The 243793-nt window shown below is 42.8% G+C and overlaps 1 protein-coding gene and 2 long non-coding RNA genes across 9 annotated transcripts in view; 2 read left to right on the top strand and 1 right to left on the bottom strand.

Annotated features, from left to right (window-relative positions):
- Positions 1–8595: 8595 nt before the first annotated feature.
- On the bottom strand, positions 8596–110475 carry C1QTNF7 (C1q and TNF related 7). 5 transcript variants are annotated; one of them, XM_036921091.2, is made up of 3 exons: positions 110335–110475; positions 16825–17070; positions 8596–11381 (listed from the first exon to the last, which is right to left on the bottom strand). In XM_036921091.2, exons 2-3 carry the CDS (start codon positions 17060–17062, stop codon positions 10750–10752), a joined length of 870 nt encoding a protein of 289 aa, XP_036776986.1. In that variant the 5' UTR covers positions 17063–17070; positions 110335–110475; the 3' UTR covers positions 8596–10749. The 5 variants fall into 5 exon arrangements, with proteins under 5 accessions (XP_036776986.1, XP_036776983.2, XP_036776985.1 ...); XM_036921088.2 differs by lacking the exon at positions 110335–110475 and adding an exon at positions 110009–110325; XM_036921090.2 differs by lacking the exon at positions 110335–110475 and adding an exon at positions 78412–80757.
- Positions 110476–175469: 64994 nt separating this feature from the next.
- The window catches only part of LOC130683767 (uncharacterized), an 88899-nt gene continuing 20575 nt past the window's right edge, over positions 175470–243793 (top strand). For 2 of the 3 annotated variants that reach the window (XR_008997693.1, XR_008997695.1), the window contains exons 1-2: positions 175470–175578; positions 185672–185781. This is a non-coding gene — a long non-coding RNA (uncharacterized LOC130683767). Of the gene's footprint in view, positions 175579–185671; positions 185782–187832; positions 188103–243793 lie in introns of those variants that run through there. The other variant, XR_008997694.1, reaches the window with a different exon arrangement.
- On the top strand, positions 220952–223024 carry LOC130683768 (uncharacterized). Its single transcript, XR_008997696.1, has 3 exons — positions 220952–220996; positions 221932–222151; positions 222910–223024. It is a non-coding gene; the product is annotated as an uncharacterized LOC130683768 (long non-coding RNA).

Raw genomic sequence — 243793 nt, 5'->3', positions numbered from 1 at the left:
GGAATACAAAGAATTCGAACTTTCATTAGAGATGGATAGGAAACCCAAGGCTTGTTTATTTCAGGGAAGACAAGTAGGCTTCATCTGATGGGCGGACCCTTGCTGATGGCTGGTGGCCGATGGCTGGTGGCTGAGGGCTGCCTGGAGGCCTTGCTGACAGCTCTGAGGCTGCCCTGGACATGGGGCGGGGGTTGGGGGGAAAGAATGCTGCAATGGGTTAGCAAAGTCAGCCTGCAGTACAGAGAAAGAGGGGCAGCCACCCATTTTCCACCGTGGATCTAATGTGGAAACAAACCTACAGGATTTACACGACTTGTCCAAAAGTCACACAAGGCTGGTTACTGGGACTGTTGGGGTTAAATCTTATGTTTTCTGACTTTCTACCTAACTTTTCTTATGTCTTTTGGATTTAGCCAAATTTGACCCTTTGACACTCGTTGGGGGAAGCTAACAACATCTTCTCATTAGAAAAGCTGCTCCTTTTTGTAGGAGAAATTATAAGCACAGCCCTTCTGAAAGTCTCTGGGATTCATATTATTGCCATTTCAGGTGAATTCTAGGGCCCAGAGTTGCCAGACTTAGCAAATAAAAATATAAGGCACCCACTTAAATATTTGGGATATCCTTATACTAAACAATTATGTTGTGTCTATCCGAAACTCTGATTGGATGTTGTGAATTTACTCTGAATTTTATGCCTAGGGAGGGTCACGTGGGTAAGGACTTCTCGCGCGTGCGCCTTGATATATTGATGTGTATGTATCCTGGGTTTCCTGACCATCCTTCCTACAAGCATCTATTTTTTCTTTCCCCAATAGTCTGACCAACTGAACACCTCAGGGAGCTGTGCTTGTAGTTCTGAATATAGTAAGACCTGGGTGTTTTCTGTAGAAAATCCTTGCAACTCCCTGTCATTGTTCCAGAGTGATTTCAGTAACAGAAGGGATGCACTGCTGTGCCACCAGTGTTATCCAAAACTGTGGTAGGGATAGACTACAGAGACCTTACTTTTTCCTGTTGTTTATTTTAGCCAAGGCAGCATCTGATAAGCAATCTTATAACGGATAGCACTTTTGTAATGTGAGAGCATCTATGCAACCCCGTAGAGTTTATGGTCTCTATTTCCGGTACTTTCAGATCATTTCTTAGAATTCTGACAAGATTGAGCAAGCCTTTACTTTAAATTTTGCCACCTGTGTAATGGCACTGGAGTGAAGCCATGGATTTGGTCGTCTTCATACTGCTGCTCATAAACACCTTTACCATCTGACGAATGCGTTGGTTCTAAATGACTTCATACTGTGGCTAGCCCATTGGGTTTATAGTTCCAGACTAATGAAAACTCAATAAAATGATGTCAACTCAAGACTCATTTCCTTCCCTGTTCAAGTTAGGGTGAGATAATTTTAAGTCTATATGAACTAAGATGGTCTTGTTTTATTCTTGCTTTAAAGAATCCTCTGGAATAGATATCCAGTTATGCTATCAGCAAACTTAAGGATGATGCTTCATACTTCAGCCTCTAGTTTTAAGGCTTTTCCCTCTCTCTTCTTAGCCTTTTGCTCTGCGATCCTTTGGGAGCATAATAATGTGCAACTATGCTAACTATCCAAGAGCTTATACAAAAAAGTTTTATGTAAAATAAAATATATTTATTATAAAAATGAAAATAAAGATCAAAAGGGTATAAATTTAAAATTCCTATTAAGAACTTATTTTTATTCAGACTTTTCAATGCACATGTGCAAACATACTTTAAAAGTGGGAAAATTACTGAAAAATATTTTTTGGTGCTCTACTTTGTTCTGTTAGTATTTCATGAACGTGCTATGGTGGCAGTGCATTACCATCCTCCTCACTTTTAAGGACACCGTATATATTCTACTGGATGAATGTAGCGCAGCTCATTTAACCAAGAGTCTATTATCAGACACTTAGGTTATTTCCCAATTTTCCATATCATGATCTTTGCAGCAAGGCTCTTTCCGTAATTAAATCTTTACACACATTATTAATTATCTTCTTGGAATAAATTCTCAGAAATAGGAGACTTTGTGACAAAAAAGATATTTTGGCTCTAGCAAGATGGAATTGGGATAAGGGCATAGTTTCTTGCTGCTTCTCGTGTGCCTTTGAGAACAGGGTACTCTGCAGCTAGGGGCTCCCTCAGAAGGGAATGAATGGTCACCTTAAGTGGTCACCAGCCATGTGGTTATGTCTGTAAAAAAAATATTTAAGTTGGAAAAGGGTGGCTGGCAAACAGGTGGATGGTGGGGACTGTGTAGACCCTGTGCCTATGACCAGATCGTAAGCAGTGTTTCTTTGCTGGGGACAATTTTGGTCCCCAGGGAACATTTGACAGTGCCTGGAGATAATTCTGATGGTCATGCCTGGAGGGGTTGCTATTGGCACCCACTGGGGGTGGGTCAGGGATGCCATTACACATTCAACTACGCACAGGACAGACCCACATAATAGTGAACTGGCCCCAAATATCAATATTGCTTAGACTGAGAAACCCTCATGTAAAACAAAAAGAAAAAGAATGTCAGTGTGTTCCTTGGAAACCCTGGTACAGCATTTAAACAATCTTTGTTGCAAATTTTATATGTTAAAACAATTTTTTTTCCTCCAAAGGACTCTTCAGTTACCCAACGTTTTGGCACGTCCAGTGCTTGATCTACAAGCCACCCTGAGGAACCCGTGAAGCCTGCGGGAAGTGTGGTCCTGCTTGCTCGTGGCTTCTGTTAAGATTAATCTGGACACGAGTGTGTGTGTGTGTGTTTACTATAGGAACCTGTCTTGTGAGGAAAACTGAGAGGATTTCAGGCTGCCTGATACTTCTAAGCATGATGATAAAAATAATGGTGTTAAAAGACAGCCCAAATTCTTGGCAGAACTAAGCCAGACCCATGCACTTGGTGCTGGTGCCTGGGGGCCCGCGTTTGTACCTTGTGCAAAGCGAAGGAGGTTGGTGCACTCTGGGCTTCTTAGAGTTTGCAGAGCCCCCTGGCCGAGCCTCACTGAATATTCTGATCACGCAAGAGCTGGTGATGATTGTGACGGGCTCAGCCCCCAGCTGAAACAGGAGGGAAAGGATGTTTACCAGCATCAAAGGAAGAGGACTGAGGCATGAAGCATTTACCCTATGGTGCAGTGATCTGTCTGTGAAACCGTATCTTATTGCAGGGGTCTTGAGAGGCAGAGGGCAGCAGGTGAGGGCTCATGACAGAGCATGGCTGTTGGAGGCTGGCAGAAAAGAGTTTGAACACCACGTTTGTTAAGGCTTGGCTTTGGGCAAACTCGGCAATGGCTCTGTGCCTCAGTTTCCTCATCTCTAATAGGATAAGAGGAGCATTTAGTTAATGATGATTTGGAAAACTACTTGGCTGGAATCTTGAACCCCTGAATGCTCTACCAGCTGCCTGTGGCTGTTGGAAGTTTAAGGGAGAGACCGACAGAGGGGACACTAGCAAAATCATTGCTGTAAGGCCTTAGCCCTCTGAGACCCGAGGGCTCCTTGTGCATAAATTATAGGCAGATGTGAGCAGCTCTGGCAGGTGTCCCTTCTGCCCTTCTCAAGAGGGGGCCCCTGTTTTATTGCACCAGGTGCGTGAAGCATTAGAGAGAATCTGGACAGGGAAGGAATCAAAGAGAGGAGCCTATGCTATTTAATTTCCTTCTGCTCCCACCCTGCCCTCGGCTCCCCATCCATTGTTTGTCCTTCTCTGCACTGCTCTTGGCCTAGAAAGCCCATCCCTGCAGACTGCCCCCACCAGACTCCCCTGCCCCCTGGAGTCGCTGGGTCTGATCAGCAGAAGGTGCAGAGGGGAGACTTAGGGCTAGGAGGAGGGTGTGGTCAGGCGATCCCTCCTGCTTCTTTGTAGTTCTGGCCCTGGCTGGGCTCTTCTCTGGGCGTGGCTCCTGGAGGACACCCCTTCTTCCAGGTCTCCAGCTCTCACCGCACTTAGCAGCCACTGTGGCCTCTCCACTGCCTTCAGGCCTTGGGGTGGGGATGGATTTCTGCTCTTGCTAGTCCTTGGATACCTCAACACCCTTGCTTGGTTCCCTTAGCCCCACCTGCACCTCTGCATATAGTTCTTTAACTCTCTATAGAGAAATCCTTTTGCATGCCCTCTGCTGTTCCTGCTTGGACCCCGAGGGGCACATTCCCAGGAGAACAGAACCCATGTGGGCCTTGGTATGTCTCCTCACTTTGACCTCACTTTGCTCCCCACCTGTCATGCTTAAGCAACGTCCCCAGGTCATCCCCAGGTCTTTTGCTGAGACTATTGAGAAAGAGAAAAAGAAATACATATATATTTTTTTCTGCTGGGTCCTGAGATGTTCCTCCTTCTGGTGGAGAGGGAGGAGGGAATCGTTCTAGCAACAGGTTTGTTTTGCATCGTTCACATGAAATAAATGTGGTTTTGATTTTATATGGAAACAGCCTGCAGAGGTCACCTACTGCTTTTGCCTGCCCATGAACCGAGCTCTCTTTTTCCAGAGGATAAACTAAGGTACCCCGCTGAAAGGACCCAGCGTGGGGCTGACTACTAAAAAGGCCCAGAGCAAATGGGAGCTTCTGATATCTTGATGATCTCTCAAGAAACAAGAAGGAAAACCAGAGGACAGCGATGTTGTTGATGACCTAGAATGGCTTTTCAACCCCCATTTCAGTGCTGTCATTATGTGGGCCAGGGAATGAATTGGATTTGCTGGCTTTTCTTTTTTTGATTATGCAAAGAGACTAAAATTCAAGGATGTTTTTCCCCTCTTTTTAAAATTATCTAGTAATTGCATAGATTGTTGCATTTTCTAGGGCACTGATGTCAAAAATCAGAAGGTTGGATGGGGAAGAAGATTTCAGTTGAGAATAATACATTCTTACGTTAAGTGTTGATTTGGAGCCTAGCATCATGATGGCCTGTAGCATGAGATCATCACAGATGCCAGGTTTAAATAGTACAAAATATTTAGTCAAGTCTGACACAATAATATCAACAACTAAATTATCTCAGAGAAGAGCCATTCTAGTAACATATCTTTTTTTTGCATCATTCAGGCAAAATAAATGTGGTTTTGATTTTATATGGCAATAGCCTGCAGAGGTTACTTGCTGCTCTTGACTGTCCATGAATCAAACTCTCTTTTTCTAGAGCAGGCACCTTGATTTTCCTTTAGGAAATGACCTCTTCCCTACACTCAGTTCACGTGATTTATATGACATTGATTCTGTTTCTAGCTCTGGGGTAGACATTAGATGTAGGAACACCATATCCCCTTGGCTAATTGATTGAGAGATAGGCTCATGACCCATGCAGAACCAATCAGATCCAAAGGCTGTCATCCCCAGGTCTTTTGCTGAGACTATTGAGAAAGAGAAAAAGAAATACATATATATATATTTTCTGCTGAGGCCACAAATGCAAGCATGGAGCTGTTGGTGGCTATCTTTGTACAAAGGCAAGAACCTGCCTAAAAGTGAAATTGGAATGGGGAGAGTGGTCTGTGAGATGGGAGAGAAAATCTTGGTGATAATGAGTGAGTTCCCAGATCAGGCTCTATAACTGTATGTTATTTCAGGGACTTCCCTTTGTGTTGAGCCTGTTTGAGTTGGATTCTAGCATTTATGATCTTAAAGAGTCCTGATTCATGCACGGGATGAGCAAATTATCCTGTTTTCTGTTGTGATCTCTCTCTCTATCTCTTGTAAAAATTGTGGCTGAGAACAACTTGTCACTGATTAATTCATCACACTTTTTATTGAGCACATATTAAGTCAGGCATTGTGTACAGACCTGAAATACAAAGATTAATAGGATAGGTAGATAAACATAGAAACATATGAGCAGTACAATGATGGTACCACTGTGGAATGAGTGTGAAATAGGATACGGATGCAGCGTGATGATGAAAACAGTGGACTCTGGTGCCAGATCGCCTGGGTCCATTGTGCCACTGTCTACTTAACACACTTCTTAACAGCTCTTTCTCTTAGTTTCTCATCTGTGAAGTGAAGGGAATAATTGCTATGAGAACCAAGTGAGCCTGTATGTATAAAGCATGCCAAAGAGTGCTCAGTAAATACTCACTATTGCTACCATGACTACCCTCATCCCAAATGGTAAAGAAGACATTTGAGGTTGCCTATGAGTCCACTTGGTCACAGCAGAAGAGGAAGATTAGAGAAAAGGAAGTAACTTTTGAACTGAGTCTCAAAGAGTGAGCTAGCCAGGCAGACAAGGACTGCAGTGGCATTATGAACAAATGAAACAGCATGTGCAAAGGTTCTGAGGTACATAAGAGCAAGGCATCCTAGAACCACCAATTTATTGCATTTGTGTGATTATAGGTTGCATGTGGTGTCTTTTGGAGATGTGTTTATAAAAGTAAGCAGAGGCTAGATCCCAAAGGGTCTAATATGTCTTGCTAAAGGGTGTTTGTATTATTAGTTAGGAAGACATCTTTTCCAAATGATAAAATACCCACCTTAAAAGGACTTAAGTAAAAATGGCATTTAATGTCTATCATAACCAGAAAGCCCAAAGGAAGAACCGGCCATAGGCATGTCTCCATCAGGGTTCAATGACTCCAAGACCTATTTTTCTCCCTTATCTCTGTCTCTCCACTACAATTGTGCATGGTTCCATTCTCAAGTGGTATTTATGCTTTGTGATGGTCAAATGGTTGACAGAGGCTCACAAGTTCAAGTCCAGTGGGAAAGAATGAGATTCTCTTTTATAGAAGTCCCAGCAAAGTCTTGTGGGCTCTGAACGAGTCCCCGGAACGAATGGTTTTGGTGGGTGGAATGTTATGCTCCGATTGTTCAGGTCTGAGGTTTATATACAGCAGGAGACAATTCCATTTAGAAGCTCAAAGACTTACCATATAAAGAAGGGTGGTCCTTCAGAAGAAAGTAGGGTATGAATACCCCAAAAAGGATATGAAATTCATGCCGGACAGCAAAGCCCAAAGAAGTTCAAGACAACTTTTATTCTATAGGGTTTGGAGAGCTATTGCTGGCTTTTAGGCTGTGGAGTGACATAAGCATGTTTGTATTCTAGAAAGATAGATGTAGTCTAGTGTGGAGAAAGGATTGGAGGTTGTGGCTGCAGGCAAAGGGTCAGTTAAAACTTTTTACTAGTTCAGGGAAGTGATGATGAGTATATTAATGAAACATTGTTATTGGGGATGGAAAGGTGCAATGACTCAGAATGTGCATGCAAAGGCAAGAACTGGAAGGATTTTATACTGAACGAAATTCAGTGTGGAATGGAAAGAAGGCTGGAATTTACTTTAGGTTCTGGCTTTGGTGCCAGGGTGGGTCAAGATGCCATTTACTGAAAGTGAAGCTACAGAAGGTGAGAGAGAGGAAGGTATAAAACAACAAATAGCCAATCTCTAAAATATATTTATGCTGTGGTACATATATACCATGGAATATTATTCAGCCATAAAAAAGAATGAAATCTTGCCATTTGTGACAACATGGATGGACCTTCAGGGTTTTATGTTAAGTGAAATAAGTCAGACAGAGAAAGACAAATATCATAGGATTTTACTTACATGTGGAATCTAAAAAAAAAAAATGAACAAACAAAACAGAAATAGACTGAAATATAGAGAAGAGCCTGGCAGTTGGCATTGGGGAAGGGATGGGAGGATGGGTGAAATAGACAAAAGGGAAAAATATCCATGATCTCTTTTGCAGGGTAGCAAAGAGAGAAGTAGTATATTCAGAGTTTGTGGAATCTTTTTTTTTTTACCACAAACATCATGTGCAATGATAAATGACTTGCAAATGCTCTTTTGCATGTACTGGTACAGGGAAGTATGTGTCCTGTACATGTGTGCTGCACGTGGATAACACAGGTGCATGTCGATTCACATCCACACAGTTTGGCCTTAGCCTCGTCTTTCCATTTTTGTTTGTTTTCCCGTTTATTCTCACTTGATTCTGACTAATGTGTTCTTTCTGTGTAATATCTATCTTTGTAAGTGGTTTTAAATCCATCTGAAATAAGATGCTATATAGTCAATAAATATCTCTTAGTACATATTCATTATAAGTCAGCCCTTACAAAGAATGATTGGAACAAGACTTGGAATTTTTTAAACCAAAATCGCTGTTTTTCTTTTTTCTTCACACAGTATCCCTAAATGTGGATAAGTTGTATCTGTCATTTTTTTTAGGAATAAAAGACACCTGTGTTTGCTTAAGAGTTCATCCTTTTAATGCCCAAATCGCCTTTCCTCTCCCACTTCAGTTCCCTGATTCCCATCACCATTGCCCCAGATATTTCAAAATAAAATTAATCTCTGGGCCTAGGACCAGCTAAAGAAACTTCAGTTTAAACAAGCCACTTAAAATAGGCTTTTTAATGAAAGAAACATTTCAAAGGAAAGTAAACAATGTCCTCAAAATGAATGCATTAATGGATCATGATCAGAAGAAAATTTGAATTACACATTAATCTTGTGGGTCATGACTGTCTGCAATAACTTCTCCAATTGCAATTTCTCTAGCAAATCCCATAGTCTTCAAAGGGCGCATAGTTTCATGTTCTCCAGATTAGCTTCTTCTGTTGGCTATCTCACACTGTACGGCCTGGTGTTCCAGGTTCAGCTGCTATCTAGGCGACTATCTCAGAGCACTTTTGCTCTTTCTTTTTTGTCTAACCTTTGCTGCCCCTGGTGCTCTAGATCCATGTCCTAATTCAGAAGGAGAGAAAGAGTGGACAAAGCAGGGCAGGTGGAAGAAGATGATGGGATCAAGATGGGTCTGACAGACGGGAGAAGCAAGGGTTGTTCATGCACCTTGCTGCCTGGTCACTGGGAATGTCACCTCTGATCATGACAGCACCTGGCTCTGGAATGCATGGGGGCTCTATCCCTCCTCATGAATGGAGCCCCCAGTCCTCAGGCTGACATGTGAGGCTCTTGCAAATGTGGCTCATGGGTTCCTCCTCTGGGTCTCTGTCTCTCTTCTATGCTTTGCCCCCATTATCACGCCTGTCTGAAGTGCCCCTGCCCCCACTTTGACTATGCCAAGTCCCGTCTATCACTTGCAGTCCAGGGCACAGAGGAGACTCACCTAGCTCTCCTCTCTCACCCCAAACTTGGGAGTAAATATTTCCACCTCAGCAGTTCTTCTACAGCATTTTGTCTCTATCTCCAGTTAAGCACTTAACATATTTTTTAGCATGTCCATTTCCATAATTCTTGATATTTTGAGTAGGGATATGCACGTCATTTCCTTTCATGCATCCTTCGAAGTTTGCTGGCAGGGGCTGAGTCACGTTCATCTTGGTGCTCCTCCACTGACACAGAACTCGGCGTGGCGACTCACGTATAGCAGGCATCACACAGTATTTGTTAAAAGACCGAGCAGACAGAATGCATGGAAGGAGCATTAGAAGCTACTAAATGGGAGGGTAGGGAAACACTCTTCCTATCAGCTAAGGGATTGGCAGGTGAGAGAGAATCATGGGTGAGAGTAACTGAGGAAATGCAGCTCAGTGCGGAACAAGATGCCAACAGGAAGAGAGAGTGAGGCTGCGGGAGGTGTGGGGCCTGGAAGGCACAGCTGTTTGCTCAGACATCTGGTCCCTCTCCCTCCTCCTCCTCCTGATCACTCCCATCCGCTCACTCATAAATCAGTGGATATGTGCTTCGTTTTATTTGAATTGAGTACCTAGGAAATCCACGAGAAATAGTTTTCCTGCAATGTTAAAGCAGCGCCCTTAGTTGTGAGAACACGAGAGGACGGCTATTCATCTTGGGAAACAATCACGTGAAAGGATTTAGAAGAATGACCTACTGGCCAGTTTCAGTCTCTAGGCTTCTCTCCCCTTCCTGACTGCAAGTACCAGTGGTGTTGTGAGGAAGGGATTGGAGTGAATGCAGCTGCTGAATTCCTTGTGTCCTTCCATCCCTCCCACCTACTTAAACACATGCATCTTAGCCTACTTAGTGTTCCTCCATTTGTTAGACCTTCTCTGGCCCCCGCCCCCAGGAAGGCCTCTGGAGGTCTCCTATGCCTCCAGAATTTAGTCAGCCTGTTGGCCATTAGTGCTCAAAAACTAAATTGTGACAGTATGTTCATCACACACTAGCCTGTATGAAAGTAGAGATTTTGTCTTGACTCACTTCTAAATCTGACCCAGCATCATACAGGCTGGTTAAAGAGTTGTTGAGTGAATATATACAAGCATGAAAGAATGAATAAAAAAACAAAGGAAATTATCACTTCACTTGCTTGAAATTAATATCTCCTATCTTTGGATTTTGACTAACTATAGCCTTTGGAGAATTGTCAAAGACTTTGTCTGGGATATTATGATTCTCTTAAATAACAGGCAAAATGTTATTTTATGAAAATTTAATGAGACAGTATCATTGCCAACTGGGTTTTATCACTCAGGGATTTTAAGAGAAAATTTGTTAACATTGTCTTTATGTTGTTTAAATATTTATGACCATCCCTTTTAAAACCATTTGTATTGGGGATTATTGTTTTATGTAATTCATTTTGGTGGTTCATCTTGTTTTAATAGATTTAATGACTTTAGAACCATTTGGTGGTTCATCTTGTTTTAATAGATTCTGCTACAATTGTGTAAATACTCTGGAATCTGAGCGGGAGTCTCTTTGGATCTCATTTCTGCTTGTCCCACTTTCTAGGGCCCCAGATTAAACCAAAGCATTTACCACAAAGATCTTAGAAAGTTAAGTCAGCAGTTCTGATCACAGCTCATCATCTTCTGATATGGAATCTAGATAATCTGTGTCAACATACAGGAGAAATCCGGAGAACAAGCTGTCTGCCCAACCTGGGTCTGAGAAGAGGCCATTCTGGTCAGTGAAGAAGATCTCCAGCCAGACCTCATCTTCTGGCTGCAGATAGATGACTGTGGACCCCGAAGCCACATCATGGTTCCCTGTGTTGGCGTCGAAGGTCTTTATCCGGTACTGCCCATTGTGTACCAGCCCAATTGCCAGATGCTTATTCGCCAATGTGATATCATAAGAAAAGTAATAGATCCCTGGGAAAGCACAGATGAACTTCCCTGTTGCAGGGTTGTAATGCTCTCCCTCATTGAAGAGGACCTTGTTAAATATGATTGGTAGCCTTTCTTCCGGGTAGCTGGTGGTGATGCCAACAGAAAAGGCAGATTTGAGCACGATGCTTCCACACCTACAAACTCCAGGCAGCCCTGGGTCCCCTTGCTCTCCTCTGTCTCCCTTTGGTCCAGGAGGCCCAACTGGACCTGCTTCTCCTTTTTCTCCCTCTGGTCCCATGGGTCCTTTCTTCCCAGTCTCTCCTTGGTCCCCTTTCTCTCCAGCAAGGCCCAGGGGTCCCGTCTTACCTCTTAAACCTTTAGAAAGAGTTTACAGTTTAATTAATAGTTCCTCCAAATACTCGCAAAGAGCATGTCCACATAGTGCCAGCATGCTCTACGTGTGTCTTTGCAGTCCACTTTCAACAGTATACCACTGAATACTAATCAATATTTTTAAAAAAATCACTGATGGACTAAAACAGAAATAGGAAATTTTCATCAGAATTTCAAGTAAACTTTCCTGAGTCTGTGGGAAATCATTTAAATCATATTTTGAAGATGGATCACCTGCCACTAAATAGGTCACATACAGATACTCATTACTACAGAAGGAATTCAATGAGCATGATGATACTGTTCCCCAGAGTGGGATCATGAGGGCAGACAGAACCATACAAGTCTTTGGAGGATATTTAACCTCATGCTCCATTCTACTTCTGTTAGTTTCAATAATAAAGGAATTAATCAAAATTAGATTAGCTCACTTATTCAACATTTACTAGGTACAAATGATAGCACTTTATTTACATGTGCTATTTTCTTTAGGTCTTGCAACCACTTTATGAACTAGGAATCATTATTACTTCCATTGTAGATGAGGAAACTCACCCATGGAGAGGACAGTTTGCTCAAAAGAACAGAATTAGGGAGTGATGGAGCTGTGCCCTGAATGCAGGTCTGCCTACCTCTGGAGGCTGAGTGTCTCCGGGGGCAGTGACTAGAGTGCAAATTGCAAAGTGCACCTGGCACATAGCAAGGGCTTGATATGCTACAATAACAAAACACTAGTGACTGTCACCACTGTGCAGTGACTCTTTCTTAAGAGGAGGAAACTGAGTTCCAAAGAGGTGACGAAACTTGTTTCAGTACCAAGGTGAGGACTGAATTAATTAGTCTAAGCCTAATGATGCTTCCCCTCCATCAAAACGGCTCTTACCTTTGGGGCTGGAATCAATCCTAAATTCTGTTTGGCTCTGCAGCCAAATGGTTGTATCATTTTAGGCAAGTCCCTTAATTTCTCTGGGTCTCCTTATATATAGAAAAGACATAATATCTGTGAAAGGATTTCAACAAATTCAAAATCACCACAGTGAAGTATTTTCTGTTTGTCCAAATCTTTATATCTACAGGTCAACCATAGGCTAAATGCAGAGAAATCATGATCATGGAGTTGAAAATGATAAACAATATCTGTTTGTTTTTTAAACCATATACGTAACAGCAGTGACTTAATAGCATAAAAAATGTCATTCAATTTTATGGCCAAATCCATCCCATAAGCAGTGCTTGTATACTGATACTGTCTTGAAAAGTATCCAAATTATTGGTAATTCATAATGTACTTTTGTAGTCAGGGAAAATATGTAATGGATATATTGTGTAGTTTCACTCTGAACTATGTGTTTGTTCTCAGAAACTTTTATTAAGCTAGGCCTTTTTATCTTAATAGTGCTTTGATATCATTTATTTCAATATTACACATACACCAATATGTGAGTTTGATCATTTTTTGGTTATTTGACAAAGTTAGCAAAGAAGTGATTTGGATAATATAAATATGAGGAGAATTAAGGCTTTACCTTTGAAACATCAAGTATTTTGTTTTAATACTTTGGGAAAGGGGCTGTTTAAGAATTCATGATCTACAGAAGATGCTAATAATGAATGCAACCTTTTTCGGTGGGGACTGGGATCAGTGTCATTACTGATCACAGGACTGTCTCTAGCACTAGATGGCTTTTGTTGTCAAGTTAAAATTCCACTGGCTGCAGCCGAAACACAGTTTGCTCCTTACTTCTTGAAATAAGGCCATAAAAGTCTGAACTTATGTTTGCTTCCTTTTGATAGGAATGGAGTAAGAATACTATTTTACTGTTAACTTTCGAATCAAGGACCACAACTCATAAATTGTTGTTTATCTTCAATAGGAGCTTAACTTTTGCTGTCTTTATCAGTGACCTTTAATGCATTACTAACAAAACTTGGCAGCAGTAACCATTTTGACCATTAAATTTCATTACGTACTCAAATCTTCCTGCCTCTGTAACTTTGGGTAGGTCACTTCTTCTCTGTGTTTCAAGTGCTCCATTTGTAATATGAAGAATTGAGTTTAAATCCACTCCAAACCCAGAGGGAAAATCAGAGAACAGTGACTCAGCAGACCAGGGGAAACAATCCTAGGTTAACCATGGATAGGTTAGGTAATCGAACAAGGATTTTCATCTCTCTGACTTTAATTTTATGGTCCTTGAAATGAAGGTGTTGGACTAGGTTTCTTGAGGTCTCATCATACTGAAAATTCTTTGAGACAAAACCATAAATCCTAAGATGCAGTTTTACAATGCTAGCCATAAAAAATCCTTACAATCTCAATGTTTGGATTTTTCTACAGTTATTGAATATTCTGAACCGCTGGGAGTTAGATAATCAGGGACTAGCCGTAATAATTTATAGTACTTCTTACTGTTTGCATAAAGCATTTTTTCCTTGTGTTAGGGGCCCATTAATGAAGAAGAGAAAGAAGAGATGTCATTATCCCTTTCCCCATTCAGTCAGGTGTATGTTTGGGTAGAGAACTGGGGAGGAGAAGGTGGGTTAGTCTACGCTTAGGTACTTGACCCTCGGGGAGAAAGGATTTCTTAGTTCTCTGAAATGGGCTTACAAAGATTTCTTCTTCAGTGCCATCTCTTTCTCCCATCCCTCCGTCCATCCCACCATGAATTTATGTGTGCGTGAATACATCCATCTAAACCATCTGGTATTGAATGCACACCCACTACAAGCCAGGCACCGAGTGTGGCCCACCCTCAAGTTAGCTGTTATGTGTTACTTTGTGATCTGCAAATATGGGTCATAGCCAACTTCATGGAAATCTCAAAGCCATATGATAAATTAAGGTGATCTGTTTCATGAGGTGGTTCTAGTGTTATTTGCAGATATTTATATGGATGTGCATTCTGGTAAAATGAAATGTTAAAAACATGCTACAGTAGTAATTGCTATAGACCAGTGAGGGAGACAGGTATTTTTTTACAGAAAATTTATGATTCACTATAAGCTCTGTGTTTGTAATTTAGGGTAGGGAAGTTGGACAAAAAAATATGCTTAATTCTGAAAGAGGAGACATTTGTGGTTCATGACAGGGAAAAGAAGGAACAGAGGCTCCCAGCTGTGTTGTACCCAGTTCCAGCCACATTAAACCTTATGCCCATAGTGCCAGGGCTGTTGCTATTGTTTGTAAACAAGATGTGTTTCTCTTCAGGGATCACAAAGGCATTCTAGCCTATCTTAGCTGCTGTTATATATCCCTATGTGGGTATATTGGATTTAATCTCAGATTGGGAAGGTCATTTAATTTTCATTTGTAACATTGTTATTGTTATTGCTGACTTTAATTATTGCTAATAGGGTTATGGTAGACATTAAGTACTAAATGTAAAATTCCTGACACACAGTAAGTTCTTCATAAATGGTTATGATGATAATCATGACATATTGTAATTATATGTTTCCATATTGGTCTTCTACTCCTAAATGTTTGCTTGTCAAGGCAAGAACAATGTCTTATTCATGTTTGTGTTCTCAGTGTCTGGAACGCGACTTGGGGTAATTTTACACTGCCCACCATGGGAGAGTTGTCAATGGTGGGAGAAATTTTTGAATGTTACAATTGGTGGGGGTGCCAATGACATCTAGTGCTGCTAAATGTCATGCAAGGCCCAGGAGCACCGTCTCAGAGCAAATACTTATTTGGCCCCAAACACCATTAGTGTGGAGGCTGAGAAACTCTAGTCTAGAATAATAATGAATAGCAATAGGTGCCCAAAAAGCTTGTTGAATGAAGAATGTATGTGTACATGGATGAATGAATAGACTGATGAATACAGGGGTTTATTGGCCTCATATAGGGTGAAATCATAGCAATTATGAACATTTGATTTAATTTGAAAACTTATCTTTAAATAATACTAGAAACATCTCAGGTCACTCATTTCTAGATTATGATGTGGCTTTGGATATTCACAAACTCTGCCATGACCCAGATTCGCAGTATATTTACAATGTAATATGTGACAGCAGCCACCATTTACTGAGTGCCCACCACATGGCATTGGTTCTGTTGACTGTTTTACATGTGTTACTGGGCTTGTGCTTCACTATCACCCCCAATTTACAAATGAGGAAACTGAGGCTCAAAGAGGCTATTTGCCCAAGGATACATAGTAACTGCAGGGGCCAAGGTCTGAGCCTGTCTTTCTGACCCTGAGGCATGCTTAGGCAGCCCTCCCATCGTTGCTTCCAGACACAGTGAACCAAAGGGACCAGGTAATATGTAACTATGATCCTGGTGTTCTTACAGGCTTTCAAGGATATTCATGATCATGACGCAGCAGTAAGATGTATTCATAGTTGTAACCATACAGAAGGCTTGTAAAGGTGAGATTCAAACTCCAAATTAATGGGTCTTTATCTGATGTTGAAACTTACGTAAAAGTTCTTTATCTAATGTTCATAGATTTGGTAGCTACAGATTTGCCAAGTATTTTCTGCATGACAAATTCAGAAATGGATTATTATCCAGTAATTTCAATATATATTATGCCTCTGCATAACACCAATAAGTCAGGTGCTATACTAGATAGACATGCTTCTTAGAAGTATTGACTCCGTTCTTCCTACCTTTTGTCCCAGCTTTTACACTCAGAAACTTATTTTCAAAGATTGATTCCAAATCACTTCCTTTTTTAGAGTTAACACAGCCTCCCTAGAATTTCAATCTGTTTTTCTCCGAATGATTGCAGAATTGGCAAGCTTCCCTGGCCAACTTATTTGTGGGGAAAAAAAGCCGAAGTTACAGAACAACCAGAGAACAATTGTGTTGCTGTAAAGAGCTATAAGAAATTGACTTTTTGAGTTGCTATGTGACAGGTGGGAAAGAGATGAGCTAGGAAAGGTAAGCCATACAGAGATATGGTTGCTTTCATCTGTGAAAAATAAAATCTAGAGGCCCTTTATATGTCTCTGCTCAGAGTATTGGTGTAGAGCAGGGCGGCACCTGCGCCTTGGGCTCCTACATTCTGCCTCTGCTCCTTCTGTCCATCTCCCTTGCTGCCGTCTGTCTGCCTGTCCATCCATGCCTTTGCACGTCCAGCCGTTGCCTGCCAGCTTTGACAGCCCAGTGCTCACAGGCTTAAAGGTTTGAATCCAGGTCTGCCGGTCACTAGCAGTGCACGTCCATCTTCTGTGATCCATTTACACACGCTATTGCTCTGTTCTCATCTATAAAATGTGATAACTGAAAGAGTTGTCATTACAATGAAATAAGAATGCAGGTAAAAAAGTTTAGAGCAATATCTACAGCACGGAGGTGAAGCAGGGAAGGCATTTAAGGAGCAATTCTCATTCGAAAAAGCCGCACAGGAAGGAAGTAGTTTTGAGGCAGGGGAGAAGTGGTGGGAGGGACACCGGCGTCCATTACCTGCCGTCCCCTTTTCTCCTTTCTCTCCCTTCCTGCCGTCCCTGCCGTCTCGTCCTGGAAGGCCGATCCGACCGTGGGGCCCAGGGGAGCCATTTGCTCCAGGGGGGCCTGGAGGTCCAGGTAAGCCGGGAATGCTGCAGATGTACCTTGGTGAGTAGCTCTCTCCTTTGAACTGATTACCCCGAGGTTGTCCACTTGCACAAATGGCAAAGCTTGTAACATAGAGCAAGATAAACATCTTTGGCTCTGGAAGAGAAACACACGGACATAAATGCACCCTTCCAGGTGAGAGTTTTGGCATAGCTGAACATGAGAATGGGCATCTGCAACAGTTTACTCTGGTGCTCACCTCTCCACGCATGTAGAAAAACCTGTTTACCTCAGAATTTCACTGGAAATGCTGAACGCATTACTGGTAGAGACTTCTCAGTGCCCCCACACAGGGGTTGATGGAGAGGAAGGAGGGATGAAAAAGGCTTCAAAATTAATCCATTTGTGGTATATTTTTTTCTGCAGGAGTCAAGACGGACTTTGAAAATGCCATTTCTTTTTGCCAAAGTTGCGTGTTTTTTTCTTAGGATATTAGAAATGCAAATGAATAAAATAAACATCAACATTCCTCTCACTGCCCAGAGATATTCTTTACATTTCCGTATATACATCCTTCCAGTCTTTTATTCTATGGAGAAAAGTGATATTATATCACCCCTGCAATTCTTTAATATTTTTCACTCAACAGTATATCCTGAGCATCTGTTCATGTCAAAAATTTTTCATACATTAAAAAAGTTGTTGCATTTGTCTCTACCACCCTTTATATACACGATTCCCCATTAGAGACATTTCTTTCCAGCTTTCTGCCAATATAAACACTATACTAGATATACATATATCTAAGCTTTGCATGCATCTATGATTGTTTTCTAAGAATTTACAGGCTTTTTAAAGCAGGAGAAAGGAAGTGGCATTTTCAGGAAAACCATGTTTTTCACTTGATAATCATCTAGAATGCCAATTAGTGTTAATTGGAGTACTGTGCATATCCTGAGGGGGTTCTCACACTTTAATTTAAAATCTACAGGATATAATGCCATTGTGTCCCATTAAGCCATTTGCACTAGGGGTCAATTAAAGAGCTGAGTGAAATTAAACCATGCATGGTGCCACGTGCTCTGAGTAAAGCAGGCGATACATCTCAACTATGATCTAATAGGGCTTGGTTTTTCCCTCCATGCAGCCAGGCAGCTGAGAATGATGGATTGTTTATTAGCATGACATTTGGCATATAAACTGAGGGGTGGACAGTGTAGGCTGGAGATACCTGATTTTCTAGGCTAAATGGTCCTTAGGAGGAGCAGCTTCTTGGATGGGGGGATATATATACATGGTTCTGCAGCAATGTAAATGAGCAGTTTTTGGATAGTTGTGCTTTAATAAGAAATCTGTACAATGCTTGATGTATATGCCTGGCATATTCTTGCCCAAAGGAAATAATAATAAAATGTGGGGAAAACAATCAGATAGTTTCTCTGTTTATTTGACAGCCATATCAGAAAATTAACCAGGTATACTGTACCACTTTTATGGTACCCATGGGGAAATTGCAACATCTTAGAATTAGACCCAGAAATTTGCCAGAGCATAGTAATGACAAACTGAGAAAACATAGTGAGCACTTGTGGTTCAAAAATAAGTCTGATTCCTAGAAATCTTATTAGTGACAAACTGAAGCAACTTATCCAAATATAATCTCTGTATCTTTGACCAAATCTTTGTGATCAGTGACCCCACCAAAAAAAAGAGAAAAAAAAAGGAAAAAGAAAGAATCAGGGAGAACATTTTGCCATGCTGTGCTTGACTTATAATACAACACAAACACAAAATTACTGATTCTAGTGCTCAGCTAGGCTTAAGGCGCCTACTGAAAAGCCCAGAGGAGCTGATGAAGCTACCAGCCCTTCTAAAGGGGCCTCAGATGACAGAAAATTAAAGAACATTCTATCCATACACTCTGCTACCGTCAAAACAAAATGTGATGATTAAACCGTTAGTTCTCCTTTGTAAAATACCGATTAGAGCAGGCTTTGAGAAGGGATTTGAAAAAAGAACCTGCTCGTAGAAGGTACTCATAAGGAGGCTTGTAAGCAGACATGGAATGCAATGCTATAGCTGAGGTCGGGAGTTACTTCAAAGAGGGATTTGAAATTTTCTGGAAAGTAGGCATTTCGGGCAGTGGTATCTCAGATGCTGTGATGAAGACGCTAAAAACAAAAACACACCAGTAGGTTATAAAGAAACTTGTGGTGAGATCTAGGTTATGATGGAGAGAGGAAGCAGAAATTGTAAAGGTGGCCTTGGAAGCAAGGATATGAATCTTTCCAATAGCCAGGCAAAAAGGTGTTCAAAAAAGGAATAAATTAAGATAATGGAAACATATATTCATTGAACAAATGGTTTGCCTTTCATCACCAAATGTACTAGAATATTAGCTGTATGGTAGCCTTAATGCTAGAAGCATATCCAGTTAGAATTTTTTGAAAGACACTCAAAATGATTATCCATTAACACTCATCAGTAGAATCAAGGAACAGTGTGTTGTGGTGCGTGATGCCTGATGATGGCCAGTGGTCAGTGGCTGGTCAGGTCCTGGGACTCAGTTCACCCAAATGACAAGGGAGTGTGGATCATACTGGAAAACTACCGTGGCATTGCCCTGTCATGGTTTGTCCTTTTTACTTAAAAGTCAGAAAGCCTCATGACATATGGTCTACAAGGTTCTACTTGATTTGGCACCCACCCTCCTTACTTCCTGACTTCATCTTCTACTACTCTCCCTCCAGTCACATCCTAAATTCCCTGGTGCTTCTCAGAGACACTAGGACTGTTCTGCCTTAGGGCCTTCACACTGTCTCTGCCCTCTGCTTAGAACTCTCTTCCCCAAGATGTCTACCTGTCTCACTCTCTTATTTCCTTTTTCAAGTCTTTGCCCACATGCCACCCTCTCATCAAAGCCGGCTCTTACCACCTTATTTAATGTTGCAATCCACCTTTTCCTACCTCCTGACACTCTCTCATTCCATTCTATTTTTTTCTAATATCCATTATACTCTATCTCACCAGATAATCCTTATCTTTTTATGCTTTTTTAAAAATATTGTCTATCTCCATCTGATAGAATATAAACTCGATGAAGGCAGGAATATTTGTCTTAGTCACTGAATCCTCCAACCACCAGGAACATCGGCACACAAAAAAAAAAACTCAGGCTGGGCTCTGGGGAGAAGATCTTTTTTGGGGAAGTGAGAGTTTTGTGAGAAAGAAAAAAAGGTAGAGACAGTGAAATAGGAGAATATTACAAAACAAAGAGGAAAGATAAGTTAAAGAAATACTCCTGGGGTCCCAGGGTCCCTTTGACAGTATTTGAGAAAGACAAATAAAAGACTTGAGTTATTTTAATTTTGCATATTCTAGAGTATTTAAAAATATTAAGCAAAATTTTGTATAGATAGAACATGCACATTCATAAAATTAAATAAAAAGGGTATGCAATGAAAGTAAGTCTCTTCTCCTTCCTTCCCGTTACCAGACACGCAGTCCCCCTTTCTCGAGGCAATTACTCTTGCTAGTTTCTTGTGAGGTCTCCTTCCCCGTGTTGGCATTACCAGATACAACTCTCTGAACCGTGCTTTTTCAGGTATATATCTATCAGTATATACAGACTTGCCTCATTTTTTGTTTTAGTAGCTGTAGAATATCCATCATATGGATGTGTTATATTTAACAAGATTCCTGTTGATGGATGTTTAGGATATTTTCATTCCTGTGCTATTATAAATAATAGTGAAATGAGTATCTCCATATACATATTCTCTGCACATGCTTTATGACATGAGCAGCAAATAGCTTTTCTCAGTTTGCTTTTTAACTTTGTTTATGCATTTTAATTTAATTAATTTATTTTTATCAAGGGACATACAACAAGATGCACAAATCTTAGTGTATGGCTTGATGAATTTTGATGTGTGTATATACTCATGTAACTCTCAGCCGGATCAAGGTATTGAACATCCTCACAGATTTTTTTCCCTTTACCTGTTTCACCCATCCTCCCACTTCCCTCCCCTGTGGCAACTGCCAGTCTGTTACCTGTGTTGTGTTCATGCATTTAAAGATATTTTTATTGAAAACATTTTTTTGAGGTTCAATTCATTGTATTTAAAAGGCCTTCTCCACTTTAAGGTAATAAAAAGAACTCTCCCACTTTTCTTTCAGTTCTTTTATTGTTTCATTTGTTCACATTTATAATTTGACCCATTAGAATTTTTTTGATGGGAAGTGTGAGGTAGGGATCCAACTTTATATTTTCAGCACCTTACGTTGAATGACCCATCTTTCACCCACTGCCCCAGTGATTTGCAATGAATTTGGTTATTTGGGCTGGGACTGAATGAGGTGAGTCATGGCTTTATAAACATTACAATATTTTCTCACAGCTTTATTGAGATTTTACACACCATGAAATTGACCACTTTAAAGTGCGCAACTCAATGTGCACCATAATCTAATTTCAAAACATTTCCAAAACAATAGAAAGAAACCTCATCCACATTAGCAGTCACTCTTCATGCAAAATATTTCGAAGGAATGCATTGAATTATGCAAACTTAAGTAGAATATGTGCTAAAATGTATTTTTTTCCCACCATTATGTTCTTCTGGAATTAGAAAATCACAGGTTTGGAAATATTGTTTGTCTTGAACAGATGTGTCCTGGGATGCTAATTGTATCTTTTTTTTTTTGGTAGGGGTTACAAAATGATAGGTTTTAGGTTTTTCAACACCTACTTACTTTGTTGTATTGTAGACTTCAGAGCCTTCATGTTAATGGCCTTTTGAATCTGTGAGCTGGAATTGGTACACAGTATTTTGTAAGTTTTTTTAGTGACAAAACCTTTGTCCTTGCTTAACTCACTATGGAAAACACCTGGAGAAATACTGAATAAATCAGTGCAAAAATTTAACTTCTAGTAAATGTGTCTACGATTGAGATCTCTTTGTAAATATCACATTTTTTCTTTACTCAAGGAATAAAATAAACCCATGCATCAGTCAACTAATATTTGACAAGGGAGTAAAATACTTAATGCAGAAAGAAAAGTTCCTTTAATAAATGGTGTTAGGAAAATGTGGACATTCACATGCATGTTCACCTTTTTGAATTACAATATTAGCTGTAAAAACCCCTAATTTATACCACTCAAAAATTAACTTGAAATGGAATTGAAATATTAAATGTAAGACCTCTGGAAGAAAACATAGGGGGTTCGTAAAAAAATAAAAAAAGATGAAACTACCATATGATCCAGCAAACCCCCTTCTGCGGACATATCCAAAGGAATGAAAACAAGATATCAAGAGATATCTGCACCACCCTGTCTAATGCATTATTTGCAACAGACAAAATGTAGAAACAGCCTGTGTCCATCAAAGAATAAGTAAAGTGTGTTGTATAAATATATGCAGTGAAACATTATTCAGCCATAAAAAAGGATATCTTGTCATTCAAGACAATATGGATGAACCTTGAAGGCATTAGACTAAACAAAATAAGTCAGACAGGAAAAGATAAATACTGTCTGATCTCACTTACATGTGGAATCTAAAAAAAAGCCAAACTCAAAGAAACAGAGAGTAGAATGGGATTTGTCAGGGGCTGGCGAGAGGGGGAAATGGGAGATAGTCAAATGATACAAAACTTAGTTATAAGATGAAAACGTTTTGAAAATCGAATGCATAGCATGGTATCTATCATTAACAATACTGTAGTATATCCTTCAAAGTTGCTAAGAGGGTAGATCTTAAATGTTCTCACTACATGCATAAAAATGATAATTATATGAGGTGATGGATATGTTAGCTGATCTTATTGTGCTAATCATTCACAGTACATGTATATATCCGACTGTCATGTTGTGTCCCTGAAACTGACACAGTGTTATTTGCCATTCATGTTTCAATAAAGCTGGAAAAAAAATAGAAAATGTGGCTGGTAGAAATGTAAAATGGTTCAGCTGCTGTGAAAAACAGTATGGTGATTCCTCAGAAAATTTAATAGTGAATTGTAATATGATCCAGCAATTCCACTTCTGAATATATACCCAAAGAAGTGAAGAAGGGACTCAAACAGACATGTGGACACCCATGTTCATACCAGCGTTATTCAATGGCCAAAAGGTGGGAGCCACTCAAGTGTCTATCAGCAGATGAATGAAGAAAATGTCTATCTGTACAATAGGAAGTTACTGAACTTTCAAAAGGAAGGAAATTTTGACCTACGCTACAACATGAAGGATTCTTGAACACCATATGCTAAGTGAAATAAGCCAATCACAAAAGCACAGAAATGGTATGATTCTACTTATATGATGTATGTAGAATAGTCAGAATTGTAGAGAAGGAAATAATGATGGTTGCTGGGGGGCTATGGGAAGTGCAAAACAGAGAATGAGTGTTTAATGGGCTCAGGGTTTCAGCTGGGGAAGATGAAAAGATTCTGCTGGTGCATGATCCGTGATGCACAACATTGTGAGTGTACGTAATGTCACAGAACTGTGTACTTCAAAGTGGCCAGTTTTGTTATGCATGGTTTATTACAATAAAAAATTGAAAAAAAGATGAGTTGGGATGCAGGGAACATATTAGTATTTTATTACTGTGCTAGGTGTTTTCAAGGCATCATGTACTTAATCCCCACACCACTTGAATGAAGTAGGTGCTGTTATCTTCATTTTACAAGTGAGAAGATCGAGACCCTGAGGGCTCAGGCCCACACAGCCATAAACATGGTGCTGGAAGGATTTGAGCCCAGCACTTTCTGTCACCAAACACTTCACTTTCCCCCTGCATCTTGTGAGGGAAACTAATATTAACTTCGTGACAAAGGGCTGGACTTGATTAGTAATTCAAGTTGATAATGTGTTTTGCCTGGAAATCATTAGGAGGAGGATAGGTAACCAGGGGTGGCCAAAATGAGACAAATCCTTGGCCTGCAGAGGAAGAGACTCCTCAATAGCAGGCTCTGTCCTTCTGGCTGCCCTGGGAGTGGCACTGTGAGCAAGACAGGATGGGGACCTTGGGTGCTCACATCCCAGTTCCTTCTGTTTTGTGGTTCCTCAGCTCTGCCTCAGGGGCTCCAGTTTTCCTGCCCAGAACTGCTTCTCCTGTTGACCATGAAATACCTCCCTTCTCCTGTCACCTGCTCACCCAGCGGGAGCACACAGCCCCACCGGGCTACGGCTTTCTGCTGTCCTCCCCACCCAAGTGTAAACTGTATACCAACATCTAGGGCAAAGACTAGACTGTAACAGAGACTCAACAAAGGCTGAATGAAGAAAAATATTTATCATTCCTATTTATTTCAATCAACAGTTTGTGACTTAGAAAGCTTTGGCTGCTTTATGTAAAGTGCTAGGATGCACAGCAGTAACACATGCTGGCATCTGCCAAATATTTGCAGTCTGCAGAGCAATGTTAAGTCCATATCATCTTCCCAGAGATTCTTGTGGTAGGTTGGACAGGGAGCCGATGTCCAGAGAAGTCAGGTAACTGATCTATGGTCACAAGGCTAGGACCAGACCAGAGATTTGAACCCAGGTCTTCAATTTCATGGATTCTTCTTACAGAGCCCTCTAAGCTCAAAAGCTACCATACTGAAATGGGCCAGTGCCTCAACATTTGCCAAAATTCTAAAAAAAAAAAGAGTAAACTCCATACCTTGTTCTGGGTTGGTGAGTTGCTCCAGGATTCTAAATCCACCAGAGACCGAGGATCTTTCATGAGAGCTTCAGCGAAAAACTTGCTTTGGTACCAGACCGAAAAACAGATCCAAGTTCTCAGAGGTTTCCAAATAGTTGTGCTAAAAATAATTTTCTTCTTTCGTCCCAATGAAGCCAGAGGCCCTGGAAGCCATTCATGGGGTGAGGCTCAGTCAGGGGCCGGTTAAAATTACAGTTTTGTTCGAGATAAACTGTGAGCGCCTGCTTTCTTTGACTGTTACATCCACGGGTGCCTCCATCTCTATGTGTCGTGGCCTCTTTTTCAGATTTGTTTACTTCACTTTTTCCCTCTTGGTTTGTTTTCCACTGAGTGGATGTTTCAGGAAAAAAATTACTCACTGGCTGGAAATTAGTTGTTAACTTAGAGAAAAGAGTCATTTCCTATTTGAGAACTTTCAGTGTAGATCTTCAGATTCTGGACAGTGGGCCCTGTCTCATGGAATAACCAGGAGAAGGTGTCCCTCTTCTAGGTAAAAGTGGCAGGAAAGTGGCCCCTCATCATTTTCAGCAGGAAAGTGCTATAAAATGAAAGACGGTTATGTGTACTGTGCTGGTGTTTTCTTTGTTCTCTGCTGAATGCATGAATGATTGGGTATTTTTAGAAGACTAATATGTCTTTGTTACTGTAGAGAACTGATCATAACATCTCAGAAGGCAGAATGGTTCTCTAAAGCCTATGACTGCTCATTTTCAATGCAATCAATGTCTTTGTTTCCTTCTGACACATACTTCTTATGTCTCCTTAGCAGCAGCAATATAAAATTCATGATGTCATTTACGGAGACTAAGCAACTAAAAAATCTTGTTTGTATCTGGCTTTTCCACACATTCTTCTCAAGTAGTTGAGGATGCTAATTGCAAGAACTATTTCCAAAGTTAACAAAGTGAACACCTACCACAAACTTGACCAGGAAGGTGGGTGGGCTTCCCACTCCAATGAGCTTTATTTTGCCTTAGCTATGTGCTCTCCCATCTGGAGGAACTGATCATTTGAATGTGTTGGCTGTCCAACATCTGAATGCTGTCATCGGGTAGTAAAAACCACGCCTTGGACACAGAAGGGAGTCACAGTATTTTGCTAAATTAGAGTAACGTCTTTTTTTCATTGAAAAAATTTGACATATAACACTGTGTAAGTTTAAGGTGTAGAGTACTTTGATATATTTATATATTGTAATATGATTGCCATTACAATGTGATATTTATCACACTATATAATTATAGTACAATATATTTGTACAATATAGTACAATATTATTTTCTATATTCATTATACTGTGCAATAGATCCTCATGGCTTCTTTACTACTTGTTCCAAGCTTGTTCTCTTAAATGCATTCAGTTATATTCTCCTACCCTCAGTCCCTGGTAGCCACCGTTTTATGGAGGAGGATCTTAATCAGATAGAGTCCCTGGGTTTATCTTCTCATTCTCAGAGTAAAATGGTTGTCCTTGATTATTTGTAAGGTTTATAACAATTCTTAATATACTCTAACAAACTGCTGATGCCTGATGAGATGGAGTAAAAGAAATGACATTAGCCACTTCTATATGTATAGGTAGAGAATCGAGTCACTTTGTAAAGGACATATTTTTTGTTACTGAGAGAAGTCACTCAAACGACTCTCTTAGTACTGGACATAAAAGGAGGCACTTGGTAGTGGCTTGAAAGTTTTCCTCTCAGGGACCATTGGCTGAAGAGGAATTGAAATTATTTGCTTAAAACACCCAGGTCATTATTTCCTTTCTGGAAAAGAAGAAAGCAAGGGTCCAACTCCTCTCCCAGATACAAATTTAGGGAAATTAGTCATGCAGTGTAGGGTTAGTCGGGTCCAAAGCCTGGAAAGGACAATGTAGACCACAGAATGGAATTGACAAGGAGGTAAGTGGGAGTCTGGGCCAAAAGGCCTAAAGGATTTTGGGGTGGCTGGTTTTGGTATAATTATGAATGAGGCTGCAAGCCTGTCTGCTTTCAGTCATTCAGTCATAGCAGACGTCCTTTGATGCAATGGCTGAGCACACAATGGTGAGTTCAAAGGGTCATTAGACTGGAGCTTAGTAAGGGGCTAACATGGGGTCAGCAAGAGCATCCCATGCAAATGGACATATATCTACTAGATGTGCATGACTAGTATTCAACAGTGTCACCATTTGGCTAAAATCAACAGGGAGAGTGGACAATCAAAGATTCTGCTTTTTACTTTCTCCCTGGTTTAGAAGCAGGGATGACACCTTTTGAATCAAGCAAGCCCCTAGATTTCTTAGATCATTCATGGAGAGGAGGAGTTAGATTTCAACTAGTCCATCTGCTAATAAAAGCAAATGAATCCTATCAATTGCAAGAAGAAAATGTTATGCTTATATTCGAACTTGAACTGGCAGAGCAGGTCATTGAGGCTAAAAAGTCTCATTAGATCACCCCTAATAGAGCATCACAGAACAGCCCTTTGTCTTTCGTATGAGAGCCCTGACTATCTGACTTGAAGGAATCTTCCCACACTCCACACTGGTCTTCTAAAAGGTTGAACTAGAATATCTATCCTTACAAGCTCAGTTTCAGGTATTCCAACCTTTGGATATGTTCATTTATGTATGTACAAGTGATGGTTTCTTCCTAACGAGCTTTTCTCATTCATACTTCCTTGGAATAGCACCGTCTCTGTCAAAGAGCTTAGAAATGGAGCTTTTTGACCTCTAGAGGAGATAGATGTAGTCTTATCTTTTCTTCCTTCTGTTGGCCAGGAGTTAATACAATTTACAGGTATTCATATTTGCTTCTTTTGTCCTTCACAACTTCCTCAGCTTCTCTTTACAGTTTGATGATAATATTTCTTGCATCACTAAGATAACACAGTATTTTTTTCCTGTTTTGAAATATTTGATTCTTTGATTTCCTTATTATTTATCATGTCAGCTAACTTATTATAATCTGTATCTTCCTGGACTTCTTCCTCTTCACAGAGAGAACAAACCTTTGAAATTTTCTCCCAGAGCATTTCTGATCTCAGATGTGGCTAGAACTTGTTAGTGCCTGTTTCACTCAGTTATTTTCACACTTACTTTAGAGACAGTGGCAAAAAGTGATGGGTAGAAAAACATGTTAAGGGAGTATTAATTGGCTTAGAGTAAGACATCAGATTCCATTTCTACCTGCCACTCAAGCCAAGGCCAAGGTCTTACTCTGTCTTTCCTCGGCAGGTAGTCTGTTTTCTGTCTAAGCTTGGGCTTTTGTTCCTCAGCAGCCTTGTCACTGTCCCACTGAACTCAGTTCTATCTAGACCAGTCCACTCAGTGTTCACGGAGCACCTGACAGTGTGCTGGTAAATGAGCTCTCACCCGAAGGTTCGGATTTGTAACTTTGTCAGTTTCCTCTGTGTATATAATCCCATTATGGCTAATTTCAAGCCTCCAATCTGACCTTCACTGAATGCAAAGTTGGGGAGATATGTATAGAAATGGCTTTGCCGGCTGGTCTAAGATGACTCAGCACAGCACTGGTAATATATATAAGCCATTTTGCCAGGGACTAGAATTATTAAAAAAAAAAAAGAAAGTTCTAGCTAATTTATAATGAGCACTTATGTGCCAAGACATTACATCATTACCTCTTTTAATCCTCACCGTTACCTCTTCTGGTGAGTAATTTTATCCCCCTCCATTTATAGATGAGGAATTTCAGCAGTCTGAGACCACAGTTGGCCCACCTAACCACTCTACCACACACCTCCCTAGGGTGTCACTAAGTTTACAACCCTAGGTTTCTGCATCCAAACAGCTTGCGGTCAGGTGGAAGGCACACCTGAGTCCTCCTCCCCATAGCTCTAGGTTTTGTTGGGAATCCAATCTTCTCTTTCTAGCCTCAGTGCCCAGCTCATATCATCTCCTCTGGCCTGCTAGTCCCTGCTAGCCACGTCCTTCCCATGCCCCTTTCTGTATCTGTTCATATTTGTCCTTATGCATCACTTTCTCCAGAAAATCTTCCTGATGCTCTGCACCAGGCACAGCCTTCCCTTCCACTGAGCCCTCCTAGCACATTATTTGGACTTTAGTCATACACCTTAGCTCGCTGATTCTCAGCTGAATCTGTGTGTCGGCACACCAGTGGGCTAGACCGGGTCTTAGCATTTATATGTTTCAAAAGCTCTATGGGTGATTCTGATGGGTAGCTAGGCTTTGGGAATCTGGCTTATCTGCTTTTGTTCAAAAGATGCTGATCTCTTAGTCCTAAACGAGGGAGTTCTAGGGATACAAATTTAGTCTTCTCCCTTGTTCACCCTGTTCTTTTATTCATTACCTCTTCACATATTTATTAAACTGCTGATGTATGTTAGGTGCTGAACCTTTGGTCTTGCCATTCAATAGAGAATAAACACAAAACCCCTTTAGAGGAATCACCTAGAGGAGGAAACAGATATTCATCAAATAATCACAGAAGTATGTTTAACAAGATGTTGATTAGGGTTTCTCATCATCTTGCAGTTTCAGTCGAGGCCCCAAAGCAGAGAATAATGGGCATTGATTGTTAGCATCTCCAGTTAGCACTTGCTAAAAAGCAGCTGGATCTAACACTGACCATCGTCCACTTTCAGTCCACTTAAGAGAAAACTGGAAGTTCAAAAAGGATTAATAGTTGAAGAAAGCCATCAAGGTAGAGAGCTATTCGCTGTTGGGGGAGTGCTAAGGATCTCTCCCCTCCTTTCCTATGAGGGATGGATGGAAGGAATGCCACTCACCCTTAGCCCAGCGGCAAGGACTCCAAGAGATCACTGGTTGTATTAGAAGTTCCTGCAAAAAAGAAACTGTTTCTCTTGTTCTCCACCTGATGTTTAATGAAACTGTGAAACTGAAAATATTGCAGCAATAGTCTCATGGGGTCAGAGAAATGTGACAAACAAATCATGGGTGCACTTGGCCCTCTCCTGGAGTTTGATTTCTTATGTGATCATAGAAACTAGAGAATTCTGAAGGCAGAGGCTGACTGAAGAAGAGAGAGCAGTGCATGGCTCATGATTGGACAAGCAAGGATTAGGAGTTTTGCAAGAGGCTGATGGTACCGAGGATGGCAGCCGGGGCTGGGCCGTCTGGATGGCTTCTCCTGAGCCAGGAAGGAGTCTTCCTAGGGTGAGGAAGAGAGTAGGAAGCCACTGAGGATATCGCTGAGAACAGCAGCCAGGGTCGGTGTGCCGGGCAGGGCAAGGCGTCAGCTTAGGAGGGAATCCCTCATACCAGGGAGCTGTACAGTGTGGGGGTCCCTCAGAAAGCCTCCGTGATCCTGGGAATGTGTCCAATCAGAGAGAGCCAATATTGGAAGACCTGGGGCACACCCGTGTGCGCCAAGAGAGAACCATGCAAGCAGCACCTATTAAGTGAAATACTTTGATCATTTTTTGGTATCCTCTGGTCTGACTCTAGATGTGCCCCAAATGGGAGGAGGGGTAGGAAATGGGGAAACATTAAAAAACAAAACAAAACAAAACATAGTATAGTGTGAGCTGAAGCCATGGAAATGGAACACGCTTTGTTTTGGATGTAAAATGGAAGTTTTTGTTTAGATTTGAGTTTTTAATATCTGAAAATGAGTCACGATTGAAAAATCAAATTATTCATGAAACTGAAAGTGACCAGAAAGCTAAGGAATTTGCCTCAAGTGATGGAAGAACAGGCAAGAAAGAGCCCACAGAATTTGTCTAGAAGAAGTGATAGGAGAAAAATGACGTTGTTTCTAATTTATATCATATTCAGGAGAGAGAGGATCATTAAAGAATTCAGTGAACACTGGGGTATCCCGAGAAAAGGCAAGGGTGTTATGGGAGTACTTAGCACGGCGACCTACTTGAGACCATGGGTCAGGGAAGCCTTGCCTAAAGATATGACCCCTGACCTGAGCTATGAAACAGGAGCGGGCGGTAACCAGGGAGAGGGGCGGAAAACGCTTCCGGGCTGAGAGTGCCGTGCGCAAACGCTCTGGGAGAAGACGATGCTGTTGAAACGCGGCCATTGAGAAGGAGCGAAGGGGCATCAAGCTGGAGGGACGAGGCGCCTGGACCCGGAAGGGCTCTGGGGCCGTGGAAGGTTTGGTCCCTGTCCTGGGAGTGGTAGGAGCCCCTGAAGGGCTGTGAGCAGGGTTTTATGGGCTAGGCTGTCAACCCAGGTAAGTTATAACAGTGAGATGATATTAAGTGCAGCTGATTTCTATTGCCACTTCCCTGGCTTTTCAAGGTAGTTCAGCAAGTGACACAGGACAGTTTGGTTTCGGAACTGAATCTGCTTTCACTCTAGGGAAAGAAGTGAGTTCTTGCAAAGAAAGTAATTTGTATATTTTTAAAAAGTCACTCACTCACTCAGAACCCTCCTCAAAGGAACAAATGTCACTGACCCCTACCATGCGCTAGGTGCTGCCCCAGGCCCCGGAAATAAGGAGCTGAAAGAGGAAGACAGGATCCCGACGCATATGGAGCTCACCTTCCAGTGGGAATTTCATGTCATAGGGAAAGAAGGAGCCTGGGAGGACATTAGCCTGACACCCAATTTTAGGAATGAAGAAATAGATTCTGTGAGAAGTGACTTGCCCAGAGGTCACATTTAGATACAACATCAGAATTAAAATCTGGATCCCTGTGTTATTTCCAAGATCTTCTTCTCTGCGTAGCATAGCCTCACTGAGACCTGATTCCTAATTTCCCATGAGAAGACACTGCAGTATTTTTTATATACATAAATACCCATTTTTGTGGAAAAGTGAGAATTAATAGTAAAGCATTATCCCAGAGCATGACACTTGATCCTCTTGCTTAATTCCAAAACATAACTTCTCATATTTTAAATCATAAGAAATTTTTTAAAAACTTACAGAAAATTTCAAATATCCACAGAGATCAAATGGATCTGAGTTCCCATGTACTCCCCACCCAGTTACCCAAGGGAAATTCCTCCATCCACTTATCCCTCTTTCCCCTAGCCCTGCATTCTCTATCTTTTGAAGCAAATTCCACACATCATATCATGTGTTTCATAACTGGTTCAGGAAAACCTGGACATTTTTATCATTTTAGGTAATAAACAACAGAGTGATTGACACTATGCTGTTCCATCAGCCCTTGAGACTTTTTAACCAAAAATGAGCACACTCTAGATAAGTCAAAAATGTCTTAAAAGCACTTTACTCTCAGACTGCTATATGGTGCACTAAAAGTTCCAAAATGTAATTTTATGTGGCTGTCAAGATTTTTCTGTGAGGTTTTCAGAGTTCATGGGAGAGCTCTCCAGTGACTTGTTACAGAAACCCCAAGATTAGAATTCATTAAAGGCTGTGTCCTGGGAAACAAGATGGTGGGGAAGTGCCCTTTAATTCCACCACACATCTCCGGTGAGCGGCGCTGGTGCCAGGCATTCCAGTGTTTGGCTTTTACTAACAAAACCTGTCATTTGGTCCTAAGACTGCTTAGGGAATGCCAGAGAACTGGAGTTGTTTAAAAAATATTAGGTAATCCTAGGATCTTGGAATGGGAAGGCTACCAGGGTGATCTGAATTGCCTTGAGAACTTGGGAGTTGACGCAATGCAGTGCCTTAGCTCCAGGGCGCATCTCCACAAGGCTGGGCATCCCTGCTTCCATTCCCAGTAGGGTACATACAGGAGAGACAGGGTAGATGAAAACTTGCACGGAGCAACAGCCAGGAACACAGATCACAAGAGCAAAACCACTGTTGTGTTTGTGTCACCACTTCCACGCCTCCCTCCGGATTGCACTGCCTTCAATTTGCACAATTTCCTGAGAAATATTTGGTATGTGAGAGATGATGTATCTTTGGGTGTGTGTGTTCTTTTTTAAAAATTGAGATATAATTGAGGTATAATTATCGTAATTTCAGGTGTATGCACAATGATTTGGTATATGGATACGTTGCAAAATGATCACCACAGTAAGTGTAGTTAACATCCATCAGGCACATAAGTGACAAATTGCTTTTTATTCTTGTGATGAGAACTTTAAAGATTTACTCTTAGCAATTTTCAAATATGCAGTACAGTAGTGTTAACAACAGTCACCATGCTGCACATTACATTTCCAGGATTTACTTGTTTTATGACTGGAAGTTTGTACCTTCTGACCACTTTCACTTATTTCACACCCCTGCCAACCCCCAGGCTCTGGCCACCACCTACATGATCTCTGCATCTGTGTGTTCGGTTTTTGTTTTGTTTTTTTAGATTCCACAGACAAGTGAGATCATAACAGTGTTTGTCTTTCTCTGTCTGACTTATTTCACTCAGCATAATGCTCTCAAGGTTCATCCATATTGTTCAAATGGCAGGATTTCCTCCTTCTTTGTGGCTGGATAATATTCCAGTATATATATATATATACATACCACATTTTCTTTACCCATTCTCCATCCATGGACACTTAAAGGTGTTTCAGAGACATCATATCTTTGAATGATGGAAAATAAAAAAATCACCATTTGTCAAGAATTTATTATGGCAAGGAGCTGTCCTAAGTACCTGCTATGCATTTCTTGCTTATTCTTTAAGATGAGCCCATGAGGTAGCTTCAGATAAGTGAGGGGACTGAGGTTAGGGCCAGACTGGCACCACTGGTAAGGGGCAGAGCTCCAAAGCTCTCCTCTTCACCGGTGATCACCTTGTCCATATGGGGAAAATAAAAGCACCATTTCAAATTTCGGCTTAGGATTCTGTCTTCACAACATTGAATAGCAATGAGAATGGGAAGCTTCAGTTCAAACGGCTGTGGGAAGTTTAGCATTGGGTGGACTGGGAATAACACCAGAGCACCTTCTCCCTGCTCCTTTGGTCTTTGGGAGGAGGGATTTTTCCTAAGCACAGCATTCCTTTATTTATTCTAGTCCAGGGAAAGTAGGATGGATGAACTTGAGAACTTCGCAGAGAACAACTGAATCTTTTCAGCTCAGCTGACTGGGGATGAAAATCCGACTAATTTCAGGGAATCTGGATTAAGAAGTCCCTTTGCCATCACACCTAAGCAATATTCTCTTTTTTAAAAAAGAAGTCTAAGTTACACAGAATAAAATGCATCCTTTCTATGTGTTTAGTTCAGTGAGTTTTGGCCAACATATCTAGCTGCGTAGCCATGACATAATAGAGACACAGAGCATTTCCATTTCCTCCAAAATGTTTCCTCCTACCCTTTAGTACTTGTAATTCTCCCCCACCCGAGCCACTGGCAACCACTGATCTTATTTCTGTCCTGATAATTTTGTCTTTTCCAGAATGTCACATAAATGGAATCATACAGTATGTGAGATTTTGAGTCTGTCCTCTTACACTTAGCAAAATGCTTTTAAGAGTCATTCGTGTTTCTTTGATTGCTGCAGTCTTCCATTGTATGTAAAAATACAGTTTGTTTATCCATAGTCCACCTGAAGGACATGAGATTTTTTTCCAGAGTTTGGCTCTTCTAAATTAAAGGTGCAATAAACACTCATGCACAGGTCTTTGGGTGAGCATTCCATTTGCCTTGGGTAAATACCTAGGAGAGGGATTTCTAGGTAATATGCTAAGTGTATATTAACTTCACAGAAAACTGCCAAACTGTTTCCAAAGAGGCTATAGCACTTTGCATTTTCAGCAACAATAGATGAAAATTCAAGCTGCTCCACATCCTCACCAGCACCTGTGTTATTAGTTTTTCCTTCATATTGTATCCATCCTAATTGATATGTGATGTTTTGCACTGTGGTTTTAATCAGCAATTTCCTAATGATGCTGAGCATCACTTCATGTGCTTATTTGTCATCCATTTATCTTTGGTGAAGAATCAGTTCAAATCTTTTGCTCATTTAGGTTGTTTATCTGCTTCTTATTGGTGGTTATAATTCTTAGTATATTCTAGGTATATATATATCAGATGTGTGTTTTACAAATATTTTATCCAGTCTATGACTTGACTTTTTTTTATTAACAGTTGTCTTTTGAAAAGTATTTAAAGTTGGTGAAGTCCAATTGATAAACTACTTTCTTTCATAGTTAGCATTTTTGTGTTTTAGCTAAGAAATCATTGCCAAAGCTAAAGTCACAAAGATTTTCTCCTGGAAAGTTTATAGTTTAGGTTTTATATTTAGGTGCATGACCCCTTTCAATATGGGATGAGGTAAGGGTTAAGGCTTATTATTATTATTTTTTTTGCATGCTTAGAGACTGCATCAACTGGACAATGGCCAGACCATATTTACAATAGACTTTGACCCAAAACTTGAAGCAACCTTCCCCAGGAATCTAACCCCCTTATCTACCATAACCAGCCCAGGAAGCAAGCTTGCTGGAATTTAGTCTTACAGGAAGTTTGACTTCTCTCTCTATTAAATCCAGAAAGTCAGCCTCTGCAGTAATCAGCTCCAAACAGTCAGGACTTGATTAATAACTGACAGCTTCCCTAATTTTTGTTCCTGCTTCTAATGTAAGACCAACCAGAGAAAGCCAAATATGTGCCTAACCTGTCCTCTAACATGTCCTGCTTCTTGCTAACCTGCTTACGTCTTCCCTGTGCCCACAGTCTCCAGCCAGGACACAGGTGATGCCTTCTGTTCTCACTGTAAAGCTTTCCCACTTTGCCTGCCTTTGAGTCTTTGCCAAAATGCAAGTGATGGTGACTGAACCCCTTGCTATGGAAGTACTGAGTAATTAGCCTTTTTTTCATTCTCATTTGGTTTGTCTTCATTTATTTGCATGATGTGGATGCCCGCAGTCCTTTATTTTATTTCTCAATTTGTATAAAGCTCTGGCAGAGAAGAGGGGTACTATTATTGGTGCCCTTGATAAATGTAGGGAAGCCAACCCTTACTTTTAAGGGGTTTGCCATCTATCAGGGGAATCACGGCTTCTGTATGGGAGTTACACCTGCTACAGGGTCAGGTACAAGAATGTACACCTTGCAATGTGCTCCTATGGGCAAGAACCCTGTCTCATTCATCTTTGTGTCATCCATATGTCGCCAAAGCCTAGAATCTAGAAATGCTTAACATGTGCTGGCTGATAATGACTGATTCTAATTAGAGGCCAAAATAAGAGCAGGAAAGGTAGTTTTCAATGCTGATTGGGTTTTGGGGGCTACCACCTCTAGGTATGAATCAATAGCCATGTTGATAACTCCTCTTTCCCACAGCAACCACCTGGGTTTAGGCCTCGATGTCTCTTACCTGGTCTCTTACCACAGTCTCTTGACTGTTCTCTCTATCCGTGCAGCTTTCTGCCTTCAAGTTGAGCCTCTAGTGTGCTACTAAAGGGCACCCAAATAACAGGCATTTGATAAATGAACATTTGCTAAATGAATGAATAATAACACTGTCCTATTTAAAACCATTCCAATAATCAAATCCACTCTGTAATTTTATGACCCAAAGAAACGTCAGTCTACAATGACAGAGAATACACAGTAAACAAACATGTATTGAGCAGCTACTATTTGCAAAGCACTTTACAAATGAGGTATAAATAAATATTAATTGAACTTAGACTTCATTAATGGGTAATTATCATGTTAAGGTATTGATTAAAGCTAGATGCTGATTTGAAAACATTTTGAGTGCTTGAATTTTGAACTGGATTGTAAAAGAATAAAAACACTCACAACAATGATGATATCATAATAATGTGGATAAAGAAGATCGCTAACTAGGATTTAATGTTTACCACATGCCAGGCAGCATCCCAGCACCTAACATTTATTTTAACTACTTAACAGTTGCATGAGGTGGGTATGCTATGTCCTAAACTCTACCACGACAGGGAACAAGGACTTGTTCATTACTAGAACAGTGCCAGATCACAGGAGGCTCTCAACAAATCACCGTTGAATGCATAACATTATTCCCATTGCACGTCTGTGTGATAACTACCGCTTCAGGAGGGGAAGGAACTTGTCCCAAGTCACACAGTCGGTAATTGTTGTAACAAAGATGTGAAGTGTTCGGTTTCAAGCAGAATGTTCTAAGGTCCCAAGTTAACCACAATAACTGTGCTCTGAAAATGTCCAGCTAGACTGTGGGTGGGGCACGAGGAGCCAAGAAATCCGGCTGGGAGTTTCACTCCGGCTGGAGCCCAGTGGGCTGGTTTGAACTTAGCCAAAGAGGGAGGAGGAGAGCTTTTGAGGTCAGCGGGTCAGCTCTGGAGTCAGAGTGGCACATTCAGGAGACAGCCCTGATCCTGGGGGCAGATCTCCCCGGACCCCCGCAGGCAGGGAAAGAGGGAAACTGGAAGGGAAGAGCGACCTGAAATCTCTCCTTGCCGGGAAGGAAGTCAGCAGTTCTTGGCAGCCAGCTAAAAATAACCTCCAGTTTGTTAAGAACAATAAAGAATTAGCTCAAAGGCATCCATTATGTAGAACTTGGCCACAGGGCATATACGAAGGAAAATCATAGAAAGTGCAAATGCGAGGAGGGATTATTTGCCAGTACATGGGGTGACATTGGTTGGAATGGTGAGACCACCTTGTTCTTGGATTCCGAGAGCACCTTGGAAGCCAAAAACATCTGTCTTCCTTCCAGCTGGCTGCACAGAGCCACTGTCTTCACTGGGCAGGTGTGCTCACTGAGATGCACATGTCTGGCCTCCAAGACATTAGCCTGTGGGCCGGGATAAGAGACCTATTTGAAGGGTTGCAGCTGGCAGCCTGGAAGAAGTTCTTCAAGGAGCTAACAGTCAACACCTTTTATTGGGGCTCTTAATTTGAAGAGAGCAAATAATAGCACCCATTTATTAAACACCTACTATATGTTCGACACAGTGAGTCCTGTCCATTTAGTAAAGTAGGGTTTATTATCTACTTTTTACAGATGTGGAAACTGAGGCTCCCAAGTGAGAGAATTTGCAGAGGTCATGCAGCTACTAAGCGATGGATGTGGCATTCAAACTGATTTGTCAGACCCCAAAATCCAAGTCTTTAGTTTAAAATGAGGACATGATAGTGCTTAGCTCCTATGATTACCGTAAAGGTTAATTGAAAAAATCTCCAAAAAATGAGTCACGTGTTGCATAGAACATTGCAGGTCTTCCACAACTATTAGGTGGGTTAATAATGCTGTCACTGTTGCAGCTGTAGATGCTTTTCTTTAATGAATTGTTGAACGCATCCTCTGTCCCCTGATCTCTGTGTCTGGTTTGTTTGCATCTGAAAACCATCCAGAGGCCTGTCCTTAGTTGCAGAGGCGATGTGGCCATTCAGTGATGCAAACCTCTCTTTCCTGAGGATTTTGAAAATATCTGTTTGATATTCTTTAGGCATAAAAATAGTGATGATGATGTTGATGATAATAATAGTGATAATAGCTTATATTTATTGAAAACCCCTAAACTCACTTCTTGCAGGCACCTTAGGTCTATTCAAACTGTCTGGTGGTCTACCCAGATAATGGAAGACCCTTGTTCTCTGCTTTGCTTCTTGCTAAAGTTACACTGGGGGACTGGTGGACATGAGCTAGGTTCAGAGTTGAGAGTTACAATGGACCCAACAAAGGAAAGATTTAGCAGCAGGTGGTACCTCTTGCACACACATTCATTCCTCTTCTAGCCAAAATAATGTTCTTGTTGACTCCATCCCAGCAGAGAGAGCTGGACATCCCACAGTGACTCACACTATGCCCGGGATGAAAGTTGAGAATAGTGGTTTGGGCAAAAAAAGAGATGAAAGCAGTGGAATGTCAGCACAGGATAAATTAGCAGAACTGTCCACATCTTCTCTCTTCCAAAAAGCACTATGCCATCAGAGCACTAGTTAGACCTCTAGAACCTCACATAACTATCATGTCTTTTTCTGTGGTGGGAATAATTATGATCTAGCCTCTCAGCAAGCATCATGATTATAATACAGTATTGTCCATGTTCACATGTCCATGTGCATTAGAGTTCTAGGACTAGTTTACTAGTTGGAAGTTTGTACCCTTAAACAACATCTTTCCTATTCCTCCACCTCCCAGCCCCTGGTAACCACCATTTTACTCTCTGCTTTTACGAGTTTGCCTTTTAAGATTCCACATATAAGTGAGATCACGCAGAAAAATATTTGTCTTTCTCTGTCTGACTTATCTCACTCAGCATAATGTCCTCAAGGTCCATCCATGTTGTCCAAGCGGCAGGATTTCCTTCTTTTCTACAGCTAAATAATACTCCATTATATGTACCCCATTTTTACCCACTCAGCCACTGACAGGCACTGCGTTGTTCCCATATCTTGGCTATTGTGAGTGATGCTGTTGTAAACATGGGTGTGCAGATACCTCTTCAATACTCTGTTTTCATTTCCTTTGGTTATATACCCAGAAGTGGAATTCCTGTATCATTTGCTTGCTTTTTCTTTGACCTAATATTACATCATAAGCATTTATCCTCTTTTATTTTTTGGAATCATTAATGGCCAAACAATATTCATCAAGTAGTTGTACCATAATTTATGTAATTCCCTCCTCACTGTGATTGGACAATTATGCTGTTTCCAGTTTTTCCTATTCTAAATGAGATTACATTGAAAATTTTTGTGCATATGTTTTAATCCATATTTAAGATTATTTCCTTAGGACAGATTCCCAGAAAAGGAATTACTGGGTCAAAAGATCTGGATGTTTTATGTCTCTCTTAGTACATGCTGCCAAACTGCTTTCCAAAAGGCTGTGTGAATTTATTCTTCTCCATCTCTGTATGAAAACAAAATCCAGGGGAATCAAAGTTCCTCAACAATCAGGCACCATTAGTCCCTGAAACACAGACAGAGCCACAGAATCTTTGATTTGGGAGTGACTTTACAGATCAGCAAAACTGACCTCCACTGCTGCCTGACCACCACAGTGATATCGACAATTGTACCACCTCTGGGATGGGTGTCACCAAGTTCCCTACATGACCTCAGCTAGGGGTTAAGCCCAGTTCATTCATAATTTCACAGAATTAGTATCGTGCTGGACTCATAGTAGGTGCTCAGACTACCTTGGAAGATTGGATACAGGTGATGAGACACACTCCCTGAGTTGAAGTTATCTTATTGTCTCCTTTGTATACAGCTCTGGTGGGATACAATAGGCAGCTTTGTGTTGGGACAGAACAGTCACCTGCTGGTATGGCTGGGGCTCAGGGGCAGCAGAGGCCCTCAGTCCCCAGGGCTCCTCTTCTATGGGGTCTTTGAAATGTGAGCTACCCTTAAAAGCTTTCCAGGCACTCTTGCTCAAAGAGCGTAGAGTGATATGACCAGGAAGGAGTCACGTGACCAGACAGGGAGACTCCATTTCTATCTCTTCTGTACCCCAGGCGTCAAGCCCTCCTGGCCCTGCCCCCAAGGCTTTGCTCTGTCACAGGCCTACTTTTGCCCTGTGGTCTGGCCTTCCTTTGCCCTTCAGGCTATCTAGAACCTACCACTTTTCCAGGTTCAGCCGAAAGCCAGCTCTGCTCACCCCAGACAGTTTATTCATTTCCCTGAGATTTATCCAGCATCCCAGCAGCTCCCAGCCATTGGCTATGCTGAGGTGCAGAGTTAGGTAAGCCCAGTGTAGTCCTATACACACTTCACTGTCTTGGAGCTCTATGCCTTTGCAAGGTCTTTCTCTCTGTTTCTTCACCTGGTTCAACTTCACACATATTAAAAAAGAAAACTTTCATTAATCTTCAACTATGTGCCCAGGCACTGGTCACCAACACTGATGAACAGATGTGATGCGTCTGCAGTGAGTTGGGACAGCAGTCAGGACCTCACCACTCACATAGTGACTCACAGAAGGTAGTTGCTACTATTACTTTCATTTCAATATGGAAAAACAGGGGCACAAGAGGCAAGTATTTTGCTTGCGCCTACACTGTCTTGACCTAGCCTCTTAGCAAGTATGAACTCTTAGCCACTTTATATTCTACCATCTCTTTTCAGTAAGTTCTGTGCACACTGAGGACAGCGATTGCTACAAAGAAAAGGATGAGGGGTCGGTGATAGAAGTTTAAAAAGGGAGACCTACTTTAGTTTGAAGGGAAGGCCACTCTAAGGAAGGGATGGTTAAAGGGATTCCTGAGGATGACTTAGCCCCGTGAAGACAGGAGAGGAGGCCTGCCGCCAGGAAGGGAAAACAGCGTGTGTGAAGGTCATGTGGCCGGAGAGGGCTTTGGGGATTCTAGCAAGTGAATAGACAGTGGGTTGGAGCTTATAGGACAAGGGGGCCTGTAACAGAGTCAGTATGAGAAATAGGCAATGTCAAATTGTCTCAGGGCTTCAAGAGTTTAGATTTTATCTTAAGATCCATGGGAACCACCAAGCAGGAGAAACCATTACTTCGTTAGTCTTAAAGTGATGTTCTGGCTGCTGTGCGGAGAATGGGATAGAAATGGCTACAGAGACGAGACGGGTGACCCGTTGGGGAGCTGATACAACCAAGTGGGTCGGAGATGATCATGCTTAGTCACTGTGGTGGCAGGAGGTCAAGAGAGAAATGGAGAGATTTTGAATGTATCTCTGTTTTAGTCCCCATGGATCAGACACAGTGCCGTGTGGGAAGCTCCTTCTGCTCGCATCGGCCCCAGCTAGTCTCAGAGCACCTCCCCTCTGCTTCCGTACTCCCCCACCCTGTGCCGCATGGGCGGCCGTCCGCACCTGATCTCGTCTGCTTGCTCTCTGACTCTGAGCTGCCCCTTGTTTGTTGTGTTGCTCACGGTAGCGACTGCTGCACGGGGGGCTTGGTGGCTGTTTTAAAAACGTGTTGGTTTGGTCACTTACTGTGTGCTGGTTACTGGTCCAAGTTTTATGTACTGCCTTATATCTTGTACACTATGCTCAGCAACGTCGTATGAGGTGATTACTATTTTATCCCCATTTTACAGATGAGGAAACAAAAGCCCAAAGGGCCAATTGCCTTAATCACACTCATGGGACTATGCAGTGCTAGAGCTGAGGCTCAAATCAAGGTCTGTTGGTGGCAAAAGCCAAGTGTGAATGTGCAACTACCATCCTGCCTGCAACTCCCACCAGAGCTGGGAATCAGGGAAGCAGGGTCCCTGCTTGGGACATCCCCGAGTTAGAAATCCCAGCACAATTCAGTAGCAGCAGCATGTAGGTGTGCTTGGAATTCAGCCAAACTTAAGCAGACAGTATAGACATAAATGGAGTATTGTTCAGTCACAAAAAGGAATGGAGTTAGTACTGACACATGTTGCAACATGGATGAACCTCGAAAATATTATTCTAAATGAAGGAAGCCGGGCATGAAATGAGTCCATCGGTATGAATTATCCAGAACAGGCAAATCCTTGGAGACAGAAAGCAGACCAGCAGTTGCTGAGGGTTGGAAATAGGAGGGGTCTGGGGAGTGACGGCCTAATGAGCACAGAGTTTCCTTCTGGGGGAAAGAAAATGTTCTGGAACTGGATAGAGGCGGTGGCTATACATCGTTAATGTACTAAATGCCACTGAATTGTTTAAGTTGGTGAAATTTTGTGTAAATTTCAGCTCATTAAAAAATATGCATAGGAATGAAATATACTAGCTTCAGGCTAGTGGTTAACTGAGGAGCAAGAAAAGGATCAAAATGGAGCTTTGACTGAACCTATAATTTTTATAACATTACCAAGTTAAAAAGCAGGCTACCAAAATAGTGTCTCTACTGTTGGAATGTTCATTTTGGCTTAAAAAATATACATGTATGTATCAAAAAGATGAGAAGCCCCAGTACCAAAATATTAATGTGGTTATATTGCCATGTGGAGGGGTTTTGGGTGATTTTTACTTTCTCCTTTCAAGTCTATTGTGTTTTCCAAGTTTTCTATGAAGGGCAATAAGCATGCTACTTTTAATTTCAAAAAGGTCAACAAACAATGGAATATTACTAAAAAGAATGAACTCTTGCTATGTGTGAGAACATGAGTGGACCTAGAGGGCATTATGTTCAGTGAAATAAATTAGAAAGGGTCAAATACCATACGATTTTACTTACATGTGGAATCTAAAAAAGTAAAACGAATAAACAAACAAACAAAATGGAAATAGACTTATAAACACAGAGAAAGAAACTGGTGGTTGCCACTGGGCAGCAGACGGGGTGTATTGTGCATCAAGTATGCTTCCTTAAAAAAGTCAATAAATGTCATATAAAAATAAAATAAACTCATTCTACCCACCCAATGGACAATGCCCTGAATAGATCAAAAGAAAGTCCTTTTTCTCAAAGAAGTACAGTATTGATAATATAAAAGGTTGTTTATGGATATATGGATATTTATCTCAGTGTCTCTCTCTTCCTCCTTTTTTATTTTTTTATTTTTTTACCCTTCAGTGTACAATTTTAGCTCCTTCTCTTCCTGGTGCCAGATTTAAACATTTGGTTCCGGTCCCAAATGCTCCTCTTTTACACTTCTTGGATTTTAGGAATCTGGGAATGGCCACTATTTGTTTTGTGAAAAGAGAGTTCAGGTGAGCAAGTGTGAAGCACGTGCTTTCAGCCTATCAATCGTAGCGGCCTGAGTGACGTAAGGGAGCGTGTGCTCTTGTTTTACAATGTTTGGTTTCATAAAAACATGTTTGGTTTCAAGGCATTGGCGCCTGTCCTCTGTTGACTGGGAACGAATCTGGAGTATGGAAAGCATCTTGAATTTTTTCCCAAACCTAGTTTGTTTTTTAATCATCATCTGGAACCTCTGTGATGGTTATGACTAATCCGTTTTGTAAGTTTATGAAAACATTTATTTTAATAGAAAAAGACCCACTAGAACAGCACTAGAACCAGAAAGCCCCACACCACGTTTTGCCAACAGACTCCCGCTGGAAGCTTGCGGGGATAGCTTGGATGGCTGTCGGTCACACTGGGAAGAAATGGGGGCGTCTCCTCTTGGGCTGTGGGTTCTGAAAGGCAAAGAAGGAAAAGCGAAGGATTTTCTAGTCGAGCTGGGAACTGAAGCCTGATTTATAATATCTGGGATGCAGGCAGAATTCTCTTCGGACCACACCAGGGTTGAGGTTAATAATGTGCCCAACGGCATAAAATTTGTTTATGGCCTCTGAGCCACGTGAGAACTTATCTTCAATCAATCGTCAGAACTATGAGATGGCAAAGCTTATGTTAGAATGTTTAGTGAAACTGTCCCAACACCGAAATGTGTGCATAGGGTTTTATAAGGAGGAAAATAAAAAGAAAGAAAAAACACTCTATATTTAAAAAATAAAAAGGACCAGAGAGAAATATAACAAAGTGTTGGGGTTTTTTTTGTCTTTTTTTTTAATGATCATAGAATTGTTTATTACTCTCTACCTTTCTCTATTTTCTGGAATTCTTAAGGATCATGCATTATTTTTATAATAAAAGACTCATTCATCCTTCCAACATGCAGATGCCAATCACTAAAGTTAGAGATTCAAAGACGATTACACTACTTCTCTGCCATCAAGAAGCTTAGAGCGCTCTCGGGGAGAGACAAAGAGATAGGAAGGGAACATTTGTCATGGGGGAGGATATTTGAGGTCAAAGTGTGCAGCAAAAAGCAGTGGCCATTATACCCATGTTCAGAGTCCAATTAAGTGCATGTGACTACAGTAACAACGTTCTGTATCTGTGAAAGAATATCGTCTCTTGGAGTCTAGGTGTCCTGTCTAGTTATGAGTGTTTCAGAGGATGGAACCTAAGGACAGAGATGATCCATTTCACGGGGGGCTGAGTGAGGCGCCCCCAAGCGCTGGGATTGGGGCTTTGCAACTCTCGAGCTGAGAAATGTAGTGAATCAGTCTCTCTGAATCCTTTCTCCGTCTACACAGGCAGTAACTTTACTGATGCATTTCTTGGATTCTGAAATCTGGACATGGGCTACCTTGCTTCCTTGGATCATGTGATTTAGATGGAAAAGCCTTCCTCTTTAATTTTCACCGTAACTGAAGCACATTCCTTGTAGCAGGAAGTAGTGAGAGCTCAACAAATTGAAAAAGAGAACACAGGGTCTGGATCTGTCTCAAGGGCTTTTCCCAAGGAGCGCATTAGCTGGGACTTAGGGTTGTTTATTTTGGCTGTTGGGAAGTATTTTTGGGGTGTTTATTACTTTTTAGCATCCCATCCATATTTTAAGTGGTTGTTTTGCCCAACTTCGGCTATTGGCAGGTCAAAGGAGTGTTATTTATTTATTTACTACACAAACATTCAGTGTGTTCTATGTGCCTGGCCTGTTCTCACAGCTGAGGTGCCAGCAGTCAGCAACAAAGAAGATCCCTGCCTCTGTGCGCAGATGCACAACAAACACAGAGACAACCGAGTAAATCAGGCAACTGGTGATAAAACCGTGTGAAGGGGATGGCGTTGGAGGGAGCGTGTGTGGAGGGCTGCCTCCTCTAATCCGGGCCCGCATGGCTGGTGCTGTTCATTTTGATCAGTTTTGGTGTCAGTTGCCCTGGGCAGGGCAGACAACACCTGGGCTTTGGAGTCAGACTCACCCGGGTCCTAGTCACAGGCCAGTGCCCTCCAGCCTTGCTTTCTGTGTGACCTCAGGAATACATAACTACTCGGAGCCTCAGTTTTCTTATCTCTGTTTTGGGGATGTTCCCTGTCAGAGTGGGGATGATGCAGTGAACTAAGGTAACTGAGTATGTGGCTCATATAAGGTGCTCAAAACAGAGGGGTTGATACCTGTTCTTTCTATCTCTGTCTCCTATTGCTGGTTTGGTTGGAATTGCTAGAATTCTCAGTCTAGCTGCTTTTCCCACTTGTGTCATCTCCTGAAAAGTAGCTGTGCAGGTACAATTGTGACTTCTCAAGTTGTCTTTTAGCTTTATTTACTTCCCAGGTGGCCACCCAAAGATGTCCACATCCTAACCCCCAGCACTGAGGAATATGTTACTTTATGTGGCAAAGCGGGTTTACTGATGTGACTAACAGTCTTGAGAGGGGGAGATTATCCTGGATTATCCAGGTGGGCCCTGGTGTAATCTCCAGGGCCCCTACAAGAGGGAGGCAGGAGGTTCAGTTACAGAGGAAAGGTGATGCACGGACAGACACAGAGGGTATCAGAGAGAGAGGATGCTACCTGGTGGGTTTGCAGATGGAGGAAGCAGCCATGGGACAAGAAATGGAGGCGGCCTCGAGGTAAGAGAAGAGGCAGGGCAACAGCTTCTCCCCCAGGGGCTCCAGGAGGGACACGGCCCTGTGAGTCCACCTAGTTCTCTGGCCTCCAGAACCAGAGGGTGATAACTGTGTTGTCTTACGATGCTTACTTTGTGGTAATTTGTTATAACAGCAATGGGAAACAACTACGGGTAAAACCAGGTGATCCTGCCTGGGCCCCAGGCAGCAATGAGAGTAGGGGTCTCTGGGGCTGGTTAACATAACTATTCTGAAAGTCAGTATGCTTGGATTTGCGGCCTACCACCTACTCACTGTGTGATCTTGAGAAAATGACAGCCTCTCTGTGCCTCAGTGTAAAAAGGATAAAAGTCAGCGTGCCTTTAGGATGCATATTAGGACATTGGCATGTGGAAAGGGCTCAATAAACATAACTTAATTATTAATATAAATCTGTTATTACTGAAATGAATTACAGTGTCCCTGTATAAGGGAAGAGGAATGAATTGTTGCTGTCAAGACACTGATAGAAAGAAATTCACTGGATAGTTGTCATAGGTATCAAAGGATTATCTTAATTAGTATACATGTACATTTCTAGAGGGTTTCCTTCAGTGGGGCCAGTGGCAACTTCTTTCCCTTTCTGTTCACACATGGAAAAAGGGGTGCAAACTGGATGACAGGCACTGACGCTTCTCAAAACTCTGTTTAATCTCTTCGTTGTAACTCAGAATTGATTTGAAGGTGTGACAGCCAACTCAAGTGTTGCCCTTTGGAATCTTTGCAGTTGTTTTGTCTCTGGTAGATCACAGGCTGCATTGTTTCTGTTCTGCAAAAAGTTATTCCCCTGATAATTCTGAAAACCAGGGAGAAGGCACATTCACATGAAATCATTGTGATTCTTTCTAAGTTTATCTAGTTAGGGTAGAACTGTTCTCTAATGTAATTTTATACTTGAAAACAGAAGACTTGCCATTTGTGTGAATTTAGCCTAAGGAAATACTTTTAAAATCAATAAACATACAAAAATGTTCACTTGCAGCATTATTAAAAATGGCAAAAAGTTGGAATAAATTGAAATGTTAGACAACAGGGGACTTAAATATATTGTGGTGTAGTCCCTTTGGAATATTATGCAGCTAGTTCAAGGTGTGGTTATGATTACTTTGCCATAATAGGTGAAATACTTGCCATATACTGTTAAGAGAAAAATCGAGAGGCAAAATTGTGTTCAGTGTGACTATAATGTTTATAATGATTGTAACTCACATATTAACAGCCTAGCAGAAAATAAGCCAAAATACTGACACCCACTGTGTTAAGGTGGTAAAATTATGAATTATTTTCCTCCTCTCTGTAGTAATATAGTTATTTACAAGTCTAGGGAAAAAAGTTTAAAAAAAAAACCCCTTAAGCAATAAGCCCATGAGTCAAAATAGTGTGGAAAAAGTCCAAGGAAATTATGAATGCAGACATTTACAATTTAAATGCAAACACACAAGGAGTATGAATATCCCAGATCAGTGCCGAGTGCAGGAAAATCCAGTGACAAATCTTGGCCATCAGCACTTAGCAGGGCATGTGGAGACCATTTTAGCACATTACCCTTTCTTGTTTTAAGCCAATTGATTTGGTTTTATGAAACAAAGAAAAGTTTTTCCTTCTAAAAGAATTCAGTTCCAATCATCCCAGTAACCTCCATTCCAGGGCGGGGGCTATGGAGAAAAAAGAATATCTAGTATTTATTGAGGCCTCGTTATATGCCGAGCTCTGTGCTGAGTGTTTTTTGCATATTGTCTTTACTTATCCTCCCGGGGGTCTGTTAGGTAGGTGTTATTATATGATTTTATGAAGGACATGCTTGGAAAGATGAACACTAGCTGGGGTAGAGGCAGGTTCAGACCCTGGGCTACGGGACTCGGCAGCCCACTATCAACCAGGACTCCAGATAACCGGGCGGCCCCGAGCCCTTCAAACTGATCTGTGTAATGTTCTATGTTTAAGAGACCCAACAGTTCTCACTAGATTTGTAGTTCCCTCCCATGGGAAATTTTAACAGTGTTTGAAAAATTCCTGCAATAAAAAGCATATATAGTGAAAACAAGTCCTCCTTCCACACCCATCCCTCATAGCCCAGCTGGTCTTTCTTGAGAAAAATCACAGTAAATGGAGAGCACTAAATAAATACAGGTATCAGTGACCCATTCTCAGTTTTAATGACTTAGAATCCCCTGTGTTTGCCCAGGAACCTGGACTTGTAACAAGATAATTTGGATGCAGCATCTGGGGCTGAGTACTACTGATACAATGATGCCCAACTGAATTTAAAAAATAGCAAATTCATGCTTTTTATGCCACCAGTATTTCAATTGTATATAGCCTTTCAGGAATATAGATGTTTGATAAAATAAGTTCACCTTTTCTTGGTTTTACAGACATTTCTTTCTCACAGTTCTGGAGGCTGGAAAGTCCAAGATCAAGGTGCCGGCAAATTCGGTTCCTAGTGGGAGCCCTCTTCCTGGCTTACAGATGGCTGCCTCCTGTGCATCCTCACAAGGTGTAGAGGGGCCTCTGGTCTCTCCCTTATGAGGACACTAATCCCATCATGAGGCCGTACCTCCAAACACCATCACACTGGGGACCAAGGCTTCAACATGGAACTTTGGGGGCAGGGGCACAAACATTGAGTCATAGTGCTGGGCTTCTAGTCCACTCTGCCAATGGCCAGCTGGGTTGGACAAGTTACTTCGACTGTTTACTTCGATTGTCAGGCTTATTTTTCTCAACTATAAAATAAGCTGATTGCATCAGCTCAAGAGGTAGCCAAAGAGATCTCTGGGGGAACCTACCAGTCTCTTCAGGGCTGAGATAGAAGGAGGTGTTGGTGACTGAGAAGGCAAGTTTCTACCTTAATAAGCCAGCACCCCACCTACCTTCATCTTTCCCCAAGAGCAGCTCCATTTTTATCTATCTATCATCTATCTATTATCTATCTATCTATCTTATCTATCTATCTATCTATCTATCTATCTATCTATCTATCTATCTATCTATCTATCTATCATCTATCTATCTATCTATCTATCTATCTATCTATCTATCTATCTCTATCATCTATCTACCTATCTACCTATCATCTGTCTAAATCTAATCTATCATCTATCTATTACCTATCTATACCTATCTACTGTTGATCTATTACTCACCTATTATCTTCTATTGTCTATTATCTATCTATATCTATTTAGTCTGTCATCTATTTACTATCTCTATCTATTGTCTATCATCTTTTTAGTATAAGTTAAACTCCAGACTGTTTAGATTTCACCGGCTTTTCCACTAATGATTTTTGCCTTTTCTGGGACCCAATCCAGGATATCACATTGCATTTAGTGTCTTATTTGATTTTGCCTCTGATTAAGATTTAATTCAAACCAAGGTTTAAGAATAACAACAAAAAATGTTAGATATCCATCGGACTGCGTGCTTGCCGGTTGTCTTTCACTTGCATGGCTGACGTTATGTATGAGGATTAACTGTGACGTAGGGGAAGGAAAAAAGGTCTTTGGAATCAGGCAGAGCTGGTCTACATTGTACTCTCTGGAGGAGATCAGACAATTCACAGAGCCTCCCTGAACTTTAGGATTCTCATCTGTGAAATGGGGGAATAATGCCTGATTTTCCTGTTCTGAAGATAAAGTGAGTTTGGCACAAGGTATAAATCTAAGAGGCATTTCGGCTATGGTGGCTGTTTTCCAGGTCCATATGGTGCTACCAGCCCTCACGTGAAGGGTGCTGTAGGCTGTACCATGGGTGCTGCCCTCAGGCACACTTGTACACATGCCCAGCTGAACCTTGTAAATGTTTGTATATGGCTGGAATAAAATTTAACAGCAGGCTGTTCTCCAAGGACAGACCCTCTGATTTCCAGTATTTTGATCATACTGTTGAGATGGGATTTAAAACATGCATCCTAACTCAATTGCTCCAAAGTGGAAAAAGATGACAAAATTAATACATATTAATCATAGAAAAATTAGACTATATGGATAAACAAAAGGAAGAAAATAGAAATCAGCTGTAATCAGACCACCCAGAAATAACCCTGCTATCATCTTGGGATCTGCATCTGGAAAGAGACATATTCTCTTTCTCTCTTCTTTTTAAAATTGCACTATTCTATGAGTTCGCTTTTTTTAAATCCTATTGTCATTTATTCTATATTTACTCATATTTCCAGACAATAAAATATAATTCTGCAATGTAATTTAAAATATAAATTATGTGGCTGTATTGGAATTGTCTTAATGAATTCCCTGTTGAGGGATGGCTTGGTTGTTAATTTTTGCTTTTGCCAAAAGCATTGCAATACACATCCCTGTAATGAAACCTCTGCATACCCTTCTCCAGTTTGGAAGTTGGAAGCTGGCAGCTGTCACTCTCTGCCCACGCCCTCCTTTCTTCTTACTTCCCTTTGCAGAATCCCCTGTGTCTGTGCCCCTTTGGGCAGTGAGCACACGTTCATCTCTGTCTCATCCTGTCTAACATGGAGGGCTGTGGGGAACCCTCTGTGTGTTTCTACTCTCACCCTGTTACCCTAAACTTGCATCCCCTTGTTTGTTCTGCTTGGATATTTGACATCTGTGTTCTTAACTCTGGACCATACCCTCACTTACTCAACAGAGAGGTATGAGAGGCCATGGTGGGCAAAGCATGGGTCCAGGCCCTGAGGAAACACAGGACAAATAAGACACAAAGTTGTCTTGCCCTCGGGGCCATGCTGTAGAATGGAAGGCAGACTTCACCCAAGGGAGCCAGTGTGGCGATAATGTCAAATGGCCGTCAGTGCTGGGGGACTAGGATGCAGCCACAAGGAAGGCGAACCTTGGGGAGGACGTCAGAGGAGGTGTCTGGAGGGCTGAGAAGTCCCTGCAGAGGAGTAGCCTCTGTAAGGATACTGCAGCAGGAACACCCAGGCTGTTCCTGGGACAGCAGGAAACAGCGAGGGCAACGGTGCTGGGGATGAGCCCCCAGGGGCTGGACACGGCTAGATCAGGCTGGGTCTCAGAGGCCATGGGGAGGAGTTTAGATTTTATCTTAAGTTCAGTGGGAAAATCTTGAAGGAGACAGGAAAGGAACATGGTCTGGTTTTCATTTTTAAAAGATCAGTCTGCTCAAATTTTATTCTAAACCAAACTATCCAGATGATAAATAGCAGGCAGTGATATCTCCCTATTGGCTAGGGGGTAGGGACAGGGTTTTCTGAATTTTGCTTTCCTGAGCTTTCCAGGTTTTTTTTGTATGTGTGTGGCAGACGCTGTTATTATCTATTGCTATGCATTCTCGCTCTGTCTTTGCTAACCAGAATTCCAATTTTGTCAGGTGGCAATATATGCCCATTTCCCAGCCTCCTTTGCAGGGAGCCTTGGGAGGCATGTGACATAATTCTAGCCAATCAGGGTTAAGAAAACATTGCACAGTGAATTCTGGAAAGGCTTTTGCTTTCCCCATGAAACAACACAATCACAAATGGCACATCCCTACCTCCTCCTCTGCCTGTGACTAACACAGGGGTGATGTCTCAAACACAGAGCCATCTGGCTGTCACTCCACGACAAGCATTTGTCATTGTCCCTGAGCAGAGCCTTAGGCTGGCCCAGACTTCTGCACAGTGTGGGCTAAGCATGGGGCTCTGGGACTGGCTGGCTATGGGATATTATCTGCAGAAAAGAAAAGTGCTTATTTGTTGAGATGATGGTAATTGTGGAAAGGTAAGCTGCTTATCATAAACATTTCAAAGAATTTCAGAAAAGAGCAAAGAAAAATGCAATACAATATAAAACTTCTCAGAAACCATTTCGCCAACATTGATGAACATCACCCTGGACTTTTCTCTAGGTACACATATTTAGCCAGTAGCTTTGGTAAATATAATTTTACAAAAATGAATTCATACTCTGCATGCTATTTGTATAAATATGACTAAACGTAAGTCTTCTTGAATTTACCAGGTAAAAAAGAAACCAGTATCAGACTGAATTGTTGAGCTTTGGACAAATATTTGTTCATAACAAGAGATACTTGTTCCTAAAAGATATGTTCAAGGTTAAAAGACAGTTACGTAAGAAATATTAAGTTTGGCATTATTATTATTATTTTTAAACTCTGTATATTTCAATTTTATATGATAGACATTGATTTTCCTTTACCTCTACAGCCTTCCAGTTTTTGTTAGTTACATTACTGTTTTTGGATTGCTCAGAATTATAATATTTATATTCTGTTCTGTCAATTTATTCCCACTGTTGCTTAGCTGAGGTTCTATGTTTAAATGGATTCAATGCCTGCTGTTCTTGTCGGGTGGCTTCTCCATTGCTGGGTCTTTAATTTTGGTTCATGCCTCCTTCTGCTGTATTTCATCATCAACTATTTTTCAAGAAGTGCTTCGTTGCTATAGTCCTTGAATTCTTGCATGTTTAAGAATATTTATCTGTTTCTTTAACAGTTGCAGCATAATTTGGCTGAGTAGAAAACTCTTGGGTCACTCTTTCCCCCTTAGAACGTGGCAGATGTTCTGTTGTTTTCTAGTGTTGAGTGTGAGGCAGCAATTGAGAGGAAGCTTGTGATCCATATCTCTGCACAACAGCAGGCAGGACATTTCCCCCTGAATTTCAGTATTTTCACGGTATATCTCCTGATGCTGCCAATCACAAGGATACAGGGAGTCCTTTAAATCCAGAGAGAACTAGCATTTTTTACTACAAGAAACTTTTTTTGAATTTTAAGTCTATGTTCCTTTTTTTCTCTTCCAAATACCAATTTGTGTGTGTCAGCCTCCCTTTTACTTCAGTTTGTATTGTCTTATCTATAGTCAATTTGATCTCATTGCTCCTTCCTGTTTCATTTCGTGTGATTTTTAAGCTTGGCCTATGTTTTCCACAGTATTTATTTATTTTCTGTTGCTTCTAAGTTGGCTTTCATCTCTGTAATTGCTTTATTCTTATCTTCCCTTTATTTCCCGGGCTCTGCCAGTTCACTTTTCAGCTGGTTTTCTTATTTCTTTCTTGATCACTTCTACTTCTTCTTTGAACGTTGTTTTCTGAAAAACGATGTTATCAATTCATTTAAAACTGAAGAGAACTAATCTCTTTGTTCTCTGGATAGACAGATGTGTATTTTTACAGTCTGCTTTAGGCATTTGTTTTTTTCTCCCTATCTCCCTGTCTTGCAGCACCCACGCTGCCTGCCGCCCCTCCGCCCACAGTAATATTTCTTGAACATGAATTGGTGCATCCAAGCTGTTTGAGCACCTAAAGTGTGATGGGCTGAGGGATGAGGTGAACTGGGCTCCAGTTTAGGTTGTGGTCTCTGCCCTCCTGCTCAGCCTGCCCTGGTGAAGGGTCTCCCTCAGGCTTTGGTCTCCAGGAGGCCAGGTGGCTCAGGCAACACTTAAAGTTGTAACTCCAGGGTTGACCCTCCTCAGCCCGGTTCACCCCTTTCACCCCGGCAGGCTCTCCCAGCCAGAGGCTGTTCCGAAGCCACAGGCGTGGTGCTCCTGGTCCCTCCTCATCTGCCTGTCCCCTCTAGCTATCAGCAGGGTGGAAACAGACTTTTACAGCCATCCCCTGACTTATCCTGAGTGTGGTATGCAACGCTGGTGCCCATCAGTATTTCCGGTTCTCTCCTCTTCTGAGACACCACCCTTCGTCACCCCTCAATGCTCCGCATGGCCAGGGGAATTACTTGGGCAGTGACATGTGACTGGAAGGAGCACGAACCACCTGCATGCCGTCTTCCCTTTCCATAGACAGCTCTGGAGCCTCAGGCCATGATGGTGGTACAGGAAGGGGGTGAAGCTGGCCGGGTCCCTGATGTTTGTTCTTTGGCCCCACTTTAAGCATGTGGCAATAACAATATTATGGCAACAGTAATATGTAGCAATAATAATAATGAACCACATGAAAATCTTTGCTGTTTTAAGTCACTGAGATTTTGGATTTATTACTCCTGTGTAACCTAGCCTCTTTGACACATACAGGGCAAAAAAAGCCAGAAATTTCTTTCTCAAACTTTGGGAAGTTTGGCCATGAAGGAGGTCGGCAGGGCTGGCTGGAAGATGTGCGTCAGAGTGGACCGTTCATCGCACAGCCAGGACACTGACCAGCTGTAATGGCTTCCTGGTTGGAAGGGGAGTTTTGTAGAATCTGCAGAGTTAAGGTTTCTTGTTGCAGGGGGTTTCAGATTTTTTGCATTCAACAGGAAACGAAACAAAGGGAGCTAACCCTTTTCTGTGTCTCTGCTTCCTTTCCTATATCTTCTTTTGCACCAGATTTAGTGCCTTTGATAGCATCATTTACTGCCTCTGAACAAACTTGGCTGATTCCTGGTAGGTTACACCGATCATCTATCTTTCAAAAAGCCAAGGGAGCTTCTGTCTTCAGGTCTTGCAATGTACAGTCCATAAATGCTTTTTCTTTTTCTTTATTTCAATCACGTTATTTCTCTCTTCTAAAATTAAAAAATGTGTATACAAGCCTAGATATTTCCTAAGAATAAAACTTGGGTCTTTGAATTCCTGTTGGGCATAGGGACAATTGAAGATGTCTTAGCTCTGATCCCATATCTCTAAAATCCAGCTTGCACATTTGCACGCACACTGACATCTCTTCTCTGGAACCAGACAACCCAGGCTTAAGTCCCTGCCCTGCCATTCTGGAATGGCATGGCCCCAGAAAGAATTGCATAATCTTTCTGAGTTTATTTTCTCATCTGTAAAAAAGTGATAATGGATTTTTAAAATCTGTAAAAAATATATTGGTAGATTTTTGAATTCCACAGAAATACTGGGATGAGCAGATGAGCTAATTTACAGGAAAGCCTCTGCAGCAGCTCCTGGTTCCAGATGGGTGCTCAGTCTGTATTACGTGAAAGCATCTTGCAAATTTTGCGAGTGGCATGTCAATTCATTCATTCATGTACTTAACACGTACAATTGCTGAGGGTTATGCAACACATACACAAGGAAGTGATAGTCAAATTAAAGTAACGATTTTAATAGCTAACATTTGAGTGCATATTATTTACTCAACCACTGTGCTGTCTTTACATGGGTCATCTCATTTAATCTGTACGACAATTCTATATACATCACAGTCATCCTCATTCTAGGAAGAAGGAAACTGAGGCTTAGAGAGCTGAAGGAACTGGCCCAGGTCACAGAACAGCAGAGCTGGAATGGGCATGGCAGGCAGGGTGACTCATGTGCAAAGTGCATGGCTTAACCACTATCTCTAGCACCTCTGTAGATACTCAGAGGAGCTGGGGGCAGAATGCTGTCTTGGATTCATGGTCACAAAAGGCCTTTTGGAGACAAGGATTCTTGAGCTCAGCCTTGAAGTTTGTGCAGGAGCCCTGAGCATGGGCAGAGACAGTCACAGAACAGAAATACTGGAAACACAGAGTCTGTGAGGGTCAGAGTTGGAAGGACAAGGCTTGAACCTGACCAAGAAGCTTGGATGTGAAGACAAGGAGCTTGAACACTGATGGGAGACCAATGACAGATGGTAAGCAAGAGCCGAATATGACTCGCTTTGCTGTTAGTGTTGGGTAAATGATTCTAGCTGGGGTTCACCAGAAATCTTGGTAACCCCAATGTTTTAAAATTCCCAGCTGTGTGTGGAAGAATAAAATTGCCCTCCTCTCTATGGCCTGTAAACAACTTTTTACCTAGGGCTGTATCTCACTCATATTTGCACAGCTGGAACCAAATGCAACATCTGACCCATGACTAGGACTCAATAAATTGTTGGCTGAGTGAGTGAATAAATGAATCAACAAGTAGATTAATGATGATAGCCAAGGTGGAGAACAAAAGCAAGAAAGGCTCGTGTGTCGGTCTGGTTGAGAGTGTGCTCCACGTGGGAACGGGAGGGGAGGGGGACGGGCTCTACCTCACTGGGTGCCTGACCAATTCAGAAGTGGTTTGGATAGTTTGGGATTCTTGGAAGTGGAACTATGTAGTGACCAGCATCAAGGGGGAGATTTTCATGTGTTTTGTTCATGAAACTCCCTGGTGGTGGGTGCAGCTTTTTAGGTGAGCTGTTGGGTATTCGGTGACTAATTTAGGATCTAGAGTGGAGGTGATTCCAAAAACTGTCGCTTGTTTTCATTTCTCAGAAAGCATGTTTTTAAGTGAAGCCCTAAAAACTTTAGGGAATGTTCACAGCCTGGAGAATGTTGAGATCTTTTAGCTCTTCAGACTGTGGGCCCCTTTAAAGAATGGAATAGAGGCATGGCTTATTGTCTGTGGCTCGGCACATGTGTGTGCTCACCTGCTATCTGTGGAGTCTCTGGTGCTGCTCATAGCTGCTAGAAGCAGACTGTCACCTAAGGATGGTGGGTCATGAAAGGAGTCTCCTGTGTTCAGGAAAGGGTTCCCTGCATTCAGCCCTGGGGTTTGATTAGGGATTCCCAGTCGGATGGAGGAGTCCTGAGGATGGGCTCACATGGTGGCAGTGCAGGTGCCCAGTATCTGCAGTCCGTTCCGTGTGGACATGCACAGTCTGCGAGGGCTCTGCATGGATCAGAACCTCTGGTTGCCCTGCTCCATGGCCCTCCTCCACCGCAGAGCACACTTGCAGCTGCGGAGAGGAGCCCCCATCCACACTGACACCTGCCTCTTGAGTGGCCCTGGCCCTTTGCTTCCCTGCCCGGGGAATTTCTCTGAAGTTCCAGGATCCATTTCAGCCAGAGTGTGGGCTTCCCGGAAGTGCTGGAGATGGGAAGCCACAGGGGCGACCCTCAACCCATGAGGGACACGGGCTGGTGGATAAATACCTCAGCATCCCCATCTTTGATAGGACCTCTGATCAAGTGGCTCCTCAGGGTCCTAAGAGGGTCAGAGCCTCAGCTGCCCTCTGTTAATCCATAATCACACCTCCATTTTTTTTGCTTTATTATCCCTTTTCTGTCTCACTTTCTCCATTCCTTGCTTTATGCACACAAACCACTTGCCCTCAAGTCTTCGTCTTAAGGTTCGCTTTGGGAAAAACAAGGTATGATACGCTGTGTAATGTACATGGTTGGTGCTCAATAAATGCTGGTGAGATACGTGAAGTCTGCTCAGCTCCACCCAGATCACCATTAGCACTGGAAGCTCACTAAAGTATTAGTGCTCGGTTGTGCGAATTCACATGACCTCCGGATGGGGTGGCTCTGGTCCTGCTAAGTGCTTTCCGTGGCCCTCTGTGTCAGCCCCCGCCTGCCCCAGGCCTCCCATCTGGGGGCTCTGCTCCCCTCCCACCCCCAGTCGGCCCCTTTCTGTTCAGTCTTATCAGCAAATCTGACTAAGGCTGGTTCAGGCCCACCTCAGTGGACTAATGGGGACCAGCACACAGGATCAGTGGTCAAGTTCTCACATCTGTGCATCCTCAGACTGTAACCTTCATCCTTCCTGCTGCCTGGCCAGGCTCTGAATGACATCTGCCCCGTCATCCTTGTAAAAGTCTCAGTTGCAGTAAATTACTTTGTTGGCAGCTCTGCCTGGAATTGCCACGTGCGGTGCCCTGACCAGGAAGCACCACTGCTTAGAGCCCTTCTCCTTCCCCCTGACAAACCCCATCAATCTCCTTAGAGATCAGCATCTATCCAGGGCTAAGCCCAAATTTACTGAGGAATCAGCCTTTAAATTTGGAGTCATATGGACTGAGGTTTAAATCCTACCTCCCCCTTTTACTGGCTGGATGACTCTGGGCACACTAATTATCCTCTCTGAGCCTTGGTTTTCTCATCTGTAAAATGGCAATAGTAGTACCTGTTTCAAAGGGTTATGAGAGAGAATGTATTTGGGGCACTCTGCGTCTGCTCAGCACGTGTAGGCCCTATGATTTTCTGCTGTTTTTTTCAGTGCCATTTGGATTATTGGCCCTGCTCTTGGTCCCCCGGTCTTGGCCCTGCCTCCCTCCGTTTTCTCCCCCTCAACCCCCAGCCCCTCATGTGTCCTGGCAGAGATGTCTCTTATGACCCAGGATACTGGCTTCTTTTAACTGGGCCATTGTTTTGTGTTTTCGTAGATTCTGAACCTATTTGACATTCATTCATCACAGGGCCAGTTATATTCACTTAATCATCTTGTTTTCTGTATTCTCGCCGCTCTGGCATTTATGGCCTCATGGAATGGGGAGAGACCGCCCGTCCCGGGACTGGCCAGTGTTAGGGATGGCAAAGGGCTTGCCTGGGAGCATGACTTTCATATGCAAAGTCCAATCCACAGCCCAGACCCCAACAAACTCATCTACCAAGCCAATATTCCCCCTGCCCTAAACCACCCCAGGGCCAGGTACCAGACAACTAGGGACAGTCCTACGGTCCAGAGCCTGCCGGAATCATTCAAGCTGGCCAATTCCAACGGTTTACCCTGCCCTGCGTCACCTTTCCTATGGAAAACACAAAGGCTCTGGCCTCAGGTTTTCTCTCTCTCTCTCAGTCTTAACGACCAACCCAGTTGCTTCCCCATGTGGCCCTGGGTGTCCTCGAATGCCCCCTCCTCTTGACAAACATAAGGAATAAAAATCTTTCAATGTCTTAGCTCCTCTGTGTCATCAGTCAGATACCTCCAGAAGTTCAAATCCCGAGGGTACATTTTGAGACAGTGCTGCTCAAATCCTTTTGGGGAAACAAATGGAGTCTTTAAATTGTTATTAATGATTGGAATCCCCTTGGGTGGGAAAGAGCCAGAACCACGGTTCACCACCGGGAGACTCCTTATGATCTCACCACCTAATCCCTAAAATGTGAAGAGTAGATTCCAATTCAATTTGGATCCAACATGTATTTTGTATTTTTTGAAAATTAAAAAATAAATCTATTTATTGTAAAAAATTAAAACCATATAGAAATATATAAAGTAAAATGTGAGAGTCCCTCTCCACAAATTTCCTTTGAATCCTCAACCTCAGGGATTTCCACTGACCGGTCTATGGCCACATCCTTCCATACTTGTTTCACTCTGCAGAAAAATGCATGCATATTGGGATAAATCTCTTTAAAACCTGAGATACAAACATTTCTATTTCTGTGACATGTTTTTTCACCCAGAAGTGTTTGGTGTATGTCTATCTTTGCCCAGGATTCAGCAGTACAGGTAGACTATAACTTATTTAAGCATTTTCCTATTAAAGTGCATTTAGACTGTCTTTAATTTTGTGTCAATTTTAATTTTGTGCTATTTCTTGAGAGCTCACTCTATGGCTAACAGTAGCTGGTGAGGTCATCCACAATCTGCCATTGGATTTCTCTCTGACCTGAGCTCCTGTCATTATCTGTTGTCTCTGTGTGCCCCAGTCACCTTACCATACTTACTTCCTCAAATATTCCAAACACATTCAGACCCCAGGGCCTTTGCATGGACTTTCCCTCTGCCTAGAATGCTTATGGGCTTGCCTCCTTACCTCCTTCAGGACCCTGCTCAAACCTCACATATCTGTGAACCCTGAGTACCTCCTGGATGAAACAACAGAACCCTTCCTTCTTAGGTTTGAGTTGTCCTATTTTGCTCCCTAAGTGCTGTTATCACCTGAGGTAGGGAATGGTTCCTGGTCTGTTGTTCGGAAGGTCCAGGCTGGTACAGGGTGCCTGTCTTCTGCACTGCTGTGTCCCCCACGTCTAGAACAGGGCCTGGCACATAGCAGCTCTCAACACGTGTTGTCTGTGAACAGCTCTGCTGTTCCCGGGGCCCTCGTGCGGTTGTCACAGCCACCCTGTGGAATGGGTGGTTTGCCTTATTTTACAGCTGAGGAAACAGGCTCCGAGAAGTGGCCTTCCTTGCCCCAGGTCATGTAGCAAACAAGTTACCTGGTGTAGTGGCTCTCAAACCCATCTAGTCCTCAGAATTTCCAGGGGACTCTCTTAAGACCACACATTCCCTGGGCCCTACCCTACATATTCAGAAATAGGATCTCTAAGTGTAGGGCCCTGGAGTCTGCATTTTAACAAGCTCCCAGGTGATTCAGAGATGGACCAGGGTGGGACCTGCTGGCCTAGAACTGGAAGGTGAAGCTGTTCCAGAAGGTCTGCCTCCCTGCCTCCCTCTAAGCTTCAGCAGCAGCCCAGGCACGGTGGGCACTGACCCACGGGTGGCTTCCTGCCCAAGGGCCCCCGAGGGAGGAGCAAAGGATGCACGTTGTTTTCTGTTAGGAGCGCTGGGTCTCCCAGGCAAACTGAGCCTTTTTCTGGGCTTTTATTGCAATTGTTATGATTACTGCCTTGTCAGGAGACAGCAAACTCCCAGGCTTTTGAATTCACCTGTTTTCCTGGTTTTTCTCATCCTTATACTTTCCATCACTCAGATTCCTCTGGAAAACCATGTAGGCGCTTCTTTTTATATGGTAATTATTGCTATTTATTGCTAAGAGATGGAGGAAGGGAATGGGCACACAGGGAGGGAGGCAAGACAACTCACGTGGACTTCTGGGCTCAAAGGCCTCTCATTACACCCTCCCATCCCTGTGGGCACCTGGGAGCCTCCTGGCATCGCTCCAAGCTCTGAGGAGGGCTGTCGCCTGGCGTCCCTGGAGGGGCTGGGCCGGATGGACGTGGACATACTGCAGAGTTTATGGGGTGTGGAAGGCAAGGCTAATGCCCTTGGGCTGGGCTGCTCTCCTGGACAGATGCCTGAGTGGAGCTGAAGGGCCTCTGGGCTTGGATGAGAAGCTCTGGTTCCCTTATGTGCTCTACCACTCGGTCCTTGTCTGCAAAGTGGGACTGAGAGGACGGCCAGGCTCTCTGGGCCTGTGGTGAGGAGCCAGTGAGGGATGCAGTAAGTGCCTGTCGATATACACAGGTGTGGATTACAGATCAGATGAATGTGCAATCTGGCAAGAAAGGCAGTTAAGTTTTCCAGTGTCTGGAGGAGTGGAGAGTGTAAGGAATTCAATAGAAGACAACTTCAATTCAGTTTGGTGTCTAAGGCACATTCCTAAAACTTTCAGTTCATTTTGTGCTGGCTAAAATTTTCTCTAACAAAACCATTCAAATTAATGTCACTCAATCCAAGGCTAAAAGAATATATTAGAATATCTGGTTAACTCTTGCTTACAGAAAATCCAGGGTTAAGGACCTGGATACTCAATGAATGCTTTTCTCCCTCCCTCCCTCCTTCCCTGACTCCATGTCTCCCTTCCTGCTTGCTGTTATTTTTGAAGTCCTTGTTGCAACAGAAAGAACACGAGATTTGGAATTGGTCAGACCTGGATTCAAATTTTACCTTATGTCCTTAATTCTTTTAGCATCACTTTTTTAATACAAAAAAATGAGGATGAGAAGATGGTTTTGGAGACCAATAACAATAGCTCATATTTATAGAACACTTGGTATATGCCCAACACTTTACCTATATTAACATATTTAATTCTCACAATTATCCTATGAACCAGGGACTATTATTATCCCACTTTACAGATGAGGAACCTGAGACAGTGAAATATTAACTTGTGGAAAGTCACGCAGCTAGAAAGGAACAGATCTGTAACTGTCACTCTTATTCGAATTCATTCTTGCAGATGGGAATTCTGAGTACAAAGGATCACCTGCATTGACTATGCTAACAAAACAGAACAAGTCTCTTTACCTGTGAGTAACTTTGCTTAAATAGTGGTACAGCTGATGCCTGAAAAACGTGGGTTTGAATTGTGGGGGGGTCTACTTATATGCGAATATTTTTCAATAAGTATATTTGAAAAGTTTTTGGAGATTGGTGACAATTTCAAAAAACATTTTCTCTTCTCTAGCTTACGTTAGTGTAAGAATGCAGTATATAACACATCTAACACAAAAAATATGTATTCATTGATTGATTATGTTACCAATAAATTTCCAGTCAACAGTAAGCTTAAGTAGTTAAGTTTTTGGGAAGTCAAAAGTTATGTGTGGATTTCTGAGTGCACGGCAGGTGGGTGCCCCTAAACCCATACTGTTCAAGGGTCAGCTATACTACTTCCTGCTTCCCCTTCTCAGCACAAACTCAAGCCCCACCGCATCAATAAAGTTATGGTCATATCTTATTTGGATATAACATTTATTATTTATAAGGCAGATTTGCATTTATCTCATTTGACTTTTAATCAGATTATTAATACTTACTGTAGTGGTGAGACATAGTGAATGGTTATTACTCCCCCTTTTAGGGATAAGGAAACAGCCTCATGGTTAGGGGCAGGGCTGCCCAGGGGAATTCTCAGCTTTGTCCTGGCTTGTACTGGTTTCTGGATCTTGAGTTATGGTGTTGCTGTAGGGGACCCTGACTTTTCTTGTCTATCCGGTATCTATTCCTTCTTCTGGAATGGCTTGTTGATTTTCCCTCGGGGTCTTTTTCTCTCCTCCACTTAGGACTTGTGGTTCAGGTGGGGTGTCCCCACTCACGGTCCAGCCTCTCTGGGGTGTTACATTGCTCCAGTCACAATGCTCATTTTTGGAGGGCTAGTGACTTAAGTGAGTCCAGGGAAACTCAACCTTGGGACCTCCCTGCCAGGATAGCTGAGCTCCAAGGAGGTAGACCTGGAGCTGCTGGTGACCCTCTCTGCCATGACAAGGAGAGACCTGATCAGCAGTGAAGCCACTTCAGAGAAAAGTAGAACTGAGAGATGTGGAAAGACAGAGTTCAGAGCATATCCTTGGAGTACCTAGATCTAACAGAATCCAAGATGTATTAAACATCCCCCAACTTACCCCTTTCTTGCTTGGAAGCATCTTGAATTGGGTACTTTCGACTGAAAGAACGCTGACTGATGGACTCCCCAGATAAAGTAAGTTGGAAAGAACCCCAAAGTTATTGCAAATTTCCCTGGATGTCCAGAGAAAGTGTTGCTCCAGTGTGCAAGGATTTTTTTTCAAATTTCTTGGCAGAGAGCAGGGGGCGGGAAATGTACCTAATAATTTTTCCTGTTTTTATTAGAATGATGGGTACTGCTTAGGTACTCATACATATCTTTCAGTTCATTAATCATGATTCATTGGGTGATGGGATAGTTCGTGAGAATTTTGAACTATTTAAAAATCCTAACAATAGCCAAGAAATGGAAGCAACCTAAGTGTCCATCAGTAGATGAATGGATAAAGAAGATGTGGTACATATACACAATGGAATATTATTCAGCCATAAGAAGAAAACAAATCCTACCATTTTCAACAACATGGATGGAGCTAGAGGGTATTATGCTCAGTGAAATAAGCCAGGCAGAGAAAGACAAGTACCAAATGATTTCACTCATCTGTGGAATATAAGATCAAAGAAAAAACTGAAGGAACAAAACAGCAGCAGACTCACAGAACCCAAGAATGGACTAACTGTTACCAAAGGGAAAGGGGCTGGGGAGGGTGGGTGAGAAGGGAGGATAAGGGGATTAAGGGGTATTATGATTAGCACACACATAATATGGGGTGGGGAGCATGGGGAAGGAAGTATAGCACAGAGAAGAGAAGTACTGCCTCTATAGCATCTTACTACGCTGATGGACAGTGACAGCAATGGGGTGTGTGGTGGGGACTTGATAATAAGGGGGAATGTAGTAACCACAATGTTGCTCATGTGAAACCTGAGCATAAGATTGTATATCAAAAATACCTTAATAAAAATTTTAAAAAAGGGAAATTTGAAAAAAAATCCTTGCACACTGGAGCAACACTTTCTCTGGACATCCAGGGAAATTTGCAATAACTTTGGGGTTCTTTCCAACTTACTTTATTTCCCGCTGAGATCAATTGTAATTCACATGGATTTGCACTAGAGAAAGTCATGCTCTATTTTTAGTACTGTTAGAGAAGTTTTACCAAGTAAGCATGAAGATCTGATCTTTCTGAAATGCAAAGTGGACCATCTTATTCCTCTCCCTATAATGCTTGACAGACTCCTTACTCACAAAAGGTGCTCCCAGACATGGAGCTATGGGTTTTAGAAAATACACTGATGTGACGGTCAGTTTTATGTATCAACTTAGCTAGGCTTCGTTCCCCGGTTTTCTTTTAACCGAACACTCATTTGGTCTTGCTGGGAAGGTATTTTGTAGATGTGATTAAAATCGGTGACCAGTTCACTTTAAGTAATGAAGGTTTTCTGGGTGATCTGGATGGGTGTGATTTAATCAGTTAAAAGGTTTTAAGAGCAGAGCTGAGGCTTCCCTAATAAAGATGAAGTTCCCCCTATATATTGCAGCATCAGCCTGTGCCTAAGAGTTCCAGTCTGCCCTTCCTGGAGGACCCCCCTGTGGATTTCAGACTCTCTAGACAACCTTTACATTCCTTAAAGTACATCTCTTAATATACATTATCTCTTACTGATTCTGTTTCTCTGGTTGAACACTAACATATACAACTGACAAATCCTTAACTCCCTGAAATTGCAGACAGAATGGATGTGTAGGGTTATGTAGGAGTGAAAGTAAGACCAAGATTTTAATAGTCTCGAAGGACCCCTGTCACATCACACAGACTAAGAACCCTCATCTGTTGGATGAAAGTCTAAGTCTTTAAAATGGTGCATGGTTCTCCATAACCTGTCTCCGCTGACCTCATTTCTTGCCTACCAACCTTCTGATATATCCAGCATTTTTATAATCCAGGATTATCAATGCACCTGGGCCTCTACAAGGCACAAGGAAGGAACCCCACAGCTTTCTGGGTCCTCTGCCCCTTCCCTGGCCCCCAGGATTCATGGACCTGTCACCCACCTGCTTCTCCTTCCTACTCTACCTTGCGACCACCAGGGGAGGCTCATCACACCCTTTATCCTAGTTCATGTCCTTCCAGACTCTCAGGCCATCGCCCACCCTGTGGGCTCTCATTACTATGGCCTTTTTCCTGGCTCATCTCCTACCCCTTCCTGACTCCACAGGTCTTTCCTGGTGCCTTGTAGAACTCAAGAGATCTCATCAGCAGAGTCCCTGTATCCTCAGCCTCCTTCCGAATGCCCTTTCATCTTGTGCTGACTGCTGCTGGTCTGTGCCCCGAGGATTCCTCTTTCCCTGCAGCACACTCGAGTGGTGGCTGTTTTCTACCCCTCACTCCTTGTTCCGAGGGCCCTGGAAGTGAGTAGGTGACCTCCCTGTCCCCCTTGCTCTGTCCAGACCATTCATCCTCCTGCGTCCTTGCATCCCTCCAGGGCTGAATCTCACATCATCCCTCTGTGCCACCCACCAGCTTTCCTGGCTGTGCCATCTACCGATCCGTATCGCTCCCCTCACATCTTGGAGATCGCAGCTCCTGGCCCCTGCCTCTACTTTCTCCAACGTCACTGTCATAACTAGGTGATTTTAGTATCAACTTAGAAAGCTCATCACATGCTCGGGCCTCACAGTTCCTTGACTTCTGTTCTTCTGATGGTCTTGTCCCCCACCCAATCTCAGCCTTTTGCTCACGTGATCACACCAGAGACCTTATTGTTACCTATAACCACAGTTTCAAGATTCCCGCTGTCCTACCCCCACTTCCTTTCTGCCATTTACTCCATGCAGTACCCCAAACCCAACAATTCTCTGACTTGAATTGGATACTACCACTTTCATTCTATACTTTATCCAAGTCTTCACTGCTTTCCTTATCCTGTTTAGATTCTATAATTACTTTCTGGAACACACCCTTAACTCCTTCCCTCTTTTGCTGTATTGAGCCTGATGTGGCTAAACCACTACACTGGTTGGATGCCACTAGAGAAACACACACAACCCTGCCGACTGTGCTCCCTCTGCATATATGATTGGTCACTTCAAAAGGGCCCTTGATTGATGCTGCCCATCGGCGATACTACATTTTCCTATTTAACTAACCATCCTACTCCAATCTGAAACTCTCTCATACCTCTCCTCTGTCTTAAAATTCCAACACCCTTCCTCCATGAGTGACCTTATTTCCCATCTTATTGAGGAAACAGAAGTAATCAGGAGACATATAAGCTCCCAGAACCACAGTGATACCCCTTTTTCTATTACACCACGCCAGTGTAATGCCTGCTGCTGTTGAGTGGCCTCACAAGTGGTTTCCTCTGCCATCCCTGTTGCTAAGAATGAACTATTTGTGCCTCATTTCCAGGTCAACCTTCTACCCCTGCACTGGGCCCTTTCCCCTCTCCCTTTCTTGCCTTCTCAATGACATAACTCCAGCAATTCTCTCTCTGTCTTGCACAGCTTTCCCTCTCTCTAATGGGTCATATCTATCTGTCATTTGCCTATCATTATCTATCATCTATCTATCTATCTAATTTAGAGTAGTGTAATAATGTATATATAGGATATATGCATTATATGTACTGTATTTGTATGTATAGAAATTATATATGTAGTAAAATATATTCATATATAGTAACATAATAATGTATAGAAATACCATGTATACAGTAAATTATATATGCAGTAATATGTATTACTGTATATACTATATACATTACTAAGATGTCACCTTCTCCAGACACTTCCCTCTACAGTCGCTGCCTCCTTTTGCTGCTCCCTTTTATAGCAAAGCTCCTTTATCTACCGTTTCCCCTCTCCCATTGTCTCAGAGCCCCCTGTCAGGCTTCTGTGCCCCACTCCAGGGGGAATGCCCTCGTCAAGGCCGTCAACACGGGTGATGAACACGGCCATCGACAAGCCCCATGTGTCTAAATCAGTGGTCACTTCTCAGTCCTCTTGGTACTTGACCTACTGCTCTTCTTTCTTGACCTGTTTTTGAGAAATCGCTGTCTTTCGGTTTTGCTCTTGCCCCTTTGTCTCCTTTGTTGCGTCCTTTCCTGGACTGTAGTTCTTTTCCTAGTCTGCAGATGTTGGAAGCCCAGCTGCAGTCCTCAGACTGCTTCTCTTCTCTGCTGGCCTCTGCTCTCCCTTAGCCTGTCCCATCACATTGTTTGCAATGTCGACTTCCCAGCTTAGACCTTCTGAACTCCAGACTCACTCCCAGCCACCTGCTAGACATCTGCATGTGTGTGTCCAACGGCACCGTGAACCCGACATGTCTGGCACGGGGCTCCTGATGCCTGGGCTCTACTTCATCTCACTAAATGGCAACCGAGTCTTTCAGGTTCTCAGATCAGACACCTTGGAGTTCCCCTTGATGCTCCTTTTCCCCATGAATTCCGTCCTTAAATGTTCCCTAAGGCATCTCACTGTGCCCACTTTGTCCTTTTCAGCACAGTCCCCGGCATGAACGGTTGCCACTGTGTCCGTCTGGCCTTCCGGCTCCTGCCCTGTGGCGCCACTCAGCAGGCAGAGCGACCTGGTTCGGCCCTCTGACGGCTTCCTTGCTTACTCAGAGTAAAGATCAAAGGCTTCAAAACTAAAGGGTGGGCCCCAGGTCTTCATGCCCTCTCTCTCCCACCATCTTACCTCAAATTCTACTTCTCTCTGTTCATTTGGCCAAGTACACTGTCTCTGTGCTGCTCCTCAAAGAAGCCCCTGCCACAGGATATTTACATACAGTGTTCTTGCTGCATAGAAAGCTTTTCCCTAGGATGTCTGTCTATATTTCTATCTGTTTATATCTATCATCTACAACTTTATCTATATTGTTTATACCTATATGTATACCTACACTTAAACCTATATATATCTCTCTCTCTTTATTTATATATTTGCATCTGTACCTATAACTATGCCTCTATCTCTGTCTACCTGTATATATAATATCTCTATGTCTCTCTCTCTAACTCTTGCTGTGTCAGCACTTTCAGGTTTATACTACATTTCACTTTACCTTGAGGCCTCTGCTGACCATTTTTCTTAATAGACAAATCCGATCATTCTATACCCTCTTCCTTGCTTTATTTTCTCCATTACATGTGTCATTATCTAACATACTATGTATTGTATTATTCATTTTGTATCAGCCATCTTTCCCCATGAAATGTAAGCTCCATGATGATAGGAATTTGTGTGCTTTTGTTTGCTGAGTCCTGAGCACCTAGAATAGCATTTGGTGCATATTAGGGACACATATTGGTTGATGAAATCATTCAACAAAAGCTACCAATGTTGATGAACAGTATTTGATTGGGACCCATGATTTCTCACATCTAAGTCTTCAGTTACTTGGTTTCTGTATTAGCTCTGCTCCACAGGGACCCCAAAAGAGTATCATGCCCAAGAGACAAGGCCGTACGAAGACACGTCTTGTCACAGCTGGAGTTTGGGTCACATGTACCTGAATAGGACCCCAGAACCCTGTGAGCTGGGCTGTAGCAGGGACACCCTTCCTGCCCTCTTGGGGAGATCACTCTGATCGCTGGGAAAGGCAGGCCCGGGGGAACAAGGACACACAGCTCTTTCCTTTGGCATCCAGTCCAGCTGTGAACAGAGTGGCCTGGTATTTGAGCCTTCTGACTGGTGAAATGAACTGCCATGAACAGGTGTTTTATCATTGTGCTGTGAGAGGGTTGGTCCTCAAGCAGAGCGATGTGATGTAAAATATACGCTGTAAGGTGGATTGTTGGTGAACTTTCTGTGTCTGCCTGTTTTATTTTGGCCTGCAAATCCTTTATCGAGTTGGCCTGCTGTTCTTGTTGAAACAGTGATAAGCCTAGCAGACCTACTGAGAGCTGGAGCAGGGGTGACATCATCCCCCTGGCCTTGCCTCCTGACCGTCCAGTTTTCAAACAGCAGTCAGACTGGTCTTAGAATTTAAGTCAGAACCTGTCAGTCACTCTCATGCTCAAAATGCTGCAATAGCTTCCCACATACCTCAGGATAAAGCTCAAAGCCCTTGCAAGGCCTTAGATAACCCTTGATCCTCACTCCCTTCCGACCTCACGTCTCATGTACGTCATTCCAGCCAACTGGCTTCCTCCTGTTTGGAAAGAGCCCAGCACCATCATCCTGTCTTCTCTCCAGCCTGTTACTCCTCGGCCCAGAGTGTTTTTCTCCCAGGTGCTGGCGTGGCTCATTCCTCCGTACCTTCAAGTCCTTGCTCAGACGCTGGCTGTCCTTCTCTGACCCACCTGCCTACAGCAGCGCGCCTGCCCGCTGCTACCCCGCGTCCTTCTTCATAGTCCTCATCGCCTCTGGACACACGCATCTTTTGTTGTCCTTGTCTATCGACCCTTCAAGTGAGGAGGGAGTTTGTTTTGATCACAGCTCTGTCCCAAGAACCTAGAATAGTGTCAGGTACTTTGTGGATCCTTAATCCTGGCTCCCTATGACTGCTCTGGTCACTGGTGGGTGACCAGAATTCCTAAAAGATAAGCCAAAAAGACCAGTACTTACTAACTTACAAGAGTTGAAAGGGGGCTAGAGAGAGAGAGACAGAGAGACAGAGAGATGTTGAGAAAAACCAGTGTTCGAGAAATCCCAAACCCCTAAGCCTGTTGTCAGAGGAGAATTCTCCTCTTGGGAGCCCTGAAACGCTGACTCTGGTTTTGTTCCATCCGTATCTGTGCTCCTCTCCATGATGGGAAGGCTGAGGGGTGGTAGGACAAGGGGAACGGAACACTGAGATCCCTTCTGAGGCCTCTACCTGCTGTGGTGTGTCTGCCAGATGCCCTCAAGTCTGAGCATAAAACTTCCCCCAACTGACCCTTATGGTTTCAAATAATCAAAGGAAGACAGTCTAAATATGAAACATTTGAAAGCTAAGAACCTGATTTGGCCCAAGAAAGCTGATGCTTATTAAAATCTTCAAAGGCCAAACATGCAAACGGTCCATGTTTTAGATTATCTCCCTCTCATTTGTCATGTCTGGAACCATTTTTACAACACTTAAATCAAAAGCTGCATGAGTTTCCTTCCTGCACACACCTCTTTGCTGGCGAGGTTCCAGACCATTTCTCCAGGCTCGTGGGTCACGGAAGGAGAGTATGTGTGGTCAGAGGGCGGCTCTCACATTCAGCACTTGGGCCAAGTTATTTTCAAAACTGAGATGAGTTTAGTGAGGTCATTATAGTTCAGAGTTTAAAATTAAACTTCAGGAAGGCTCATATGTTTCACTTAAAACACAGAATATATGGGCAGTGTCATGGTGGCTATTTTTATACAAGCAAAGATAAACATTTGCTGTAAATTTCAATCTGTCAAGAGGGAAGGAAGTTAATGTAATTGTTTTCTAGTGCTCACTCTGTAACAATAACTGGGCTGGATGCTTGCAGCACATATTTAATCAGCTCACTGTCCTTCTCTAGAGCAATGATACCAGTTCTCACCTCCTAGAGAGACACAGCATCCTCATGATCTCTTCAATCTCCCTATCATCCCTCCTGTATTCACATTCCTATCCATCTGCACTTGTTTCCCGCCTGTCTCAGTGGATTCAGGTGTGAGTCAGGACCCATGCTGGTTTGAGACCAGGCCTCCCGCTGAATGGTTGTTTTGACCCACCTCTCACCTCTCTGTGATTACCCTGCTCAATCACCTTCTCTCATTCTCTGGTGTCTTCAAGGTCTACCTCTGACTGATTGCTCTTAGCCTGTAGAAATGTTCAAGTCTTCCATCCTGAAATAACCTTGATGTGGCCCCCTTGACCCACTTCTAACCACCATGTATCTCTGTCCTTCCAAGGTAAGTGGACCTGGTCAGTTGCAGGCACCTTTCAAGACCAATAAGGGGTGAAGAAAGCAAATCAGTTCTTCACAGGGATACCTGAGGAGTTGCTCCCTGAAGGCATTCAGGTGCCTGGCCATTCCCTTCTTGGAAGTATATGGTGATAATTACTTCCAAACTCTACCAATTTGGAGGAACAAAACTTTAGATAGATTGCCCAGATTTCATTGGTTTGTAGAGTGTTCTAGCTAAGGCCAACTAGGAGCTGGAGATTGACCGGTAAGGGTGAGGTATGCACAAGATTCTGAACTGGGATGGGGATACATACAAAGAGTGGAGGGTAGAAATTGTCCTATTCCTTGACCAGTGACTGGTATTAAGGCTTGATGGAGAGGGTTGTTAAAGTCAGATGCAGAAAGACATGTTTACAGGAAAAGTTTTCCAATAAGACATTTTCCAGGAAGACATTTCCAATAAAGACTTGAGTCTTGGGGTACAACACAACTACACTGGGGCTCACGAAAGGCGACTCACTATGGCAAGGTGGCTTTCTCCCCATCCCTGCCCAGAACTCAGCAACACTCTGGCAGCATGAAGATGATCAAATCTGGGGAAGTCAGGCGAGTGTATCCTTCCTAGGAATGTTACCATTCTCTTCATATGAGGTCCTTGTTTGGCACTGAGGCCTGTGATTTGGACCATGATTTACATGATGATGGCTGTGTAGAAATGCATGAGCTCGTGGATACAACACAGAGACACCTGGGGGAGGAGCTCAGTGAGAGGAGAGCATGACACTGGGTTGCTGACTTTTGGGTGTCCTTATCAATAAGCCTGGGCTGGTGGGGCCAGAGGACTGAAAGGTAACCTGGAGGGCAGGGATCTTTGTCTGTTTGGGTCATTCCTGATCCAATAAATAAATACAGATTCAATGAACATGAGATGCATTTGGCTGCATTCACACCAGGAAGAAGTGGTCAGCCTGCAGAGGGCTGGATATTTAGTCTGAACAGCTAGAATCAGTTAGAACCCAGGAAGACTGGTTAAATTCAGATTAAGGTATGGGGTAGAGAGTGATGCAAGAGCAATGTCCTCTTGTCAAGAAAGGCTTGGCTATAAAAATAAGGTGAGAAATCTGAGGGGAATCTGAGAAGCTAATGCATCTCCCTATGTCCTACAATGTGGTACAAACTACTATAATAGATGGAAATACCAAAATAGACTTGAGTATAATGTACTTTATTTTGAACGGTACATCTAGCACGTTATCTCAATGATCTTTGTATCAACCAGGTGAGGTGAGATGGGAAGAGCAGGTATGTTCATTAAATTTCTAAAGTATGGTTTGAGAGAATAAAGTTAAATGGCTTGCTAAAAGTCACAAAATTCGTAAATGGGCAAGAACCGTGGCTCTGAATTGCTTTCTATCATTTTCTTCTTTTTAACCATTGTGCAGAAATGAGATTTGGCTGAGGGTTAGACTTTGACACTGTAAATCTGTGGACTCTTTTTGGTTTGTTTCTTTTCCTTTTCTAAGTTTTGCAGTGGTGACCAGAAGATGATAAGCTTTAAACATCCATGTTTGACTGGAAAGGTGGGAGTGGCATGGGGAGATAATTAAAATGGAAAGAGACCTGATTTAAAACCTGGCTTCCTGGGTTAAGATGAGGAAAATGTATTGAAATAGCTGAGAGTCTCTGTGAAAGCTTTATTCCACATCTCAGCAGCACGGATCAAATTGCACAGATTCCAGGAATTACATCCCTTGGTAACAAACACTGGTCAGTTTTTAAAATGTCACCAAATGGCTCTGTTGACTGTTTTGTAACAAGTCACAAGCAGATGGCACTTTGAAGCATATGAAGCAGTTTGCAAAACAAAACTGCTTAAACATTTTTGTCTGATTTGCTAAGATAATGTGATGAAGCCCCAAATGAAGGAATCTTGTCATGCCCCGGTAGAGAAAGGCTACACACCGTTCAGCGAATTTGTTTTAATTTCTTGCAGTCAAAGAGTGGACTCTTCAGCTGTCAGTTCTGGCTGGGCCAGGTTTCAGGAAGGTTTATGCACTTGCTGAATAAAAGGTGCAGAGCAAGAGAGAAGAGCACTACCATTTCTTGAATGCCTATTATGTGCCAGACGCTTACATGTTACATATATATATGAAATTTGTGTGTATCTTATTTAATTCTAAAGCAATTACATGGGTAGCTAATATTACCCCTATTTTAAATATAAAGAAATTGAGGTCTAGGCACACCCCACACCTACTTACGTAGAGACCTGGAATTCAGACTTTGACCTGATACCCAAACCTGTTTCTTCCCACTTCTCTGTGGCATTTCAGGTAGGTTGCTGTCCTTACCTACCTCTTGTCACTTATTTAAAATATATTTTCATGTTCACAGTTGCAACTAGGACGTGTTTATGTAATATTGTCTTATTTATGAATCAAATTTCAAATTTATTGCTTTCTGAAATAGGAATTTATGGTGTACTTTGACAAGTACCGTAGGTCTGACTCACTGAAAACCCATCCCAATCTACTTCTCCCCTGCCTTTTTTCTACATTAAGGACTGGAAAACAGACTGCACAAACTTCCTGAATCCCTTGCAGCTAGGGGTGGCTCTGTGACACAGTCTGACCAATAAGATGCACATGGAACTCCTGGGAGAGAGCTTCCCTTACCAAATAAAAAGGCAGAGTTTGACAAGAAGGCTTTTGCTTTGCTGCCTGCAATGTGAAATCTACGCTGAAGGTGTAGCAGCTGTCTTTCCACCATAAGGACGAAAGCCACATGCTCACAAACGCTGGTGAAGAAAGAAGATAGAGAGACTGGTTTCCTGGTGACACGTCTGACTAACTACATCATCTTTGGTCACCTACCTCCGGGCTTCCTGTTATGTGAGTAAAATAAACCCTTATATGTAAAAGGAAGTGGGTTTTCTGATACTCACAGACAAATGCAACCCTAACTGATATACAGAGTAGCCACAATTTTAAAAGGCATTCCTATTTTCCAGCAGTGTTCCCTTTTTTAAGCTGTTTTGGTCCCAATTTGCAATTCTGAAACACTGGAAGTACAGCCATCAGACTGAATAATAGATTCATTGGAACAGTGGTTATTTGGCTGGGCACACGCTAGGACTGAGGTGGGTCCCCTTTCTGGCAGTAGGAGAACAGTCAGCAGAGCCTGTGATCTGAGCCACTGTGCTTCCCCCAGAAAGCCTCCACATCACGTCAGTTAAAGCGATCAGCGTGGAGCTGGGAAGGGAGAGTAGGATGGAGGATCCCCGCACCAACACTGTTTTGCCTTGCATGGATGTAGACCTGGCGACTGGTGGGGGAAACCCAGAAGGAACTTGAGGAATCATTGTGTTTATCTTTCCGCCTTGGGGAAGGACCACACTGAAGTCATACAAGACATATACGATAATCGATCTGGTTTTAAGAGACCTCCAAAGAAGACAACTAGACACCTCCTCAGCCATTTCCCTCAGGAGGCCATTTCAACATTTAAACACTTGCAATTTTTTTCTGAAATTGAATAGAATGTATATTGCATGTGGGGGGAAAAAACAGCCCATATCTTTCTAAAGTGGAGTGATAGAGTGGAACATCAGTGGGTTACACAGTCAGGCAGTCTGGGTTCAAGGTGCAGCTCTGCCCCTCTCTAGTCACTGAACTTCCTTGTTGCTTAATTGCCATGAGCCCCACTCAGCTCATCAGTAAAATAAGTAGAGTAACAGCCACACCACACGAGGGCCCCAGTGAGGAGCTAATGTATATAAACTGCTGGGAATTGTATTTGCCATGAAAGCACATGCACAACAGGCATTCCCTTCCCTCCCCGCTGGACAGCAGGTCACCACCACTCTCTGGGAGGAATGCCTTTAGAGCTCAAGGGGAACCATCCAATTCCCCTACAACTCTCCGTACTACTGGTTAATTAACTTCAATGTCCTAATCTCATTCTCTTTGCTCTTACTTTTCAGTCCTTGGATTTTAACTTTGGACCTTATTTTCAAAGCAATTTCTAAAAATGTGTTTGTGATTTGGAGAGATCACATTTTTCTAAATTAAGCATAAAACAGCAATCATTTCAAAATCGAAAACATTGACTTGTGCGTTTTCTATGGCCATGCACACAAAATTCTCATTCTAAGTTGTGGATCCCCTCACTGGACTTTACACTATAAGGATAAAGGCAAAATGGAGTAATGAGACAATCATCTGGATTGTTACAGCCAAGAATATTCTGGCCACAAAATTTGGCTGATTGAGAGACCAAGACTCCTCTGGTACAAGTTATCTGCATTGTGACCTTCACTTCGGAGAGATGCTGTCTCAGACCCAAGTGAGATCTGCCGCACCATGTTAAGAAAGGAAACATTTCAGACCACGGATTATTTTTTAGAGCCACACACATGACTCTTGGCTAGCAGAGTGCTGGATCGGCCGACTTCTGGCAGCTTGCAAGCTGGCTGCACTAACATATGTACAATTTCAGACTCGAAGCCACACATGAAGTCATTGCGAAGCTTCCCAATTCATCCCTAAAATCTGCCATGTGGTGATTCTTGTCTTCTCCAACAGTGTAATCCCTAGGAATTGTGATGATTAGAACTTTTTAAAAACAATCATTAATTAATTTTCATTCACTTAGGACCTATGAATTTATCTTTGATGAGGAAGAACATTTTGAGAAAACCCAGAATATGGAATGAAAGAATGAAATAACTTGAGTATAGTTTCGTTCAGAGATTTTTTTCTTCTCTTCATACAGTTCCTCACAGCATGTGCTACTAGCACAAGGAAACACAATCGCAAACAGACTTTCAGTGCTGAAAGAAGTTCCATCATTTTACTGCTAGTCACTCTATAACATTGCCATATTTTATTTGCTTTATAGCACTTAGTCTCTGAAGTTATATCCTGGTTTATGATTTTATTGTCTCTCCCTCTGCAGGTATGAAGGCAGAGACTTTGGCTCTTCTTCTCTGCTCTATCTAGAATAATCCTCAGCACATAGTAGGCACTCTATAAGTATTTGTGGATCAGAGCTTAGGAGGAAAGGAACTCCTGTTCATTGGGCACCTATTGTAGTAGGTGCTATGCTGAGTTGTTTATGTCTGTTACATACACTGGAGAAGCCAGTAACATATTTGGAAAGTGATGAGGCGAGAATTCAAAGCCAGGGATATTTCATTTCAAATGCTGACATTTGCCACCACAGGAAATTATTTCCAACATTCAGTGGTTCCTGTTCCACCACGCCCTCCATGACCTCTTTCTGAGGCATCTGAAGTCCCCAGCACATGGTCTGGCATGCCCCTGTTGGCGTGTTTCTGTGGTGCTGCAGTGATCTCCCGAGAAATCAGGCTGATTATATTTTATTCAACACAGTAAGTACTCCATGGTGCTGGTTTCTCGGTGTAAAGTTTATGGAGTAAATGTCTCATATTATAGATACAGCTCATTTTATTCTAATGTACTGGTGAATCCCACTAAGTTGTACATATTTGGGGAATAAAAAGTCTACAAAGGGAAAGAAATCTACCCATTTGCTGATCCCTGAAACCTGATGCAATCGAAGGGTTTGGTGACAGAAAGTTCAGATGGTCACAGGGCTTAGAAGGCGGCACATGCCAAAAGATGAAGAAAGCACACTGAGATATAAACACGACAGTAAATAACTCTGAACTAGTGTTGATTTTGACCACAGGGTAGTCCAAAAATTTGAATGGGGGAAATGCCCAATCTCTTATCCTTAACGGAACTTTTCAGCTTCTTCTGTGGGATGCAGCAATCTTCACTTTTCCCCAGATTATAGAACAGGCTGAGGATAGTGACTGTCAAACTTTACTGCACACCTAATTCCCCTGGGGAATCACACAAAGGGTCCAGGTACCTGCTTTCATTAATGAGGCGCTGGGCCACGCAGGGCGCAGAAGCTAATTGATGGCGGGCGAGGTCGTCCTTTGCTAGCTCACGCTCCCCTGCAGGGGGCAGTCCGGGCCTGACCCGTTCCAGAGCTGGGGTCGTGGAAAAAGCATCGAACCGGCCTTGGAAAGCCTGTGCTTAGCTCCCAGCCCTGCTAATTTCTAAGGGTGTGGCTTTGGGCTAGTTAGCTCGCGCCCTTTGAGCTTCAGTTTCCTTGTCCGAAATCTTCACCGTCAACGGCCAATGCCATGTACCTAGAAGGCCATTATGTGGGCAGGGTCAAGGGGTGCATGGCAAAGAACCCAGTGACATCGGGGAAGGCAGCAGGGGCTACAAACGTGGGCTTTCCCCATTAAGCCAGATAGTTTACTCCCAAATCCCAGCCCTGCCAGCCATCACTGGGAGGGCCAAGTATACATTATTTCACTATCCCTAGACTCAGTTTCTCATATGGGAAACAAAACAACTCTTTACTTGTATTAACTCTCAATCCTCACATGAACCCTGCTATTTTTGCCTCTATTTCATAGTGAGGAAACCAAAGCCCAGAGGAGTTAATTAACCTACCCCGGACCACAAAGAGGCCAGTCTGGGCCATGCCCCCAGGGGCTCTGGCTGGAGAGTCCTGGCTCCTAACCAGTGAGTCGTCTGCCCCTAAGACCACATGAGACATGGTGGTAGAGGGCCAAGTGCATGGCAAAAACTCGGTACATGTTTCCCAATATATGTATAATTTCCTTTCACATCCTGAACATGGATCCCTCCCTTTTATAACCCATTGCATCACACATAGCCGACAGCCAGTGCCCTGGCTTATTTAGTTACGTCGCATGAAAATGAAAGCTCGCGTGGGCTGCATACACTACAAACATGTTAATAACAGAAAAGAAGCATTTGATTTTTAATTGCTTTCAGTACATTAGGCATATAATTTATATTTAAGTGATGGTGAAAGGTTAGTGATCATCTCAGACTAAAAGTAGAGATGAGTTGCTCAATGGAGGGCTACATAGGTAACAGGCTGTTATGAATTCCTGTTCTCTAAAATTCCTTTCCACCTGGAGCCTCCTGACCTGCTAGCGTGCCTGCCTTACACATGTGCTCATGGTTACCAACCTATTAGGAACAAGACCAGTCATCCTCACAGAACCTCAAAGTGTGAACCAAACTTTCTCAAAAAGAAAAGAAGTCACATACCAACTAGAACTGAGGGCATTTATTCTTGGATTTAGGGAGCTTTTTAGGGAGTCAGAAGATATAACCTAGGCTGAGGATATAAGGTCTTACTATTCTAATTAGGACTCAGGACACATTGGGGGATGCATAGTCTGAAGAAGGGTCAGAATGTAGATCTTGGGACAAAAGTTTTCTGCGGCTAGAGGGTTCTGATGAGGGACCCTGGAAAAGGACCCTTGAGTCCCTGGGGCTAGGTCAAGGGACTGTAGGTCCCATGGAATAAAGGTTGATCAAAACAAAACTGTTCCCTTTAAATTAGTCATACTCCCACAATCACTTCCTCGTCTTTAACCAAAGTCTGATTTAAAATACCTGTAGAAGAAACATACTCTAGTACAATGCATTATGTATGAAGTTATACAATCCATTCATGTGATTACTACAAATACAAACCCACAGTCTGCCAACACAGTCTAGATGTTTGCATTCATATACTGCAATGAATGTTTCATTCCCATAATGGCCATGTGGAGTGATGAGCACATTTGTTTAATAAAATAAATAGTAAATAAATCAGCACCCATAACCAAAAATAAATTGAGCACAAGATTTATACCACTACAGGGAAATCTCCACAGAACAATACTAGCTTTAATGTTTTCCTTTTCCTCTATTAAAATCCTACAGGATATCAAAATGGAAGAAACACCTTAAATTTGAACTACGTAGGCACAATTCTGTTTTTCAGGGCGAGGCTACGGAGCCTCTTCTGTCTGCACCCACAAATGTCCATGTCAGCCTAACCATTCCTCTTGATTCAGATCTATAGCCATTAAAGTGCATAATTGCCTAGTCAAGGGCTGTTTTCAAAACTAATCAGCAGAAAGCCGATTCTGATGACTTTCGCTTTCTCTCCTCTGTGCAGAAGCATTCCCCCAGAGCAGATACTTCACTGAGTAAGCCCCAGGCAGTAAACACCCCCAAACCTCACGGAAAACAGAGAAAGAGCAACATCAATGTGAGCCAAGAGACTCATCTCTGGGAGGAAAAAGCCTGAAGAAGTTCGCTTCGATCGGGAGAGAGGGCTGCTTACTTACATTGCTCGCAAGACCTTCCGACAGCTGGAGTCTTTGAACTCTACTGTGCACAGATGTGGGACTTTCACTCAAAATCCCCTTCCCTTTGGCAGTGAGCAGTACTCATAACTCTGTAGGGCTTCAGACTGATAAGTAATCTCCTGATTCCTTTCAAAAGCGTCCTCCCAGGCTTCGAGCAGTGGCAGAGAGAGGAGCACGGCAGGCAAGGCCCACGACGTGCAATGACCCTCTGGCTCGTGCAGACCTGATTGTTTGATGGAGCTTGAAAGAAGTATTTGTCGACCTCACGAACAAACATAAATATCCTCCTCTCTCTGGCGGCTCACTCCCTGAAGCACATTTGAGAGGCGACACAAAGAGTCTGGACAATATTTGTTCTAGTATTTGTGATTGTTTTCTTACCAGCCACTTTAGAGAATGTTCTTAGATACCACCCAGTCCAGCCCCTTCAGTCTGCGGTGGGAGGAAAGGAAGCCCAGGGCTGTACAAGCCCCGAACCAGGATCGCATGGGAAGTGCGTGAAAGGACGGGAACCAAAGAGCCTGTGGCTGTCAAACCAGAGCTCTGTCCCCTATGGGGAGGGGAAGGGGGACATGCAGGTCTGAGGTCTGGCTCTTAGTCTGTAGGAGCCATGTCACTGGCTAAGGTCCTTAACATTTCTCAGTCTCAGTTCTCACAGCTGCAAGACGGCAGTCCTCAGAATAGTTACCCTTTGCAGGGTCATGTGGAATGGTGACGCATGCCCAAGAGCTCCATCAAGGCTGAAAGCAGCCACACCGGATGAAGGGATTTTGTCAGTAAGGCCTGACTTACGTGCTTTTCTTCTGTCCATTCCTATAGCCTGTTTAGTGTTATTTTCTATGCTGGAAAAGACCATCTAGTGACTTTTTGTGGGGGGAAGAATATTGGTCAGGGAATGAGATGGGATGTGGAGAAAACCTATGACCTTGCAAAACCACATCAAGATCAGATGCAAAGGGGGAGCATATTTTGACATTTGTCACAGAAAGGACACTGCATCTGGAATCAGAAAATCATGGCTCGATGACTGCATCCAGCATTTCCCAGCCAAGGGATCCCCACTTAAACATTCCAAACCAGTTTCCTCCCTGGGGACAAAATCCCTGTCCTGCTGTGCTTGCTTCATTTTGCTGTGATGATGGTCCAGTGAGGTCTTTGCTGAGGCAGTGTTTATCAGCACTTGCAGGTGTTAAAACTGCGAAGTTGTGTTATCCAGCGTCCAGCCTGCATTTCTCCCAGTGAGCACTGTTGGTAGGGTAGCACCACTACCACTTCCCCTTTCCGCTGTCACACCACTTAGTGCCGAGGCTCCTGGGTTCTTGGCCCGTTTTCCTTCTCCTTTTAAGGAGTGTATTTCACCTCTCTTCCCTTGCCATCCCATCTCTTGGCACTGGTCTCCCCATGCTGGCCATGACTGGATTGCTTTCTTAGAGTTTAGTGTCCTTCTGTTTATCATGCAACAGTAAGAATGAAAACAACAAGGAGAGCATTTTGCTCAGCCACATAGAAAAGCATCTGTAGAGTTTTGACACGCTCAGGACCATCTTTATCCTGGAAATAGTCACACACACCAAATGTATTGGATCACCTTTGAAAATGCTCAAGCCCCAAATATAGCTCATATTTAATTATTCCACTCGCTTCCTTTGACCTTTCATAAATTCACTCTTTAAATGTCATTGCAGTTAAGATTTGCACTCTATCATCTGTAAGAGCACTTTTCTAATTGACCCTCAGCCGGCTGGGGCTGCCATAACAAAATGTTATAGATTGGGTGGCTTAAACAACACACATTTATTTTCTCACAGTTCTGGAGGCTGAAGCCTGAGAGCAGGGTGCCTGCATGTGGTTTGTGTGGGAGCCCTTCCTCTGGCTTATGGACAGCCTCCTCTTACTCTTGTCTCTTGTCCTCTCACATGACTAAGGTAGGGAGAGATCTCTCTTGTGCTCTTCCTCTTCTTATAAGCCCACATTGTTTTGGACTAGGGCTCCACACTTATGACCTCAGTTTTCCTTCATTACCTCCTAAAGACCCTGCCTCCAGATATAGTCACATTACCTCCATAAATAGGGCTCAACATCTGAATTTTGGAGAGACACAATTCAGTCCATAATGAACCTGGAGAAAGTAAGTCAAGAGAGCTGACATTGATTGAATGCTTACTGGGTATAAGGCCCTACTCGTTCCTTTTCTCGTTTCATCCTCACAACAACTTTGAGAGGTTGGTAGAGACTCTCCTATGGTCATAAAGCTCCTAAGTGGCAGTGCCAAATGTAAGCTGTGATGGCAGAACCTGCTCTTCCCCTCGTCTGCCTCCACCTCTCCCTCTGCCCTAGGTTCTGAGCCATGAACCTCTCTGCCTTCCTGCTAATTCGCAGCTTAGCCGCCTTGAGTTGGGACACTGTTACCCAGAGCACTAGGGAGGAACGGGAGCCGAGGAGGAACTCAGGGTCCCTGCTGAGCCTGGGCTGACAGCTGTGGAGAGCCTGCCCAGAATAGTCTCTCCCAGCCTTCCTTGTTTTGATAAATCCTCCTCATCAGTTCAAACTTAACTCGTGTTCTTCCCAGGGAGGCCTTCTTTGACCTGCCCTTCACCTGCCCTTCACCTGCCCTAACTCTCTCCTGCTCTCTTTTATACTGTCCAATACTTTCCCTTCATAACTTCTTTTTTCCTTTTGTAAAACTTCACAGTGTTGCCTATTGGCTGTAGTAGTTGTAGTATAGTTACATAACTGTATTTCTATCTATATATAATATGTAACTCTATTTCTGAGATACTCTGCATAATGTTTGTCTTCCTCACTGGTTTGTAAGCCCCCTGAGAGAAGGGATGTTTTGCTCACTTAAGTATCTGCAGCCATGAGACCGCTAACATGAGAACCCACCAGGCAGGAACGGAGGAGTAAGGAAGGAGAATCAGGGAATATTAGTAGCAGAACAGAGCTACACAACTCATTTGTGGAAGCATGACTGGTAAACATATGCTTGGGAGCATAGTCTAGTGGGGTCCCTTTACCCTTTATTAAGTCCTCTGTTTACCACCAAATTTATTCTTCTCCTCGCTATTTTCCATGGGGTACTAGATTTGGCTAATCAAGGATGAGGTCTGTGGAGTAAGGAAAGAGAACTGAGGAACAGATCTTCTGTCATACTTCTGGCCTGCTGGTCGACCCCCGGACTCCTGCAAGAGCCAGCACAGCAGGAGGGGGTTTGGGGCTGCCTCTTCACATGTCATCAGCCTCAGTCTCTTCCAGTAAAGAGGTGAAGCAAGGCCCTAATGGAACAGGGTGCAAAGAAATAAAGGGTCTGCCAGGAGGAATTTGTACCAGGGAAAGGCATTCTCAGCTAACTAAACCACATGTGTAAAGACATGGAAAGACAGTGTGTTGTGTTTAAAGAACTACAAGGAGCACAATTTTGATGGCAGGTTGCCAGAAAACCTGATAATGTAAATCAAAGTGCTAGATAACTATTAAGTGTTTTTATTCTTATCTACTTCCTAGCATTGTTTGGTGGGCCAATGAGATAGCTCATGTGGAATTGTTTTATACCTTGGAAAACCCTATGAAAATTTGCTTACTATAAATATTGTTGGATTGGAGATAGTTCCCTTGGAAGACATATCAAAGAACTATGCTGGGAAATTGAATTATTTATAAATTTCTTTTATTTAAAAACAAAACTGGGACAGATTTCCTTCTCCTAATCTCCTTTTCAAAGGCTAGATCATAAGTTTATCATATCTGTTAAATATCAGTGAGCTGGGATATAAGTTTTCAACTTAGCATTATCTTTGGACGTTCTGTTCTTGGAGAACAGGTACTGAAAGCTCAGAACTACACTTCCCAGAATCCCTTGCACCGGGTCAGCCATACTGGCAGCACTTTCAGGGACGTGAAAGGCAGAAAAGGATGAAGGACATTCTTTGGTGGTACTTGCAGTCAGAGAGAGGACAGTCAACTGGTGCAAGGTTTGCAGGAGTTTCTGGGTGAAATCCTGGAGTCACACCCTCTAGTGTGGCTTCCCAGCAGTCCTGTACTTCTGCATTCCCAGCAAACAGCATGGTTTTTCATCAACTGTTGGTTTCACAGCCCCCTTTAAAAAGAAAACTTTTTATTTGGAAATAATTATATACTCGAGGGAAGTTGTAATAAAAAAGTTGCAAAAAAGCAGCTAAAACAAAGACTAACTTCCCTCAGTGGGGACATCTTATTATCACTGTTATATGATATCAAAACCAGAAATTGGCATACTGTATAATGTTTATAGACCGCAGACCTTATTCAGGGCCCACCAGTTTTTGCATAGATTCACTCGCATGTTACGCAGAGCAGTGCCATTTGATCCTATGTAGAGATTCCCTACAATTCTTTCCATGGTTGTTTAAGGGCTTGATTCCTCATCTTAAATCCCTACCTAGAGTGATTTTGAGTTTCCTAACTAAATCCTGACTGACATGGTAATTTCTTGGTGTTATCTCACAACTGAAGCCTTGTAGCTAAGTTTTATGTGCATTTCATTCATTCATTTATTCAGTTAAAGTCTTGCTCATCAATATTTTGTCCCTACCTGCTTTTTTCCATTGTCTGTTCAGGGCATTGTCACATCACATGTAAATTACTGCAACAGATATTTAGCTATTTCTTGGGCTTTTAGTTTCTACATTTTCAAATCATCCTCACCATAGTGGAACAAAAATGCAATACTATTTTAATCATTCCTAATTAATGGCAAAATAATTTACATGTGATAAGACAGGAAACAAAAAATAGTAAGAGGTATAGGAATTGGATTGGAAGAAGTAAATCTATCATTATTGACAGATAAATTGTACACCCAAACAATACAAGCACATTTAAAAGGCTATTAGAAATACATATGTTCTATATGGCCGCTAGATAAAAATACACCAAGAATAGCTTTCCTATGTGCCCAAAAAATCAGATAGGGGTTAGATTATTTTAAAAAATCATCTAAAATTTTGAAAGCAAAATGATGCTGGCTTTTCTGTGGAGGAAGGGGAAACTAGCCTCTCTCTAACTCTGGGCTATTTTTTTCTCACTAGACTCCTTACTTAGCTCAATTTGTGTGCAGAAACTCACAAAATCTTGGAAAATATTTTTTTCTCCCTTCTGATTCCCCAGCCACAAATGATAAAAATGTGGTCTGGGGGAAGCCAGTTTAGAAACAAGTATGACACTTCCTTTGTCCCTTTCTAGGTGAGATGTATTTCCTCACAACATGCCCTTGTCTGCAGAGATGGCCCCTGGTTCCAGCTTAAAATTTGTTTATGTTTTTTCCCAAAAGGCATTGTGATAACTTGAAACCACCTGTTTCAGAAGTTGATATGTGCCTTACATTCACCACTCAGTTACCTTTTTCTGAAGTAATAAACTGTCTGAACTACAGGAGTATGAATCTTCTCTCTCTCCAGTAATAAAATAAGAAGAGAATCCTGGCCAACATTTACTGCATACCCTCATTGTTCATTGATTCTTTCTAGGCATTGTCTATGTTAATCTTCACAACCATGTGGCCGGAAAACTGAAGCCACTTAACCAAAATATCAAGGCTACCAAAAGACAGAACGAAGATAAGAACCAGGAAGTGGGGCTCCAAACCTTTCCTCAATGCCACCATGACGTACTGCTTGTCTTTTAGGCAGCACTATTTTTCTTCCCAAAAGATTATACATGAGCCTTAATGACTGCATTGGGGGTATCAACTTAGTCAGTCTAATGAAAAAAGTAAATTTGTAGGAAAACTTTTGGTAAATAAGTGGCATAGGTCATACAATGTAATGACAAAAATTGTACAAGTGATATAAATGCTGATATTTGGAAAACCTAAACTTAGTGGAAGTCCCAAGTATAGGACACTGACTTGTAGATGAAAACCTTGTTATGAGGGAGCATTTGAAGTTGCCTTGAAAGTGGAGCGAATTCTTTAGAACTTTACAACTTGAATACAAGCAACACAATTCACATTACTCTCAAAAGCATAATTCAGAAAACTCTGTTTTCCCCAATGAGAGCTCTCCTTTGAAGGCTGGAAAATTGCTTTCTTTCTAATTTTATTTTAAGATTTTGATTGAAAACACTCACATGCAGGCCTGGCTTCAAAGCACAGTTTGTAACCAAGAAGAATTTCCTGCTTTACATTGCTTAATTAGTGAAAATATGGATTCAGCAGAAGAAGGAGTTCCCAAATCCCAACAATTTCCATTAGTAATAGTGACACCTCTACGTAAACAGTTAAACCAAAACATCCTTTGAAAGAACTCAATCTCAAACCCTTGAGTTTTCTAATCTCCTCATTTCACAATTATCACCATCTTTTTGCATTCTTTCCTCCCCAACTGCGCATGCACTTCTTGTTCTAATCAACAATGAGGTTTCCACTTACATGGTGGATTATCTAGGATAAATTCATTTCCTGAATCCTGCTTGTTTCAGTCAAATAACACATAACAGCTCCTTTGAAGATTGCAAGCAAGATCTAGGTCACGTGTTATGTGAACAGAAATGTGTTCCCAAAAAGGAAAGTAAAAGAGAGAGAAGAATATAAGACAGAGGAGGCAGATTAGGAGGAAGGTAAGAAAGAAGGAACAAAGGCAGAAGCAGGAAAGAAAGGGTGGAAAGAGTTAAAAGGAGAAGGAAACAGTGAAAGAAAACCAGAGAAAGCAGGGGAGGAAGGCAAAGCAAATGGACGAATCCCGCACCTCCAACTACAACAGGCATGGTCTACACAGCTTTCCATGGGGCTATCTAAGGTTTGGGTTGTACCATCCCACATCATCCTACTAATGCAGTAATGAATAAACTGAATTAACAAGACCTCAACTGTACCCAAGATTTACACTTATAAGTGCACCTTTGGCCAGGGTTACCAGTTGTCCTGGTTTGCCTGGGACTGAGGGGGTTCCTGCAATGTGGGACTTAACAGTTCTAAAACCAGAACAGTCCAGACAAACTAAGATGGCTTTCTTGGGACTGAAGAGTTTTCCAGGGCACGAGACTTACTGTGCTAACCAGGAAAGTCCTGGGCAAACTGAGACAAGTTGGTCATCTCCTCTTTGGGTGAAACAGTAAATCTTACCTCTGATGTCCTTTGAATATTGTGTAAGAAACTCTTCAGCTGATTTTAGTGCTTCTGTGTGTTGGGATCTGTGTTATGTGTTGTATATACACTGTAGTGGATATCTTTTTCTTTCCTGCCTGCCTGGTACCCTGATATTCTTTGGGTAACCCCTTCCCTGTGTTATGTGACTCTAACTGGGCTATCATGTATAGTGTCCTTCACTCCTGGCACCTTCGCTGAGGTAAGAAAGTCAACCAGGCCGGGTCAAGCATGATAGGCCATCTGACACGCCTGAAAACTGATTATTTGAGGGGCAAGCATGTAACTCAAGAAAGATAGCCTTTGGGAACAACAGGGCCCTTTTTACTTCTAGTGAAGACTATCATTGCTCATCCTGTCCACCAAGTATGGCAAGGTCAACAGACACAGAAAGTGGGCAGGAGAGAAAGAAAAATTCAGAGAGAGAAGGAGAGAGAGAGAGGGAATGAAAAAGAGGGAAAGAGCGAGTGAGAGAGAATCCAGAACATCATCTGAACCCCTGGATCCTGCTGTGCTTGAAGTTAACACCATTCCTGAACTGACAGCTTACATGAGCTGATCCGTTTGTTCTCACGTCATCTTGAGTTGGGTGCCTGTCATGTGTGACAAAAGATCTGTAACTTCCAGACACACACGGACTCAGCCTGCATTCTGGGCTCAGTCCTGCGAAACAGGTATAGGTCGATCCATATGAAATCAGCAACATTCGACTCCTTTTGAATACAAAGTTGGCAATTTCACTTCGTTCAATTTAGGTATTATTATTTGCATGTTATAGATGAAGAAAAAACTCAGTGGGGATAAGTAGTATGGGTAACACCGCATGCTTATTAGATAGCAGACCTGAGAATCAAACCCAGGTCTGTCTAATTCTGAGGTATACAAATACACCTCCAGTTGTTTACACTGGCTGAAAAAAAGAAACCTCTTGAGAGCTAACCTTTGATATTTGAGAAATGCCTTGAGAAGTTGCTAGGTTCTGATTCACACCCTACGTATGAGTGTGTATGTGTAGTCAGACATCTTGTTGCTTCTAAAATTTGTTTCACTGGATATTTCATTAAAATAAGTCAGATATATGAGTGTGTCAAGCAAGATGGAAAACCCCATTCTACCCTGGTGTGTATTTATGTTTGGGTAGGAGCAAAGCTCCAGGTGATGACATGTCAGGTTTCCAAATTTACTCTAGCTCTGGTTTTCACTGACAATTAAGAGATGTGATTTTTGGCCTCACAAAGGAGAGATTCTTTATCCATTCTGCTGTCTGTACACAAAAATTGCTTAATTGATTCCCATAATGCAAATCTAATACATTTATAATATAGCTGTGTCAGTGAGATAAGCATTCAGGATATTTTCTTTTATCATTGGCATCTCAGGTGCTTGCCCACTAATGCAGCAGAACAATGCTTTCACAGAAAACATTTATTTTCCATGGTGGTGTTCTGTACGCACTCTAAAAATCTGGCAAGTCTGTGTATAATTTTTAGTATTTAATATATGTGAGATTATTTCAACTGAAGATTGTTAATTTTAAGGAATGCCAGAGAAACAACGTGCCTTGTCACACATAGTATTACACTGTAAATATCTTTGCCATCATCTACTGAGCATCTCTTTTTATGAGCTTCCCTCCCCGCTGCAGGGTGGTTGGCTGTAGTCATCAGCTATTGCAGCTGCAGTGAACAACTCCCAGCTCTCAGTGGCTTGTAACAACAAACATTTATTTTTTCTCATTAGTGGCAGGCTATGCAACTTGCCCAAGACCACAGTGTTGGTAAGTGATGAAGCTGAGATTCATTCATTCAGCAGATATCATGGAGCTCCTTCTAAGTGCCAAGTATTATAAAGAGGCTGATAAACCACAAAACCAAAGACTATTTAAGTTTTAGCTGATGAAATTAAAAATGAAAACAGTATCATTACAGCTCTGGAGCGTCAATCATGAAGAAAGCGCCTGTTCAAGCAGAAACCATGTGACCTGATCTAAAAAAGTCAGCAGCACTGTGCTTGCCAGAGGCTGGGGGATATGGATACAATGGCCACACAGTAGCCATAGTTTGATTGTAAGATTAATTAGACAATGCAAATATAACGGCATTCCAAGTCGAAGCTGGCATTGCATCTCTAATTTCATTTTATAGAGATGACAGAGAAGGGAAACATCAGAAACCATTTTTGAGTTGTCTGTTCGGAGCCAGGCACTGTCACGTGGGAAAAATCCACATAGTGATCTTCTGAGAAAAGTACAACTCATTTCACATGTTAATATCTCTCTGGATGTCATTTTCTTTGTATCTAATGCAAGGATAGTGTTATTTCTCTCTTAGCCTTGTCTTAGTTTGTGCCTAATATATTGCAGGTCCTCAACAAACGGCCATGCTCTTGACAGACTCTACTAGTTGCTTCCCAAAGTCCATCTTGCCCTTCTTGCTTACTAACAGAGGCCTTGTTTATTTGGGGAGGCAATCTGACCAGGTAAATGCCCACCTTCCCAGACTCCCTGTGGCCAGGGAAGGTCTTGTGACCTGCCCACTAGGGACAATGACATGTAAGCAGAGGCTGATGGAAGAGGTTGCTGGGAAAGCTTCAAGAGCTTCCAAAAGGGGAAAGGCAGCTGGTGTCATCTGTTTGTATTTGGTTCTTTGTAGGTCGCCGTTTACACAGATGCAGTCATGACATTAATGTGGAGTAGACACCTTGTGATCATAACAAAAAGAGCCTCATACCAAGATGCAAGAGCAGAAGTGTAGAAGGATCCTGGGTCCCTGATGACATCAAGCCATCCCAGAAACCCTTGACTGCCTATCTCCAAACTAACTTCTTTTTAGATGAGAAACATAATGCCCATTTGGCCAGATCACTAAAGATGGGTTTCTATCACTTGAGGTCAAACACATTCCCTAATTGACACAGCTTTACTCCACATTTGCATTCTATTCTCAAGATGGAGTACTTTCGGATTTGTATATAATGCTTCATTGTTGCAAAAGATTTGGCTTCTTTCTGAACTTTCTGGAAGAGTTCATTTTTTCTTTCTAGATAAGGCATTATTTGGCTACAGTATAACAAAACTCTGCTTGAAAGAAAATACCAGCTAAATGTGTCTTTTTTTTTAACCAACCATCTCAGACACGATGATCGGAGCCTGCGGAAACAACTCCAACCTGGCTGATGACTGTGCTGAGTTCCATCTCGTCAACCATGCACCATCAGATAAAGCAGAAAAATCAGCATAAAATAAAAAAGAACATCCAGCGGAAGTGATGCAAGCAAAGAACTAATGAGCCTTCTTGTAAGGTTTGTATTCTTTAATCCTCCAACTTCAGCAGTGAAGTTTGGTGGGAAAATAGCACAGAATTTCAAGGTGGAGAATCCAGGTTCAAATCCCCAGAGTCACTACCAGCTACATAATTATGGGCAAGTCTTTCTGTCTGCTTAGGCTGTAGTTTTCTGCACTGCAAAATTGTGGTGATGATAACAACAACAGAAACAATAATAATACCAACTCACAGAGTTACTATGAAGAGTAAGTAGGGTGAGGTATGTGAAAGGGATCTGTCAATATTACAATATTACATGAACTTTCATTGTTACTGAGACATGAACAGATGTCAAATGTGAATGGTGACGTTTGTCTGGTTGCCCTCTGGCACGGATGCATGGTTTAGATGTATGAAACTGAGATGCTGAAGGATGTAAGGGCTGCAAATTCTTTGATGAAGGTTAGCAGTAAAGGTTATACTTAATATAGCAATGAAGGTTATTAATTCATGGTTATAATTAAGTGTTTCTTGTAAACATATGTACTGATCATTAATGGAGGTGGAGGAAAGAAGGAAGAAATTTTTGAGCATTTATTGTGACACTTGGGTGTCTTAACATATATGACCACCTTTAGTTCATTGGAGATGTGAAATTCCATCTACACATCCTCTGAGGAAAGAGCTTTTATGATTTCGTAATTGCAATTATCTCTGATGCCAAGTTGGTGGGACGACAGGGCCCAGGCGCAAGGATCAGTAACTGACTCAGGTGGCAGATGGATCAGGCTTAGGGGCAGGATCTGTGACCTGAAGTGGGTTTATCAGTCACTCACAGAAGGATGTGCTAATGTGTGTCTTCCAAATCCAAAATTCAGAAGACTTAGCCCTGTGTATCTGGAGGGAAAGAAGGGGAAAGGAATGGAATTTCCTAGTTGCTGAGGACCTCCTGCTCAGCTCTTCATACATGCACCTCTTAGGACATAATGAGTGCAGACATTTTGCTGTGTGGCTGGATCTGTGCTAAATGATTCAAATTATTAACTCATTACTCCTCATAACAACTCTGTGAAGTAGGTACTACGATTATCCCCATTTTACAGATGAGAAAACTGAGCAATAGAGAGGTTAAGTGACTTGCCCAAAGTCATCCAGCTGAACTGGAATCAAGACAGCCTGACCCTGGGGCCCTGCATTTTACCCATTGAGAAGAGAAATAAAGTAGAACACATGTCAGACAGCTGGACTGCATACTTGAGGACTCAGTTTCTTAAGACACACATAAGCATTCATGGAAGAAAAGGCTGAAGAACTGCCCAGAGATCCTTTTGACTTTTCTGAATTAAAACGTAACCATCTATTCATATACAGCAATATCTCTCTATTCTAATGTGCAATTTAGGGATTTGGGATGACATCTGGAATTTATTTATGCCATTTGGATTTTGAAATTCAATATTCAAATTCTTATAATGAAAGAGACAAAGAGGTCAGAGTAGATTATATTAGTGAAACCTGACTACACAGGACATGTGTTTGCAAACTGGCCTTTAATGTCTGGCTAAAATGTTGCTCAAATATCCTGGATCATTTCTCTCTAATGGGGAAAACACATTTCTAGGATCATCTTGACCCTCTGCATTTATGACGAAGGAAAGGACTATACTGAAGGGCTATTTCCTCAAACCCCAGATCATGTGAACAGTACAAGTGATTAACTTGCTTATGCTGAGATTAAATATGGCACGGAGATAATTCAAAAAATATCACCTTGACTGTCCCCATCTTTCATTCTGATCCTGCAGACATGGCGAGGGCTTCAGAGACAGCCTGGACAGACAGTTCTGCCATTTTATTGCTTGTGTAATTTTGGACAATCTCTCCAAACCAGTTTCTAAACCTAGAGGATATCTCAAGCACAAGGTGTTTGGTGGAAAACAGTGAAACAAATTCAGGGAATTTCAGATGGTTCATTATGGCCACAATGGAAAGTGTGAAGCTTGTTAGGAGATACAGCTTGAGAGGTAAAATCATAAAAAGTCTAGGGTCATCAGCTACGGGATTTGGGCTCTTTCCCAAAAGCAACAGGGAACTAACAAAGAGCTGTTTTAATTTCAATCTTTTAAAACACTAAACAGAATTGTTTGTCCTTATTACAAATGAAATAGCTTATTGTAGAAAAAATCGATAAAGAAAAAGGGAAACACTTTAAATTGAATCCACCTCTGAGAGCTTTTGTTAACCTCTTGGGATTGCTTTTCTTTATTGTAGTTGGATGTTTTAATAAAAATGTAATCAGATTGCACTCACTCTTGTATAATCTGCTTTTCCATTACGACGATATAAACCCCTATGTAAGTCAATGTATGTTTGTTCTTATTGTGATTTTAATGGCTACATAGTATTTAATGGCTATATGGATGTGCCATAATTTCTTTATTGTTTTTCTATTCTTGGATTTTTAGATTGTTTCCACATGTTGGAATAATAGAAAGATCCTGTAATGGATATCCTCATAACTAAGGTTTAGCACATGTCCATGATTATTTCCTTAGAATAAATTTTAAGATGTGGAAGATGTGCTTATTTCAAGGAGTTTCATATATACTGTCAAATTACTCCTCAGTAAAATTGCTTAAATTAATTGTCCTACCAGCAGAATGTGAGGCTACTCATTTATTCTACAGCCTAAGCAGGTGACATTAGTTGATTTATAACAGATTAGAACATGTTGCAAGAAAAATGGCAAAGATGGTAAATTTGGGGAAATTAGGAGGGACAGGGACGTCAAACATGGGAAATTGCTTCCTTGGAAGAGGTACCTGGTGGTGTCTACAAATATTTGAGAGACTACTTGTGTAGTTTGCAAGGACAGAACTAAAATCAATTTGTAGAAGTTCAAGAAAGAGAGTCTGACTTAACAGGAAGAAGATTTTCCATCAATTTAATGCTAAAATGTGCAAGGGGCTGATGTAGTATTTCAGAACACTGTCTCTGGAATAATTCCATTTAGGGTCTATGTCCTTTTGAGAAAAAAAACAAGTTTACAGTGGAACATTTTATTTTCTTTTGACAGTCCCAGTGTACTCTGACCTAGTTAATACTTGGAGGTCTTAACAAATAAATCAGGCTGATATGAATTAACCAGAGCCCTGCCAGACTGAGTTGTTATGTCTCATGTGCAGATGCGAATGACTTTTAGATAGTCGTAGATTCTGTATTTGTGAATTCGGCTGTTCACTGAAGTTTGTTTGCAGCCCCCAAGTCAACACTCAAGGTTCCTTCACGGTCATTTGTGGATACGAACAGAGAAGCAAAAAGTGTGACTTGCCTGACATGCGTGTTCCCAGGTGAGGTCCCTGCCTGCCTTTTCTAGCTCTCACACCCTGAACAAGAATCCTTCTTGCAGTCTTTTCAGTGCCATGGTTTTTTCATTTTTGGTTTTTGTTGTTAGTTTTGCTGTTTAAAATGACCCCCAAGCCTAGACATGCTTGTGTAGTGTTCCTGAGTACAGGAAGGCTGATGTGCCTTTTGGAGAGAACAGATAAGTTTCATGCAGGTGTGAGTTACGGAGCTGTTGGCCATACATTCAATGTTCATGAATCAATGAAGTGCATTAAAAATGCCTTCAGACAGACAATGTAAAACCAGGTCTTCTACTGATTAGTTGCCAAAAATGTGACCAGAGGTTTGCAGGCTCCTAAGCCTGTGTTTTCCCTAGGATCAATGGTTTAGTATTTATGAATTCAGTCTTTGGAATGACTTTAAATAGAACATAGCTACTGTGAATAGCAAGAACTGTCTGTAAGTGTTTTAAACAGACTGGTGGATTACTTTTGCCCTTTAGAACCCAGCTCTCAAATGCCTGGTCCCTTGCTCTGATCCCAAAGCCCTCATTATATAGAGGATGGCTGGCTGTCCAAGCAGAGGTCCCTGGAGGCCTTTTCTGTGGGACAGGCCATTGCTATTACCTCTGCCAGGCCCCTGACGGAGGAGACCAAACCAAGCACATCAGGGGGCTGCAGACTACAGAGCCCAGCCCATGTCTAACTACATTGATCTGTTCTGTGTTCAGTCATTTAACTGTTATACATCCTCTAATAGCCAAGGCCTCTCTCATATTTTAACCCCCTTCTCACAGAACACAGTTTTGAGTAGAATAAAAACCATTCTGAATGATTGAGGCACAAGAGGCAGAACTTTAATGAGCCTAAAAAAAAAATCTGTGACCATTTATTGAACCTTATGGGGGACTGAGAACTGGGTGAAGGGCTTCAGTAGAAGCTGTTGTGCCAACAACCCACACCCCGTACCTTTCTGCAGACCAGTAACTAAAGGGTGAATGTCTAGCTTCTATCACCTGTTCTAGGCTCCTTATTGGGGGCCCCTGATCTCAGCTAAGCTCCACCACTTCTCTCTGCATTGTCTTCAGAATCCACATTTCTTTGATGAGAGAAGTTGCTTCAGAGAAGGTATGGAATTTGTTTAAACACACACAACTAGCAAGTGGCAGAACTGGGGTTCAAGCATAGCAATTTGCAAGCTAGTAGTCCTTGTTTGCAAACTGGCAGCCAGATTTGATCCACTACTTTGTTTGGGGTTTAACTAATGACCTGAATTAGTTGCTCTTATTTAAGAATTGGAAGATAAAGTGAGTGGGTCTGGATGGAGTAACTGGTGTCCTCTTTGGGTGGGGCACATAGGCTGCAGTTTCTCAGGTCTTCACCTAGCCATCTGCATCCGTTTGCATCTCCTGCCCAGCCCTGCAGGCATGGACTTAGGACCCTGCTCAGCTCTGTGTCAGCTCCTTACTTTGAGTATATGATGCTGCCATCTATATTATTTCTTCTGATCCTCATGTCTTTATTACTATGCTGCAGCTGAATGAATTTGCCCAGGGTCACATGGCTATGTGAACTGAGAGTGAATCCTAGTTCTCCAGCCCCTCTTCCCATACAGTCTTCTTGAATTTTTACAACCTGTAAATAGCACAGATCCATTTCCCCCCAAAAAGCAGGGCCTAGCTAGGATATTCCTAATGCATTAATTTCTGGAGGTGCACTGATGAAAGCAAGAATCTAGCTGTGTGGCGGTGCAGCATGTACGTACATGAGCAAGGGTGGGGAAGGCAACAATGTTTCTACGGAAAATCATTCTTCAACTATTAACAAAGTTAAGTGAGCCTTCACATTCTAGCATTTCTGCTCTGGGGCCCATAATGTAAATTTGTGCCCCAACAGCGATGCAGAAAATTATTTGAAAGGCAAAGATGATTTTCCTCTAGTGGCTTTCCCCTTCATCATGCCTCCTGCTTCCTAAGGTCAACATGCGTGTAGTGTGGGCCTCCTCCTGCAGGTGTTCTCTGCTGGAAGAGTTCCTGGAATTCACTCACTGTCGGGGTGACATTCCCACATCAAAGGCTGCAGGACTTCACTCAGTCAATAAGAGTCCTTCAGGCAGAGCACAAACGGCCTGAAGATGTCGGTCTCATCTCAGCAGGACACAGCACAGCCCCAGGGGCATGCGGGGCCCTGGAGCAGCCGTGGCCTTCAGCACATCATGGGATTCCTCTGAGGCAAGTCCCCATCTGGCTGCCCACCTTCGAGGCTCTCTCCCACACGGTGCCTGGCCAGCACAATCCTCCTAAAACTCTGCTTCTCATGTGTGTCCTTCACTCAGAAGCCTCTGATGGGTTCCCAGTTCCTTGAATATGAAGTAAAAATTATCTCTCCTGTATTCTGAGCCCTTCATGGTTTGAGCTCTTATCCAACATTGATCCAATTCCTTTCCTTCCAGAACACTTTTCTCTGACCAAACAGGGCTGCTTGGCCTTCAAGGTGGGCTGCATATGCGCATCTCTTTCCCCTGTTCTCTGCTGGCTATGTGGGTCCTCTCCTTCCTTCCAGACTATGTCCTTCTCTCCTTTAAAATTTGAGGCTTCTGGGCCTCGTTTTTCCTAGTTGGAAAGTGGGTTTTGATGAGGATTAGGCACATCCAGCCAGCCGTCCACAAAGCAGCTGTGGGGGAGGAGGAGACCGCGGCGCTTCTTCACAGAGATCCGTGAACACTGGAATGTACCTTGAAGCTCTAGACACGGAAAACATCAGCTCCTACCTTCTAAGGATTAGAATGGGTACAGAGCCTCCAGATTCATTGTGTGATATGTTTCTTTTTTGTTATCTTCTAAGAGTCGTTCATTCATTGATTCAAACACATTTTGGACAAATAATCTCAATCTCATACTCTAACTCCTATCTTGCCCATGCATGTGCCATGTTGTCCAGCTCCTTTCATTCTTGGTAAATGGAAAGAGTGCCAATCTCCATGGGTCACTGGATGGGCTGAATGAGGGTGTCTGTCCAGCACCTGGTCAGGATGTAAGGTTCATGGCACACACCCAGTGGGGCTCTCAGCAAATGCCCTCCCTGTCCTTTCTTCTGATGATTCTTCTAATCATTTAGGGACATTACAGACAGAAACCTTATCTGCATCACCACAGGCTTCCCTGACTGACTTGGTCTGCGACACAGGCTCCCTGGACTGATTTGAGGTGGTTGTATTTTATGGGTATATCCCATGATTTCTTTTAAATTTTATTAGACTAACTTTTGAAGAAAATCTGAAAATAAGAGCCAAAAGAAAAATGCTCAGCCAATCCTCCCTTTTATGGGCATGTTGGCAATCTGTCTGTCCAAACTAAACAGTCTGTTATGGTCTTACCCAACTTGATTCTCCAAGAATCTAAAACTTGTCCTGGGGTGACCTTGCTGGCCAATTTCTTTTAAAATACACTATTAAAATAAAAAAGCAACACAGAATGTCACTGGCTTTTTCATGTGCACATTGCATCAGCAATTTCCAGACTGTTTGGGAGGGAAAGCAATGCTTTGCTTACTCCCCATCTGAGGGCCAGGGGTAACTAACAATAGTATCTACAGATGGCGGCCCAAATGGAAAAAATCTTCTTGACACAGATCATGCCACTATTTAAACCTAATATTATATTTTTATTAGGTTTAATTTTCCTCTAAGCTAACATTCCAGGAATCAAAGTAGTCCTCTGGACCATATATTGATGGATGTGCTAGGAGGGAAATATTGCTTGCAAATAGATCCTAATCAGCTTTCAGGGGTAATCAAGGAATGTGGAGATTCGGTAAGAGAAGATGGCCAAACGAGCTGGCATTGTTGGTGATCTGGCAGGCAGAAGTCAGCAAGGACTATGTGCGCAGGGAAGGAGGAAGGAGTGGGCAGATGGCGAAGAGGGGTGGTGCTGAGAGTGACTGTTCCCCTCTAAACCCCGCACGCTTGAGCATTCTGCTCAGGACGCTGCGTTTTCCAGTTAGCATCAGTTGTGGGCAGTCTCCATTCCAGATGCTTCCACACTACTTCCTGGGCATCTGGGTCAGTGATAACAAAGACCTCATGCCCACCCCTCTCTAAAATGCCTTGGTCCTTACTTAAGCCCTTCTGCAACCTGAAGTAGGAGCTGCAGCCTCTGAGGCAGTTTTACCTTTTCATTCACTTCATTCAGAGGCCCTACCCTACAGCTGGGCATTGCCTTTCAGGGTATAATTTTTGTCGTTTTGCAGGTTTTGATGGAAGCATGCAGCTCTCCAAGGGTTGAATGTGTGCTTTATCTGAAGGCACAAGGTCAGGGTGAAAAGATCCAGGTTTGAATCCCGGTTTTGTCACTTTACTGACTGGGCAAACTTCTCTGAACCTCATTTCCTCGTCTGCAACATTTCCTGATCTGTGAAACAGGACGCAGCTGCTCTGCAAGATTTTATATGAATTAAAGAGGTAATCAAGTGACATATTTGACACACAGCAGAACATTTAACAAATGGCCATTAAAATGAGCTCAATGGTGGGGTGTAAAGCAGAGAGGATATTTGGTCAAGATCCTGGGATAAATCTGAAATCAGTAAGATGAAATCTACTGGGTCCATGCAAACATTTTTCCACTATTTTCTTGTAGGTGTACGAGATGCGGTAGACTCATCTTTGGCACAAATATGTGTAGGTCTGCCATATTCTAAAAATAAATCATTTTGCTTTTACAAACTCCTCAAGCTATCTTCCTCACTCTTCCTTTCCGGGTTGCACCACATTTGTTGACTGAGCCACATGTGCTGTAGACAGCTCCTGACCACCCACTCTTCCTTTCGTAGCCTGATTTCTGTTTCCCCAGCTCTCCTGAAAGGTTGCTCTAGGGTCTAGAATGTTCTCAGCATGCTCACACTGTGCACAGAGCACACAGCCTCATCAGCTCTACAGCTTTCCACCCCACCGGCCAGTGCTCTCTCTAATGCAGCAGATTTCAACCTTGCTGCACATTAGAATCACCTGGTGGACCTTAAAAGATTATTTATGCCTGGATCCCACTACCAGGGATTCTAATGTAATGGCCTGGGGTGCCGCCTGAACTTTGGGGTTTTTCAAAGCTCCCTCATGGATTATTAAGGTGCAGCTAACCATGAGAACCGTACCTAAGATGCCCTCTCTCCTTTATGTATATACCTCAAGGTTCTGTTTTATCCCACTTGCCAAACAGTTTTTCTAAATCTATTTTCGGGTCTTACTCAAATCCTATTTGGAATGTGGTTTTGTGTAGTAAAGGATGCAAGGGTTGTGGTTAAGGCACTGTGTAGTTGGAGTCGTTGGTATAGAAACCTGCATTTCTTGGTTAATCAGATGTTTTTTGAATTCAGGTTCAAGGTACAGCTGGATGGCTATAGGGAAAGAGGGAAGGAAGAAAGGAAGGAAAGAAGTAAGGAAGGAAAATCTTAAATTTCATAATCCAAACAATTTAATAATCTGTATGCCTAATGCTTTCTCTTTCATTGCATTTTAACGGAGTCCCAGGAATATTAATCTTAGCTATGATTGATTGAGCACCATGTTATATCCTCAGAGCATCCTCCATGAGTGGATACTATTGTCTTCCTTTCTTTACAGCAAGGAAATGGAGATGGGAAGTTAATTGCCCAAGGACAGAAGCCGAGAAAATGACAGAGCTGTGATTTTAACTCGGTCAAATCCTCTCTGGATTAGAATCCTCAGTAATTGATGCTGAATCTCGGAGAATTGCTTCAGGAGTCCCACCTGAGGGAAGCAGTCAATTACCTGAAATCAGTTTCATCTCCTCCAGCGGTGCCCCTTCCCCAGGCATGACCCTGCGATCCTTCTTTATGTGCTTTGGTTTTAATACTTCTCATCTCTGGTCACCCACGCGACCTCTAGCTCCGCTTGACCACAGCCCCGTCGACATGTAGAGGCTAATGTAACAGTGATCGTCTTCGTTGTGCTGACCAGTTAGCGGCTGGGAGTGTTAGCCTGGGAGCATGGCTGGCTCAATCACAACACAGAAAGTTTGTGATGATGGTCAGATTTTCTATGTGCAGGAGAAAGTTTTGGAAATAAAGGACCAAGTTTTCATTGAGAGGATGTTGCCAAAGACAGAGATACTGGTTTCTCTGCAGGCTTCAGGGGGACAGCAATGATGACAGGAAAGAGGAAAGGGCACCATGTAAGGGAAGATGAAGAAAATGAATATTGTTAGAGGAAAGTAGAAAATAATTCTTCAAATCCTTCCTTCTTTCCCCCTTTATCTGATCCTTTTCTCCCATAAACCGCGCAGCTGTCCCTGGAAACTGCATCTGGTGAGCTTTCTCATTAACCAGGGGTTGCAAGTTCACTTTAGCAGCATCCTAGCTACAATTTTGACTACCAACTGCCTGCATTAGAAGATTCGCATTCTTCACCACAAACAGCTTTCTAATAGGATTTCAGTGAGACAATGGTACAGTGCAGCACTGGCTGGCCAGTGAGAGAGCAAGGGATGCTGGAAGAAAGCAGAGATGTGGGGGAGGCATCTGTGCCAAGGCTGGACCCGGCTCAGGGCGAAAGAAAGGGAATTCATTTCCCCTCCGTCCCGTGGCCTTCGCCCTGAGCACGGCGGGAGCACCCTGGTCACGTTAAGCCTGCAGTCTCTGGGTTTGACTGTCAGGAAATGAAATCTCATGCTCAATCACAGTAATCCAATTGGTCCTTGTGGTTCACATATTTTGTTCCTCCTCTGTCTTGTGGCTTTGATTTTCTATTTCTACTTACATTGCTTTATTTTGCACATTTCTTTGAACTTGCCTGGAATCCTGTGAGGACAGGGCATGCTGACATTTATGGGGTTTCCACTGTGTACTAGGCACTGTGCTAGGCACTCCGGTTATCTGAGGTCATTTATATGGGTGGGAAGCATGAGTATAAAGAAAGAAGGAATTTAGACTTCAGGGAGAGATGTGGAGAAGGGGGGCATGGAGAAAATGAAGAGAGAGGACAGGACTTTGGAGAAGGTGACAGTTGGAACAAAAGTGAAGGGCAAGACAAGCAGAGGGAGAGAGAAATAGGAAACCATGAGAGAAGGGGCTCCGGAGAGTGCAGGATGATAGAAGAACATGGCACAGATGGGGCAGAAAGGGGGATGGCCGAGTGATATGGGCCGGCGGGAGGAGGACTGAGGGCGAGGCATGGACAGAGGCAGGAGAGGCTTCTCCGTGGACCGGACAGGCTGTTATGGTCCCAATGGGTCCCTCCCATTCATGTGCTGAAGCCTTAACCCTCAGTGTGACTGTGTTTGGAGATAAGATCTTTAAGGGGTAACTAAGGTGAAATGAGGGCATAAGGGTGGGACCCTAATCCAACAGGACTGATGTCCTTATAAGAAGAGGAACGCATACCAGACATCTCTCTCTCTGCCATGTGAGGACGCAGTGAGAAGGCGGCTGGCTGTCTGCACGCCAGGAAGAGGGTTTTCACCAGAAACTAACCCTGCTGGCACCTTGATCATGGACCTCCAGCCCCCAGAACTGTGAGAAAACAAATTTCTGCTGTTTAAGCCCCCAGTTGGTGGCATTATTCCATTATAGCCGCCTGAGTGGACTAATACAAGGGGTGTGGAGATTCAAAGTTACCAAGAGAGACCAGCAGAATCATCATTCACTCCAGCGTGGTCACCTCTAGGGGAATGGGTGGTAACAATGCATTTTAAATTCCCTCCTCCAATCCAAGGGCCAGAAAGACACCAGCTCTGTTGGCAAGGGGATTTTATATTCATGTACCCATGTGTCACTACTGACTGATGGTGAGGCGTTGGGTTTCATTTGTAAAATAGAGATAACACAGTACCAACTTCATAGGGTGCTGAGTGGATTAAGTAAGGGTTTATGTGCATGTGGAGGGTGTAGACTCTGCTCAGTGTCAGTGTTAGGAGTGTGGTGTGTGCATGTTTCTGCAGGACATTTTTTTGAAGGGTAAAGGCTCGTGAGATTTCTCACATAGCAAGAAATGGGAACTCTTTTTACATCTGTAGGTCATATTGGGTTAAGCCATATGAAATTGCCATTTCTTTTTTTTTTTCTTTTCTTCTTTTTTTAATAGTGATCTACATTATTAGATGCTCACCTAAAAAAGTAGCATAGTTACTGTCAACATAGACACGTTATAGAACTATTGTCAATATTCTCTATGCTCTACTTTCAGTCCCATGACTAATTTATATATGATTGAGATATTATACCATTTTACCGCCTCACCTATTTTATGTACCCACCCCAACCCCTCCCTCATGGAAACCACCAGTCACTTCTCAGTGTCTATGAGTATATGAAAATTGCCATTTCTATTGGTGAAAAACAGATTAAGTGTTTTAAGAAGAGGAACATTTCACATAAATTCCAGATATGTGGATTTTCTTGAACAATCTGAAGACCTGGACCTCTTGGGCCACAATGCCCCATGGGTACACCTGCTGTAGTGGGTTCTAGGTCTTTAGGGTCATTCGTCCACCACAGGATTATTCATTCCTGTGCATTTCCTGCTTGGTCCCATAGATTTAAGGTTGTGGCCCTTGACTCAGTGTATTGCCTAGGGCTATTTAATGTGTTGCTGGTAACATATCTCTGAGAAACGGGTATATTTTCTTCTGCAGGAAAGACCACTAGGACGGCAATGTAGAATTGTGTGAGCAAATGGCAAACATCACAAATAACCCCAAACCAAATATCTGAGGCTTTGAACAATCAGAAGAAGCCAGGGAGAGCCAGGCTGGATTTTGTTTGTCGCTCTTCTTTGGCAATATCTTGCAGACATTTTCTTCTTGGCTGAAAATCTTTCCCTTGACACATTTCACGTGCAAGTGTGTTCGCTGAGTACCTGGTGTGCATTCATTTCTCTTGCTTGTACTTTCGTTTTCATTCCCTACTAGATGTCAATTTGTCCAGTGAAAAGAAAGTCCATGAAATAGGCTGAGGGAGAGAGTAGCAGGCCAGCCAAAAATATCAGACTTTTAACAATAAGTAATGTTTTATTTCACCTTCTAGCTTCCATACTATACTTTTTCTTATATATTATCTCATTTAAGACTTCCAATGGGTCCAGTGGGTTAGGCGTATGGAATTCCCACTTTCAATGCTGAGCAAACAGAGGCTCATAGTGTTCCAATAACTTGCTCACATCGCACAACCAGGAAGGCTTAGGGGTGAACTGGCACACAAAGGGATCCTAATTCCAGAGTCTTCATTCTTTTTAGTTAACTCTGAAGAATAGTAGCACCATACATGGGTGATAATAGATTCTGCTACAACTAGGTTTAAAAAATAATCTTAGGTGGTCTTTTCATGAGATGGACTTACTAGCAAAAATATTAAAAAATTTAGTATTAAGGAAAATAGCGTATTTAAATCAGAGTGAGTTCTAATTCCTTTGTACTCTGGACTGTCAGACAACATCCAGAGCAGTGCTTAGAGTAGCTCTGGGAACTATCTGATTCTCCTTTAGGTATCACTAATGAAGCTCTATGTTCTTTCTACTAAGCTTAGATTGGGTTTGGATTCTTTCTCAATATAGGGCTGCAGGCAGCCTCTGTCTATTCTAGGAAATTGTACAGAGTTAGCACTAGATGTAAAATCACCGGGAAGCTGATGTTCAGGTCTGGATAGCTGTTTCAAGAGGGGTACACCCAGTGAACCACATGGCATTCAGGGGAAAGTCCTTCCTGTAAATGCAGGGGGACCCAGAAGAGGGTAGAAGGCAGATGGTAGCACATTCAAGTATTTAAAATGAGAGAAGGGGTAGACTTCTTGCTACTTTAAAAAACAGAACAAAGACTAATTGAGAGATACCAAAAAGGCACTAATCTGGCATAATAAAGGAGAACTTTCTGCAGACTAGGCATGTTTTAATGGGAGGGACTGCTTATTGAAAGGGAGCTTTTTGCTGCTGCTGGCACCAAAGGTGAAGGTGAGATCTGTGGTGCACATAAATTCTTAAAATCTGTTTGGATTCCATTCTATCTCAGCCTCAGGGACAAACAGGAGGGTGATCAACAATTTCTGTGGTATTTTAAGGGCTTGGAACATAAATTGTCTTCAAGAACTGAGAGTTTTCATTAAGTCTCCAGAACACATTAGAATCATATAAAACTACCATTTTGGGGTAGGTGAGAAAATGGTTGAAGGTCAGCAGTTTATATATATATATGTTTATATATATATATATATATATATGTTTATATATATATATATATTTATGTATATATTATTAAGGTATCATTGATATACCATCTTATGAAGGTTTCACATGAGCAACACTGTGGTTACTACATTCACCCATATTATCAAGTCTCCCCCCTACACCCCATTGCAGTCGCTGTCCATCAGTGTAGAAGGATGCTATAGAGTCATTATTTATCTTCTCTGTGCTATACTAAAAGGTCAGCAGTTTTATATGGTTCAACATAATTCAAACAAAGGCAAAGGAATAGACTCAACTCTTTAGACCTATGTGACAGAGAAAAGGATGCCCTAGACACCATGACGAGCCCATGGTGTGAAGGTGTTGGACTGTCCTGGGGTGAATTGTGTTCTCCGAATTTGTATATTGAAGTGCCTCAGAATCTGACTGCATTTGGAGACAAGGACTTGAAGGGGATAAATAAGTTAAAACGAAGCACTGATGGGGGGCTCTAATCCAATATGACTGGGGCCCTTATAAGAAGAGGACATTTGGACACAGAAGGAGATACCAGGGGTGCTCTGCACAGAGGAAAGACCGCGTGAGAACAGTGCAAGCCAAGGAGGGAGGTCTGAGAGGAAACCCGCCCTGCTGAGCCCTGGGCCTTGGACTTCTGGCCTCCCAAACTGTGAGGATAGTAATTTGCTATTTAAGCCGCCCAGTCTGTGATATTTGGTATATGTGGCTACATGGGAATATGGAGGAGAGCCGTAGAGATGAGGGTAGACAAGGAGGGTAATCAAGAGACAGATGTTCGAAGGCCCCCTAAGACCATGCCAAGGAGTATGGTCTTTACTGTGAAGGAAAAGAGGAGCTGCTGACGATCCAAGGATCTGAAACAAACACCTGTGATAAAATGCGTTGGTAATTCTGATGAATTCGAACAACCCCTGAACTCAGATTCCACTGATGGCCGAATTTAATTTTGGAGTGGAATGTGATAAAAATCACTTCATGAAACATCTTCTCTAAAAAAGATGAATGGTACAAGAAAGAAACTGGAACAAGTCACGTACCATTTTAAGAGAATAAGCTGCTTTGGGGATGTCAGCGATTGGCAAGGCGCCAACTGATGTCTTGATGACAGCTCTTAGATGTTAGAGTGCACCTGCTAGGACGTGTCTTAAGGCAAGTATGCAAGCTGTGGCTTTCTGGTATTGGTAGATGAGAAGGCCTTAACACTGCCAATATTTAATATTTTCTGTAATTAGCCTTTCATGAATTAGGACTAACTCTCTCCCCTGGCCATGGAGACAGAGACAGACAAGCACACACTGGAGTTTAAGCTCTTTTCCAGCTTGCAGCCTTGGAAAAGTCATTTTACCTTGTTCTTGTTTTTCAAAGGGAGTTAAATCTCCCTCCCTGCTGCCTTGTAGATGAATGATGAGATGAGGTAAGTCATCACTATGTTCATGGTGAAAACAATCTCCATTAAAAAAAAATTTTAATTAGAAATGGAAATGGACAGTCCACACAAGAGCAGCTCTCTGGACTGCTAGATAGAAAATAAGTAATCCTTTCCAGGGGTCCACGTGGCAGTGAGGAAAAGGTGTGGGGTTTGGAGATAGGCATAACTTAAACGTTTAAATACCCTCTCCATCTCTTAGTGCTTGTGGAACCTTAGGAAAGCTATTCACTACTCCTCATTTGAAGAATGGGGATAGAGAGACAGTATATGTAAAGTTTTGGCTTAATGGTAGGTGCTTAATAACAAGGCTCTGAGAAGATGATTGTAATGATACCTCCTCTGGTGGCAAGTTGAGCAACTTCAGAGGAGCCGTTTCATCAGTTATTGGGGCACATATTTCCCTCCAATTACTGAGTACATATTGGGTGTGTGACAGAATAATTTTTTGTGTTCTCTGTTCCCAACTTATGTGTCCTTGTTTCAAGATTGTGCAGAGCAAGAAGCAGAAGTTTCTTGAAAATAACATTTCTTTCTCTCTTTTCTGTAAATCCAGGTCCATGAGTATGTGCTGAGAGTGGGGAATGAGGACCTTTCATGGGAGAGTTCCCCAGACCTGGAGATGCATGGCAGGGGTTGGGGGGTCGGAGAGACGTGGAAATGTTCACTCTGTGTGGCCAGACCTTCTAGGGCTGCCTAGGATTGCTCAGACACCAGCTCCCTGGCCTGGACATTGATCCCAGTTCCCAGAAAGGGTTTGAAAGCAGAATCCACAGGTATCAAAGGGACAAGCAATTTATCAGAGCAGGCGTAATTGGTGTGAATGAAGACCACCTCCCAAGTACTGGAGGTCATGAGGGTAGGGGCCTGATAATTTCTGAAACTGAAGTTTCTGCTGTCATGGTCTCTTGGAGTCAGAGTCAAATTTAACTAAAGAAAAAGATATGTCATATTTCTTGCAGACCTATGTTTGTAGATTGATCAGACCTGCTAAAGTTGGAAGGCACTGGAGAGTCTGAAGATGAATTATTTCCGACTCTCTAGTAACTTTCCACCTCTTTGGGAGCTAGACACTTACACGATAACTATCATTCTACACGTAACTATCATTCAGAGTGCGACAAGATCCTGATGTGGTATGAACTGTAGTAAGACTTCTCAGTCATAAAAGGTAGACAGATGAATTTTGCACAAGGCAGACATCCAGGATGACGGATAGAAATTTCTTCTGAAGGAATATATTAAAATACACCCTACCCTCATCACTGCATGCCAATACCACTATTACTTCAAGCTTCATAGCTATAAACTCATAAAACTTTTGTAGACCTAAAGTTCTTTTGGAAATACATGTCTGCCTGATGTAAAGGAGAAGTCTGGAAACACGACTGAGTAGGGAACTGTATAGGTAATGAATTCCATAAACGTGCTTAGAGTTGTATCTTCACGGAGTTTGAGAGCTGAGAAGGCCCTCAGAGCTCAGCTATCCCCTCCTGTCCCTTCCATTCCCCACGCCCTCCCATTCTGCAGGGTTGATGGTCAAGGCCTTGGCTTAGCACGTTTAGGTAACTGGACCCAGCGTGCATCTCCACCCCTTAACTGTTGTGTGGGAAACTGCAGTTCTTACCTCTTACCTGGACAAATATCAATTCCTAATTGGAGGTTTAGTATCTGCCCTTCCTGTACACTGATTAATCATCTTAGATCATTGTTCTAATGAACTGCCAGGGAGTTACTTTCTTGTTTTCAAACTTTTAGTGATTACTCCATTAAAACAATATGGTTTAGCATTCAAGGTTTTCTATGATCTGATTCCAACCGAGTCTCTTCTCTCTCTCTCTCTCTCTCTCTCTCTCTCTCTCTCTTCCTTTTCTTTTCCAACCAAGTTTTAGCACTCATTTCCCTTTGCTCTCTGTGCATGCACTTTGTCCTGCCAGCGTGGCTTTCTTGCTGCTCCCAGCACTGTCCTCCTTCAAGCTTTTGCTAGTATTCTTCTCACTGCCTAGAATGCCCCTTCCACCAATCCTTACCCATCCTGCAAGGTCAAATTACATGCTATGTCCTCTGAGGAGTCTTCCCTGGCTGGACGGATCCAGAGCATCAGGTGAGTCTGATACTGCACTGCCCCTTACTGCCTGGAAGACTTCAGGCAGGTCACTGAATTTCTCTAGGGCTCAGTTTTCTCATCTGTGAAATGGGCAATTCAACACCCACCTTGGAGCTTTCAAAGTACACGTGGGTCAGTCATATTGTAAAGTACTTAGCACAGTTCTTTGTACAAAGTAAATGTGAAGGACTCTTACATATTACTATGATTATTCCCCAGACCTGTAGCCTCTTTTGTCTGAAATTCCATTCACTTTGAGACTCTTATAGATTTCCTTGTCAACCTAATTTTGCATTTTAGGTATTAGAATGCATGTCTCATTTTCCCCATCTGACTGATAAATAGTGTTTTATTCTAGCTTGTAACCTTTGTGTTGCTTTCTATTCACAGACCTTCCAGCCATAGGTATAGGCTGGCATTTTAGGTGTGAAATTACTGTCAAGAATTGGCTTTGCTGTTACTTTTCTCTTCCTTCTAAAAGTGAAAGACAGTTTTTTTCAAAAGTCAATTTCCTTAGATAGGAGAATCTCAGTTGTCCTCTGTCCCAAGAGAATCTCAAAATATGTAAGACAAGGCATGAAATGTCTGGTGGAGATTGATAAATTTCAATTAAGTCTTGGAAAACTTCATGCATTTGAAGGCCTTGTGGCTTTAACTCACTAGGCCAACTAAAAACCTCAGTATTTTCTAGCATGCATTCCACATTCCATGATTTGTGTGATACTCCTTGGGAAAAAATGGTTTCCTGTTCTAACGAGTTTCGAAAACATTAGATTCTAATGACCCACTCACAGAGAGACAGAGGACATATTAAGAAACTGAAATGTGTGAAAACTCCTACAGTGAAGGAACCAGCATTTAGTGGTTCTAAGAATAGCTAAACTTCATTGAGCTCTTACATGGCAGACCCTTGGATGTTAGGCTTTTTACATGAATTCTCTGATTTAATCCTCAAAGTGCCCCTCTGAGAATGGATATAATTATCATCTTCATTTAACCAATGAAGAAACTGATGCTGGAATGTGTCCATGTTAGCAGGGCAGTTAAGGTGTAGAGATGGGATTTGGAGTCAATGTCTGTGACCCTGGAACCTGAGTTCTGACCCACTGTGGTGCAACTTTCCACATTTCCAAATTTGCCTGCCCAGGAAATACTTTAGGTTCTCCTCTTATTAATAGCCCATGAAGCTGGTATTCCTTAGGATGCACTTTGGGAAAGAGAGCCTCCCCCCCCCACCCCAGGCGACCTGGCTCACAGGAGCAGCCGCAATCAGTCCTCACACCTCTGCACCTCTGCTCACAGACCTCTGGCTGGCTGCTCTTGCCTCTCGTATGTCTCTTGTGATATTTTACTTCTCCTCCAAGGTCTACTTCAAATGCAACTTTATGAGAAGCTGTCTTTGATTTCAGCAGGCTGATTTGCAAAGCCCCTCTGTGATTCCCATATACTTTCTCCACTGTTGTTAATATTTAGTGTCTCTGTCAAGGGCCATGTGCAAAGGGTCTTGGGAAAGTTTCTGGCACAGAGTGGACCCTCAATTAAAGTCGAGGGTGGTTGTAGGAAAGCCTCCCCCGCCACTTTCCCTACTATTCTATGAGGACAGCTGTCTGCTGCTTCACCCCAGATACGTCTGGCCTTGAGAAACCTGAAAACACAGCGTGTTGTACCCGTGAGTAAGGAGCTAGACAGGGGCCTTGAAGGCCAGACACCTGGCCATGAACGCCACACGCATGCGCGTCTTCAATGTTTATGCAACCATGAATTAGCACTGTAGCAGTATAACAAGTAAGGCTTTATGCAGAATAAAGCGGCCTCCCTCGAGCGCCCTCCGTGACGACTCCCGCTGCCTTCCGTGCCCTTCGCGTTGCCCCCAAACCTCAAGAGCAGCCCCAGGACCCTGACAGTGGTGTCACTTCCTTAGCCCCTCTGGGGTTGATTCCCCGTCCTGGGGCTTTGGAGGTCCTGGTTCACAATCTTGGGGTGCAGTGTAGCTGTCAGCGGGGCTAAGTCTGGCTCAGGCTCTTCAGGTGCCCGCGGCTCGGTCCGCAGCCCCTGGCAGCTCAGTAGTTAACACGCGCCTCCTGCCGTCCTTCGCAGATGCTGCCTCCCTCCCGCCTCTCTGAGGTAAGGAGGGGCGCTGAGGTCACATGGGGCCTCTCATCAGTGTCCTTTCTGGGACAACCCTGACCTGTCCTTTCCAGGGCGCTGTCCAGGTTTCATTACAAAGCCCCCAGTGGCTGCGCCTCCGATGAGTCAGCTGGCTTGGGGCTTCATTAGCAGCTCTAATTGCCTCTTTGTTTTTGTCCTCTCTGGGGCCTTCTCAGGACCCAGAGGTGGGGCCTGGTGGGTCTGGCTTCCAGAAATGCCGCCAGCCGCCATGGGAGCCGGCGGTGGAAGGCCACGCTCCCCACCAGCAGTCACGTCATGCCACACCGCGCATTCTGGGCCGCACCCGTCCCCGGGGTGCACTCAGGCGCCGTGCCACCGCCAGCCATCGCAGCTCTCCCGCTGCCTGCAGTGAGGTCATGGGGTGGGGACCTGGAGACCCCCTCCAAACTGGGGGCGGGCTTCCCCAACTGGCCCGGGCCGGAGATGGCCGAGAGTTCGAGAAGGAGGAAATGGTAAAAATCTTGTGTGTGCAAACCAGCTCTGTCTCTCTTGATGGTCTATGGCCGGGCTGCATCGAAGTGGAGGGAGGCAGGGAGAGCAGAGAAGGTACTGGAAGAAGGACAAGGAATTGCACCAGCAGGCAGGTCCCTCACTTCCTCCGCTAACAACAGGCATGCAGAGACGAGCCAGCAGTTTCTCTTGACCACCTTGCAGCGAGCTGACTGAGCAGTCTTACCGCTTTTCTGTAACAATGTCTTTCCTCTGACTTTAATTTCTTTCCTTTCACGGAGACCACAAAAGGCACAGGAAGCCACTATAATCCACTTCATATAATTAGAATTTGACACAGAAGGTAAATAAACCCAGAAATAGAGCAACAGCTAGTACGGCAAGGCAGGTACAATCCTTCTCAACCCAAGCACGGCTTCTCACACTTGCATCAGGGCCTACCGGGCATATTTGCTGGTGTTTCTGTGCGTGTGGTTTTGCGAACTGGGGTCGCCTAGCTGTCCCAAACCACTCAAGCTCGGTCAGACCCACGGGGATTCTTAACCCCTGTCTGCGAGAACGTGTGTGTAGAGGAATGAATGTGGGATTCTGCTAAAATCGCAGTCTGCTGAAAGAATTTGCAGATCTCTGCAGAGATCTAGTTTTTTTGCACCTGGAATTCTGCCTTGGAAAGATGGGAACACTGATAACAGATTTCTCAGGGAAATAGAAACAACACATCATACATTTATGTGCCCTTCCACCTAAAACCACAAGATAAGTCTCCTATGACCAATGCATAGAAAAACAAGGAATATGTTAACCTTTCTGCTCCCTATCTATTCCTGAGGCACAATCAAGAAGGTAAAGCTACCCTGCTCAGAAAATAGTATTGTCAGTCAACAGCGACATGAATTAACAATCTTTGAGTTGAACTCCCCCACTTCCCGCCCCAGGACATATTCACTGTAACATCCTCTTGGGGAAAGTCGATTGATTTATTTAACTTTTAAAAACATATTCTGCAAAACAAATTTAAAAGAAGTCATAGTAACTGCATTTAAGAGAACTGTAGGAATGATATTAAACTCTTCCATGGGAAAGATCTCTGAGTTAATAGAAAGATCATAGCTCCGGAAGATGAGTTGCATATAACAGGATAAGAAAACATAGATCCTCTGATCTTGGTAAATAAATTAGCTCGTCACCACTCTAGCAAATGCCAGGCGCATCAGACTGGAGATTTTGAAGACCCACACACATTTTCTGAGAGACATGACATTTTTCACATAGTCAAAGATATTTCACAGCGGTTTGCATGTCCGGCAGACAAGAAAGTAGGAGAAAACACTGCTGAGGTTTCCAAACCTCTGATTTATCATTTGTTGACATTTCTACAAGTACCCCATTTCTTTACAAGTAGCTGTCTTAAGTTCTTCCAGTAAGTATTTTTGACGAAGGCCAAACAGGAGGGAAGAAAGAGAAAAACTGCAGTGAAAATGGTTGCTTACCTTTTCTAGGCATTGCTGATATCAAACTTTCCCCCAAAACAGGAGACTTTCTTGCTTTGGTTGTTCCATGAATTTAGAAACCATTAAAAAATATAAAGCAGAAATACGTGTTTATTATTCAAAGCGGCTTCAAAACAGTACAAAAAATAACTTGATGAAAAATAAAGTGCCCGTCTGAGCATGAGAATGTGTTTGAAGCTTGGAGCTCATGCTGTTGTACGAAGTTTTGCAACTGTCTTTCTCAGTTTAAACAACCTCCCGCTCCTCCCAGGCACTTGCCAACTTCTGTAATTTAAAGCAACTGCGATCCTTCCCATAATACTCACATTTCAAAGAGCTTAATATATACTCTCGTTAGGAATGAGTAGGAGTGGGTGATGGTCTTCTGCAAATCCTGGACTGAGGCAAATGGGGAGCAAAGGTTTCAGGTATCTCAAGTTCTACGGCTCTTTCGTTTAGTGCTCTGCTCACTGTGTTACTTCAACTTGCTTTGCCTTTTCAAGGGATGCCTGACACCAAAGGGTGTCACTTAGCTCACACAAGAAAGCATCTAGAAAAGTGTATATCCCAACTTATTGGTGAAATTGTGTTTAAACAGTACTTTTGCTAACACAACTATTTCCACGCAACTCTTCCCTAACTTATGTGTTTGAAAATGTAAAATTAGTGTACATTACATTTTCATAAAAGGGGAAATACCTAAAGTGATGTTATTTGCATTGGTCTTATTTTGACCTTCATTCTATATGTGAATCATAAACCCTAGGAAGGATACTTGTGTTTGCAGTCTGTCCGTGTAGCTGACATTTCATCTGCCACTGATGTCAATTTTACTCTATCACCTTTCCTAATTGATATTAATCTCTCTCTTACACACACCACACACACACATACACACACACACACACCACTCGAGCATTCATGAATTCAAATTGCAGCCAGCTTATAGTGTGGTCAGCTGAAAAAGGTGATTCTAAAAATATTTACAGCATATCTTAAAGCAGGTCTTGTTCAGCACTGGATAAACAATACGTGCTCAATAAATACTCACTGAATAAATAGTGTTTTGTATAGGTTCATACCAATCAGCAGTTTTGACAATTTGGTTTACATATATATATTGCCATTAGGAAAGGTTAATATGTCCAAATGTTTGTACAGAGAGTAAACGTAGGACAATGTGTCCTTGCCAGATTTAATGAATGGTTATGATATAATAAAATCCCTTAAATGACTATAGAAAACATTTGTTAAATAAATAAACCATTTGGTGGAGAATAGAAATGTTGACACAGGCACAATCTATTAAATATGCCTACCATGTAAACTCATGCAAACAAGTTTAAGGACTAAAAGTTCACTCATTATTTGAAGGACTATAGATTATTTTTCACTGTATTTTCTGAGTCACCTAAAGTAACTATTATGCTATGGATGGGGGATAATACCTATGATTGAAATAGGGCAAAGGAAAAAAGGATCTAAAAATTACAGGGAAATGGTCAGGTTTCAGATTTTCTTTGCTATGTAAGCAGGGGAAAAGGTGGAGTCTATTTTTGCTCTGGCTTCTATGAGGAGACTCTAGAGAGCGTCCCAGACCCAGGTCTACCACATTCTGATTATGTTACCTCAGTGCTGAGTTAATATTTTACAGCACTTGTTTCCTTAACTGTGAAGGATTAAGTACACATATGTTAAAACAACTGATATGTGTATATACACATAATACTGCCTTCATTCAACAAATATTAATTAAGTGCCTTGCTGTGTATCAGGTACCTAACAAAGCTTTTTCATGAGTCACTGATTTATAATGGCTGTTAGCTTTACTTCTCCCAAGGATAGGAAGCTGGTAACGGACATGGGTTGTTGCTCTAACAAAAACCTTACTTTGGTGGCATTGGCTTAATTGTCAGGAGGTATGTGGCAAGGAAACTGACACTAGAGGCTGGAAAGGCAGAGTGCCATGTTTTGCAGGGGCAAAGCACTTGGTGACTGTCACCAGCAACAACTTGGAAGGCCCTATGTGCCAAGTAGCCTCATAGCTCTGGGAGAAGAGGAAGGGGCAAAACCTTAGCTGTGCATGTTGGCTAGTACTGACTGCATTTGACAAGGTGTTTCAAGAATGAGATGAACCCAGGAAATAAATGACTAAATTACAAATAGAAATAAAGGGGATTGGAGAGAGAGTGCACTTTTTGGCTTGTAGAAGCCTACCAATTTTTTTAGAACTTTTTATTGCAAAAATAACGATAAACCTGTACTTTAAAACATCTTTCAAGGCTGGAAACAACTTCTTCCACTAGCAGGAGGCGAACTGTTAGCTTCCTGGAGGGCTGACTCCCCAGAGATAGGGAAGGGGAGCCTCTCAGAAGGAAGAGCTCATGGCTATAAAGAACAATGGACAGCGGAGTTCCCCCAGAGAGCAGAGCTGGGCCATACCCAGAAACAACTCCAGCCACAGGCAGAGGGCTTTTATTCTGTCTGCCTGGCAGGACATGGCATCAATGGCTGTTTTGTGTGTGTGTGTGTGTGTGTGTGTGTGTGTGTGTGAGAGAGAGAGAGAGAGAGAGAGAGAGAGAGAGAGAGAGAGAGAGAGAGAGAGAGAGAGAGAGAGTCCTTTTGGTTTATATGTCACGTTCCTTTCAATTCATAGGTCACTGGAGGCAGAGACGGCTCATCCAGGCTTAGAGCTTCACATCCAAGCTCCACACAACTCAGAGGTCCTGGACTTAGATGCAGGGACCAGATGGAATTTGAGGTTGTTTCCTTTAGAGACAGAAAAGTGTGTTCTGTGTTTGGAAAGAGGGAAAGAAATAGATACTTGGTGACTGAAGGGTGAGCTATGACTGATACTTCTAGTGTTTAGTGATGCTTACATGTTCCTCCCCATCTCCTAGCCTCCCTTGTAGTTCAGTTGGCCACATAACTGATTTCTGTGTGACGTGGCATGAGCAGAAGGAAGGTAGGGATACTTCTGGGCTGGAGTAGTCAGGACATGCCGTACCTATTCCACACCTCGTCTGTCCATGTGGCAGGGATTCAGAGGTGCTGCCTCTGTGTAGTAGACTCTGAGGTGCTGGAGCTCTGTAACAGAGGGAACTTTCCTGAGGCACCTCTTAAAAAATGCTGCCCAGGAGAACTGTCTGACCAACATGAGATGTTATTGAATAATACACAAAATTATGTTGTGTTTCACCACTGAGTTTTGAGGTTTATGTCAGAGTTAGCTAGTGTCCATTACTACAGATGGCTTCCTTGAAAGATTCTTGGAAGATTAAATGAGGTAATATGTGTAAAGAATTCAGAACAGAGCCTGATATAATAATAAGTGCTCAACGAATGATAGTTATTTTTATACTAACCATAAATTCCCATTTTACTGTTCTTGTAAACCAATCTAGATAAATGCCAGTTGGAAATGCTTCTATAAATTTAATGTTTATAAATTCTGTGCTGAGGGGCTAAGTAAATTTGAAACCATTGAAAGATTAGTGACAGAAATAGATGTTGAAAATGAAGTTTATTCCCCATCTTTAAAAATATATGCATATATTAAGAAAATTGTCCAGTGGGTTGCTGTCAGATTTCACAAACAACCTTCAAGTCAGGGGGTAAAAAAAGTTATAAACTCCAAGTTTTAAGTTAAATACTTTTCTTAGCATTTGCTGGTATAAATTCTACTTGCCCAAATATTTGTTTTAGTGTGTGTACAGAACAAAGCCATCATCCTGACATTGACTGTTCCAGGCTGCTCCTCAGAAGTGGGATAACTATCTCATTATTGCTAGGTGAGAGCTGCTATTTCTAAAAATGTCCTCTACTCAGGTCATATATCTTTCCTTTGGCTTTGAACTGCTCTAAAAAGAGGAACAAAAGGCCCTTATTCATACATTCTGTTTCTACCTCAGGCATTTTGAACACTTCCCACTAGGAATTCTACAACCTTTAAAAAAGGGTCAGATCTTTTTCTACCATTTAAGACAACAGAGACAATAATTCCAAACATTTGTTGAGCATTGACTATGTACTAGGCACTGTTTTATGTGTCTGTAAATGTTTGACTCATTTTATCCTTTCAACAATCCTATGAAGTAGGTACAAATATTATCTTCATTTCACAGAAAGTGCAGAGAGTTTAAGCAACTAGCTCAAGGCCACACAGCCCATAAGTAGCAAAGCTGGGATTTGAACCTAGATTGTCTGGTTCTAGTTCCTGAACTCTTAAATGCTGATTAAAATGCATTCTCCATGCCAAATGAAGAGCATATGCTTACTACGTATTTTCCTTAGCATGCATTGCATTTGAGATGAGCACATATTACTTCTGAAAGGCACTCTAGATTCCAAGAGGCAGCAGGTTGTTATTATTGGAAAACATGCAGTTCCCTATCTGCATGTAATTATACAGTTTGAATATTTTTCATATATTAAGCTTTGTGCTCTTATACTTGACTTTATTTCTTCTTTGCCTGTATGTAGCAGCCAAGTTTCAATTTATATCCTAAAACTCAGGTGGTTTCATCTGGATTTTATAATAAAGTGTTTGCTGAGTACTACCAAACGTGCAAAGACATTGAAGAAGAGGCCAAAGGAGAAATGAAGCTTGTTGGAAAATTTCATCTTCTTCTTGGAAGATGTTATTAAAGTTTGGAGATTAGAGATCAAGTGACATATTGAGGCTGGTAGGAAATAATCCAGTCCCAACTACAAGGAGGCCACTCAGGAGGTACTGAGCCTCCTCCAAACTGTCAGGCGGTAGACAGATGCCTCCTGTGTGCTCATCACTATTATAGTGAGGACACAGAAGGGGCAGGAGCTATTTCTTTGAGTTTGCAAAGAGCTCACCTTTCATGGATCACCTTTCAAGGATTTGGGTCATGGTGAACTAATATGAAAGCCCTTTTAACTTTCTTGGCGGTTTAAGATGGTAGATCGACTTACTGCACGTAGCCAAAAGGAGAAAAGGATATGGTCTCTGTATAGACCAGAGGGCCACAGATTTGGAAGAAGGCTCAAGAGTGTCCTAATTCACTCTCTGTCTCTGTCTGTGATTCATCTGCAGTGCCTTGGCAGTCAACTACTCCCCTCCTGCTTGGCAGCCCCCAGGGAAAGGGGCCATGACTTCACAAGGCAAAGAAGAGTTCTGTGAGTAACAGTGAATATTCCTGCTCCATTTCCTGCACAGAAAAGCCTTCTAATATCCAAAGATAACTCTCAGGCTTCCTCTTCTCACCCAACTTCATCTCCCTTTTTCCAAGTTCAATGATTCTGTCTCTTTCAAACTGTTCTTCATGCAACATGATTTCAATTAGGTCGTCCACTTGGTTGCTTGCCCTTCAGTGAACCAATATCCAATTAATGGCTAAATGACTCATGAGCACTGTGGTAAGGTTAACAAGAAATCAACAGAGTTACAGCCTCAACTCTTGCCGTGGGCCTTGAGAAATCACTTTCCCACCCTGGCCTCTGTCTGTATGACCCACCTACATCACAGCATCTTGAGGTGCCCCACTCAGCCCTCGGTTCTCTTTCTTCTGCAGGATCTTCCGTCATAGGTTGGTCATGCACTATGTAGAATCTGTAGAACCAGTCCAACTTTTCCCCAGTGTCCTTCTTGTTTTCCGAATGCTTGCTGGATCTTACTTCCTGGTTTAATATCTTTAAACAAAACTATTTGCCCTCAAACTCATTCCTCTTAAGTTGCCTAAATATGTCTTTAATACTACAATTCTGTCAGGTTCTCAGGATTTTGAATACATGTCATTGCTTTTACTCTCTCTCTACTTCCCCAAAATATTCTGTCATAAAACCTTGATTGTCCTTTCTTTCATGATGTCTCTAAAATCTGGCATCCTCAGGCACTCATCTAAGACAACATATTTATCCCGGTGTTTCCCTGGAGTGTTGTCTGTGGAATCATGTTCTGAAATGTCCCATGGAAAGAGACATAATAGTAAAATAAGTTTGGGTGATATTATTTTTATATGGGAATCTCCCTCTTAGTCTTCTCAGACTGCCATAATATAAAACCATAAACTTAGCATCTTAAAGAGCAGACATTCATTTTCTCACAGTTCTGGAGGCTGGAAATCCAAGATCAGAGCACTAGCATGGCTGGGTTTGGTGAGAGACCTCTTCCTGTCTTGTAGAAGGTACCTTCTCACTGTGGCAGGGAGAGAGCGCTCTGCTGTCTCTTCCTTTTCCTATTGGGCAGTAATGATACCCTACCCTAGTGACCTCTAACCCTCATTATCTTCGGAAGGTCTCATCTCCAAATATCATCACACTGAGTGTTAGGATTTCAACGTATGAATTTAGGGGAACACAGATCAACCCATAATGCTTTGACCCAGGTCCACTGAAATCCATGTTGTTCTTGTATGCAGAACACATTCCATCCCAACAGCTCCAAAAGTGTTAGCTCATTCTAGCATCAACTCTAAAGTCTGAAATTCAAATCTTAATTTAAACATCACATAAATCTGTGGATGAGACTCGAAGTATGATTCATCCTGAGGCAAATTCCTCTCAAGCTGTGAAACTGTGGAACCAGATAAGTATGTGCTTCCAAAACACAATGGTGAGGCAGACATAGGATACACATTCTCATTCTAGAAGGAAGAAATAGGAGAGAAGGAAGGGGTGATGGGTGCCAAGAAAGTCCAAAACTGCACGAAGTGATTTGCATTAGATTTTAAGTATTGAGAATGATTCCCTTTGGCTGGATGCTCTGCCCTCTGACCCACTGGGGGGATATCATCCCCTCCACAGCTTAGCAGGGAACCCCACCCATGAGGCTCTTCTGGGAGGTGGTCTCACCCTTTGAATCCAAGGTGGAGTGGTAAGACTGGCAGCCCTGGTGATCTCTGAATTGCTTTGGGGAGCCTTCTTGCCTTTTCTTGAAAGACAGCACATGTTTACAGCCAAATAGCAGCAATCTGGGCCCGTCCTGTAAAATCCAAGAAGTCTGACAGCCTTCCTTCATTTCTTCTCACATTTTCTGGCCCATTCAGTTCAAACAGGCAGTGTCTCCACTAATATAATCCCATCTCTATTCCTGGCTTCTGTTGAGATGCCTGATGAAGTTCATGAGTTCCACCCACAATATCTTTATCAAATGGTTGTAACAGCTACACCCTTAGAGTTCCCTGTAGAACAAGCATTCTCATTCTTTACAAGTATGGTAGTCTGAGAGTTTTCTAAATCTTCAAGTTCTGATTCCATTTTGCTTAGCAATTCCTTCTTCAATTAATGTCTCTTTTACCATTTCACCATAAGTAGTTCCAAGGAACCAAGCCACTTCTCTGACACTTTCTCATAAATCTCCTCAGTTCCATACCCAATTTCCTTGCTCACAAGTTCTAACTTCCACAAAACCCTAGCCCATGGTTCAACCAAGTTCTTTGCTGATTTTTAACAAGTATTACCTTTCCTTCAGTTTCCAATAACATGTTCTTCATTTCTGTCTTAGACCTATCAGAATGGCTTTCAATGTCCATTTTCTGCATGTATCTCAAAACTCTCCCAGCCTCTGCCCATTGCCCAGTTCCAAAATTTCTTCTGCACATTTAGGTATTTGGAACAGCAGCATCCTACTTCTTGGTACCCAGATCTGTCTGAATCTGTGCTACCATAACAAAATGTCATAAACTGGTGGCGTAAGCAATAGACACTTATTTTTTCACAATTCTGGAGGCTGCAAATCTGAGATCAGGGTACCAGTATGGTCAAGTTCTGGTGAGAGCTCCCTTCCTAGCTTTTAGGTGGCAGCTTTCTCATTGTGTGCTCATACGGAGAGGTGGAGAGAGCTCCAGTGTTTCTTCCTCCTCTTATAGGGCACTAATCCCATCCTGAGGACCCCACCCTCACAGCCTCATCTTAACTTACTTATCTCCCAAAGGTCCCATCTCTAAATGCAGTCACACTGTGGGTTAGGCTTTGACTTATGAGTTCTGGGGCAACAATTCAATCCATAGCAATCTCCAAGAAGAGTATGTCATTTAGCTCTTTATGTTAAAAAAAAAGTGACTTGAACCAACAAAAATTTATTTTTCTTCATGAATCTGTGGGTCAATTGGCAGTTGCATGGATCTTGGCTCTCCTTGGCCAGGCAGTTCTAGAATGTCAGGCACTGGTTCACATGTCTTGTGATCTGCTGGCTATTGGTTTATCTAGAAATGGGTTTGGCTGGGGCAACTGACTCAATCCATGCATCCCATTCTCCAGAAGGACAGTCTGGACATGTCCTTAGGCAATTATAAGAGTCCAAGAGTAGAAATAGAAATAAGCAAGTCTTTTTTCAAGTTTTTTGCTTGCAACAAGTTTGTTATTGACCTATTGGCCAAAGCAAGGATCATGCTAGAGCCCAGAGTCAGTGTGAGAGGGTCTACCAAAAGACATGGAGAAAGCATGAAAAATCTGTTCCATGGGTGCAATCAATCTACTAAGGAGTAAAATGGCCCATGCTTTCCAAAGAAACACTTGATTCAACAATGTTTATTTGAGTTGCACATGATGGCACAGATATTGTGCAAAACACATGTAGGAAGAAGGTGTTCTAAGGTCACGATACTTGAGGGGAGAGGGAGAATGTGTTTATTCCTGCTCACATCTCATCTTCAGCCCACCAGAAAGAAAGAGATAATGTCGCTACCTTCCCTTTCCATAATCTTCCTTTTCTTGTCTAGTTTCGCTCAAATGTAGGTGTCATAATCTGGTCCAAGACTGAAATTTACTGGCCACAGTTTACAAGTGGGTGGAGACACAGCCTTGACAACTTGGGGCTTTTCTGGCTGAGCTCTTTTCTGATCTTGTGAAAGCCGGGGAATGGCCTGTGTCCTCAGGGCTGGGCAATACTTCTTTTGTCTTCCATTTACTTCCTGTGCCAAGGTGAGGTGTGTGATTTTTAATTTCCTGTTTCTGTGTAGTAACAGGCAAGTCATCTCTCCACAAGGTGGGCCCCTGTTCTTTCCCTCTGTTTTAGACTTTGGGTCTATACAGTTGATTAAATATGTGGGTTCAGCCTTGGCTTTATGGATTTGGACTGGGAGATGGGGAGTAGCAAAGCTCAGTTTGAATTCAAAGCATAAAACCTGTGCTTGAACCCTCGACATCAGAAGAGACCAGCTTCTCTTCTCCCTGACCAGAGGTGATATGAATGGGGGCTTGCAAAGCTATTAAGCATTATTTATTCCTCAGTTGGCTACTCTTTCTTACATGTATAGTTCCTGACTCTGCAAAGCCCTGCCTACAGGGACACTCAGTGAATGCACTCGAGTTGCAGTCGTTCCTCCCACTCACAGGGTGCTTATCCCTTTCTGCATTATGCCCTAGTTATTTGTGAATGCCTTTTCCTCCCAAATGAATGTGTTAAGTTTCTCAAAAGCTGGGGTTATGTCTTTAGCTTTCTTTGTGATTTTCTATGATCCATGGTGCCTCACATACTATCTTATGTTTGCACATCTAAAACAAATTGACAAGTGAATCCAACAAAGGCAAAACCACTTGAGAAGTTATGTTGTGAAAATATGTTTGGAGTCAGTAGGTAGGTGTGCTTCCATCCATTTTCAAATGGTCATGAAGTGTTAGCAGATACAATATTTGGGACTGGATATTATATTATGAATCCTGACGGGAAAGAGACAGACTCTGGAAAAGTGAAATTATTACATTCTGATGGTAGCTTATTGCCAAAATGAAAGAGGAAATGGAAGGATGTCAAGAAAACATTTTTGTCTGGATTTGGTTTCAAGGATGGACAGAATCCCTGGCTCAATTTTTGTTTTGCCTGCATGGATAAACTTGTACCTGATTGTGAAGTGTAACTGTAACGAATCTTTCAATTCACAAAAGGTCAAAATGAAATGCTAGGGATAAACTTCTCTCTTTGCACTTGAGTCCAGGTCTTCTCTCTTCCAAACATAAAAGGTGTCTTAAATGCTCTTGTCACCAGGGACATGGAAACCAAAAACGTAGTGAGGTGACAATACACATCCCCTCTCATGGCTAAACTATAAAAGACTAACAGTGCCAAGAGTTGACAACTAGAATATTATACAAGGCTAGTGGGAGGGCAAACTGGTTGGCACCTTCACAGAGAGTTAATCAACCCCTTATCATGAAACCCAGCAATTCCATTCCTAGCTTACTTACACAAGATAAATGAAATAATATATCTATAAGAAATTAATACAAAACATTCATAGCATCCTATTGCATGATAGCCAACAAAATGGAAACAAATTATCCATCTCTAAGTGGATTCATAACAATTCAAGGTGTATCCATATGATAGAACACTATTAATCTGTAAAACTGGAAATGACCCAAATATCCATCAATAGGTAGATGAACAAACCAATTGCGGTAAATTCATACAATGGAATACTTCTCAGCATAAAAAGAGAGAGAGGAGAGAGAGAGAGAGAGAGAGAGAAGAAAAAAAGAAAAGGAAGGAGAAGAAGGGCTGACATATGTAACAATGAATTTAAAACCACTGCTGAGCCAGAGAAGCCAGACACAAAAAAGAATATACTGAATGATTCCATTTATAAGAAATTCTAGAACAGGGAAACTAATCTATAATGGCCAAGCAGATCATTGTTTGCCTGGACCTGCACTGGGAGTGGGGCTGAAAGCAAAGGGGCTGAAGAGAAGGGTTCCAGGGAAATTTTGGGGAGTCCCGGGAATGCTCTGTATCTTGACTGTGGTCACGGTGGCAAATGGTTGCCTCAACTCGTTGAATCAGACACATAAAATAGTTACATTTTATAAGCCAGGCAGAGAAAGACAAATACCAAATGATTTCCCTCATTTGTGGAGTATAACAACAAAGCAAAACTGAAGGAACAAAACAGCAGCAGACTCACAGACTCCAAGAAGGGACTAGTGGTTACCAAAAGGGAGGGGTGGGGAAGGGGGGTGGGGAGGGAGGGAGAAGGGGATTGAGGGGTATTATGATTAGTACATATGATGTAGGGGGGATAATGGGAAAGACAGTGTAGCACAGAGAAGACAAGCAGTGACTCTGTGGCATCTTCCTACACTGATGGACAGTGACTGCAATGGGGTTGGGGAGAGAGTCGATAATATGGGTGAATGTAGTAACCACCTTGTTTTTCATGTGAAACCTTCGTAAGAGTGTATATCAATGATACCTTAATAAAAAAAAGAATTCTTAACAAAAAAAACTGCTTAATAAAAAAATCAAGCCTTTAAAAAAGAGTTGCATTTTATTATATGTAATTATACCAAATAAAATTGATTTAAAATGAAATATTAAAAATAATATCAGCAATGATCTTGAGAATTTAGACTCTTCCCATTAGCTTGCAGAAAATTTAGTGTTACCGTAGTAAGGCAAAAGTTATGACTATGGGTGTTCAAACATACCTTGTATTGTCTTTAGTTCATTGTATCACAGATGTGTGTCCGATAAATATTAGAAAGTTTGAAATGTACTGTGCTTTTGTACTTCTTTTGAATACTACCTGTAAGCTGACCTTATTTTTACATATTTATTTTCATGTGTTTACTTATCTAGGCACAAGGTTCAAAACTCTTGTTGGCTTCAGCCACCCTCTTTTTGGGACTATTTTCCTGACCCACCTTTCCCCTCTTTCCATTAAGCCTTCCATAGTCCCGGATTTACATGCTGTGTAAGAATAAAAGTCCAGCTTGGAAGTAACTATGCGCCAATTTAAGTGGGGATTGGCCATTAAATTATCCCAACTACAAGCTGCCAACAAAACTCAAGGGATGGAGACTGGCATCTGGTGGCCAGCTGTTCAGACTCTTTTTAAAAAACAACAGACTTTAGAAGTCTTCCAGATGAAACAAAGTATGCAGGTGGCATCATTTAACTTGATGACATGACTCACTCTGCTTCAGAAATGGGTCCCCAAGAGGTTTCTGTCTGGGCTGGTAAAATGTCAAAGGAGAAAGTGCTGACGGTGGGCGCTCAGGTATCTGGCCCAGGGTTCTCAGCAGGACTTGAGCCCCCATCGCTGGAAGAGGTCCATGCCATTGCTGAACCCAGGGGCTCTTCAGGCCTGAGGTGGGACCATGCAGAAAGTGGGCAGGAAGAGTGTTCCTTCGGGCCGTGTCTTCTTGGCCCCTGTGATACCACCCGCTTTACTGGCTTTCACTCAATGATTTAGATCCAGCCAGTCCTGTGGACTGAGAGCAGAGCCTGGGGCCACCAAGGCTGGGAGGCTAAGAAACGGTTTCCAGGCATTTGGCCCCCTCCTTTCATGAGCTCCACTTTGATACCTCACTGCTATCTCTAAGGCAGCATCCTTCAACAGAAGAATTGTAGAGTTTTGTTCTTTTTTTTTACCAGCCAAGATTTTTAAAAAGCCAACCAAAGTTATTAAAAAACTGAGGTTCAGAGCTAGTATATGATATTCCCAATGACGGCTGCTGACACCAGGTTGAGAACCTGTGTTCTAGATCTTGAACTTTCCTCCGAGGCCAATATTCATTACCTTATGCACAGATTCAGCCATATGCCTACATCAACCCCACGGTGTGGTTTGAAGGATTTCAGAGGATTTCCTGATCCAAAAGTCCCTCCTCAAAAATGCTGTTTGGGTGTCTTCTCTTTGAATTGACCCCCATAACTTGCACACTCTGGGAGGATTTCCTATGCCTCCTAGACCAGGTTAGAGCCCCTCACTATCACCCTAAGCCGTTAGCTCCTGGAGTGCCCTGTCTGCTAAGGGTTTTGACACTCACTCTAGAGAAGACAGGGCTTACAGTGGGTCTTGATCACTAGTAGACAAGCCTGTCACACATTAACAAATCATTAACTGAATACTAAGCTAATTCATTAGTCATTCTATCAGTGTTTTGTGCCTCAGCAAAAACAAGCTTTGCTCTTCTAATAACTCTGGAAGGATTTCCTGAGCCTACAAAAACTAGCCTAACATATGGGAGTATTTTTGGGAGACAGGAGAGGGGGAGGAATCACGCTTAACTTTAAAGCAGGAGTTTAGTTTCAAGTACCAGCGACTTTGTGCACTCCTCATGTAAGCTTGGGTGGGCACTGAGGCTCTCTGAAAATCTCCGTGTCTTTATTCCCAGCAGGGAAGTATCACTATCATACAGAAGCTCTTTGAAGAATTATGAGATAGTTCAAGTGCAATCTAAAATGAACATTTTCATAACCAAGTTTTTTTGTTCATAACCAAGTTGTGCGTTAACAACTCTCTTGTGCCATACACGCAAGAACTGACAGTGTGAATCATAATTCTAAGCACACACTAGTGTTTCTCAGGCTTCAGTGCTGTGCTTGGGAATCACTGGTGTGGTAGGTAGAATTCAAAGATAACCTCCCAAGCAAGGGGTGTAGCTCAGGGGTAGAGGACTTGACTCAAGGGTGACCTCCCAGCCTCCCACCCTGTGACGTTGTGCTCTACATTAAGATATGTATATATACTTGGTCTTTGTCCCCATTTCTAGCACAGAGCTACGAAACTCTGGAAATTTCCTAAGGGTGAGAGAGACAAGTTGTCTTGATAGTCATAGTCCCTTTGAAGCATTCCTGAGTTTGTCTTAGGTGGTGACTTTTGGAAGCTGGTTGGCAGGAAAACCAACCCTGTGTCTGGAAGGTTGGAAAACTCCTGCCCCCTAACCCAACCTCCAGGGAGGGGCGAGGGGGCTGGAGGTTGAATCAGTCGCCAATGGCCAATGATTTAATCAGGCATGACTATGTAAAGAAGCCTCAGAATAACTCAGAAGGATGGGATTTGGAGGGTTTCTGGGTTGATGAACATGAGAATGGTGCACCTCACTTGGAGAGCGTATGGAAGCTCTGTGCGCCTTCCATCTGCCTCTTCTGAGTTGTATCTTTTCCTAATAAGTAATGTAGTAAATCAGATGTTTCTCTGAGTTCTGTGGCCTGGTCTAGCAAATAAATGGGACACAAAGAGGACGGGTCCTGAGAACCTCTAATATCTGGTTGGTCAGTCGGAAGCACAGCTCACAACCTGGACTTAAGCTTGGTGTCTGAAGCTTAGAGGGGCAGTCCTGTGAGGCTGAGCCCTTATCCTGTGGGATCTGATTCTATCTCTGTGTATCAGAATTGAGTTAAATTTTTGAGAACCACTGGGAATTGGAGAATTCCGTGGTGGTGTTGGAAAAAACACATACTGTACACCCTTATCCCTGGAGCCTGTGAATGTGATGAGCTATCACTCTGGTGACTGGGTTTTATGAGATACAGCTGACTTTAAGAGGAGAAGGTTATCTGGCTGGGCCTCATTTGACCACATGAAGCCTTAAAAGAGAGGGCCTCCTCTGGCTGGTGGGCAGCAACACAGGGTGTTAGAGAGATGCCAGCAGTGAGAAGGATTCGATACGCTGTTGCTGCTCTGAATCTGGGGGAGGTCACAGGAAGAGGAATGTGGACGTGGGCTGCCCAGCTCACAGCCAGCGAGGGAGGCAGGGAGGCGAGGATTTCAGGCCTACCACTGCAAGGGAGCAATCTGCTAACGATCTGAATGGGCTTGAGGCAGATTCTTCCTCAGACCCCTCAGGTAAGAGTGGCCTGGTCGACACCTTAATTTTAGGCTTATAAGACTCTGAGTATGAAATCCATTTTGCCCTCCACCACCCCCCACCTTACCTCACCCCAGCTTCTGACCTACAGAACTGTGAGCTGATACATGAGTGATATTTCAGTCACTATGATTATGGTAATTTGTTACATAGAAAAAAAAACGTATATACCCCTAAGGCCTTTGCTAAGATGACCATTCTGATTCAGCAGGTCTGGCAGGGAGTCTGAGCTTCTGCATTTCTAATAAGCTCCCAGGGGAAGCCAGTGCTGCTGGTTTGGAGATTAAATCTGGGGTAGCAAGACTCGAAATAACACAAGAATTACTATAAAGTTGGTCAAACGCTTTTTTCCACCAATATTATGCCATTTGGAAAAAATAAATACATTTTTCATATTAGCCATACTTTTTTTCCTGACGGTCTTCTTCCTAGGATCATTTTTATAGTTTGCCTATTTTATAAATTCAGTTGCCTTTCCAGAGTACAATGGGCTGCCGTGGAGAAAGCAAGGGCTTTGTGTGGCCTTCCCCTGGGTCCGGTTCTCTCTCCCCTCTTCACTGATGGTGTGACCTTGGATACATCATCTACATCCAGACGCTTCAGTTTCCCCGCATTTAATGGACCAATCACAGATGTCCTCTCAGGGGCCGATGGTCAGTCTCATGTCTCACCTTGGCTAGGCTATGCGCCCGTTGTTTGAGGAAACACTAGCCTAGATGTTGCTGGAGAAGCATTTTGTAGGTAGGAGTAATATCTACTATCAATTGACTTTAAGTAAATCGAATTTAAGGGAGACTAGCCTCAAATATAGGAGACCCTCATCCAATCAGTTGAAGACCTTAAGAGAAAAACAGGTTCCTTAGAGTAGAACTGTGCTTCAAGGCTGTAACATAAAAATCCTGACAGTATTTCTATCCTGCTGGTCTACACTACAGATTTTGGATTTGGCAGGAAGTCCCATGAGCCAATTCCTTAAAAATAAATAAGTAAATAAATAAATAAGCAAATAAATAAAATATAGAAAGAATATATGTACTTTAAATATATCTACATATATATAGACATAAATACAGATACATCTCTCTTGGTTCACTTTCTCCAGAGAACCATGACGGATAGACAGGGGCTAAGAGAAACAATGGCACACTGGAGACATGAATAAATGTTTATTGTTATTTTTAATTTGCATATTTCTGTGTCACTGTAAAATAGATGGAGGAATGCATGGCGGAAAAGCCCATTGTGGATTCCCATATTTCATTCCCTTGTTTGGTCACATCTGTTGGTGATGCACTGGATCCCTTTTCCTCCTCCAAGGGTGGGTGGTGGTAGAGATTGAGCAGGTTTCAATCATTACACACTTTGGAGATGATCGTCATTGACATAAGCAAATTGGGAATCAAGTTACAGCCATTCTGTGATGGGAACCTGAAAGCAATTGCTGGGGGTGGACAGGCTGCAAGGAAGCACTTCTCCTGAAATACTAGGAACACAATGATGATGGTGCAGGTGTTTCCCCTTTGAAGTCATGTCTCTGATGAGCTGCCTTCCAGTGGACTTGTCAACAGCTTTTGTAAACTGAAGAAATCAAGGGTTGGTTGGCAGTTCTGGATGTGAATAGAAGAATCGCTTTATGTAAGAGAAAACTAGAAGTATATGGATTGAAAAATAGCAGTAGTCTTGTGTACTTGTATAGTTTTTGCAGCATAAGAGGTGATGTCCACTACCTCATCCAACTTTCCCAAGTAGAGTATTGCTGTCCTCATTTGGATATGAAGACGTGCAAGCACTAAGACTTGGGGTTTCTCTGTGCAAACTTTCTCAGCAAGCCAGATGGCAGTGCCCAGTTCTCTCTGGTTTTAGGGAGAATCTGTTTCCTCTGCAACTGCCGTCTCGCTATGTCATCAGTGCATTCCAGAAGGTTGCAAAAATCACTGGCATCCAGGGATAACAGAAACTCTTCTTTGATTTTCCCTCTTGTGGTGAATGTAGAGACCTAATGATGAGAGAGGAATATGTGGCATGCGGCCCTTCAGTATTGGAGCCACTGTGATGTGACTCATGGCAGGAAGGACAGGGTGGAGTTGGCAGGGAGGAGGGGGCAGGCATGTGCATCACAAGGCTAAGGTTTTTAGTGTTCATGAAATGAGGCCAGTTGTGGTAGGAGCAGGATTATGAATTTTTAATGTAGACCAGACAAGAATTTTCAGAAAGAAATTAATTCTCTTGGTGGTGAAGTACATTTAATTTTATATATCCTGGACAGTCTCAAATGCTAATGCTCTTGGGGGTTGGGAAAGTAAGATAAGTGAGGGAGGTGGCTGTGCACAAGAGAGTGAAGAGAAAACGCTCCTTCAGAAAGCTGCGGAGCTCAGCCAGACAAGACATCTGCAGGCTGCGTTCTTGAGGACACTAGTGATTTCTACAGCCCTATTTCTAGGACCAAAGAGTTATATCCTTCCACTCATAAGGGAGAGCGTATGTTTGCTCTTCTGGGGAAACTGGAAGACCACCAGGTGAAGCTCAGCTCTCCCCTCTAAGCAGGAAAGGGAGACATACCCAAGACATTGAGAGGATGTCCATTGCTACAGAATTTTGCACAACACAAGAAGGAATCCATCAGCTCTATGGTCTCAGAGAAGTGGCTCCACAAGGCCCAGGGCTCCACTCCTGATTCTTTTTTCTCCCCCTCCATTCGGCACCCTAACTCCTGATCTCCAACATTGTGCAGCTTGGATACAATTTTCTAAACTCTTTTGAAGTTTAAACACTTGAAGTGTCAGGGTCCACTCAGTTCTGGAAAAAGTAGTGGGGGAAGCGTCCTGAGCAGATGTCTGACATTCCCCTTCTCTACTGTCTGCAATAATGTTCCCCAAATTCACATCCTCCCACTACCTCAGAATGTGACCTTTTCGGGAATAGGGCATTTGCAAATGTACTTAAGTCAAGGATCTTGAGATAAGGAGACTATACCGGATTACCCAGGTGGGCCCTAAATCCAGTGCATGTGTCCTTACACAGAAGAGACCTGGAGAAAGAAGAGGAGGAGGCCATGTGACGACAGGCAGAGACGGGAGAGATGCGGCCATGAGCCAAGGAACACCTGGAGCCGTCAGAACCTGGAAGAGGCAGGAATGGATTAGTCCCTAGGATTTTCAGAGCCTGGTCCTACTGACACCTTGATCTTGGATTCCTGGCCTCCATAACTGTGAGAGAATAAATGTCTGTTGCTTTAAGCCCCCCAGTTTATAGCAATTTTTAATGGGATACCTTAAACAAACACCCCTCCTCCATGGCTCTAACAAGCAGCAGCCCTGGTCTCTCTGTGGGTGCCTGGGAAGTGGGAGGCTTTACCTGCTGGGTGATAAACCAGTTGAAAGAACAATGAGGTCAATTCCCTTCAAATACATCTGAGTTCAAACATTAACTCCACTACTTACTAGCTGTGTGACCTTGGGCAAGTCACTTAGTATCACTGGGCTTCAGTTTCCTCAACCACGTAGCAGGTCCTTTCTCATAGAATGGGTCAGGACAGGCCAGGGGATACTGCTGTAACAAACACCCCCCAGATCTCAGTGGTTTCAACAGCAGAGATTTATATCTTTCTGACACTCCATCTTCATGGTGGGGTGGCTGGGGGCTCTTCTTTGCCCTGTTAGAAGCTCATTATTACAACTACTTACCTTGTTTCTACAGAGTAAAGATAAAAAACAGAGAAACAAAACTAGATTAGAGTTAAACTTCTAACCATGTGACCTTGAGAAACACACTTGGGTCTCTCTGAACCTTAGTTTCATCATGAAAATTGAGATTGTATTAAGGATTGAGACCTGGTACAGGCTGTCATTTGTTTGTCTTTTCACTCATTTGGCAAGCAGTTATCCACCTCCCACCTTGTGGCAGGCTTTGTCCCAGACACTAGATGCAGCAATGGCTATGTATGTGAGAAACTGTATCTTCCTGGCACATCAGCATCTGAACATTGCTGGTACCCAAGGCAGAGGAAAGAGGGTTCTGGAGGCTCTGCCAATCAAGTGCTCAGCTTGGGGGGCACACATATTCCTTTGCTTATACCTCATTGGTCAGAACTAGTCATATGACTGCCCAGCCTCAGGGGTTTGAGGTGCCTGGAAGGTGGAGAGCTGGAGGTATTTGGCAAACATAATAGTGGGCAATTCCTAGGGCTGTTACAAGGATAAAATGAATCAAGACATATTACACCCTTAGAACAGTGCCTGACAGTGTAAATGCTCAGTCGTATTTATTAAATAAGCTCTTTCCTTCTCAGGGGACACTCCTGGCGGCAGAGAGGACAGGGTGTGGGCTGAATGTGCTAAGGAACAGCACTGCTTCTCCTGTGCCTATGGTCCTGGTACAGGCTGTGAGGCTAACTAGCATGGGCCCTCCACCGTGCTCTTCTCTTGGTGCAATGAGAGAGTTAGGGAATAGGGAGTCTGGGTTCCTCTCAAATGGAAAGTGGTTCAGGGTCCAGGTGCTGGACAAAGTCCTTAGACTCCTAGGGGAGGAGATGAGACTTGGAAGGATTTGCAAAGAAAGCCGCAGGAAAAATCAGATTATCAACAGGGAGGGAGCCCACATAAATGGCTAGACATCCACATTTGTACAGGTTTGTAGTGGAGCCCACATCCAAAGAAGGCTGAATGCCAAATTCTTAAGTACGCTGTGACCGTAACATCATAGGGTGGGGGCCTCTGGTGTTACCTGACTTGGCTGGCTCTCCAAGATGACTTGCCTATTGGCCATTTTTTTGCTTCTAATGAATGCTCTCTGATTTCAAAAGTAGCATTCACTGGGTTTAAATACTTGAGTTTTCAACTTTTTTCTCCACTGAGAGTAACTTACCTCTATTTATCTGAAGTTACATGGATGTTGACTAAGGGACAATGGCTATGTATGTAAGTGCTGATGGGGGAGCAGGGTGTAGATCCAGAAGGGGAAAGCCTCGAGTTCATTCTCTGAGAACTGCCAAAGAAATCTCATGTCTTTTAATCAAGGGAGTGTAATAAGGCAGACACTGTTCTAGGAGCTGGGGATTTGGCAGTAATCACAACGGCCCCTTGTACCTTCAGTCTTCCTGGCAGTTGGGAGACACCAGCCTGGATGTGGAAGTCCATGAATGCATGTGACGTTCTATTTTCACTGTTGGAAAGAGCAGCTGGTTCATCTCACATCTGGCTAGAAGCTTGGGATTCTTTGGTAGGCTCATCTGGATATAACTATGATAAATCAGGGACCCCCTTTGAACTTCTAAATGGGAGTGATTTGTCATTTGTTTGTCTTTTCACTCATTTGGCAAGCAGTTATCCACCGCCCACCTTGTGGCAGGCTTTGTCCCAGACACTAGATGCAGCAATGAACAGAATAAACAAGGTTCTACTCTCTTGGAATTGGATATTCCAGAGGACAAAGGCATATTCCACAAAGACAATATTCCACAGTTTCTGAGATGTGCATTTTTAAAAAAAATTTTATTTTGGTATCATTAATCTACAATTACATGAAGGACATTATGTTTACTAGGCTCCCCCCTTCACCAAGTCCCCCCCACATCCCCGTACACAGTCACTGTCCATCAACATAGTAAGATGCTGTAAAATCACTACTTGTCTTCTCTGTGTTGCGCAGCCCTCCCCGTGTCCCCCACGCACTATACATGTTAATCATAAGGCCCCCTTTCTTTTTTCCCCACCCTTATCCCTCCCTTCCCACCCGTCCTCCCCAGTCCCTTTCCCTTTGGTAACTATTAGTCCATTCTTGGGTTCTGTGATTCTGCTGCTGTTTTGTTCCTTCAGTTTTCTTTTGTTCTTATACTCCACATATGAGTGAAATCATTTGGTACTTGTCTTTCTCCGCCTGGCTTATTTCACTGAGCACAATACCCTCTAGCCCCATCCATGTTGTTGTGAATGGTAGGTGAGATGTGCATTTTTAAAGTTGCAATAATGATCGAACTAGAAAATATATGCATACTTACATACATACAGTGTATCCTAGTATATGTTTAACAAGCAGATCCACAAACAAACAAACAAGACCTTGCTTTGTAGTGTTTACTGAGTCCTGTGGTGTAAATACTCCCACTATAGCCAATTTTAAACCACTAATGTGATACCACTGAATATGGAGTTGGGAACAAGTACAATAAACACAACTAACATCAATAGCACAGAAAATATTAAATGTAAAGTGATGCGGATGTCAGGAATTTTGCATTATTTATTGTATTTATTTTTAATATAATTTATTTAAGTTAATGTAGCTTAATTTTAATAAATGTTGAATTAACAATAGGCTCACAGAGTGCCTGAGAATTTATAAATGGGATCTCACGTGTGGGTCCAGCTGTCTCTAGCATGCCACACACATGTGCACCTATAGTGCCCACTTTGGTATGTAAGCTTTGGGAATCATGAGCGACATTGACTAAAACCCCTAACTCCAGTCTGGGTGGTTGATCTTGCCTGCCTCCTTTCCATATTTAAGCTTCCCATCTTCCTTCATGGCAATCCTGGATCTCAACAACATTAATGACACATTATTCATTTGCTCAGTCCTATTTTACATCTAAAGTAGTTTTAAAATTGCTTCACCCATACCACTGGGACAAAACAACCCCACTAAAAGGAATTCGGGTGTCCAGTCCCCACCTGACTCAAAACTAAGGGTGCACAGTGGCATATTGTGTTATAGATACTCGGGTTAATTACCCACCCCTTCTCCCATAAGTGTGGTTTTTGTATTCACTTTTAAAATATTTGGGTTTATTTATTTTAAATTGTTTTCTGTTTTAGGTTTTCTTTCCTCCATCCCACTCTTGTTGATTTAAGATTATTTAAAAAATATATAGAATATGAACTTCTGATAGTCAAATCTATGCAAAAGATGTACTCAGAGAAATGCCACTCATTCTCATGTCCCCTCCACCCTGCTTTCCCTTCCCCAGCTGCAGTATTTTCTACTTTATCCTTTTGTTTCTTTTTGTAAAGATGGGCAGATATATGTTTGTTTCTTGCTCCTTTTTGCACAAAATACAGACTTTCTGCCTGTTGCTTTCATCATTTAACATTTTCTGGAAATCATTCTGTATCAATTCTTCTAGCGCCCCCTTATTCTTTTGTTCAGCTGAATAGTATCCCATTGTGTATATTATAGTTTAGTAAACCAATATTCTGTATTCAGACATGTTAGTCCTTTCCAGTGTTTTTCATTTAGAAATAAAGCATTGAATAACCACATGAATATATATTTTTATACTGTTGAAAACATATGTTTGGGATAAATTCCTAGGCAAGGGGTTGTTGATTGATGGATAAATGCTTCATGCTTAGGTTGTTTTGCCAGGTATTGCCATAGTTCCCTCTCCAGGAGTTGTGTCATTTTGCATCCCTTCCAGCATTAAGTGAGGGTAACTGCTCCCCCACAGCCTGCCACATTTCTATACTTTAAGTAAACAAGTAAAAAAAGAAAAGACTGAATCTGAAATCACAGAGTCTAGGATTTGAGCCAAACCTTTGATTCTTACTGCCTGTATCAGTTTAGGTAATCCCCATGTGCAAGCCTCCGTTTCCTTATCTAGAAAACCGAAGTGGTGGTAGCAGGATGAGGAGGGGGTGGGGTGCAACATATCAGATAAAGCTTTCACCTGGAGAAGCAGTGTACAGATGCGGCTTGTTTATACCATGCTTTTGCTTGCTTTCCGTTAATCTTGATTAAGATAAGGTTCAAAAACAAAAATTCTGGTAACTTAAGGTTCCCTGTAGATAGGAATCTCCTTACTTGTGGTTTTACTGAGTGTGGACCATAGGGCTGCCAGATAAACTACAAGGCACACAGTTATATTTGAATTTCAGATAAACAATGAATAATTTTTTAGCATAAGTATGTCTCAAATATTGCAGAGGGTATATTTACACTAAAAGTGTATTTTTTCATGCCTGAAATTCATCTGTGCATTTGTTAAATCTTGCAACCCTATGATGGGGATGGAAGAATGAAGATTTCTAAGTGAAATGTCATGTCCTTGGTCCAAGATGGTTAAAAATCAAAAATTAATGTCCACTGAATAAACAAAATGTGGTATAAATATACAATGGAATTTTATTCAGCTTTAAAAAGGACTGAAATTTGGATACAGGCTGCAGCATGGATGAGTCTTGAAGACATTACGCTAAGTGGAAGCAGCCAGATACACAAGGATAAGTCCTGCACAAACCCACTTACACGCGGTGCTTAGAAGAGTCAAATTCACAGAGACAGAGAGCAGAACAGCGGCATGGGGCCATGGGAACGGTAAAAGGGGAGTTACTACTGAGTGGGTGCGGAACTTCAGTTGGCGATGGTGAAAAAGCTCTGGAGGTGGGTGGCGGGAATGGTTGCACAGCAATGCGAATGTACTTAATGTCACTGAATTGCACACTTAGAAGTGGTTAAAATAGTAAATTTTATATTGTGAATATTTTACCATAAAAAAATAAAAGTTCAGGGCTGAGTTACTTCCCTTCCTTGGTTCTTGGTTTTCTCATCCACAAAATGGTTCACCAGATGGATGAAGAAAGATTGGAATACAGTGTCCTGACCTATTTCAGGGTCACCCATGGTCTTGTTGAAAATATGTACTCCTCCCACCCAGCCCTGCACCTGGGCTTCTAAATCAGTAGAATTTAGATACGATCAGGGAACCTGTAGTTTTAATAAGCTTCTCAGGGGCGTTCTAAATAGCAGGAGAGTCTCATTCACCAGAAGAATCTCGACACTTTAACAAGAACTTCAGGAGCTAAAATAATTAGTGGATCTCACTGAAGCTTCCGCCGTCAGGAAGAAATATCTTCAGATGTTTTTTGAAAAGTTCAAAGCCATTGGAATGCAACCCAAACAGAAAGTCAAAAGGCTTAAATAAAATATGTCTAGGTTGATTTCCTGTCCTGGCATAGATTTTATTAATCCGTTTTTTTTTTCTTCATTATCATTCAACTTTCTTCTCATGTACTTTGCATATTTTCCCCCTGAAGTTTTCAGCTTTAACTTGGAACTTAACTCTTCGAGAATTACCACCACCCAGAAGATCGATCTTTGGCTTATTTGTCCCTTTTATCAGAAAAGAATGTAATTTCTTACTAGGTGTTAATCTGCAGATGAAAAAGGATTGCAAGTTGTCTTTAGACAAAAGGTGCAGAATATTCATTACCAGAAGAAAGAAAGAACAACCAATTTGCAGACTTTTGAAAGTCACTTTTCAAAAAAAAAAAAAGGAAAGAAAAGCCATCCCTGCTTGAATTTTGTAACTCCAAAGTTGTCTCACTGGTTTGTATTAAAGCACAGTAAAAACCACTACTGTATGGGCTTTCCTGGTCCAAAAGTGGTAATCAAAGCAAGCTGCCCCAACCTATAAGGCCTTCCTTCTTTGTTTTACAGGACAAAACATTGTCTGCCCTGCCTGGTCTATAAACAAGGCTAATGAGGTCAGCCTGGGAGTAGAAATTCCCAAAGCGCTGCTAATTTTCTCATTCATCACTGCAAAATCAGAACAACCCATTTATCAAGAGCTTCAATGACTCTGGGAAAGGAAGCATATGATATAATTGTTTATACTAGTCAGTGTATATAAAATAAATTTTTCTCAAGGGTGGGTGGAGAGATTGCTGGGGAATGTTTGTAGTGGGTAAAAATGTCAATTTTGGAGACAGATCTTTGTTTAAGTTCTGGCTCTGCCTTTACGGCTTGTGTGATTTTAATAAAACTACTCAACCTCTTCGTAAAACATAGGTAATAATCCCTACAATTATTTCTGTAGCTGGTGCCAGAGGTAAAAGAGGTAGATGACAATTCCTATGATAACAACGGCCACAGTGATGATGATGATGGCGGTGCTGATACCAGCATTCACCTTGCCTCCCTCAGGGTGACTCTTGGGGACAGCAGGATTTTATTAGCATTGGTTGAGAGAGTGATAAATTTATAAAATCTCACTGTTCAAACGAGATTCAGTACCTGCCTTGCTGCAGGTACTGTTTGAAGTGCTTCATATTTAATAGTTGAGTTTCCTTTTCTATCCTGTGACGAAAGTCAGCTCTTACTACTGTCTCACAAGTGATGAACCTGAGGAGCGTGACGAGGCTGAAGCAGTGTCACTACAGTGGACACTTCCTGGAGGTAAGGATTTTGTTTCTGTTCTGCTTCTTCACTGCTGTGGCCCCAACCCTTAGAATAGTGCCTGGTCCCTAGTAGAGGCTTAATAAAGCTCAGTGAATAAATGCATGCTCCAACATCTAGTAGCATACTTGACTTAAATTAGGTGTCCAAAAAAATTGGCTAGTCCCATTCACCCCAATGTCTACTGTGCTCTGGTTATCTGGTGTTTGTAGAGTGTTTACTGTATGTCATGCATAGAGCTACGTGTTTTATGCTTATTACTTCATTTCTCACTGTAACTCCATACAAATGGCACTATTATTTCTCCCATTTTGCAGATGTGGACACTGAGGCTCAGAGAGATTCTTACTTGTCCAAGATCATACTTTGGAAGAGGCACAGCCAGGGCTCAAAATCAGATCTGTTTGAAATCAGGTTTCATGTCCTCCATGACCATGCAGTACTGCTATGCAAAATTCTTATCTTTGAGATTTAAAAGGCCAAACAGAACTCAACAGAGACAACGCAGACAAACAGCATTTATGGGAGAAAATGCCCAGCTACTTTTCAGTGTGATAGCAGTATATTCTTTTCTGTTTCTTTTTGTAGCTCATCTCTGATTTGAACACCCTATGCAAATCCTTTTGATAGTTCCTGCATAATGCCTAAAATCGATGACACAGTATTCCAGGCCCTTCACAAGGTAGCCATGACACACTGGCATGTTGTCAGTGGTCAATAGACATTTGTTGCATGAATGGACCTGTTCACTCAGTGAACTGATTTCTCAGTTTCCCCACAACCCTGGTAAAGTAGTGTCTGCCCTGAAAGTGTTGCATTCACCTTGCATCCCTCAGGGTGACCAGGACAGGGCCTTGGAGACAGCAGGATTTTATTAGCATTGGTTGAGAGTGACAAATGTATAAAATCTCACTGTTCAAATGTGTGTTGATAGTAATAAAGTTCATTCATTCATTCATTTATTCAGTATTTATTGAAACACAATATATTTCAGATTCTATGCATCATAGTAAAAATAGGTGGATGTATACAATATTATCTTTGTAATCTACTTGCTTAGAGCTATTAAGAAAACCAGTTATCTAAGTAATAAACTTAAAAAAAAAACCTACAAAATTGAACTATAAAAAAAACTTTAAAAAGCCCTAAAAGAAAGGCATGCATATACTGTGAGAGATTCCAGCAATTCAGTTGTTATTTCATTATGAAACTTCCTTTAACTGCATTTTTGAAGTATTTTCTGGCAAGAACTCCTTAATTCCCAGAATGGTTGAATCAAGACCATCCAAAGAGCATTTCCAGCTTCTATACTCAGCTTATTGTGTTTACAGTTACACAGGGGAGAGGAATTGCATCCAGATTCACTATTGGTGAAAAATCTACGTATTAAGATATATTTCCCCTTATCTGAGTATCTCACCATCCATTGAAATATTTCTCTATCCTTCAGTCTGTCTATTCATCCATCCACTTGTCCATCCATCCACCCATTATTTTATAAAACAGGAGATGGAGACCATGAAAGGTAAAGTGGGCAATGCTTGGTGTATAGTGAACTTGCATTAGCCATTGGCTGTTACCATTGCTAATTTATCCAGTCAACTGTTATTGAGCTAAACCTTGTGCTAAGCCTTGAGGATGCAGGAATTCACCCGGAGCTGGGGAGACAGACATGCAGAGTTATTGATAGTACATTAATACAACAAGAAGAGGCATTTGCACTTAACAAAGGGTCCTCAGTCTTCAGAAGACCTAAGGCTTCTACTTCTCTGAGAAGCCCAGCAGCAAGCCTCCCAGAGGAGTAAGGTTTAATAGAAAGAATGTGGGCTTTGGAGCAGAGATCTACCCTCTTCCTCTATTGCCCATGTGATCTTTGGCCTCAGTTTCTTCACCACTAACATGGAAACTACCACAACTGTAGTGGGCATAGACCCTCCCTCACTGGGTTGCTGTCAAGACCAAATGAGACAAAGTATGTGAACAGATCCTGGGGAATCATGGCGGAGAGCAGGTGCTCAATGAGGCTACCTTCCTCCTGATGGCGTATTCATCAGTATCAATCAGACTTCAGTCCTACTTGATATTTGGAAGAGCAGAGTGTGTGATAATCACTGATGAATTCAGGAATTTAGCTGTGACTTATTTCAATGATTTCCAGAGATGAAAGAGCTCCCTTTGCCCACTGAGTTTCAAGCTCTTCTGGTAATGAGGAGACTCAGCACAAGTGGTGGAACTTTAATGAAGACAACAGACGCATTCTAAGCACATTTGGAGGGGTGGAAGGATCATTCCTCAGTAGGAGTGTTCAGCTACCCAGAGAGACTGTTTAGAAAGAGAAAACATTCATGTGGTTGTGCAAAGGCTGGTGTGCTTGCAAGCAAATCTATCATTTTAAGAAGCTTCTAGACCTTCTAGGTCCACCTTTGCAACTTCATAATTATACCAGTGATCCTGGACAAGTATCTACTATCCAAGTCTTAGTTTTCCCACACATATCAAGAGGTACTTAGCTTAAAGTCTGTGTTTTTCAAACTGTGTGAGGTGGACCCCTTAAGTTTCCAAGGAGATGCCTCAGAGGTAATTCTAGGGCTGGTGGTAGAGGGTTAGGGGCAGGGAGGTTCTGGGGATCCATACGCTTCCCCTAATTGGCAGGCTGAACTTTCAGCTCCTTTATACATTGGGCTTCTGAGAGCATTTATTTTAAAATGAAGATCTTCTGGTGAATATGTTTGAAAGCTGCCAGATGAGATGATCTTCAAGTTGCTATTCAGCTCTTGGCTTGATGAATTCTTCTACCAGTATAAACAGATGCTGACTGATTGCAAGAAAGTAATCAATATCATTATTTTAGAATAATTTTTAATTGTGGGGAGCAGCAGTACACCTCAAACTTTAATGTCCATCTGAATCATCTTACTGAAAATGCAGTGTGAGTCAGTAGGCACCTTGTCACTTTTTACTTCCTAGAACTCTCCCTGGTGCTGCCAAGGCTGCTGGTCCGTGGACCACACTGAGTAGCAAGAAGGTCGACTATACTCAGCTCCCTGAGCTGGAGAAACAATATTCCTGGAATATTTCTTGAAAGGTTTACAGTAAAAAGGATTTTCTGTAAAAAGAGTCAGTTAATCAGAGGACACCCCAAGTTCCCCCTTCTGGAATAATTTCAGCTGGTTCAGGCTCTAATTTCCCCTCTGAAAAGACTTTCTGAGGGAGCACATTGGTTTTCTGCAGCTGCTATGACAAAATACCACAAACATGTAGCTTAAACAACACAAGTTTGCTTTTCCACAGTCCTACGGTGTGGCAATCCGACACAGGGTCCCTGGACTGAAATCAAGCTGTCGGCGGGACTGACTGCGTTCCATTCTGGAGGCTCTAGAAGAGGGTCCGTTTCTTAAGGGCTCTCCACTTTCCTTGGCTAAGGCCACTTTTCAGCATATCCAAAGCCAGCAACAGCTGGGATCTTTCTACCTCGCATCGCTATCACCCCTTTTCTGCCTCTCTCTTCTGTTTCTAAGGGTTCTTGTGATTAGGTTGGGCCGACTCAGAAAATCCACGTTAATCTTCTTTTCTCAAGGTCCCTAATTGAATCACATTTGCAAAATCCCTTTTCTTGGGGATTAAGTTGTGGATATCTCTGGGGTGCCATTATTCTGTCAGTCTCATTGAGTGACAACATGTGAAGTGTCAGGAAGTCACAGGGGGCAACTGGGAGAAATAGTGAAGATCCAGGTGTGAGAAGAAATAGAGGCAGCTGGGCTTGCAAGTGGACAGTCTGGACACTCATGTCAGAAACTGAGTGAGAAATTGGGAGCAGGGCGCCAAGCGAGAGAGCTGTGTGGGTGAGGCGGGGGAGTCCTCGCGAGGGGGCGAGCTCAGGGACTGGCTGCAGATGGATGGAGGGGAGGTCAGAGGACGCCTGAAGGACAGACACGGCCAGACAGGATGAGAAAGTGGTTGCAGGTGTGCGGGAGAGCGAGCATCCTGGGAGGGACGCAACTGCATTTGGCTCCGTAACCAGGTGTTAATGGGCTAGAAGGCAGGTCACCTCTCTTCTCAGCAGGGAGGCCCCAACCAGTAAATCAACACAGTCAAGGTACAAAAGGAAAGAGGAGGCCTTGGCAGAGGAGCCTCCTGCGGTCATTCTAAAATTAAAAACTAATAACAGATAGAGAGGTTAGAATGCAAAAGAAGGAGATGAAGAAACTAAAAATTCATTTTGACATGAGATTGCCGACGGGAGGCTATCCTCGCACGTTCCTATGTGAACAGACGAGGAAGAGCTTTCTTAATTAGGGCTGTGTGGCACCCCTAAGGGCCAGGCTTTTTTGCTAAGGGGCCCGGACGGGCGCTCCTGTTGTATTCCGGTGTAGAATGAGTGTCGATGTGAACCCCAGTCCCATCCCTCACCAGTGTGTGACCTTGCTCGATTCATGAACTCTCTAAATCTCTAGTCCTTTGATAGTATTGAACTCACATAGCTGTTGTGAGGTTTAAACGAGAGAACATGTGTAAAGATCTTATGCCATTGTTCAACATTCACTATGTGACAGCTGACGTGTGATCAGAGCACGACCAGCCTTGCTTATGTCCGAGGGTCACTCTTCCATTCTTCCTTGGTCCCTTCATCTGGTGCTTATTCTGCTAAGAGCTTCCTTTGTTCCAGCGACACACAGTCAACGCCAGTGACGTGTGTGGCCCCCTATCCCTTCCAGCAAGCGTCGCACAGGATCACCTGGTGAAAAGTCTTCAGAAGCTCCCTGATGCCTTCAGGGTGGAAATCTCAATGTCTCAGCCTGTTATTCAAGGCCCACCACCGTCTGACCACAGCCTTCCTTTACTATTCACTGCTTCCCAAACACCTACTGCTCTCCAAACATGAACCTTTGATTCCAGCCTAACAAACAAATCCCTGTTGCAGTTAGATGTTGCTCCAGTCTCCATCCTGCCCCTACATCAGCTGCTTCTCACCTTCAGGCACACCTTGGCCTCTTCTGGGAAGGTCTTCTTTCCTCTGCAAGTTGTTGCATTTGTGATATATGATGATATAAGGGGAGGGGAGGAAGGGGGAAATTAGCGATAAAGCCAATAATGGCAGAAACAGTGTGTATGCTGTGGGCGATCTGCTGGTGGATGCATGGGGAGGGGCTGTTGGATGGAGGAGAAAAAGAAAGAATAGATTTGGGGAGCAGGAAGTTGTTCTAGTTAGGGCTTCTCCACACGGTGGTCCCAGGGTCCCACAGGGCAGCAAGAGAGAGAGAGCCCCCATGAACCAGTATCTGCTTATGCCACACTTTTTGTCTTGTGGTTGATGCAAATCACATGGTCAAGCTCAAAATCAGTGTGACAGGGGCCTGAGGGAGTGAGAACAGGAAGGTGTGAATCACTGGGGGACAGTTTCAGCAAGAGTCAGCCTCACCCCGGGCAGTCCTCAGTGGTATGCAGCCCTTTTTGGAGATTCTCAGAGCCTGGCATCACAAAAATGAGAAAAGAGTGAGAATGGAAAGGCAAACATGATGTAGGAACATATGCTTGGACCTGGGAGGTCACATGTGAACAGAAATGCTACATGTTACTACTGGGCAAATTGACTAATAGCTTGTGTGAGATTTAAGTACACAATTTTCTCCTCCCCCAGCCATCATGGATGATGTTGAGGCATCAGACAGAGGATAGCCATCCCAGGGAGTCATCCAGACCCCAAGTACACTTTTCATGAAAGATAAACAAGCCTTTGTTGCTTTAAGCCTCAGAGATTTGGGGGTTTGTTTGTTATCGCAGCATATCCCAACCTTTGCTGACTAGTATGGAAGAGATATGTTAAAGTCATGGAGATGGGGGATTTACCTGGGGAAAGAAGGCAAAGAAATTAGAAAGACTGCCCAGGCCTGATTCTGGGACAACTGCAGCATTTGCAAATCTGATGGAGGATGAGAAGCTAGTGAAACCCGCATTGGTAGAGACCAACCTTTGGGTGAAAACTGCACATCCTAATGTTTTTCCTCTCTAAATTTATGTATGATACTGATGGTTTTCATCTGTGCAGAGCTACTCCCAAGGAAAGCAGCTGCCATGTTGGGGTTTTTCCTGGGCCACCTCACCCCACATAGCTGAATTTGCCAAGGAACCAGTGAGAGGATGTACAGATAAGTGCTCAAACAGACAGATAAACAAATAAAATAAAAGAAAGCTCTTGTGTGAATGCAGATCCTATCTTTTGTCTAAGCAGGGGCATCCCTAAGGCTAAGAAAAGGGCAGCCGAAGATTTTTCCTTCAGTGGGCATTCTTTTCAAGTTCTCCATGTTTTCTTGAGTTTGTCCAGTAAACCCTAGGAGAACCTGGGCTTGTATTCCCACTGGCACCCCCCAAGTACCCTCCCCAAATCTGATTTCCAGTTTAAAGCTGCAGAGGCTAGGAGTATGGGGGGTAACTTTGTTTCCTGGGGTCATTTGTAGCAGAAAACTTATTTTCTGTTTTCAAGGATGTCCTAAGCACATTGCACAGCGGCCTTTCCCCCTGCAGTAGATGTCTGCACAATGTAAGTGCTTTCAGCATTCTAGTCTATCCTTGTGATTCCCCTGGGCCTGGGGAGAGGCTGCCAGAATTTTCAGCTCTGCTAATTTCTTAGGTGGGGGATGTGCTGACCTTCGTCATGCCGTGTCCTAGCTAAGCCAATTTTGTTCTTCTGAGGAGCAGCACAGAGGGATATGGTCCAGCTCAACTTTGAACCACACAGAACTAGCTTTGCCAAGCTAGGTCTCTACTTCATGTGGAACTTCACACTGAGTGCAGGTGGCAAGGGGTGATGACACTCTAGGGAAGACCTTCCATCTTCTCCACTAAGTTCCAGTGTCATAATAAATCTGGGGGATTTGGCTCAGCAGTTGGAGCTAGACTGGTCCCACATGAGCGATTAACTCAAGATCACGTTTTTAAACTTCAAGATTCAACTTCCTTTGACCTGAACTAGGCAGGAGAGCTGTTTTACCCCACAGGTATCCCCACAGTGAGAGAACTACAACGAACTTGTCTGCACTACATTTTCTGGATCTCACTATTTCTTTTCTTGGAATGTTCCCCAGCACTATAGTTGGTCAGCGCTGGCTTGCTCTTCAGCAGTTAGCCCAAGGACCTCCTCCTGCAGAAAGCCTCATTGGCTCCTCCCATCCCTGTACAAATTGGTTGTTCCTCCTCTGCGCCCTCATGACATCTGGGGTCTGTTGCCTTCATGGCATTCTACCCTTTGCTCTCAGTACCCAGTGGGAGCTTCTTTGGTTTGCTTGGGTTGTGTCCTCTACCAGGGTTTGACGCATAGGATCTCATGCAAAGCTCAAGGTAAGTGCCATTGGCCTCTTCATCATACAGATGAGGAAATGGAAGATTGCAGAGATTAAGGAACTTGTTTAAGGTCACACACATTGTTAGCAACTAGCACTTTAGATTCAAGTCAAGGCGGTCCGACTACACATGGGCCTCCCCAGGACTCCCCTGACTCCATAGACTCCATAGAGTCAGGGTCCGTAAAGTGTCCATCTTTGTGTCCCGATCACCCAGCAGAGTACTCGGCACATGGTGAGAACTCTAGAACAGACTGGCAGACTGGTCACACACTGGAGTAAGCCATGCACTGGTCTGTCTGTCTTGTGAGCCTTCAAGTTCTTTAAGAGTAGGGACTATAGCAATTTTATAGTTGCTGGCTATTCAACAGCAAAGGCTCTGGCATAGAACAGTAACAACAAAAGGAATAACAAACACAACAGTGAGCATGTCTACCACCTGCCAGGGACTACCAGAAGCTCTTTACATCTATAAAGTAACCCTAGGAGGCAAGTTCTCTTATACTGCCTGTTTTACACTTGTGGACACTGAGGCACAGAAAGATTAGGTAACTTGCTCAAAGCTGAACAGTTGGAAGGTTGCAGTTCTGGTCTATGGCCCCAGACATGATATAGGGTATAAATATTTTCATTAAATATAAATGAAATAATGGGTGAGTGGTTTTCTGCACTTGGATTGATAGCAATGTAGCTTCTTCTGTATCTCTGCATGCCCTTGGAGATGAGAGCTGACGTCCAGGACTCCTTTCTCAGGATCAACTTGAGGTCCTGTGTGGGCATACAGTGAAGAAGAGATGCCAGTGTGGTCCTTTCTCGTGCCTTGTAGACAAAAAAGCCAGTACCATGGCCACAGGTGTTAAAAAAACCACTGCCATCCCTCACATGTGGAGGGACAAGAGAAGACCTGGGAAGGAACAGAAACTGATGAGGAACCATTGCACGGGATACATCTTCTCTGGGGAGAATCAAAACAGCACAGGTCATCGAGATTTCAGAGACTGCCTGTCTTCATCCTGTCATTATGCAGAAGGAAAACAGGGCCCAAAGAGGGGCTGACTTGGTCTCATCGCACAGCAACCGGGGAGTATTATGAGGAACAGATCTCTTCCAAGACCAGATCTGAAGGAAAAGAATTCAGCTGGACATGGAAGAGAAATACAGTCAGCTTCTCTTAGAAACTTTATGTGTGCCAAGCACCATGTTTAGCTCTGTGCAAACCTGATTTCATTTAATCCTCAAACAAACCTAGGAAACTCAAAAGATCGTATTTCAGATGAAGCAATACAGACTCTGAATCCATGTGCCCAAACTCATGCAGCTAATATGTTTTTGAACCAAAGGATTTTGGAAATGTCTATTTTGTCTAGAGCTTCTTAAATTTCCAAGGTGGAGCAATTCTTTGGCATGAAGCCAACTGCAATCACTGCACTAGCCATAATAAATAAACTGCTGAAAAAAATTATTAGTTTAATATTGCTATAACAATAAAGAAGACCCTCTCTTCACTCCTTTTCTTCTCCAAGTCTTTCTTTTAAGAGCTAAACACTTGGCTGCTTCCATTTTAAGTCATAGATTGGCATCCTTCATTTAATCTGGATGTCCACTCCATGTCAACTACTAATGAGGGAGACTGACGTGTACAAGTTCACAAAACATGCAGCCCAAGGAAGCCAGTTCCACGATGGAATGACTAACTCCTCCCCAGAAGTGCCATTTCTGTGAATCTGGAGATGCCTAGGGTCCGTTGGTGAGCTGGCTGCTCAGGACATGATTTCAGACATGGTGGAAGGTTGCTTCATTTCCCCTCTCTTCAGACCTCTTTTGCTTATGTGCAGAAAGTGGGGTTGGGCAGGGAGGCCTGAGGTCACACCTACTGCTGGCCTTCTTGAAGCCCCTGACTCTTTCCCTCGGATTATCCCTGTTTGGCTCCAATGCAGATCCAGGGTGTGGAGTGGGAGGTGGTTGTTCCTGGACTAGACTGGTGAGTTCTGGCCTTTGCTCAGCGTACCTGGCTGAGCCAGGAATCCATCTAAGTTGCCAGGTTGGTAGGAATTTTTATCAGGGATGCAACAATCTCCAAAGAAGGCATAGGAGGAAGTTCCAATTTATGAAAAACATGGAAGGAAACTTCTCCTGGCACCATCCCTAAATGGGCTGAGAGGCCCTGCTCCAGGTCACCATTTGAAGGTCAAGGTTATTAGCAGCATTATTGTACCACGGAGTGTCTTTAAGCAGCAAGCTGGTGGAAAAATGAGAGAATGGGAATATTCTCTGGAGGGGAAGCAGGAAGTTTGAGATATGTTTTCTCCCTACCTCATTCAGGATTTATTAAATGTTATCTTCAAGTCACTTAACTTCTTCATATCTCAGATTCCTCAACTATCAGGAGGAAAGGATTTCATAGGCCCTTTTCAGCACCCCATAAGGATGCTGTTAGAGGCCAGTTCATTTAAATCCAAAAATATTTTGTGATTCTGGGACATTGTGTGATATCAAAGGAAAGAGATCGACACTCCATCACTTCTCTAATGAACATACACAAACTACCTATTAAGTACAAGGACATTTTCTAGGCACTGAATCATTGCCATTATGTTATTTTTTTGTGTGTCTAAATTATCTTGAAATCTTTTTTCTCACTTGATCTGTTGCTTGGCGTTCACTTATGGAAGGGAATTCAGGCCCAAAATGACGCCATCTATGCCTTTTGCTTTTTATTCAATTACAACAGTAACCTAGATAATACAAAATTCTTTCTAAGCCATCAGTCAAAACTGACAGCCCAGGCTGGTTTCCTGAGCCCTAGTTTTCTATTTCAGTAAAGTTAGGCTCATGCCAAAGAGCTATTGGGGCACAAAAGAATCATGAGAAAACTAATCTGGGACTTGTTGTCATGGTCAAAGCTGTGGGCGATACGAGACACACACTCCCTCCTCCCTGTCCGGACCTTTCATTTTGAGGGACTGGTCTCAGGGCTTCATCTCTACATGCATCCCAGGAAATGAGATGCACGATCATTCCTACTGGCACAGCGTTCCTCTCCTACAGAGCACGTGTGTGCGTCCTCCTGGGTGACATACTGGGGTCACCCCTCTAGGGTGTGGTTCAGCCTTCATTTTCATCCCAGACTTGCTATAAAAAGCTGAGCGCTAACTGAGTCCTTGGGAACACCGCCCGTCACTCCCACAGGTGCTTCCTCCCTGCAGCACCCTTGGGCCTCACCTGCCAGGGAACACCCAGCCACCCGTCTTGGGGCTCAAAGTATCACGCTGCTTTCCTGACTGGTTACGTAACTTCTTGAAAGCTAGTCATAATAAACTTGATAATCCCTTTGTCCACTCAGCTGTAACTACACTTTTACCAATGGCCTGAATTGTAGATTAAGGAGCCTTACATTTTTTGGTAAAGGTTTGCATCAGAGACTGACTTTAAGTCTTTGCAATTGGTCCGAGCAGACAACATTTTAAGACTGCAGTACTTGTTCCACAGCACTTTTTACTCAGACCCTCAAGAAGACAGCGTGGATACAATTGCTCATCCGTTTAAGCCTGTCAGGAAAGAAATTGCTTATGAGAGGAAAGAAACTGTTATGTGAATTTCCATATGATTGTGGGCCAAGACTATTACATGTCACTCCTTTTCAAATATTGAGAAAAAGAAAACCCTATCTTTTCTTTGGCTAAATGCAACCTGCTTTTCTAGTTATAACCCCCAAGTCACTGAAGAAATTCTATTTGGCTGCTTAGAAAATTGCAAGACAATCTACCAGCAAATCTTGTATTGGGAATTACATTTGGTCTGGGGGTAGTGGCTCACCATGCTCCATGCATTTACTTTATTTAACTCACTCTTCCAGGTGGGATTTGAAGTGTATAGGGAGTAAAGAGGGAGGGGGAAAACTTTCTCAGTTAATGGGTTCTTTCACCTATTTAGGGAAGGGGACTGTGTCCTAGAGTTTTGTCTACTATGCATCCATTCTTCTTTAAAGGTAAAATGTCCTTTCCTTTTGGAAATCACTCATTCCTACTCCATTGTATGGGTATCCCGCCCTTTACTCAGAGGTGTCAATCTGTTTCATGCTGGCCATTCAAAGTATCAAATTTCTCTGGCCATGATGATTGGTTCAGAGATGGACATATGAGCCAAGCAGGGCCAATCAGGGTCTTTATTGCCATTCTTCTATGGGCATTAGGAAAGAGAAGTCCTCTTTCCCCCAGCATGTGTAAGTTGGAAGGCTGTGGGGCCAGGGCTCTGTCGGAACATCTTACCAGTCATGTGAAGAGGACCTTGTTGAAGTGAAACCAAGTAGAGGCAAGTAGAGCTAAGCGACGGAGGGGCAGCACAGCCTCGGCTTCCTCCCTTGAGCACCGACTTTATCAGGTAAGACTCGTTTGAAGCCTTCTAGAGAAACCACCCTTGGACTGATTCTTGATTGTGAGAGCCACATGAAATCAATTCCACCTTGTATTAACATGGCTTGAATTAGATTTCTGTCACTTGCAATTGAAAAAGACATGCCTCAAAATGCTTGGTATGCATTGGGTAACTGGCTAGACACCTTTCTCCCTGGGTCTCTCTTCCTCACAGCATCCAGAGGCATGAGAGAGTATCATTCCCATTTTAAAGGTTCAGAGAGGAAAGAGAACTCACCCATGTTCTCATGACTAACTAGTGAGTAGTGCAACCAGCTCTGTACCCAGGCTGTCTAAGCTCTCTCCACCCAGCAAGAGGGGCTCTCTTTATCTTCACCATTTTTCAGTTTCAGGAAATCCAACCAAATTGGTACATGTCCTAAACATGGAAAGGTCGTAAAGAAATGGAAATGAGGCCTCTGAGGTGGAGGCATACTTCAGAGTAAGAGCCACTAGAAGAGAAACTGGCTTCATTTCTGGACATTGACATTAAGTGTCCATTAAGTGTCCTCCCAGGACTTCTATCTGACTGTGTTTCACATGAGGTTAATGATAAAATTAGTGAAAATTTAATGAAAAAACCTTTTCTTTTTAAATTAGGTGAGGGAAGCCTCACAAAATCTGTCTTGAGGAGTGGTTATCGAATGAGAGGGAGAAATCATTTGGAACTAAAAAACCTTTCCTATTATCTCCCATAACTGGATTAGGTCCCCTAGCAGCAGGAGCATAAATCTCAACTCACTAAAAGCTCTTAAGTAGGTTATCTGTATCTTTCTATGCCTTCCTGATGCCCCATTTTTTTCTAGCATTTGGTCAATAAACATTAATTTGGCAATAGGAGATGCTAAAATGGATGGGCACGCATACATGGCATCTAGTCTCCTCCACGTCTTCATGTTTAACAAAGGCCACAGGAAAAGGACAACAGAAAAGTCTAGTCTGAAGTTGCTCTATGTATTAATTAGTAAACTACTTAAAAGTAATCCATTTTAGGTGCCTAGATATAAGAATAATGGTAGGTACTTCAATGAGCACCTGTTAGGCACTAGATATTTGACATTTTCTAAAATCCATATAAAAACCTTTAAGGATAAGTATTATTGACCCTATTTCACAGATAAGGACATAAAGGTTCCTTTGAGGAGAAAAAATAACTTTCGTGGACTCCCCAGATAAGGAAGGTAGGATTCAATCTGGGGTCTGATTTCAATGCCTAAGGCCTTTTGCTTTGCCATGTGACCCCTCTTGCCCAAGGGCCAGACCCTGCCCACCAAGTTTACTACTGGAAACGTGATCTCTACACCCCGTGTGTATACTGATGGACATAAGTTGGTGGGGGGAGCGCTCCCAGCTGTGATTTTCACCACCCTGACAGTTGCTGGGCTGGATTAGCCCGCTTTGGCTCTCTTGCCAAAGCCAAATTAGGCATGGAGTTTGTCATTAGGCATGTATATGTCAAAGTCCTGGCCCTGCGCTATCTACCTGTTTACCTTGGAAACATCTGTCCATCTCTGGGCACTGACTTCTCATCTTTGAAACAGGACTAATCAGCAGCTCCATAGAATTGAGAAAGAACCAGTGAGATGACGCATAATGTCCATAGAACAGGACCTGCCACAGTGCAATAAAGAATTTGAAGACCTTTCTGATATTTAACTGCTGACAGATTTTAAGCTTCACCCCTACTTTTTTTCCCTTCTGCTCTACATCTGGGCAAGCTGATAAGAAATTCAGGGTTTTCCCTCCTTTGGAACTGATGGGAGATTCAAACTATATAAACCCCCTGAAATCCTCACCTAGCCCCACCCCAAAACCATAGTAAAAACTTCAAGGTAGTCTCTTCTCCTTGCTCCCTGAAACCATTTTCAGATTAGCTTGGAAGGTTTGCTTTGCTTTCCCTAGAAGTTCTCATTCTGAAGGAATAAACCTTTTCACTGTCTTGATTTGTTCACAGCATCATCAATCTTGACATCTGAACCAGATATTGGGTGGTGGCGGGGGGTACCTCCTGCTTCTGCAGGGTGTTCACAACACACAGAGTATATCATCTATCAATATTATTATTAAGAAGTTAAATTTTTGGTTTCTAAATATCATGCAAGGGCCTCATAATTAATAGTATTTAACTTGAATGTACACATTTATTTGACAATAGTCACTCTGAAAGAAATGGACCATCAAGGACCTGGTAGGGTTTTCATAAAGGCTGGTGGTGGGAAGGTCATTTACTCTACGTTTGGACAGATGTGAATACAAGATGTTGAGTCGGAAGTAAGTGTTCCTGGTCTGGGCTCGTGGGCTCTGGCATTTTCCCAGAATGACCCGAAGTTGACTGAGCCAAGAATCTACTCTAAATGGCTGATATAGTAGGAAAAATGAAGGTCAAGAGGGAAGAAGTTTCCATTGTCACATGTGAGGGGGTTTAAAAGTCTGAAACGAAGAGAAGATGTGAAGGGTAAAGGACAAAGATCAACAACAGTTCAGGGATCAAAATTTGAGGTGGTCAGAGGCAGAATGTTAAATTCATAGGCTTTTATTAAGGTGAGCTGGTTGGTTCCACCTTAATCCCCTCATTAAACTGAGTGTCTCTTTATTGCAGATGCCATTGGCTTAAAGCAAAACCAACTGGATAGATAATTTGTACTGTATTTTTGTCGGGCAGTCAATGAATGATTAGCTGTATATTGACAATTTAGCAAATCAGTCTCCTGAAGGAAATTTGGCCCGAAGGCACAAGGTCTTCCAAAGCTGCTGGGACAATAAGTCTGAGTAATTTTCCCTTTCCGGAAGTTAGGCACTGAAACATCCTTAGATGGTTTTAATCTGGTCCAAATCATCTGGCCAAACAGTGAATACAATTCTGTCCACTTGACAATGTTTTCCTGATTTAAGTGTTGTTGAAACACCAGGAATATAATTTATGTTCTTAGCTAAGTCAACAGAGTAACATGAGGAGGTTTTATAAGCTCTGTATAAACAAAGGTATGATGTTTGGGCTCAGAGTGACAGAGCCAAAAATATGAGGACTCATATTTCTTAAAGAAATGAAATAAAGGGTGCAAATGTTCAACGCAGTCAAGCAGGCTTGAGTAAGATCTTTGAGAGTGAGTCAGTGTTCCCCATACACAGATGACGATCTGCTGTTCGAATGGAGTCAGGAGACAAGTTCTTGGGAAAGAGCCGGAGGGAGCAGAGAGTGTCCTTACAAGGAGAAACCAAGCTTCCCGGGACCCTTCGGGGAGGGGTGTGTCTCAGTGATAGATAAAAATTGCCTTAGCACCTTCTCAAGAACTTGGCTTCAGTGCAAATGTCTTTCTGATTGCCTTAAGTGATGTTTATATAATGCTAGTTCACCCCAAAAGGGTTTTGCAAAATTTACTTTGAAAAGTATGATAAAAAATAGTTATCTATAAAAACGTTAGTTTGGGGCTGTTTTTTTTTTCCCCAAATATGTCTTCTTTTCTCACTAGGGAGTGGAAACCATTGTGAAGAGAGTGTGATTTAGACGTGTTAGGCTGTAACTTGCCTAGATGTTTCTTTTGACAATGTACTCTTACCGTTCCTTACCCTACAGAATAAAGAGATTATGTATGCATAACTCTTAAATCTTTTCCTCTTCCTCCTTCGTTCCTTCTTTGTGTTTCTTCTTTAATAAATAATAATTGAGGTTCTATTCTGTGTCAGACTATGGCCTAAATTCAGTCGGTTGATAACTTAAAATGAAGAAGAACCCACTTTATTACTGAGTATCTGGAAGAGGAAGAAAAATCAACCAATACAGAACAAAGCCTTTGTTGCTTTAAGAAGAGGAGGTGAAATAGTAAAGTGATCAAGGCCATGGCCCCGTTACCGGGCATCCCCACCAGGTACAGCCCTACTGCTACTTTTCCTTCTCAGACATCTCAAATGAGGCATCTGTAATCACCATTTCGTTTTCCTTATTAGCCACTTTAATCTGATTTGGACCGTCATTATTCACCAGAAGGGCACTACTTAAAAGTCACCAGTGGGCTTCTAAGTTGCCAAATCCAACTATAATCCCACTTGACATCAGAATTCCATATATTTGACACTATCTCTTCCATTTTGTGTTTTCAATATTTTTTGCAAATTTATTCTCCTCTTCTTGTCCCTTACAAACCAGAGCTCACTGAACTCCACCATAGATCATCTTCCTATGATTTCCTGAGTCTCTCCTTACATGACTTCACTATCTTCACGGCTTCCTGTCATCGTCTAGGTGGTGACTTAGGCACTTTTACCAGTTCAGTCCTCCCTTCCAACTCTGCTCGCCCTCCCCACTAGGGGGATTCAAAGGCATCTTACCCTCGCCGTATCCAAAGCCAAACTCCTGATTTCCCTCCTCCCGTCCACTGTCTTGTTCTCAGTGAATGGCAGCAGAGTCTTTCCAGATCAGTCAGAAATCTAGGGTCATCCTCAGGGGTCCTATACTCACTCGGCGCGTCCTGTGATTTGGTCCTCCAAACAGCTCTCGAAACTGTACACTTCTATTGCCTCTGTCACCACTCCTGTTCTGTTCCCAATTAGCCCCAAATCATTGTTCAGGTTGCAGCAGAGGCAGCTCAGCCTGACGGAAGAGCCTTTTCCAAACCCCCAACCTAGGAGAGGTGCAAATGCTGTATGTTTCTCAGCACAGATCCTTGCTTCTTCACTTATGACCATTTGCAACTATACCTTGGATTTTGTGATTATTTGACTGCTGTTTGTCTTCCCTGAAAGCAGAGATTGCCTGACTTTGCGTCATCATGTCCTCAGTATTCTAGAACTGTACTTAGGACAGAAGAGTCACTTACATATTGTTGTTTAATGTAATGGGAACAACTCCTGGCTATGCCACTTACTACCTATGTGGACTTGAGTGAGTTTTTTTGCCTTCCTCAAATTTCTGCTTATTTGTTGGTGGGACAGATATAATTCCTATAGTTTAGGGTTGACATGACGTTTACATGAGGTAGCGTATTTGAAATATTTCTTAGTGCAGGGTCTTGTTAAGCACTCAACCTGCCCTCACCCCCATCCCCGATCCAATGTATGAAATATGAATATATTATCCAGCAGAATTATTTTGAAGTTCAGATGAGGGAGAATCCTTATCTGACTCCAAGTTTATGGCTTAGAGACTGGGAAAGAGAGCCCTGTTGGAAATACATTTAAGATTATTTTTAAAATATGTTTTATTTTAAAGGGGGACTGGATATAGAGTCATAGCCTCCAAGCAAGGACCACCCAGATAAGAGCATAGTGAAGTGGGTGGGTGAGAAAGCAGGGCTCAGGGATGCCTGGGTGCTACTATTGTTCAAGAACCTAGGAATAGGTCAGACATGATCCCTAGGGAACTGTTCTGCAGAAAACACTCAAGGATACACTGGAGTTACTCTGCACATGTGCATTTCTCAGTAGGTAGGCATACTTCCTGGAGCCCAGGAACAGTCAGGAGGGATGGGGAGGTGTTGACTCTTGCCCCTCCACTGGCGCCCAACAGGAATGGCAGAACCTTGTATCATGTGCAGCATTAGCCCTCTTGTGGGAACTTTGGGGGACTGGGATGATTCGCTCCAACCAGAAATATGCTACAATGCCTCCTGCTTTGAGAATTTATCCCCATGCAGACAGCTTTCATGACCTTTGCCACTAAACTAACATGACCTATGACTGTTGTGTTGTGCTCTTCTGCTAATTATGCTGTTTTGTGATGCCTGCCTAGATGGGAAGGATTAGAACGTCCATGTAGCAAAAGTAAGCATTCCAGGTGGAGGGGACTGTATGCATAGAAGCACAAATGCAGGGAGGGTCAGTGTATTGAAGGAAAGGTAATAAACCTCAGCTTTGGAAGTGTGACATCCACGAAGGGAGTAAAGGAAGCTAAATCAGGAAAGAAAATTTGACAGAAGATTAGGAAGGTCCTAAAATTCTGTCTGAGAGCTTTTATTATTATTTATTTCTATAGGCCATAAGGAGTCATTAAAGAGCTTTAAGAACATGGCTGTCAAAATAGCTTATACGTAACAAGATTGAGGCAGTAGAATAAAGTGGTTAATGGCCCATTCTTTGGAATCAGACTACCTGGGTTAGAATCTGAGTTCTGCTCCTTACCTGCTGTAAGACTTTGGGCAATGTGCTTATACTTTACATGCCTCACTTTTTTCATCTGTAAAATGGAAATAATAGGTATACTTATTTCATAGGGTTCTTGTCAGGATCAAATGAAATAACAGAGGAAGTACTTAGAAGAGTATTTGCTTCTGAGTAAGCATTCAAGAAGGATTAACTGTTATAAAGGAGAAATTTCATTCTCTTGGCAGGAAGTAACAAATCCTTCTAAGCAGGAAAGTTACCTTGTTGAGGAAAATGCTTTGATAATCTCCCTTAAAGCAGAGTATCCAGGACCCACCTCTGTGATTGTGGATACCGTGTCTTCATAGAAAGAAGAGATCCATACTGAAAAGGAAAAGGAGAAGAGTTTTAAGGAGAGAGTGAGTGAGTTCAGCTTTGGATTTGTTGAGCTTGTAATGCCTTTGCAATAAGCTGACGGGAACACACATCTAGCACTTAGGAGTGCGTTTGGGACTAGAATGACAGATGGATGAAAAGTATCTGCAAAATCGTCATGTTTGAAGTTGTAGGCATTTTACCTAGTTTGGGTCATTTAATTTATAATAGCTCTACAGTACAGATATACAGTGGATCCTCATAATTTGTGGATTCCATATTTGCAAATGTGTCTGTTTGCCAAAGTTCACTTGTAACTGTAAAATCATGGCTCTTTCCTGGCCATTTGCAGATATGCACAGAGGGGTGGAAAATCTGAGTTGCCTAACACATTTCTAGCTGAGGTTGAACAAGTTGTTGCTCTGCCTTCTTGTCTGAGCTCTCCTCCTACAAACAAGTGTTCTTGCCATGGCCTGTTTAGCACCATGTTTTTTGCATTTTTGTGATTTCATGGCAACTTTGCTGTTAAAATAGCCCTCAAGCATAGTGCTGAAATGCTGAGTAGTGTTCCTAAGGGCAAGAACACAGGATGGAGAAAATATGTGTGTCAGATAAGCTTTGTTCAAGTATGAGTTCCAGTGCTGTTGACCATTAATTCAGTGTAAATGAATCAACAAATGTATTAGGTAGGGCATCTTTAAACAGAAACATACATAAAACAAGGTTATGTATTGATCAGTTGACAAAATATTCTGACCAGAGACTTACAGCAACCTAACCCTATATTTCCCTTAAGAACAATGGTTTAATATTCACCAAATTAGTGCTTGTGGTAACTTTACACAACAAATTCTTGTGAATAATGAGAATCAACTGTAGATCCTAGAACACAGTTGCAATAGAAACACAGAGAAGAAAGAGATCAATTCACTTTGAGCAGGGTGTCATTAAGGAGGTGTACTTTCTAAAAGGTACCAAGATGTTCATTAGGAAAACTATGTCCAATTCTGTTAAAGTCATTAGAAAGAAAAGGGACTGGTGTCTCAATATCCCACTTTTAAACTGAGCTCTTTGCCACAGCAAAATTTTCAAATCACAGCACAAAGTTGCATGACATTGAAAACACATGTGTTAAATAATCACATGGAGAGCGCTAGCATTGTAGGGAGGTGTTGAGAAGTTGTGGGGCTTGGAAGGTCTATTCCTGTTCTGCTGACAGCTCAACCCCAGGGAGGCACTGTCAGCCTCAGTCCAGGGACTCGGCTTCTTCAAACCCATTTGTTTTTAACCCTGTTTGGTCCGAGTTGTTGATTTCCCACAAAGTTTCTATGATACCACTTCTAAGATGACATTCCCTGGAAATTTTCATAGAAAGTTATGGTCTTATTAATGATAAAAGAATATCACCTTATTGACTAATAGCTAATGTTTGTACAATGTTTGAAATTTTCCCAAACAATTGCATCATAGCTAAAATAAGACAGGAAGGCTCCTAACTTACAGATGACAACTCAAGGCTCAGAAATGTTAAATGACTTGTCCAGGACACACAGCTCATAGATGTAACAGCTGAGACTCAAACGCAGGCCTTCTGGCTCCAAAGTTCCTGTTGTTCCTGATAGCTGAGTGCATTTCTGGTTGGTTTGAGGGCAGATTTATGTGGAGATGTCTCAAGGTTTGATGGGAGGGTGGTGATGGCCAGAAGAATTTTTTCTCCACGTTCTCAACTGCCACTTTAAACAGACCAACTGGTTTTATTTTTATTTTTTTAAATTATTCAGCTATAGTTGTATAAGTCTATACATTCCATTGTAGTGAAATTCATAAAACTTAGTTTCTTTTCTGTCAGAGGTTTAAAGCCTGTAGGGTTGCAGCACTTAAGGTACAGAGGGAGGATTGATGTGAATAACAGAAAAATCTTTGATCCAGAAGGGAATTTCTTGGTATTGAGTCCAAGCTCTTGATTTTGCTGATAAGAAAACTGAGACTAAGAGGGAGAAGTTAATTCCCCAGATTGTGCTGTGGAAAGAAAATTGGTAGTTCAAGTTGAATCAAGGATGGAATGTTTACTTTCTGGAGGTAGAAGCATAGCATGGAGGGTGGGCCACAGGCTTTGAAGCCAGTGTGACAAGTTCAATTTCAATTTCACTTTTGCGGCCATCTATGACAGACCTGGGCAAGTTACTTAAGTTCACTGAGCTTCAGATTCTTCATGTATCATAATGGGAATGGAAATACCTATTGTTAGGACTTAAGGGGACCATTAAACAACACCCCTCTCACCTCCAATGTTTCTGGAACCCCTTTAAAGACAGCTGCAGCAATCGCACCGGTGGTGTTCAGAACATTAGTTTTATTACCACTAAGGCTGAATTGAAAAAATGAGGTGTGACTCTATAACCACGTAGGTTCCCTAGAATGTCCTCACTGAATTGTATTTCCTTCCTGTCCCAGGTAGAGTCTAAGGACCACATACCTCTCAGGAAGAGGTGTGGGGCTCCCGTGTAAGCTCTCCAGATGTAGGGTCAGAGGTGTCTGTATCCACTAACAGGGTGGGCCATGCAGCTGTTGCTAAACCCTTTCGTTCAATAGCACACGTTAGGGAAGTCTTTCTCTCCCATGGAGAAGGGCTAAGAGGGGTAAAGAGAAGCCCTGCGTGTTCAGATTCATTCCCCTTCAGGGGCCCTTAAACGAAGTGCTGCAATGCAAAGTACTGGGTTGATGTCCACTGTGCTGAGTATGCACGATAGAAAGATAATCCATGGGGCTGGCAGAAGCAAGCCCACAAACCCAGACCCTTAGTCCATTGTTCTTTCCTCTGTGATATAGCAAATGAGTTTATTACACAGGCCTGGGCAGTCTTCACTACAGTCCGGAACTACATTTCCATCCACTCCATTTTCTGTAGCACAAAGCCCGGCGGCAGCTCAGGACTAGCACGGTTCACACACAGCACTTCTCAGCTTGTCCACGTGATGGGGCCCTGGGCGTTCAGGGGTGCGTGTAGGTGGGGCTTACAGGAAAGAGCACATCCCGGTAACACAGGCATAAGGATACATAAGTCCTTTATTAGGCACCTGTTCCATACAGGGCACCGTGTTGACAATACTCTGTACATTGTCTTCAGTCATAATAACACGCAGGACGGATGGGCACTGTCCTTGAGAATGAATACACTCTCCGAAATGAGGATTTAAAACCAGGTCTGTCTTGCATCAGTGTCTTGCCCCTCTTACTATTGCATTCTGCTGTAATATCTCATCTGTCCCTGCTTGGAGGGTGGTGTGCGTGCAGAGGGGATGACCGTTCTTTAGATTTAATAGGAAAACAGCAGCAAACTCGGTTGGAATAGAAAGCGCAGTGGAGCAGACAGACCTGGGTGCCAAAAACACCTTCGAGTGGATTTTGGATGGAAGGGCGGGGAACCCAGAGTTCTCCCGGCAGGATGACTTCCTCTCAGAGAACAGTGCGAAGCCACAGGACATCTCCCTGTTTAATGGCTGGGTAAGAAATAGAGGGCCAGCTGGGAAATTACCGAGTCCTCATTTTTCAAAGGAGGCTGCCGAAGCGGCTGCTGCAGCGCTCGCCTGCCTCCGGCTGGGCCCGGGAGGATCCCGGCCGCTCCTCAGTCCGGCTTTCATCTGAGTTTCTTTTCTTTTGTTGGTGCATTTTTATCTGGGTCTTGACGTGACCTGTCTTCAAACAGACCTGCCCCAAGTCGGATGCAGGCCTCCTTTCCTCCCTCCCAAACCCTTCCCTGTGCGGACAGAATCAGGTCGCCAGCGCCGTGGCACTGAGTCGGGGAGAACACTTAGGGGCAGAGGCAGAGAAGGGGTTCAAGCAAGGCCTGGGTCCAAATCGAGGCCTCCAAACATCAATCCAACACCATTTTCCTCTTGCCACCAGGCATTTCAACCTCTTTTCTTTTAAAATCAGCCTTTAAGAAGCATTGTTAAGAAAGTAACATTTACATGACACCTAGTTCTCTCCTTGGTCCTCATGTGTACAAGGGGCCGATAGGCTGTGTGTACTTTGTCTTCTCTTTTTTACTGAAGTGTGATTGATATACAATCTCACATTAGTTTCAAGTATACAATGGTGGCCATGCCACCCTGCACGCATCCCATCCCGTCTGACCTTGGAAGCTAAGCAGGGCCGGCCCGGTTAGTGCTTGTACGGGTGTGTATGCTCTCAGATGTATTTCCGATGAGCCATTAAAAGCAGAGCCCAATGGACAGTCCCAGCCTCTTCATGTGGGCCAGACCCCATTCCTCTGCCTCCGGGCAGCCCAGAGGAGGAAGGGGTCAGCTCCTCCCGGGTCGTGTCCTGCTTCTCCTGCTTCCCATCTCAGCTGTAGATTCCTTCTCATCTTGTCTGAAGACTGCTGCACTGATGACATCGAGGAAACGATTTCACCCAGGAGTGGGAAGGAGTCCACTGCCTATTGGCAACTAAGGGCCTTGGTCCTATTGAGAGTGAATCCAAGTCTGGGGAAAAGAGATGTCAGAAGAACCCACTTCTCTAGCTGTGTCGGAGACAGGCCATGGTCTCATCGAAGGCCTTCTGCTCTTCTGTTTTGCTCCCCATAGTAGCCCTCTCATCCACTTATCATCTCTTTCTTCAGACTGTGTATTATAGTGATAAGCTGTGACCTGGGAGAGACTGAAAAACAGAACACTTCTTGTTTTATTTTATTTCTAGATATATTTCTGTTATTATTTTTTATGGTTCCTTTATTCTTTATTTCATTGCTCTCCCTATGCCCTTCTTCCTGAATGTGCCTGACATAGCTTGGCTCATCCAAGCTCCAAACTCAGCCCCCCATTTTCTGTGGTTGTTCCCACTGTAGAGGCTGTACAAGTGAAATCGTTGATTTCCCAAACTTTCTTGTATCTAGAATAATAATTTGACTCAGTTCTGGTCAGTGAGAAATGAGTTGAAATTTGTAGGATCTACCTGATCCTTATCTTTTTTACTGTCTGGAATGGAGGCCTGATGTCTGGGCCTGAAGCCACTTTCTTGTCACCATGAGGTAACGGCTAATGGAAAGACCAAGAGAATCTCAGAGAGACACATATATACATATACACACATATACATATATACACGCACATACACACACACACACACAGTGGGCATTACTATGGCCAGGCACTACTCTAGTAATTTGGGATTCATTAGTAAACAAAGTAGACAAAGATTTTTGTCCTCAAGCTTATAATTCAGCAGACAGACATCAAGCAACAGACATAATAAATAGCACAATTACACAGGAAGAAATAGATGCCATGATAAAAGAAAAAGTAGAACAAGGGAAGGGGCATGGGGCATGCAGAGGTAGGGGCTAGTTTCGAATACAAATAGGGTAGAAAGCTCCATGGGGAAGGCCCACAGGAAACATATGGTGGGTGCCCAGTAAATATTAAGTGAATGAATGAATAAGTCAGTCAATAGCTGTTTACCTCTAGACTCCTTGTTAGGAAAGCCAGATATGTATAATTTACAGTTAGATTTCTAAAATTGCAGTAAAAAGTATTCTTAACTGGTAGACTGAATCAGATCATTTTATAAATTTTTCAGTTAGTATCTTGGTTCAAGAATATATTATTATTCTTACTCTTGAATAAAAGCTAGATTGGGTAGGGAGAGTTTCTTTCCCTTCAGCACTTTGGAAAAATTATTTGAGTATTTTCTGTTATCTATAGTTTCTGAGGAGATGTCAATTCTGAAGGTCATTGGACTACTCGGTCTCATGAACCTAAGATTTTCTGTTTTTCCTTGATGTTCTATATTTTCAGTATTGTGTGATCAGTGAGTCTATTTACATAGATCGGGAGAATGCTTTTCTGTTTTAATTTGAGAACTCAATTCTTTTAATGTTGGTAAATGTTCCAGTATTTGTTTCAGTGTTGCTCTCCTTGTTCTCCCCCTTCTCAGCTTCTGGAGCTTCTGTGAGATACCTGTTCAGCCTGTCCTCTCCTTCATATATTGTAATTTCACTTTCATATTCTCCATCTCCTCACCAATTTGTGCTACTCCCTGGTCGATTTCCTCAGATCTACTCTACAGTTTTCTCGGTCCCTCTTCAACTGCATCTAGTCCACTATTTAATGAGTTTTTATTTCATCTATGAGAATGTTTCAGTTCTAGATATTTTTGGGTTAATTTTAACATCCACCTGCTATTGCATTCAAAAAGTCCTGCTTTATCTTATCCCCTTATTTGTTTGGTTGACTATTTAAACATGCTTTACTTTCTTAAAGTCCCTTTCCTATTACTTCATCATCACTAGTTGTTAAGATAAGAATTACCTATTTAATGAGGACACTGGCCCTTTCTTTTAACAGTTTCAGTCTTTGGGTGCAATGGAAATTTTAAAAACATGAGTTCATCTTCAAGTTCACTTCAACTTTGAGTTCAACTTCAAAAAGATAAGTTCATCTTTCTCTGCATAGGCCTAAAAGAAGGTGAAATATACACGGATAAATTTTAAAAAAGAAGTCCTAATGGAGGGCCACACTAAAATAAATATATAGTAACACACCAAGCAGAATATAGTGAGTTCTTTTAAGAGTAACTCAAGGAAGCATTAGTAATACCTGGCTTGAGGGTTTCTGAAGAGAGCATTAATGAGGAATTGAACTTCCCAGATGAGATATTCTGCTATCTGTATCTTAAGAGTGGAGTTTTTGTTACTACAATCCATTAGCAGACATTTTTCAAGAACACTTGCAAAGGTGTCAAGGAACTGTGTAGACTTAGAAGGACTGAAATGAATGTGGAATTGAAACTCATAAAAGTGTAATCATTTATCATGTCAGCAAGTGGGATGGTTCTAATATGGAAATGGCTTTCAGAAACTGGGAAGTCAGAGACTCTAATGAGGTTTCCAAGATTAGCTTTTAAAAACTATCCTGTAATCCAATGATGTCACATACTGACTAATACTCATATTGCGCTTAAAAATCAGAGTCTAATTAATCTAAGAAAAAATTTAAAATACACTAACAGCAGCTTCTCTGTGCCTTCAGTGTGTAAAATACAACCGGATTAATTCCGAATCCTGCTCTTAATACTTGAATTCGTTTTTAACCATGTTCCACTACATTTACATGTCAACCTCATTATTTCCTTTGCCAAGTTACCATCTGAGGCTCGTTCCCTTATCTATAAAATCAAGATAATAATGGTAGCCACTGCTAATATTAGGCTGTCAGAGAACTAAATGAGATAATTTGCATGGAGTGATAGCATAGCATCTGACCCCCAGAAGGAGTAACTATCATTGTTATTTTCAATGTCCCAAGCTGGCCCAATTGTCCAGGGTTTCTCTTCTGTGTAAATTTCACACCAAAGATACAATCCAAACTTTCAAGTACCAGGGTGATCTATTTCCTGCTAGAGTCGCAGCAAACAAACACTCTATTCCTAAGCAGTCTCTCGCATCATCATTAGCGGCAGCCTACAATTGAATAATTCTGTTCTGGGCAGGGTATGCGTTCTGCAGTACAGAGGAAACTTCATGACAAGAGAGCCAATGGGGCTGCAAGTTCCCTTACCCCGGGCCTGTGATCCATCTGCACCATGACAGCATGTAGGCCTCCTGAGGAATGCAGAAACAGGCAGAGTAAGACTATTTGTTTAAGCTCACTGACAACTGGGAACTGAGAATAGCTGTTGCCAGTGGCCCATAGAAAGAAACAGTGAAAACCTGGAAATGTTAGCACTTTAGGCTGTCTACAGTTAAACACTGCAGAGACAGAGTGGGAGTCTCTAAGGAAGGCCCTAGGACACACAGTTTATGCAGAGGAGTGCAGCATAAAGGTCTCTAGGTTTGGATTCAAATGACCAGGATTTGAATCTCGGTACTCCCCCCACTGAGCATTGGCTTAGCCATGACCAGTTAACATAAGGTCTGTGAACATCAAGTTGTTATCAGTAAGATGAGGACAATGATATCTACCCAGAAGAGACATTCTGTGAATGAATTTATAGGGCCTAACTCCCTTCATCCCCTCATTTGTTCAAACACTAAATTATTACAGAAACATTTGCTAAGTGCCTCTGTGTGCCATTGTGCTTGGATCTGGGAAGTAGAGATGAATGAGAATCTGATCCATCTGATTCCATTGAAAATTAGACCTTAAAATTTATAAGTGCTATTCTCTTTTCAACAAATGGCTTCTACTCGCGATTCCAGAGTATGATATAGTAAATGATCAATTGCCCTGGTTGACATGATATTGGTAGGTCTAGAGTCCCACAAAACCGGCTTCACCTTGACTCCCATGGGTGCTTCCGAGTCGCTTCCCAGGGAACTCATGAATGACCTGGAAATGTTGGACAACCGTCACAAAACAGTGCAAACTTTCTGTATTACTCAGTGAAATTTCCCCTGTTCTGGACTCCCCAAGCAGGGCTGGCTTTCACAGAGTCTAAACACTCAGAGGCCAATGCTAGTGGCTTTGGAGTAACTCACATTTTTTCAGGAGGCTGATAAGAATTTAGTGACCATCCAGCTCAGAAAAATATGTCATGGAGCCTAGATAAAAAATCAGCCTTGATTTTTACACTTAGCATGTGATACCCGGCACATAGGCAGTGGGTCCATGTTTGCCCTGGACATCCATATTTGCATACATAAACACAGACACTCTGTATATATAAATGAATAGACTCCTTCATGACAACCTTCCCATCTGGCCCAGAGTGGCCTGCCTACTGTTGGGGCCATGAGAATGTGCCTCCAGACCCTCGACCACTGAGAGGGGAGTTCAGGGAGGGCCCAACTGCTGGGCTTTGAAATCCAGTGCCATGTTTGTGCCCAGGCTGTGCTTCCCCTGGGCAGCCCTTGCCAAGGACTGAGCATGGTGGAGATACTAAGAAGACTAAAGGACTTTCTGATAGCGGCTTTATCTCAAGGGCTTGCTGATGCCTTTGCCAAATCTTCTTTTGATGGCAGGCAATCTATGATGCCTCCCCCTTGTCTCCCTCTATCCTCCACTCGGTCAGATGCTCACCATGTTTTGATGGCCTCCCAGCTGTCCCTGGCTCCCCCCTGTTCACCCTTATGCAGGCATTTCTCTAACAGAATCCTGGCACATTTAATCCTGTCTTGTTGTCTGCTTCTTGGAGGACTTAGACTAACACACCTGCCAATCGCCTCATCCCATTTCCCCCCAGGAATTCAGATCAAATCGTCTGGCTGCTGCTTGTGGATTCTGTGAGAACCAGCCCAGGGCAGTGATCATTCATGAGGCCAGGCTGGAGTGGGTGCCATGGGAACCAATCAGTGAGGAGGAGGGATCCCCCAGGTTGAGAAGAGACACAGTGGGTACTGGGCAAGCAGAACAAGCTCCACATCTGAAAGGAGGGGAAACCCAGGCACTGTTGAATGACCTTGTCCATTCAGCAGTGAGGACGGAAGCAGAGTAGAATCAGGAGGGAGAGGTGGGCTGAGGAGGGCCGTTCAAACCAAAGGACATCAACCAGTGCCGAGGGGGAGCTGAATCCTCAGGTGTCAGCGATCAGGACAGTTCTGGAAACTTAAACGAACACATGGGGTTTCTAAGAAATATTTGTCACATAGATTTTGGTACAGGGTGGTGGTCAAAATCAGGGAGGCCCACGAAGCTGGTGGGAGTTCTGAACAAAGAGCCAGGACGGGGAGTCAGCAGCAACTGGTGCTCACCAACCCTGAGCTCACTCCTTGACCAGATGCACTGATTGGAAGGAGGCAAGAGTCCAGCAGGTCTTGGAGACAAGGTTGCCTGTGGATCCTGGCAGGCAAGCAGCACTGTGCCATGACGCCGATTCACGTGGAGAGGCCCAGTCACTGCTGTATCCATGCGCCCCATCGCCAGTCACTAGCTGGGGGCCTCTGGGCAAGTTTCTTCACCCTGCTCCACTTCAGTTACCCCATTTATAAAGCAAGGATAATAACATTGGCCTTGAAGGTCTTGGTGAAGTTAGAGATAATGCAAATATAGTGTCTAATACAGTGTTTGGTGCATAATGGGTGCTTAAAATATGATATTTCTTATTTATATCAGAAAATGGGAAGTTTGTGTTAGCAGAGATATGTCAAACCATGTAGCAAATGTGTAGCCCTAGAATTCTTATACTTAGAAGAAAGAATGATTTTGAATCCCAAGAAGATTTTCTATCTTTTATATTTGACTGGAATTCACTCCTGGAATAAGACTTAGTCTATTACTCAGAAATTTCTCATTTGTAAGCCTTTCCTTCCACCTTTCAAAGTCAACTAAAATGACTCATTAAAAAGGAAATTTGTCGTGTCCAGCAACTGGGAAGTTCAAGGGGTGCACCTGGCCTCTGGGGACTGGACCAAGTGCTTAAATGATGCTCTGAGGCCCGCCTCTGGTTTCCTTAGTGTTGCTTCCATGTTCCTGAGGAGGCTAAGTGGCTCAGGGTAGCTCTGGGATTGCAGTATCTTCCCAGACCATGATCCCAGGGGAAGGATGGCATGTCTTTCCAGATAATTTCAGCAGAAGACCTGGGGAGTAATTGATTGGCCTGGCCTAGTTCAGAGGGCCATCCATCCCTAAGCTAGTCACTGTGGTCAGAAAGTGGAATTATCTTGGATTGGCCAGGCCCGGTCAGCTGCTCATCTCTGGAACTAGGGAGAAGAATGGGTGACGGACGTTTCAAGGAACGGTTGTGTAGACAAAACCATATGCTCAACGCATGTGCTCATAAGAGGGTTTCTTTTCCTTCCATCTTTCTTCTTTGTCATCAGAAAGTCCCTAGAAAGCCACATCCCTCTCCAGAACTAGAGATGCCCTCACAACTGGCAGTTGGTCTTATCTGGTGTCACAGACTGGGAACAGCCCGGAGGTATGTGTTTGAAATTTGGACAGAAGTTTCAAGCGGACACTAGCTTAGACATGGGCACTGGAGTGGAGGCTTTGGTCACAGATTTGTCTCAGATAAAGGGCTTGGAAAAGGAATCTCTCTTTTAGCTGAAGGAATAAAAATGTCTTCTCAAGTATTCTGGGAATCAAGTGTATAAAGGGACCGTCGGCTCATACCAGTTCACAGCTTCTTAGGCTCCAAAACAGCCCAAAGAGATTGGGGTGGTTATTTTTCTCTCCCATCCTCTCTCCTTTGCTTGCCTCCCTTCAGTGATGTGTGTAATGAATAACATGTATCCTCAGGGGCCAAGTACTCCTGGTGGTGATGAGATTCCTTCCCCCAAGCAGGACACCTGGGCACATCTGCATTGCCATGAAAGGAATATTCCAGATGCTGTTGGCTTCAAAGGTCTACTTCCTCTGGCATTAGTTCTTCCTTAAAAACAGGTTATGCAACACTTTATTTATTTCCAGTCAATAAATACTATTTTTAAAAACTAAGAAAAAATATAAAGAAGAAAATATGAGCCATTCATAATTTTATCCTCCCCAACCGCCCCTGAATTTAATATTTTAACCTATATCATCCCAGATTTTATCTAATTCCATTTGATGGAGGAATGGGGCCCTAAAGAACTCATCTAACTTGAAAAAACCAAACTGTGAAGCTGGTTCTTTCATAGGGATTAAATATAAAGTAGCAGCGAAGGTGCTTGGAGCATAGGAATCTGCAACCCTTCAGTAGAAGGACACCTTTGCACAAGGATGTCTTGTAAGCTAGTAATGAGATTTCCTCTCCCCTAAGTTTTCCATTGTCCTTTTCTGGTCATATGAAGACTTTGGCAAACCATTGTCTCATTTCACGTGTTTCTCACTCCAGAATTCACAGTTCAGCACGTCATCTCAGGCGATAGTATAGCTCTTCTTCATAACACGTCATTGCATTTAACATTTGATTCCAAAGTTGTTGATTTTTAGAAAGATTTCCCCATTCGAATGTCAGTGCCTTATGGAAGTTTGGTCAACACTGTTTGAGGTTATAAAAATAAAATCACTAAAAAAAGAAGAGTGGATCTGACACCAACATTGGGATGGCCCCTGAAATCCCTCCCAGAAGGGCAGGAGCAACCTGAAGAGCCCAGGGTGGTGAGTGTTTTTGATTAGCAGCCAAGGGGGACCAGCTGTAGACTAAACATAAATTTGCATTTGTTCTGACCTCTAGATTTCAAGTTCTTTGAATGCTGACAGTTTTTTAGAAGTTCTGATGGATTTATAATGTTTTGATTTTATGGTGAGATTCTGTCCATTTCTAAGTGCCACCACTACAGTACTCATGACCTTCCTTTCTGTGTGTTATGTGTGTGGATAAGCCTTTTCTTGCAGAAATGAAGTTCACATCGACACTGTTTGGAAACTTGCTTTTTCCCGTTAACAATATATCATTGTTTACAATTTATGACACATAGCAAATAATTCAGGGCCATCCAGAGCAGACTGCACTTCCCATCACATCGTTTAAAGTGTTTTCTCTCACCAACTGGAGTCAGACACCTAGGGACAGCCTGTGCCAATGATGGGTCTTTTCTCTAAATCTCTGTCACGAGGTGTTCCTCGCCTTTACTCCATTCTGTGGACTTCAAAATTCTTAGCAAAGCCCAGGTCTTCTCAAAATTCCTCATTCAATAGGCCATTATCCTAGGTCCAGGGGTGCAGATAGAGCAGCAAACTGCCTCTGGGGGGTGAGTCTTGTGGGGAGACAGGCCACAAAGCAAAGGTGTGTGAGAGACAGTTACGTGCATGGCGTGAGTGACAAGAAGGAGTCTGACCTAATTTAGAGAGTGCCGGAAGGCTGCCCTGTGGAAAGGTGTCTCAGCTGGAACTGAGAGATGTCTGCAGAGAGGGCAGTGGGCGGTGTTTTTGAGAGGAAGAGAACAGTGTTTCGGGGTGACAGAACGCAGTGTTTGAAAATCTGTAAGGCATCTAGTTCCATAGGAAGAATGACTAGTTCCAAAGAAGAATGACTGAGAATCTGAAGGAACATCTAGGGGACAGATTTCAGGTTGAGTGTGGGGACATCCGGTGAAGGCAGAGGTGACCAGTGACACTGTGGCCTTTCTCAGGATTTATTGCAAGGGTGTGTAAGCAGGGTGGGCTTGCCATAGGGAAATGGAGTTTTGGAAGTGGGGCTTAGAGGGATGAACCAGATACTTTGTGATCCACACTCTTCCTAAAAGCCAAAGCCTATAACCAGAGCCTCTTTCCTTAGTTTCAGGACTTTGTGTTTTTCCTTTGGCCAAATACCAAAGAATATTATTTAATCCCTGCAGAACTGTACATGTCATTCAGCTTGTGTTCAGCACAGATTTCATTCAACTTGCATTCATACAAAGATCTGAAGAAAATTTAACTTGCTCTTGGGCATTCACTTAGCAGAAAATAGAATTTTGAAAAGTGTCGAAAAGCATCCTCAGAAAGATGAATAAAATTCTCAACGAACTCTGCATTTTAGAACCAAAAGGGACTCTGGAGGCCAACAAGCTGACATCTTTATTTTACAGATAAAAAATGGAAGCGAAAAGAGCCCCAGTGATGTGGGCAGCATCTTCTGGGGCCAGTGGCAGGGCTGGTGAAACGGGCTCCTGAGTCCCGGGCGCTGTTCTGTCCACCGGATCCACGCCCTTCTGGGGGCAGCTCCCAAGAAATGCCACCCACGTAGTTCACAGAAATCCAAACAGAGTTCAAGGAATCAAATATGTGCAGAGCGACCGTGTGCCAAAAGCCTTTGTCTACGCCCCTCTCGTCTGGATGTTCTCTGACTGCTCACCTGGCTGGCTCCTCCTCCTTATTCAGGTCTCAGCTGACGTGTGGCATCCACAGAAAGTCCTTTGGACATCCAGTCTTTAGATGACACCTTATCACCTCTCATGGTGCCCACTTTCCTTCATATACTTAGCAGTTCATCAACACTGTACCTGTTCATTTTCTTTCCCTCACTGTCCTGCAAATCCTGCGAAGTGAAGGACGGCTGCTCCTCCGATGCCTCTGCATTCGGGGAGCACAGTGCCTGGGTGGTGGAAGGGCTGGGTAGCCTACACTTGCCACTGCACCCCCCACCCCTCGCTCTTCTCCATCCTGTTATGGAGCTGGGAAGAGGACTTCTTATCAACGATATCCATAACGCCCTTGACCTCTGACTTGGGCCAGGTTCTGGAGGTGCAGCAGGGGAAGAGGGAGCTCTGTTTTCCTTCCTCTGCTCCTTCCCAGGCGGTTCTAAGTGTGTGGATTAATTCCTTCTACCCAGAGCCACAGCCCCTGTGTCTGGCCCTCTCCTGGAGCTAACTGCTCCCTCCCTCGGCCCCTTCGGGCCGTAGAGGTGGTAATGGCTCCGCTCCGTGGCCAGCTCTGGTTAATGCACTGCACCACCGTTCCCTCGCCACCCTGTTCAAGTCTGGAAATACTCAAGTCCTTTATTCATATGTTCTCAATGGTTCCGTCTGGGTGTGCCCTCCCTGCCTTGCTGAGGCTCAAGTGGATGCAGTAGCTGTTGGATAGAATTTAATTACATATATTAAAATGGAGGACAGATCATACACATTCCGGAGAGCTCCAGGGAAGAGAACCAGACCATCCGGGGGAAACATCAGGGCACGTTTAAAGGAAAGATGGGACACATGAAGGCCAGTCACCAAGGAAACTGAGTGGGTCTTATAAATAGGAATTCAACAGATGCTTGTGGAGTGAAAGAGTTTTAACCATTTCCAAGGCTCGTAGATCGCACATCAAAGGAATGGGGCGTCTGCACTATCTCAGTGTGAAAGTGAATCTTTTAGGCTGGTCTACACACAGCCCAAGGGGACTGCCACGCCACAGATTTCCTTTCCTCTGCTGAAAACAAGACCAGATCAAATGATTTATAAGACCTCTTTCAACTCTCAAGTTCTCTGATTCAGCGTTTCCACGATGGGGGCTGGCTACGTGGTAACTTCAGAATTCTTAGGAGGGATGGAAATGACATCCGGAGGGTTTCTGTTCTGAGTGTGTGAAGGCATCTTAGCAGCTGTTAAAGCTCCATGTGGTCCCATCTCTTCTCCAAGGGCCCTGCCTCTCCCCTTGACCCTGGGCTTAGGTCAGATAAGCCCACCCATGCACCACGTGGCCAGCATCCGCCCAATTTTGGATTCTCTGCAGGCAGAGATGGACTATTCTCTGACATGGAAACTGGCACAATGATAGTGCTCAACGAATGTTCAGAGAGAGGAGGAAATAATGTTTGTAGCAGAATTTCCTGGCTTCTCCTGGCCACTGCCTTCAATCTGATTTTGATTCTGTATTTTCCTGGCTCTTAACCCCTTTTGACTAAATTTTCTGTTCCTGGCCCCATATACTCTCCTAGGAACCAACAGTGGTTTTGGCTTTTCCAGGACTGACCCTCGATAATTGCCATCTGTGCAGTTACAGGTGCTTCAGGAAACCACATCCCCAGACATGCCCTTTAAGATGTCATCTAAAAGGAAACCTTACAAAATCTCCAAGTCAGGTGCCAAACGGATATCCCCCATCTTTAAGTCTCAGCTCATTCCTGCTATTACTTCTTCCCTAATTCACATTTCTTTAACCCTTACATGAAAGGGCAATGGTTTTCTGGGTTAAGTGACGTGCTTAGAATACTCAAATGTCCTCAGCAACAAAAAGCCATAATTAACCCATTCTGAGATATCATCACACAACTTGTCACAGTAGTTGTTCAGCACCTTTAGTAATAAAGAGATGGCTATTTGTGCATCAAATCCTATTTCCTTTTCTCTTTTGGGCACATAGCTGGACTGCATTTCCAGGCCTCCTGTGCAGTTAGGTGGGGGCCATGTGTTTGGGTGCCAAAGATGCACGCCTCTGCTGGCCTGGTCCCTAACCTCTATGCTCTTTCTCTTCTTTTGTTTGCTGTTTGGATGCAGTGACAGATTATAAGGCCTTCAGGGATGTTGGAGCCAGTGGATGAAGGAATGTGAGTCCCTAAATGACAGCAGAGACCTGGATGAAGGAGACCAAGTCAGTGAATGGAACAGAGTGCCTCCTACTGCTGACTTTTGCTGGAATGTGACATTAACAAGAAACAAACATTTATTGTGTCAAGCCACTGCTGTTTGTTACAGCAGTTGGTCTTCGCTGACTAATACAATACATCCACTCCCCTCAAACTTTGAGGCTCCATCCCAGCCTCCTTCTTAAGCAGAGGCTGGTGCTTCTCATGGGAGAAATTTGATCAGTTCTAAAACAGAATTCTACCAAGAAGTACATGCTTAGAAAGTTTCCTTGAATATCTTTCCAATGATGTGTGTGTATGTAGTTTGTGTTCAAGGTAGAGGGAGATTCTTTCAGTGCAAGAAACAGAATGGCTTTGGTGTTTTATAATCTGGTACATGCTGTTACATCTAAAGTGACCCAAATAGAGAAATAGTATCTTAGGAAGGGGATAAAATAATCTATCCCCATCAGGTCTGGTGGCCAATGATTACTATGGCAAAATTACTGTCTATTCTCCCAGCCTGTGCTATTTTTGGCAGAGGTTCCAATTTATGATCTTTCTAAATTAAAGTTTTCCTTTGGAGAAGGATTTTAAGGGAGGAATTTAACAATTGGGAAAGAGTTGGTAGGTTTTTACCCTGAAGGATAGGCCAGCTATCTCACATCCAAACCTTGAGATAATAAATACTTCCCCTGATTAGCTGACAGCTACGTGCATTCCAGTAACTTGGCTTTCTTCATACCACAGCTGCTGCCCAGGGCACGTGAAATGAAGGGAACATCTAGTTGTTTCCTGGTTGTTTGCATTTATTTCTTTAAGAGATATCAAAAATAGAACAGGGGAAAACCAAGGCAAGAACAACTTCATTTTGCCCTGTGGGTAAAATTGTATTATTTCCAGAAAGTCTCACCTGAACTTGGTGCACCTTCATCCTCAGGGGTGGAGAGTATGGTTTTAGTGTATTTGCATACCAATAGGTATTCCTCAGGGGCGGAGAGTGGTTCACCTCCATATCAATGGGTTTATTACCTGGGCAATGGAGGAGGGCTTATCTGAATCTGAGAAGTGAGGGGACTGCTGGTTTACTTTGGCTGGAGCAGGAAAGAGAGATGTCCCCAGACTGCAGTTTGTAAGCAATAAACAGGTTTTAAACTTTATTTCTCCCTTTGACTGATTTTAGTTTTAGAGGTATTTTGCCCCAGGATTTCCTCTCCCTGGACTTACAGCCCTCTGTGTTTTTTTTTTCTCTGATTGATATCTGCCTTTACTTCTGCTACCTGTGATGAACTGGTCAGTGTTACTACATCTGGGGTAATTGGCAGAAATATGGGGAACCCAAAACCCACTGCATCTGGGCAGAATTCCAAAGGTTATTTGGATTTGTTTTCCATGTGTTTTCTTCCTAAATGATTCATTCCTCTGTAAGACCAATATGGTAAATTGAATTGCAAATTTGTCCATTGCAAAAGGCTGGGAAATACCCTTTTCATTTGTTTCTTATTTAAGGATTCACAGTGGAGTTAGAAAAGTGACTGTTGTCAGTAGCAATACTTGCTGACTTTTATAGAAGGAGAATTTTCTATTTTTCCAGCATCTTGAGATCTTCTGGGGGCAAAGGTGGTTGGGACACAAGCTAAATATGAGTGGAAGTACAGATGTTGCCACTCTCAGTGTCACTTTGGGAAGGTCACATACATTATCATGTTGGGTGATAACCAGTATCCACATCAAACGTTGCTGAGAGGTTTAAGTGGGAGAATAAAGGAATAGTATCTGGACTGGTGTCTGGCACTAAGTGTTCAATTGATACTGTCTTCTTCCCAGAGACTGGCAGTGGCAACCCCAGTGACCTCTGTGCAATTCCCCCTGAGAACTGTAGAAAAACAGTGTAGAAGTGTAGGGGAGGGGTGGTCATCTGGTGAGATGGCCACTGCAGAGGGGTTGGGGGCCCTAGAGAGGCTGACATTTCAAACTCCTCACTTTCCAGAGGAGGAATCAAGCCTGCAAGAGGGGAAGTGATGTGTCCAGTTTCCTCCTGTCTCTGAACCAGGACTCAGACTCTCCTGTGCTGCCTTTCACACCAAGCCATCATTTATTGAGCATGTACTATGTGCCAGATATTTATAACAACGCTATGAGAAAGGTTTTATTTTGACTTCAGTCTTATGGATGAGGATACTGAGGCTCCGAGAGGTGAAGTTATTGCCCGGATGCATACACCTAGTGCATGGTGGAACACCCCCTGCCCAGTGGACTCCCAAGCCTTTATTCATCACATTGTTTTATGCCACTGGAAAGAGGCTCTGAGATTCACCAGTATGTTCCAGTTCCAGAGGTCAAAACTCCAGCCAGACATACAGAGATGAACTAAGGATATAGGATTAGTAATCCCCATCTTTTCTGCTGATTTATTTCATACCAGCTGTAAAAGTTCAATCAATAAGAACACCTCCAGCCAGCGAAAGATCTACTTCCTGTCCATCTTTTTAGACTACGTTCTCCTGATGACTTTTAAAGGGGCTCGGAGCCCAGATTAGTTTGACAGGATAACAGAGCAAACCAGCTTCGTTCCCACAAACACCGCTTCCAAGTCTCTATGAGGTAACTTCAGTTCACTGTCCAGTTTAGACCGGAATAGCCAAGCTCCAGGGAGTCCCCCACGGCCACGGCAGAGACAGCATCTGGATGCCCAGACTGAAGGGTGGACACAGAAAGTCCATCCCATCCCTTGGCCAGTTAGTGCAGACTCCTAAAGAGCTCTGTGGAAGCAGCCACGGCACCGCAGAAAGATCTTGGCAGATGACACAGAATGGGAAAAGAATAGACCCGGGGGAGGAAATATTGTTTGCAGCCCGGGCAGCTTTTGCAAGATCACTATCTCCTCTTTTCTGCTGAATTTCACACCTGCGACTTTCTAACAAAAGGATTTTCCGGCCCAAACCTACGGCTTGCTGTTGTGGGAAAATCAGGCACAGAAGTGGACTTGGGTGGTGCCGGTGCAATTCCCAGTTCCGAGCCCCTATTTTCTGCAAGGAAGCAGAGCACGGTAATGAAACCTGTGGTAGCTTTGCAAGGTCTGGGTAGAGTGGCCTTGGGCAAGCCTCTCACCTTTTTCTGACCTTGGTGTCCACATCCATAATAATAACTACAGAACTTATCTCAAAGTTCATTAGAGGAATGAAATGAGCTAATAAACATGTAACCCTTCGAACAATCTCAGGTCTGTGTTAAGTGCCATGGAGACACGATGTATGCCATTACATTTTCTCATCAGTAAGATGGGGATAATACTAGCATGCACCCAGGGGTGTTGTGAGGAACAAGCGAGCAGATGCTTCTGTAGGACCTCACAAAAAGTAGGTGCCAGGAGATAAGTTTTGGGTCTCAGGAAAATGGAAAAGGTGGGCAGCATGGGGGCGGGGTTCGGGGGTGCTGGTTTGGAAAATGACTCAGCCACTAAGAATGATGTAGCCTTGTGCAGTCTCTGCTTCCCTTTGAGTTGAATGTGTCTTCTGTAAACGAGAGTCCAGGTGATGTCCCACATTCCTTTGAATGCGAATATCAAATAGTATTACTCTTTGGCATCACTCGTGTCCATTTCTGGGGGAAATGGAAAATGGAAAATGACTCGAGTGAGCAAGTCAGCAATATCTAGTTCAGATGAAGGCACACATGCCCACCTCCCCTGCAGCATGCGCCAGTAACTGTATTCATTCCGCAGGCAATTTTAAGCACTCATTATGTGCCAGGCACTGTTCTAGGAGCTGGGGAGACACCAATGAACAGAACAGATAAGACTGAAGCTCTTAAGGAGCAGGGTAGACAAAAAATATGGTAAAATAAGAAAGTAAATAAAAAAGAAGGGAAGGTTGTGATTTCAGATGGGACAGCTGGGAAATTCCCCCTCAGAAGGTGGTGTGGATGTCAAATGTCCGTTTCTGCAGCGGATGGTGCTCAAGCTCGTCCCAGTGCAGCGCCCGTCCAGTGTATAGTAGGTTCAGGGTAAGGGGAGATGAGCAAATGCCTGACTGAGGAGGACCTGAATCCTGAAAACACTGATTTGGAGGCACATGTGAATAATCAGTATATTTTCATCTGAAATGAATTAGCTCTAATTCCAGAGTGGGCTTGAAATGATTACACTGCCATTATTTTAAATCTGAGAAGCACGCAGGGAATGAAATCCACATTCTGCCCTCAAAGCAGGCCTGGTAGGGAAGGCCCAGAACTGTGAGACGTTATTTGCACATTGCTGCCCCCTGGTGTTGGAATAAAAATACAGCCACAACTCCACATTCGTTTACCTCTAAAGAGAGAGATGCCTGTGGGTATACATCACCATCACTGGAGCATGGGGGTTAAACTATCAGAGTGGTGACCACATCTTTCAAATCCAAAAGTAAAAACAGAATGGCTTTGTGGAGTGAATAATTGGAATATTTGAAATGAGGACTATTTCAGGTAAGTCACTACAATGACAAGGCATCTTATTGTCACTATGGTAGAGCATATCAGCTGTGCTCAAATCATTCTTCACGAGTTTATAGTGATTGTGATGGTTAGTGTAGTAACCTATTTCCTGGTCCCACATTCCAGGGATGTTTCCTAGGGAACCATGTACGGACTTCAGGGACCCTCTGAACTTTTATTTGGGAACCCTAGTTCCAAAATGTATAGGGTAGTGTCAGACCCAAATAACTGGGAAGCTTTGGGCCAGTTGTCCAAGGTGAGTTCTCCACGATATGAGAGACTTGTGCTCCCCTGTCACCGTGGTTCTTCTGGCTAGAACATTCTGTTTCATTTATACATGTTTCCCATTTTACTTTCTATCAAAGTTCTGGTTCAGGTCACTTCCGCCATTGACAGGTCTTGTGACAAGCATCCTAACCACTCTGAACCTCTGTTTCCTCATTTAATAAAAACATACCTATTAAATAAAGTTAATCAACACATAATTAAGAATAGGCATGTGAGAGAAAGTAGAATTTCAGGTACCCGTTAGATGCTTAAAGCTTTTAAAAACAAGCTTATTAAATGTTGACATTTATATAAGCTTATAAAGCATTCAAGATTCATAGGTGATATGATTTACCTGATGAATTAATCCTGGAGTTAGGTTCCTTAGAAGCCATAAACAAGCTATCAAGTAGTGAAAATTTCTGACAGATTTTGTCCATTTTTTTCCAGGTGTGTTTCTACCAGAATACCTTAAAATCCATTGTAAGGAAAATTTTGCTGTTTTATCTGTCTGATGATAACTCTGTTGACCCCAATTCTGTTCACACTTAGTTCTGATTGAGATAAAATATTCAATTATAAAGGCTAATGTTTCCTGCACTGTGTACCTAAGAAAGCTGTCCTGGTTCTGCATTTTGGAGTCCCTGTTTGCAAGATCAACTGCTTTTATTCTCTCCTTTTAAATCTTTATAGTTCTTATTTTATTACTACAACAGTAATATGCGATCACTATAAATAAAATTGAAATGTTACAGAAGCACATGGCTTTTCCATCATACCACCCTCTTCTCAAGGTTCTGCTTATTATTGTATTCATTTTATTTAATGAACATACTGATACGTATGCATGTGTTTTAACAAAAATGGGATCATACTAACATGTTATTCTGCAACTGAGTTATTTTTAAACTTTACACATCTTGGATATGTTCTACATCAGTCTGCCTCCTCTCCCTGTCTCTGTCTGTCTCTCTTCATATAACTGTCACATAGTGTTCTGCAATGTGGTAACTCTAAACTTTATTTTCCTGGAGAAAGAGCAGCAGTGTGTGAGTGCCCTCATTTGAGACTGCAGAGAAGAAGACGCAGTGGTTAGTTGGACCCAGGGAGGCGGAAGGACCTGGAGGCCTTGTGGACAATGTTCCTTAGCAGCTGAAAGACACCCGGCACTCTTTTAATCCCACCTTAGCCATAAGAATCATAGATTTTAATTGGTGAGTTCTTATGGTTTATATTTTAAGCTTCAGTGCCATTCATTCAATCAACAAACATTTTGAAGTGTCTGTTCTGAGACAGTCAGGGATGCCAAAACAAATTTGCTTTAATAGATGAAAACTGGTCAGTATCCCCAAGGGTAAAAACTAGTTACATTCTCCTGGACACAGTCCATTTGTGTTTCTCTGGACGAGACTAATCTGCATTATTGTTTTTCTGTAATTTACAGGGTAAACTAGTAGAAGACAACAAAAGGCAGAGATAATCCATATGAGTACGTTAAACTGGCCAGCAAGGATATTTTCCACTTGTTTCAAAGTCTTTCACAGTTTTCCCTGAAGGAAGATCCTGTTAATATATAACTGGAAAAATGTGGCAAAAAAGTGCGTAGACAACGGAGACAGAGGTAGTTAAGAAACAGCAGAATGAATGTGTAAGACGGGTTTTGGAGGAGGAAGGTGGGGCAGGCTGAGGAGCCCTAGGAGGCAGTCTGGTGAGCGGTGAGGCGGCACATACTGTGAGCCAGCGGAAGAGGAGCGCCTGCCAGGGGCTGCAAACCTCGTCAGTATGTCATGGAGAGTTCACCACGACTCACAGGTGTCTTCCTCGGCCTGCACCCCAGTCAGCCCAGACCTCCCAGCCGGCACCAGGTGTGAGCCCGGGCACCTGCCTCTGTGTGCCCCGCGGGTGACCACCTTCCCCTCACTTGTCCCTGGCGCAGCGTGGCTGGGCTTCTTGTTTTCGGGCTGGATTCCTTTCTGAACTCAGCTTCCTTGACCGTGACCCTTGGGTAAGAAAACTGCCCTTTATCCTGGCGATGCTGTCCTGACTGCAGGCTCCTACCCGATCACTGGGCCATTTGAATGAGCCTGGACTCAGACCATGTATTTCTCACCACATGGGCTCAGAAAATAGAGAAAAACTGCAGACTTCTGGAGATTCTCCAAATATCATGTTTGAAGAAGAGTCAATTTATTTGTTTCTGGTCCGACTCTTGTTTTGAATCCAAATGTCAGCTGAGAAAGGCTGTCTTTGGGGATTTAAATGAAAAGCCTCGAATCCCTTTCTGTATACAGAGACGTCTTCATCCCTCTGGGTCTCTGAAGGGACTTCAAGGGTGGGGGTGGGATGGGGTACTTTACGGCTTTTCCATTCATCTCTAAGTCTTCTGCTTCTATGGTGGTTTGGTTTAAAAATTATCACAATGTTTGTCACAGTTTCTCTTTTTCTGTTCCATATTGAGCCACCTCTTTCCTTGATTTCCACCAAAGATTCTCCATCCACACGAGACTCATATGACCAAACCTGACTTTCCGGGAGGTCTGGCTGGATGGAGAGAGGGAGGGACCGTAGGACACCAAGGCAGGTCACTCGGACCCGAGTGCTATTGCCAAAATCCTTTCCTTAAGTGTTCCCTTAGTCGCTCTGTCCTGTCGCTTGGCTGTTTTCTCTCTTTTCTTCCCACTTCTTCCCATTCCTTGTCTCCTCCTAACACCAAAATTTTCTCCATCTGCTTCTACAAAGTTACCCAACTCATTCCCAGCTCCTTTTCCCTCCCCCAAGCTCACATCCTGACCATCTCTCACATGACGAACATTCACGTATCCAGCACTGTTCTGAGTTGCACATAATAAAAACAATTCCAGGTGAATTAAGCAGAAGAGCTTATTGAGAGAAAATTTAAAAGCTCAAGAATGGGGCTGGGGCTGCTTAGAGAGTCAGGCCCGGGAGAGGGGCAGGCAGACATAGGCCCAGACATTGGAGTAAAACTAAGCCGAGCCACCGCGCGGTGGCGGGTGGTCCGGCTGGTGCCATGGCCACCATCACGGGTCTGCTGTGGCACCACTGCCCTGGTACGTGGGTCTCACCTCCCATGGGGACTCACATGTGTAAGAAGGCGTTTGAGATCCTGGAGAACCAAATAACATGACAGCCGGCCACCCCAACTCGTTAGCACACATTGGTAAGGGAAGAGCTGTCTGTTAGGCATCTCTCTGTCCATCTCTCCTACCACCGAGGCTCCGTAAGAGACCTTTCCCACTACTGATCGAAACTGTGTTCCTCTGCCTCCCTACTCCTCACTATCTGTCCCTTAGAAGGAAGAATTGGCTGTAATCAATTTTTTTTAAAGACTGTTATCAGTTTTGGTTTCAAGCATTTTGTTGCCCATGACTATATTTTTACCTACTTCCATCTCCATGACAACCCGATGAAATAAGTGCTATTCTTATTTTACAGATGAAAAATCTAAGCCTTGGGAATGTTATGTGATTCCATCAAGGTTATACAGCTAGAAAATGGAGGAGACAGATTTCAAATTCATGACTGTCTGATTTCAAAAACTGTGTTCTTTGTATTAAGGCTTTTTAAATTTTTGTCAAAACTGCATGCACATAGTTTAAGAATCAAATCACTCTTCTGTATCTACCATTTTGTATCTAAATAAACTCCTTACATTATAATTTACTGATCTGTTTTAATCACCCTCTCACTTCCACAACTACTGGATTTAGGTATTTAACTCTCTTCCCAGCCCCCTCCCCGGTTGTTGTCATTTTCCCCTTAGTTACCATTACGATTCTATCATAATTTTACTTAGAAACTAATATTGATATTCAATGGGTATTTTTGCAATGACTGTAAACTCTATTGACGGTTAAGCCATGGCATATATTCTAGTGCTCTTGTAAATAGTATCTTCTCTCAGATTTAATTTCTGTTTATTGCTGGTAATTGAAACACAATTGATTTTGTTATGTTGACCATCCAGCAATCTTGCTGTTTATTTATTAATTCCACAACTTATGTGTAGTTCTCTTGGCTTCTCTACAGCCACAATCATATCTTTGAATTATGGCAGTTTTTCCCTTCTTTTCTAATAGTTATCCTCTTTTTTTTTCCTTAAAGCAAATTTTATTAAGTTGTGTTTTATAAACAAAAAAATTGAATGACTTTTAAGTCTACAATTCAATAAGCTTTGATATTATGACACAAAAGATAAAGAACCTTTCCCTGTGCACCTTGCCTGTCAGTAGCATCCCATATCTTCAACTCTGAGTAACCAATGATCTTATTACATTTTTTCTTTTCTAGAATTTTCTACTCTGTCCCCCTTTTCATTTATAATGTTGGTTATTTAACCTCTCTTTTTATCTTACTACTCTTGCCAAGGGTTTATCAGTCGTGTTAATCTCTTCAAATGATAAACTTTTAACATTGTTGATTCTCTGTTTTATGTTTGTTTTCTATTTCATTGATTTCTCATCTTTACTATTCCCTTATTTGAACTTAATTTACTGTTTTTTTAAAAGAAGTTCTTGATATTGATGCTTAGATCATTGATTTTTAGCCTGCTATTTTTTTCTAATAGACTATAAATTACCCTCTCAACACAACTTATCTACATTCTAGAAATGTTGATATATTGTATTTATTATCATTAACTTAAAAATATTTTAAAAACTGTGATTTCTTCTTTGACTTATGAGTTATTCAAAGGAATATTTATTTCCAAAGATGAGGTTCTTTTCTAATTATAATTTTGCTGTTAATTTCCAGCTTGACTCTACTATGGTCAGAATATATTCTGTATGATTTCAATTTTTGAAACATTTTTAGACTTGCTTTGTTTTAAAATATTGGTAAATACTCCACATGTACACATAACAGCATGTTTATTGTGCAGCTGTTGGATGCAGCATTCTAGGTAGGAAAATAAGGCCAATTTTGTCAAATCTTGAATATTTGTATAGCTTTTGTCTGTGTATTCTATTGATTACTGAGAGAGCTATATTAATATCCATCATTTTGACTGTGGTTTTACATATTTTTCTGTTTAACTCTGTTCACTGTTACTGCTTTAGATGTCTTGAGACCATATTATTAGTTACAGGTTTGTTTATAAATATTACAACTTCCTGGTGAATTAAATCTTTTATTTCATAACATGGCTCTCTAGCACTTCAGTAATGCTTCTTGCCTTAAAGTCTACTGGGTCCTACCATCTAGTTTCTCTTTAAATCCAATTATTGAGGTATAATTTCAGACAACAAAACTCACCCTTTGTAAGTATACAGTTTAATGAGCTTTGACAAATGCATGCAGCTCTAGAAGAACTATAGTGATCAAGATAGAGAATATTTCCTTTATTCTATAATATTCCTTCTTGCCTCTTTGGGATCAATCTCCTCTAAATATTCCTATATTCTCCTCTTTACTGTTTTCTTTTTAAAAATTATTCTAATCACTTCTTTTAGCATGGTATAATTTACATACTGTGCTATACATACTATAACTCTTACACAAAACACACATAATTAATTTTACTAAAAAGTGTAATAGACTATTGACGTGTTCTTTTATTGGTTATGCTAAGCTTTACAATATATTTTTATGATTTATTAAAGTCCAGTATAAATTATTGTTTTGATCATGTCCCAGTCCATACAAGGACAATGGAACTCTTTAACTGCATTTACCTGTTCCTGACATCTTCTATAGTAATTGGTTCTTCACATTTTCTCTGTAGCTCAAACCCCATAAGAAGTTTTATTTAATATAGTCAATATTCATTTAAATTTACACATGCTAATTATTTTTCCTTCTATATGTCTTTGAGCTTCTATCTGGGACAATTTCCTTCTCTTCGGAATTTCTTTTCAGCTATTGGTGACAAATTCTCTCCATTTTTGTCTGTAAGAATCTGTATTTTATCTTTGTTTTTGAAAGATATTTTCCCTGGGTATAGGAGTTTGGGTTGGCAGCAATTTTCTCTATTATTTTGAAGACATACTACTGGTTTTTTTTTTTTTTTTGCTTCTATTGTTTCTGGTGAGAGTCAGCTGAAGACAATGTATATTTTAAATCTTTTCTTTTTCTGATATTTTCTCTTGGTTGGTTTTCATCAATTTTATTATGATACTATGATTGGCATTTATAGTGTTTCTTGAATCTGTGACAAGCCCCTTTCCATAGTTTTTCATAGTTGTATAGTTTTTCATGTATTTTTAGTCTTCAGGTCTTCAAATATTGCTTCTGCCCCATTTTTTTCCCCACCAGTGTTTTTAAATGGGTCTGTCCCACATCTAATATGGCAGCAGATGTTTACTTTGACTCAACTTGTTATCAAGTCTTTCTAAAGCATTACCTAGTTCTTTGGGAAAAAATCTTAGGGCTCCTATTTTCTATTTATTTGACATTATCTATTGTTGCTATAACAAACTGCCACAAAGTTAGTGGCTTGAAACAACACACATTTATGTAGGTTAGAAGTCCAACACAGGTCTTACCGGGATAAAATCAAGGGGGGTTGTGTTACTTTCTGGAAGGTCTAGGAGAGAACCTTTCCATGCATTATACTTTCCTCGGCTCATGGCCTCCCATCCTCCATCTTTAAACCCAAGGAAGTCAGGTCAGTTCCTACTCCCACCGCCACCTCTCTGGGTCTTTAACTTCCAACATCCTCTTGAATTTTTAAGGACCACTGTGATTACATTGGGCCCACTGGGTAATCCAGGCTGATCTCCCTTTAGGTAGCTGATTAGCAACTTAATTCCATCTGCAACCTTTGTCTTTAACCTTTGTCATGTAATCTCAGTTTTCATAGGTTGTGGGGATTACAATGTGGGCATTTTGCAGGAGCCAGTAATATACTTGTCTTTACCTTGATTTGTATTCCATTAAGCAAATTATATAATTGTTGGTGTAAATCAGGCTTGGGAACTGTTACAGGTTGAATGTACTCACCTAAAATTCCTATGTTGAAGCCTTAACCCCTGGTGTGGCTATATTTGGAGATGGGCTTCTAGGGAAGTCATTAAGGTTAAATGAGGTCAGAAGAGTGGAGTTGGATCTGATAAGATTAGTGTCCTTATAAGAAGAGAAATCAGAGAGCTCAGGTGCTCGCCAGCCCTGGCGCTCTCTCTCTGTCTCGCTCTCTCCCCCTCTCTCTTCGTGCTTGCAAAGAGGAAGTCACATGCACACACAGCAAGAGGATGGCTGCCCACAAGCCAGGAGAAGATACCTCACCAGAAACCAAATTGTCAAGAACCTTGATCTTGGACTTCTAACTTTCAAAGCCATGAGAAAATTAATTTCTTTTGTTTAAGTCACTCAGCTCATGGTACTTTGGTATGACACCCTGAGCTGAGACAGGAGCAAGCACCTCTGGCCCCTGATCAATGTAGTGCCGAATGACAGGCATGGGGACCCCTAGAGGGGAGCTTTATAGAGAGCAGAACATTCAGCATATCTGAGCATCGCCGGTTTCTTTTAGATAAGTGAAGAGCACTAGCTAAGCCAGCTAGTTGGGGAAGAGCAGGTAGGATAAGAAAGATTTGTGTGAATTTATTCTTTAATCTTCCATTGGACTTTCATTAAACTTGTCTTAAATTAAGTATTCAAAGTCCAAAATACCCACATAGAATTTAAATTGTAAGCAAATGCATCAAAGCATGCATGTGGGTGTGCATGTCCATATTTCTGTGAGGGAGTCTATGCCTTTCATTGCATCTAACATGGTTTTTGACTCAGAAAAGATAAATCTTTACCCTAGCCTGCCCTTTGTTTTTGTTACTGGTTACAGCCCATTTCCATTATTAAATTGTATATACTCAAGACTGACATAGCAGAAACTGTGTCTGATAGATTTTTCTGCCAACCCATAATGATACCAGTACAGAGTTTGTGCTCAATAAATATTAACTTTTTTTAAATGGAACCATTGCATTTCTGAGTTGAACAGTTGCAGGTTTAATGATTTGACCAGATTGTTTCAGTTTCAGTCACTTTACTCCAAGAAAGCTAAGTAAGTTTATAATAGCATACTATTCACATAGCCTCTTGCCAAATGGCAACACTTCAGCCTTTAAGAGCAAAAAGCTCTAATTCATTTTTTTAAAGCTTGTTTTGGAATTTTTAAGAGGTGTTCCAGTGTTCTGTGGTCAGACTGTACTCATGTGTCCAGTTGCAATGCTGCATTATAACTCTGGAGCTGGCACCAAAGCCTGGTTGAAAATGTCATCAGTGGTGAGGGACTTACTACTGAGAACTTTATGAACACAGTGAGGGCACCTAGGAGGAACTGAGGGTAAGACTTGACTGATGACAAGCCTCCTCTGTCTAGAAATGTAAATAGTCTGGCCATTTAGATTCATTACATTTATGACTTAAGCCACAGAAATACCCGTTGCAACAATGGGATTTGCTTCTCCAGACTTCTCACTGGAGCTGATAAACACTGCCATGCAATGTGCATGTAATTTCCACATGGTTGTGGGGCTTATTTCTTATGTGTGTGTTTTGGCAATGCAGTCTTCACCAAGTCATCAACTTGGTCTTGGAACAGCCTAACATTTTTTCTTCTTCAGTGCTGAGAATTCCAGGATTATCAACCAAGAATGACATGGAAACTTATCACATCCAGCTTCCTACCCATGGCAGGAATTCCTTGTACTGAAGTGTTTCAAAGATTCTTAAACTGCAAATCGTATAAGAAATAAATTGTACACAGCAACCAAGAATGTGCATGTGTATGTGTGCATGTGTGTGCACATGCATTCCTGGAAAAGGTTTTCAGGAAACAACAATATTTACCTTTACTGAATTTTATACCAAAAGATTCAATTTTATTCTGATTTCTTCTGATCATATATATAAAAAATATGAAATATATATGATACATGTCAGTGCTAGTTGGGAACCCATTAAACTATTTCATGTCTCACTAATGTGTTACAATCTGTAGTTTAAACACCCAGGACTGAAGAATTACTGGCAAATGTTTGGTCATCCAGTCTTCTGTTGAACAATTCCAGCACTGAGGGGTTTAATACTTTATGAGCTGTATTCATACGTGTAATACCCTTTGAACATTTGGCCTTTAATAGTGCTGGATTTTGTCATGCACTGGTCTAGGCAGCCTGGGCCTTCCAAAAAACTTTCCTCTAAGTCAGGCTTGAATCATATGATGTGGAGAACCCTGTGGCCAATAAGACTGGCACGATTCTCCAAAACAATACCTTGTTCTGTGTAACTTTAGGGTCCCAAAGGGCTGCTACTCTCAGCTGAAACTCCATTTTTCTAATATGAAAAGCCCCTCAACTTACGTGGTCAATCTGATTAAATAAATGTTAGGAATGTTGGTGACATGGACAAATATCTACTTACAATATTATTAATTTAGTTACATTATATGTATGTATGTATATATATATATACATTTATATATATATAGCATTTTATAATATGAACAATATATAAAATGATATATTAGTTAAACATGGTTTTTCTACTATCACATTTCATGAAACACCTTTATTTGACTTTCCACATGCCTCCCTGATGACACTTTTTAGTTGTCTCTAGATCTACTTTGTGAGTCACCCAAAGAAAGCTGTCCAAAGGACACCAACTCCATTCCCGTCGAAGCTGTTTGGGATTCAAAGCTTTTTGGATCCATGGTGCTATCACCGGAAGTTTTATTCCAAGCAATCAATCCCGATTTGCATAGTTTTTGAAATTCTTCATGTGTAATATTTACATGATAAGCACTTACTAAATTGCCCTTTATAACTTTGTTGAGATATTATTCACATACCACATAACTCATCCATTCAAAATACACAATTCAATGGTTTCTGTATATTCACAGAATTGTGAAACCATGGCCATGACGAATTTTAGCATATTTTCCTTACCCCAAAAGGAAAACTTGTTGCATCAACAGTCACTCCACAATTCTTCCCAACATCTCAGCACTAGGCAAGCACCAATCTACTTTCTATGGACTTACCTATTCTGGCCATTTCATCTAAGTGTGACTACACAACAGTTTCTCCGTGATTTAGCTTCTTTCACTTATGTTTGCAAGTTTCATCCATGGTATAGTATGTATCAGAATTTCATATCTTTTTATTTAATTTTGCTTATTAAGTCACCTTTAGTAAGTTTAAAATGATAACCTGTGTTTCCATCTGGAAAATCATACCACCTCCCCAGAATGAATGGCTAAATCTGTGTCACATTCCTTTCCTCCCTTTAAAACTCCAATGCTCTGAGGTGGCTTCCATCACTTTGAAAAGCAGCATTAATTGAGTATATTCAGGCTAATGTACCTTGGAGAATAGTTCTGCTTCTTCCAAATAAAGTAATGAGAAGGATCCTGTAATTATGAGATGCCTTGTAAGCCCCTGAAAATAGGGCTTCTTTTGTTCTGTGGAATAGATTTTGGGGAAAATCCCTGTATCTTTAGGTATATGTAATAGAGTGGAAATAAAAGGGTTGTATGATCTTGAAGTCAGTAAGGAGACAGAAAGTATTATTCCTTGAGATTTCACCAAAAGCCAGGTACTGTTCTTGGAACTCTCTCTATTTTATCTGTTTTAATCTTCACAACATCCTATGAAACAGGAAGTATTTTCTTCATTTTATAAATAAGGAAACAGAGTGTTCCATTTGAGAAGTCAGCAGGAGAGCCTCCTTTGTCTTGACCTTGTCCTGTACATTATCTTTAATCTCTTTTGATCGGCCTCACTTCACAGGATATGCATCCATTCACCATGAAGGCCCATCAAGAGTTCCATGCCTCCAAACACTGTGCCCTCTGACATTCAAGTGCCCTGTGGCACAGACAGTGAAGCTTGCTATGTGTCCAGTGTGCTCTGCTATATTTGCCAGCCTTCCTTGTAGTTAGAACAGAGTTTTAGTATTTGTTTTGTCCAAATGGTCATGAATGAAAGCATTACTTCCTGTTAGAAGCCGCAGAGGATGGTATAAGTTTCCAAATTCTCCTTTCTTGCCGAGAGGACCCTGTCATGCTGACAGTCATAACGTGCTGCTGAGTCCTTAAGATTGGGCTCTTGAGAGCCTCTGGGGAACAGAATCTCTCCCGCCAAGCTGGACAGGCAGCATGAGCAAGAAATAAATGTGTGTATACGTGTGAAGTCATGAATTTTGTGGTTAATTCGATACCAAAGCATCACCTACCCTATCTTGACATATAGTAGATTTCATTTCTTTTTAATTCAACCAACTTTTATTGAGAACCTACTGTATGGCCTAATAATACTGAAGACTTTGTAAGTGTTAGGATCTTGGAATGAAGAATACCCAATAGGTAGCCTCCATTACCATTACCCCAGCTGAGCTCTGAACTAATTGAGAAAAAAATGACAGGAGAGCCAGTAGACAGGGAACAATATATCACTTTAAAAAAAAAACTGATGAAACCGATATTACAAAATCAGAAAAGGAGGATTCGTATAACAACCCCTCAGGAATAGAAAGACTGACAGCTCCAGTTACAGGGGCATCTTCGGCACGGAGAATCAATTGCTCCTGCAGACAGCTTGCTCTGACAGGAAACCAAAGAAGATGGAGCTGAACTGCGTGTGCTCGATTTGCATTCTTCTAAACTTCCATTAGAAGAATCATTCCATTTTCCGTGGTGAGGCGATGGTAGAAGTGCTACACTACTGGTTCCCTCCGTAGGAAAGGGAACATCAAGAATGATGCAGAGAGTTTCTTCTTAACAACAGTGTTCCTTTGAACACTCAGTCCAACGCCTGGTACATAGGAAGCTCTCAGTCAATGTTAAATGTTCTTGCTGGCACAGATGCCACACGCTGGGACTACATGGCTAAGAGATGCGCACCCTACTGTTGAGATGCCCCCATGCTGGTGAGGGAAACAGACAGTGCTGCGAACTGAATGTCTGTGCCCCCCAGCCCCACCCACCCATACAGAAGCCCTGATTCCCAGTGTGATGGTGTTTGGAGATGGGGCCTTTGGTATATAGTTAGGCCACGAGGGTTGAAGTATCATGATGGGATTAGTGCCCTTCTAAGAAGAGATTCTCAAGAGCTTGCTTCTTTTCTCTCTTTTAGCCTTGTGAGGATGAAGCGAGATCATGGCTGATGGAAAACCTTCAGAAGGGCTGTCAGCAGACTCCGGGTCTGCCGGCTCCTTGATTCTGGACTTCCCGGACTCCAGAATGGTGAGAAATAAATGTTTGCTGTTAAAGCCCGAGGTCTACAGTATCTGTTAGGGCAGCCTGAAATGACAAGACAGACACATAAAGGGACACCGCAATACGATAGGCGCTCTCCAGCTGACCACGGTGCCGTGGAAGCAACAAGGAAGGCCTTCGGGTCTGACCGGGTGACTAAATAATGCCTGAGCTGTGTCTTTAAGACTTAGCAGGAGATTGACAAAGAAGGGGAGAAACCATATCCTATGAAAAGGGAAACACATGAGAAAAATGTGAGTGGTCATATGGGATAGGTTGGTTATTAGGGGCCAGAAGGTCTGAATATGTTGAGAGATGAGGCTTTGAGAGTAAAGCAGGTGCCAAATTTTGAAGACCTTTGATGGATTTTAAATAAGGGTGGGACATGTTTTGAAGACCTTTGATGGATTTTAAATAAGGGTGGGACATGGCTACATTTCTCTTTTGGCATACTAAAGGAGATATATCCAAATAGAGATGACATTTAGTAGGAGTTATGTATATAGATCAAGAAGAGAAGTTAAAGGTCAGAAGTTAAATCTTGAGATGAAATTTGGAATTCAAAGTTGTGTAGATGGATTTAAGGCTATTGGGTTACATGAGATCATTTAGGAGGAGTAAAGGTTGAGAAGGGAAAGGGGCTCTGAAAATGCCCTGGAACATGTCAAGCCATAGGGAAATAAAACTAGTTACATGGTTGGAAGACCTGGAGGATGGGAACACCAGAAGGAGCTGGTATTATATGCCAAGGGACGGTCGACTCCACTGAATGCAGTTGTGAAGTCAAGTGCCACAAGGAGAGAAGAACAATGGCCAGTGAAGTCAGCAGTGCAGAGGTCACGGCAGGCTTTGACAACAACAGTCTCAGTGATGGTGGGGAAGGAAGCCTGGTCAGAATGCACTGAAAGGAAAATGCACTGAGCAGGGCAAGAGGAGACAGCAGCTGAAGACAGCTCTTTTGGGAAGTTTGGCTGTTACGAGGAGCAGATAAATGGGCAGTGGGTAGAAGATACACAGTCTGAAAAGGTGATTTTAGCTTTACATTTGGTAGGTATTTGGGATATTTTTGTGCTGTTGGAATGCTCCATAAGAGCTCTCCATAGATATTTGCTGAGTGAGTGAATTAGAATAAAGTTTTAAAAAGAAAATGAAGAGGAACTCCCCCTACCCCCAAACTGCTCAGGATGAAATAGCAGAGGGGAAAAACCCACTGAAGCCCATTTGATTTCTCTGTCTCACATTTACGTTCCTCACATAATGGCCCCCAAACATGATTACACGTCCCTAAGGCTTTGACACCGAGGTAGGGAAACACGCTGGGGAAAATAATAATGTACTTAAGATCAAGGGAGAATAACAACACACAAGGGGGTGATGATGATAGTTATGACACTGGTAACTCACATTTATTGAGCACTTACTGAATGCCGAGTTGTAGTGTCAGCACTTGACATGCCTAATTTGCCCTGCTTCTCGAAACAAGGATTATGAGGTGGCCATCACCATGATTCCTCTTTATAGGTGAGATTACTGAGGTTTAGGTGTAGGAAACAACTTGCTCAAGACCACATAGCTATTAATAACTAGTGGGGTAAGGGGTCAAGCCCCAATTTACCTGATTCCAGATCCTCTCACTCCAACTTTGTGGGAGATATGTTATTAGAAGGAATTGACCACAGAGGACCTCCCTAAAATTTTCATTTTTCACAAGCCCGATTCCACAAGGTGAATAAGCAGAGACTTGAAATGTGGCTTGGACAAATTAACTTCCATCTTCTCAGGCCAGCAACCTCCTTTTTTTTTTAAATAATAGTAGAAAAACATATAGCATTTGGCATTACTCTTCTTGACAGTGGGAGATTACATGCTGGACTTGACTGAGTTTCTGTCAAGGAGAATTTATTACAATTTTGAAGATGGTTCTTAAAAGAGATGGCTGTTTTGCATTTTTTATACAGGTCCTAAAAATATGTCAGGTTTGATCTTCTACAAAATCGTCTTGTATAAACATCTTGCTTCTCTTCCTCTTCTCCTCTCAGCTTCCCCGACCTGTGCATGAAACGGCTGCTGCCAAACCTCCTCCCAGACAGCCTGGCTGCCAATGGCCTTGACCCACATTTTGTAGAATTTCTGTTTTTTCTCTGCAAAGCTGAATCCCTACTGTCCTTAAAGCACAATGTCAAATCCTCCCCTCCACGGATCCTTGTCAAGCACACCTGGCTGGGGGTCCCCACACAGCTATGGAGCTGCAGTGACCCATCCACCAGTCACCCTCGGGAAATGAAACTCAAGATGCACAGATCGTGATAACAGAATAAAAAAATGACAAGAGGTCCTATTTGTTGAGTAGTTACTGTTTATTATGAGCTGGCAAATGGGCTAAGTGTTTTGCATATGTTGCCTGCGACTTTGAAACAACACCTCATTTAGTTTTATGCCAAAATTAGGACAGCTGGAGTCCCACGGACATGATTTCTGGGAGGGAGTCTTTCTCAGGACTTCCCCGGCCGTTTCTGGGAGGTCCAGGGTGACTTGCCTGCTCAGCGCCAGGAGCTAGGGTTCTCCCAGCCCAGGTTCCTATTGTGCTGCCATACAAGCTCCCTTTGTTTCTAATGGCTGGCAGGATGGCCATTCTCCTGGGAACATTCTCCTGCTAATGTTATTACTCTCTCTATCATTTTGGCCTCAAAGGAGGTTGGCATCTCTCTTCCTTTTGCTGCTCCATCTGAAGCATGGACAGACCATATGTAATACCCAAGAAACAGCTGGGATCGGGCTGTGGGACAGGATTGCACTGATGTTTCAGAGATAATAGACAGACTGTGCACGGCAGGTTACAACTTGTAACTCTTCCCAGCTGGCTCATTCTCATCCTAGGGTCTCTTCTCAGACCTCCCAGACTACCCTTCTTCCTTCTGGTGATGTGTCCAGCACATACCTTTCCCTTCAGCTAACTTCCCAGGACCACTAACACTCCAGGCATCTTCACATGTCAGCTCTGGGCCAAACTGGTTCTCACTTCATCTGAGACTTATGCCTGGCCCTTGTTTCTCTTCTCAGCACCAGAGTCTTCCCAGGATTACTGACAGTGAGGACCTCAGTTCCCTAGAAGGGACTATCCCCAGGTGCATAGTCTGTCCCAATGGCCCAAAAGACTTGAAGAGGCGGACAGCACATCACTGAAAGGCACACTTCTTCAGTGGGAAATAATGCCATAGTGATGGGATGAAAGGACAGTCCCTTTGCTCTCCATTCATGTTTCTACATGGAGAGACCTCCACTGGAGTAAAGCTCCTGGCCTCTTACCCCGTTCCCTCTCTGTGGACGGAGCAATGACTTATCTGGTTGGTGTGCTCAGAGGAAGAGTTCAGTCTGCCTCTCTCTGTCTCTCTGTCACTGCTTATTTGCAGAAGTGAACATTCAGAAACAAGTCTTGATAAGAAGAACCATGACAGACTCAGCCCAGCCATTGCCTGTGAGGTGGTAAGTTTGTCTAATTCATGGGTGAAGTGATAACACTAAAGTTTACATTTTTCATCTAACACTGAAGATTATATTTTCATTTCTACTTATTTGATTCTTAATATTTTCTCCCAATTGGTATCCAGCCTCACAGGGGATTAATGGTATGTGGCTTTCAGCTCCTTAAGCCTAAAAATGGGTGAAAGAACACCCAGGAGCCCAATGTTGGTGCCACCTCAGTTCAATTCCTGTTCAGTCTTCCGGGGTCCAGTTGCAGCCATGGTCATGTACATTATGTCAGTCCACTTTTACAGGTGTGGAGAAAGGGCTCAGTATAGTCCTGGGCTCAGAAAATACTGTTCTCAACTTGAGAAGGCCATTGATGATAGCTCTATAGCATTTAAGCAAAGTAAGTTGTCTCCATCCTACAGCAGGGGCCCAGGCTACGTCATGGTGACTTCCCTTTCCCACACCCGGGGTCATCTCTGCCCTCTGCCTAGAACTTTGTCAAGGCTCATCATCTTCTACATCAGGGGTCATCAAGGCCTGAGTTATAGTCTCTGCAGCAACCGCTCAATTCCGCCATTGTTATGCAACAACATTCATGGTTAATATAGAATGGATGTAGCTCTGTTCCAATAAAACTTTATTCACAAAACAAGCAGCAAGTCAGATTTGGCCCCCAGTTGTAGTATGCTAATCCCTGCTCTACATTACTAGATTGGAGCATCTCGGCTTCACAGTCAAGGCCCCCTATTTAGCCCCTCCCTACCTCTGTAGCTCCATATACTGTCACTGCTCATGTTTTGCTTTCCCTGCCCCTCTATTTAGAATCCAGAGATACCCAACTTATTGTAATAACTCCATCTCCCATTCCTACCCTCATGTACACATACACATATGCACACACCCATTCACATGCACATCCATACACATTTAATACTCCCTGTTTCCTCTGCCAAAAAAGACTTTCTATCTTCTTCATCTGGCCAAATTCTATTGACTCTTCAGGACTCAGTTCTAAGATGGCTCCTTCCTCTGGAAACCTCTGAGCTGCCCACAGCTGGGTTGGAGACCTCTCTTCTTTGTTTCCATATATTTAATGAACTGATGAGACATTTTCCATTTCTGAGTCTGTCTTCCCTGGCTATCCAGGGAGCCCTTGGGGCTAGGGAGTCACTCTTATGACCCTGGGGCATTGCACAGAATCCAGCATGGATCAGCAGCTGAATTTGTGCAGAATTGAACTGGTGAAGCCAGAGTGATTTAAAAAAAAAATGGGACAGATTATTTTGCCCAAGTTATAAATAATAAATTCAGGAGTGGACTTTACTGTAAGGTTTATAAACACATGGATGGGTAAGTATAAAAAAGGCCATGGCTGAAGACCATAATATGGCATGGGAATATTTGCCTCCTAAATACTAGGATCTGAGGATTACATCAGCAGGTTTGACATTTTTTATTTTGAGTCTTAGTTCAAAGGTAAAAGGCACAGCTTTCATAGTCTAGAATTCAAAGACAGTTGGCAGGGCAAGATTAAAGCAAATGAAATAATCAGAGAACCGTGAAAAAACCCATATAAAATTCTGGGTTATATGGTAAAGAGTAAGTTCAGAAAAGAGGATGATCAACAGAAGCTAGAATAGTTTAAAATTAAAAGCCTCCAGGGGGTGGTACTGGGGGAAAAATACCAAAAATATCATGAAATTTTGTACTTAAGAATTTTTTAAATTAATGTGTCTTATCATACATTCTCCAAAATTACACATATCATAATTGCACAATTCAATGAACTTTCATAAACTGAACACAACTCTCTGATTAATCCTCAGATTAAGAAACAGAACATTGCCAGCATCTCAGAAACCCCTTAGATTCCCTTCTAGTTGCTACCTACCTCCAAGGAGAACCACCACCGTGACTTCTAATTGCAGAGGGTAGTTTTGCCAATTTGTGAACTTTAAGTAAATGCAATAATACAATATGTATTCTTTTGTGTCTTGTTTCTTTTGCTTAACATTGTACTTTGAAATTCATCCAAGTTGTTAGGTTTAGCAGTAGTTTGTTCATTCTTATTTCTGTTTAGAATTCCATTGTATAAATGCACCACATTTATTTATCCATTCTTCAGTGGATGGAAATTTGGGTGGTTTTCAGTTTTCAGCTATTTAGAAATAGTGCTACTTTCTTGCACAAGTCTTTTGAGATACAAATGTATGCATTTCTGTTGAGTATATTTGCAAGGAAATGAATTACTAGGTCATAAATTATATTTCTGTTCAGCTTCATAGATAATGCTGAACCATTTTACAAAATGGCTGTACCATTTTTTATACTCCCATCTGCAGTGTATGGAACCCTAATTGTTCCATATCATCTTCAGCTCTTGGCCTCACCAGTCTCTCTTTAGTGTTAGCTATTCTGGTGTGTGTGTAGGAGTATCTCTTTCTGGCTTTAATTTGTATTTATTTGATGACTAAAATAATTGAGTACCTTTCCACATATTTATTGACTTTTTGTATGTCCATTTTAATTAAAATATTTTGTCCTTTTCTGATGGGTTGTCTGCCCTTTTGCTCATTGACATATTAGGAGTTCTTTATATATGTTGGGTATATGTTCTTTGTCAGATATCTGCATTGTAATCTTTCTTGCCTCTCCATTCTTTCAGTAGTATTCTTAATGAACAAAATAAACTCCCATAATACCTAATTCTTCTTTAGACCTTTGGATCCTTGCTACTTCCTACTTCACAAATTCACTGAATAAGAAGAGAAAGATTTCCATTAGATGTATAGAGAGGTTGAAAACTGTAATAGAAGGAAACTTGTAGATTACTTGACTCATTTCCCTTGGTTTTCCTTTTGGGAAACTACAGGTCAGAGAGGAGGGGTGACTTGCTCCAAGTCATAGGCTTAGGAAGCAACAGACTCAGAATTAGGACCTGGGACTTTTGCCTCCTAGTCCAGTGTTCTTGAACAAGTGCATTCTTCTTGTTAACTTGGAATGGTGGGAACAAACTGGATGTCTGTAGTAAGTGATAGAACAGTTGCTAAACCGTGCTACATCAGTGAGAGTTTCATTAGCCCTAGAGCCAGAAGACTAATGGAGCAGACCCTTCCTATTATATATCCACCCCTAGTTATTCAACAGAAATGCAATCACAAATGTCCACCCAAAGACTTGTACATGAATGCCCTTGGCATCTTTATTTGTAATAACCAAAAACTTGAAACAATCCAAATGTCTATCGACAGGTGAATGTATACACAGCTTTTATATCTGTACAGTAGAAAAGAACTCAGCAATATAAAGGAGCAAACTATCAATACATACAAACACAGAAATGGATCTCAAAACAATTGTACTGAAGGAAAGAAGCCAGACCAAAATGAGTACATGCTGTCTAATTCCATTTATATGAAATTCTAGAAAATACAATCCAGTCAATAGTGTCAGAAAATAAGTCTGGTTGCTTAGGAAAAGGGACAAGGAAACTTGTGGAGGTGACTGATGGGTTCACTATTTGTTGTGGTGTTTTTTGGGTGTATACATATATCAAGAGTCATCAAATTGCATGCCAAACATACCTCAATAAACCTATAGAAAAATGATAAGACCATGTCAAAGCTAGCTTGAAGAGATGCCCACTGTCCAAATCCGGGACAATGTGCGCATCACAATAACTAAACAGGATTATAACTCATTGCCATAAAATAAAGAAGCAATGATTCTATACTCATGATATGGTGCATAAATTTGACAGATGGATGGATGAATGGACAAGAAAAACTTGTTTTTGTAGAATGTTGCCTAATAAATAGAGAAGGAAGATGGAGTTAGAAAATCACTGTATTGCCATCAGTAGTTCTGTAGCATCTTCCTATGTTGACAGATAGTAACTGCATGAGTGGGGTGAGGATTTAATAATGTGCATAACTGTTGAACCACTGTGTTTTATACTTGAAACAAATACAATGTTGTATAACAACTATACTTCAATTAAAAAATAGAAAAAGAATAAAATTAAAAAAAAAAGACCAGACTCTTCTGGACCCAGCTCTCTCTACCCCAAGAGCAGGAGCAGCAATACATTTAAGAAACTCTTGATGTGCATTGCTGAACCCCTCTAGGCTGTGCACAGCCTGATAGCTACATCTCCATTCTAAAAATAGTGAGGAGTTGTTTATGTTGGCGAAAGCTTGGGACAATAAAGAGAGATGGTGAGTTTCACTCTACCACAGTTTACTCTAATGAGTAATTATGCTCTAGCAGAAACCCTGATTACCCAAAGTGGTTGGGAAATTATAAGTAAAAATAACAATTCATCTCAAGGAGATGATGAAATCACTTGTCAAGGCCACATCCCTCACTGGCCAGGGCCGAGAGCACCTGCTGAGTCAGCACTCTGTCCTTGGGAAGGGACAGGCAGACAACCTGGCCATTGCTGCAGGGAAAATGGTGCAGAAACCGAAGGCCCAGGGGTCTCCCTCAAGTGAGGATGTTAGCAGTGTCCCCCACTGTCTGCATGCTCTCCCCATTATCCGCTGGTGACACATTGAATCCTCTTTCACCAATCAGATCAAGTATTTAAAAAACCTGATCTGATCAGGATTACACTCCTACTTCTAACCAGCATTATGTATTTGCATATATACAGGAAGACAGAGGATGCACCCAAAGGTGTATCTCTGGATGGTGGTGCTATGGAAAATTGTTATTTTCAACCTGAATTTTCCAATACCTCTATTAGGTGGAACTATATGAACATGTTCTGGCTTTGTAAATCAAAACTGACCCAATACTAGCAATTTCAACTGGTTTGACCTTGTATAAGAAGCAAGTTTTACTGTGGAATTTTGAAAATGACAAAAGGCTTTTTAAATACTATTCCCATGTTAGAATAAAAATAATGCTAATACCTACCACTTACTAAGTTTTTCTTCTTGCTAAGATCCTTGACTGCATGCCCAAAAAACTATGTAATCCTTATATGACAATGTTATCAGGTAGGGACTATGATTAGCCCTATTTTATAGATGAAAAAACAGGCTCAGAGACTTCAAACTCCAGTGAATCAATCACTCCATTAGTAAGGGCAGAGTTGTGAGTCAGAGCTCAAAGCCCTTGCTCTTAACCATTACTCCATCCAGTGTAAATCTGTATCCTTGATTTCAACTGAGACTCTACGTAACTCCCAATGGCATGTACCCAAAAAGGATTTGTTCAGCAAATACAATTGTTAGGGCTCAATAAACAAAGGGAGAGAAATAAAGGGACAAACTTACCTGTCCTTAGCTTCCCAAGTATGTTTCCTGGCTCAGAACTAACCCATGGATGAGAGTCCCTTAGACCCCCCTTTCCACCTTTGTCCACATTGCCTTCTCCCAAGGACCACAGCAGCTCTCAATGGAATCAAAACAGGGTGTGTGTTAACCACTGGGCCAGCAGAGGGAGAACCAACACTAGCCTCTTCCAAGGTTGAAAACAAACCTCTTCTAGAAGACTGAAATCTCTGTTTGATGCTGCCTAGTCTTTTATTTTTATTTTTTTGGTAATATTCCCCAGGACTGTGTACTGTTTCTGGAGAAGGTGTGTTACTTTAATTAAGGTCAGCTCTTAATTTCTGAGCACTCACTGTGGGCCAGCATCAGTACAGATACTCTACATATAACCAGTATTGAAAATCCTATATAGCTGACTTCAGAGACTAAATGTTTTACCACGGAGCTACAGTTCATGAGTTTCAGAGGGGCTGTGAATCTCTGCAAAACTGTCCCTAATTTGCATGTGTGTCTGTGTGTGTGCCTATGTGTCTGTGTATATACGGACTTATATATTTTTATTTTTTCCTGAGGACAGGGGCATTAGCTTTCATTAGAGTCTCAAAGAGGTGAAAATGCAGTAAGATTTAGGGACCTCCTCAGGGAGAGAGGGTTAAGAAAAAGCTGGCTGACATGGGAGAGATGTGAAACCATTCATTGTTCTCAAGCCTCTGGTGTTACAATTGAATGGGGTGGGATTCAGGCAAGCGTGTAACAGTCAAGAACATGGGTCAATGCAGGATGAATTACAAACTCTTAAATCTGCGTTATCTAAGCTATTCTGAAATAGAACGAAACATCCTGTACTGATGAGATTGTGCAACCAGTTCTGTAATCAGAGGAGGGCTCCTATAACACAGGGAGGGTTTTGGGGGGAAGGCCAGACAAGACAATGTATGCATTTGTTTCAGGAACAGAGCACAGCAGGGAAGCAGGGAGAAAGTTCAAGGTTATTCAATGAGCATAATCCTTCCACTTGATAGTACTTCACAGTTTACAAATCTCCTTCATATACGTGCACACTGAAGGCCCTCAAAACAATTATGTGAGGTTGTAGCAAGATAGCCTTCTATCTGCTTTTGATCTATGAAGAAACTGAAGCACAGAGAGATTAAGTTATCTACCCAAGGTCACAAAGCAGGCAAGTAACCACAGTCTTCTGACAGTTTAACTGGATAGATTTTTCCTCTACCAATATGGAATATTTCAGTAAGAAAAGTGTTTACTGCCAAGTTGTCCCTAATTTGTGACCAAAGAAAAGGTAAACCAACAGACATTATGCTGGTGTCATACTCAAGCTTTCAAATGTCGTCAGTTTGAGGGGCATAGCTTGGTGATTAAGAGCTTGGGCTCTGGACTCAGATGCCTGGCCAGTCCCAGAGTTAGCCTGGGAGATGATGCCATTACCCGGAGGTACCCACTGCAAAGTGGTTAGTGTCCCCGGAGTGACCCTCACACAGGGAGGGGAAGAGATTGTGAATAAATACTCCCGGCTGCCTGCCCCTTGGTGAGACCATTCTGGTGTGAACTGCACACATGTTCTCCGGAGGTCCCAGCAGGCCTGAGCTTTCCATGGCCCGCAGTGGTGGTCCTGTCCACACTCTCAGCGCCTGTCTTCCCTTCCCTGCCTCTTCTTCCCAGGCACTCTCCCTCTCTGTGCTTCCTGTGATGGCTTCTGAGATCCTCCAAGGAGACCAAATGCCAAGACAAGTTCAAATGTGCAAGAAACTTACTGGCGGAAATGCCTGTGTAGGAAAAAAAGGGGGCAGCGGGAGTGGGCAGGGAGGGCCCTCATACAGAGACGCAGATGTGCCCCTGGGAAGGAGAGGAGCCGGGCCGCAGGAGGGCCGGCTAGGAAGGGTCAGGCTGCAGTGCAGTTTAAGACAGTTCTGACCAGGCAGTCTTCGCGCCAAGGGCACTTGGGGGAGGAATCCCGTGTCACATAGTCACGTAAGAAAGGCCTGTATAGGATCCCACTGTGTTCTGGCGCCATCCCACAGGTGTCCTCCCCACTGACATGGAGGTGGGTTCAGAAGGGCAGAGCTCAAGGCACCGGTCACCTGCGTGTCCCTAACAGGAGATCTGAGTGACCACTTTCATATGTATCTTTTATCTGTACGTCTGATCCTGGAGACTCCAAATTAAGATATAACTCAGTAATTCACTGATATGTAAATGAACGAAAATAGCGTTTAGGGGTCAATACCCACAGAAAGTGAGCGACTCCTGGGCAAGGCCCCTTCCAGTAGCTGTGAGCTTGGTTTCCTTAGGAGATTCTGAACCATATTTTTCCAAAGAGCTCAGGTCCTCACTGTATCACATGCCGGTCTTGAGGAAAAAAACAAACCAAGACCGAGACTAGAACAGAGCAGGAAATGGAGTTGCAGAGGTCACTCACGGGAGCAGGAAAGTGGGCCCTGCTCCCAGCTCTGCCACTGACCAGCCACGTGACCTTGGCAAGTCAGCTCCCGGCTCCTGTGAGTCGGTGCGGAACTGGGGGGCGGGCACAGGCTGAGCCCTGCTCGGCCTCCGGCTGTCAGGAAGACTAAGCGAGAGTCTGCAGAAAGCATTTCATAAGCGCTGCTGTAAGAAATTGGATTTCGTTTTAAGATCACAGATCAAGCACATAAAAATGCCTCCCTCTTCTTCCAAAAATACCCTAGAAATGATACAATTAAACATTTTGAAAGATACCTCATACTTTGAATATGCCTAATAAGTTATTCTCCAGCTTAAGAAATCAGAGTTCTGTGGTTATTATGTGCCCTATTGTCTGAACACCCTTTTTGTGGTGCCCTCAAAGCACTTTGGGCCTAAGAGTTAAGTCTCAGAGAAGCAGCTGCTCAGTAAAGTGGAAGTTGGGATCTTTTTTTTTTTTTTTTTTAATGTCATGAGCAGAAGAGGCAAGGGGAGCAGGAGCCGTTGGGAAGAATGTAGGGCCTGAGCAGCCCAGTGTCGCCCTCAGCTGCCGGCTGCAGGGCCGAGCCCAGGGAATAAAGCGAGCTGACCAGCTGGGCGGGCAGTCAGCTGTAACTCAGACAATGCATTGAGCGGCTGTGTGGGCCCAGGTCACACAGGCTGCCGTCTGCTAAAGGAAGAGTTTGTCTAGATCATGCTTCACAAAGGGAAGAAAACACAAAACACCTTCAATCTTGCATTTTTGAGGTAGTATCTTATCACAATATGCTGCTGCATTAGGAGTAAACTGCCCTAGAAAATCTAAAGTCACAGCTACTCACTGAGTGTCTCTTGAGCGCTCGCTGAGTTTCTCTAATGGGACAGAAGACCATTTCACAGGTAGGAAATTGACGGTCAGGGAAGTTAAGTGATCTAAGTGCAGGGTTGCCAAATTTAGCAAACAAATTACAGAGCCCAGTTAAATGTGCATGGCAGATAAACGGCAAGTAACTTTCAGGACAGTGGAATGTCCCATGCAGTATTTGGGATATACTTACGCTAAGAAAGCAGTTGTTTTCTTTTTTCTGAAAAATACGATTTACCTGGGTGTCCTGCAGTTCTTTCCCTGGCAGTCCTACTTAAATGCCACTAGTTAGCATCACATCTAAATCCAAGATGTTCTACTGCCAAGTTTTCTGTTTAAACTACACTGACTCCCAAATGCAAGATTTAAATCTGGATGAGATTGTTTAATTGTTGCATATTTTATTTTCTCATATTATATCATGTATTATTAAGTTCTTCTTTAGTAAATCACTGGCACACTAACCCTTATATCAGAGCCTGCTTCTGGAGAACCCACAGCAAATGATTCAGGCTACCTCATTCAGAACTGTCCCTTGATTTTGAATGGGGCTCCCCAAAAGCAAAGACCTTATTTGCTCTTTTCTGGCCATGAGTAGACATAGTGACACTAAGAACAGCAACTGGCTTACAGAGACGGCAAAGAAGTTTCTAGTAACAGCATCCAGTGTCCAGTCAGAGGCGATGGCAGCCTGGAGACCAGTTCTGTGGTTGGCATTTCTCTTGTGCAGCCTCCGAGTCTGGTTTTCTGACTTCTCTAGAAAGCCCATGTTATCCAATAGGGGTTTTTTTTCCAAAAATAAAAAAAGCTTTTATCTTTTTTAGAACAGTTTTAGGTTCCCAGCAAAACTGAGAGAAAGGAACAGAGATTTCCCATGTACGCCCCTGCCCGCACATGCACACAGCCTTCTCCACCATCAACCAATATGCTTTTGATAAATCTGTTTTCTATTCAGGTATCCAGCATTGTCTTGTTGTGGGAAGAACCCTGGTGTGTTCTCATCAGTATGAGAAGTTCCTGCAACAGGCTGCCAGGAAGGAGGTGAAATTAGACTTGATTATTAGAACCGCAGAGTGTGAAAATCTAGCTTCAGCTGAGGGATGGGATTCTGGCACCGACAGGGATTCAAAACAACTGATGCAATTATTATGCACGGGCAACTGTAATAAAGTGCCTGGTGAAAGTGAGGTGTGGGGGCCACTTGGGTGGAGTCGTAGAACCTGGAATAAGAAATCCTAAGGTTGTGGGAGTGAGTGGTTGCTTCTAATGTGCATGGACAGCTTTACCTTTCTTCATGGTTGACAAAAGCTGAACATTTAAATAGCTTTAAATGTTTTTATAAACAAATATAAGATTATACATGAATAATAGGATATTCTTGGAATGTCCTAAACTTCAAGTTTAGAAACATGGAGGCCATCCTTTGCTCTCCCAGGCAGGTGGATGGATCATACACTGTTCAATACCTCATGTCCCCCATTTAAAATGTCATTTGACCATGAGGTGGAAGAACTCTTGGCCCTCCAAGGTTGGCCTTCCCCTGCTCAGAGGAGATCATGCGTGAATGAGCTCTGGAAATTGTGTAAGTCACCAAAAAAAGTTGTTTTTTTAATCATTATCATCAGAAAAGCAAAATAATAGGATCTGAACTGACCTTGACAATGTGCCCAGCCTTAATTCTTATCTTCTGACAGGACCGTGCAAGGTGGCAATGACCTGATTTTCTAATTTCTCTCAAGAAGGATATTTTTTTCAATGTCCCTTAGCAATCTGCTATAGTATTTCACAGAGAGTATCTTAGCTAAACCGCAAAGTCACAAAGTACATTCTAAATGCTGGCATTCCTTCAGCATATGAGGAAATGTCTTTATTATGAAAGATTGAGGAGACAGGAGGTATGACCAACCTTTAGAGTCATGTCTGCTCTGTGGGACAGACCAGAGCCCCTCACCTGCAAAACCACATGACAGAGGACTGACCAAGAAAAGGTCTGATTCTCTGGTAAGAACTGTGTCAGAAGACACCCAAATGGCAGTGACGTGCATGGAGAGGAAGTGCTTTGAAAGAGAAAGCAAAGCTTAAGTATTAACCACATGGACACCTTCCTCTAGACTGTAGCAAAAAGAAGGGAGTTCTCACATATTTAGTGGCCCCTTCTGCATTCAAGGCTCACCTCCTACCTGCCTCCTGCTGACTTGTCCAGTTTCACTTTCTGCCACTCTTCAATGAACCAGGGAAGGTCCCCCACTCCTCTGAGCCTTTAACACACTTTTGCCCTGACCTGTGACACCCACCTACCCCATCCACCTAGCGATCTCCCGCTTACCCTTCAGAAGTTTGCTTGGTGTCCTCATTGCTATGAAGTCTCTTCCTAGAATGCCCCCATCCGAATCCTATACCTCAACCAGCATCTCTGTCATAGCAGGTGCCACATTATTTATGACTATATTTATTTTCCTTCTGACTATGAGGCTGTAATTTTTTTGAAAACAAAGCATTGGCATCTGGATCCTAAAACCTTATTCAATAAGATTCATCTATGAGAGACTCCATGAGGAATCCACTTTGTGCATGAATCTGTCAATAATCATATTTAATTAAGATTATTCAGACCTAAAGGCAATGGGCTCTAAAGAGTAGCCTCTGAAATAAATGCATGAAGAAAAGAGCATGACAGTAACCTTCATAGAAAATATCATACTAATCTGTATTATAATATTCATATTGTAATGATGGATGCAAATTAATACTATCTGTAAATGAGCAGGCTTTACTCTCCTCAAATCTTACTTCTTTCTGGATATATTCTCAAAATAATCTCACTTGATTATTATTTTACATTGTTTTTATTCAATATTTGTGGATGGGACCAACGCTGTGTCATTTAGCACTTATGTATATATGGTCTGTTTGATTTTCTCAGGCCATTTCAGAGCTCTACAATTAGATTGCATATTTGGTTATAAGTAACGTCATGCATGGCATGAATTCTCAAGCCAGGACAAATGTGCTTTCATCTCTATCTTTTACAACTATATAACCTTGGATAAGTCCTGTAAATGAACTAAACTTTGCTTTCCTATTCCACAGAAGCGGGTGCAGGGATCCCTAACTTATAGGGTTGTTTTGATCATTAAATAGTAAATATAAAGCTCTATTCTTTTCCCTTTTCTTCCCCTCCACATAAACATGATGTGGCATCAGGGACTGTTTCCTAAAACCAGTGGGTGTGTTGTACTGAAATCCCTGTAGGGAAATTTAACCTGTCTTGAGGGACATGAGGAAATATTTTCCCTAAACAAGAAGAATCTGATACCAAACTGATCTTTTCTGATCTTTTTTTTTAAAAAGTTAAAATTCAGAGTTGTTGCCTTCTCCTTTCTGCCTGACCCTTCTGTACATTTGGGGTACATTGCTGGGTGAGAATGGTGGCATTCAGAAGACACCCAATTTGGCTCACACTGAGCAGCTGGATGGCTCTTTTGCTTCCAGCTATAGTGAAAAAAGAACACTTAAAGCTGGAGATCTATGTGTGAGCTATAAAAATAATGAAAAAGATACTCCAACAAACTTTAAAGAGATATATGTAGCCAGAAAGTGCCTTGCCTAGTTTTTAGTTAGAAGAACCAGTAAGTCAGGATATGAAAAGGACCTAAATTGCTGCTTCGTTTAAGCTTTTACATTGCAGGGAGTTTTTTTTCCTAAGTGACCTGATTTCAAAGCACACCATTTCCCCAGCATGGCCTTCCTCGCCATGACATCCAACTCCAACCTCATTATTTCCATATATATGTACTACTAGAAAGAAAAAAAGCCCTTGACATACTTCCCCAGAGCAAGGCCTAAATGGGACAGGATCGAAAAGCTCTTCAGATGATTTTCTCTTCAACCTTGTTCAGGGTCCAGAACCTGGATGCTCAGTCTTCTCCCACCCCTCAACCCACAATCTCTGATCTTCTCTGTCTACTGCAGTACTAGGACAACACCTCTCGGAAATGAAAGGTCTGAGCTTCAGGGGGTGTGATAAACCATCCCTGTAAATGGTCATCAAACTCTGAGGACACCGTCTGCCATTTATTTTCAACATTTTTTCAGCCAACAGGTGTTAGTGACAACCATGAGCCAAACTCATAAATGGTGCTCAAAGTCATTACCCTGGCGTTTGGTGCCTTTTACGATGATGCCCCATCCTACCTTGTCCTCTGTTCATGTACTCCATCTCTATCCTGCTGAATAAACTCACGGCCCAATCCTCTTTTTGGTTTTCATTCCTTCATTTCCTGATGATTCTATCTCTGCATGCTACCCATCCTCAGAGTTCAAAGCATCCATCCTCCTCCTGAAAATCATCCCTCATCACACAAGCACAGAATGTATTTGTTCTTTTAATTCCTATGTCCATTTGTATTTACTTTTCTGTAGACATCTTTTTCATTTTTATTTTGTATCATGCCATTTCTGTTCATATCTCAAGATTTTATTAGTCTTAAAGCAATCAAGGTCCCAAACTATTTCAATTCATGTATATCTTTTAACAGAAACATAGTGCCTCACCCACAGTAGGTGTTTCTGATTCTGCCATTATCAAGCTTTGTATTGATTAGGCAAGTATTAGCAAACAAATCCCAAAATGTATCATAGATTAAACATAATGTAGGTCATTTTTCATTACTGACAGTCCAAAACAAATATTATTTATCAGTGGGTGGCTGTCCTTCATGCAGTGATTCAAGGACCCAAGCTCCTTTCAATTTGTGGTTTCATAATATTCAGTTCATGGCTTCCAGTTCACGCTGGGAGTCATCTCCAGTCCAGCCAACTGAAAAGGAAAAGGAGACATCTGGGAGGTTTTCATGGGCCAGTGACAAAAATACTTTCTACTTGCTTTCTATTGCCTAGAACTCATGTGGCCAAACACATCTACAAGGGCAGTTGGGAAATGTAGTCTGTGGGTCCAGAAAGAGAAATAACTGGGCTTGGTGCTTATGTCATTGTCTGTACTCCAAGTTCTGTCATCTAGAGGAAGTCATTCAAGAGTTGTGAGCTTTAGTTTTCTCATCTATGTCACAGAGGAAAAGATGACAGTCTTAAAGGTAGTTATAAAGATTACATGTAAATCACAAAACCTTTTTTTCATCAGAAAAATTAGTATGATGAACTAAATAACCACTAGATTCTAGTGCTAATGGAAAAGACACTTGATCCTGCTCAGTAGAGTATCCTAGATAAGTCAGGAGCTAGTGTATTTTAGGGAAAAAGTACATATACATATATATATATATTTATTTATAATGAACATGTTCTCTATTAATTCTTTTAATAGGAAAATTAAATTGGCATAACACCTTATTCCTCATGAAATTTGATTAATGGAACTTTGTGGGTAAGACTTTGACCATTTAATCAAGTGGTCAATGGATGAGAGAAGAAAGGATGTTCATATTAACATCAGTGACACACTGATGTTTCTGCCTCAGTTTCCTTCTATGTAAATACAAAATGATAAGTTGAATCTGACACCACCCATAGTCTCTGTCAGCCCTAATATCTTATAAATCTAAATGACAGAATAAAATACCAATTTGCACAGTAACATACATGCCAGAATAAACAATTTCATTTTTGACAGGCCCACTCTCGGGAGGATTGTTTTTTTGAATGAAATAAACTGTTGATTCAAGGTAAGATGATAGAACTAGGTGAGGCAAGGCCCAAAGTATGTGAAATCTTTTATATGGTAAACTTCAAATTCAGATTTTGATTATTCTTAGAGAAAATATAAACATAAATGGAGGTAGATTCACCTATGCCACTATCCAACAGCAGAGAAAAAAACACGTTCAAGGTAACTACTTAATTTAGTTGTGCCTAAGCCAGTGGGAAGCTAAAGTTTTCTTTATGTTTATAACATTGGTAATAGTGATGGTAATGATCATTTCCCAAGGACCTATTATGTATATTTTATAAATATTATTCCATTTAATCTTCATAATAACCAATAACCTTGAAGAAAGTTATTTGTCCTATTTTATGGATGGGAAAACTGAGGCTCAGTCTACCAGGTCATTCAGTTAGTAAAGAGTAAATCTTAAATTGAACCTAGTATCCCTGGCTCCAGAGACAGGGTCTTGGCAACCACAGAAAGGTTTGTATTATGTGTGGTTGAGAGAGCCATTCAAGTTCTACACAACTGTTAAAACTCTCCTGTTCTGGGAATCCTGTGGATAGGCATCTCTTCAATCTCTAACCACCTGTATAATGTCTGTGCCATTCACTTGGCATTTATTACATAATGCTCTGAACTGCACTGATGGTACCTTTTCATAGAAGGCTTCCATTATAGTAGTTGATTGCCTCAAATCTTGACCCAGCTATGTACTAGTCAGTGTTGGCTAACTGTTGTAACAAACAATCCCTAAATCTCAGTGGCATAAAACAATAACCTTTGACTGCTTGCAAGTGTCATAGTCCAATGTAGGTCAATGGCGGGTCAAGGAGGGAGAGTGAGGCTGCAGGTTCTGTGCTCCACACAGTCATCTGGGGATCGGTGTTCTTCCCTCACAGACTTCCAAAATTCCAAAATGCCATGGAGTCCTCCACTGAATCTTGCTGAGTGATGAAGGAAAAGCAAGAGTGCAGAGAAACCCTATGTATTTTTAACTCCCTGAGGCTTAAAACATAAACCTGAGCAGATTAAAATATAAACATTGCTTCCATTATATTCCACTGGGGAGAACTGGTCACATGATCCCACCTAGATGCAAGAGGGCTGGGAAAGGTAAAGTAACTGAGCAAGGAAGAGGAGAACATGGATATTGATGAGCAAGGCACTTGACATTTCTAAAAATCAGTTGCCTCATCTATAAAGTGGAAATGACAGAGAAGTTGTAAAAATTAACACTTCAGGAAGTGCTAACTAAAAGTTTGTTGATTCTGACTCAGCTTATCATAAGCAATAGGAAACCTTTATCAGTTTCAAAGTCACCTTGAGAGGACTAATCACTTTGTAGGAGGTCCAAAGTATGCTTGGAAGGAAAGGTGTAAAAATAAGGGAAGAAGAAAGAGAAAGGGAGACAAACAGGAGAGGAGATGTAGTTAACAAAGGGCATTGGATCAGCTGTTTCCATTGTGTCTCTACTGATGTCTAATGTTAGGTAAGGTTTCGGAGTGACAAGGTCCTGTTACTCAGAATTCCCATCATGAGTCACAAACAAGGTGTAGGCAGAAATCATGTTGGTGCTTGTGTCTTCTGCAGGTAATTTAATGAGAGACCAAGTTGGGAACACACATTAAACCTAAGGAAGACAGTCACACTATTAATTTTTTTATAAGAACAGTAACACATATATTGCCATTAATCCCCACCTTCACCAGAAACAGCTCTGACCTAGTTTCCCACATGAATCATTCCCTTTGACGGCAGACCCAGCCCTCTGCAGAAATTTGGGACCTGTTCCCTTCACTCTCCACCTTTGGTTTCGTCTTTCGCCACACTTTGTCTTCTCAGCATAACAACCTGTTTCAATTCCCTGAAAAGGCCAGGTCTTCATGACTCCATAGGTTTGCATACAGTGTTCCCTATGCCTCTAAAGCTCTTCAATCTGTTCTTTCACTTTTTACTCCAAGGCGTAAAGGCTATTCAAGCAAAAAGGTTGAAACTGTTCCAGGGAGCCTTCCTAGTGGGTGAATGTTGACCTTTTGTATTTTCCTGGTGGCATGTTCTTAGCTTTCTCTTAGCACTTGTCACAATAGTTTAGCTGTTTCCCTTGTAAACAATGGTTTTCCTCAGGACAGGAAATTTGCCTTTATTTCCATATCACTGTTGTATGGCACATGGTACACATTCAACACATTTCCCAAATAACAGCTATTATTTATGTAGCTTTTAAATGCATTAACTCATTTATTATCCACAATAACCCATGATGTAGGAACTGTAATTATACAATATGTATATCATATATATATATACAATATATACAATATGTATATATTTTAAAACTTATAAAAATATTTTATATAATATACATGAAATATATTATATTTACATAAGTGTATATTTTATACATGATTATAATTATAATTAAAATGAGGGAGCTGAGGGAATTTGATAGCTGTTCACTTAGAAGTATAAAAGTTGAGATTCAAAGCTATGTCTCTTCAATTTGAGAGGTCCAGCTTTTAACCTGGACATATACTAGACAAATAATTATCAAGAATAATTTAAATTACAGTTCCTCAAAGAAAGAGATATTGTACAATGATTAGTCAATACAATCAGGAAGAAGGGCACTGTGATGGCTCAGAGTTCTGAGAAAAGCTGTTTCCCTGTCTGGGCTCTGGGCCTGGGGAGTTCCAACCCCTACCACTGGGGTCACCATTGTCAGACTGGTTACTGCTGGGCTGCAGCAGGCAGGGTAGGACTCTCCTGGGGCAGACAAAGACGCATCAAGATGCTCAGGAGCTAAACTCAAGGGAATGAAGATTTCTGGTAAAACAGGAGACTCACATCATCTTCACAGAACCCTCTCTGTTATCAGCTGAATTGTGTCCCCCACAAAATTCATGATGCCCAATACCTCAATACATGGCTTTATTTGGAGACAGGTCCTTTAAAGAGGTAATAGGTTCAAATGAAGTCATTAAGGTCCAATCTGACTGGTGTATTTATAAGAAGAGGAAATTAGGACACAAACAGCCACAGAGGGGAGACCATGGGAGACAGAGCATGAAGCTGGCTGTCTACACGGCACGGAGAGAGGCCTCAGAAGGAACCAACCCAGTCAATACCTTGATCTCAGACTTCCAGGCTCTAGAACTGTGAGACAACACATTTCTGTTATTTCAGGACCCAGTCTGTGGTCCTTTGGGTGGCAGCCCGAGGAAACTAGTGGACTCTCCCTCATCCTTCAGTGCCCCTCAAGTAAGAGAGTTAGGGGCACATCTCAGAAGAAACATGGCCTACCTCCTTTTTTTAGGGAGAAAAAGACGGCTCTTAGATTCATGATCGCTGTTTGGTTCACTCTTTCATGTATTCATTTGTTTCTCATTAATTTTTTTGTCAGGTACTTATTAGATGTCTATTACAGTCCGGGCAGTGTGCTTGCTCATTAGTGGGGCCCCACCTTGTTCCTTGCATTATGTGGGTCACCATCTGGTACAGGACCAGATATGGCACAGACTTTCAGATTGTTTCACAGATGTCCAGTTTCTCCTCTTCCTTGTTAACAGAATCATGGTTTGTTGGTGTTGAACATCGTGATGAGTGAACATCTGCCTGTTTGTGGACAGAGGGGGCTACTTGATTGGATCTGGCCAATGAAACGTTAACAGAAGTTGTGGGGTGTCGTGTGGTGGACACTGGGAGTTGCCATCCAGATCTTCTTTCTGGGAACAGCTTGTTGCTCCAGCATCCAAGAGGGCCAGGAGTGAATAGCCTTTGGCTGTCTTCCCCATCAGGTATGGCCTCAACTGTGGAAAGCCACCTTGCCCAAGGTCATGGCCTTCCCTGGGTGGTCCACAACCAGTGATCTATGAGGGAGTACAGTCCGGGCATCTCAGTCCAATGGGGACAACTCTGAAGAGCCACTGTGGCTGGGATGCTCCTCAAGGAATCAGCCAAGGCTGTTGTTGGACATGCACTGAGATCTCACTTGTCCCATGTTACAGTCCTTCTAGTTCAAGTTCCTTCCACCTCCTTCCACAGAGTCAATTCCAGGGTTATCCCTTAAACATCTTGCATGCTAACTCTTTCTCATGTGGCTCCTTCAGCTCCAAAAATATAGAAGAATTTTCCCCCTTGCTCTCTCCCTTCCATCTGTCTTAGTGCTTACTGGCTGGGGTTCTAGAAGCTGTCTTGTAACTATAAGGCAACTTTAAGAACAGAAGCCACATGTTAAGGGTTGTGGAGCAGAAAGAAAGAGTCAGGACCCCTATCAACAACTATAAGCCACCACACCAGTTATCTCTACCCTGCCCTCTATTGGGCTTCTTGTTACATAATAAAAACAAAACTCTTGACATGTTTAAACCACTGTTTTTGGCTTTGGGCTTCTGTTGCATGAAGCCAAATATAATTCCCATTGATACAAAACATTAAGCAAATACATAAACAGTACACTTATTTTAATTGACTGAGAGTTAAAGTATTCAATGAGAATGCTTGATAGGATATAGATGGTGATTAGGAAAATTCTCCTGGGTTGGGGATGTCTCTTGAAGTTGGAAGGAATTGACTGCTTCCTAGAACTAAAACAGGTAGCTGCAACTGCAGAGAACAAAGAGGTCAGTAGCATGTGGATGAAGGGTAGAAATAGCAAGATTAGCAGAAACTTGGAGGCTGCTTTCAGCTGGCCCCTAACTTAACTCTCCAGACTTCACCCTGTTCTGTGCTCTGGGAAGCCCATTCATAAGGTTGTATCAATCAGAGAGTTTGCATGAGATCAGATGGAAGGAGCAGAAGGGCATTAGGGTATTTATTACCCAATTCCCTCCCAGTTTTCCTGGGTCAGCTGTGTGGCAGACCAAAGGTCATTGGTCTTTTCTAGGTGGAAAAGAACATAACTTTCTACATGACTTTCTCTTTCTGGGTTCCTATAGCCAAAGGGCTGTTAATCTGAGGCCTATAGTTAGAGTTCTGGAGGTCTGTGAACTTCAATGGAGAAAATAAAAATACATCTTTATATTCACTAACCTCACACCAAAATGTACGATTCCTTTCAATTGTCAAGTTAGGCAACATATCATAATGGCGTTAGCAGTGTCTGTAGTGGCTATCATGGACATTTGCATATCACTTCACAGAAGGTGTAGGTATGTCCAAGTATCCTTTATGTACATCATTACTCTGAAATTTTAGTCTTTATTAACTGCCAGATCTTGTTAGATAATGCACTAATAAAGAAGCACTTATATTAAGACACCACAAACTTATTTATTTAAATAATTTATTCATTATGATTTAATAGAATCTCCTTTATTTTTGTAATTCTAAGTATTTTACCAGATTCATTCAAAAACACTGTCTCGAGATGGGGTCTTTGGGCTCCACTAGACAGATAAAAGTTTAGGAGCTCATGTAGGAACCGTTCATCCCCTTGTTCCATCGAGTCTGATGGTGATAACTGGTTCCCTCTCACTAGCCCGGGGGGCCTGCACTTGTCTTTCTCTACATCCTGCCTCACTTTGGCCAGTCAGCCCTTTATGATGCCCTCCTTAATTTTTCCTATTCAATATGCCATCTATGTCCTGCTGGGATTCTTACTGATGCATCTTGTAAAGGACTTTGGCTTCATAGTCAAGAGTAGCTACAGGACCTCAGGCAGGTTGCTTGACTTGTTGGAGTCTGTTTTTCTCACTTATAAAATGGAAGTAACACCCAACCACTGACACTGAAACATCTCGGTTATTGTCAAGACAAGTCAATGCGATATATCTGAATATTAGTTGATACACTAAAAATATTGCATAAGCCCTGTACTTTACATCTCCACTTTCTTTCTCTTCCTTCCACCTGTTCTGCTTGGCCAACAGACCAAAATACACTACTACAGCCTGAAGGAAGGGGTAGTTCCTGAGGATAATAGCACTTGCTTGGCTTCTATTGTTAAGGCTTCACAGCTGAGGGAAGGGAAGTGTTGCTTTTAGTCTCTTCTTTTGTAATTTTGTAATTTTTAAGTCAAGTCTAATTAAGTAAGTTCTTGTTTTAAAACTCAGAACAACGTTACTCAAACAGGGATAATATATAAACACCATTTCCAAGAATATTTTACGAAACAGTGGTTTCCCTGTATTGTTCAATTATTTTAATTATAATATTACTTAAACATGCATGAATAAATTGTATATACCCTTATGCTTATATTTCTTATACAGCAATGAATCAAAAACAAATTTGCAAATTAAATACGGGCATGCTATAAAGGTGATAAACTGAGCATATGCTACTATGTCCTTTTCCCACCCCAAATACATAGAATAAAATGAACCATAACTGTGCTGTAAAACAAGAAGGACTACTCTCCAAGGCCAGAAATTATAAAGAATTCTTGAAAGGCTTGAGGCAGATGGGATACAAATAGTTGATGAAGCTTCAACAGCCCCGAGAGGGTCTTGCTCCCACTTGGGAGAGGCTTCAGATACCTCTGCCTAAATGCTGATAACTGGAAATTGGAGCAAGAGGGAGGCTTAGGGGACTCTTATCAGGCAAGATAACTCCTACAGTACCGCAGTAGAAGAGACCAGATGGCTTGTCCCCTCCCTCACCACAACCATATACACCTGTGATATAATGAGTTATAAGAAATACATATTTGGTCAATGACCAAATATGTATTTCCCAGGTATATTTGATCTTCATCCACAGATCCTGAAAATACTGCAGAGTCTTAAAGGTGAAACAGGTGTTTTGTCACGTTAATGAGATACTTTTAGACCCCAAGCCAAGGGCAGGGCTGGAGTCTGAGTCAGCCCATGGCCAATAATTCAGTCACTTGTGACTATGCAATGGAGCCTCACAAATCCCCTGAGAAGAGCCCTCTCTCCCACTGCTCCTCTCTGCCCGCTCTGCTCGGCTGGATCCTGCTTCCCAGGTGGAGAGAGCTTCTATGCTTGGGAACCAGACCGCCTCCACGTGCCACCGGGCCAGGCCCTGAGCTCTGTGAGGACTGAAGCTCCTTTATTTGGGACCTTGCCCTATGCCCTCTTCATCTGGCTGTTAACTTGTATCCTTTATTAAACTGGTAAATGTTAAGTGTTTTCCTGAGCTCTGGGAGCCACTCTACCAAATTAATCAAACCTAAGGGGGAGGTTGTGGGAACCTCCAATCTGTAGCCTGTAGGTCAGAAGCACAGGGAACTGCCTGGGGCTTGCGACCTGCATCGAGTGCGGAGGTGGAGGGCAGGCTTGCAGGATGGAGCCCTTAACCAGGGAATCTGGTGCTGTCTCTGGGCAGATAGCGTCAGAACCAAGTTGAGTTCTCCAGAATATGTGGGGAAGACCCACATATTTACACACGTTGGAATTGGGTCCAGGGACCTGAAAGGAGTTATGCTATTACTGCTGTGTATAATAGTATTACTATTCTACATCTATGTAGGGAAAAAATACACCACTGAGCTTGGTGTTGGAAGAGTGGGAATTATAACACCACACTTGTGAGGGCAGTTGCAGAGGGGCCTGTACCTAGGCAGGAACAGTAAGTGGAGACATTGGACCTGAGAGGCAAAAGGGCCTCACTGGGTGGCTGCTAATACTCAGGGAAATAAGAAGTCCCCATGTAAAGAAGATTAGCTACTGACCATCCCAGCTAGCAATACATCCAACCTTTGGTTTATTATCACTGGCAACAGGCAATATAATCCAACTCTCAAATTAGCAAGCAGAGAATCAAAGATGCAAAGATCAGCACAAAATCTAGACTCATCCAACATTTAAGAAAGTCAGTTTAATAAAAAGCATCATCAAACTCAACTAACACAAATTCTGAGAATTAAGGAAACCAGATTAATAAAGCAAATATAGAGAGATGGGAGAAGACATTGCATTCAAATAAAGAGATTCAACTAGAGATCTTGGACATAGAAAGTTGTTGAAATAAAAGGAAAATTTGTAGATGTACTGAAAACATAATGTATAGAACTAAAAAGTGAACTTATAGCTGGGAGATCTAATTGAGAAATTTTCTCAGAACACAAAGTAAAATGGCAAAGATGAAAGCATGAAATAAAAATTTAGAAACCAGAAGAACTCAAAGTTCTAAGAGGGGTTCTAGAAGAAAAGAACACACAGAATAGACAGAAAGAAATAGTAAAAAAAAAAAAAAAAAGAAGAAATATACTCAGTTTGAGGAAAATATGACTTTTCAGATTAAAAGGGACTACTAGGTATTGGGCAGGAGGAATATAAAATGGTCCACATCTAGAAATACTGTAGAAAAATTTTAAACCACCAAAGAAATCCAAAGACCTTTCAAACAAGGGAAAAAGGAAAGCTTCTCTACAAAAGAATAATAATCATTGGCATAAGCTTTCTCATTCACAACGTTGGATGTAAGAAGAAAATATAACAGTATTACCAGCATTCTACACCAGCCAAACAGTTGTTCAGTTCAAATGGGGGAAAAAACAGACACAATTTAGTGATGGGGATATTTTACCATCCTTAAACTCTAACTGAAACAATTGCTAGAAATTGTAGTTGGCAAAACACAGTAAGTTCAAGAGGAAGATGTGGGGTAAAAAAGAAGAGAGGAAAAATGCCAGTAAAATAAGATACAAAGAATAAAAATGTTTTGATTATTAAAATATCTGGACTAATAGTTACCAAAGGGAAAGGGACTGGGGAGGATGGGTGGGAAGGGAGGGACAAGGGCGGGGAAAAAGAAAGGGAAAAAAAAAATCATAGGGATAAAGGAAAATAGTACCAGTTGTGCTAAAGGATGTATTAATTATCTTATCTGTGGTCATTATTTCACAATCTTTATGTAAGTATATATATAATTCATATGTATATCTCTATATAAGTAGTACACATTAAACATGTATATCTTATTTGCCAAAAAAAAAAAATTTCTGATGAATAAATCCCAGACAATCTCAAGATGGTATCTGAAAGCAGACCAAAGAAATGTGGGAACTGAAAATTTGGTTAAGCTTTGCCCTATTTGGAAAGAAGCTATAGATTCCAATTAAGTCTAGATGTTAATTTTAAAAAATAAGCACAAATGCGTGAGTTGGGAATTGTGAACTACTACTTGGTTCAAAGGACTTGCCTGAACAGTATGCTAAGAGATTTGACCAAATTTTAGCCTAGTTTCTCCCTGTACTAGGCTGTGTCCCTGGAGATGACCTCAGCCCCTGGGCCAAATCTTTGGTTATGAAAATACAATGCTGCCAAACAGCAAAAGTCACACTGTCCCAACCCGCATTGCCAAACCATTTTCAGGAATTCTCCACTTACTCCCCTTCTGTAATTTTCGATTTCCCCAATGCTCTCTTCCCTTTTGTTCCTTCTTCGTTCTCCCTTCAACACCTCAGTCCACTTTGTCTTAGATGGAGTGGAGCTCATTCTATTTTGGAGTCTCTCTCCCTACTGCACTAGTCTCAATAAAATCTGCCTTGTTGCCTTTAACAAGAGGTTGGCCTTAGAGGCTGGCCCTGTTTTTCTTTGGCAGTGTTAAAAGCTTTTAGATAATAATTCAAATGGTTAAAGTAAAATGTATAGTTTCTGAGTCTGAGCATACCCCAAAGAAGGTCTCTTTGAGGGAGAGCTAAAGAGCTAGAGGAAAACAATAAAACTTGTCAAAAGCCAAGAAAAGTATTTCAGGTAGAGGCCACAGCAAATGCAAAAGTCCTGAGTTGGAAACATATGCAGCAATTTGAAGCAGCAAATAAGAGATGAATGTGAAAAAAGTGAAAAGTGAACAAGAGGGAGAATGGTTTGAGGACAGGTTGGAGAGGGAGGTAGGCGGCTCATAGATTGGTGGGCTGTTTGATTTTGCCACATTTCTGCCTAGATTTCTGCGATAATTCTGAGTGATTCATAATTCAGCCATGTCCTTGTCTATCTCTTTTTCTAGGCAGGAACTAGAAGGCAAGGATTGTGTCTCACCATTTGTATTTCCCTAGCACTTCACACAGTAGCCAGCTCATAGTAAGTGCTCAATAAATGGATGGTTGCTAATTCTTGTGGTTTTTCATCTTTCCCCAGCAAAGTCAATAATTCTGCCAGATTTAAAATGTAACAGGAGAAGCAGCAGATGTCTTCCTATGTTTCTTCAAAGAGTCATGAGACAGTTTAGAAATACAGGCAACAGCTTGCAGGCAAGTCCTCAATAAAAAGTCCAGGCTTGGAGAGGGTGGGCACTCCCAACTCTTAACTTGTCCCTGACATTTTTTACTCCACCCAGGTCCCCATCCACCTTAACATACAGGGAGCTTTGACCTGAGAAGTTGAATAAAAGTCTCCTGAGTATAGATACTAAGTGGGACATGTGCCCACACACTGCTTGTCATCCCACTGGGGATGTCCTGCCAAACTGGAAGATGGACTCATAAAGTTCTACAGCTTCTAACCAGGATATAATTCTGTGCCCCTGGGCAGGGGTGGATAATGGGCAGCAGTCAGGTGGCTCTTCCACCAAAGAGAGGTTTCTCGAAGGACTCCCTGTTCCCTTTGATCAAACAAAATGGAATGAACTAATCACCAACTCAACAGGTTTCTATTTTCTTGGAAGAAAGAAGTAGTCGAAAAGGGAACTTTCTGTTTTTCTGACTGCCTTCAGATGTTGTTATTGATTGGCTAGTATCGCTGAGTGGGGAAATAGCCCTAGCCTGCCATGCAGGGCGTGAACTAATGCTTTGAAAACTGAATTCTTCATATATCTTACCCTGGAAACATTCAAGAGATAGTGTGAATTTACAGGGTTTGCATTCTATAGGAGAGTTTTTTAATCCTGTGGAGAGGTCTTCTGTTCCTTGAGGAAATCTGGAGTGGCAGACAAGGGGCCTTTTAGTCTCTCTTTAGAAACCAAAATGGTATAAACGTTGAAGTCAGTGAAGACCCTGATCTCAATTCACACTGAAGGTGATGCATGATTATGAACAGACACTTCTTTCTTTGAAAACAAAAATGTTCCTCAGATGATTCACTGCTGATCCTCCAGAACTTTATGAAGGCAATAACTAGCATTCACAAGCTATTTTCAATATTAAATAATTTTAGTGACTATTGATCATGTACTTTTAAGAGTTTAGCCCTGGCTACATGACCTGCATCTTTGCATGGTGGTTATTTTATCATCTCTGTGCTAATACTTCTGTCAGATGGAATATCATTGGCTATCAGTGAATCAATAAAGAAAGTATTACTTAGTCAATAAGATTTTCTTTCTTGGCAGGCCCAATCATTGAAAACATTATGTCTTTGTGGAAAGAGAAAAACAATAAGAAGAAATGGACAACTGGAGCTTTGGGATACACTGTCTCACCAATGTGCAACTGAGTAAGGGTTAGAGCCAGGCTGGGACAGTTGCTTTGCCACTGGGTAAAATAAAGACAGGCAGACTTCTAGGTTTAGAGAACAATGGAGGATTCCTGGTTTCAAAACTTCCCCACACCTTCCTCAACGGGAAACACACAGAAAGGAGGAGAGCAACTGAAACTGACATGATCATGCCTTTTGTGTTATTAGGACATGGTAGACTTAAACTTTGTCAATAATTAAAGGTAATGTTCTCAAAATGACAAACTATAGATAGAGGGCAGAGTATTGATTGCCAGTGTTGAGGGATTTGGGAAGAGTGGAGTGGGTGTGACTAGTAAGGGCATCACGGGGGATATCTTTGTGTTATGGAAGAGTCTGTATCTTGACGGCAGTGGTGGTTACACAAATCCACACGTGTGAAAATGACATGCATCTATACACACATCACACCAATGACAACTTCTAGTTTGATATCATGCTGTAGTTTTGTCAGGCAAAAATATTGGGGGACACTGGGTGAAGAGTACATGGACTTCTCTGTAATATCTTTGCAACCTTCTGTGTCTATAATTGTTTCAAAATAAAAAGTCAAAAATAATTAAAAATTGGGAAGAGAAGAGAGGTATTGGAAAGTAGAATAAATCTTTTAGATGTAAAAGATTTTAAAACTGACATAGAAGATAGTAAAGATTAAGTAAGAAAATAGAAAATTAGTGGGACTATAAAAAGTACTAATATCAAGAGAACCACTAAACTAAAAATGAAAATTTCTGTAAATACTAACAGAGAAAAACCACCCCAAATAGAGAAGGAACTGCAGTAAATATAATATAATACATACATACATCACAATGTAATGTAATACAATATTGAGACTAAACATTTTAGTCATATAAATAAATGTGAATGGATTAAACTCATCTGTTGAAAGAAAATTATTTCAAAGCAGTTTATAAAGCAAAACCCATCATTATACTGTACATAAGAGACACTCTAAATGACTGATTCAAAAGAATCATGGAGAAGAGATGAAATGCAGGAATAGACAAAGATTTAACAAACAGAAGTAGGGGAATGAAGCCACGCACTTACCCAGTGTGAACTGCTTATAAGCAAGGCTCTGGAGCAGGCCTTCTGGGTGTGAGTTCCTGCTCACCCTCTCAGCCCCATCTCCTCCTATCCCCTCACTTACTCCACGGCAGTCAATTTTATTATAAACTTGCTGCTTGCTGCTTCTCAGAAATTCCAAATGTTTCCCATGTCAGCACCTTCTGCCTGGATCACTCCTTCTCCAGATGCCCACTTAAGTTTTCTTCTCCACTTTTTTGAATTTCTTCCCTAAATTCTCCTTATCAGAAAGGAAATATCTAACCCGTACATAAAATAGAAATCCCTACCACTGCAACAGAAAATAGCAACCTCCGTAATTGCCACTTGACATAGCACACGTATCATCTGCTCGGCCTGCTGTTAAACGCCACAGACTGGGTGGCTTAAGCAACAGAAACTTAATTCTCAAATTTCTGAACATGGGAACTTCCATATCAAAGTCTGGCAGGGTTTGATTTCTAGTGAAAGTTCTCTTCCTGGCTTGGAGATGGCCGCCTGATCACTTCATTCCTCACCTGGCCTCTCCTCTGAGCCTAGGAGAGAGGTGAGAGAGGGGGCGGAGGACAGGGGATGGGGGGCAGGGGAGGAAAAGGAGGGACAGTGGGACAGCAAGAGAGCAAGAGAGCTCTTTTTTGCTTCCTGTAACACTACCAATCCTATCAGATTAGGACCCTGCCCTATGGCCTCATTTAACCCTAATTACCTCCATCCATAAAGGACTATCTCCAAATATAGTCACTTTAGGAGTTAGGGCTTCAGTATATGAATTTGAGGGGCACACAATTCAGTCCACAACAGACATGACATATTTATCTTTTTATTGTCTCTCTGACGTGGGTTCCATAAAGGCAAGAACCTGCCTATATTGTGTTCATTGCTTTATCCCTAATGCCTCAAATATGGCCTGACATAATGGGGACTCAACAAAAAAACGGAATTAATGAGTACATGAAGAAAAAAACAGCCGGATGAGCTTTGGTGTGTCCTTGCTCCTGCTAATCTGCTCTTTTCTCATCTATAAAAAATGGATAGTAAGTGTACCTGCCTCAGCTTTGTTTTAAAAGTTAAATGAGACAATTCATGCACAGTGCTTCCTATTGGACCTGGCATACAGGAAGAGCGCCTGTAGATTAGCTACTGCTGTCATTATTGTTGTTGCTGTCGCCAATATTATGATTACTTTGAGGCTAATCCCCAAGTGTGCTCCCCCATCCCACTCGGAGCAAGTCTAAACGGTGGAGACAGGGAAACTGGTGCCAGCACACTCTGGAGAGGTGGTGGACATTGTTGCCACAAGATGTCACGTATAGGTGCTCTGGGTTTTAGTCTATTGAAATTTGAGATGTTTCCCTGGTTTCAGAACAAACAGACTCATGTCCTCGGTTTTATAGTCTAGCTAGGTAGTTAATATCCTGCACCACCATCCTGTTTCAGGTTTTACAATGTTGCTATTATCTGACCTCTTTTGTCTCGGGGAAAGATTAGTCATTGCTGAGAAACAGGTGAGAATTACGCTTGTGCACATCACGCTTGCGGAACTCAGGAATCATCCAGCTGTGCTGGAGCTGTGGGGTGGAGGTTGTCACCAGCACCACGTGACAAAATCTTCCTAGAACATTCAGGTCCATGGTGTTTCTCTCCTGCAATCAGTTAAGCCAAAGGGCATTGTCTGCTTTTCTGCACAAAGGGCAACTATGTACACACAGACTCCTGGCCTGATGCCTGGCTTGTCCCCACAGACATGTGATGTGCTCTGGCATCAGATCTGGAAGCTTCCTTGACAGCTGTTCAGTGTTCCCTTGATTTTGCCTTTAGCAACAGGAATATTGATAAGGCAATGGTTATCTTCTGAAGACAATTACCTTGAGGAAAGACAAACCTTTAGGAGCCCCTTAAAATATAAACAAAAGACATGAGACCAATCAGATTGCTCCTGCTATTACTTCACACTGCCAGAAGATGGGGCCACAGTTATTTTTCTATATTCTTTTGTAAACCACAGATACTGCAGGGGAAAACCCTGTTGGTAGATTCGTTCCACAGTGAATGATTTTAGTCTTGGCTTTATTTGAGCACTCCCCTCGGCCCTTCCTTCCTTCCTCTTCCTCTCTTTCTTTCTTTATGACTGCTTTGTCTCAGGAAGCTATTAGAGAACTCCCTCTCCCTGCCTTTTTGAAAAACACATAGTGACCACTCCTCAAGTTTGGCTTCGAAAAAGGGTAAAGTGGAAGCCAGGGCCTTGCCACTAGGGTGCTGCTGCCTCCGATTTTCTACTCGGAGAGACAGAAGTTTTCAGTAACGTCCACCACACTTACTTGGTACAGCCTTATTTTAGGACATTAAAAGCTTCAGAAGAAAGGTGGAACGCCAGCCAGCAAAGAGTTATTATCTGTCCTCCAGACCCCAGCTTGGGAGACCTGGTTGCCAGGCCACTCCTGCGGGAGGTGCGCGAAGCTAAGGCCCTGTGAGTGTGCTGTGCGGAGGGGGGGATGTCTTGAAGGCTGAGCAGGACGAGGTGGGAAATGAGCAGGAGCTGGAGAGAAATGTCGTGTTTTGTTTTTTCTTTAAGTTTCATAATTTACTGTATTCATCCTCTGAAATGCTCTATTGTGTTTTTTTTCTCTCTCTCGAAGGCCCAATTTCCCCCTTTATTCAATTCCTCTGCCCTAGTCTTAAAAAGAAAAGGAAAAATTGATTGGAATCAAGTGCACTGCTGATTTCCATGACAATATCAACAGTTTCAGAAATCAGGCTCACAATTTCTGAGCGAAATGACATCATGGCCCATGGAAAATCGGCTTCACAGAGCAGGTTTTGCTAAATTCTAATCTGGTTTCCAATCAGGCCACAGCCCCAGAGGACCCCCGTCAGCAGAGGGTAAAGAGTTCGGTGGGTTTAACTGGGCTTCCAGGCCAGCCCCACTCAGACATCTTGGCAGCACTGGGTACAAGGAACTTAGAGGTCTTATTGTGAGATTTATTGCTGATGAAGGTTCAGGGCAGATGGGCTGGCTGTAGTTAAATCTTGCTTGGCTCAGAACCACTCTCAGGTGTAACCAGTTCTCTCTGAATGGAATTTCCAGTTTCCTTTATTTTTATTTCTATTTAAGATACTCTGGTATCTTAGTGTCAATAAAATCTTGGATTTGCATAGTTATGTATAAGGTAGTCACTGGCTAGAAACACCTGCCTTGTGTATCTTGGCTTGTGGGCCAGCTGAGAGAAGGTTCTTTTGGACTTAACTGAGCGCCCTGCGTCCTGAGCCATGGTGTGGTTTGCTGGAGAGCTCAGTGGCAGAGCCAGAAATGCGAAACCCTCTGAAGGTTAAATCTACTGAAATCCCTGGAAGCCCAGTTTTCCTCCTGACTCTAAATAATACAGAGAGATAAGAACATCCACCAACCATGGTTCTTACAGACATCCCTACCCAAGCTTTCCATCCCTTGATGAGATTAAGGTTGACAGGTTAGCTGGTCCACCTTCACCAAACTGCTCTGCAAAGGCCGTAAGCCCAGCTTTGTCATTTGCACTCTTATTACAAAGCCAGCAAAGTGTATGTTCTAGCTCCTAACCTTTCTCCCTAGACAACACAAAAAAGGCACTGTAATGGTTAAGTCACACCCACTTCAGCTCACACTTGACTTTATTGACCACTATGTGGCCTTAAGCAAGCCCTTATCTTCTCCTATAAAGTGGAAATTATCAGAGTACCTGCCATTTAACACAGTGCTTGGCACATAGTAAGGACTCAATACATTTTAGCCATTATTCTCTTTGATCCTCATCAACAGATAAAAATGGAAATGTTGGAAGAGACTTTGGAAATAATCTCTTCTAGTAATTTTCAAATATTTTAGATCATGGAGAATGTTTTGTAGACATGAAATTGTGGGCAGAAACATCAGTCTTCAAAATAGATCCAAGATGAGTATCCCTGAAAGAGGTCTGAGGACCGGGAAGATGGAGGGGTCCTGCCTGCTCGGCCCTCCTTCCTGTCCCTTCCCCACTAACACTCTGTAAAGGTCTTTAGAACTCTTAAGAATTCTGAGGTTTCTACTCTGACATCCAGTCTTCTAACCCAATTCTGCCATGTTAAATGCCCTAGAGAAGGAAGGAGGCTCATGTAGACTCAGAGAGCTAACGAGAGACCCACTCAGACCTGAACAGTCTTTATTACATATCCTTGAGCTAGATATAGATGAATATATTCATCTACTCCATTTCTGGAAGTGAAAATCAGGGCTTAAGATATTATAACAAGCAAAACATTTTGATTCAAAATTGCCCTGGAAAATTAGAGATGTTTGGTCACAGTCCAGCTAACATCTTCTCTGAGTGTAGAAGCTAGCAGCTGAGACCAGATATCCTCATTAAAGGGGACCGAGGCATCCTTGGCTTAGAAGCCAATGTGTGATCCAGACAGTATTACAGGATTCAGAAAGTGGTAAGGCTGGAGCACATGGGGAACGCCCCGTGAGGGACACTGTATCTAAGGTAGCCCCTGAAGGACGGCCAGAACACCGACAAGTGGAGAGAGAGATAAAAGCCATTCACTGCAGAAGAACTCTGTGGGAAATGGTGTGGAAAACACAATGCATGTGGAAAGCTGAAAATTGAAGAAACAACCAGCCTGGCAGGAGATGAGGGTTCTGAGGTAGAGATCATTGGAGATGCTGAGGATGGGGGTGACTTCATTAAAATGGGGCATTCTGGGAGATTTTAAGCATGGAGAAGCCTCTGTGTGCAGGAGGATGTCCCAGGAACAATGATCAAGTCATAAGTAGAAGATAAAGGAAGGAATCAGGAAAACAAAGTGGGAGGGTCTACAGGAGTTCAGACGTGACATCGTGAAGGACTGGACTTGGGGGTGGCCGTGAGACCAGAGAGGAAGAGGAGGGAGTGAAGAATCACACAAAGGGTGAAACAACAGACGTCGGTGACTCAGCGGGTGTTGTGGGCGAGGAGGGAGGAGCTAGATAGAAGCCTGGTGGAAGTCCAGGTGGTGAAAACCCGAGGCCTAAGGAGGAGCGATGGGGAGGCCTGCGGACGGTTTTGGCTGGGTGAGCCTGTAGGGATGGCGGGATATCGGGCAGACCGAAAGGGAAGATGCAGGGTGGTGATTCAGACCACAGGCCCTGGAGGCCAACTCCAGGGTTCTGTCAGCCCCACCACTCCGAGCGTGTCACTTTGGCCAAGTGACTTAAACTCTTTGAAGCCTCAGCGACCTCATTTGATGGTTGTGAGGCTGAACTAAGATAAGGCAAATGCTGGGCCCCGCGCAAGGACGGACACTTCCAAGTGCATGCTCTCTGTCTCTGGGTCCGTCTGTAGCTCTAGCTCCAGCTCTTAAACTTTCTTGGAAGCAAGAAATGAAGCACTCAACTTAGCCAGGAATAAAGAAAAACACATTTAGGTCATTTTAGCAGTAATCCTCGAAGATTTTAGTTACCTTGAAAAGAAGAGAGGGAAGACTAGGGTGAGAAATCTCTGAATGGCACCCAGCTGTTTACTGTTGCCAAAGGTCGCACAGGAGGCTTAGCGGAGAGGACACTGGGCCAGTGCACTCTGTTTATTATTAAAGTGCTTGAACTCAGAATCCCCCGGGGGAATCTCAGCTCTGATGGACCAGGCCAGACAATAAGCATGAGAACTTGGGAGTCTGGCCCATTGGACACTAAGTGTAAGGCAAGGTCAGCAATCACATCAGCCCCTTCCCCTTGATCCCATTTTCTCATCCTGAGTCTCTCCTTGAGGTCTTACCATTTGAATAGTAATAAAAGGCAAAATAGGAGGAACCCAAGAGCAGAGCTTGCCCCAAATACCCAACCTTACAAAGGAACCCAATGTCCATATTATTATACCTGCCATTTAGAATTAGAGAAGGGGAAGGAGAGTGAGAGAGAGAGAAAGTGAGGCAGGAAAAACAGTAATTTTATAAAGTTAAGACTGGACCACAGGCCTCTTATTTTCTTACAAAAGTTCTCTTGTGCCCCAGTGACGTGCCAAACTACATCCTTGGTGTGACCAATTCAGAATCACCATCCTGGCAGGGGGAAGTGGTAAAGGTGTTAGAAGTAAGATTCTCCTGGTGGATCATGTCACCAATAGAAGCCAAAAGCCACAGAGGAGAGGAAGCCCGCAGCTGGAGGCCATAGAAGAGCAAGTCTGGTAAATGATGTTATCGGGTGAGCCAGGCGAGGATGTGGAAACCAACGGTAAGCCTGGAGAGGAGCGTAACATACCCCGAAGCCAAGGGGAAAGGGGACAAGGATTCAACTGCTGGAGAAGGATGTGGTTCCGAATGCCTTCCCATGTCTGAGTTTCACCCAAAGTAGGTCTCATTTGAAACCAGTGCTGGACCTCCTTCCAAGGCCCTTTGGGCCCAGAAGGAGCCCTCAGGACCACTGCCTTGAATCTGAACCTGGCTGACGCCAGATAAAAGCTGATTTGAGCATGAGCAGTTGGGATCAAGGCTACCTGGACACCAGTTTTGAATTTCCAAACACTTTCTCGTTACCAATGTCTGTGGTCTGATTCAGGCCTCAACAGGGTGGACCACGGCCACCCCCCACCCATCACCATAGTTGAATGGCAGTTAGCCTGTGATATTCACCATTTTGTTGTCAGCTATATGAAATTAAAAAAATGACAGTATATATAATCAAAATAACAAAAAAACCTATTACTGTTTAGTAATGACTTAGAAACAGAAGGCTATTAAAGCCCTTTACAAATGACTTAACATCTGATTTTTTTCTCCAATTTGGCTTTTCATGTCATAAGCTTTTACAACTCCAAGGGTTTGAAAGTTTGATTTGAAAGGAAGAGTCCTAGGCTAGGAGATAAAAATGTCAGAGTCTGATCTCAGCCACACCTTTTTGCTCTGTGTCTTTGGGCAGGTACCAAACCCTCTGAGTCACAGTTTTCTCCTGACTGAGTGGAGTGGATGATGTATGCTTTGTGTCTTTCCCAGGTTTGCAGCGAGGAGCAAAAGAAACAAAGGGGTGGAGGACTGATGAGAAGCGCACAGGAGTTTCTTAACCTTTTGTTTACAAACCACTCATTAAAGGTTGCTATCTTGCTATGTTTACTGTTGTTGGTGCCCACCTTCCACCCGACAGACCACTCTTGGCAAATGCACAAAATAACATTTATGAAGTTAAAAACAAGTTCACCTTAATGTCCTTCAGGCTAAGATAGGTTATGCTGAAAATAGTTCAGGGGCTTTTGAACAACAAAGATGTATTTCTTGCTCATATTACCTATTCATTGCTCGCCTCTGTTTTTCACACTCACAAGGGGGCTCAGGCCAGTGGAGCAGCTGCCGTCTCTGGTGTGCTGGTCACCACGCTCTGAGGGTCTTGCTCTTATAATTGAATGCTCAGCCTGCAAGGGACGTATCTCACTTCTGTTCACAACTTGCTGGCCAGAACTGACACACAGGGCCAGGAAGTGAGTGCCATCCTACCAGGGACCTGGAAGGCAGAGAACTGGAGTCCTTAGAGAACTGCATGGATGGTCTATTGATCCATGTCACTCTAATGATGGGGCCACTCACCATTCATTGAATACCTGCCAGTGTCAGGAATGGTGCATGACTCAGGAGATGCAAAATCACAGACAGGCCCTCTGCGCTGGAATGCAGGATTAGAAGTAAGCATGGATAGATAGTACATGAGCTTCAAGCAGCTGCTGCATCCAGCCCAAATTGAGAGGAATGGAATTCTGGGGGTGGTGTCCAGGTGAGTCCTAAATGAAGCAGTCAGTCAACCATGGAGAGACTGGGGCATGGGCCAAGACAGGTGAGAAGCAACGCTGCCTGCGCGCAGGCCCTCCGAGAGGACCTTGTGGCTGGAGCGTCAGCTTTGAGGCAGCGTGGCCGAGAGGGGTGAGCCTCGGTGGGTGGAGGACCAGTTAGGAGGTAGTGACAGCAGCTAGGGAAGGGAGTGGGGGGCCCGTTCCAGGGCAGAAGTGGGCACGGAGGGAACATTCAAGAAACTGTGGTACGCGGGCTTTCAGCTCTGAGCAACCTCAGAGCCAGCAGAGCAGGCGAGGGAATTACTTGCAGCCAGTGGGAGCCATCTGACCAGTGTCCTCCTGCTTAGACGCCAGATGTTTTTGGTTTAAGTCCAGCTCCCCCACTTAATGGCTGTTGCCCTGGGTGAGTCACTGGCCCTCTCTGAGCTTAAGTTTCCCCGTCCTCACAATGGGGATAATGATAGACAGCCCACAGCAGTGAGAGGAATCGTGCCGGTGTAGGACGAGCTCGCGGGACCTGCGCCGTCCGGCCAGGGCTGCGGAGCTGCGTGAGGGAGGCCCCAGCCTCTCCCAGCCGGGCCGGCCTGTTCTGCCAGCCGGAATGCCCACACGGTGGCTCCTGTCTGAAGTCCAGAGGGGACAAAGGACACTTGGCACCCAGGGGCCTGAGCAGCGTCCTTTTCTGTTTGCGCGCAGAGGCCTCGTCTCCTGGCCCCGGGGTGGGCCGGCTCCGGCAGCGGCCGCGTTCTGCTGAGTCACCCTGCCCGGCCCCTCCCGGCTGGGGTTGGCCCCAGAGTCCTGGCAGGCAGCACCAGCTCCCCCAGGGATGTTTCTGTTGGGGGGGAGGGGTGGGAGCAAATAGCGTCTTATTTGGGGGGATCAAAAGCCTTCTGAAGGGACAATAGAGGTTTTTTTTATGGGCACGGTGGGCTGTTAGCCAAAGCTTGGCCTCCCAGATCATGCCGGGGGAGGAGGGACTATTGTCACTGGGCTTTTTGCCATGACTTTGCATCCATCAAATGGAGCAGGAAGCAACAGCCCAGGAGAGCCCGGGTTCCGACTCAGTGTTTACCTCCTAGGGGAGAGGTGCCCTTAGCAGAGGTTCTGAGGCGTGCTTTTTCATTTCCACAGCTGCACTGCTGGGTATTAATAGCGGCTGACCTTTTATGTGCCCTTGGTATGTGTCAGGCTACCTACCAAGCTTTTCTCTGCTCGTTAGGGTTCTTACCAACACAGGAATGAGCTGGGTTCTCTTTTTATTCCTGTCTAACCCCTGAGGACACTGACTCTCAGAGAGGTCAAGTCACCTGTGTGAGGTCAGGTAAATGGCAGAGCAGGCTGTTTGATGCCAGGGCCCATTCTCTGCACAGGTACACCTGGCAGGAGGCTTCGGGCACTGATGGGGACCTGTGCCATCAGTGAGACTCACACATAGCAGGTGTACAAGAAATGGCCTTGCTTGGTTTTATTACTATTACTTATTCTTTACCACAGGTGTGATTATTTCTTTAAAACAAATGAATGACAGCAAAAACACAACATAGCAATTGTTTCCCAGGCTGGTTTTGGTCCTGAGTGAGGGGAGGAGATGCCTTGCCTCCCAGCCCACACATTATGATGACATGGCAGGTCTGTGGGCAGGGACCACAGGGTGGGGGGCACACCCATGCCACGTACTGTAGGGATCATATTAGCTTCTGAACTGTCTTGGGATGATTTTGTTTTGAAGCAGAGTGACCTTCAATCTGCATGTCCTCATTTTGTGGTTCAGGATTGAAGTGTGTAGGTCGTAGAAATTACACAGATTCCAGACAGGCTTCCTGCATTTAAGATGCCACTGACAGGTGTGTGATGCCTATTGTTTTAACTCCACGTGGGTCAGATCCACATTGCGCCTTAGATTTAGACAGCAAGAACTTTCCTAAACCCACTCAGAACAGGGCTATTTTGCTTGTTAGCTCAGGCTTTTCTTTTTTAGAGAGTTTCCAAGGCAAGAGATTTGTTCTTCTTTCAGTTTTTGCTTTCAGCACCCCAAAACTAGTCCTGGCTGCTGGAGCCAAATCACATATTTCACTTGGTTACTATCAAAATCAAATTACCAAGCAAGCAGGTACTGACAAGAGCTGTCACTACACAAAGGAAATCAAAAGAAAAGGTAAGTGACCCAGTTCCCTGTGGTGTGTCATTGGTGGGGGCTCGCCCTCCCCCCGCCACCCCCAGAGTGCCCTGGAGGTGCCGAGGATGATGTCAGCTCGTTCTCTGCAAGTGGCAGGGAGATGGGTTGGCAAGGTCTGCAGCTTGGAGCCTGGGACCTGACTACCATTTGGGCTCCTGTCGGAATAACTGTGGAGACCATTAATCTTCCATTTATGGCTGCGCCTTCTCGGGGCTTGAGTTTTCTTGTTCTGTTTTGTTCTGCATGGCATTCAAGATTCCTTCACAGGAATCGGTGTCGGGTCAGGAAAATGCTACATGAATTATGTCCTTGTGAAGTCACCATCTGGCCAATATTCACCTTGCTTCACAGAATACCAAGGATATTGTTCTGCACAGATGCTGGGCCGGATCATCACACACGGGCGCTGCGGTCTGAAACCCACATGCAATCCGGGGTAATGAATGCACCTGGTGCCGGCACACGGCTCCCACCCCGCCCTTGCACAGTGGCTGGCTCTCCTTGTTCATACACGGGGCTTGGTTTTGTCTTCTTCCCTTTGGGGGTGGGGGTAGAGATTTGTGGTTTGAATCATGCCCCGCATCTCCAGCAGTAATTAAGTCACCATCACGGGGCTGGTGAAAATGGGAGTGTTTGTATGTGTTCAAGAGGCTGCATCACATGCAAACAGCACAACACTGAGCAGCTTTCTGTGGCTTGAACAGCCCATTGTCCTGCGCGTCTGGAATCTATTCTGCTGTTGGCGCTCACGGACGGGCTTTGCAAGGCCAGGCCCAGCCACTGGTCTCCTCGGGGCTTTGCACCACTTGGCAGGGGCAGATGGGTCCCAAGCTGGGCAAAATAGAAAATGAAACACGAAACAGCCCACCATGATTTCTCTGTGAGCAGAACTGCATGGCCTCCTTCCTCTCCTCCCATACTGGTGCTGCCTGGTGGGGTTTTAAAGCAGCGACGGGGAAGGGAGGGACACGTGCTGCCTCTGGGAAGGTGTCATTGTGGGACGCCTTGGACACTGTTTTTGACAGAGGCCAGTGAGGGTTTGCAAGTGGACCTGGTGGGAGTAGAAGTCACAGAATGTCCAATAGTGACGGGGACTGCTGGTTGACATGGGGTGGGGGTGCCCAAGGCCCCCTGCATATCCTTCTATCCCAGTAGCCTCTCAGGATGCGGGGTGTGAGAGGCAGGAAGGGCCTTGGTTCCCGAGGGTGCAGGAGCATGCAGGGACAGTGCCCTGGGCTCCTTTACCGAGTGCCCACTCTGCACGTGGGGAGGAAAGGTGCTCCTGGGGCGACCTGGCTCTGGGCAGCCTGGGGTGAGTGGCAGGGTCACATCACTTCTAGGAGGAAACAGCGAAGTTCCCAAGAGCAGTTAATGGTTTCAAAACCTCTTGGGTGTCCTTAGGGGCTTGTCACTGCCTTTCTCTGAGCTCCACTGTGAGTGGCTCCCAGTTGTCTCCTATCAGATTAAAGCTCCTTATCACAGGCTTGCTCATCCTCTGCTGCTTGGCCCCTGCCGACCTAACTCACGTTTTGTTCTGAAGCACCATGTACCATCATTTGAGCATGGCCTCCAAAGCCTGCTACTTGTCAGCTCTCTTCAGATCAACTCCATTCAATAGATGGGCCCTGAGTTCTGCGCCAGAGCCAGGCCCTGAGAGGAGGGGAGGCAGTTAGGTAAATGAGGCAGATGGCATAGGTGTCATCAGGTGGAGGGCATTTCCTAGTGTGTGAGCAGGAGGCAAGAGTTTGAGTCTCATGGCAGACAGGAGCTGACCCATCTTGGCCTAGTTCCTTAAACTCTCCAGCCCTCTGTTCAGGGGGCTCAGTAGGAAAATGGGGGTAATCATGTGGATTTGGTCTAAGCATTGAATGAGATTTTTCCCTATCTACCTAGTGATTGCTAAGTATTTCACACACATATTTCATGCACACATACAAACAAACCCTCAAGAACCACTGTTCTTTTTACAGCAGTTCAGATAGAGCATGAAGGCAGAGGAGTCGACTTTGCGTACCCAAGTCTGCAAACGCTTCATTGGAAAGGACAGACTTGAGGCAAGGGTTTCTTCTTCCAGAAGGCATGAGCAGAAAGGAGCGTTCCAGGGCAGGGCACCATGGGTACAAAGTCAAGGAAGCAGGAAATGGCCTGGCATGTTCTGGGAACGACCAGTACACTTGGAGCCCTGGTTTTGCAGGGGACGGGGGGCAGCTGGTGGGAGATGACCCTAGAGAGGCAGCTGGCAGCCAAGCTGACACCAGGCCTCACCTCCCTCATTTGGAGGCTGCCCCAAGCACATGTCTCCTCACGTTCTCTGCCATGTGTGATTTCTGCCATCCTTCTAACACTACTCGGACTCCCCTTGTCCATTCAGCCTTATCTGCTTCTAAGTTCAGTACAGCTCCTGGCGCCACTCAGGGCTAGCCACACGTCATTTGTCACCTTAGGCTCGGTTTGTAAAATCCTCCAGAATGGGGACTTCACGGAGGACTTCCCTGTAACCACCGTTCGATAGCACTTTGCATACAGAAGGAGTTTCATAAATGCGGTTGTGTCATCAGGTAGACTCTGAATTAACGGATGAGCAGGAAAACTGGGAGGACAGCCTCAGCGAGAGCAGAAGCGGGAGAGAGCTGACGCCCTTTTCCCAGTGAGCTCTACTGTGCCATCAGCCTCTTGGCTCCGAACTTTTCATATCATGGGCACAGGAGCCACCTGTTCCCAGAGAAGTCAGGAGGAGGCCAGGGACGTTGGGGGAAGGGCGTAGCATCAAGGGAAAATTTTGTTTGCCTAACTGTGGCTGGGAAAGAGCCTGCCATGTTCACATCAGCTTCTGTGCCCAAAGGGCCTGGGGTCCCTGAAGCTGACCCCTTCCTCCTCCTTCACTAGGAAACGAAGTCCCAGATGGGGCCCTTTTCACCAGCTATGCTTGTTTTGATGTCCCACTCCTGTCCATTTGTCAAGAGATATGTGTGTGTGGGGGCAATGGTAACCAGCACAGCTTTGGAAGTGACCCTCACAAAACCCCGGGAAGGGTGAGCCTCGGGTCAGAGAGACCAACACATCTCCCTGCTAGTAAGTGAGTGAGCTGGGAGTGAAGGGGAAGTTTTTCTGACACCCAGTCCGTGAGTTTTTGTCATCCTGCCCAGTAAAGATGTCCATCTTTACTCCAAAGCTTGGAGCACCATGGCACCAAAAGGGAAAAACTCATATAATCAAGAGCTCTGTGGGAATGGATCATACAGACAAGCTCTTAAAAATTTCAGCCTTGAGAGTTGTAGGGAGGAGATAACAGAGAACAGAGGCAGGAGTGGTGACGCATTAGTGCAGGTGGGAAGGAGCGGTTTGGTGTAGAGTTGGAGGTCTAGCAATACAATCAGACCCCTAGAGAGAAGAAACAAGGCACGGGAGAGGGCATGCGGGGGGCTCATGGCTGGAAAGGGTTGGTTACCTTTCATATGTGCGTAGGGAGCAGCCGCTGAGCTCAGGTACCTAAGCTCTGAGCAGCCCCGAGTGTGTGTAGGGCAAACAGAGCCCCTGACTTCAGGAGGAAGCGGCTCTCTCTCTCCCCCACAATGCTCACTGTGTCAGGAAGGGCACCTGGGCATGCTCAGTGTGATTCCAGAAAAGAAATCCCTACTGGCCACACCCACCACAGGGAGTCTGGATGGGGTCCCTCTCCCACTGCTTGCCTGTCCCCCCCGTGCAGCACGGACCTGGAAGGGCTGCTAGCTCTCTCCCTCTCGGACCTTCCCTCTTCTCCTTCACAGCCCCTCTGCCTTTGCACCCAGTGGGGCTGTCCCCAAACTTTGAGGGTTCTGCCTGCTGACTTTCTCTGGATTCAGTGATGCTGAATCCTCTAAGCTTTAGATTCTTCAGATCCTTCACAGAAGGGCATCTACGACACAAATAGGCATCTCCCCTGCTAGTTTCCTCTCACTGTATAAACCACCCTGCTGTTGTGCCTGCAGAGTCCCGTCCAATTACTCCACTATATTAAACACTTCTGTTACCGACCGAATGGCTCTGTTCCCCCCAGATTCATGTGCTGAAGCCCTAACTCCGACGTGCTGGTATTTGGAGGTGGGTCTTTGGGAGTAGTTAGGGGTGGATGAGGTCATGAGGACGGGTGTATAATGCACTTAATACCCTTAGAAGAGGGAGAGAGAGACCAGAGCTCTCTCTGCCGTGTGAGGACACAGTGAGAAGGCGGACGCTGCAGGCCAGGAAGGGGGCCCTCACCAGGGACTGAATCTGCCAGCTCCTGGATCTGGGACTTTCAGCCTCCAGAACTGTGAGAAATATTTGCTGTTAAAGACCCCCAGGCTATGGCATTTTGTTATAGGCAGCCAAAGATTATCAGACCGCCTCCTCCCTACAAGGGATGAGGTGAGAAGGAAAATAAAGGTAAGGAACAAGCCAGAAATGCCAGTTCTCAAGATGGGCATTCAGATAGCAGGTGTGTGAGCCCCTCCTCTGTGAAGCCCTCCTGGCCTCCCCAGGTTGAGTGACCACACCTGAATGTGGCTGAGGGCTGGATGCATTGGTTCGTGCATCGGTGTCCCTCTTGGTTGACTCTGAGCTCCTTGGGCCTGGTCCTTGCCTTGAGGTGAGGTGTGAGGACTTGGAATGGGCTGGTGCCTGGCCTGTGCTAGTTTATTTAATTCTCAGCACAAGTCTGCCAGGAAGAGATGATTAGCTTCTTGGTAAAGATGAACAGACTGAGGCTCAGAGAAATTGTGCAGACTGGCCCAAGTTCACACAGCTAGTAAGTCACAGAGCTTGGCCTGCAACTCAAGTGTGTCCGACTGCAGAGTGAGACACTGTAGGCATAGGGCAAAGGTTCTGGGGTAGGAAGGCCACGGTCTTCCAGACTGCCTGTAACAGAAGGTGCTGGTAAAGGTAGGACAGATAATGAGGGAAAGAAAAGGCAGGTGGGGCCCTGGGAGTCCTCCAGGCCAGGCCAGAAACTTGGACTTGTTCCCATGCATATACAAATGCCATTTCAAGGGTGTGGCCAGGGAAGAAAGCTGACAAAGGGGTGGGAAGAGGCCTTGATTGTACAATAGTCCTTGTCGTTTATAGCTGAAAGCCTCAGCAGCGTCAAATCCACAGGAGCATGGGTAGTAGGAGGGGGCGTGGTACAGGCCACTCCTTCCCACATTTACTGCAGAAATGCCTATCCTTTGTTCTGGGGGCACTGCTGCTGTTCGTAGCATTTCCAACTCAGATTTCGCATGTGGCCAGACTTGGTCGGGAAGGAAATGACGTCCGCAGAATACTGCGCAAGAAGCTACAGCCTCCTCTGAGAATGCCCTCGGCTGCAGAGCGATGCTGGCAAGGCAACACCTGTCTCAAGAGGCTATGTCCTGGGGTTCCAAGCAACAATCCCAGTACGGCAGCCACTCAGGAATATGGCCTTGCACAACCCCCTCACCCCTCCGAACCGCAGCTCCCTTTCTTAAATCAAGAGAATACACAGCCGTTTGCTCTGATCGACCGCATCCAGCACGCATGTGTGTGTGAGAAGCATAAAATCATTCTCCAAGTCCTCGGTTTGCCACCTCGGTTTGATACTTTCCTCCTCCTCCGCCACCCCAAAGTAGACTTGATTGAATTCAATAATTCATCGAATTTGAATTGTCTACTCTCAAGAGACACGTATAAGACACCAAAGTAGGTACCAACATGCAGAAGTGAATGAGAAAAGTCTGTCCAAAAATGTCTTCCTTGAGAATAGACGATTTCCAGCTGTGAGCTCCTGTGGTGACGGGCAGCCCGGGCAGCCTCTGAGGTTCCCCCCTCACTGCTCCCACTATCAGTGACGCTGCCACGTGAGCACTTTCATATGCCAGGCGCCGGCCAGTCTCCTTACTTTTGTTATGTTATTTAATTTTCAAAGCAATCTCGTGTCAGAGATTTGAAAACCAAAGCTCAGCAAGAGAAATGTGTCCGAGGGTCCCCCAGCTACTATGTGGCACAATCAGAGTGCTTACTGAAGCCCCAAACCTAGAAGCCTTTCTTCTGCTAACTAGCCTTACGATGAGCTCCTACCCTCCTCGACCACCTACTTCCCACTCCCCAGCGCATGACTGCTGCTTTATTTCAGGTCCTCATCGTTTCTCACACAGGTGAATTACATAACCAGCACCCTGGGTCCCTTTGCTACTTTCCAGTCCACCTCCCCACAGCCACCAGAGTGAAGATTCCCAAGTGCAGATATAATTGTCTCACTGCTGTTTAAAACTCTGAATTGCTTCCTTTGTTCACAAGGTGAAATTCCTTGATGTGCCATGGAAGCCCTCTTTGATCTTACCTTGGCAAACCCCTTGCAATGACCCTCTGCACAAGGACCCAGAGAGTGGCGCCACCCATCCGGTCTTCCTTGGGTCCCTATGCGGGCATTCCATTCTCCCCTTCGTCTGTCTAGGAAAACCCTACTCTTGCCTCAAAACTGAGGGTTTCCTCTTCCAGGAAGCCTCTTTGAGCCATCCCAGGCTAACCAACCCATCCCTGACTGTCTACTGTGCTTGTCATTTCTATTATGAGGAGGTTGATCTGCTGAACAATGATGGCTGGATGCCCCTGACGTGAGGTGGGACAAGGGGAGGAGTGTTTCTCTCTCCAGGGCGGGCTGTATCTCGGGGAGCACATCACAGAAGTAGTAGTATCCAACTGGATTTCGAGGCAAGGACTGTGTGCATTTAGGACACTGCGCCCTGAATTCTCAGCTGTCACCAAGGAGAAGGCCTATATTGAAGTCTGTCAAGTAGGAAGAAGATAAAGTCCCTTAAATAAGCCACGCATGGTGATGTCTTTTGTTCCTCCAGGTTGGGCTGTCTCTGGTGGCTAGTCTGGCGATGAGCCAGGTGTTCCTCAGCACATTGACATTTTAAGAGATCTGGCACAAATGACATGGGTGGGTGAATCTGATATTTACGAAGACTTTTTCCCTCCAGAAATATCAAGTTCCAGCCATCAGTGAGAGGACTCTGGACTGTGGGTGTTATCAGTTTACAGGCTAGGGACATCTTCTGTGGCCATTAGGAGACAAACACCAACCTTCTGACTTTGTCTTGTGCAGCCCCAGGATTGTTACAAGGCAGCATTATCTAGGGGTGTTTTTCTCTGGGCAACTCAAACAGGTTCCTGGAGCTCTGGCTGAGCCCGTCAGAGGCAAAGAGAACAAAAAATAATTGTCCTCGTCGCCATCATCATCTTCTTCATCACATTGCGTGTCTTCTAAGAGCCTAGATTACTGAGGACCATTCGGTCTGATCTAACTAAACATGCCAGGTAAGGACTTCTTCATTTGCAGGAAGACAATTCTTTATTTCTAAAATTCATATTTTAATCTTATTGCAATCCATCTTTTAATTTTCTTCACTTTAAAACTTCCACGGAGTGTCTCCTACTACACCCCATAATCGTGGTCCAAATGAGCACTTAACTTATGTATTTTGATTATATTTTGGTGTAATTGTATCTTTTGCCCCCAAACACATCTGTTTAAGACTTACCTTTTTTGGTTAAGGTCAACTCCTCTAGTGTCTCCTTTAATTTACAGTACTTTTGCCCCCTTTAGGACATGGGTCTTTCTAGAAGGATTATTAATCCCCTGCTGCTGAGGGTGGGTTAGGCCACCTGTCACAGGTCTTCACCTGGTAATGGTGATATAAACAGCAACACCAGGTTTGATGGGCTGTACTTGCCAGGCACTGGATAAGGCTCCTGACCTGAATTTATTATCTCATTCATTTTACAACCGAATTTTTGGTGTTACTACTGTTCCCAAGGTGTGAGAACAAGCCTCGGAGGGGCTCAGAGACTTGTTGAAGTTCAGACCATTAGTGAGCATCAGAATCTGTCATCCTAACAAGCCCAAGTTCAGTGTCCCAAATGACGCTGTATCTTGAGCTTTCATTAATGAATGTTTTTATTTCTTCTTAAAAAAATGGCAATAAATAAAGACAGAAAATAAGGGCTGAGAGACAAAAATACTGGGCACCCTCCTTTAGGGCCTCCTAGCAGGGGTGAAATTCAATTTCTTTTAGTTAAATTGATTAGAATTCATTTTCAGGAGTTAAAATTTGACACGTGGCTCTAACAACACACTCCAGTGGAGTATGGGACTGTAGCTGACTAGCATGCCTGCCACGGTCTTATTTTGTTTCATTTGCCTGGAGTGATTTGTCCTTTATAAACCAGCCTCATCTGGGAATAGTGTGCATTTGTTAATTACCTTTACAGAGCCAGCAGATGGTGCAGAAAGCACTGTATTGTCCATGGACCTATGCCAAAAAAGAGAGAGGGAGAGAAGGCAAGAGGGAGGCATCTGTTTATTTGTTTAATTTTTTCGCAAGGAAACGGTAGGTATAAAAATAAAACCAGTTGTCACCAGGCATTTCAAAATGAGGAACACCTTCACTGTGGCATGATGATGGTTTAGGATAAGATTGTCTTTCAGTATCCAAAGCCTTGGCAATCCAAAGAAGTATTTGAATCCAGAAACTGGCCAGGTTGGACTCAGTGAGGGTCCATTAGCCAGTCTTGGATGCTGGCCAATTATGCCTTCCAGAGGGAAACAAAACTGCCCCATCACAGTCCTGATCCCAGGTATGGAAAATCACCAGGCAAAGCGGATCTTGCAGAGAGGCTGTCACTCTGTGTTCGTTGCCCTTCTCCACGAGCCAGTGGCTGGGTGAATTTCAAATTAACAGCAGATAATGGCCTTTCTTTCCACAAGCATGGCATTAGGAGTCCAGAATCTAATTTTATACCACTGTCCCTAGAATCAGAGAATGTTCCAGGTGGAAGGGCCCTTAAAGCCACCATAATTCGACCCCCTCATTTCAGGGATTGGGACATTGGGATCCAGAGCAGGGAAGGGTTTTACCCCAAGTCAGCAAGCTTTATAGTGGCACAGGCAGAATCGGAGGCGAGATGACCTGCCTCTCAGCTGCACCCCTCACCCTGCCTCCACTCTGCCAGGTGAGAATAGGCAGAGGGCCAGGGACTGTCTGAGAAGCTTCTGGGTGGGTTAAATGAGCAAAGGCTTAGAAGCTGCCTGCTGTGGAATGGCCCTACATGGCCATACACTTGGAGGTAGGTGGGCACATGACTTGAGAAACTTGAAACAGTCTAGAGTGACAGGAGTACTGGGTGTTGGGGGACAGGGTGAGACACGTGGTTTGGGACCTGACTGGGAAGGGGCTTTGTCATAAAGACGCAATCCCAACAGAGGCAGGGAGGGAACAGTCACAGCTGGGTGGTCGGTGAGAGAAAAGCCTGGGGCAGGGACGTCACCTGTGGGGGGTGAAGAGGTGCAGCCTCACCGCGCTCCATGGTCACCAACGATCCTGAGCCTGCCGAATCCAACGGGCCCTCCTTTGACCAGACCTGCCCTGACAGTCAGTCATCCGCTACCTTCTTCTTCAGGTGCCTTGTTTCCTCAGGCTCCATGCCACTGCCTTCTCCTGGTTTTCCCCCTTCCTCAGCATCCCGTCCTACTTGGTTGGTTCAGCGTCCTCCTCTGTGCCTCTAAATGGTGGTGACCACAGGGCTCTCTCCTTGGCCGTCTCCTCTTTATCTTTATGCCTCCCAGGGCTTTGAATATCATCTCTCTACCAGCAACTTCAAATTTTATCTCTTTAGTACTGACCTTTGACTTCAAATGTATACACATATATCCAACAGCTTACCGTTTACAAACTAAATGGATTTCTGGAGCACAGAATTAGATAGATGAAAATCCTTGGTTAATTACACAAGGCCATGGTCAATTCATATAATGTATAGCCATGAGCCCACAGGGCAGCTCCAGAATGAGAACCTTTTACATTTGTTTATATATTTTCACCTATTCATCTCCCTGTCCTTTCATCCAGAGGTAACCACAGTCCTAAAATTTATGCTTGTCTCATTTTGTTTTTTTAACCATACTTTTATCATATATATATATATATACACACACACACACATCTGTGAATATGTGTACCTAAAGGAGATGTATTTTAATTATACTTATTGAATTATATGGAAAATGTACCATGCTTGTATGTGGTCTTCACTGATCATTGTGTTACTAAGATCCATCCATATTGTTCTATGTAGCCTCATCCAATCATTTCTACTGGTATATAATATTCTGTTGTCTAAATATACCACCAGTTATTTACCTATTTTTCTGTCAATGGGCATTTGTTTCCAGTTTAGCTAGTTATTAAAATCAGAACCATTATGATTATCTTGTCATGACTGCTGATACACATGTGTAAGAGATTCATTTAAGGATGCATCTAGGAGGGAAATGGCTTCGTCATGAGATAGATGAATGCCCAACTTGTACCATAATGCCAAGCTATTTTCCAGATGTTTACACCAAGTCATATTCCCACTAGCAATATATATGAATTCTTTTTCTCCACATCCTAATCAATACCTGTTACTGTTACACTTAAAACTTTTTGTCAGTTATATGAGTACAAAATCGTATCTCTTTAGGATCTTGACTTGCATTTCCCTGATTACCAATGAGGTTGAGCAACTCTTTATAAGTTTATTAATTACATATGTTTTTCATGTGTAGTATGTCTTCTCATGTATTTTGCCCATTTTTCCTATTGGTTTCTTTGTCATACTGTTATTGAATTGTAAGAGTTCCTTTTATGCCTTGGTATTTTATATTTTGATACTAATCCTTTGGTTGTGTGTTGTACATATATTCCAGTTTATATTTTAACTCGTTGTTTTCTTTAATGTCTTTTTTTAATCAATAGGATTTCTTAATTATAATGTACTCACTTTTTCTATCTCTTATCACTTAGTGCTTTTGTGTCTTAAAAAAAATTCCTCCCTACCAGGAAGTGAGAAAGAAATTCTTCAATATATTAATAAGAGTTTGGAAATTTTGTCCTGACACTTGGGTCCCTAGTTCATTGAAATTCACTTTGAGTATGGTATGCAATAATCATCCAATTTCATTTTTTTCCTCCCAATATGAGCAAACACTTTCCCAGCACCCTTTAATAAGTTATCTCTGTATGTCCCTGCTGATCTGCCATGCCATCTCCATCTACACATTAGATTTTATAAATGTGTGACTTAGTTTCTGGGATTTTTGTTCTGTTCCTACTGTATGAATACATCTTACTGTTTTGTTCACTATTCCTTTCCTTTTATTCTGGTAGCAGATTCTTTCCTTCCTTTTCAGAGACTGACCTTTCCTTATCTATTGACTTCCTCATAGATGTGGACATATGACCCAGCCTGCATTTGTCTTAATAAGATGATTAGTTTAAAGCTGGTCATCTGGGCCTCAATGATTAAGAAGCAAACACAAAAGAAAGGATGACTTGGTGAGAACAGGTAACCACTTGATGACAGCCTTTGAACACCTGGGATCCAGCTACACCCAAATCAAGTAACTCACTGAACTTTACGATTATGTAAGACAGTGAATGTTCCTTACTATTGAGTATGCTTGAGGAGGGTTTTTTATCTCTTGCAATTAATAAGTGCAGATGACCATGCCCTCATCTACCTGCAGGTTAATCACAGAATGTCTGTGGGCAGAGTCAGTATTTTCTTCAAATAATCTTTCTCCCTTTGCTCCCACCCAAAGACAAACAGGAGATAGATCATGGTCCTAAAGTACCAAGGAACAGATATTTTCAAGTCCTGTTTGAAATGCAGAACCCATTGTTTAGGTAAAATACAATGCAAAAATTCCATATAGAGAATCCAGGAAAGTGGAATGAGTCTTGCTAAGGGATGAGGACCCACAGGCACACTTCCCCAGGCTGTCCCAAGAGCCATTTCCACTTCCATAGTGTATGGATTGACCTTAGGCTGAAGAATTTTCTCTGCAGGTCTTACTAGACCATTAAATAGTCAAGAAAAGACTTCGGTTTTAGAGTACATGACCTTAGGCTGTTTGGCCTGACAATAACAGATAACAGGGCCATTTTCTTTGGAAGCCACTCTTAACCCATGACAGTAAAAAGATGTCATCAGCATGGGGAGAGTGCCGACCTTTCCATCTCTGGAGCACAGAGGGAGAGGGAGCAGAGAAGCTTTTGGCTACATCAAGAGCAGCAAGTAGAGTAGCAAGATCAAGTAGGGTTGGGGAACCTGGGATTAGCTGCAGCTGACATCATCGTCCCTTCATTCCACCTCTACATTTATGGCTGTCTTTCCTCTTGCCCCCATGGCCTCAGCATGTTCATAGTTTCTTAGCAGTAGGGTACAAATCAGTCCGCTTTTGCAGTTCTGTTTGACGTCAAATTTCCCAGGATAGCCCACTTATCATGTGGGATCTCTCTGCCTCTTAGTAAATCTTAGTTACTTGATTCAAATCCCATAATTGCACAGCCAGTAGGACTTGAAAATCCTCCCCCACCTTTATTTACTTATTTCTGAAATACTTACATTGTGGCAGGCTCCTCTGCTTAGGAAAAAGTATGAAAGGTTTCTGAGAAAATCTGAAAGTGAAACAAACCGAAGAGGGAGAGCTTATAGGGTAAATGATAGAATCAAATTTCAAAGTGACCTTGAGAGACAAAGCCAAGGTGAAACCGGCATCATGAGCTTGGACAGGAACAAACCCAAGACTCTCCATTTCTTCGTTTCAAGATTTTTTCTTTTGTTTTTTGAAAGATAGAGTGAATGAGTGAATATATGTGTGTGTGTGTGTGTATTATATTCATATATATGCATATATAGTTATACTTAAAAGTAAGAAATGGCAATCTTGGATAGGGAAGATAGCATTGGCGATGATCCAGCCCACCCTAGAGAAGTAAGACTCCTTCCTGAGCTTTCGTGGGGTCAAACCCCATGTTGATATCCCCAGTCTGGGACACAGTCAGGACAAAAGGAAAGTCTTATATTTTGGCTTAAAAATTAATTGGAAATAAAGCATCTAGGCGACATGAAACCAAGTCTATAGATCATTGTGGGTAAAATTTCAGTATTTCCAGCATCTCCCACCTGGCCTTAGTGCATCTCCATATCAGTAGGTGTTTCCATGGGGTGGAGAGAGGTAGTCCATCTCCATATCAATAGGTAATTACAAGGAGGATTGATGGCGTATCTGGATGGGAGAGGTTGGGTGGGGCCCCTTTTGTGCAGCCCATCATGAGAGACATGGACAGGCAGAAGTGGATGACTGTTAGCAATAAATGGGTTTCCTCCACTTTATTTCTCCCTTTGACTGATTTCGGTTTCAAAGATAATTTATCCTGGGCTGGGAAAATATTTTCCCCCTGGAATTACAATCATGCTTTCCATCATGTATAGGCAAAAGTCAAAGAACCCCAGCACAGCATATGAGCCTCTATGACTTCTTTATATCTACTTTCCATTCTTAACTCCATATTTGCTTTTCATGTGAATAAACCAAAATGCAACAAAGCAACTATTAAGAAAGCTAACAAAACAGGCAATATCTATAGGAGTGTAAGTGCTAGATAAAAGGAAGTGATAAGCCTGCTTTATTCTCCACGGATTAAACCTTATCTGTAGTTCCTTCTGTGTCCGGTTCTGGGGCTTACATTTTCAAAAAAACAATGACAAGGTGGGGGGATCATCCAGCAAGAAGAACTCACCAACAAATGCACAAGTGTGCCTGTGAGACCTGGATATATTTTACTCAGAGAAATGTTTAAGCTTCCTTGCTTGTTATTTTCAAATATTTGAAAGACTAAATGTAGGTGATGGAGCAGTCCTATTTTAGAAGAAAAACATAGGGTCAGTGGGTGAACCTTGCAGGTAGTAGATTCAGCTCTGTGTAAGCACTAGCCCTCAAGGGAACTGATGGTGGGAATGATGGCTGTTTTTCTGTAGCTGGGAGTGTCCACATATAGAAATGTGGGAGAGATGTGACCCTGTGCATGGGAGAGTCTGACTTTTCTGAAGTGTGACCTTCTCTTAGAGACAGTCAACACATTTCAGGATTTCTTAGAGATGTCCAGAAGTGCTGAAAAGAACAGGAATTGCAAGAAATGAGGAAATAAAAGAGAGGAAGGTATGAGGAAGAGGTGTTAACATTACATGAAACTCTGATATCTACTAAATAAGCTTTCCAGAACCTCTGTTTCCTTTCTTGCCCAGTTCTATGATTTCCCCATCCTCCATGCCCCCTCTCTTGCCCTTTTACCAACTTCCAAAATACTCCTTCAATAAAGGATTAATATTAATTTATACTAGTATGTAAATGACTTCTAGGAACCCATACTGTTCTCTGCCTAGAGCCATTGCTTGCAAGTAAGTAATAAAATCTAGAGCTAACTAATAGACTATGGAATCAAGTCATTAATCAGTTGTAGAAATGAAATTAAGGGTTAAGTTTTGGAGTACATATGCCAAGGGTTGATGGCAAATTACAGAAATGGCCTCTAACTTTATCAAAAAAGAATCCATCTGAAGAACACTGGGCTCAACACCCAAAAAACAAATAACTTGATTTAAAAAATGGGTGGAGGACCTGAACAGACACTTCTCCAAAGAAGAAATACAAATGGCCAACAGGCACATGAAAAAATACTCCACATCACTAATCATCAGGGAAATGCAAGTGAAAACCACAATGAGATATCACTTCACACCAGTTAGAATGGCCACTATCCAAAAGACAAGAACAAGTGCTGGTGAGGATGTGGAGACATAGGAACCCTCCTACACTGTCAGTGGGAATGTAAATTGGTGCAACTGCTGTGGAAAACAGTATGGAGCTTCCTCAAAAAACTAAAAATAGAAATACCATTTGATCCAGTAATTCTACTCCTAGGAATTTACCCAAATAAAACAAAATCCCTTAATCTAAAAGATATATTCACCCCTGTGTTTTTTGCTGCACTATTTGCAATAGCCAAGATATGGAAGCAACCTAAGTGTCCATCACCTGATGAATAGGTAAAGAAGATTTGGTACATATACACAATGGAATATTACTCAGCCATAAAAAGAAAAGAAATCCTGCCACTTGCAACAACATGGATGGAGCTAGAGGGTATTAAGCTCAGTGAAATAAGCCAGGCAGAGAAAGACAAATACCATATGATTTCACTTATTTGTGGAATATAAAAACAAAGCAAAACAGAAGGAACAAAACAGCAGTAGACTCATGGACACTGAGAAGTGACTAGTGGTTACCAAGGGGGAGGGGTTGGGGTAGGTGTGGGGTGGGGGAGGGTAGGGGGATAAAGGGGCACAGTAATCCACAATCACTATGTAAACTGATCCCAGGGACTGCTGAACCACTGTGATGTACATCTGAAACCAGCATAAGATCGTATATTAATGATACTTTAAAAATAAGAACACTGGGGAAGCTCACAGAAGTAAGGATCAACAAACAAGCCACAGGAAAGCACGAACCAGGGTGGCCCTGGGGGCCCAGGAAGTAAGAGGAGCTGGACCTTCTGTCCCATGTGTGCTACCAGAGAACTTGGTTCCAACTGCCACCCATCTCTGTGCATCTCAGCTTAATACTCAAATGCCCAAAATAGAGAAAATGGCTGATCTCGGGTCATGTGACCACGCTGGGTGCTAGGAGAGCAGGGTGCAGAGACGGGCATAAAGGTAAGACAAACAGGTGTAGGAAGAAGCATAAATGGAAGAAGGAGGGCTTTCTGAGCACCCTATAGTCACATCACACAGGTGAAGTCTTGAGTCACCCCTTGCCACCAAGGAAGCGAGTCCCGTCACCACTGTGCTCAGAACCCTCGAGTGGCTCCCAGATTCCAACAGGTGAAGCCAGGTTCCACCTCAGGCACCCACAGCCAGTGCAGCCTTGACCCTGACAACCTTGACGGCCTGGTGACCACTGCGTGTCCCCGCTGACTGGCATGCCAGCTGCCACCCACCAGCCGGCCTTCCCCATCCTAAAGCTCCCACTCTGCGCTGTATCTTCTCTCATTCGACAGCTTTGAGATTTCCTATTTGCCCTCATGGAGTTTGAGGCAAAGGTTAAGTGGTTGCATTCAAAAAGCCCCTGCTCAATTTGGTATTTTAACTTACTCTTGTTCTATTTTTGAGGTTTACAGTTTAAGAAGTGTCTCCTGTGAGTCACCACAAGTCTTTGGCAGCATGAGGCAGAATGTAAACAAGTAGGGTCCTTTGAAGCATCAGAGTTGGGGCAGAAGTCAGGGCGATGTGAAGAATTACCACCTTTCCCTCCTCTTCCCTCCACTTGCAGGGCTGACTTCAAGCAGCTTAATGGTGTCTGCACACAGTAATGCACCATTTAGACCCAAATGGCTACTTGCTGATCTGTTGAGGGTGGCAGGCTTTTAGTTCCCATGACCAATAAGCAGGGCCAGATCCAGGCCTTATGGGGCCCAAGGCTTGCATGGTTTGGTAGGCTTTCTGGGAAAAAGAATACAAAGATTGTCTTCTTTGGCAATTTTTGCAGAAATGGACGAGGAATACCTTATAAAGAGATCATGCAATAGAGGAGCCTGAGGCAGAAGTTTCTTACCTCCACAGTTAAAAACTCTGCTGTTTGTAACCAGCCATGCTTCCAGGTGGGTGGTAGTCACATCATGAGGTGAAGAGAAGAGTCAATCCTCAAGAAGCCTCCGTTTCATCCTCACAGCACTGTAAAGGGGAGTGTGTTAGTTTCCTGAGGCCGACATGGCAAATGATCACAAAACTTGGTTGCTTCAAGCAACAAAAATTTAATCTTTCACAGTTCTAGAGTCCAGAAATCTAAAATCGAGGGACAGGCTTGCCTGCAGAGGTTCTAGGTGAAAAATCTCCCCGCACTTCCTCCCGCTGCTGGAGGCTGCCGGCCTTCCTTGCCTTGTGGCTGCATCGCTCCAGTCCCTGCTTCTGTCTCCACATCCACCTCCTCCTCTGTGGGTCTCTTTTAAGAACACTTGTCATTGGTCTCATCTCAAGACCTTAATTTAATTACATTTGCAAAGACTCTTTTTCTAATTAAGGTCATATTGACAGGTTCCAGGGATTAGGATACAGACTTATCTTTTGGAGGGTCACCACTCAACCTTCTGTAGAGAGACTGTTGTTATCTTTGTTTTGCTGAGGTTCAGAGAGGTTAAGAACATTTCCCAGTGCCACATATTCATGAAGTAATGGAGCCAGGATTCAAAACCAGGAGACGGTCTCAACCTAAAGTCTTAGCTATACTTTATGCTGCAACAAACGATTGTAAACCAAGGAGTCTATAGGTTCATATTTCCTTTTGTTTCCTTTTATTGAGGAGATATGTTCAGGAAGAAGTTGCTCATGCTTATATTCAGGAGATTTTTCCCTATGTTGCCTTCTAAGAGTTTTTATAGTTTCATGACTTAAATTCAGGTCTTTGATCCATTTCAAGTTTACTTTTGTGTATGGGGTTGACTTGTGTGTGTTCTTACAAAATTTTATAATAAAAAGATATGTGCGTGTTTGTAAAATTGAACATCATATTCTCCAAATGTGCCCAGCCTAAAGTAGCTACTTAGCTGTGCATTGAAACAACACACTCTTGTCATTCTCCCCTGCACCTCTATCTACCTGATACTTCATTGTTTTTCTACCAGTTTGTGTGTGTGTGTATCTAAGTGTGTTTTATTTTAACTCTTTCTCATACCTTCCCTCCCAGAACTTAAGCACTGGCTCCTCTAGCTAGAGTTTGCACACAATTTGCACATTAAAAAGGGACAATTCTTTCTTGTATTCACTGGTGCATCTCTAAAGGTCACCTAACGCAATAGCCAGCATGTGGGAGGTGCTCAGTAATTATTTCTGACTCAGGGAATCCAGACTTTAAGCTCCAAGACACCATGTTCCCTCGCCTGTTCATCAATGTGGCTCCCATCAGGACGTAGGGCTCTTGACCTGGTTGTTCAGGGACTGGTTGTTAAATAAACGCCCATGTGTTCTGAGTTGCACTTACAGAACACTTGGCTAAGTCTCACTT

This window comes from Manis pentadactyla, chromosome 5, assembly GCF_030020395.1.
Source record: "Manis pentadactyla isolate mManPen7 chromosome 5, mManPen7.hap1, whole genome shotgun sequence".
Taxonomy (NCBI): domain Eukaryota; kingdom Metazoa; phylum Chordata; class Mammalia; order Pholidota; family Manidae; genus Manis; species Manis pentadactyla.
The sequence above is the reverse complement of the archived record's forward strand: the minus strand, read 5'-3'. Positions and strand labels throughout refer to the sequence as shown.

Coding starts and splice junctions, on each gene's coding strand:
- C1QTNF7 (XM_036921087.2), bottom strand. CDS start 21,703: ATGAAGGCTCTGAAGTCTACAATACAACAAA. Junction 17,071..21,672: donor GAAGTCTACAATACAACAAA/GTAAGTAGGTGT, acceptor TTTCTCTTCCAG/AGCCAAAGATGTTTATCTTG. Junction 11,382..16,824: donor AGGAGAAAAGGGGACGGCAG/GTAATGGACGCC, acceptor CTCTTTCTAAAG/GTTTAAGAGGTAAGACGGGA.